This window comes from Aquila chrysaetos, chromosome 13 (assembly GCF_900496995.4).
Source record: "Aquila chrysaetos chrysaetos chromosome 13, bAquChr1.4, whole genome shotgun sequence".
In the NCBI taxonomy this organism is placed as follows: Eukaryota; Metazoa; Chordata; class Aves; order Accipitriformes; family Accipitridae; genus Aquila; species Aquila chrysaetos.
Genome location: NC_044016.1, coordinates 12,935,321 through 13,223,678, shown reverse-complemented (window position 1 = coordinate 13,223,678; position 288,358 = coordinate 12,935,321). Strand labels below are relative to the sequence as shown.

Below are 288,358 nucleotides of genomic sequence, written 5' to 3'. Positions count from 1 at the left end.
AGATTCATACACAGTGACACTCTTCTCTCAGTTGCCAGAGTTTCCATTTTCATACATGGTGAAAATGTATGCAGAGAGTGCTCATTTTATAGGATTACCTGTTAAATCAATATGAAAAAAAATCTTCTCTGAAAAGTATTTTTGAGTTGGTAGCTTTGGAAAAGTCAGTTGTTTGTTATTTAAATAAATGAATAAATAAATAAATCCAAAGATAGATTAATAGACTGCTAGGTAGAGAACTTGTGAAAACTATATACTGCTCACCAAGGCAATCGTGACACTTATGATGCTTATTCCATATGGATAAAGTTATACCAATTCACATTAGTACTTGATAGGAACTAGATAGGAGCTATTCATCTGAAGTGCCTATGGCTTCCACATATGATAAACACGGTTGTAGAAAGAGATGCCTACTATTATATGAAACTGGTATTTTATCTAAAGTATTTTATTGGACTTAGTGCATTCAGTTTAAAAACAATGTGTGACCTCAGAAAAGGGAAAAACATCTGCCTTCTTGTGTTACATCAGTCCATGGGGGTCTGTAATTTACTTTTTTTCCAACTTTAAACATTCAAGAATAATGGAAGGGCAAGCCAAGTAATATTAAAAAACCTCAAACAAAATAAAAGCTGAAAAATGTATATACATAAAACAGATCTGTGAAGCTGAAGTGAAATATTTCAGATTAACTGGCTAGTTGATTAATGAAGCCAGAAGGAAAAAGTCCAGATCAAGTTTAACATTATGCGTGTGTGCGCACACAGGCATGTATGTGTGTTTATTTCATGGAGTTCAAGTAACTGATATTTATACATCCTGATTTCTCTTGCCGTCATCAGTAGCCTACATCTTGCTTTTAGAATTAATTTATAATTGATTAATTTTACTCACAGTAAGGTTCAGAGTTTATGTTTCAGTATTTGACTTGGGGGGGGGGGGGTAGTTCAAACTGTTTTGCCAAGGCATTTAAGCGACAGTTACATGTCATACAGGCAAATGTCTAGGGAATAAAACACTGTACCAATTGAAATTCAGTCTGAAAATGTTAAAGACCATCAGAATAGCTATAACAACAGTCTCACTAAAGATCAAATATGAAGAATAAGCATAAAGTTGTTCATTTCAGAAATAACAAGGCTAAAATATGCTAGCAGACTACGGGAACCCACTTTATAAGATCCAGTCACATAATAAAAACTGATACTTCCATCACTCTGCCATAGATAAATGTGTGCACATGTATGTCTGCGTTTAGACATTGGTATACATGGGACTGGAAGTTGGGGAACAGTGTGAATGACAGCACTGTGGTGTTTAGGTTTGAAAGGCTATTTTGGGGAGTGTGCGTGCATGTACGGCAAGAAATAAGTGAATGGACCAATTTGTGAGACCCAGAGAAGGAAAACATGCAGGGAAATTGATGTCTCATGCTGAGACTTGGAAGAGCTCATGGAATGAGGCGTGCGGGTGTCTCAAAGCTTCCTATGCACACCAACAGGTTTCCCAGGGAAGCTGCAACAGTGAATAAAGGCTCAAAATCTTTTTACATTATTTTTCCGTATTTTTGGCGTAGACATGCCCAAAGCCCTTTGATTCAGACAATGCACAAATGGTTGTGATGAGACAGGGAAGAGGAAAAAAGTCTGGAAGAAAAAAGGGTGAGTACAGGAAAAGAGGTAATTTTTTAAATTTACTAGTAAAAAGTAGGTGCTAGAAAGTCTCATCTTCTCCTTTCAATTAAATATTCATTTTAGGGTCCCTGAAACAGAATATGATAGAGGGAGTGGACACACTTTACAGATGAACTCCTGGGGAACCTTCTGAATATAAACCACAGGGCAGAAGAGAGACATCTGTGTGAGGTGTCAGCAACTGTATAAACAAGGACTTGTGGAAGCTATGTGTGGCTCAGCAAGGTATATCTGACTTTTGTGATACATATTCCATACAAATGAGCTATGGAAAGTCAGATGAACAGTGTTAAGAAGGGCTTGAAATGACGATGCCAAAATATATGGAGAGGAAAACAGAAACGTGAGGAAACCTGCAATTCCAAAAAGGAGCTGAGAATAAGGATTGCTATCTTGTCTTAACAGATTCAAACTTAAAGGCTTTCTAGATATTTCTACAACACAAAATAAACCCACTCGTCTACTCAGAAGAGCTTTATGAGGCAGAGGAGTTGAATGTTAACAGCTTCATTTTCTAGTACCAATCTAATAAAAATGCCTAGCTTTAAAATATGTCCATCTTAAAGTCACAAATCAAGCAGTATAGTATATTTCCTACAAATATTTGTAATTATCATGAAGTAGTACAGGAGCCTTAAGAATGCAAACAAAAAGAGCTCCTGAAATAAAGCCTATTGATGTTACCTCATACTTCACTGCTACATACACAACGGGGCAATATGCAGCATAACTTCTTGCATGTGTTCAAACTCAAAAGGCCTGATGGACATAAGAGAATAAGTAAGGTGCAAAAACTGATGTCTAAGAAATCAAACCACTAGGTTAAAAGGCTTTCACAGTGCTTTCAAATCAACCTACCTGGAGACATTTTTCTGTCGTTAAGGTATATTCAAAAAAAAGTTTTTCTGGAGCTGCTATAGCCGAATCAAGCACTGCCTACGCACTATTTTTTTTTTTTTTTTAATGACCTCCTGATCGTTATACAATCTTGACTAATTTCTGCAATTAGAGAGGTTCATTTTCAGAGACTGAGATGCTAATGTTCTTGAATTAGTTTTTTATGGTTCGGAGCTTTTAATTTGAGATTTAAAAACCATCATAGCTCACAAAACTAAATAAACTGCAGCTAATGAAATTCACAGAAGTGGAGTGCTCACAGAACATTTCTCACTAGCTTTCCTGGATGATTTATTGACAGCTGGTTGTAAAAACAATTTTATTAAAGGTCATAATGTTTGGTTAGGAAAAAAAAAAGTTTAATTTATGGTGTAATTAGCCTTCCTGCAATAGGCATGATGCCAGACCCATCACTTACGAACTTTGGCTTTGAAATAAGCACTTGGTGTTTTTAATTATATCTTTGAGAACATGTTCAAAGGAAAGACCCCAGTGATGTGGTGTTACTTTCTCTCTATAGCCACTTTATGGCCATTATAATGGCCACAGTAATAGATTTACTTGTACTGATTGATATGTAGTGATTGTACAGCAGCAGTACCTGAGGAGCACGGGCGGGATGTGTACACAGCAACAGAAGCCATGCTCCCTGGAGGAAGCCATTTGGGATCTGCTCTGTGTCTAAGTCTGCTCCAAGGGCTGGGATAGTTTGAAGCGTGCAAGAATGACCAAGCTTGCTAAGCAGTTATAGTTTTTTTTAAATATCCCTGAAATGTTATCTCTGCCCTGCCTGTTCTGTGGCAGAAAGCCAGACAGGAGCCCCAGGTCCCCTACCTGTAGGGGAGCACTGTTGCTCCTCTGGGAAGCAAGGCCTAGCATCAAGATATGACCCACACGCTTTCTTATGTTTCTCCATTTTATTCTTCAGTTCTGAGCTTTATTTTTGCTGTTATTTCTTTCTGAACCACAAAATTAAATTGGCAGGGGGAATGGGATTAAGGGAGCAAGCTTGTTGTAGGCATCCAGTAAACCTCCAGCCTTTCCCAGGTGGGGTTCAACTGTCTGGCAAGAGCAGGGCTGTGGATACTGACTGAGCACTTACATACAAGGTGTCACTCAGCAATTATCAGCCTGGCCGTGAATTTTTATCTCCATTCCTTTTCACCTTGTTATGCCATTTCTGTCATGAGGTTTCTAAGATCATATATTGTCACAATAGACAGCTGCAAAACCCATGAGAGGTTGCCAAATCGCTTTTAAAATAGGGAGAGTTTCTGATCTGAACTTCAGACAAAGATTTAACACCTGTATGGAGAGCCAAAGTTAGGAGAGTCAGCACTGGCTTTTCTTTCACTAAAATCTAGAAGAGGCAATACAAATTCCCCTACAGAGAAAACATCTTGGGTGAAGAGCGCCTGTGAGGATAATTCCTGTGACAGCCATTAGGGGAGCATTAGGAGCCTCAGATCCTGAAGTGCCAAGTTAATCTTTCCATCCTCCAAGTGGTTCCACACAGAGCCTACCCTTCAGAACATGTGTTGTCAAGAGACATTTTCATGAAACTTAAGACATGAAAGTCTGCCTAACACTGTAGAAAAGTTATAAATCTAACACCTAAAAGTCTGAGACCCGTATGTGTTTTTTACTAGGAAGCACTGCACCAGGTATCACTGCACATCAGCCATTCTGCCCACCTTTGTCGCCCATAGCCCTTTTAAAAATTGATCCACACATCCAGCTGTATCTCCGTCAATTTTAAGTGAGGCAAAACAGAAAAGGAGCTTGAAAAGGAAACAGTTTTGTTGCAGAAAGTCTCCCAGGAGGGACTTCAATTATCTCCCAGTGGGAGTCTCAAACTGGGCAAGAAAGGAGTCATGTTAAGCCAGAAAAATCAGAAATGTTAAGGTAAACCCAGCATTAATTCCACTTCTTGACTAAAACACTGTTGAAAAGAAAAAAGGCTCACAGCTGTGGGGCACCTGAAATCTAACACAGAGCTGCCTAATCCAATTAACATTTTTCTCATTTGTGACTACATTTGAATCCTCTACACAAAACATCTCAGAAAGCTTTATCCATCAAATCAATATAAACATTGAAGTATTGCCTAAAATTAGTTAGCAGTGAATATGTGCCCACAGAGCTGCCACGGAGAGGTGTATTGTGTGTGAACATCCTGTCCCAGGGCTAGAGGCATTTGGCAATACACATCAGCAGCGCTCAAGATAATGTTTTCAAGAAGCCAAAAATCACACTGCCAGGTCCTGCCAGACATGATTCTGGAAGTTTTGGTGGCACTGCCTAGCACTTCCTTGAAGCAAATGCCTCAAGGAGGCATTGATGTTGAGCATTAATGAGCAAGATGACTCTCCCCTAGGCTCTGCCGTTACCATTAAGCACATAAAGCTGTGTCTAGACACAGCAGAAGGCAAAGCAAAAGGCAAACACATCCCTTTCTTTGAAAAGGTTTTCTTGTGTTTTTCCCAACTCACTCAAGAACCATCATTCTCTTTCTGTTGCTCTATTTTCTAAGACACGTCATCACTTACAAGACATGAGCAGGGCCAGGAAATGTGAAATTGTTCAAGAAAAGTAGTTTCTCCCAGCACCACAGAAAACTTGAGGCTCAGGTTGGGGAAAAGCAGTGGAACAGACAGTTGAGTAACTGTTCATTAAAACTCTGCTCTGCCCTTTCTTAGAAAGCCTGTGATCACCAATTAATTCTTTTTATTTTGTTTTTACTAAAGTAACATTATATAGGTTTACAGAATCTCATGAGACAGTCCTTGTAATTCAACCTGAGAAAGACACATACTTCGTCAAAAGAGCAGTTGGTTTCAATGATCTACTAAGAGTCCCAAAGGGTTCTTTTACTAATTTTTGAATACAATTATTAAATATTATTTGGCAGCATTGTGCTTTTTCTGGCTCAGCTTCTTCAAAACAAATGCTTTATAATTAATTTTGTTTCAGTCCAGTTGAATGATCTAGAGTTAATTCCAATATAATTAAATCCTTTCTTTGGAATCCTTCTCGCCCCAAGTCTCCCCCTCTTCCTCCTCAGCCTTCAATTTTCACCACCACCACCCTCCACACATGGGTCAGGTATAATTTTGTGAGGGCTCAGATTGTTCTTCTCCTACTGATATAAAAGAGATTCCTCAACCTCTTACAGGTTGAAGCCCAAAGTGAGCTTAACTCTTTCTTCTATATTGCATCCGTTTCGGTTTTTCAAAGCTAATAGACATGTGATACATAGCCTGAAAGATTTATTACAAAATTAAATCAAAGAAAAACGCATATACAGTATACTAAATTCAATTAGGAATCAGCTAATCAAGAAAATGGTATTAATTACGATTTTTTCTAAGGAGCCAAGGGATATCCAGAGGTAATAAATTACACAGACTGCTCCCTAAATCAAATAACACCTCATGTCTGAGACTTCCAAATAAATAACCACCAGTTCTGGTAAATACTATGAAAAGTAAATGTCTATGTTACACAGTCTAACTGTCATTCATGGTATTGCAAGCAGCAATCTCAGCAATTTCACCATAGAGTTTGGTGTAGAGACATCTGCAAGACTGGTATCTCAGGGGCCCATGCTAGACCACAGTATTCAATGAGAAGAAAGTTAAGTCCTTCACTGTGTGTTGTTTAATTACTGAACGCTAAAGCTGCGTGCTGAGCACCAGTTGGTATTTGGTTTTGCATAATGTATTAACATTGCATATTTGTATAATGTATTAACATTAATACCACCAGACTGCACATTTCAGGTAAGGCCTATTGCAACTAGAACAGGTAGCATTAAACACTCGTTAAAGCCCAAAATACAGTGCTGAAAGAGGTGGCAATGAAGCCAAACTTTGCAGATTTTCCTTTATCAAAACATGTTGCAAATAAACTTCATTTCTACACAAAGAATACTGTTTTCTATCATGTATTCATGCTGATTCTGTCACCTTCCCTGTATCTACAGAGCTGGAGAAAACAAGCCTGAAAGTGCACTCACTATATGAAAACAGGATAGCTATTTTTAACTGCATACTCTAACACACCAATAAATGTTATACTTGTTCCCAGCTTTAAAGAGTGACTTACAGTGACAAATTTATTGCTAATTGCACAAACAGTTTATTATGCAGGACCATAAGAAATCTTGGGGCCTAAAAGATGTGTACTAAGAAATTATTTAATCTGGCAAATACTGATGAATCAAGCCCTTATTTATCCAGAATTTGTTAAACTCGGAGCTTTATGCCCTGCAGTAATTCTGTAGGTGATTACAAAAACAAACGGGCTTTAGGGCAAAACGTTAAAATTTGGCTAGCTGAAATTAGGCAAGTTAGTTATACTCAGATTTCCAAGTAGGTTGACAAATTTCTAGATTCAGTGAGTACTTCCAGCTCCCAGCACAGAGACCAATCTTTTTTGACTTCTGTACCCAACCTGCTCACCCTTTGCATTGACATGTAGCTGTATTTTCTGACCGACTTGCCCAACCTGGCCTTTCTAACTCAGCCAGCCTTACCTTGTTTGACACAGACAAAATAAGCCCTGTTTGTTCCTCCTATCCTACATTTTGAAGCTCATTGCTCAACCAGAGACAAAGTTTTCTAGCTTGACTGTTCCTAGCTAGCTCCTTTTTTCCATTTGTGCGAATGTCTGAACTGCATCCAAGCTATTCTGCAAATGCCTGCCTCCCTCCATGCCTGCTTCCCTACTAACAGCTTCTCAGTGTAATTGTCCTTCTGCCAAAGGCCATCTGCACGCGAGCCACTGTTTGCCCTCGCTGAATGCTCTCCAGCACATCTGGAGGCTGCCCCTGCCTACACGAGGCTGAGAGCCTGCATGTGTCAGACCTGGCGCGTCCCTTCGTCTAACTGTAAGGAACCTAAATACAACTTCAAAGCCATCCCCAATGCCCAAGGTACTGTGACAACAGATGCTGAGCCCAGTTTTAGATTTGACTTCAAGATGTCAGTTAATTCCCACAGCATAGGTAAATTTTAAGATGAAGGACCGTCATTCAGGACGTAGACTTCATTCCACATCGACAGCCAAGAAGCTTTCAAAGAGCAGCTATTTTCAGATCCAGATCTGGGATGAATTTGTATGTGACCCCAAAGCACAACATCCTGTTTCCCCAGAGCCAAGCATGGAGATGCACCACCGCCACAGGCTAACACATCTCTTTTAGCTTGGCACCAGTTTTAAACAGTCAACATTTCTAAATTCAGTGTAATCCCATTTCCTGAAGAACTTCTGCAACTGAAAAGGGGATTTTGTTAGAATTCAGATCTCAGTTTGTGACTGATTGAGAAAATAACTAACAGGTGCCCCATCTCCAAGCTCCACTCTCTGCAAGTCTGTTTCTCTTCTAAGAAATAGACGTTTCGACCTAAAGTCCCATAAAGGCAATATTCTACCACCGATTTAAGAAAAGGAAAGAAACAATTGTTAAAACAATATTTCAAACTATGAACTGCTGACAGCTGTCTCCCACACTTACCAGGTTGAGTTACAATATTGTTCCCTTTTAAAACAAGCCTTCATTTCAGTGAACCACAGTAAGCCAACTGGCATATAAATCAGCTTTCTGCAAAATGGAGAGCAAATCTACATTGGCCATTGGAAAGGCAATACTGAATGTAAATAAGAAAATATCCATAAGGCACACTCTTCCCCAGATACATTCATGTAACTCCTATTAGTGGTAAAAACTACAAACCCTATTTTCTTAAACTATTTGACCTCAAGAGATCTCACAAGCAGCCTGGAACATGCTTAATGAGCATTTGCACAGGTGGCCTTCAAAGACAAGGTCCATTGGTGCTTATGAATCAGTAGCTGCATGTTTCCTTGTGACTAAGCATATAAGTGTCAGTCAAATCTATTCCTTAAACTATGAAGCTGAAGTGTTTAAAAATCAATGACCTAATCAAACACTTTGAGGAAACCTTTCTTCCTTTACAAAATGGAGGAAAACTTTCTTCCTTTACAAAATGGGGATGAATAATGTCAAAATATTTTACATTAACATCTTGATTTTTGCCACCATTTAAGATGGAAATTTTCAATACATTTGAACATATTTTAATACCATTGTTAATTTTTTTTTCCTAAATAAAATTCTGAGACTGACACTTCATTTCAGCTCAGGATGAAGCAAATTTTGAAATTTCAGCTACCATTCCAGTTTGAAACTATATCTTTCAACCAGCTCTATCCATTCCTTCTGCTGGATATAATATTGGTTTACCAGTAGCAGTTACTCTTAGCTTCAATTTCATGAGCAAAGACAACTTCTGATTACAATATGTTTACTAAAAGAACCATTTTTTTTGCCTGATTAATTTTTCTTCCCTCCCAAAATATGCTGTGCATCTTTTGTAAATAATCCTTAAATACCTCAGGTTAAGAGAGTATTATTTTCATGTTTACCAAAGGTATGTACATTAGGGAAACAAACTCAATACGTTTTATAGTGAACACTTATGTACTATACCATTATCTTACTTTGTAAAATGCTGGGTTAGTACTGTGGTGAAGAACAGTCACCTGTGGCATGCATCCCGTGGCATTCATCAGCCCTGACCTTGCACAGATCAGAAGAGACCTTCTCCAAAGACCACTGAAGTCAGCAGGGATGTCATTTCGACAGGCTCAGGCTCTCTTCCTGCCTTCTCATTTGTAAATGAGGTTTTTATTATTTAGCTTCCCTCACAGGGGTTAAATTAACTGACATTTGTTGAGCACATTGAAGTTTTCAGTGAAGTATTAATATTTACAGAGCATGTTTTCTTCTTGGTTTGTAGTTGTCGTTTTTGGAATTGCTTTTGTTTTTCTGTTTGGCTCTTGTTCTCTGGAAGGACCGTCCGAGTAGTCCAAAACTTCCAGTGGAACAAGAGAGGAAACTCAGCTTTTTCCTTATTGGTTATTTGTGCTCAATTTCTTTAAGAAACATCTAAAGTATATTTACATTTGCCAACTGTGAAAAGTAGAAATGAAGCTTCAAGCCGGGTTTTATCCCTTACGAACTTTGTCTGTGTGAAAGCCGCATTAACAACAGTTCCTTCCTGAATGTCTGCTTGCCAGATGGAAATTTATCTTTAAAATCTGTACAGTAGTGTGATATTACTGACATGTTATTTCTATGCAGTTTGTCTGTGCATTAGTGTTCTCTCGGAAAGGAAAAATCAATCCATTTTAAACTCAAAATATAATTGCCCATTAATATCCCCTGATACTGTGAGAACTTTTAATCATGCCTATACATAAAACAACTCATACAGAAGTTTGTTTTTTCTTAGTTAATAAAGCAAATAAAAAACACAGCAAGCCATTAGACTGATGCAGTTCACTTACAGAGACTATTGTATTTATACATTTGATTGAAGACACTATTTTAAATTATGCATTTAAAAGAATTAATTCAACTATTTCATTTTAATTAAATCTTACTATATTGAGACTTGCATAGATTACTTGGTCATCACTAAAATAATTCCAAATATGCAGTATTTCAAAATAAGTAAAAGTTTCGGGAAGAACGTATTTTATTTTTCACTTTCACCCAAAACACCTGGTACAATCAATCACAGACTCCCTGTCAGATTAATTTCTTTCTGACTTACCTTTCCTGGTACCCAGCACTTAATGAGCTCAACCAGAACTTTACCCTTTTGCATATCATTACACTAACATGAGAGTACCTGCCAGAGTTATTTCTCCCCTGGAATACTCACATCACAAAAAGCAGCTCAGTCTCCTTATTCTGGTGACCAAGGCCACGTGAGAACAAATTTCCTTCTGTTCCGGCTTTGCCACAAGAAAACTGCCATGAGAAACCTGTCCCATCAAGTGGTGCACAAACAACAGAGCCAAAAAGATTAAAGATTGCCCTTGACGTCACTGAATAAGCAGTAGGCAGAACTACAAAATTCACCTCCTGACAAAAGGAGGAGAGGGCCACTAGCCCTGGCATTAAGGCCAACTATTTCTTCATTTGGCCCAGCTGGATATTTAGTGCTCATGTGACATGATGCCACCTGGTACTAAAGGAGTGGCTTCAAAGGAGCCACCTATTATTTATCAAAAGCAGTGGAGACTCAAATATCATCAGCCCTGTAGTTAAACTCTGGCAAAAGCCTGAAATAGTTTAACTAATGAGATAATAAACAATATGGGGTAGAAACAGGGGTTTTGAGAGCAAAAATGTTGTGATTTCCTCTTAGTTGGGTCTCACTGCTGACATAAATCTTCTCTGACACGCAGCCTAGGTTCCTCTGTGTTCAAATAGTACCAAAATTTCGCCTGGCCTAAAACCTTTCTAATAATCTTCTGTGGTGGTTCAAATTTCTAGCTTAACTAACAAAGAGAGTTTTATTTCATAGCCTTGTCTGTGAACCTTGAAGTCTTTACATATATCTTCAGTTGGGGTGAGAAGGGGTAAAAGGAGCAGTATTAACAACTATATATATTTCCCCAGGAAAGAAGGGGAAAGAAAGAAGGGAAAACAGCATTGATTAGAGTAGCTAAAATGCTGATTTCTCACCGTTTATTGTCCCAGTTGTGTCAAGAGTAAGTTTTGCCATGTTCATGCACAGGAACCATCCAGTAAGAGGTGGATAAAAAACCCTGTGCTGACTCTACACCTCTTGCTCTTATACTTCTGGGAATATCAGAACAGAGTCTTTGCTACTCATCTACCGCATGGAGGAGCAGAGGACAGGACCTCAGCACAGAAATAAAAAATAGAATTGAGAATATGCAAATTCTTCTAAAATCAAGCTGAGAGAATGACAAAATAAACTATGAACTCTAGTGCCTTTGAGGAGTGATTTATGTCTGTGCCGTGACTTCAACATACAAACTACCCACACAGCTTAAGGGCTAACTGTCTACTCTTAGATATCTCGGGAGATCTACTGTCTCTCTTCCCAGCATAGCTCTTCCCTAATTCAATAAAGCCGCACTGTCTGGCTGCCCTCTATCAGGATGTGTTGCTGAATATTTTTCCATCCCTCCCCTCTTCTCTCCAAACTAAGCTGTTCCATGGGGCGAAGTGTAGGAAAGAAAGCACTTGGGCTGAGCCACATTTGAGATGTGTCATAGCAGCAAAAGGAGATGTAAGAGGGGAAATAACATTCTGCAAAGTTCAAGATTAATCCCAAACTTTCCCCAAACAATTTTCCTCTGGCATCATTCTGTGCTAGGAAAAATACCATAATCAGGCAGAAAGAAGGCTTTCTTGTGAAAGTTAAAAGGGAGAGACTTGTAATAGAAAACAGGTTAGAAATTGAACTACAGAATCATTATTGTACTTCCATAATGCACAAACCACAGCATTCAAGTTTTATACAAACTATCAAAATCTGCATGAGTTTCCCATCATAACCATCAGTAGGCGAGCCTTATGAAAAGCATTTTCCCATGTACTTATCAAAGCTACGCTTCTTATTATGCCAATCACAGGCTCTTTGTTTAAAGGGCACAGTAGGCATCTTCCCAAGGTTTTATTTTTACTCTTCTTGTGCCCTCCAGATTAATGAGAACTGAGCCCCTGCTCCTGGTGCTGTCAGACCTCTCCTCCATTTTTTTTGCTGACAGCCAAACCTGCCCTTCCTCCTTTCTATTTGATGTAGAATTTATACCAGCCACATGGGAAAAGGAGGAGCAGCTTCAACCACTGGCTTTAATCTCCATGTGAAAGGCAAGGCAACGATGGGGCAACAAGGAGCACTGAAGTCTTCAGTGTAAATGTTGTTGCTCATTACAAGCTCCCTCTCTAGGGATAAAAAAAAATCTTCAAAGGGGAATTGCACCAGTCTCACACGCCAGCATTCCCTCTCACACACACGCGCCTTTCACATCTCATACATGTGGTTTCCACGCAGGAAACAATTACTGTAATTAATAGACCCAAATAACCCCACTGTTCATTTAAAAATGCACTTTAAATTGACAGAGGCATGAAAAAAGTGGCTGGGTGCTTGGGTCTCATTACCCTTGTGGACTAAAAACCTGGTTGTGTACATAGACTGTCAGCTCTATATTTTTCCAGACCTATCACATCAAATTCAACTCCAGCACAAAACAAAACATGCTCAAGATCTGAATGTTCTGCAGGAGGCACTCAGACGCCATTGTTTCTTCCTGCGACACCTAGGAGCTATTTTGTCTAGACTGAAATAAATGTGACTGACACCAGCAAGAAGAATCTTTTGTGCATCAAGAGGTGGTGGTTAATATTTTCTAGGGACTATAATGTATCTCATGCAGAAGATTAAATTAAGGATCCTCATTTGCCCAGTTGGGAATATTTACATTTCCTTAAAATTCTTTTTACTCAAAAAAAAAAAGCATCAGCATATGCTATTATTTTTTATTGTGTTTACATTCTGCCATATCAGACATGAGAACATGAGAACATGATTTCCTCTTTAATTACTCAGAAACATACTGTGATCACGTCAGGGAATTGATAACTAATATTCCTATCAGTTACAATTGCTTTTTTCCTCCCGCTACTTGACTGCAGAGGTTGCTATATCCCTCACACTTGTAAGATTCATGGCAAACCCCAGTAGGTCCCTTTGCATGTGACCATGAGATCAGGAGTCTGTAAAGCAGTTGTCTACACATCCGAGGATTTCCTTAGGATGGGACAGTAGCCTTCTGCTGCCCTCCACATCCAGGAAAGCGGCGGCAGCAGGAGGGAATAGGTTTACGCAGGAATAACATCTGACTGCAGAGCTGCAGCTGTGGAAGCAGTAGGGTTGCCACTGCGAGTAAAGGCTTCGCAGGGCCACCAGTGCTGAGCAGCACCCTCTTCATACGGACCCTGTCCAACCCTCAGCTCCTCCATGCCCGGGAGAGACAAAGGAAGCAAAATTTGTCTCTGTAGCCATGAGGCTAAATGCCCTCACCCTCACACAGAGAGCTCACTGTAGAGGGTCTGGTTTGTTGCGAGCCTGAGATACGGTGACGCTTGCGTAGATGGAATAAAACAGCAACCTATTTTTTTCACCTCTTGTTTCTTTTCTTTAATGGTGCTGAGAAAACGCAGGCCATTTCAGCTGGTACAACAGCTTGATGTGTTGTTCAGTTCACATATCTCACATGAATCATCCATTTAATTTTGAACCCTCACTTTAGCTTTTCAAAATAAAGAGTTTGGGGTGGTTTTTTTTAAGGCCCCTGGGAAGAATATGTTAGATTTGACTTCTGGTATTTGTCTTTCATATGTTTCAGTGAAATTAGTTAGATCTGGAAAATGTTGCCCTTTACCTGGTAATTCAGGAAACCAAAGAAACTAATACATTTATCAAATGAACAGAAATGGCTCTCTGGATTTCAACAAAGTTTCCTTTTGTTGTATATACTAAATTCCAGTTAATCAATTTTCTACACATCATAATGTTTTAAAACAAAGGTTGAAATGACAATGAAACGTGATTATTATAGCTTTTTGCCTGCAGAAGAGAGAAAAGAAAGTAACGTTTTATAGTGTCAATGTGCACAGAAATAAATCCAGGAGCTCTTTTTGACAAGAAAGGCCACAGTAGTTCAATTCAGACAGTTAAAGGCTTTTATATCGTTCTAGGGGCCATGATCAAGCAACACATGAAAAAAATGTATAATGAAAAAAGAGAACATAGGAAGGTGAAAAATTATGTTTTAATTTGCATTGAAGTGAAACAACCTCATAATAGAGGTTGACAAAAGAATTAAAAATGTGCCTAATAATGCACATATACTCCAGCAAGCATTCTTAAATCTGCCTGTCGTTTGTAAGTAGAGAAATGCTTTTTCTCTCTCATTCTCGCTTGTAATTTGGACACACATAGTGATATTTGCTGGCAAAACAGCTCACATGTATTTGTCAAAACAGCAGATGGGGAACTAAAAGCCCTGGATATATTCACTCATTAGGGGATCCTTTCAATCTGCCTATTTGCTGTGGTTGCTGAGTTTCTTCAAGAAGTCTGAGTGTGCTCTCTGTTGCTTTCTGCGGGAGCATGCAGAATGTATATCCTGGTGTAAGAGAACAGCAACAGCATTGCCAACTCAGTATTTTACTACAAGGCTTAAGTGTTTCGTGTTTTTTTACACCCTTAGCTTCTGGAGGCAAGAGCAGGTTTTTGGTTTTGCCTTTATTGCTTTACAGGAATGTAAATTTTATTCCATGTGGTAGTGAGGAATACTTGAATATAGGGCGCAAACACACCTGAAGGCATCAGAAGCAAAACAAATAAAAGGGATTAATTATACAATATCTAGCTTCCTAAGAAAACAGTGCTAAATGCATACTCTCATATAGTCTTACTGAATCCCTTCTTAACAATTGGTCCCTCTGACCAATTCCACCTGTATTTGAAATAAAGGAAGGTTCAACCACAGCTTCATTCATTTGTATCAGAGAGCACCACAGGGTTGCTAAGCCCTGTTGCTCATGGAAGTACATGTTTTCAAATCTCATAACTCTGTGCATGTGAAATCTCACAATGGCACATGATTTTGACAATATTTGTGGACCACCAAGTCTCTGAAGATTACAGAGCTACTACCACGAGGGATGAGAAAGGTGGGTAAATGCACATACAGGCAGGGAGTGATGGCCCTGTACCCGGAGAAACCCCTGTGTGATGGATTCCACTGCACTGAACATGTTGGGGGGTTGGAAAAGGAGATGAAGAGGTTCCTCCAGATTTCCCTGTGTTCCCCCTGGGAAACACAACATTCCCCCTCCAATACCATGTAACCCAGACAGTGTGAGCCCCAAAAGTAAAGTTCATCAACAGCCACAGCATGTTTGTTCAAAGGTCTGCAAGCACAGCTGAGTTTCATGCTCAATTAGCAGCAGTATAAAACACATATAAGGTACGTACCCATACAAGCCCAGGCTTCCTGCAGCTCTGTGAGTTTAGCAGGGGGAAACTCAGGCCCCTCCACATATGCATAAGCCACTACCATAAGCCACTGCTGGAGGAATATGCAGGAACTGAACTTTAGCCCATGAAGTTTCCTCTCCTTTTACAGAATATTCCCACATCACAGTTGAAGTAACAGCTGTGAACAGTTTACAGAATTCAAATGAAGGAAAAACGTATTTACTTTGATTTTTGTTTCTGAGCTGTTGATATTTCAATGATAAAGCTGCCATATATAAATATGTGTAGACATGAACAACCGCAATGCCTCTGTAGACTCATCCATTGGAAAGGAACTGTATCATTTCACTAACAGAAACTTGGATGCAAGTTTCATTTTATTACTAATTCCTGGCAAACAGCTATATCTTCTTATTTTAGTTTCACTGACTTTCCTATGTGATGCAGCACTACCCACACAACTCTGTTTTCCTGCCAAGGGAAGGTAGGTCCACAGGAATGTGCCAAGCTCACAGGACAAACCCAGCAGCTCTACTGACTAAAAACTTGCATATATTTTTACTTTAGGGTCCTCAAGTTTTTCAAGGGACATTGCTAAGCAAATTTATAGGAATTTTCAGAAGACCTTCATATACCACAACATACTTATAAATATATTTGAAAGGAACATTTTCTGCCTTGCTGGGTGAAATATACCTTCTTACCTCTCCCTGCCCTTTGCACAAAACAGGGGAAGGGGGACACCCTAAACTCCCAAGTCAGAATACACAGAAAGAATCATATTTGACTAGATCCTTGCAAAACCTTTTGAACACTAAAGGCACTGGAAAAGTGACATGCATTTCCTTTGGCCCTACCCTTAGGAGGTCATTCAGCTTAGCATCTGAAAGAAAGGACTGCAGTTAGAAAATTCAGTATAAACCTATGGAAAGTTCACGCAGTAATAGATGAACTTCAGCTCATCTTCAGAGATTACTGTTACCATGGTACCGGGTTTCTCTTTTCTGGTCTGGAACCACACTTTGGCCTGAGAAGATATTTGCTGAGCAATTAGGCATAACCTGTCCTAGGCCACTGACCTTCAAAACTAGGTTCAGGACTTCCCCAAAAGGAGAATTTAAAAAAAAAAAAAAAAAAGAAAGAGAAAAAAGAACAAGAACTCAGAAAAATTCAGACTGGGAGAGAAAGAGGTTACAGGGGATGGTCACCTGTTATGAGTTCAGTATCTGGATAAAAAGTCAGGCTGTTAAGCAACAAGACTCAAGGAAATTAGTTAAGTTTGGAAAAAGGAGACACAAAAGACTTAAGGTAAAAAGCTGAAGAGCATAGGTAACGCTCACTCTACCAAGATAAACATTTTCAGTGTCTGTATACGGCTGGCTTTTTCAAATGAGTGTAGGATATGAAAGGAAACAGGAGGCAGAGAATGGGAAGAGAAAGGACGCTGGCTCCAAGCACTAAGGAAACACTTGCAGGGGAGAAGAAAGTTGAGTATGAGGGTTGAGTCTTGCTCCATTTACTCAGGCAACACTATTATTAACATCCCAAACACTTGTCTGAGGAGAAAACTTAGGACCATGTTCATGTCCTCAAAAGAGGTGTCCCACCTCAGCTTGAACAGTTCTTCTGTGCAATGGGGTGGGGTGGGGATTTAAAAGAAGGCAGACTTCAGGAGAAATGGCTGCCACATGCAGATGCTCAGAAACCCCATCATAATATCTGTCTATATGGAGGACTGTATCAGAGAGTGGGATCCATTCCCCTGATATTCACCCTGCTTACACCCTGCCCATCATTGAGCCCAGTCCATTTACTTCCCACGTAAACACTTCCAGTGACATTTTTCACAGATGTATTCCTAGAGAACTGGCATAATTTCATGCAGTAATAAATGAGCACTTTAGTAGCAGTTATATGTTCAATGTGCAATGGAACTAATGAATACAGGTCTATGACAAGACATCAGTCTCACCAGCATTGCACCTCTGACCTAAAGCAGCAAAAAGCAGTTTCAGCATCAGATTGAATTCTGGACAATCAAGAGCTAAGAAATAGTATTCCTTATTCACAAATATGAGCAATGCTTTTTCCCTAAAATATGGGACTAATAACATGAGCTACAGCAGTCAAGAACAACAGATTCCTTAGAGGATGTCTATATCTGCAGGGTCAAAGAGAGGAAGGAAGAGGTCACAGTACTCAAGTATATGTCAGATCTTCTGATCCACAAGTCAAAGTCTCTTCAGCAGTACGGTGGCATCACAAGAAGCGCTTCTCTTAGGCGTTTCCCTCCACAGGCCAATGTGGAAGAGTTTATGGAAACACAAGTGGAGTCATGGACCAGCCATGCAATTAGCCAGTACAGAAAACAACTTAGCTGCATACTGGTAAATATCTGAGACTACTTCTAGTATACTACATCACTGCATGAAGAAGACCTAATTGTTCCACAAAACTGTGAAAAGATTTCCAACCTAAATTCAGCTATTTTTAATCTTGTACCTGGAGCTGCTATTAAGATGGCTCTTTGCAGAGCTTCCATCATGGAAAACCTTATCAGTATAGACAAAGACAAGAACCTTTGCCACTCCATTTTATGCCAGGTTGAAACAAAGCTGCAAGTACTATCTGATTAACCCTTATAAAAATGTGCAAAATCTACACAATGCAGTTATTGTGCATAAATGAAGTAAGGGGAATGGGTGTTTTTTGGGACCTCTTGATCTTCATATCTTCCACAAGAATGGCAGAAAACATGAGTTCTGATGATCAGCCATTTTCTTTGAGGAATTAAGGATATTCAGTACTCAGCAGAATGGAATTGCTGCCACAGTTTTTATTATTTAGGAATAGGTTATCAGCTTCTTTAGCATTCTTTAGTTCCACTAAAGACAGCAGAATTAACCAGTTTTGTCTGCTCCTACACCTACAACATTCTCTCAGAACCTCTTTTATGTAGAACTAAAGGCCTGGCACTTTAGTCTGTGGGTACCCCATGTACAATAATGCCACAGTCCTTATTTCCCACACTCAAATGATGTGATCCCTGAGCTCTCCGGCGCAGGCTGAGATTTTTATCTTGTAATTAATATCAGACAGTCTTGTCAACAGAGACAGGATGTCAAAGAGGCTAGTGATTAACCTGGCCAGAAAGTCTGTAAATCTTTCCATGGCATTCCTGTGAAACTTCCACCCGCACAAAACTGCAGAGGCAGAAAGAGTTTACAGAGTAACTGCAGTAAAAATGAAGTCATGCTCATTCTTCTATCCAGCATTGCAGAGACATATGCTAATTCTTACACATCAGTGCTCAGTTATAATCATTTTGTTTGGCTTGGCAAAATAGCTGGAAAAACAACAGAGAAATATCACTGGGGCAGAGGGGGGACTTAGATCATGTTCCCATGTCATTTTTTTCATGATTTCCGTTAAAAGTATAATTCCTGCTAATAAATTGTTAAGACCTATAAAAACTATGCTAAGAAAAATCTACAAGATGGAGAAAGAGAACATAAAACCCTTCCAGCTAAGATGGAACTTACATGTATAAAAACATTAATGTTGCCATTTCTTTGCAATTCTGACTTTTCACCACTGAAGTAGTCACGATATCTCCTTATTCTGAAAGATACATACATATAAAAGCATATATATAAGGGTGTACATATAAAGAGATATATATGTAAAGAATACTCTTAGATTGGGTAGAAGGAAAAATTCCTTTACCAAAAGGATTGTCAAGCACTGGAACAGGCTGCCCAGGGAAGTGGTTGAGTCACCATCCCTGGAGTTATTTAAAAGATGTGTAGACATGGTGCTTAGGGACATGGTTTAGTGGTGGACTTTGTAGTGTTAGGTTTATGGTTGGACTCAATGATCTTAATGGTCTTTTCCAACCTAAATGATTCTATGATTCTATGATTCTAATGAAAGAGTATTTTTGTACTGGGTGCGAGAGGTCTGGGGAGCATATTATAGGTCTGAAACTGGACAAATAGCAGCGTGATAACATATTCAAACGGTGCTTTTTATATAGGAGAGGTCCAAGGACTCATATTTCATTCAGAATGCAAAGAAAATGGAAGTTCTCTTTCAGCAAAAATCCCGGGCAGCACCTATTGCTTCACAGGGGTTGTGAATCATACGTGATGTGAAAGCCAATGCTACACAAGAGTAAATTTCAGTAATATTTATTTTTATTATACTTATCTCAATCCAAATGTGTTATTCTTTGTACTTGGCACAGGAATGTGTATGGAAGGAGACTGTCCAAGAAAAAAGTCTTGAAATTTTCACTGACAAGGTGCACAAAGAGTAAAAGGCCCCAGAAAGGTAAAGCAACTGCCTGGGTGCGCAGCAGAACTGCAAGTTCCTTCACGAGAAGTCCAGTGTTCTCTGCACTGAATCATTCAGCTGTCTATGGAAACCAACTCCTTTGGGGGTAAACTTTGTTAGTATTTCCATCCATCATTGCAGTGTTCTTTGATCAAGACAATACTAAAAGTCTTGGGGGATGGGAGAAAATGTTAGATTTTTTGTAACAGTCCTACTAGCCCTAACTTATATATTCTAGCATGAATAAGGTCTCCATAGTTTCGTCCAAAGCTCTCTGTCCTAGTTTCAGCTGGGATAGAGTTAACTGTCTTCCTAGTAGCTGGTACGGTGCTATGTTTTGAGTTCAGTATGAGAAGAATGTTGATAACACCGATGTTTTCAGTTGTTGCTAGTAGTGTTTAGACTAATGTCAAGGATTTTTCAGCTTCTCATGCCCAGCCAGTGAGAAAGCTGGAGGGGCACAAGAAGTTGGCACAGGACACAGCCAGGGCAGCTGACCCAAACTGGCCAACGGGGTATTCCATACCATGGGACGTCACGTCTAGTATAGGAACTGGGAGGTGGGGCAGGGGGATCACCACTCAGGGACTAACGGGGTGTCAATCGGCAGGTGGTGAGCAATTGCACTGCGCATCATTTGTACATTCCAATCCTTTTATTATTGCTGTTGTCATTTTATTAGTGTTATCATTATCATTATTAGTTTCTTCTTTTCTGTTCTATTAAACTGTTCTTATCTCAACCCGTGGGTTTTGCTTCTTTTTCCCGATTTTCTCCCCCATCCCACTGGGTGGGGGGGAGTGAGTGAGCGGCTGCGTGGTGCTTAGTTGCTGGCTGGGGTTAAACCACAACACTCTCTTAATTCATGCATACTATTGTTCCAGGTTCCTTAAACTCTTGTTTAAAATGCAATCTATACTGTCTACCTGGCTATTTACAAACACTGTTCTCAGTATGAAAAGGTTACCACTGAAAATTAGCATAGCATCAAGAATCAAGTTGTTTAGAGAATCAACTATATCTACATTCTGCTAACAGTAAACACTAATTAACAGTATCTGCTAGCACAAACATAAATCAAAACTGTCCCTTTCCCTCTCCTGGGCACTGCACTGGAAAATATCAGAACAGCAAAAATACTTGGAATGTTTCTTACTTTTTTTTTTATTTTATTAATGATAAAATATTGGATGTCAACGTGCAATGCTTTGTGCATTGCATCAGACAGCTCGAACAGTAATTGTGATGAATGGGAGTGGCAGGGCCAAGGTTACAGGCATTTAAGAAGGCTCTGTGGATTGAAAATATTAGGATTGATTAAAGGTCAAATACTTTATGGATTTATCAGTGTTGTATACATTTTCTCATGGCACAGAATCATTTACACTAACTAGAAAATGAAATAGAAAAGAGCTGCAAATCAGATAATTTTTAAGTCTTTAACCCACATATAGGCTTAGCCATTGAGCATAATTAATGGTACTGAAATGTTTTGATTAGTCAAGCAATAAACCAGCCAACACCCCACACTCCACCCTCTCATAATTCCTCTAGCTTCATGCAGGTTCATAGGTAACAGTCTTTCTCAATTTATGTTTAGTATTTACAAACATACCATCTGGCAAAAGATACTTTTTATAATGTTGTTTAAAATCTGTATTTATTTAAACCAACTGACTTTAGTCTAGAGAGGATCTTTAACTTGATAGTTCACCCATGCTCCGTCTTCTTGTTTTCTGGGAAAACAGAGTTTGAGATGGATATCTATATATTATCTTTGACGCAAAGATTTTTCTAGGATCCAGACAAGCAAATAGCTGTCTCAATGTGTTTCGCAGTGGATTTGAACTGGCCTTCCTGAAATCTGTATGTCGATTAAAACAGAGCAGAAGCAACTCGAAGTGCAGGAATCTGTGGGAAAGGGCCTTGGATTTGGAGTTTTTCTTTAAGAAGTTGTGCGAGGTGACTTTGCTGGTCTCACTAACATCAGGACTGAACCTTAGCTCAAATTCCGCAACATACCTAAGTATAGTACTTACTTTAAGCAAGTGAAGGTTGACTTCAGTGGCCCTATTCTTCTGCTTCAGAGCCTGATCGAGTTGCCCAGCAGGGTCTTTTTCATTCCCTTCGGTGAGCTCTGCGTAATGCGAGTCTACGTCAGTGGCACGTCTAGGGGATTTTTGGTGTCCTCCCAGCGCAGCACTGCGGTGCTACCTCCATGTTCAAGTCCTAGCCTGGGATTTGCAATACACTATCTTTTGAACTTCACTGAAAAAAAATGGAAGTAGAAACTTGATAGGAATGTCACCATAGTCTTGCACCTGCTTTTTAGGATAGTCTTTGCTATGTATATGTCTTATATATTTGCACAGTTGACAAACAGCTGGGGAGACTGAGCAAAGAGAGAGGAAGGAGAGGGTTTTCTAAGCCAAAGCTTTTCTTTATGTAGGTTATGATTTCCTTCTGTTCTGAAAGGTGCTCATAAAGCTCATCTCTTCCCACACTAGCGACAGTCACATTCGCCAAAGAAACCCTTCCCAGTTATCCGAGTTGCCCAAAAGATGGCATAAATTGCTGCATAACTTATCGCCTAAGGCTCAGAATAGAGAAATAGTCATCAGCTTAATAAAGGGGTCCCAGAAGAAAGGCCCCTGTGGGACAGGTTACTGGTAGCTACATTGTGTTGTTCAATAACTGAGCAAATCTTGTTCTCAGTTATCCTGAGGGGCGTGAAATCCAACCCCAAAGGCTCTGCACACAGCAGCATTGAAAGGGCTTTTTAAACGGGGTGCCTGTCTCTTCTCTAGCTCGATAGCAGTGAAGAAGAGGCAGAGTGTGTTGGGGGCATCCACAGACACCTCTGTAAGGGAAGAAAGATGTCTTTGCATTTGAACAACTTTGGCATTTTCCCGTTCTGTCTCCTGCAAAGAAGCCACTGGTCTTACTGGTTTCCTGAGGCTGTGGACATGCATCTTCCAGTCCACAGCTTTTGGATGTTTGTGTGAGAAACAAGGGTTAAGGCAATAGAACAAAGGCAACCAAGTTTAAATTTTGGCCTCTAGTATGTGCCAATTTGTTGGTAATTATGCTTCTATTAAATTTGATAGCAACCTCTACTGGGTGGACATATGAAAACTCAGACCTGTTTCCTCAGCAAGGAAGCTTTAAAGAATAACACCCATTAAGTAGTATAACATTTGATTAAAGCAGGCTCAAATATCCTAACTGTAAAGGTTAAGCACAGACATGTGTGTCACACATGATGCAGTGAGTAAATGATGTAATGTTGATAGACCCATAACAACAAAAAACATTCCAACACCACATTTTGGCAGAAAGTTTGATACCATATAAAATACAATTAAATGGCTATAACTTGCATGGCGTGAGAATCAGTGTCCTGTAAAAATAATACAGTATTTATTAGAAACTTTCCAAAGTATTTAATTGCATTTCAAAACAACTGCTCTGCTTATAAATTTGCAATTCCTTAAGCAGGTTTGTACTGTGCAAGCTAGCTTTCATAGTTTTATTTTGGCAGGGTAATATTATAAGCAACAGGCTGTTTCAAGTGCAATCATTTATCATATCCCTGGCATAGAAAAAACTGCTTTTGCAGCAAAGGAGATCTATCGTGACTTTGCTTTTCTCTAAAAATGAAATCTAGTTTATGTCACAGGATCCCTGTACTACTGAGAGTTTTCAGGGGAACTCAGTCATACAGTGGTCCCAACCTTTACTGGTTCATAAGTACCAATGAAGCTGCAAATTTTTAAGAAAAAAAATAATGATGTGGAGTTATATAGGAAATGTGGTAATAACCAACATGATTTTACCAAAGACAGATCATCCAGACAAACCTTGTAGCTTCATTTAGAAAGTAAACCAGTCTCCCAGACAATGGAAGATCTCACCTGTCTATGCTTCTGTAAACATTCAACACAGGGTCAGGGAGTAAATTATTAGGAAAACTGGGGGCGGGGGGAAACCCCAAATTCAGGATTGACAGGGAACTGGCTAAGAGGAGTTAGTAACTTAGAAGTATTATCAGCTCCATCGGAGGCTACTCATGGAGTTGTTCACAGTTGGGATTGAGCATTTTTGATATTTACAGCAGTCTCCTTAGCAGAAAACATGAAACTGTGCTGACAAAATTTGCTGATGACCATGGTACTGGCCGTACAAAGGTGTCAGAATGACATGTCAAAAGCCCTTGAGGTCACCCAATTAACAGAAAGGAGATTAAATTGCATTGTACGAGATGTAAGATACTGTATGGAAGGAGAAATAACAAGAACTGATGTAAGCGGTGCATTCAGCTGCCAGAAATAGGTCCTCTTTGGTTGTTTCTATGGACCCACGTCTTCAAACCAATCACATAATGCTATTAAGCTGTGACTGTGATGTAATCATTAAAAAAGCTAAACAAGATGGACCCAAGGCTTATCCACAAAGTATTTTCTACAGGGAAATGGAAATGCATGGGCTTTGCACAAGCTATTGCTGTGATCTCTTATGTCAAAACATATTGTTCTTGTCAACAGTGCTTAAAGAGCTTGCCAAAGGAGCAATGGAGAAATATCTGGTGGGCATGGCCTGGAAGAGTGTTTGGCATCATATGAAATCACCTCTCAGAAGTGACAATTAAATGACTCAACTTCAGGTAGAGATCGGGACTGGTCTGTCTGCTCAATGCAATGCAGGACAGAGATGAAACTCCTTGCACTGAATAAGGTGACCTGGTCACTGAGCACAACCCATCTATGGCAACACCAAGATCCTCAGCTGAAAAACGAAGTCTGTCTGAGTCCTTCTCAGCTGAAAGGTTGCTTCTATCACCAAACAAAGATCATTTAAAACTTAGCTGAGGTAAAAAGCTTTGTAGTAATTACCCGTAATTAATATCTTATTAGACTTCAGTAACCCAAAGAGCAGGTGGATTTGGGCTATCAGTACACTAGAGAGCCAGCTTCCAAATTTTAACCTTAACTTTTTAACCTTAAATTTTAACTTAACCCAAAATGCATAGGGACAACCCCATAGCAGATATACCCCTTGACAGTGCGAATCCATGCCTGGAAATTACAATATTCTTTCTCATGCTCAATATTCTTACAATATTCTTGTTCAATGGTATGGAATAAAGGGTGGAGAATGTGCTGGTTTGGGCTGGGATAGAGTTAATTTTCTTCATAGTAGCTGGTATGGGAATATGTTTTGGATTTGTGCTGAAAACAGTGTTGATAACACAGGGATGTTTTAGTTGTTCCTGAGCCATGCTTACACAGTCAAGGCCTTTTCTGCTTCTCAAACCACTCTGCCAGTGAGTAGGGTGAGGGTGCACAAGTTGTTGGGAGGGGACACAGCTGGGACAGGTGACCCCAACTGACCAAAGGGATATTCCAGACCATATGACATCATGCTCAGCATATAAAGCTGGGGGAAAAAGAAAGGGGGGGAGGGGTGTACGATGACATTCAGAGTAATGGCATTTGTCTTCCCAAGTAACCGCTACACATCATGGAGCCCTGCTTTCCTGGAGATGGCTGAACACCTGCCTGCCAATGGGAAGTGGTAAATTAATTCCTTGTTTTGCTTTGCTTGCACACATGGCTTTTGCTTTACCTGTTAAACTGTCTTTATCTCAGCCCATGAGTTTTCTCACTTTTACCCTTCTGATTCTCTCCCCCATCCCAATGCGGGGGGAGTGAGTGAGCGGCTGTGTGGTGCTTAGTTGCCAGCTGGGGTTAAACCACAACACTAAGCAACAAGCAGACCCAAACTCAAATTGTTTTTGTATGAAGCCAAGTTTCAAAATTGCTCGTAAGTGCTTTATGTGCATAGCACAGTTAAATAACAAGGAAGGCATCCTGCTTCACAGTTCACATGCCAGCTTTACATATGCTCATAGACATACTAGATACATATTTGAAGCTCTGTGATAATGTGAGGAAGAAATACTGACAAAGCCATTTGTGAAAGGAAAGGTTTTGGGGTCTGTTGGCTCCTTGCTTTCAGATGAAACCCACAAAACATTCTCATCCCCAGGCACCTATGAATGGTGATACCGAAATCCATAAAATGGGCATAGTGAGAAATCCACAGCTTATGTCCAACACTGGAAAGGAGATATTAGCTAGCACAGAAAACCAAGGAGTTTTATTGTCCTGCTCATATTATATAGAGCATGCTTAATTCATTTATTTATTTTTTTCTAATAGTCTTACCCTTTTATGTTATTACAGCGCTTCAGAAAATCTCAAGGTCTAGGGGGAAGTTTAATGTTTGCTGTTCTGGGATCATTTGAAGCCATGCATTCAAAGAGGACAAAATCACTTTTAAGTCTGCCTGTAGGAAATCTATCTTGGCAACCAGACAACTAGAATTAGTTATTAAAGGCATGTCAAATGAATAAAGACACCTCTGTAAGGAAAACCACAAAAGCATTTACTTTTTCTAATATGAATAGTGGGCTAATACCAAATCAGCTTTCATTTTCCACTCTCCCTTCACCTCCTAGACCAGAGGTCAGATCCAATAAAGACTAATGCAACTGAAAATCATTTCAGTTTTTTGCATCTATTACATAGCAGATGTATATTAAATAGCACTGCCTGGAAATGAAGCAAACTCACATAATCTGATGTGGCAATCTCCTTGTGGAACTGGTTCACTGCAAGGCAAAGAAGTCTGTGGTATTATTAAAAGTCAGGAGGCACACCAAAAAGTGGGGGGTTTTCCCCTTCCAGAAAAAAAAGAGGTAGAGCTTTCTAGTTCTGTAAGGAAAATTAAGATACTGAGACAACTACATTCAGGATCAGAGTGTACTCTTCTTCCTTACACTGGGCAACCCCCCTGGAATCACTTAGTCAACCAGTAAAGACAAAAGAAGCATTTTCATGGTAGCCAGAGTCTGGAAGAGTGGGAACAATTCCTGCTTTTACTAAAGGTTTCCTATGTGATACCTTCTAAATTCTTTAGATCAAAAGAAGAGATTTTGGGATTTTCATCTTTACTCTGCCTACATCAGAAAGCAGGACCTCAATGCTGTTTGACTGTTACATCTGCCCCCACAACTTTACTTGAAAATGTACAATTTATGTACATACCCGCTGCTTTAAATCTTCCTTATCATACTATGGTCAGATTTGACCGAGGTCCAAAAGCAAGCGTAAGCTTCTTCTAGACTTTTTTGTTAATTGCTGGATAAAGTCTAATAAGAAAGGAGCCAGAAAACCCATGAGTGGGCAAATGACTGTCCCAATCTGGTATTTGTTGAAAGAAGCAACTACAGATTGTGGTTTTATCCTGATCCACTTAGTCAGGAATATTTATTTGGGCTAAAGTAGCCATAAAAAACAGCTTTAGCTGTAGCTATTAAAAAAACAGGTAAATTGTTTTGACATCAGGTAGTATATACAGTTACTAAATTTGTCAGAACTGAGCACTATCAAAGGCCTTCTTTTTAAGAAAAATATACTACTTATACACAAAGTAATTCACCTGCTTAATCAGACAGAGGGAAAATTAAACAAAAACATAGGAAAAGGAAATATTGTGGATGGAAAAATACTTGTACCACTTACAGAGGTTGCAGGTTAGCTATCAAATACTTGTTTAGAAGACTTTGGAAAAGGAAAGGTTCCAAATCTTATAAAAAATAAGCACCTTTCAGTTCATGCAATTCAGTAAAACATAGCCCAAATGAGCTTCTAGCCTGTGGCCTACAAATCAGGTACAAGTTCTCCATACTTGCTAGGTATTAGCCTCTTCTTCATCACTTCCCAGAGGAGAATTTCTCACCCTTCTTCATTTACTCCTTGCCGAGTCCTAAAGCCCGCTGTCACATATGCTACCATACCACTTGCACTGTCCCAGGAAGAAGACTCTTCATTCATACAATGTCCCAAGTTAAACATTGGAAAAAGACATCCCTGATTTCTCATAGCATGTGTTGACTTTTCATATTCCACTCACAGCTTATCTCCAAGGAATTTCTCTATCACTCAGTCTAGATACAGCTAACAGAGAGAATCCAGCTGAAATGCCTATTGAAATTAACTCTTTGGAGTCAGACACAACCACTGGGGAGGGCATTCTCTTAGGCCTTTCTCATACCTGCCCATAAACAGCAAGAAAACATCATAAAGTCATCCAGTTTGACTTCCACGCTTGCTAACACAGGTATACCACTGGGCATAGAATTAACCTAGTTGCTCTGGTATTGAAACCATCACATTCTGATTTACCAACAGGTATTCCATATGTCCCCAGTGTCAACTTGAGAAGGTCAAGAAATGGAGAAGCCACCACTTACTTGGTACTTTGTTAACTCTGATGAACATTTTTGCAGCAATACTCATCAGTCCTGAAGAGGCTGACTGATAATTGCCCAGCATGTACCTTCACCTCTGTATTTCCTGGTTACAGATCATGTTACCTTGATGCAAGACCTGAGCTCTAGAGGCTTAACCTCAGTTGTTGTCCACATCCTGGAAAGGCACAAAGCCCCATTTCTGAATCTTACTGCTTTGATACTATGGTATTCACTGTAAAAAGAATTCAGTAGTTACTGCAGCTCCCAGGTTGTCAGCAAGGACAGGATATATTTATGTCCTCTTGGAAGTATATGGAGAGACAATTCTGTGGTAATCACCATAGCATATCAAAATAGTAGCCCACTGCTCTTACATAGTCCATCTTTGACTCGGATTTTGGGGATAAATAGCCCAGTACTTCAGCAGGAAATTGTGTATTTAGGCTCAAGATGAGTTCCTTCCTAAACTTCCATAGAGGCTGTTTTGTGTCCCGAAACATGAAAAATTAGAACTTCGTTGTAAATTTGAATATACTTTTATTCATATGAATCTTCAACATTTTGAAAATCTAGCTCATAAAGCTTTTTACCTGTTTTGATACCTTTGTAGCACATAAATTTCAGATGAACCATGAGTATGTAAATAAATATTATGTCCTTGGTGACTTTTTTGATGGCCATCATTGCATATTTACTTGCAAAACACAGAGCTGGCCCTGCATATTTCTGAAACACCTTGTTATAACAATGAAGGTCTTTTTTGCTTTGAAAGTACACACAAAGTCTGCTGCATGCTGGCAGCCCACAGTGCTATTTCGCTCTCTTGACTTCAAAGCAGTCACCTTTCAAAAGATTGGTTACTTGTGCTCACAGGAAGAAAACTACTTATACTAAGGAAAGAGATATCCCATTTAAGGAAGCCTGAAGGAAGTATGGTTACTGAGGGGAAAAAAATAATCTAACTTCTCTTGTGAAAATTAGTGAAAGCAGCGTTCTGCTCTGTAACACTGCTCTCTATACAGTGATCTCTTCATGAAATGGCCATACCACAAGTCTTCACAGGAGCAGTTGCAAAATTATTTTGATGATAACATGCTGCTTATCACACACTTATTTTTTTCTGTCAAACTTGATTCACAGCCAATCAGATATATCACGTGAAATCAGGCAAGGGAAGAAGGCTCCTATCATTCCCTCCTTTTACTTTCCATAGGGCACAGCACAAGGAATGGCAGTCTTTCGTTTCAACAGATTACACCAAACTTGCATGTTATTACAACTCCACCACTGAGCATATGCTTAATTTCCTGTGCATCCGCAACATACTAGGGTCTAACAAGGCTGAGCGATACAGCCTGCAGTATTTTCTCACATACCAAGACAATAAGGAACCATGTAAGTTGTCCAACAGATGTCTGCTGTTAAGATATGTTTTTAATCACAGAAGGACAAATCTAATAAACTGAGAATTTTTATTATGCATTTCAAGTTGTTGTCTCTGGTGCCTACAATGGCGTTACATATCTGCGGGGTTTTACCCCACAGCAGTAAATTAGAAAAGAGACAAAAGGAGTAGATCCAGAAGTCACTGCTATTTCCCTCATTAGTATTTAGTGGGTTTAGAAACAGAATAAACTAAAATTCATGTGAAAGAGCATATATATGCCATATTGGATTAATAAAATTAATTTCCTAGCCTTCTGAATCTCCTTGACTTTCATTGATATGCCTCTCTCTAACAAGTTTAAACATTTTTTTTATTACAAGCCGATCTGCTGAAAATGAATCCATGCTTGAATTTTAGACTACTCTGGTTCTAGTTTGTTTGTCAAAATAAAAGTAAATAATACTAGAAGAAGGAATATGTGCTTGAAGCAATTTGTTCATAGCATTATTAATTGAACATGACACCTCAGAGAAGGCAGTACGTGAACAACTAAAATCTGGCTTTTAGTCATAAATATAAAGCTGTACTCTACATCATAATCTACCAGAGTAAATCTACCTACATGAGTAGGTAAGTACAAAAGTGTATCATTAGGGAAAGAAATTGTACCATTATGCATCATCAGAGCAATAAAGAGAAAGTATACTCAGTTTTTACTCTATAAGTAAAAGGGAGGGTTTTTTTACCCAGGTTTAATTAATAAAGTGGTCTTTGTACTTTTAGAACTGAAGAATGATTTCTATTATTCTCAACTCAGCTTTCCTCTCTTTTTCACTTAAAACATGAACATTTTCTAAACAAAAAATATCTGAGTTTTTCTAAACACATACATGGTCATATTTCATACCCACCACCTCTTGCCACTGCCATTGGAAAACAGAAATTATGTCTGCTAATCTGTAAACTGGAAAAGAAGCTCATACTGGTAACATGAAGCCAGCACTGACACCGATGTGATACCAAAGGATTTTATATGCAGAGTGTTTTTCTCACATTTTTTAATCACAAATTATAACTGCAAGAGGGTGTGACTGTTACCAAATAGATTCTTTCTGTTAAACTTTATTTTTAAATGTTTGAGGCTCTGCACAATCCCTAAGCAAAAGACCAAAAGCAAACAGTAGAGATAAGTGCCACTGACCACAAAAGTCCCACAGAAGCAAAATATCCATAGATCTGAAAAACCAGTTATAAGCAGCCTTGCCTTTAGGTCACGCATAATATATTTCAGGAACTGATTCCAGTACAGTTTAGCACACATTTAACAAAAGTTGGGTCATGCAAACAGTATATATAAGAAATCATTATACTTTCATCATTTATAAGTTAACACTGTAACCAGAATGATGGATTTCTGTACCCATTGCCCTCTTATAGCTGAAAAGAATTCTACCCTACTCCTACTTTATTTTCAGAGTAGTAATTCATTACTGAAACATAAAAGAGCCCATAACGGTAGTAGAGCATCGTGAGAATTAAATTTCCCAATGTGTGGGTACTCCTAGTCTGGTGAGTTTTTTACAAATGCTCCACAAAGTGACAGGAATTTCCATTGAACAGATTTCATGATGCTACTGGGACTCTCGCAAATTTCAAACTTTTCACAGACTACCACAATATTATGGAATCCCGGCAAAAGGCTATGATTTCCAGTGCTTGCTATAGTCTCCTTTATATATTTGTATTTGCAATGCTTATTTGTAACTGAACATTTCACTTCAGTCCTGGACCAACTGAACAGTTCTACGTTTTCATTAAAAATTCGTAAAGCATGGTTACTTTGCATTGCAATTCAGTACTCCCCTGGTAGTGCACCAACACTTGCACTTCTTGGTGCTGCAGGGAAAGTGGAGGAAAGACGACTGCTTCAACTCAAGCCATGTGAAAGTCTGTAGCTGCACTGGTGCCTCTTGCTCTGTTCGACAGCCTGATTTCAGAAGACCGTTTGAAGAAGTAATGCAATCCATTTGCTCAGTTTCTAAATAATGGGAACTGACAGCCCTGCGCTGCAGTTGCTGTACATAGCACTAGTGCTGAAGCTTTACTCCCAGCAATGTATCATGGGGGAGATGGCAGTGAACCTTAAGTAGCTCGACGCTCTTGAATTCACTGTTTTTCCTCCCTTGTATGAGTTCCTTCCTCAGGAAAATGTTAGTAGCCTGCCAAAACAACAACAGAACATGAACATTATGAGGGCAGATCAACACTGCTGGCAAAGCCGCCACAGCCACATGTGATATCTGAGAACCACCAGAGCTGTTTTAGCAGGTGAATTGGAGGGATGACAGCAATCCTTCAGCACCTAGATTACAATGCATTGCCTGTTTACATGCTTATATTTTTCTTTCCCATGTTCAGCTTCTCACGCTGTAAGACCAAAGGAGCAGATTTAAATTTGAGCAGGAACATTAAACAGAGTTAAAAGAAGGTAAGGACCTGCACCTTAAGATATATGCAGTCACACTGCCCATATATTGGGCAGAGCCTGAGTTTTTTGCAAGAGCAGCCAGGCACAAAGCTAGGAGTTAGCACAAGTGTACAGGCCGCCAGCTAAGACCAGATGCAGTGCCAGTGCATAGCAGCGTAAGAGCAGACCAAAGAGACCCAGGGAAGCTTCTGTGTACAGCTCGTCTTGCTAGCCAGGAAAAACAACAAAAGAAGATTCGTCTCCCTCTCCAGTGGTGACAGAATTTGGTGAACCTCTCTGGCAGTTGCTCCTTAGTACTGTGTGTTTATTTTTTCCTGTTATAGGACTTTATTTTGAAAAGATATATTTGCTAACTTGGCAATGTGCTACTTCACAGTCTACACTCATCCAAAGGAGCTTTTTTAAAGCAATATTATTATATGAGAAATCAGAAATGTTGCTGTGAAATAATAGTCTGGGAAAGAATACTGAATCAATTCTAATGAGAAACTGAAAGTGCTTGAGAGAATTATGTAGTACCATACTCTATCTTTGACATTTGCCATCTATAATAGAATGTACTGCATCTATCATTTCTGCAAAATACAGAACTGGGACTGTCCTGCCATTTACAATTTAGTTTTCCTGTTCTACTGAACTGCCATATTTCTACGATCTCTATATATTGCTTTAAGTTTATCCAAAGTCATATTTATCTGGAAATACTTTTTGTCATCCAAATAATTTAGATAAACTGCAGTAATACCAATAACCCCTAAAAATTTCTGGAGAACAGTGTCACATGTTGAATACCTCTCACTGTTCAAGAAATGATGCCACTTGTTCGGTTCAATAAGACATTCCTTACCATCCTACAACCCAGGCTTACAGGTCGCCATCTACCCACCGCAACAGTTCATCTGACACATCACCCTTTACTAGTCACACAAACTAACTGAGTGCTTGGTGGCTGCTCTCTGTTACCATCTTTCTCCTCACCCTGCATGTGAAAATGTGCCTCAAATTCACTGTGCATGTGCCAGTCAGCTCTGTTGCCCATGCAGTGAAGCGCTCCTTTGTGATCGAAAGGCAGGTCTGCGCATGGCTGCAGATTATGGAGCGAAGGCTAGGCACCAGCGACACGTCCTACAGATATAGGTACTCCATTTCCAGAATTCATGCAAAAGCAGCTTTGTTCAAACCCATAGACAAACTGATTTTCCCTCACAAATCCTGTTCCCTTTGGAATTATTGGTTTGATAGGATCAAGGATCTCATCAATATGTATAAACACCTGAAGGGAGGATGCAAAGAAGATGGAGCCAGGCTCTTTTCTGTGGTGCCCAGTGACACGACCAGAGGCCATGGGCACAAAGTGAAACGCAGGAGCTACCCTCTGTACATCAGGAATCACTTGTTTACTGTGATGGTGACCGAGCACTGGCACAGGTTCCCAGAGAGGTTGTGGAGTCTCCCTCTTTGGAGGTATTCAAAAGCCATCTGGACATGGCTGGGCAACCGGCTCTAGGTGGCCCTGCTCGAGCAGGACCTCCACAGGTCCCTTCCAATCTCAACCATGCTGTGAATCTGTGACCAGAATTTGAAGGAAACTTCCCTCAAACTCATGTGTAAAGTCCATTCCTAAATCCACCCAAAACACATATGAACTCTGCAAAGTATATGTGCACAATCTGTGAAGGAAACAGTTCTCAGCTTGATGCCCGTCTGCCCAGTGATTGCCTAGCTAAACCAAGAGTGAGAAAAACTGACTTACTACATCCCAAAAGTTCTGCTTTTACGAGAGCATGTAAGGAAAGGTAGAAACAATTCCCTATTTGAGTCCCTGAAGTTTAGTTCCAGTGCCCAATTCACTAATGATGTTGCAGAGGGACATAAATTATCTCTCTCTACTCTCAAGTGAATGGAGGGACACAGAGGTTATTCACGCTGAGGCTTTGCCTTCATCATGGAGCAAAGTTTTGTGTTTTACTGTGGAGTGTGCACATCAGCTCAGTGAGGTTTTGCTGCTAGAAAAATCACAAGGAGGAGGCACCATATGGGGCTTACCTAGCTGGCAATAAAAGCTACAATTATATTGTCTCCATTGGGATTCAATGCAGATAACTAAGATGCAGTGGCTATAACTATTTGTGGGATACGTATTTTAAATGGTGAGGGGCAAATTTATATCCTGATGTAGGATGGCTAGATAACAAGATGGTAAAGGCTGCTGTGAAGATAAGCTGAGAATGAACCTTTTGCCAAGCCCTGGCCATGACGTTCTTATAAATTAGTATCATCACCTTTGAGACTTTTTTGGCCTTCTATGACTTTCTGAGCAGGAGAGGACGTATAGCTACTTCTTCTCCTGTGTCATGTACTATACGTGAAACAAGTCTGGAATTACTTATACTCACTGTCTCCCTATCAGTCATTCTGATATTGAAAGACCCAGATATGCTCTGGTTATGTGTACTTTCCGCAAGAAGTCTCACCTTAGCTAGTTATACTAATAAAGCTATTGGTTTCAAAACAGCTGTTTTGAACAACTTAGAGCCAGAATTTGGAAAATAGATTAAATACTATGAATCTCAATCATACTGTAACTCAGACTACGGGAACCTCATTATCTCCAGAGTTACTACTAATTGACACTGGTGTAAGAGGAGACACTAGTTCATATCTATAATTTGAAAATGTCTCTCTCTTTGGGAAACATCTGAAAGCTGATCTGAAAGATAGAACCATTTTTAAAAATCCAGACTAGTCCCTTGAAAAGATTTGCACACATTTGTCACAGTACCACTTTGATGGAGCAATTCAGACATTGCAACAGTAATGTTTTTTGACCTTTTAATCAATTCCATTTTGCAAGTACTCTGTCTGAGAACCACAAAGGGTATTTACAGGACCCATTCCCTGGAGTCAATGGAAACTTTCTGTCAAATAACCATCTGCAGAGACAGATAAAATACATAATGACAGGATACATTTGTGAAGAATCTGAATGCACTGAAAAAATAAATCTGGACCTGAAAGCAGATGAGTTAGAACAAAGGGACCCAAGAAAGATGTAAGGCAGCAATTAGGGCTAGAAAATTAAAAATACAGAGGAATTTAATCAAACAGGACAGTCTAATCAATGAAAAGCATGCCACATGCTCTCTGAGTAATTGCATCCCTCCCCCTTTTTTTTTTTTTTTGTGGTGGTAGTAAGCCTATATTTAAGATAATTGCATTCCTATAAAACTCAGAAGTCTAGGACTACCATCATTTTTGTATTTGTCACATGGGAGTTCATGCTTATTCCCCTGAAGTCAACAGCAGCTGTCAAGTGATTTCAGTGGAAGCAGGAAAGGTAGTGGTGATGGACAAGTAAGTGACAAGTGGACTTCCAGCACAAGCTGCTCCATTACCTTTTCTTTTATTGCCTTTCCCTAGAAGAAAGAATTAGCCCATCTGATGATACAGACAACCTGAGTACTTCTCCATGGTAGTGTGTACTCAGACACTATGCAAGTAGGTCTCCTGTGCGCCACTCCCCATCTCAATCCGGTGTAACTATGTCACTTACTCAAAAGTGGTGAGTAGACAAGAATTAAGCATAAATCTTAAAGCCAAGCTGGACAGAAACACGCAAACAAATCCACTCATTAAACAACCACATCAATGATTGTTAATTGCCAGTTCTGTATTTCTAGTGCTTTTATCCAGAGAGATGGGTGAAATCCTTTAGAGATGCTTCTGATCTCACATCTGAACCAGCATTTAAAAGTGTGATTTTAAATCAAGCTATTTAGCATAATCTAACCAGAACTTAAATGAAAAATAAAGAATTTTATTTGTGTATACACCTACAGTTCCCAGCACTACAACCTTTAGGGGAAGACACATCTATGTTTGGTAAATGCATCTTACACACTTACCTGTTTTCTCATGTGCCAGTAAATCATGCTAGTTCAAGCATTTCTATAGTGACACAACCGCGCCGCATGAGGAGGAGCTAGACTAGTACAAGAACAGTATTTTGTGCAGCCTTTAGGATTTTAGGTCCACTATTCAGAAAGGGTTGTAATTGTTACAAACCCCTGCCACACACACACTCCTGAGTACATTGGGCTAGCCTTACTGTAAAACAACATCAAAAATCTCCATGCCTTTGATCAAACACTCCAACAGACAATCAAGCGCTAATAACAGGGATACTGTTTGGACTTACCATATTTTCCTGGCTAGCAGGCTAATGCCATTTTCCTGATGGGAGATTATAGAGATTTAATTAAAGCTACCATGTTTTAATAATGGACTCATTTAATAGAAAAACTGCTTTGGAAAAGGACAGTCAGTCTAAATGCCAGTCTGTGTCTGGGACCTTCATAAAGTTCTTTTGTACTTAATACTTGTAGCCAAAACAACAATCAAGCCTTTGTTAACAATGTCCCTGAAACAGAAGAGTGGCAGTGAAACTGTAGAAGTTAACTCTTTCATTCTATATCTTCTTATTGATTCCCAATTCAATGCTTCTTTTTTTCAGCTATAGTAAAATAACCTTCAGTGGACTCTATACCTACCTCCACAGAAAGCAGTCTGGACCTGACCATTGCTTAGCCTAGATTTGAGTAATCAGTTCCAAACTGTTTGCAGGGCTAATAAAAATAGGCTAGAGAGAGAAAATTACTATTGGCTATCTTAATTTTAGGAAATACCTCTCTTAAAAACAGTATTATGTCCTATAATCAATGTACTGAGAGGTAATCAGAAATTAGTTTGTATAAAAGACTCTTATTCTTGAATAATAAAAGGCAGTATCATTGGTATACAAATATGTTGAAAGTTAGGATGCTTCAAGAATTTACATCTAGAACTACCTGGAGACTGACATATATACAAAATAGACTCCAACATCTAGAAACTCTGGACAAACCTCGTATCTCCTACAGGCTTTCTAAAGCCTGCTTGTCCTAGAACAAAGAACATTGTGCAATGCCACTAAGTGACATCCAAAGGCAGTTTCAATCTCAGCTTCCTCTCAACCATCAATTGTTTTTACTTCGGTGTATCTTCATTTATTAATTTCTCTTTATCTTCTCTTTTCCTTGGTCTCCATTTGTCTTTGGTTTTCCCACCACAAATGGAGAGGATGCATTTTATTTTAAATTTACTTTTTAAAAGAAAATTGCTTCTCTCTGCTGTTCATTCTGTTCCATTGTGCATTTCACATCCCGATAGTCTGACAATATACTTATTCCCATACACTTCTCTCATCTGGGATTGTATTTCCAAAAAGCCTCCCAAAAGCACTGTATTATTTACTAGCATACATTTTGGCACACATGAAATGTGTGATTGTATTTATATTCATGCCTTTTGCATATATACATCTATACAGACCTTGAAAATATTGCAAGTGTTTTTCCTAAGATTTTTAACAATTTTACTCTATTGGTGTTGCCTGCTTTAAATCCCAGTATGACTCTTTTTCATCCATATCATTATAAAAACAACACAGAAACCTTAAAACAACCAGATGCAAAACCCCACCAACCAAAAGAATCCTCAATTTAGTTGCAAGAAAAGGCTTGAAATACATATATATATATATATTCTGAATTACATCTTAACTAACTTCTATTACCATCCCTACTACCAGTAAGATAATTTGCTTTGAAAAGAAGCACGGTGATTTAGTCTCTGTAGTATTTATAGGTATTAATACTATTAACAATTCTTTAGATAAACTTTTTTAAAATTTTTTAATTTTAAATTCTTTAAAAGCAAATTAATTTTGTAAGAATGTTTAAATTTAAATTTAAACTTTTAAAAAAAAGTAGTCTCAAGCACGGTCATATTATATGTAGGATTTGTGAGATGTGCACTAAGAGCAAAATGTGACATTAAAATAATGTGAAGTGTTTAAAAAAAAAGCAATTTTAACTTAAAGCTGGAGTTCCATTCTGATGTCTGTCTGTTCAGAGTTATTCCTCCTTAGATTTCAGAATAGCTGCTTCTCACAGATAGGCAGTATACAGGGTTTAATATCCAGAAACACCTGTAAAATAAATAGAAGCCAATCTGAATGGAAGTTATAAAGTAAATTTTAAAAAGCACATATTTCATAGCAGCTTTTAAAACTCCCCCAATCCAAAGAGAATATAGAGGCTTGATTCCACGACACAATAGAAGAAAGACTCCTTTAATGGATAAGCTTAAAGTCAGGCCCTTAACTCATCTCACAGGCTACTGAACCCTTCTCAGGACTCTGGAGGAGCAGCCACCCTTCTCACTAGAAGAGCAAACACCTGGATTGGGTAATTTCGCTAGGTAAGTCCTTTAAAAATGTGGTCAGAACATATAATAGAAATACTGACACATCCTTCTAAAAAACAGTGCTGCCTGTATATAGCCAGTGCTGCCAAACTGTATAATAGATATACGTAGAACAGCAGAATAAACCTATTTGGAAAGCACAGCAAAATGGTATTAAATTGTGCAAAGCAATTAGAACTGAACATCTGCATTCTTTTCAGATTACTGAACCATGTATGGCTATTCAATTTTTTTCAATTACAACATTGTGCAGAGCTATATATTTCAAAGCGCTTCTCTAGGAACTAATATATAGTTCAACCAGGGTGGTATCCACAGTGTCACCACCAAGGGCAAATAGATAAAGTTACCAGAGGGAATTATTCTTTTGTGGCAGGTTGATTTAGTCTTTTTAAATGACAGCAGCTGAACAATCAACTCTTATTTGTTTCTGTTACTAATAGGGAGGTGTTAGGCAGGTCAGCCTTGTAATAAAGTTTTTCTGTGAGAATAAACTGCCAGTCTTGATAACAAAATTACAGCGTTGATAATAGTAAATAGAAAGACCAAGCAGCCCTTGAAGGTGTTTGAGTCCATCACTGAAAATAATCTCTCTGCTGTGTTTAGGGACATTACTTTAGTCAGCAAAAACAATTATTTTTTTTTTTTACAGTTAATCAACTCTAATATTTCTTTTAAATAAAGACTGAGATTTGAGAACAGAAACAGGGGCTTCAGGAACCGAGGGGTGTGTAGCAAATGTATGTAACATTAAAAACAAGTCCTAATAGCTTGAGATTTGAGAGCAATAACTTGTCTCTATTTACATATTTGAAGAGTAACCATTATGTTGTATACAGAGCATGCAACGTAATGCCCTGCCCCTGGGAGAGCAAATATCAACAGGCAAAAATAAAATAAAATTAAACTCTCAGTAGGATAATCACAAACAGATCATCAAGATAGCAGTTGCCAGTTCGTCAGCAGCTTGGAGTGAAAGTGTCACCTTAGCTCTAATTGAACTTACTGTAACCTGAAAAGTAACAGTCTCGAAGGCTGAGGTTGCTCCACAGGGGAATTGAGCCAAGCACATGCTGCACACCCACCCTGTGTTGTGGGAGGGAGGCAAGCAGCTCGGCTGCGGTTTGACATGCCGGATTGCTTCCCACATGGACCGGGCTGTGACTCCCACTGAATATGCAGAGAAGGGTGTTTGAGGCAATGTTTCTCTTCAGGAGCACTGTGATGCCAGCAGAAGTTCAGCAGGTGAAGCCAAGCTCACAGAAAGGCCTAAAAGACCCAGCTCAGCTCTCAGAGCAGTCCTCTGAGCAAGGCTGGACCTCAGAAACCCCCACCCCGTGCTAACAAGTTAAGCCAAATTACTCCATTTCCGTAGCCAGTGGAGCCCAAATTTGTCACCGTAATGCCACAGTTTGGCTACTTGGTCTACAAGCTCTGAGCAACACACCTACCAGGCTTTTTACGAACCCCACCTCCACAGAAAAGGAAATCTAGAGACAAACCCATTCCTCAGACCACTTCATACCCTACTGGGAATGTCCCTCTTACCTGAAAGACAAGTTCAAAGGCTTTAGTAGGTTAAAGTCTTTCCAGTGAGCATGCCCTCTTCATGTGGTTGACATAGTTTTGGTCTAGTAAAAGATTATTTTTCTCCCCAAAATTGCAAATTTTATCCTCATTAACTTTTTTACCCATATATGCTGGGAAACCCTTAGTTGTAAACTTGTGTTTCCATTTCACCTGTTGCTGCCGACAGCCTTTCCTGAAACCCCAGCGTGTTGATCCCATCATCACACCGTCTACATCTAAATTAAAAGCATTCCAGTCCTCTAAAATTGCCCTGCAGATAAACATAACCAACTTAAACACAGAGCAGTATTTCTCAATCTGTATTCTGCTTTGTGTAGAAGCTTTGTATCTACTTCAGACTCAGGAGGAGGCTCCCACATCACGTTTTATGCAGCTACATAGTTTGGCTGAATAGAAGCTCTTGCCTCTTTATTCAGTCCTTGCCTCAGCCATACACCCAGCTGAGAGCTAGCAAATTGTTTCCAGATTAACATACCTGCTGTGCTGGTGTTCAGTGCTCCCCTGAGGAACTTCTCTAGTTTAGTGGCACTTTTATCACTCCCCCTTCTGCACGCTGTGCACTCTCCGTGAACACTTCCAAACTCTGTCCTGGTGATGGTAGATTCTCCAGTTCCTACACCTCCTTCCAAATGCCAAAGCATCTTCGGGACTCAAGATTGCCACAAAACAAATTATAGGCTTTTGGCTTCACCTGCCCTGTGATTTTCTGCCTTTTCTTTGTAAGATTTTAGATTCACCAAAATATCCACACAGGCATCTTTTTTTCTCCAGAAATTTCATTCTGAAGCCTGCCCAGAAATTCTGAATGCTTCCCTAGCACCTCATTCAGACTTCTGTTTCTCTCTCAGCTTTTTCTCCTCGTTATCAATGTGGATGTCACCTGCAATTGCTCAGGGCAAAGAAGATTTTGTTAGAGGTCTGCTTCATTCTAGAGAGGAGTTTCTAACTCATCGCAAACCAAGTTTACCCATTACACAATAGGCTGTGGCAAAGGACACCATTCCCCATAACCAGTCCAGTGGCTAACACGTTCACAGGGAGCAGGCTTCATGCATCAGTCCTTCCCAACCACAACTAGCAAATGTTCTAACCACCGCAGTGACTAACAGGGTGAGGTCCTTTCGCTTTCTTGCCTATTGAGTGAGGATAAACATGTCCTGATCTCATAAGACTAAACCTTACAAGTGAGACATCCCCTTGTTTGTGTAATCCCGTCCAGGATTAGTCAGAACCTGGAGAGAGAGAATTATGAAGACTTTTAGTTAACGATTGGTACTTTCCATACACATACTTTTGGACTGTGTACACAGAATCTATTCAGTTCTAACTCTTTCTTCTTTATTATTTCAAATTTTTTTAAACAAAATCTCAGTTTGGGGCTTGAAAATACACTGACATTTCAGTGAATCACTTGGGACCCCTGGGCCCTGACCAGCACTTGCAGGATTACGTCAGGCTGGAGAATCCGGGAGTATATTGGGTTAATGAAGGACATTGTGAAAAACAGTTGTGCTTAAATCACTGAAAACAGAGAACTACAGGAAACCTGTACTCACATCCATTTTAAGAGCCTGGCCTTACTAGATAGGCTTCATTCAGAGGGGCTTTAGAGGTATGATGGAGAAAGCCAGGCTCAGTTACAAAAAACTGCACAGGCAGCAGAGGCTGAATAGGCATGGCCCAGCATGGTGATTCACCATTACCTGTCTGCTGAGCTGTGAAGCAAGAGTGGCATTGTTTCTATTTAGTGCTTGTAAATAAACTGGCAAAAGTGAAAGAAAAATCAAAGCCAAGGGTGAAAGGGTGGGATAAAAATGAGATATAAATAGTGAGAAAGATTGAATACCGGAGATTTTATTGCTTGCTGTCCTAGTTTCAGCTGGGATAGAGTTAACTGTCTTCCTAGTAGCTGGTACGGTGCTATGTTTTGAGTTCAGTATGTGAAGAATGTTGATAACACTGATGTTTTCAGTTGCTGCTAGTAGTGTTTAGACTAATGTCAAGGATTTTTCAGCTTCTCATGCCCAGCCAGTGAGAAAGCTGGAGGGGCACAAGAAGTTGGCACAGGACACAGCCAGGGCAGCTGACCCAAACTGGCCAACGGGGTATTCCATACCATGGGACGTCACGTCTAGTATAGGAACTGGGAGGTGGGGCAGGGGGTTCACCACTCAGGGACTAACGGGGTGTCAATCGGCAGGTGGTGAGCAATTGCACTGCGCATCATTTGTACATTCCAATCCTTTTATTATTGCTGTTGTCATTTTATTAGTGTTATCATTATCATTATTAGTTTCTTCTTTTCTGTTCTATTAAACTGTTCTTATCTCAACCCGTGGGTTTTGCTTCTTTTTCCCGATTTTCTCCCCCATCCCACTGGGTGGGGGGGAGTGAGTGAGCGGCTGCGTGGTGCTTAGTTGCTGGCTGGGGTTAAACCACAACACTTGCTAATGGATTTAACAAACCCAAATATGTAACAGACTAGAGCATCCCTGTTGCTTAATTGTAAAACCATATACTTTCCAAAAGCTAGGGAAAGTCACTATAGATATATAGCGCTATTGTAGTCTTTCCTTGTAAAGCAATTAAATTGCACCATGAAGAAATGTTAACCCTGGAAAACTAAATTTATACAGAGAACTGGGTGTCAATCTGGGGGTTGAATTTACTGCAGTCTCCTAAAGGGAAGATCTTTGAAACCAAACCCAAACTTTATTTAAGCATTTCTGTCTTGTTAAAGTACTTTACAAGGTGTTACCATATCCAACTGAAGTTCACACACAAATGATGTCATTTGCAGCAACACTTCAAGAAAAAACAAGATATTGTTTAAGAGGCATTTTATGATAAGCTACATATCAGAAATGCAGATGATAATATACACTGTAACTACTGCAAATTTTTCCAAAATCCTCAAGTGTCAGTAAAACACTGAACAAGGTGTGGCAGCACAGAGAAGATACCACAAGGCAAGCTCCGGAGTAACTCTTCAGTGCATTAACTGCTCTTATAATAACTGCCCATGTACTCAGCATTGTGCATAGATGGGTCAGAGTTGCCCTTGAGCAGAAATGTGGGGTGGGAGCATGTGATGGGGCAGGTAGAGAAGAGCTGACAGGCTGTGTGCTGTCACCCTCAGCCAGGCACACTCACCCTGTGACACATGGTGACCACAGCTACCTTCTGCCATCGATCTGGAGCCTCCAGCCTGAGTCACAGGGCAGATCCCTGCAGGAGGCACTGGCCTGAGCTACCTCTGGCCACCCCACATGGTGGTAACCTGGGAAACTAACTCAGGGCATCTCCATCCCAGCTAGCTGCATGTTATCTTGTCCTTGTAGTTTTGCAGCATGGCTGAATTGTTTGGAGGTTTCTGCTTTCGGGCTCCAGCGTTGGGGGAGTTCAGTGTTGCAGTCTGATGCAGTGTCTAGGTTACAGGTGCTGCTAGATGAGTGGCTGCTTTACCAGCTGAAAATACCACAGAAATGAGAAATGTAATTGCAGATGAGTTCTAATTAGAAAATCAAGGTATAAAAATATTCTCCTGCTAGTCTGTGTGCCACCAGGCCTGTTTGTCTTTTGATCTGAAGCAGATTTGCAGATCCCAGGAACAAAGCAGAGTCATTGCTCTTTCAGATCCTGGTATTGTTCTTACACTCTCCTCAGCCTGATCATATCCCCATAGACAATGTCCATTCTTCAAATTGGACCACAGTTGTTTGCTTGCTTTAATAGACTTCTACCTGTCTTTTCATAATTTATTTGCCCTCTCTCTAGTTCCCACCACTGTAACCATTAAATACTCTGATTTCATACCCTGTTGTCCCTCTGACTTTTTAATCATAAAATCGTTTTTCTTTACACCTGACACTTCTTGAAGAACTCATAGCTTAACTAGATATGTTTCATTTAAGGCTGTAGTTCCTGGTCCATGGACTAATGCTGCTAGTTCACCAGTTTTATAAATTTCTTTTTTGATGCCAGTGCAATGCTTTTCACAGCCAGTGGTGCTGATTCCTTTGTAGCTCTCTACACATAGCATATCTCCTTTTATCTGGAAAATGTCTACCCTCTCAACACAAGCTCCAGCAAAATTACCTTTCTACATACCTTTTTTTTCTTACAATCAAATTGGTGCTTCATTTCAGCAGTTTGCCCATTGCTTTTCTCCCAGAATGAAGCCACTTTGTGGTACCTAACATTTAGTGTAAGTCTAGACCAACTACACCAAATGTCTAATGCATCTGAAGATCATTATCAGCAATTTGAACATCCATGATGTAATGCCAACCACGTGACCAAGAAACTCAGCCTTTGATCAGATAAATGCCATGCCTTCTAATACGGTAGTCACCATGAACTCATGGTGACTTTTGAAGACATTTGGAAGACTAAAATTTCACTCTAAATGATAGAGTATTCTTCCCTCCATAATGAGAACCTTACTTGTTTTGTCAACAAGTCACTCATTGCCCCTACAATGTTTTTTCCTTTGGAAGAGAGTAAAAGTTACAATGAGAAAGGAGCTAAGGTATGTGGACATGACATCAGTACTCTGACATGGTCAGTAATCAATAGAAACAAATTATTCCAAGATGAGAAAATAACAATTATCTCGTTTTGATGTTTTGCTGTTTTGTTCTGCTACTATCATCTTCCCTTAAGGAGCAGTTTTCTTCCTCAGAACTTTACATAGAACTACCTTGTTGCCTGTAAATGTGACTTTCTGGAGCAGCTTCAGGTGGGATAGGTTAATGTACAGACACCTAAATGCTGTTCCTTACCATTCCAGATCATGAGTTCATCTGATAATACTGGATTCCCAGTTCCCTTTTTATTTTTCAAATTATTCTAGACCACAATTTTCAAAAAAAAAGGTTGACAACATGGCATTTATCTGATGTAGTGTGGTCTTTTTAAGGTCTGCAATATGAACATATTCATTCATCTCAGTGAGATCTATTGCTGCAAGGTCTCTTTCAGCATCACCCCAATAAAGGACTGGTCAAATATTACCAGGAGAAAAGTGCAACATGCCAGGCCAAGCCAAGCTTTTGAGGCATGGGGGAACATAGCCGTCTGTCTTCCAAGAAATCCCCTGTCTGCAAAGAAAAAGGATCATTGGTGCTTCCCAAGAGGGAAGCCTTCTTCCCACTGCAGTTACAAGAGTGTGTGAGGGAAGGAATGAGAAGGGGGGCACAAGAAGCACACAGGATCCATATGCTATAATGTGCTTCAGGGTCCAAACAGCCATAATCTTTCTCTTGATTCCAGTCTCTCAATTCATATCTGTAACTTCCATCAGCAAAAATCTTGAAATATTTGCAGTAAGCTCTTTTGCACATTTGGCTATTAAAATCAGTGACAAAAAACATCCAAGTTGCACCAGATGCTTCCTCAACAAGCAGTGGGCATTTCTGAAAGGGAGCATCAACTTGCTGTACATTGATTTATAGAATTTTTTTCATTAACACTGTGTTTCCACAATGCTGAATACATTTTCTGGCTGGTCTAAATTAAACAGACTTCAAAAACTATACTGTTACACGCACTCTGCAGAAGAAAATACACATTTCTATCTTCTCTTTTTCACTACACAAAACTAAAACCAAACTATTTAAATACTTTAATAAATGCAACAAGGCATTTAATTCTAAGTAATTCAAAATTTCTACAGCAAAAGGCCTTGCAAATCATCATGTAAGATACTTCAGACCAACATTTACTCAATTGTTAGCAACTTATCTATGGCAAAAGATTATTTGTATACACATGATACAAGTAGCTTACAGCCAAATGGCAACTGAAGAGGGTTATCTTAATTTGTCTGGAAGGGTTGGGTTTTCTTTTTGTACTGGTGGCTTTCTTTTTATTAATAAAACAGAGCTTTCCTGGCAATTCATACTCCTATAATTTATAAGATCTGTAGTCTTGTAGTCTTAAATGGCTATCTAGGGGTTTAAATAAAAGGAAAATGATCTCTGTGCCACTGAAACAACACAAATTTGTGGTCTGTGCTACAGCTTTATTGATTGGAAACTCTCCCAAAGCTAGAAGAACATGAATTACATTTCATTTTTCTAACTAGAGTTAATAGCCAAGATGTGCTCAAAATAATTAGCTAGATTTAAAATCATTTAGGGCAACAAATTCCAAGTTGTTTGATCCTAGGTTAAACATTAGTCTGTGATGTCACATAAGCCAAACAAACCACAATTGTGAAATATTTCACTGTTCTGATTTTTTTTTTTTCTTACCACGACACATCAGTTTCTTTGGAAACTGCAGCACTGAGCGTGATGTTATGTTTCTCAGACTGAGGAAGCGTTCTGATTGACTGATGATCATTTTAATGTGGGGCTTTAATCTAGTTAAACCACAGGGCTCAGGCAGAGCAGATGTTCAGTGTGTTTCTGAACTGAAAGCCCTATCTCCTTTCAGTGAAAACATATACACTTTTATTCCACTCCCAGAATCCCCAAATATGGTATTTTAGGACACACCAACCCAGGTTGCAGCTAGGACGTGGCTGCGCTCCTAGCAGCAATTAGATACAGTTTTCCTCATCTGGGCTTTCAAAAATCCCAACGCAGGCATTTTGTTATAAACAAACATCTGGTTGAGTCTCAGTAACAAGGAAAGATAAAGTGTTTTTGACAGAACTTTGCCCTCTGGTCAAACTTCGCTTTTCACTAGTGTCTTTCATTTAAAGCTTTTTGAAGGCTATTTGCACAGGTCTCTAACAGGATGTCAATAAGCAGATTCACTGATATGGAGAAAAGTGATCCAATACGCTGAGTATAGTTTTTAGAGTAAAGAAAGAAAATAGGGAGCCTGTAGCAAAAAAAAATGCATAATCAAGTACATCAGATCAAAGCTGATACAATGTAGTGACAAGGGTTTTCCAGCTGCTTTCACTGAGGTTTAAGCATGATAATTTTATCTCACACAGGACAAAGAAAAGCTACGAACATTAGCACAGTGCAGCTAAACTGCCATCCCTCCACACTCAGTCCTATTCTCTTACCATGAGCATCAGAGGTTTCTTTCCTTGTTAATCACAGCAAAACATGTTGGCATGTTGAAGTGCAGAAATAAATCCCATCTTTGCACATTAAACTTTACATGCACCTTTTTGTCAGCTGGACTGGTATCTGGGAGGTCTCGGGTGAAGCTGGGAGGGGACGGACATGAGAGCCACAACCAGGGATGCTGCCCTGCCCGGGAAAGTGTTCTTCCACATCTCAGTCCTCACCTCTGTTGCCTGAACCAAGAAACGTAAGGTAACAATAAGCCTCTGACTGGCTAAAGAGTATCCACCGATACAACAACACAGCGAGTGCTGACATTTTACTGACACTCCTTCTTCAATATGTAGGATAGATAGGAACAACATATGTAGGGTACCCTTGAAAAGACAGGTGTCATCAAGCATATACCAGTTTCTTTGACAGTGTGAAATGGCAGATGCTAATAGCTGAATCCAATTGGATATTAATTACGGATGCTGTCCTTAAATAGCCCCTGAAAAGCACCTTACAATCCCAGTTCTTTCAGACATTAAGAGGAAGTGAGGGAATTCATCACTTTGCACCTTCCAGAAGACACCACCAATAATTTCACAGAAGACAGACCAAAATAGGAGTTTTATTTTAAGTGAAGCTATTGGAGGTTGCAAAGGACTAGGAGGAGTTCTTGGGATACAGAAAGTGTTGGGCGGCAGTACTGATACTGTGCTATGGTCTCCTTAAGACATTCTGTACGCAGAGTAGGAGGAGGAGAAACCCATTTGATGTTAATTTATTATTTTCCTTTCAGAGCCTTCATCACATACCAGCAACTATCCTCTTGGCTCTTGGAAGTGTTTGGAGGGGAAAAAAAAAGAAAAGAGAGAGAGAGAGAGATGAGGTTGAAGGCACAGAATTTCTGGAGCAATCTGTAGACAGAGCACAGCTGGAGAAATTGTGGATTGTGTTTTAGTCAGTCTACAAACTTTAAAAAAAAAAAAACAAACCACTTTTAAGCACATGCAATTTCTCTGTTGAAACTGCTTCATTGGCTGCCTTCTTAACATCTACTATAGATGCAGCCAGAAAAATCAGTGTTTTTAATGCAAATCCATACTCTTCATATCCCCTGTGTTTGAGCTGTACCACCACATTTTGTCTTCTCTTTAAGAACCAAAGCAAACACTCTGCAGCAGCAGATAGGCTAATGGTAGTAACCAAACCACTCTGCGATATGTAATTCTTGGAAGGTAAACATATTCCTCTTAAAACAACAAATGAATTATTTTCTTTGCATACCTTTCTCCCAAGAGAAGGGATAACAAAATTCTTGCATTGGCATGGTGCTGAGATTTCTCTCCTGGGCTCTGTAAACAATACATTATAAGAGGTTATCCACATGTACTGCAAATACAACCTGTTTTTATGACTAAGCTACTACCAGAACATGAATGATAAGCCAGTTTCTTCCATGTATTCCTGACATTTCTCTTTAGAAAAATCAAATTTCACTAACAATGAAAACTGATATTTTAACCAGAGGTGATTTAGCCTTTGGGGCTCAGTGAACAATATCCAACTATCTGTAATATTACACTGCTCTGTGGGTTGACAGCTCATATTTGAGCTCCAAGTGACTGAAAATAAAACAGCCTCCAAAAGCTCCCCTGCCATAAACAGGAAGAAAGAAAAACCCCACCTAACTACATAGACTGAGGTCCAGCATTTCCCAATGGAGTAATGTTCAGTCAGAATTTGGAGGTTTAGCTAGTCCTGTACAGATGTCCACTCACACAGCTAATTAACATTAAAGCTCATACAGTAGCAAAGCAAGTTAATTACACGTCTTGAAGTTATTATTCCCACTGAGCTAGACCCAGAGACCACGGATCTTAACTCCTCTACAGGGATGGTTGCCTTCTGCCCAGTTGTGACGTTTGTCTTTTGTATATAGTACAGCACATCATATAGCATATAGGCAGCTGACCAGGCTCCAAACAAGCTAACACATGGGGAGGAAAAGCAGCTTAGCTACAGCAACATGGACCCCTGCTTATGCTATATACACCCTCGTGTTCTGGCAAAGACCTAGCTGAGCACTATGGTGTAGGGCGTCTGGCTGTGGTACATCAGGTAGTGCATTTAAAGCCAGTTCTGGTATATCCAGATTACTGCAGTGTGCAACATGCTATATCACCTTACAGGCCTCTGACGTTACACTGATGGGCACCAGCCGAGAGCCTCAAGTCTTGCTTCCAAAGAAGGCAAAAGGAATCCTGCATTTGTCTTCTTCAACTCACATTTTTTTGTATTTTTCAAGCCATAACTAGAGGTAGATGTGCTCCCTGAGAGATGAGAAGCTTTTCTCTGTAACTCCTTTTATATCTTTAGGTATCAAAGCAGGAACACACCTCCCATCACCATGTACAGTACGGCTGACAGTGAGTGTTATTTCCTGTCTGGAAACGCAGAGGCTATCAAATTAGTTAGCTGAAGTTGTATAGCTCAGAAATTGCAGCCAGACATCAATATGCCCTACAGAGGGTCTCAGGTGTGCAGTAACTCACCTTCACCATTACTGATGCATCTAAATGCATTAATTCATGGACCTGATCCACTCCTGAAATATCAACACTGCAATACAACTGCTGTCATAAACTACTGCAACCTGAATTAAAATGCGGCTATTTCAGGATGCTGTCTCAAAGAGAGGAATATATTTTTGAAAGGAGAACATACTGTTTCCAAAAGTCTTTTACCCACATAAACAGACTTGTAGCCTTGAAATTCTCCCTTTAGTTTCCTTGCTCTATTTAGCTTTTCAGCATCTGATCATAAAGCAAGTATCAATAAACTTCAGAGCATCCCTGGAAATCTTATCCCATGTTTTCTTTGTTTATGATCACCTTTCCTAACAGGCACCACAAATTAACCTGCTTTTCTATTAAATAGCTCATCAAACTGCAGTATGCCCAGCAGAGACTCCCAGATCTACAGCTACCTTCAGCTGTTGATGTTCATCACTGGTACCTTGTCCGAACAGTTTTCTTTTGCCCTAAACAGAAAGCCCTACTGAAAGCCCTACAGGACAAAACGTCTTCATAATTCCTAGTTTCACTGCAGTGCCACTGTGGACAGAAAATGCCCAAAGGAGTAAAGGCCACCAGGTGAATGGGGGTAAACAGTCACTATATCTTGTTCTTCCAAGGGCTTCTTTTCCTGCCAGGGAAGGCCTCTTAAAGCATTCTAGTCATATCAGACTTGCCATCTGCTTGAATAAACTAGCCGTTAAAATAATTTGTCAATCCATCTACATCAGCAACATTTATTTCATTAATTGGAAGAATTAGCTCTTTGTAGCAAGTCAAAGACTGTGGAGCCAAAATATACTGTACTTTCTCCCAAGTGACCCAGAGACCCTTGGATGAACTCTTGGGGTGCCATTAAAATGAATAGTTATATAGAAAAAAAAGCATTTTAATGTTTATTCAACATAGCTACCTTTCCAAAAAAAGGAACTTTCAACATTTTTAAACATCTGGTTGCCTTATTTTTCAGTTTGTTTCTCCAGTGGTATGAGCAGAACGTCTTCAATTTAGAAAAGACAAGTCTGTATTCTTAGCCACATGGATGCTCTCAGGTTACAAGCAGTCTGGAGGAGGAGGAGATATATAAATACCTTTTAAAATTATTTTAGGACTGACATATTGAATTTTAGAGGGCCAAGTTCTACTGTCCGTTACGCTACTGAGATCAACAAAGCTAGTCTGGAGCTACAGTTGTATACACAATACTAGTCATGCCAGATACTGCTGCATTTTAAGCATAAAAATATCGTATAAGGTAAAGCAAGATGAATTACAACAGCTTAATAAAAGAGTTAACTTGTTTTTTTAAATGGCTAACCTGGACACTATTGTAATCAAGAAGGAGGTATGTTACCACAAACCCCCGAAGCACACATGCACACATATATACATACTTCTTTATACAAATACATATATATTTATAGATAAAATTATAGCACCAGCAATACTGGTATGTATTATGTGTTATGCATGTAAGTTACACACTGTAAACTTGAAAGTCTTAAACATGTATAGTATCAATAGACCCTCAGAGCATCCAGGACTTTTTTTCCCGTATTTCCTTGGTTTACGATCCCCTTTGCTAACAGGCACCAGAAATTAACCTGCTTTTTTAGTAAATAGCTCATCAGTCCTATCTGTGAGAATAATCACTTCTCCAGTCCTACATAATATTGTCCCACCTGCTCATACAACACTGTAGTCATGCTCCTAAAAGCAGCCTAAAAGCTCATGTTAACTTAGGTGACTACCATGAACTTTAAAACTTTCAGGATCACTGATTTCTAGCATGCAGAAATCTTACAAGCAGGGCCTTCTTCCTCTTAAATACAGACCTTTGTGCTCGCATTTGCCTGTGATAAAATGCCTGTTCTTCCAAACATACCCTATCAAAGAGTCCCCCCTGGTCAGCAAAAAGGTCCTAGGAGAACAAAGTGTGATTACATCAGGATATTTTTCTAACAATAACTTCATACTTACTTCCATACTTCTTATTTTCTGGAAGAAAAGAGTCAATTGAACAGCACTGGGCTAGCAATCAGCCTGACTGACTTCTTGAATAAAACCCCCTTTTCTACCCTTGTGATGAAGGTAACATTTTTATAGATACTTTTGACAAAATATTTTTAATCCTTGCAGTATGGAGTGAGTGGTTTTATCTCCTACTAATTACTTTAATCTAATCTGTTAAGTGAGCAGCTTGTCATCACATTTAACTTTACCAACAGTATTTGAAATTTAATCTAGTTATTTGGCAAGAGCATATTTAAGAAAAAAAAAAATCTTCATTGGCAACATTTACTTTACACTCTTTAGCTAATTGTATATCCTAAGAAGTTCTTACTGATTTTTGTTCAGAATCAGTGTCAGATTAGCCTGTCTACAGTTACACAGATTATTCTGTTTATTCTCTTTAAACATAGCCTCCAACAGGGTTTTTTTTTTTTATTCCTTGGAATTTCTTTGATGTTTCAGAGCTAACATTTACACTGAATTCCAGTAAAGTAATTAAAATGGAATAACAGCTCCATCTCACTCAGAATCCCAAGACCTAGATTTGTTGGTTGTTCTCTGTAAACTTGCACAAAATTTCTCCAGGAGTTCATTCTTGCCAGGTAGTATGACCTTTCATAGGCACCAATACAAGAGGTGTAGAACCACCTGCTTTCTGGTTCAGTTCTAATAGCTCAGCTATCATTTTTAGAAAAGAATTAAACCTCACACATTAAATTATCTTCAAGGCCCTAAACATCTCACATTACTATTGAGAATTAAAATCAGGTAAATCATTTTTGTTCTCTATTGTGAAAATTAATAGTCTCTTTGGTGTAGTTACTTACAATGCTGTGACAAGTAAGTGATATCCTTCATGGCAACTTAGCATACAATGCAATAAATTACTTTATGGCTGGTTAAATTGTAAGGCAAGGCTGGGGTGTTTAATAACCACGAAAAGCTGTTTATTGCACATACAGTCCATTGCCACTGACACTATATTTTCATAGGAGAAAGCATTAAAAAACTTTTTTTTTTAAGGAGGAAATGAAAAAAAATCAATACAATTCAGGTTTGAAAGTATTTTGCACCATCTTTCCTAGCTCTCCTACATTCAGGTTTTCAAGATGCAGCATCTCTTTCTGAAATCATAATATGCAAACATAAAAATTGAATCCACTCCCCTATGCATGGAACAATTTGGCGGCCCTTGAAATTCATGCAGGCAGGCAGTGTGAGCCTATGCCACACTATCTATGTTCATGCATCAAGTAGCATTTTCAAAATGTATGCTGTTTCTAGTAAGGCAAGCAGTGTTCTCAAAGAAAAAGACTCACTGAGCCACCACCAGCTGGAGCCAGGAGGGAAACTTCATGCCTCTGGGCTGAGCGGGTTGGGACAGAGACTATTTGCTATGTCAAAGGTTTTTGGCAGCTGAAGCAACCATCTGCAGGTTGGCACAGCAGAAGTACGAGTAAGATAATGACTTCATCTATGCAAAGAAAAATGGCATTTTACTGCTAATTGGACCATAGAGCAATACAGCCTTGAGATGTACTAACTACCTTAAGGATAAGGGTTTTGTGAAGATGTTTAGGAGTTTGTGTTGTTCTGATACCATTGCCTATGACAAGCTGTGACCCTAGCTGCGTCATTAAGTGGGAAAAGTGAATTGATGTTTTACTAACAGAACAAGACAACCCAAAAGTACTGTGGGACATATAACCATACATAACTTTAAATTAATATATAAAGTGGGTAAAGTAAGCTATAAAAGGACATGTTTAAAAAATTATTCTTTGAAATTTTTCCTCAATGTGACTAACATCTGTTGGTCATTTTATCTGCCAGCCCAAGGAGATTCAGAATATGAAAGAGGTAATGAACTGTGAGCAAGGCTTTGCTTTGCAAGAGTGTTTCTTTGATTTTTTTGTCAGAATTGTAGTGGCCTCTGACCAGTCACAAAATAAGAATCATTAATTGGGCCCTTTTTGTTCTCAGCCTAATCTTGCAACCAGCAGAACCATGTTCTCCAGCCCATCCTCATCCACAAGCAGTGGAGTAGATGCTGCCGCAAGGAGAACCCGCTTAAAGTGGGTATCTAAGGCCTGTTATAATCTCTCATCTGGAGTAACAAAACCCAGGTGCTCCACATAGCAGCTGCTTTTCACCCTTCCTGAAAGCTTGGCAGGCCTGAAAGTGAAGAGAGATCTGAAACCTTGTGCAGACATAATACATTTAATTCCCAAGAAAATGAAACCATGCTTGGGGTTTCCCTAAGTGATGGTTGTAACAGGAGACATGGCACTGTCAGCACCTGTGTGGGAGCACCATTTGACAGAAACTGGGAACCTTTGTGTAATGCAGAGTCAATCCCCAAAGGCCAAATGTGATCAGCCTCCTAAGAATAAAATGTTTCTTCCTCAAATCGCTGCTTTTTATGGGTGCTCTATCGCTTCTAGGCTACACTAAAAGACTGAGATAATAGTGCTTCAGCAGTGCCAACTAATCCTACCATTCACACAGATGACTTGGTAGAGTGGATGAACATTCTGAAGAAAAACTGGTCTTTTACAGGAATATTCCTCCCTTAAAAACATAAGATGCTCCCAGTTTTCTTCTAACATTTTAACCCACCGCAGTGTCAGGGCTACTCTTTTATATACACAGGGAACCTCCATGCATTAGAAGCCCAAAGTTATCAAGGTCCTTCCTACCCCTCCTACCTTTGCCTCCACCGCACATTTCAGAGCTGTCGACACAGCTCCTTGTGTGGTCTTGAAACTGATGCTGTTCAACAGCAGCCAAAAGAGAGGGGAAAATCTGCTTTTTTATTTATATAAATCTGGCTAAGAGTTTTTATTTATTTAGAATGGAGTTTAAACTGTGCTTGACTCTAAATAAATAAAACACGTTATTTTCCCTCCCTACTGGTTGCCACCAAGCCGTGTGAATTTCAAAGACCACACAGACAGCAGCGGCTGTGTGGTAAGATGGGGACTGATGCAAAGGGAGGCAGCCCACCAGAGGCTGGGGTTTGCAAGGCTTGCAGGTGAAGGAAGCATTATGAAAAGCACATTTTAAGAGTAGGGATAAACGTAACCCTGAAAAAGACATCAGTTCCTTGGATACTGTGCTGATGCTGATCCTTCTCCTTTCCTGGCTATCAGTGCATTTCTCCTCCACAGGGCTGAGCCTTACTCAAGTCACTTCTATCCATCACAGTGACAACTCTAACAGCAGCCCTGTGAGAGCACAATGGTGGGGGCACAGGCAGGAAGAATGGCAGGACAACATATTTCAGCCTTCAGTTAAGCGGAGAGGAAAGGAAGAAAATATCTTTAAGATTTATTCCAGGCTGGCCATTAGCTTCAGTCAGATCTGTGAAAAAATAAATTATAAGGGAAAAACCCACAGAGGTGAACATGCTGGGACAAGGGACTGGACTCTTTTTCCTCTTCAGTCAATCACAGGCAACATTTCTGTAACATGTATGTCTTCTTTTTAGCCTTTAAGTCACAAATTCAATGGACCAGATACAACTCATCTTTGGAGTAGCCCCTGGGATGAATTTAGATCTAGCTTTAGCAGAAGCAGTGTCAGACAAAAAGCAGATTAAAATTATACAAAAAACTCCTTCATACCCTGCTTCATAGGTGAGTCTCATCTCACTCAGTGATCAAGACACTGACTCCTATTATCCCACACCTGAACGTCCCTTATTTCTTCACATGGTCAGTAAATGATAACTACAGACAAGTTGACAAGTTCAGACAAATTTGGCTCAGATATTTTGGAAACACCAGGTTCCTGAGGTATCTATCTGCCAAAGGAGGCACCTGCTAAAGCTCCCAGTGTTTGCAGGAAGGGAGAAAAGCAAAAGGGAAAAGCGTTAACTCCTTCTCCTTTTGTCATCCAGCTAAAAACAAATCTATTTGCTGCTCCCACACTACATGCTTACAACAAATGCCATATAAAGCCATGCATTTATGGAAAGCTCCCATTTTAGACCATCAGACAAAAAAAGAATGGATCCATCCGATACTCTACTTGTGCCTGAACTGCTGCACCATTGATTTGCATTCTTATTTCTCCTCTCCTTCCAACACTTCTCCTTTTGAAAGCCAATACAGAGGAAATCACAAAACCCATCTTCTTCGCAGGCATCTTATTGTCATTGACCAAGGACTCCACCATATCAAGTTTTGCTCCTCACTTCGTTTTTGCGATTTACCAGTTGTCAACTGGAGGAAGAGCTGACTGCAGACAAAGTGATTTTTCTGGTGGACTGTGGTCTGCATTTGATCTAAAGGGCTTAATCTTAATCTCATTGATCCAACTGAGGGACCAGCATTTGCCTCCAAAATTACAGTTATATTCACCAATACCAACCTGAAAAGCCTACTCTTGGAACACAAAGATACAATAGACTATTTCTCTGTAGAGGCTGCTTGCAAAGGGCTGAATTTGCCAGTCTATGCTAAAATGCAGTGGGCAATAGTTCTATGAAGCAGACCTGTCCATACTCACGATTAAAGTAGGCTATTTTACAAGTTTCAATACAATCCTCAGCAGCAGCATCTGCTGACCTGGCGTGAATGTGAACTTGCAAATGTCTTATTCCTGGGATGAACATTGAACACCAGCAGAAGGACTGGGGCACAATTAGCAGCAGCTACTAAAATTTTCTCTTCTTTTTATTGGGGAAGGAAAAGGGATCAGTGAACTCTTCCATGTGAAAGAGAAAAAAGCCTAATACAAAGACTGGCAAGGCAGAAACAGGTCAAAGGAGAGTACGAGGCTTACTGGGAGGTCAAGCCAAATGAAAAGCCTACATTTTTCTCCAAATAAGGCAGACATTCAGAGTCCATAGCTTGTGAGGCACTCGGCCAAAGTCAAAGTGAGACATACAAAACCCTACCACAAGACAGACAGACAGACAGACAGAAAGAAAGAAAGAAAGAAAGAAAGAAAGAAAGAAAACCATCCATATCTCAGCAGAGCAGCACAGTTGGCTCAGAATTTACCGTTGAAGGAAAGGTCAGCAGACAGCCCTTATTCAGTCATGACTACTGAATATAAAGAGACATAAGCAAGGAGCCGCTAAAGAAGCAGAGATCATTAAAGCGACAGCAAATCCTCCCCAGCTGGGAAGGGTACTGGACAAAGCACATATCTCCCTGTGCTTCCATGGATACTAAAAACCAGAAGCAATTCTGCGAGGGGAAAAGACCAGTAACCCTATCTGGATTCACCACCTCTTTCCAAATTCAGCTAGTTCAGATAATGATGCAGCACAAACAGATTTCTGCAAAGAGAAACTTGGCTTTTCCAGATCTGTCTTCTACTGACAGGCATGGAGAATAAGTTGCTGCGTGCTGGCTGCAGGGGGACTATCAGAATCCCACACAGATTCAGGATCCCTGCCCCTCAATTAAGACACCTGGCACATTTCCATCAAACCTATTCAACAGGAAAGCTTCCTATCCTTTTACCCCCTTATTTTGTTCCTTCCCCCCTCTGACATTCTAGGTGTAACATACTGTAAGGCTACCCCTACACCCAGCAGTACTCCCTTGCCCCCACCACTCACCTCTTGTACCTCAAGTAAAATTAGCATAAATGCAGCCAAATGCAAGGACAAACCACAAGCAATGGGTGCTCAGAACAGCTGCAGAGGACAAACGCAACACAGAGTTCCCTGTTAACCCTAGTCTGCAAGATATTTGCCTGCCATATCACCAGTCTTTGCAGAGTAAAGAATTTGCAGAATTCTTACTGCCAAGGTCAAGGATATGGATACCACCAAACTCAATACATGAGTCAGGACCCCCCAATCTCCTCTCCTCTCTGTCTTCTTACTAGATATTACAGTAGGACTTTTTCAAACTACTCAGACATGTTTCCAAAGAAATCTCCTATATACTGCATCCTAACAACTGGGTTGAGGGTGTGTGTTTTGACTTTCCTCTGTTTTAAAAAAACCCACCACTTTATTCTGATTTCTGGGTGGCAAAAGAGAGAAGACTTACGTTTAAAATGTTTTAGAGATCCTATGAGAAACGTCTTTATATTTGTGTGTGGTCCTGCAGTTTTGTCAGTTGTCTGACATTTTAATTTCCTCTTCCTCTCTTATGGTGGGATTCTGATTTCCTCTTACTTTTTCTCCTTTCTCCATTACAGAAACCTAACAGGCATCTCCATCTACCATCTGTTTCCTATTCACTTCTATAAATATTGAAACAAATAATTAATTTGGCAAACAGGCATGATGTAGCCTGGCTCATCTTCTGTTAATATATAACTCCTACCATCCCTTTCCAGTCTTTCAACCTCTTATGGATATAAGCTCCTTTGCACCAGACTATTCATGGTCTAACTCGTCAATGAAACTGGTCCAGCTTTAAATGGTTTAATGTTTTTTACATTAGAAACAGCCATTCAGGGTATTCTGTGTCCTCACAAAATGCTGTGTCAGCACAGTCCAGTTGCAAACTACTCTTTGATAAACTGTCTTTCTGTGTTTACACAATATAAAATATGAAAGAACTATCCATTAACAGTCTGATAAAAAGCCATACTGAGCAAGATATATTCTGTCCTCAGTGACTAAGTGCACATAGTCCTCTGCTAGCAGGGATGCGATGTTACTGAGAGTAGCAAGTTTTGGTCTACCTTTAAAGCAATCCCAAGCTGTTCAGATATCGCCCAATGGCTGTCTATTCCCGTTTCATATGCCAATGCAGCTCTTGTTGTATTGGGAATTTCAACCCATGAGATTCCTCCTGAATGTCCAGTTGCCATTTCCACAGGGCAGGGACCGTCCTTTTCTTCTGTGGTTGGCTACGGCTTGTGTCAGGGTGATGCTAAACTGTGACAGGGCTGCTCAGCGTCCATATATCAAATACAAAACCCTATGGTAGTACCTAGGAGTACTCCTATTGCTGCAGGAGCATACATGTTCCTGAATGCCAAGGACCAATTTAATAGTTTTTAATTGTTCTTTACTGCAGCTGAAATGCTGAATCATGCCTCTCAACGTACCAAATAAGCTTTCCTGTGAAAGACCACACTAACCCACCACCCATGCTAGCCAGAGATGTTACATGATGTTAAAAATCTCCTCTGTGTTGCAAAGTCCCAAAATCCTGTCTGTATTATTCACTTACTCCTCACACACCAATAAATACTAATGATTTTCAGAACTAAGACAGACCTCAATGTCTTGTAGCCATTTCAGTGCTCAGCCAGGAGTGAGTGCAATTTTACTCCTTTCTGTTTGTCCGCCCTTCACCATAAAACTCCTTGGGAATACACCATCCTTTTAGCATTAACCCTGTAAGGCCACAGGGGCAAGGGCAAGCCAGCCAGGGGCCCGGTGCTGAGCTGGCACAGCCAGACTTTGCCTGTCACCCACAGGGCCAAGACCTCCATGTCCAAATTTGAGGAGAAACCACACCAGCCTCAGGAGAGCTCAGCACGCATGTGGACACCCTCAGGACGGTGGCAGGGAGCAAAGTGCACTGAAAGGGCACAAAGAGGCAGCTCAGGACATCTTTTTGCCAGTCAGTTGAGCCAGACTAGGACCAGACCTCACCCCCTGAACCAGGGCTGTGCTGCCCTGTCCCGGGGTGCCAGCCAGCAGCATCCCCTTCTCCCCTTCTGCAAACAGCTGCACGGACATGCCAGAATATGCCGGCTGCTCACCCTTATGTTGCTGGCCACAGCAGCGCTCACCAACCCTCACCCAGGCTATCTTTCCTCTCCTCAGACTTGTGGTCCTGACTCTGAATTCATCTTCTGGATGTCTTCCCAGATGAACATACCTGCAACTTTTCCTTGGGGCTTGAAAAAGACTTTCCAACCCATTTTTCCATATCACCACACACTTCCCTGGAGATGTCTCTGAGGTAGCTATATGGTGCGGTTACATATTCCTAGTCCTCACCAGGAACGGGATTGCAAAAGAACATTCCAATTATTTTAGGTTATGGAAAAAGTAATCAAATATTTCACTCACCACTAAAATGTCATCATTTAATGCATTTCACAAAGAATTCTCTCATTATGTTAGATAGGCCTGGAGAGACTCCAGTCTCTGTGGGTTGCACGCATTCCCCTATTCTGTTCAGAAATTAAAAGCCGTAGACTGTTTTTTAAGAAAGCCAAGTTACTTGGTGCCCTGCTACTGACCCAAAACTTGATGGCAATACACCTGATTTCTCCTACAAACTGACTTGGCCTTTTCTGAATTCGTTCCTCACACAGCTGTGTGCACAGCATTCTCCCCACATGCTTCGATAAAAATAACAATTGCACATGAAGAAAAAAGAAAGCCCAGAACAATAATGACATCAGCAACCACTTGAGAAAAATTAATGAGTGCTGCCGAACAGCACAACCATTCAGTGACACTGAATAAACAAGACAGCAAGTCTATAAGGCCATTAGTATCCCAATTTTTAATTTAACTAGACTTGTTTTTTTAATTTTGGCACAATGCTGCAACAATACAACAGCATTATACGAACATTGCAGCATCAGCAAGAAAGCTCAGAGTCTGAGCAAAAGAGTACATTAGCAACACAGACTTTATGAATGCAAGCAAGCAATTCTCACTGCAGGAGAGAGGCAAAGTGTATCCTTACCTCTTACTCTCTTCCATATCACCATAGTGCCTAGAAGCTCAGATAGCCAAAGACACCAGTGACTGGGCACTGTACAAACAGGTAAAAAGACAGTCCTAAACATATATTCTACAGCTCTAAGATTTCAACAGCTGCATGAGAAATCCAGTGGCATGACAGAGAGAAAACTTGAGTAAGAAATGTCTGTATTGAGAAATACATCGTTTTTCAGTCTATGTTCCTTTATCTGAACTCCTACATCACTGGATTTTACGTAATAAAATGTATCTCCTGATAATTGCCTGTGAAGTTTCTCCTTTTCCACAAGAACTTCATAAAATATCTTTCAGCAAAATCAGTGAAGAGAAAATCTATTTAAGGAACAAGTATAACACATGTTCCAGATTATCTGAAGGACCAGGGTAAGAAATGACACTGATTGCATCTTAGTAAAAAGTGTCATAGATTCTTTTGAAATGTCATAGATTTCTTTTGAAAATACTTATTGGGACAACACACATTAGGGAGGCACTAAAGATCCCCGTTCAGGATGGCTAAGTGTAAGTAGCAGCTTTTAGTGAAGGCATTGGTGCTTTGTCCTAGTGAACCTATGATGATAATAGAAAGTATCAGATATTACATCCAATCCTACAGACTCCACTCATATGAGCAAATCCCATTGCACTGCCAGGTCACACTCCTGTGCGTAACTCACAGAAGAAAAGGTATATAACTAAGAGCAGTTACTGAGCCCCACTAGAGTTGCCTTTGGTGGGGAGATGAGGGAAGAAATTGTGAATTATTCACAATTTTCAGTTTATCCCTAATCCCTTAATTCTGTCATTCTGAGGGCAGAGACTTTTGCTTAATGGCTGTGCCAGAAATAACAAGCTAGAATTGCATGTTTATGAAATGGGGTCTTAGTTACTTATTAGGATCAACTGAGCTTGAATTAATGTTGGCTCACATTCAAGAGCACTGAGTGGACTGAATAAGCATCACAGTTTTAAAACTCGTTAATGGTTGTTTGTTGTATATATTTAAAGACACTAGAAACATCCAAGCACGCTAGACCATAGTTTTCTTATAAACATAGAGATGTAGAAAAATATGGCTGATATAGCACTACATTCTTTGGATTTGTAGCTCTACTTACACTGGTGGTTGATAGATGAAGATTATCCTGAATTTAACATGACACCTTTCACTCCCAAATTTAAGTTGGGCTGGGGTGGATAGACACATCACACTCTTATTGTCCGTGCTTTTATATCAGAAGATAGGTGACTATTTTACAGGTGATAAGCCAAAACGGGGCAGAAGTAGAGTTTATGTAGAAGTGAAGGTGTAACATAAGTGGAAGAGAATCCAGGCCAGGTGAAAAGAGTAGCTGACACAGTAGATAGCATGGGACTTTGAAAAACTTACTGCTGAAGGCCACTGAATATGGGAAAATTAGTCCACATTTTGAACTAATAAAAATTGCACACAAGACGCTTGCTCCAGATGACTTATAAATGATCTGAAGCACAGGGAGGACAACGATTCACACAGTTTTAATGCACATTGCGCAGGACTTCTTACAATATTAGATTACTTTTTTACTGTGTAAAGGCCCATAATGCTTAAGTTTGCATGCGATCACAGCTGCATTTCTGAAGAGTTAACCATGCAATAGATATTCACATAGACCGTAATGTGTCAGGAATCACTGAGCACAAGACATAAAGTGTGATCACACTAGCTTTCAGTTTCAAATCAGGAGCAAGCTTTTGAAGAAAATGTCCTCATCATCCCACTTACCATGCTCTGGTTTACCCTTCAAACAGCCGTAGGGCTTACAAACTGGATTATGAAACTAAACTGGAAGATCCACTCCAGCAGCACACCTACTGCACTCCAACCCGTTATGGGTATGCAGCCTACAGGACCAGATTAGACGTAGTTCAAGGTAGAGCACCTGAAATGGGCTTCATGCGGACATCAGCTCCTCGGCACCAATTGCTCTATTCACACAAGCAGAATGTGGGAGCAGAGGGAGAGGAAACAAAGCGCGACCTGTCAAGCAACTCCTCTACACTAAGGCCAGTCCTGAAATCCTGACACTTGAACCAAGCACCTCCTGATCTGATTTAATCCCTATTGAAGGACAGTACATTACCAAACCAGCCCCAAAGAGAAAAAACTCACTTCCAAATTAAGGTCCCAAGGCAAAAACTTTCATCTGACAATAAAACCGAAACAAACTCACAGGTTTGTCCGAAAACGATGGCAATAACAATAACATGTGGCAATAATAATAATAAAACAAACATTACAGGATCTGATTTTTCATCAAAACATTGGAAACTTTGACTAAAATGATTAATCTTGTCTGAGCATAAAGTTTTTCTAATTATAAAAAAAAATTTTTTGAGAAAAAGAAATCCCTGTCTGTCATACGCAACCACAAAGTAATGGTGAGTCAGGCCAGACTTACCTCAAGCTGAGATGCATATACAATTAACATGATCCATACAGGACACAACCCTGTCATACATAATCTTGACTATTTTTCACCAGAAGCAAAGGAAATTCTGCCTATTCTAAGCCCTATGACCAGAAGCTTCAGGGAAAGAAATGTCATCCTCCTCCCCTTCTGGTAAGAAGGGAAACATGCTATCCAAGACAGTTTCATTGGCAAAGGCTTTCAGCCAGCATCTCTGGTAGGAACATTATTGTAAGCAGACATCATATGGGGTGCGGGGGAGCATTCTCCTGCTCTCACAGCCCTATAGTGGAGAACTCTGTAGCAACAGAGAAGTCTGGCATGACAGATGCAGGAGAGCTGAGAAGCAGCCACTGAAACTCCCAAGTATAACAAAGCCTCATCATGTTTTGATGGCCTCAACGAGGAGAAAGCAAGAGTCAAGTTTGGCGCAGAGTCATGTAGATTACTGCCACTAACCAATCCCAAATGCCAGAGGATTTTGAGGGTGGATGAGGCAGGGCAGTGGAGCATGACTGTGGCTCAACAGGTGGGAAGGAGGTCTGATCCCAGGTAACCTTACAGCAGCACATTGCTGCGCTGAGGCTGCAGCACGTTCCCCTCGCTGCATAATGTGCCATGTCACTGCACTCTGTGAGACATCCGCTATGTGTGCTACATCTGTCTGATGGGGATTTTCCATCACACCTATCTAATGACGGCCAACTACCCACTAGCATTCCCAAAGCTGTTGTACAGGTAACCTGCGCAAAGTTTAGCTCTGTACAGCACAAAACAGACCATTTTATTGCTTTATGAGAGGCATTTGATGGCTCGTGTACTGCAATACTTTTATAAGCTAGTTTTTGGATAGGTCAAAACTCCACTTAGGTCAAAACCCATTAAAGATTTTGAAAGTAATCTGCCATTTTGGGCCCCTGCTTTGAATCACCCAGCAGGCTTGAGATTGAGACCTCAGTATTGTTGGAAAACTACACCTGCTTGAGGTTTCTCAAGGTTTCAGGCATGCTACTTGATGCACTAGTTGTTTGCAAAAGCACACAGAGAAAAGGAGAAAAAAAACTAGTTGTAAATATCAGATAGATTTACTCCTATGATGTAGGAAACACTGATAGGCAATGAAAATCAGAAGTCATGCTATGGTACCTTCCCAAACACAAGTAATTGTATTATGATTTGAAGGCTGTACTGTCCCATTTTTCAGCACAAAGAATTTTTTTGCTTCAGCAGATTAACAGTGTCTTCTGAAAAAAACAAATACAAATTTTTCATTCTCTCCACTATTCCTCTGTCTGCTTCAGTACTATCACTGAAGACAGCAGCTACAGGACGAAGGTATTGAGAAGGATGGGGGAAATGGGAGAAGCACACATCAAATTATAAATATGTAAGAACATAGTAGCTTTTAAACTAAAGCATATTTAGCAAAGCAAGGCAAATAAAGGCTGCTGAATAATCTGAAAAAGGTAAATTGGGTTGGTTTACACTACCAAAGAAAATAAAACCACCATCATTCAAGTTTCTCAGCAATTAAAAGACATCATGACAACAAAATCTAAGTGCATGCAAAAGACTGCATAGAACACAAATGCTAATACTGAAAAAAGGCAAACATCACCTTCCTGAAAATCATTGAGAGACCTAAGGCTTTTTGGAATCAGAGTGGATGAAATATCCACTCCACAACATCTGAGTAAAGCAGCAGATTTCTTGTGGTTAAAGGGTTCAGAAAGGATTCATCAGACCTAGCATCATTTTGCAATCCCACATAACACTGATTTCTTCATAAGCTCATCTTGATTCCCTCATGGTTCTGGCAGCAATAAATCACAGCAGTTTAAAAGAAGGTCATGTACACATTTTCATATTTCATACATGATCCTGTTGCACGAAACAAATGATCTGGGGTACTTTGCTTGATGGTTGTAAAGTCATCAGTTCACTTTGGATTGACTTTAATACGTCTCCATGGAATACTCTCATTCTTTGCTCCTTCAGAAGGACTCTGTACACTCATTTGTTCCCTAACTACTATCAGGAAGGCCTAAAACTCATCTGAAATTTAACAGACCACAAAGCTTTCTCTTACAGGCAAGTGCAATACATGAGATCATGCAGACGACCTCACTCCTGACTCCTAAGTGGGATCTCTAACCCTCATTTAGGCACCTTGGCTCCCTGCATAGTTTGTAAGGTGGTAAAAGCACCTGAGAGTAAGACACAAAACCCACACACACCTAGCACCTGCACCTCACTGGGAAGCTCTGATCCTCAGTATTGCCCCTCAGGAGTCTCCATCCAGCTGCTTCAGCATGCTACAGCCCAGCAAATTCAGTGCTCAGCCACCTCCCCAGGGCATACCTGTGCTCTTTCCCTCAGGTGCTCAACAAGGCTGCTCTGGTTCTTATTTTATAAGCCCAGCATGACCCAGAGCACAAGGGAACATGGTACACAGGGACCCACATAATCACAAAGTGACCAGGTTATGCTTAACAGGGCTGGTGTTGGACTAGAGTTAATAATTTCAGCTGGATCAGACCTGGCTCCATGTTAAGTCAGTTTGATGCTTTTCCTCCCTTTGTGCCCTAGGGAATCTCTCTTATTCTGGTTTTCCCATCAACCATGGTACATCAGGGCTTCGTTAGGGAGAGTCGTGTGCGGTATTCTGTGCGTGGTAATAATGTCTGATATTATGAGGCTACTACACAAGATCACTTTGGGACAGAGCCTAAACCTGAGCATTAGCTGTCCCCAACATCTTTCCATTCCTTTTTGAGTTTAGTTTTAACTTTGCATCTCCAGGTTTTGTAATTGCTAATCAGAGGATATTACTCTGAGTCTTTGCCATTTACTAATAATTTCACACAATCTCTTACAATTATTCCTGGTTTTGTTTGGAAATATGGTTGCATTTACTGATCTTATTTATAAGTATCAACTTCTGCCTAATATAAAATACAAACCAAATTGCTGCGTATCAGGAGCTTATTCTGTATTAGCATAGAAATACATCTGCTTACATTTTCATTACATTTTTAGACCTACATGAAAATCAAACTCAAGACAATATAGAAAATGAGCACCCGTACCTAGAATAGGTCTTATTTTAAAACAGAGATTTGGATTTCATACTTTATGCACCCTTTTTTATGCCAGACCAAAACACTTTACATGCTGCTAACTTGAGCTACAGCTTTTATTGTGGTTGAAATCCTGACCCTTCCTCCCAGCAAAACTCTCATGGTCCATGCTATAAACCCCAGAGCTAGCAACAGATATTGATTAGCAAGAGATTAGGGGCCAAGGGGATTGCTCCAGACCCTATTTTCATGCTACAGAAAAAAGCTATTGTATTATATCTGCTACTGCTGCCTGCTGTCTCCTTGCTTCACACATGGTCAAGAACCCTCCCTGCTCCCACTCTCTCACGCCTCCAGCCAGGCAACAACTTGTAATAAAAAGCTGACGCCAAAAATTAGAATCATAACTGTATATTGAAACACTCCTCTGAAGTGCTTACATCTCCAACACCATATGGACCCAGCAAAGCATCTCAGAGAGGGGGGCGGGCGGGGAAGAGAGAGACGAGAGCTTCTAGCTGAGAAGCACGTGGATTCATGCTAGCAGCAGCACAGCAAGCTGCTGGAACTGATTTACCACTAAAGCTGTTAACCAATAACTGACTTCTTCCAATTATTGGTTTCACAAACAATAATCAGGTTAAAATTAGTAATCTCAATATAAAACTTCTCTTAAAGGAAAGGGAGTGCTGTCCTGCGGGGGTAGGGGAAGAGGGAACGAACGCACAGAAAGGGGAGACATGAAAAAGTATCCTAGAGGTGGTAAATGTGTTTTGTATTGGGGCAGAGCTGCAGGATACCATACAGCACACTTTCAGCTCCCTCTCTCACATCAGGGACTGCCAAATGCCACTGTGGTGACAGCAGGGATGAGCTGGGAGCCAGAGCAGAGAGTATGAGGCCTGGGGATGTGTGTGCATAAGAGAGGGAAAGAAAGAGAAAGAGAAAGATGGAGATTTAATGGCAGAGATTAAAGCCTTAAATATATAATCCAGGTTTGTATGACTTTTGCTACTCTATTCCCAGTTTGCAATTACAGACCAAAATTAACAACCTAGTCTACCATCCGCACATTTACTCTCTTAGATTTAAACATTGCACTGCAAATGTTTACCAAACAGCCAAGTCTGTTTTAAGAAATACAGCATCACTGAGAGTTGACAGATCAAGAAGCAGAGGTACAAAGGTAAGAGACAGCGTTTTCAAAAGTGGGGGGAGGGATGTCCTGATTCTGGGGTGACCATCTTGTTTATCACAAACCAGAGACCTTTTTTTTTAAGCTTTGGTTTTGGTGACTGTTGCCAAATACAAGAGAGAAGACTCGAGCCTGAACACAAATGTCTGGCTCCTATCCTTTCCTTAGACCACCATGCTGGATTACCACCACTGCTAACAGCACTTCCACTGAGAATTGGCAGCTGGGCCCCTTGACAAAATATGGAGATATGTTGATGGGCTTTGAGTTGAAAACACTGAAGTATTCACTCCATTTAATAAAGAAAAGCATCTAAATCTTTTAAGTCAAAAGTTCTACTGGGAAATAAGCAATAGGCATTGCTGTGTTCCAAATGTCAGGACTTCCATCCTTCTCCTATAAATCGTAGGCAGGGCTCAAACACAAGGGAGGAAATTCCCAGCACAATCCTGCACGCCGTGCAGACCAGAGTTCTGGAAAAGGACAACACTGAGCAACTGTGTTATCTATATAGTTTTCCAGCCTTTGCATATGCCCAAAGAGAAAAAAAAGCCCACCCCAGGACAGGAAGTGATTTTTACTTAGCATAGTGGAAATCAAGGTACAAATTATGGGAAATACTTGTACAGGAAGAATTCAGCTTCCTACACACTTGGCAGTATCACTGACTAGGAAACAATAATACTAGCTGTTCAGAGATTGCACCACCCTTTCTAATAACTTTGCGCGGAGTGAGATGTTTCTTCCAGTCCACAAAATCCTGTATAATTTTGAAGCATATTAGAGGTGAAGGAAGCGAAGACCACTGGCTATAAAACACAAAGGTCAAGATAAAACCCCTACCCCAGGAAGTCCCTACACTGCAGGTTACCAGCTGTTTTGACAGTTTAACAATGAAAGCATCACTCTAATATTGCTCTGGTTTTATACTCCTCAGTATACCCACTACAGAGCACTGCATCCTGGGCTAGAAAGGAGGGTGTTGTCATTTTTCTCATCACTTCTTGAATTTTTACCCAATATATTTTTGCTTTTAGGTATATTTTCTTCCTTTTTCTGCAAGTAAAATACATTCAGTCAGTAAATAACAAGAATTCCACAGCCATTATCTTAAAAAGCACATAAGAAATTAGGCTCTAAACTCCATATTTAAGTAACAAATAATTCCTAATGAGAGCAAGTTCTAGTAAGAGTTCCTGATGTGCTGAAAGAGAAGATAGGAAGTACCAGGATAGCTAGGCTGACCTAAACTGATCTCAGACAACAGACTTTCACATAAGGCTTCTTGCCCACAGTGTCACCACTTCCTGCTCTTTGTTCCACAGGATAGGATACTTCATCAGATTTGCAACCTCGAGCTCATTCCCATGGCAACTCATGGCACAACAGAACATGAGACATTAATCACCATTCTCAGACTTCATCAGGAGAGAAGAAACTGGGCTGTGAGCTGACAGAATTGCATGACTCACAGATACATAAGTGCAACAAGGGAAAGCAAAAGTGTGATAGCATGCTACAGTGCCCTAGGGATAAAAGGGGATCCAAACCACACTGCTTAGATCCCCATCTGGATCTGGATCTTAGCTCCCCCACTGTTTGGCAATATTAAGTGTCAGTCCTTCAACCTGTGGCATTCGGACTCAGAAAGGGATGAATCTGGGCTCCACAGAGATCATGTATTGTCACATTCCCTGGTCTGTTCCTGCTCAGGGCAGAATCAGACCTAAGCCACAAGGTTCAGGGTCAACTGACCCAGAGTTCAACTGACCCAATTATTTCTCCTAATTGCACTTCTAGTGGAAATGTTTCCTTATCTGAAGCCCCGGTTGAAAGATCCTCTATTGAGGGTGTGTGAGAGAGACTGTTTATTCTTATGCTTCACTCCTTTGAATGTTTTCATTTCCACTGATAATCCCATTTTATTGCCTGGCTTTTCTCTTTCTCTGAGATAAAGCTGCATCAGTGCTAGAATCTTACTGCTGATGGTGACCTGCTTTCAGTGGGACTTCTCTGTAAAACATTTTCAGAATAAAAGATATTGCAAGACTCACATCTGAGTATTTTTTGCAAGTATTCAATTTTGCAAACTTGCTTCCAATACTCTGACTTCAGAAGAAAGTCATAATCATTCTTTGGATGGCAAAATAAATATTATCAATACCAGGATAAAAGGAAAGGAGCGATGCGTAATTAGATAAACTAAAAAGGTTTCAGACAGTGAACATTTGAATCAATTTTATACCTATATCTCAAGCTGAGGCTGAGTTTGATCTGTGGGAAAGGCCCCAAAGCAGTCTTTAATCATAAAAAGTTTACTGTGTTATATTCTTCAAGTACGTATAATTCCCCTGGTTCAGATCTCCTTGGGCCTTGTGTATAGAAGCTAATCTTTTTTGATTTGCTGTGCAAACACAGTTGCACATACCAAGTTAAGTATATCTAGGAGGTATTCCTACATCCTTCCTGCTGGCATGGACATATCTCCTAAGTCATTACCTCTAGAGGATTTGTTCATTAATACCTTTCTCCTGCTCAATGCTCCATTGCATTGGTTTCATTAGGAGAAAGAAAACACCTTTCCAATAGGATGTTGCTAGAAGCTGAATGAGTTTAGAGAGTGTTTTTATTCCAGCATACTCTCCAGGAGGTGGTATTTTAGAAAGACTGAGTGCAATGTGAAGTAAAGGTGTGCAATATAAGTATGCCAGACTGGAAGACTCCATTTACAAGGACTGATGAAAATCATTCCTTAAGCTACAGCTTTCATAGCTTCATATCTATGAACTTCATGCCTGCATGGATCCACACACAGAACAAAACAGCAAGCTAGCCAAATTTCAAAAATCTGGAAATCCCATAAAATTACTGAATCCCACATAGTTCCTGTTCAAAAGTATAAATTAACTGCAATTTGTTTGAGAGTCCTGTCATAAATCTGTGAACAAGCCCAGTCTGAACTTTGCAACAGACATTTCATGTGACTGAAGGACCTAACAGCAGTCCTTAAAGTTTTGAAGAGGTCTCAACATGCAGCTGCTCCCACGGAGAGAAGCTGATGAGAGCAGCATACCCCTGCCGAATGCCGAGCTCTGCGGAAAACCCAGGAGCTCAAACCAAGTGCTGATGGCTTCCAAATTCCTTTGAAAATAAAATGAGCTCTTCTGAATTTCCCCTGCAGTGGCAGGCAGCTCCAAAGGCATAAATGATTGCTGCTGTGGTAACAGTCATAGTGATTTCATAAACATTAGAAGTATGACTCGGGAAGGCATTTGGGAAGTAAGCTTTAGATTTATCCCTTGAAACTCCAGGCACCACCAGAAAGTGAGCCAGATCTTACAGTGTGGTCACTAGCCCTCTCGCCACAGCCTGAAGGCTCCTAATGGTGGTACTCATGTAGGTGCCCGAAGGCAGGTGACGAGTACAGGGCACCATGTTTCCAAACCTCAGCAATGAAGTGCACTGCCTCTTCAGATTTGCTACCAAACCGCTAATCTGCAGGTTCACCAAAGGAAATTTAGTTATGCATTTTTCTAGCTATTAATTTTCTTGTATCTGGAAGGAGATTGGAATACAGGCCTATGTTTTCACCACACCTCTTTGTTAACGTGTGTAAGAGCACTGTCATCCCTGAGACAGTCTCAAAAGGACATAAGATATGAGAGCTAGGCCAGGGTAGCACTTCTGGGTGTTTTCAAGCTGGAGAACCCTCAGGGAACATATCATGGCTTCCTTACATGTAATACAAGAGTTCAAATTTGACCCAGTGATAACTGTGGTGGATGATGGGGTATGTGTGGATACTTTGACAAAGTAGATGGAAATCTTGACTCCATTCCTCATTCTGCTGTGGATTTCTTACATTAACTTCTACTAGTAAAACCTTGTAGCAAGAAAAATCAGCTAGTGCCTTGCCTTTGACACCAGAAAGGCTATGATGTTATCTTTGGTAATATAGAAAATTCTTTTCTACAGAATAGAGATTATAAACTGCTCCCCTGTTTCCCAGAGGTCTCCATAAATAAACATCAAGAACTCAGATGCTGTGATTATAAGGTCAGACAAGGAAAAAGTTACTATATTCACTTCTAAAAACTTGACGGAATGAACACTACATATTCATGTATGTGTTTATTTAATAAGCTTTCTTTTCTTTCTATTGCTTTGCTTACTATAGCTCAGTAATTTTGTTTCTAGTGGTTTTTTTGCAAGTTAACTTTGTATGTTACAATATCAGGTTGGAAACAGTCAGCTGTTTTCTAGCTAAATTCTCCTACAAAGACAGCAACTAGCAATTAGGATGTATAGCAGCTGAAACCGTAATGGTGCATACAATGTTTAATTGTGCATACGTGATACATGCTGTTTAGCTTGCTCTTTGTTTAATGCAGCACACAGAAATTCTCAGGAGGCTGGGGAGGGTCATATCCATGGCTGAATGAGAAAAGAACATTAAAATTATAATTATAGGCCTTCCTCCCCTTGACTTAGCTGAGTGAACCCTAGAAGATTTAGAGTTCAGGTTCAGTTCAGATAAACATCCAAAAGTTCACAGGTTTACCCAAATTATCCGAACCTCTAGAGCCCCAAAATGAGCTGGAAATCTCCAGAACTGCCTTTCTTGAGGGATTTCCTGCACTTCCACTTTTGGACAAAAATCAGAAGTAAAAAAAAAAAAAAAAAGGAAAAAAACATTTAACATGAATTAAATATTGCAGAACCTCAGCACAACTCATTTAAGTTACACTCTGAAAGTCAGAGTCTACTCACAAAGATTTCTTATCAAGTGTTTTGGTGATTTTTTTTTTTTTTTTTTTTAATATCAGCTTTTATGTCTGAATCAGACCATATTTACTTTTTCACTGGACTTCTCTCAGTCTATCCTACTCTTTTTTACCATCAGATTTTTGTGAATCAAACCCATAGCAGGTGGTAAAAGGAGGCTCTGTTCTTCTACACATTTACAAAACATCTACACAGCACATCTAGGTCTTGCAGGGAATATCTCTCCATCTAAAATATTTATTAAAGCAGAGGCTAGGAGGTAAAGAGAAGAGACAGGGAGTATAGTGAATTAGTTTACAAAGTGCTGACATTCATAACAGATAGCCCTCTCATTGGCATAGGAGGTGCTGGTTTCCCTCTTTGACACTGATATGGAAAAACCATCAGCAGCTGCACTATCTGCAAGAACGCGACCCTCTGATCAGCCGTTGTTCACTTTCCCAGAGCAGATTCCCATCTACCAAATTAACTGTAGCCATTCATTTTCTCTGTTGTAAAAATGTGTTTTCAATCACCTTTGGGATTAAGACAGACGATATGTATTAAATGAAGAGCACGTTGCCTTGTAGTACTTTCCATCATCCCCTCCACTTGTAAAGCCAAAGAGGAATGCGGACACCCTTGCCATGAGCACTGCTGTCCTGGCACACTGTGCGGAGCCAACCTCATCACGAAACACCCTCCAGAAACACCCTCCCCATTCACTTGGTGATGTATTGTGCCATTTGTACCAGGCTGACAAGAAGTCACTTCTTATGCTACCAAGGGGGGGGAAAAATATATATATCATAATCTGGCACTGCCATACTGAGCCAATCAAAGGTCTATGTAGTCCAGTCTAATAACAGCTATAACAAAATGGGTATTTACAGAGTAATTCTGTCCCTGCTGTAACCATCTGGCTACCAGCAAGGTACCAGCTTAGAGACTTCCTGAAATGAGAGTTTGCACCTGCACTACCATGTTTGATAAGTCCTCATGAACCCATCCTCCTCTATTTGCCTAGTCCTTTTCTGAACCTGCTTATGCTTTTGTCCAGGACAACACTCTGTGGCAATGAGGTCCACAACTTCATGGCACTTCCTTTTGCTTGTTTAAAATCAGCTATCTGAGAATTGAAGTGAGTGTTCATAGTTCTTGTTTAGTGAGAAACAATGAACAGAGACACCTTCTCTATCCTTCTTCATTAACTCTCACTGCTTTTAAAGATAATGATCATCTTTCCCCCACAGTTACTCTTTTCCAGCCTAGGAAGTCCATCAAGCTCTTTGTCACATAGAAGTCATTCCATAGCATCCTTATGATCTACCTCTCTGTTTTTTCTTAAAATCCTTAGGATTTTTAAATTGCAACGTTTCCAAATGTTTCCAGAGTTTCACACAGAAGACTAGGTGTGAATGCTCTGTGGCAGGATGCTGTATACTTTGATTTCTATTCCCTTCCTACCAACTCCTAGCATTCTAGCTGACTCTGCCATTGTTTTGAGGTGACATTGTCAGAGCTAGCCATAATGACACCTGAGGTGCTTCCCCCTAGATGGGAATAGCTATTTCCTGCTAGTCGTGGCATATATGTAACTTACGCTAGTTTCTTCACTCTTCATTTATTAAGATTAGAAAATAACCTGAGAAAAGAGATTCACCCATTCAGCATCCTGATAGCATCTGCAATTCACCAGGGTTGATCCGAGTTTAGATTTTCCTGAATAGTTTTGTGTCATTAGCAGATCTTGTCCTTTTACTGCTTATCCCCATTTTGAGATCAGGAATAATTTGAATAACATGGAACAGATTTTTGTCAGTAACTTCCCCCTCCTGTGATTGACATTCCTTCTATTACATCATTGTCATGTTCTAGCTAATTGGGGAAGTGTTTTCTACAGGATTTTCACCCATTTCTTGGAAGCTTGCCATATTCATCCTCATAAAAGGATGAAATACCTCTTAACTGACATGGCTTATGAGTTAGTAAAGCAACATGTTTCTCTTTCTTACCTCCTTGCTGGGTGTCTGTCAATGCTATGATACATGTTAGCTCTTTAAGAAGAGACCTGATATCGGAAGGAAGCCCAGCTTCCCACATCTTTTGGGGGTTTTTTTTGGTGGGCTTTCTGTTTTTTCAGACCAGTTCAGTGTTGATCTGGGGCTTACCTCCTATCACCATTGGCTCAAATGCCTGAAACTACCCAATATCCCGGCAATATTCTCAGGTTTTTCGTCCTGTCCCTCCTCCTGCACAGCAAACCCAGAGCCTGCTACAATTTCACACCCTCCAGAAAAAACCTACCCATCAACCTGGCTGCTGAAATTCATGTTTACTGCACCTTTCCAGAGAAACTTGTCTCATGGGGTCCATTCAGCCACTGATGAAAGGCAGGCTTAAGCATGAAATCCATTGTGGCTCCAGCAGCAGCTCGGCATCACTGTCCCCAGTGCATTGACGCTGAGGGAAGAAGAGGGGCACACCACACATGTATAGCCAGGCACACACAGTACATCTTCTCACCAGATGGTGCATCAGACCTGTTGGAGTTTAACTTTTAATTAAACTAGGGGCCACATTCAGTCACAGCATCAGTTTCCTCCAAACCAGATGTCTGCAAGATACCACAAAAATTGTATTCATGTGAGCCCAAACCCAGGCTGCGGGTGGCCACTGCCCAAGCTTCATATACCATCTCTGTCAGGACAAGAAGTCTTCTCCAGCAGCAAACTGACAGCCCCTTTGTTCTGGGCCACCATGCCCTGAAAGCCTCCTCTATCCTGCATGGCTCATGTGAAACCAACATTCCTGCAGCACATTGCTGTTGCTAACCAGGCATAGAAAACAGTTTGGAACAGAGCAGGAAATGCTCTGTAGGGTTTACCCAAAGCTTCCCAAAGCAGCATACTTCTTGCCAAGGCACCCAGTAACTGTGCTGTGCATGCATAGTTACCGTAATTTTTCCCAGCAGCTCAGCATGCTGACCAAGATGCCCTCCGTGCCAAAGTCCCAGACATGCGCTGTAGTCCTGGCTAACAGCAAACTGTCAGGAAGTGTCTCAACTGATAAGCCTACTAGACATTTGGAAAACATGGATAAATCTATGAAGCCTTCGAAAGCCCCTGGATAACGTTTTCAGTACATGGACAGAGAGAAAATGAAAAAAGACCCAGGCTAAGTTGCATGGCAGCCCAACAACTTTCCTGCAGCCCTGCCTCTAGATCTCCTTCAGTGCCATACGATGATTTTAGAGAAGGTCCATAAGGCTCCAAAGAAGCAATAACGATTTAATTTATGTGGGTAAAACCTGGAGCCAGCAGCCTACCTGTAATGTTATTTGTCAAGCGATGGTAACAGACTAGTACAGATTTTTATATCCTGGGCATTGACTCAGTGTCAAATATTTAATGAAAAAAAGTAAGAAAAATAAAAAGTAGCTGATCCAAGGACTGGCAATGACTGTACTCAAGGATCCAATCCTTCTTTTGCCTCCAGTCCCCTCTCCACGCTTCGCCCTAACTTTCCCCTCCCTCTCTGTCTTTCTCACTTGGAAGATGTTATTGTTTAACATGGCACATTCCCAAGCTGCTAGACCAGGACAGTAAAATTATTCACTGACTTTACTGTACTCTTCTACCAGTCACTCATTTTTTAAGCTTTCAGCCCTCCTTCCCTCCACCCCCACCTCCTCCATTCCCCAATGAAATTCACTTTTTCCCTTCTCTCCCTGCCTCTTTGCTAGGCAGAATCTGGAAAAAAGAAATCAAGGCCAAACTCAACACAACTACTGCTGCGTAATAGCAGTCCTTTTTCACACACAGATGGTCAGTCAGAAGAATGAGCGCTTTATAAGACAGACATCGTGCTGGTCTTTGCAATCCTGTTCTCCCGGACCTCAGCAGGAGTTTTTCATCACCAAAGTGGATAATAACTCTGTCAGACACCTCATACACACAGGTATTAATAAAAAAAGAAAATACTGTAGTGACTGATTTTACAAGAAACTGGGAATCTTAATGTGATAGTTAAAAATGCGCACGATGATTACGCACAACCAATAGCTATGTCAACGGGGGTTTATAGCAGGTTGCTAATAAGCAGGGAATGTGCTTATGTATACATCTATGGTTTTGCACTTTACTGACAACATTTCCGCGGCCAAAGTCCATGTACCGTCGCATAGTCATAAACATGCACGTTGTGTGCTTGTAAACGCCTAAGTGGCCGTAGACTTCTCCATGTTTGCATATGGAAACACCATTTGCATGGGTAATAGCAGTTTACAGCATTGCTGTCTGATATGCCACAAGGTGCTATAAGTTACGCAAGCCTTTATTTCTGAAATTCAGCTGAATCTATAAATAAGCTTAAACATGTTACTATTAAAGAAAATTCTTCCCAGAACTGAGTTTTGATGACAAAGAAGGTAGATGCCCATCATTATTAATTAGATGCCAAACACTCAGTTTTTCTTGTGATATATCCAGTGTCGAGATCACATATGAAGACACAGAGAGCACCAGCATTCGCTAACCCAGAAACACAGCTCCCTTTGTTTAAAATGGAAACATATTTTCAGAAACTCTACATTTTCCTACAACAAAAGAAGCAATACTAAAGAAAACTACTGCAATAAGTTTGAAGTAGGAGCTCTGTTCTAATAGTCATCTTCCTCTTTCTTCCACAAATGGAAATTCTGAGCGCTTTTGTAGCTCAGCATTTTCAAATTCAAATAGAACGAAATTATGTGTGAACTCTCGCACTCTCACTTCATTAGTCATTCCTTTCATTAGTCAAATGAGAAGGGGCAGCACTTAATGCTTCTGCTCATGAAAGAAGTTCTCGCAATAATGTATTTGAGAGCTATTCTGACATTAAAGTTAAAAAAATTGTACTTTGAACTTGATCTGATTCAATGAAGGCATAAAAAGAGAAATTATGCCATCTTAGAAACTTAATGATGATTCAGACCCCAAACAGAAATTAATTTGCCAACATCCTTTTGTTACCAGCAGACCATCACATGCTAAGTACTAAACAGTTGCAGTGTATGTGGAAGGACAAATCCCTGCTAAGGACACACGCTTTCCACAAGTTACCACACAGTACCCAGTCTTCAGCCCTTGGTCTCCATTCTTCCCTGGACACAGTGGTAAGAAATATCCTCTTCTACTCTGGCTACCCCATTTCTCCTGTTCCTCCCTTCACCATCCTATGTTTCAGAATCATTTCTTCACACTACTGAAGTTTCTGAAAAATAAACACCATCAACAGCATCACACTCATGATTTGTACTCTCGCCTGGGTGCAGAACTAATTCAGGATTTTGTTCAGGAGCTGCCAAAGAGCAGCATATTACCTGTCATTAAAGAGATGCATGGACAAAGCTGTGAGTGAAGACTGCCAAGAACTGGGCTTTGCTGTGCCCACCTCAGTTTGGTGCTGTCAAGCCTTCAGCTTCATTCTCCAAACGTAATGAAACAAATTAAGTCAGCCTTTTCAGCATCAATCTCATCCATCATAAATTAATTTTTAGGGGCATTTTCCCATGGATTCAATCCAACTGACCTGGATTCCATGCTTCTCTTTTACACCAATCATAAAAATTAACAATAAGTGTTCAAAATGAGATCTCATACATATGGAGCACAGAGTAAGATTTAGGAAAGGGAGGTTAAAAGTGTTTAGTATTAACTCTGAATGCACAAAAATCACGTATACTCCTGTTTTCAATCAGCCTTTTCAAACTTGTAGACACTATTTTTTAATTATTATTAATGACAAGCACTCAAACTTCACCACATCAACAAAACTCTTATTAAAGGGGGTGAGAGGAAAGAGGAAACTTACCCTAAAGACAGGTTTTTCAGCAACACCTATCTCAGCAACTCATGAAACCTTCTCTGGCACGGACGTTGCTGGCCTCTGTGAAACAGAATGTAGGACTGGGCTGGGGATGAGGTTAGCAGGCCAGTCCCGACAGTAAGCAAACCAACTTTTTGATTAAGGATCTTAAACAGGATAGGAGAAAATAAAGAAAACAAGAAACTTTTTTCCTTTACAATAAAATACATGGAGAAAAGGGAAAGTGTGTGTTTCAATGTATATTCTCACCTTCTCTCTCTGGATACTTCCATCTGACAAACTGAGATTCCACTCCTAAGAGCATCAGTTGCAATGATTACCACAGCAACAATGTTTGATGGCTAAAGGTGGGGAAAGTCTAAAAACAGATAGGGTGATGCATCCTCAATCTCCCATATTTATCAAGGCAGTCTGGGATATTTTTTATAATCCTACATGATCTCCAGAGTATTTAAGAGGAAATCCTGTGTTTTCTTTCAGAATTTCACTTTTTCTAAGTTGGGTTTCAAAATGTTTCCATCTTAGCATGAAAATAAGGGAGGGTATAACCCAACCCTGCAATCCTCCAGCAACCTTGTGCAAGTCAGAAATACATGTATGTGAATGATCTGACAGGGGCTGAAACCCCAGGCTTGTAAAACCAACCAACAGACTTCAGCACCTTCAGTGGAAGCAGGATTGATCCCTGGCAACCCCAATTAAGGCTGTATGTTTTTTAAATAGAACAGAGAGTGTATTTCAGCTGGATTTTAACCCAAGAAAACTCTTCTGATTGTAATGACCTTACTACCTTTCTAATTCCCCCTTCACTCCCTTCCCTGCTTAGTTCCCTCTGCCACCAGCTCCCCACCTTGCCCTCCAACACACAATGTTCTTTCTCCATCTCAGCCTCAGTCATGTAAATTGCTCTGAAAGGCACGCTCCCCAGGCTCTCACGAAGCTCCTGCTGAAGTTAACAAGACTTGGCACAGGATCTTCTTACAGAGAATGATTTGCAAGAGCAGAACCTTACTATTGGAGACAACACAAAAATCAGTTCTCCACTGACAGTTTGCACCCTCAGCCCTAATTTTTACCCAAATCAGGAATATTTTTTGCTTATATCTGACTTGACAGTTATTAATACTACTGTGAGTACATACCACCTGACTTTATATGATTTAGGAAGAGGAAAGAGAGCAAAGATAACAGTTTCATTATAAGTTTTAAGTGCCCATAAATCTTTCTACATCAAACCATTCCTGATCTCCCGAGAGGGACTCTCCAAACACCGAAGCCATGCCTATTTGGCAAGAACTACAGACAGGGATTTCTTTTTTAGCCTCCTTCGTCTCTACAGAGGGCAAAAATCTTGGATAGAAAACTTTGGTCCAGAAGCCTTTTTCTTTTCCTGCAGCAGCTAGAGGCACAGTGATGGTTTTAATAGAGTTCTCTAATAACTCTATTGGTACTTTTTATGACTATTTCTTGGAGTAATAAAGTGGCAGAGGCAACAATATTGAATCACTAACCTTTCTACAGTGAAGAAGAGAACATAATGAGTCCATAAAGTTATTTTCATTCAAAACCCAGTACCCACTGCATTTCTAGCTCCTGCAAAACACAGAGTAAAAATTCCTTCTCACCTTTGTGCTCTCCTAGTTAACGTCAGGAGGTGAGCTCGTGCTGCCTGGTGACTTGGGGTGTAATTTCAAAAGTCCCACCTTGACTTCTGTTTTGTGATATTCCAGTGACTGTTCCTCAGAGTGCCTGTGACAGAGCAGATCAATACCCCCTGGAACACCTGAGAATCTTGTGCTTTCCAGGGAAGCGTAGAAGTAATGGGCAGCTCCACAGCCTGGCTTCTCCCACCTGTGCATAGTACAAGGCAGCTCCCTCCAGAGTCATCTCCAGAGGATGAATCAGATCCCAGGTGGGATAAATTGCCCCATCTCTCAACTGACCTTGAAAAGGGTCAAGGCTCCTAATTTAGGCACTTTAATTTGATGACAAAAGCAGAACAGGATGGTTCTAGACCCTCACATAAGTAGTTTTTCTAATGTCAGGGACCTTGCAACATAAAATAAAGTGAGTACTTTTTCACCACAAATCTTTATAAAAGTGCAGGCTGAGATTGGGAGACTCATACAATGGCTATGAGGTAAAATACAAGTTCCACAGAAGGAAACTGACAGAGTTTGTACCAGAGATTTCAATGGCACTGGAATTTTCTCCTACTTATGCTCAAATGGCTAGGTTTATTAGGGTGAGATCCCCCTATCTATTCACTAGAAAACTTATTAACTTTACAAGAGTGTATCTAAAATCGCTATCTAAACCAATCACAGCTGAATACATGTAGCTCATTAACCAAAACCAAATGTGTTTTCCTCTACAGTTCAGTTCTTGCTACAGCTGTAGCTGTGACATGGTTCTGTGTGATGCTGTACTCTAACAAGGTATGTCAAAAATGCAAACTGAAGGGTAAAATTATTTCATTTCCAAAATAAATAGGTGCCTCTGGTCAACACTAGTACACAAAAGGCAGGTATTTTAAATTAAGGGACCTACAGGGAATTGGTTTCTCACAAAGCTTCAATTAGCTTTCAAATTATCTCTCTCACAATGTGTACAAATATTCCTAGCCAAACTTCACTGAAAAATGGATTTTCAATACTTTTATTTGCCTAATAGTTAACACAAGTATAACAAAACACATGCAAATTTAAAATAAAAACATATGTGGGGATTTTTTTCCCCTAATAAGAATTTGAAACAGATGTGCTCTTTTAACTGTATTTCTTCACCCAATACTTTTCTCTTCACTGTTTGTATTTTTAATGTATTTTTTTTCAAAGGTACATAATAATTTATTCCCCCTTTTATCTGACAAGCATGGCTTTCAAATAACATACTCTGTCTTTATTTCTTGCTGGCGTAACTCACTCATCTCAATTGGTGTTTTGCACAGAGGGAGCTGACTGCAGTTCAACTATAAGCAGGGATACTATTTGCATTAGAACTGTATTTAAAAATCAACATAACAAAGTTGCAGGATGAAAACATTACAATATTCACCCCTGCTTCTGCCAGTCCTGTATGGTCACATCTTCCACTAAACCCATGCTTTTATTGGACACTGCCATCCCACTTCTCTCCTCATGTTTTCAAATAGCATTGCCTAATGTTTAGAGGGATAAATTAGCTGTAGCAGCTTCTCAGTACCAGAACCAGAAAATACTGGAAAAGATATTTGATGTCTCTTTTTCTCCTCAAAACTTTAACTGTAACTTTTGCAGAAAAGCATCGAAAATCTGGTAAGGCAAAATTCCATGCAGTAGCAAAACATAAGAGGTATCAAAGAGTCAGCTCTCTATCAAATCTACTAAATCTGAATGTCTTCTCCAAGACTCAGATTTCAGGGTACACTCACCTACACTACTCTCAGCTCAAGTTAGTCAACAGATTGTTGATAGCAAGAAAGATCCCAAACAGGAAATAGCAACTTGGATTCCTGTAACAAAACCTCTTCAGATCTTCTTTTATAACAAATTGTCTTCAGATTTTTCAAGGACGTTTAATCAGGTCAAGCTTCATTAGCACTTACCTGGTCATGAAGTGTCTTGGCCCGTCGTTACGCTACAAAGTGCCACTGCATGAAAGCATTTTCATTCAGCAGAATCCAATTCCAAATAACACACCCATCTATACGACTTCATATTCAGATACTCTGAAAATAGATTTATAACAAGCCTCGTCTTTACAAAAAAAACATTTAAGGTGTAAAACCAAGAACTGGTAAGTGACTCCGACGCCACTTGTGAGCACCTCAAAACTGCAGACGGTCAGCGGAGCCCCCAGCACCTCTGCTCAGACGTAGTTAAAGAAAGTAGCCGCTGGGGCGGGACACACGCGAGGAAGAGATGTGTTTTGAGAAAGAAAAGGAAACAAAATGGAGGGGACGTGGAAAGCGGCATCGCTGGGGACATGGCTGGAGACATGCTCTCAGGAGGTGCTCCCTGACAGAGGAGGGACACCCACCGCCACGGGGCTGAGGCTGCCCCACACCGGCGCAGGTACACGCCTGAGGGACTGCACCCGCGTGTGGCCCACACCAGGCCAGGGAGACCCCTGAGGGACTGTGGCCCATGGGCGCCCCATACCCAAGCAGGGACACCCCTGAGGGACTGCAGCCATGGGTGACCCACACTGGTGCAGGGGAAAACAAGTAAGGACCGGCAGAAAGCCATTAGGCTGGTGACCCCCACCTGCCGCGCCACCTGTCACCTCACGGAGGGGACTGGGAGACTGTGGTAACACGTGTGGTGACGGGGGAGGCTGAGACCAGGAAGGATGAGGAGAGGAGTCAGACAGAAGCTGAGCCTGGGGAAGGGGGAGGAAAGGTGTTTCCTTAAGTGTTCATTTAATTGTCCTTTTTTCTCAATACATGAATCAGTAATTAAAAGTTTATGCTAACTGGCAACAAATTAAATCAAGTAAAATTCCCCAAGTCAAGACTATTTTGCCCATGACAAACTTAACATTTAGGAAAATCCTTATCTGTCCCTTTCTAGTGCTATCACTGAGCCTTTCCAGCATATTTGTTACATGACGGGATCTTTAACTGCATGGCTGCAGGCCACCTTCACCACCAAACCCTGCCACATCCACTATGAGTAATTTAACCATGAGTGAAGAGAAAGTGTCTTCATATGACAATGGACTTTTTTTCTTTTTTAACCAAGCTTACTTCAAATCTTCCAGAAATCAGAACTGGGAATTGACAACTTAGCATTTTCAATGGTACTTCTAGTAGCTTCAGAATACAATACCCAAAAGCATTTTACCACCTGGTATCAAAGAAGAAATCACCTTGGTAATAGCTGAGCAAAACTGAAATTTTCAACACCCAGGAAATGCCAATGCTTCATATAATTCAGACTTTATAAGCTAAAACATTTCTGAAAAATGTATTTGAATTCTGGTTTCTATAAAAAGGTGATAATTTCATCAAATAAGGCAAGGTTTTTTAGGGTAGATGTCAAAAGATATATTTCTGGCCCAAATGCTCAAACCTCTGGCTTTGTCAGGTCTCTGATTCAAAGCATGTGGCTACAAATACTTTTTTTGTAATACTTAAGACTTAAAATATAAATGAAGCAGTGTATTTTTTCCCTTTGCATTACTCTGAAAAATGCTAGAATATGTTGGTGTATTTTTTGTCCAAGCAAACACATTCTGGTTGATGCAGACACCTGACAAAATTTAAACCTAACAGTTAAGTGTGGCAAAGCTAAAGTGACTGAAAATAAGGTCTTACTTAACAGGGTCTTAAAAGAATAGTTTTATGAAAATGGACAGAAGAGTCAGGCAAATTCAGTAACGGGGCAACTTATTAGGACCATAATTCATTTGGATGCCAAAGAGTAAATTAGAATATTTCAGGAGCTTTTGGTGTCCTTGAAGAAGTGCAGTTTCACAACAATCAGAAAGAAGGGGAAAAAATAGGACCATCTTGCAGACCTGGCACATCCCACTGAAAGTTCACAATAGAAAACCAAGCTGCAATGGGCCTACACCAATCAAAAAAACCTATAAAGACTGAGACTGGGAGATGGCACTATAAAAATCGTAATCAGACTCAGGAACCAGACTGAGTGAATTACATGTTGGCCTTTGAGCAGCAAATCAAAACAATCAGCAGAGAAATCCAAGAAGCGATTGAACATTGACCATTGGAAACTAAGAGCAGCAGCAATTCACTGAGATTTTTCATTTTTTTAAAGTGAACTCAAGTAAAGCTAGTAAAACTCAGCAATTGCTAACATACCACCATAACTACAGGTTTAATAATGTCTCATAAACTTTAAGAATTTGAAATTCATTGCTGCGGAGCAGCTTATGCATTCAGTTTGCAACACACCCATTTTCACACTCAAAGACATCAGAAAAGCAGATGAAAGTTTATTTTTCTTTTGATAAAGAAGTTAAGCAGATTTTGGCAGCTTGCCATCAATTTGACCCCATCCCCCAACTTCCCTCCTGCCCAAACACTATAAATTAATCTTACACTGGTTGAGGAAAAAAAAAAACCTGAAAAACTTCCAACATTCAAGTCCTTTGGCTGAACCTCTCAGGGGCATATCCCATGGTGACAATCTTTAGTCTTGATTATCTCAGCTGGCCTCTTCCCCAAAACTATGCCTATAGCGCAAGCTTCTCCCTTAAACTCCAATTCCATTTTCTCTTGGTCTTGATATTACCATCAACTATAATTTCTCGTTCAGACTCTCCAGAAACACCCACTATGACTCTCTTCTTCTGGACTAGCTGCTGGTCTCCACACAAGCACATTTGCAGAGTAACTTCACTCAGCTGAAGTCGCTCCAGGTTTCCACTATGAAACCTAAGAGCAGACTACTGGCCCTACAGAGTTAGTCCCACAGATTAGCAATTAAATCCAGGAATTATGCAGGGAGGAAAAGGTTTTAGTTGATTTTGACTGCAAGGAAAATTAGATGAAGATTTTTATAACTGGTCCACATAGCAATGAATATACAAACAGTGAAGAAATAATACAAGGGGACTCCCACTTTACAAATACATGTAAGTGCAATGCTCACAGGCTATCTTAGGCCAGATTTTAACTTAATCCTAAGAATACCGACATCCCAATCTTCCTTCTGGAAGTTTAACCATTTTTTTCTGATAGTGATTCTGCAGTAATTTCCTATAATGCTAGATCCCCAGCTTCCTCACTTATAGATGTGACCGCCTGAAATTATTTTTCAGGACAGATTGAAAATGGAGGAAAGTTTCAGAGTTTCTACTAAGTCTGAATTTTGTGAAACAAAAAGCTGGTTGTAACATCACTCTATGAAAAAATATTTATATTGGCTCTGGCTTTAAGGTTACATTTCTCAGTTCATGCAAGTGGCAGGAAACATGCAGAATCTAATCAAGAGATAGTCCACAAGGCTTGTTAAATGAAATGTTAAATAAAGACTTGTTATGAAAACAAAAAGATGCAACTCAGGAAATGAGCTTGGTCATCTCACAATTCTGTTGTTGCACAGCCAGGCATTGGCTAAACATTAGATTATCATTATAAACAATACACAGGGAAAAAACTGCATTCAGCATTTACCTTAAAAGTAAATTTGAAGAGCACCTAAGTGAATTATGAGGCTCAGCTTTATTTTCAAATCAGACTTAAAAGACTAATTCAGATCTTATGAAAACCACGGAATGTAGGCTTCCAGGTCATGCACTTTTGAAGCATTTAACCAAAATCCAAAATACAGGTTTATGCACGAGCCAGAAAAACCTGCAAGAAAATATATTTACAAAATGTGAACTCATATACAAGAAAAATCTTTTCACATGGAAGAGTCCTTCTTTGAGGAGGAAACTCTCTTTATTTTTCAATGCAGAAGGTCAGTGTTACCAGAAAATAAATAACATGAAAGAGGCAGAAGAGGACAGGGGAAATTGCTCCGCAGAAGAAAAACAAAGAACAGCAGTCACAAACTTCTCATGAACTCCTGAACTACCAAGTTAACCAAGGTAATCTGTTGCTATCCTCCATATTGCTGGTCCAGCCCTTCTTTCGTTTCTTTGGCCTCACTGCTCTAACTTTTGTACATTTGTAAGGGTGAACTATGTATTAGCACAGTGAATATGATCTCTGAGCTTCCAGTGGGGTTCTCAAACTGGTACACATCAGTCTCAGACCAAGCATTTCTTCAGATTATACAAGCACAACAGCAGTGTCTTGTATTAAGAGTGTTGCCTCTGTTTTTATTTGACAGCATGATTGCATTCTCATTTGGGGAGAGCCTGTACAATGGGATGGCTTTTGAGTTTGGCTCCCGTGTGCACTCTTAACTCCTAACGTGGTGAAATCAATAGCTATTTTTATTTCATCTGGCAGGGAGTTTTGCAGTCAATGTAGGATTGCATCTCCTGTGACCTCAGGGTTTCTCAGATTTCCCAACAGCTTAATTGCTCTATGCTACGTGAGGTTGCATTTTCAGAGAGAGAGGGAGCTATCTCATACAGCCAGAGCTCTGCAAACCAGCCAGCATTCTTGAAATGCAGTCTTTGTTCAGTGGCTAGTAGGAAAAAAAAAAATCAGTAAAGTTTCATTGGATAAAGAACCATAACCAAATAAAGATCTTATGCTTAAAAATTACTATCAGTCTGATAAAATTAAACTAATGAAGCAAAGGAAGTTTAAAGGAAAACCTAAAACTTTCAGTGAAAACTCAACTATGGTGGAATGATTTGCTTAAGTATCTTCAGTATCTTCACTGCTGACATTAAAATTCCATATCCCCTTGATTTCTGGAAGGAGGAAAAGGGGAAAGAGGAAAAAGAAAAAGACAACCAAGTGAGTTGGTTGTCTGGACAATCAATGAAACCTGGACAATCAATGAAAACAAATACTTGGTTTGTTTTTACTTTCCTCTCTTCCTGAATGAATTAATAAAACTGTTGAACTTTGGCCTCTTCTTCAGGCTAGAGCAGCAAGGAGACTGGCTGACTTAATATCCCCCACAGCCCACAGCAATGCTGATGGAAAATTTTAATGTGAGAACACTGTGTGCTCGTTTGGCATTGCATTCCCTAGAGGGAATATGGTAGACAGTGTATAGATTAAATTTAGCTGGAATTGGACATTAAGAAACACATACTTGGTGCCTTGATAGTAAAGATCAAAAGAGGTCACTCTATACTTGGTTTCCTTTGTAGGTTTATAATGCCTTTGCCTTTCTCATTCCTTTTTTTCTTTTTATGGCATAATTGTTGCATAGCAGACAACCATTTTGTCTTTCTTAGTGATGCTAGTTAGACAATATAGGAAGCTTGTGTCAGGAAAATAATCAGGATTCTCTGAAGCACTCTTGAAGTCCTTTCAGCATGCCTCATAATTGATTTCAAGTGTCTGATGAAAAGTCGGGCCCTGTGACACAATTTTTCTTTGGCTTCAAAATCAGACAAAGAAGAATTCCTGCCATAGGAAAATCAAAACTTCAGGTCTGAAATGAGAGTTTTCTTGGATTTTCTCTTTGTACATGAAATGCCACTATTCAGAGGTATCCTCAGCATTGCACCAGCTAATAATAACATAAGGATAGTGATCTGCAGCTGCTGCTTTGTAGACAATAAAAAGGCTCGCTTTTAAAGTGCGGTGCCAACAACAGTTTCAGGTCATTTCCCAACTGGCTTTTCCTGTCTGGTATGCCTTTCAGAGTTCTGGCTCTGTTGACACTGCAGGTTAAATGAAACAAAAAATCCAAACAGAAGCCACAAAACTCAGCAACTCAGCCTTTTTGATCTACCTAAGTGTTTTTAAGCCTGCTCATCACCATGGGATCCAAGTGCCCTTTTTCACATTTCAGTGTTTCCAAAAGGGTCAAGCCATGGTAAGACCATAATGCTTGAGTGGCTGTTGCAAGAAAAGATTGCTTTAGAGAAGAAACAAGTCCTCTTCTCCAGAAATAAACCTGAACAGGACAAATTAAAGGTGGAATAGGACAGAAAGGAAAGGGCTGTTTTACCTTGGCAAAAAGATTAGCAGAGTTGGCAGCATATGGAAGCAGAGTTGTAAAGAGTTGGAAGAAAATGCTTTCCTCTAACCTCCAAGAGCAAAGAGGTCACAGTTCTTTTAAAGGGCTTCCCCTAGGATAACGTGAATATGGACCGTCCCATACTTCACGGATTGAATAACCATCTGAAAGTACAACAATTTGAGATAAACTGAGATCAGTTTCTTGCATTGACATCTGCTTGGAAATCAACATGGAAAATCTAGTGCAAGGGTCATTTGGCTTACTTTGTTAATGATAATACTGCCAACATCCAGTACCAAAACAATGAGTAATTTGTAAAGATTTGGCATATTACATCCTGCTTAATAAATTCAAAGGTTTGAACATGACAGCATATTGTAATGTGGTAACATAATATTGTAAATTTGCAGAGCCAGATTCAACCCATAAGCAGACCCAACATTGATTTCAATATACATGCTTACTGCAAGCAGAATGAATGAATAATCTGAATACATACTTGGCTGCATACATCCTAACCCCACTATATAGGCAATGAAAAAAAATTGTGCTGCTTCTTTCTAGTTATTTTATGTAGTCATGTAATAAATATATTTTTTCATACATATTGCATCTATATTTTGTCAATGAGAAAAGTATACATTTAAATGCAAGGCAAGATAATTGGTCTTTGAAGACCTGGCATTCTTTAGTTAGCATAAGTTAACAGAGGCACAGTCAAGCCATTCATTCAAAAAAGGCACAGTAACTTTGGGATGAAGGGAAAGTAGTCAAATGAAAGATAAGACCTGCTTGAGTAACCCAATATAGCCAAACAAGATTGGAGAGTACAAACTGGTCAAGGAGACAATGGAGAGAGGGACAAGATAACCAAGCATCAGCTATGGCACAAGGGAGAGGCAAGTTAGTACTGATTTCTTGATTCCCTCCAGCAAATTGCTAGAATGACCACCCACTAGAGTGCCTAAAAAACATCTCTCCATCCATCTTACACTGTTACTCGGGGAGTCAAAATGAACACCCAGGATAAAAATCCTGATTCTGGAAGTCCCATTGGCAAGATTTTATCGTATATCTTCCCAGAATGAGGGAAGTTTTCCATTATTGGAGACCAGTCATGGCATTTCCACTAGGACAGGCTAACAACCACTGTCATATTCTCCCTCCTACAGAACACCTGATGAGACTGCAGTCAGAGCAGGAACTCATCTGGAAGGACTGTGGACTGGGCATAATGCTGGACAATCCCTACACTTCCACAAGACATAAATGGAGAGGCACAAAACAAATGCACATAGACTAACAATTCCTGTTCTTGCTCCAAAAATGGGTTAATTTGCTGTGTGAAGAGTGAAAGTTTCCTCTAAAAACAGAGTTCCTCTGTCAGTAGCAAACATGGGAGAAGTGACCCAATGCTATTTTACTATCCAAGACCCAAGCATGCCTCTTTGGCCACATAGAGAGAGCTGGTGGAGGCAGAAGGGGAAGCCGGGCTGTGTGGAGAGATGGCTCGCTAATCCTGTCAGGAGAAAAAGTGTTTCATGTCACTCAACAGCATCTCCACAGGGCAGTTACAGGAGAAGCGCTGACAGCCTCTGAAAGGAATCGCATCCAGTCGTCCTCCAGCAGGAAGAGGTTGGCTTTGACACAAAGCTTATAGGGTGGGTGAGATGAAAACAGGGGGGAGGGACGTCTGGGCTCCATGTAAGATTTCGCCTTCCTCTGCCCCATGAGGAGACAGGAGAGGAATGCATTAGCAGTCCCAACTGCTTTCAGCTAGCCTGTCCTTTCTGACCCCTTCACCGAGCAGTTCTGTATCTCTCTCAATCCCCACCTTTCAAAATTTAAACTTGCTAACACTGCTGCCAAAAATAAAGACAGAAATAACATCAGGGTTGAAAGCAATTTCGACATAAGGAAGAGCTGCAGGGACAGACCAGGGATTCTTGCCACATGACACAGAGTACATACCATACCAGAGCACACGCTGATAAGTACATTTTGCAACCAATTTTACAGACTTGTCCTGCTTTTCTTTAGAAAATGTTTAGTCAGGCTCTTTCAATCACTGGTGGGCTTGAATGATTTTCAGCAGTACAAGCAGTAAGTGTAGACAAAGAGGTGAAACATCTACAGAAGGGATGAAGACACCCAAGATGTCAATGGGGTTAAACAAGAATGCATTTAAATCATATAATAAATGTCTGTATTGGCACAGAGTTACCATCTCCAAGGTACAAATCAGAAAACATACAAAATGAATGTAATTTACATTCTAAGAGCAACAACTCCTTACTGAGTGCATGGGATTCACCATCCCCACACCACACCAGAGCACTCTGAGGGACAGGGTATTCAGCTGTGACCAAGGACCTAAATCCTTCTCCCAGAAGACACTTCTAGAGTCGTGTTTTTAAAACACATAGGTGTCTAGGGTTACAGATGGGCATCTGGATTTTTACACAAGGTATTAGTAACTGTCTAGGAGGTTTATACAGCATTTTTACCACACCACACAGCCTACTTTCTGCCATCACTCTCAGAGACCCTTGTCTTTCTCTTCTAGGCCCTCAGCACCCCTTTAAAGAGGCAATAATTCTTACCTCAAAAAGCAAGTGAAAATTCTTTTTTTCTGATACTGAATGACAGCACAGACAGCAGCCCCTTGCCCACCAATGGGGAATAAAATTCAGAGGTCCAGCTGCCCCTTTGCTTCAATTGTACTTTAACGTCACATTTTCCCCAATTTGGCAGATTAAAGCTGAGAGGCTTTACAGGAGACATGTCTGTTACAGTAATGTAAACAATAAATAAAAATAGGAAAGAGAAAGAAAGACTGATTTATTGAAGGCTATTCTCTCCTATAAAGTAAAAAACTGAACTTTCAATTTAAGTGGACATTTTTACTGCCAAATAAATCTCCTTGCACAGATATGAGAGAAGCAGAGACTTCATATAAAACACAGAAAAGGAAAAGCTAGAGAAATTCAGATAATGCAAGTGAGTGCATAGGGCCAGACTCTTCATGGATGCTGCTGTTTTGCACCAGCCTAGGATTGTTTATATATTCATCTGCCATTGAATGATAATATTAAACACTGAGATACAGCAGAAATAAAGAAATTGCCTTTAAGTAAATGAAAAAATAGCCACATGGCTATTCAGCAGCCTTCACATCATGAAAACTCCAAAGAAGTTGATACTTTCTTTGCCCAAATAAGGACTACCAAGACTTTTGAAGTAAGCCCCTAAAGTTAGGCAGTGCATCTATTTTTATGCTTCTAAATGTCCTCCTCTGAAAAACATTTGAGTCCCAGCAGTTCCCCTGGACCACAAAGAGAAGTGGCATTTTTCAGCACTGAACCACTGATCTACCTTTGCAGATTCTGATGGAGATGGGTCTGTGGACTGATATGCACATCCAGAACCAGAGTTCAGGTATGTTCAGTATTGGCCACTATTTGCATCATTGTAGAAATTGTCCCAAAGCACCAAAGGCCAAATTATTGTTACTGTACAGAGCGCCCCACTGTAAATGAGAACAGACTGATAGATCTGATGGACCACCACAAGAACAGTATTTGCACCTAGTTTATTACCTGAATCTAGCACTATATTTGGATCCATCCAGTTTCTAGTGAAGAAGACAGCAACCTGAATTTCTTATCACTTCTGAGAAATGTTCAGGACAAAACCTGGAGTCTTCTCCTTAATATTCTTTGCTGATTTCTGCTCTGCAGTTTCTATATGGTGCAGTGGTAGTAATAATACAATTTCCTCAGTCTACATGGATTCTTTCAACAACCTAGAAAAAGGGAATTTAAAATCTACCCTCCTGAATTTTCACCAGCCCCACTCTAACTGTCCTTTTCCAATAAACCAAATCTTACTTCTTTTTTATCTCATTTCCCACAAAGTCAAAGTACAGTTGACATTCCCTGAAGTAACATAACAGATATGGGTACACCTAAAACATGGGAACTCGGGAGTGATTTGAAAAGTTTTATGTATGTGAAATAATTGAATTCACACACCAGTGACTTTTATCTCAAAGGATGGCCACACAAAATGCTGAGCATGATTCCTAAGTGGTGAGATACTACTGCACTTATTAGATTTCCATCTGATCTGATGGACAGTCTTAACAATTTTCGGAATGTGATATATCCCTCAGGCTTAGAGTGAACTTTGACAGGTTGCAATTTTAAAGCTCCAAAACTTGAATTTGTGGAACAGATTTGCAAATCTAAAAACTTTTTGGGATGAACGAAGCAAGAGAATAAGACAACTATGGGAAAGAAAGTTAGGGAGCGGAAAGAAATACATCCTGCAGTTTTTTATATTTGTTTAACTGATTTACTTAATTTTATTTTCAGTTAGTTTAAACACCTACCTCTGAGGCTTCTTCTATTTGTTTCCTTAAAAATTAGTAGTCCTTACTTTAACAGTGAAGAGGTAGTTAAGATTATTCATTATCCAGGTACAAATACAATGGATCTTTCAAAACAAATAGTAGCCTTTTTTATTCTTGGCTCATCTATTTCAAGAGCTCTCCCTGTTTTGTGACTACATATAACAAACCCACATTTCTGTAGTCAAATCAAGTGGATTGTGAACTTTTCTCTAGACTTGGACCAGGCTTTGAAGTCAGAGAGTCAGACTGATGAAATTAAAATGCAATAGGACATTAGTTCACTGAGTTCATGTACCAGCAAAAATCTGTTTTAAGATTTGAAACTGAAGTTAAAAGCACAATAAAGATACAAATTCCTGCTAATCTGAAAGTTTCTCTTTCTCACCTTGTCATAAAAGCGCTTTGTGCCTGTAACCACAGTCCCTTATCTATCCTCCAGACTCTGCCAAAAGGAAGCTGACACCTCATCAGAAGATATCTGGGGAGAATGGTACTGCTTGAATCCTGCCTCTATCTTCAGAATGATATTTTAGTCTTCAAGGGATGGCAAAGGATTTCCACAGGCAGATGGATCAGCAGAAAATGTAACCGAACAGCTCATAAGCAACATGTCCTCCTCATAACCAGCTAATTGTTTTTATGTTTCATGTTTTTACTTTTAAGAATTCAGTTGTGACTGTATCTTTGCCTAATACCTGTGAATTTCATTTTCCTAGCTGCTACCCTGGAATTAGAACTGATTGAATAATTACTGTAAATGAAAATAGGTTTTCCCTTCACTGCCAATATTACTCTGGTTTTGCTGTGGTAGTTGCATAACTTTACAGTATTAAATGTTAGCTGTCCCACTTAGCAGAAGCTAAGCACTGTAGTTTTTCTAAGAGATTGGAGAAGGCAAAGTCAGTCACTGCTGAGTGCAAGAGAGTTAAGCCTACTTAGCTACCGTGTGGTAGAAATCTGTAATGCCTGTCTGTAGGACCTTGCAGGGTAAGACTTAGCAGGCACCAGTTATGCTGCAGTAAAAAAAATACCCTTTTACAGTAAAAACATACACATAGCCACTTCTTTCCTGCTTTCTTATTCTTTAACTATATTTCATTTTTCCACATGTTTACATAGCATTTCTGCAAAAGAAATCTCGGACTTTTAAGATTTTTGCTCAGTCATTGGCTTTGACTACTTGTTATATCAAAGTGCAACTTTTCATTGGTGCCCCTTTACTATAGTTTTTGATCCAAGATAAACAGTTCAGCCAGAGCATAGGCAATGATGAATATAGAATAATGAACAATGAAAGACAGATAATAATGATCTTTATTCAAGAACATCTTCTATTGTGCATGGCACAGTCATTAAAAATAATGTTCTCCTAAATACTCGGGAAAAATGAGACTCTGAGTTAGCAAACCATTTAAGCATGTGCTTACCTTTAAGCCTGTAGAAGGTCTTACAAATATTAACTGGAGTAGTCATGTGCCTGGAGTTAAGCATGCTTAGAAATACTTCACTGGACTCAGAGCCAAAACCTGTTTGCATTATGGTTTGGGAATAGCAAAGGACAAAGAACAAAAGGAACAGTTATTTAGACTTTGGACAAATAGCTGTAAATACATTTTTTGGTGTTATTAAGCCAATATTGGCTCTGTTCAGAATGCACTGACTGAACACACAGTCCTAGTAATCACAGCTGAAAAACACAGACCATGGACATTTATTGATTTAGACAAGATCACTCCTCACAGGAGAGCCAGCCTCTAGTTTTACAGACCTTTTAATTCCCTGTACACCATTCCTTTCCCTTTTACAAATCTCCTGCTGTGAAACTCTAATGCACTCTTGAGACACTAGAAATCATGGAACTAACTCTGTAAATTGTCCATCAGCCAAAAGAGGAAGCAACTCCTAAGAACAAGGAGTTTAGCTGTTGTTATCCATGCTATGTTTTTGTCCGAGCCATAAAGCAACAGAGTCACCACATAACCCCAGAAACTGAAATGCTATTGCAATAGAGATAATAGCTGCATATCGTTGTTGTTTCTATTGGTGTTATTCTTTAGCCAACCCCCACCCACCCACCCAAAAGGTACCTAATATCTGGTGTGTCTACTGGCCAAAAACATCATTTCTTATTTTAAGCAAATCCAACATTCCATGCAAATGGAAGTAATTTCTGCAGTACAAAAAGTCCTTTCAGAAAATGCTGAACTGATTAGTATTATGGAAAAGTGAAACTAATTACTATAGTGATATAACAAAAAAACAAAGCTAGAAATTAAATACATCCAATTCTTGTAAAAAATGATGGCATATTTCCCACATACGCAGTCTTTATGCATTTATACCTTACTAAAAGGTGTAAGCAAGATAATCATACATCCCCTATCTAACCCATAAATACATGCCTCTTTGCAAATCCTTAAGGACCAGGAGTGTATCAAAAGCCTGTACAAAATGTTCACGCCTAGGCTTGATTGCTCTTCAGGAACTCACCAAAAGGGCTAGTTTAATCCCTAAAAATGAGGTTCACCAGCACAAGCCTTATCTCAGTCAAGCCCCATGTGAGCCTGAGGCAGAGACCTTTCGCTGGCCCTTCACTCCACGGTAAATTTCACCTTTCGAAAATAGAGGCCATGGGCTCATCTGAACAACACGTGCCCCTTTTTTTGAAGGAAGACTGTCGAGGCCGGAGGGCCAACTCATTAACCTACCCCCCAGCAGTCCCATCTGGATGGTCTTATCCGTAGGAATTCAGTCATTCATTTATTTTTTCAACCACCATTTGTGACAGAGTTTCTTAAAAAGCAGACTCATGACTTATTATTAGCACATGGGCAGGTCAGCGCACAGGTTTATTTGCTGTTAACCAACATCCTAACATGCTGTGTTTAAAATTTCCAAAGGGACTATGAATAGGTTGTAAAAGTAGGAGACTGAATTTCTGAAGGTAAAAGCTTATGATGGGACCACTGTCAAAGCAAGTCATATTTTGCTCTGATAACCCATGAAAATCGCTATGCAAAGACATATAGTTTATATACACAAGTCCCTGACAATTCCCTTTTTAAAGGTGCTTTGAGGACCAACCTGTAATACTTCAGTCATGCAAATTAGGGAACAATGGGAAAATAAGCAAGAGTTAAACTTTGAAAGTGTACAATCCACCCAGAAAAGGCAAAAGAAGGGGAGAAGCTAGGGGTCAAGAGAAAGAGGAAGGGAAAGAGGTAAGAGAAAAAGAGAATATTCCCACTAAAGCATATGCAGCACAATTCCTGGAGGCTATTAGGGAGAATAAATACTCCCATCACTCCTGTCAGGGGCAAGCTCCAAGCACAGGGATGTGACCTCTAGGGGGAGGGGAACCTCAATCCATCCCACTCCTACCAGTTTGATGCCAGTGCCAGCAACAGACACCCAGAGCCTGGAGAGGGATCACAGGTCAGCAGGAGAGCACCTCAAGAGCAGCATAAAGGAATTCCAGCCACCACAGCCAGTAAGTCAGCTTCATTGGGGACCCAACTTAAATGCCTCTATGCAAACACAAGTAGCATGGGGAATAAACAAGAGGAATTAGAGACATGCACACGCCTGCAGGCCTATGATTTCATTGGCACCACAGAGACCTGGTGGGATGGCTCCTATGACCGGAGTGTTGGAATGGAAGGATACAGGCTCTTTAGGAAGAACAGGTAGCAGGGTCGAGGAGGGGGTGTTGCCCTCTATGTCAATGACCAGCTGGAGTGCATGGAGCTCCACCTGGGGATGGATGAGGAGCTGACCAAGATCCTATGAGCCAGGATTAAAGGGAGGGCAGGAACAGCTGACATTATAGTGGGGGTCTGCTACAGCCACCCAACCAGGAAGACCGAGCAGAGGAGGCCCTCTATAGACAGATAGGAGCAGCCTCACATTCACAAGCCCTGGTCCTCATGGGGGACTTCAACCACCCCGATACCTGTTAGAGGGACAACACGACAGGGCATAAGAAATCCAGAAGGTTCCTGGAATGTGTTGATGACGACTTCCTTCTCCAGGTGATGGAGACCTTGTTCTCACCAACAAGGAGGGGCTGGTGGGGAATGTCAAGTTCAAGGGCAGCCTTGGCTGCACTGACCATGAAATGGTGGCATTCAAGATCCTTAGGGCAGCAAGAAGGGCGCACATCAAGCTCACTACCCTGGACTTCAGGAGAGCAAACTTTGACCTCTTCAGGGATCTGCTTGGTAGAGTACCATGGAATACAGCCCTGGAGGGAAGAGGGGCCCAAGAAAGCTGGTTAATGTTAAAGGATCACCTCCTCCAAGCTCAGGAGCGATGCATCCCAACAAAGAGGAAGTCAGGCAAAAATGCCAGGAGGCTGCCATGGATGAACAAGCAGCTCCTGGACAAACTCAAACACAAAAAGGAAGCCTATAGAGGGTGGAAGCAAGGACAGGTAGCCTGGGAGGAATACAGAGAAATAGTCCAAGCAGCCAGGGATCAGGTTAGGAAAGCTAAAGCCCTGATAGAATTAAATCTGGCCAGGGACATCAAGGGCAACAAGAAAAGCTTCTATAGGTATGCCGGTGATAAAGGAAGACTAAGGAAAATGTGGGCCCTCTCCAGAAGAAAATGGAGACCTGGTTACTTGTGAGATGGAGAATGCTCAGGTACTTAACAACTTTTTTGCCTCGGTCTTCACTGGCAAGTGCTCCAGCCACACCACCCGAGTCACAGAAGGCAAGGGCAGGGACTGGGAGAATGAAGAACCACCCACCACAGGAGAAGATCAGGTTTGAGACCATCTAAGGAACCTGAAGGTGCACAAGTCTATGGGACCTGATGAGATGCATCCGCGGGTCCCGAGGGAACTGGTGGATGAAGTGGCTAACCCACTATCCATCGTACTTGAGAAGTCACGGCAGTCAGAGAAGTTCCCACTGACTGGAAAAGGGGAAACATAGGCCCCATTTTTAAAAAGGGAAAAAAGAAAGACCCAGGGAACTACAGGCCAGCCAGTCTCACCTCTGTGCCCGGCAAGATCATGGAGCAGATCCTCCTGGAAACTATGCTAAGGCACGTGGAAAACAAGGAGCTGACTGGTGACAGCCAACACGGCTTCACTAAGGGCAAATCGGGCCTGACAAATTTGGTGGCCCTCTACAACGGGCTTAAAGCATTGGTGGATAAGGGAAGAGCAACTGATGTCATCTCCCTGGACTTGTCCAAAGCATTTGACACTGTCCCACACGACATCCTTGCCTCTAAATTGGAGAGACATGGATTTGATGAATGGACCACTCAGTGGATAAGGAACTAGCTGGATGGTCGCACTCAAAGAGTTGCAGTCAACAGCTCGATGTCCAAGTGGAGAGCAGTGATGAGTGGCATTCCTCAGGGGTCGGTATCGAGACCGGCGCTATTCAACATCTTTGTCAGTGACACGGACAGTGGGATCGACTGCACCCTCAGCAAGTTTGCCGACGACACCAAGCTGTGTGGTGCAGTCGACACGCTGGAGGGAAGGGATGTCATCCAGAGGGACCTTGACGGGCTTGAGAGGTGGGCCGGTGCAAACATCATGAAGTTCAACAAGGCCAAGTCCTGCACGTGGGTTGGGGCAATCCCAAGCACAAATACAGGCTAGGCGACGAGTGGATTGAGAGCAGCCCTGCAGAGAAGGACTTGGGGGTGTTGGTTGACAAGAAGCTCAACACGACCCAGCAATGTGTGCTTGCAGCCCAGAAAGCCAACTGTATCCTGGACTGCACCAAAAGAAGCGTGACCAACAGGTCGAGGGAGGTGATTCTCTCCCTCTGCTCCACTCTCGTGAGACCCCGCCTGGAGTACTGCGTTCAGCTCTGGGGCCACCAATGTAAGAAGGACATGGAACTGCTGGATCGAGTCCAGAGGAGGGCCACAAAGATGATCACAGGGCTGGAGTACCTCTCTTATGAAGACAGGCTGAGAGAGCTGGGGTTGTTCAGCCTGGAGAAGAGAAGGCTCCAGTGAGACCTTACAGCAGCCTTCCAGTACCTAAAGGGGACCTACAAGAAAGCCGGAGAGGGACTTTTTACAAGGGCGTGTAGTGATAGGAGAAGGATTAATGGCTTTAAACTGAAAGAGGGTAGATTTAGACTAGAGATAAGGAAGAAGTTCTTCACTGTGAGGGTGGTGAGGCACTGGAACAGGTTGCCCAGAGAGGTTGTGGATGCCCCATCCCTGGAATTGTTCAAGGCCAGGTCAGATGGGGCTTTGAGCAACCTGGTCTAATGGAATGTCTCCCTGGGCAGGGGATTTGGAACTAGATGATCTTTAAGGTGCCTTCCAACCCAAACCATTCTGTGATTCTATGATTCTATGACATTGGAGGGAATGCTTGGAAGGGAAGATCCCATTTTCTACCTGGGAGATGTATCAGATCCTAGTCTATTCACACCTTCACCAGTGGAAACACTTGCTAAAGTACCTGTGTCCCTTACTGTCAACATACATTGCATGCACACAGCTGGACACCACATCCCAGGAAAGTATTCCTAGTGGAAGAAAAAATACAGCATCACCTCCAGAAAAGATTATCCACTTGCTTGCATTCATCTTGTGCAGAGCACTGAAAAGTCTGGAAGGAGATAAATGTCTGTTATACGGGGATTTACACATTTCATCCAGACAATTGACTTAAATTTCAAGCATGAGGCCAGAATTGATCATTTATCAAGTTAATCTTCATGATGTATTTAGTGTCTAACTATAATACCTTCAATTGCTTTCACAGTCTGCAGACCACAGGGCAGGGGGAGAGCACCTGTTAAGAATCAAGAATTGAAAAAGAGGTATGCAGTAGATTGGAGTTATAAATATTGGGTCCAATCCTGCAAATGCTCGGCATCCCCTGAGCACCAGTGTGAATGAAGCTAGAACTGGCCACCTTAGTGGTCTGATCATTGTCTATCTGTTTTAAGCAAAGACCACCTTCTTAGTTCATTGAGAGGCATGCAAAAGGATTAAATGCTCAGCATGGTCCACTATTTTCATCCTAATGAAACAAAGGATCAAATGAAGGTAACTTGATTACAGCATTAACTTAAATTATTGGGATATCTAGTGGCTTGCTTTCACCACTAGTGCCTTGATGTTTAATCATCACTAAGAAACTGTTTTGATTGTCACTTTTGTAATGCTCCTGCCAAAAGCAAGTATTAAAAAATTCACAGCTCAGATATGTCTCCACCCTCATATACAAGATAGCTTTTTAAATCATGAGCTTTTCCAGCCAGTTAAGAGTCAGAATCTTATTTTCTTGAATGAATGAAAGAAAGCATAATTTATCAAGTAATACTCTGATGTCAGCAGCACTAGGTAAAACTCCGAAACCTCTGATCAAACTGGAGATTTAGTAAGTAAACATATTTAAAGCTACATTTCCCAAAGTTCTGCATCTTAAACTTCAAAACTGAACATTTGTAATAAATTTTATTTTGCTAAACTTAAGTACAAATAATAGAGAAAATACTCAAAACTATATGGGGTTTAGAATACAAATCCTGCTGACTTTGGACAAAATCTATACTCTTAAATCTCTTGATCATATTTTCAAAGCTTTGCCTGTTTTGTAAATGACCACCATCAAATTTTAACATCTGCTTTGTTTTTCCAGCTATTCCTCCTACATATTTAATCTAATTTCATTTTCACTGAATCTTTTCTCTAAATCAGTTTAACTGTAAACAAAGTGGGCAAACTGCTCATTCTTAAAAGCAAAGGATGCTGTCTCTGCCATCTTAAGTCTGGAAGAGTGGACATACAGGTGAGTTTCTTGGCTGCCTGTAATCATCACACATCAATAGGTGCTGACTTAAAACAATACTACATGCTGGGGGAAAAAAAATGACCTCTTAGATCTCTAATTAAATCACCATCTTCCTTCCCTCTAGCTCTACCCTTTCATTTGATGACCACTTCCAAAATCAGTGGGAGGAGGGGTAGCATTCAACCACCACTGGGGATCAAGCAGAGGAATGGAGGAGGCCTGTTGGGTTATTTTCCAACCCACATGTCACGAGAGGTGATTTTTCACTCTGATTTTGTACAACACCTTGACACCACAAAATCCTGGTTAGAGACAGAAGGTTTTCAGCATTCCTGTAATCCAGTAATTCAATTAACAGACTTGGAGGCCACTGAGGTTATTCAGTGTGTGAAGAGTTGGGGTGCCGTAGCTCTACAGTCACAGTCACAGATCCAGAGTAGTACAATTACTTCCATTCCAGACTTCAAAGACTGGCATTTATATACTGAACAATTGTAATGGAGTGTTTTAATTAACCAAACGAATGAGATGCTCAAAATGTCTAAACTGTACTTAAACATGACACTTTTTTTTCAGTTCAGTAAGCCCAGGTACAGATCACTAACATGTGTGAAAGTCAGAAACTGCAGAGGGACCAAACCTGTAAATTTGCATTTGTACATTTTTTAACTCTCCGGGGTTAGTTCTGGATTACCTCTGGTTAAAAAAAAAAAAAAAAAAAAAAAAAAAAGGAAATAATGATGTCAGGGTGAAAATTCACACATCTGGGTAGCAGGGAAACAATGTGATTTTGTCCATTTATACTCAAGAATGGGTTTTATTTCAAAATGGGGAAAATATATAGGATGTGTATTATTTATTAGTAATTTGAAAAATAGCAAGAAGTACAAGCTAGGCTATGCAAGATAGATGTAAGCTACTTTGGTCTGACTTTTGCTTTCTTTTCTGAACTGCCGCTTCACTAAGTGGCAAGCAGCGGAGGTCAGAGGCCAAACGAAAAGGATAAGCGTCAGTGGGAGGCCCTGTGGTGTGACACAAGTGCCTAGTGGTATATTGTCCACAGCCCATGAAGAACTTGTCAACAGCTCAGTGAGAATCCCTCAAAGGAGCGTCTACGGTTTCATTGCATCCTGCTCCCTGGAGGCGGTGGCAGATACCCAGGGAAAGAACAGCTATATAAGCAAGATGGCTCTCTAGGAGCTCTGCTGTCTTCTAGTATTTGTTTTTATTTATCAGCATCAAGATTGTCAGTAGAAAAAGCTTCCAAATAACTGGAAAGTTCTATAGAAGCAAGAACTGCTAGAAACAGGTTAGACTAAAAATTAAGTATGCCTTAGAGAGCTAGATGTGAAAAATAAAGACAAATAATATTTGCTAAATTGGCTTACACTACATTAAGCCCCTGCAAAATCTTCTTGTGACATCCCAATGTCCGGTCAGTCATTCTCCTGTGAAACCTGAACTTACCTAAGCAGCAAACAGGCTTTGATGAACCAGAATTTCCTACAAGGGAAATAACTAAGACATAGTGTCCTTTTCAGGAAAAATTAATTATCAGGTTATCCTCTGAAATGCAACCTCTTGCAACAGGCAAGCTCTCATTTAATTCGTTCTCATCACTGAAGTTATCAAGGACAGTATGAAGAGCATCTACTGTTAAATGATACTGGTCAGATTTTTCAATCTTGGTATACAGCTAATAGAGTTGAACAGAGAGAATCTGTCTTACAGTTAAGGAGAATTCCTGCCTTTCTAGAACAATCAGTTAAAAAGTATGCAATATGCACACACATCGCCTTTGTTCTGGTTTTATATAGCTCCTGGAACAATTGAGTAAGAGCCCAGGAAAGGGCTTTTAGGCCTAATATCATACAAGTAATAAATCATCATCCCTATTCTGTTTCGAAAAGAAACCAAGAAATAAGCTGAAGAATCTTGAATTGTGTCTTGTAACAATACAGAGAATGAAGAGGTTCATCAGGAAAAGCAATCAGAAGAAATTAAACAGCATCTGTTTGCTGGACGAGGCATATCACAAAATTGTTTGTGGACGGACACGCAGCCAGGTTTATTCATACAGAAACAACAGGACTAATGAGAGAGAGAACATATTAAAAAAAAAAAAAAGTGAAAGAAAGCAACATTTTGTTCTCTTGGCAGTGGATTTTAAAGAAGCCACAGCTTGTGTTTCTGCAGAACAGGTAAGGAGCTGGTCTGGGGTGGCAAAGCACATTTTAATGAATCTCCTCTGGCTCTTAGTGAATTCAAGCATTCTGTATTTTCTACCTTACTTTCTGACTTTCCCTTAATCATCATTTTAAACACAATAAAATATGCAAGTAATGAAGATGGATCCCAGTATACTGGCCACCCAACTTAAATGCAGCGGAGGAATTTTTGCCATCTGAGAGGCTGAGTCAGGTTGCTGTATTATTTTTAACTGTTTGTAGTAGCCTACAGGCATTTTTGTCAACTTCTCCGACTATCACCTGTATTATTCCAGATCAGCTGTGTTGAAATAAATGGGGTTATGGCAGTATGAACTGAAACGCAGAGGTGAACCAGACCCTTGTGCTGTAAACATGATGCCATTTGTGGGATGTAATGTCACATATTTACATCCACTGCTCCCAAAGCCAGAAGAGCTCAGGCTGTCTCACTGAGCAAAGCAAAATCCAGAGCACCAAGTTTTTGGAGAAATGACTGGCAAGGAACCAAACCATAACTCATGGATATTAGAAGATGGGTTGAGCTGCTCTGAATAAAATACTGCCCAAGTTATAATAAAACAAATACCTTATGATTGTTAATAACAATAGTAACGTACAGTTGTTTAAACCTCTGAGGGGTCTTAAAAACACTGGCAAACATCAGTCAGTCAGCCAAGCCTGACAGCATCCCACATCTTCAAGAGACACGCACAGACACTAGAAGCAGCATTTTCAACTGCCAACTTGAAACCAAGAGTATCCAACTTGAATCAAGTCTTGCTATTCAGCAATATTGGCACCTGCATCTCCTGTTGACTGTAGCAGGAACTGTGACTCCTTCAGACCTGTGAAAATTAGGGTTTCAGACCCAGCCCAAAAGCTGTCTTTGGAGCACAGCTCCTCTGCTCCAAGCAAAATACTTGCACGCTTATGTCACAGCGGAGCAGACAATGTCAAACAGGAGTCCCAGCAGCTCCTGGACTGACAGACCCCAGTTTCTCAGTCTTTGGAGTCTGTAACAACTAAGTTTACAACTTAGTGTTACAAGCACTCAAAAAACCTTGGCACTTTGTTCCTCACAGTGATAATGCAATCCCACTTTTTATACTAAGCTTACCCAAAAACAACCCGACTAGGGAGCAGCTGCCTGCTGAGAGCTGCTCACTCAGAGAAGAGGAGCAACATGGCAAGCAGGCTCACTGGGAAGCACAGGCTAGCATTCAGCCATGCTGCTGCTGCTACAGGAAAGCAACTTAATTTGGGTGCATGTGAAGCGTGTTGTGCTCTCTGCACAAAGCCACGCTTTGATCAGCTGCCTTTAGAAACCTGGAGGAAGCTGCTTTTAAATACAGTATTTGAACCTTTGGCAATAGGAAGCTTTTTGTCTTTTTGTCTCAGAGTTTCCCGGTAGGATCCAAAGGCTTGGGAAATCACAACTATACTCATCCTCAGAAGCCGCATTTACTGTTTTTGTCTTGTAAGCCCACTCCCCATTAACATCAACAGGAGATGGACACGGAAGCTGAAGACCTTAAGAGATCAATCCACTTTTCACCCCTTAATACTCAAACCCCTAATAAGAAGGGCATCTAAATTAACTAGGCACAGCTTTCAAATCCACTTTCAAAACTGACTTTGGTCCTGTTCCTCCCCTCTTCAGAGCCAGAAGTGGCTCTAGCTTATGCAAACCGCATCAGGCTGTTTGTCTCTTCCCACAAAGATAGCATTGGCCCTAACCGTGAGCAGTCTGCTTCATACGTGGCACTTGTGGGGCGATTCCCCATGGTCACGCTGTGCCTGGCTGCCATAACACACCAGCACACTATCATTTCTTACAGGTTGTGGTTCTGAACACAGCTGAAATCACTCCCTGGGATATTCAGAGTGTTAATGGGAGGAAGGGGGAGGAAACCAGAAACTTTTTTCTGCAAATCCCACATAATCATTTTCATAAATGATAGAAAAAGTCATTCACAAACCTCAGCAACCGTTAAGGGATCACAACACGGAAACAATAAACTTTTCAGATTTCTTTGTGGAGAACGGACGAGAACAGTCTTTTGAACAAAAGGATAATTATCTGGCCTTTGAACAAAGCAAGCTGGCTGACTTGAGAGAAAACCCAAATGACTAACAAGATCCTCCTAAATTTCTACTCCTCTGTCCAACCAAAGATATCCAGCAAAGTGCCAATCTTGCATTACTAAAGTCAACTTGACTTTGTTGGATGATGGGCGCTGTAAGGAGATGCAGAAGGGAGAGTGACTAAGCAGAAAGAGAACAAAATTTATGTGAACTTTTTTTCACAGACCTGCCAATCCCTGGACAATCATAGTGTGGGAAACCAGAATAATGCACTGAGCTCTAAAGATGAAAAACATGTTGAAAGGACTAGATGTCACTGTAAAATTAAAAGATAAACAGCATCTTTCCCTTCAGTGGCACCAGTACCATGTGACTTCATAAATTATGTGAAAACAGATTTACAGGCTCATGCCCTAAACTCATTCCTCCTTTGATAAGAAAACATGCAAATCTAATGATCTGGAGAAGAAAATTAAATCCCCAGGACTGGATCATATTCAGAATAAAAACAAAGACGTTCTTCAAAAGCTAATCTCTCAGAAGTCTCAGTACAACACGATACTCTCTCAAGGTGCGGATTTCTCTACCTTGCTGCTTAAGTATGCTTTACTATGTAGAGCGTAACAATAAAGAACATATTTTTAAATTCAGTTAAAAGGTAACAAATTATCTTAAATGGCAAAAGAAGAGAAACAAGACCCTAAAGCATGAAATTAGAAGTGGTAGGAATCAGATTCTCAGACAAATACAGCGATGTCACTCATTATTGGCTATCAGATATATTTATTTTATGAAAATCTAGCATAGTGTTTTCTTTATCAGCTACTATGTCAGGCATTTCTGAATAAACATATTCAGACATCCAAAGCAACCCCTCCAATGAAAAGAAGTGAATTTTATCATTATACTGACCTGTAAACGAAGCCAACTGCCAAGGGAGTTTCAGGGAGCATCACCCTAATGAAACCAGAGCTGGCAGTTGCTTCCTGCAGATTTCTCAAAATCCAGAATAATATGAACTGTCCCCCAGGATCCTACCCAAAGCCTCCTCACTCACACCCTTCCACTCTGTTTTCAGCTGAACAAACCATTTCTCCTCCCCATAAAATTTGCCTGCAGAAAGGACCCCTTAGTTTATACCACCACCATAAAATGGGAAACACATCCCATTGCAAGAGGCCACCTGTGGAGTCTTGAGATCTGGTCCAGTTAAAGTTGCCACCATGGAAACACAGAAACTCTGGCTCCTGTGGATAAATGGCTGTAGAGTAACCTCAGGGGCAACAAACTCACTGACTTGTGTGTAGCCAGATTGCGACTTTAGGGCTGGTGGTGAAGACAGATGTTGGAGAGAGCTGTAGATGTCATATGTTCAAATAAACCAAAGGAGTTTCAAGTTCATATCCCTCTGCGGATGGTTAACCTCCATGGCGCAGGGAGAGAGCATGAGAGTTACTATCACACATGACAACGAAATCTCTAGGCATTACATGGTGATGAGCTCGCTTTCCATGCGTTGTCAGAAATCCGGACCCAACACTTTGGGCAGCAAGGAATCCCCATTTCTTCTGTAACTTTGGTTCATAATTTGTAGCTCCTGTATTGGTAGGGTCAAGGACAGAACAAAGAGCTCTGATTCCAAATCTCCAGCTCCACCAAGAAGCTATTTCTTTCTCCTTTTATTCTCCTGAAAAGGAATCTGAGAAGAAAACACCACCACAACTGCTGTTCCCTAACCACAATTAGGGAAAAGATGCAGCCCAGCATCTTTCAAATGCTCTCTTCCATGTGGTGTAACTTGACAAATGATGGAAACAGCAGGCACTCAGTCTCACCTTTGCATGGATCACAGTCACGCCTCGCACCCTCGCGTTGACAGGAGCTTCTGCACACAGCTAGCATAAAAGCAGGGGAGTCAGTTTCCTCAAGTCAGAGCCTGGCACAGACAGTGCCAGAAGAGGATACCATAGCAGTGAGGTGCAGACTCTTTCAATTGGTAGCTCCTTCCCTGCTGTGGACCCTACCACTTCAAAATCCCCGCCTAACCACAACCCTAGACAACTGAAAGAAGAGGAAGGGGAGGACTAATGCACTGCATATTTACTCTACCTTTTCTGTTATCTTTGGTGGTGAAATTTTGCCCAGCCCTCTACCTTTTGCCTGTCAGCTATCATGTGTCACTGTTAAGGACCACTCCTACAAAGTGCTGAGATTATTAAATGTCTTTTGACTTGGTTCTTCAGGCATTCATTGAGTAAAGGGGCTGTCCTGGAAGCCTCTTGCTTGAATCAAGACCTACACATCAAACCCACGATTTGTTGCCTTTCCTACAGTCTTTCTTTCAATCATCCAACATTATCTCCAAAAGGCTGCAACAGGAGCTTTAAAAAAAAAAAAAAGATTAACTACCTGGTTCCCAGACTAGCTTCTTCCTACAGACTTGCCTATGGAGCAATCCCAATTTCTGAATCAGTGAGGAAGACTCACATAGGCCTATCTTGCATTCTAGAGGTGTCAGGTCAAGCACATGATTGATCTTACTCCAGCTGGTCACTTCAGGCCAGTTACAAAAGTGCAAACAAAATTTACTTCAGCAAGTAAGAAATTATGGTATTTATAGATTAGAAACATACATCTTTAACACACTCACATTTTCTTCCATTGGACCTGTGGAAAACTGTAAAATACCTGCAGGCTAATCTCCCAATAGCCCATGCAGCTTCTGTTTTTTCCACATATAGATTGTTCTTCAGAAGGTAGCCACTAAATATTGAGTGTTCATAGTACTAAAACCAGGTAATTAGGTAAATGCATGAATCTAGAAATTGCTAAATTCTTTATTGTGTTCTGCTATTTATATATGTATGGGCCTCAAGGAGGAAACTTCAATTTTTTTTAATTATTTTTTTTTAATGAAAGGTCATTCTCTCACATCAAGTCTTTTATATGTACATGTACCAAAAACTTCTCTGTCGTGGGACACACTGACGACTGCTCTTCAACTCACCTTCAAAAGTTAAAACTGCTTTTTGACATTTTCTTATTTAACTAGTACATTTATTGGTAATAATCCCGCATTGTTCTAATGAATTTCTCAAATAATCAAACATTACTGGAAAAAAGGCTAATATCACTTTTATTGTTTCAAAAATAAAAGTGCATACACATGATGCAAAAAATATATTAAGTAATCCAGTGTAATCTGGATAATTACTTTAAATGCATACTCTGAAACCCTGAATGTGTCAGCCTACAAGTCCACTTCCTATGTTTTTCTATCTGCAAGATCTGCAAGTAATTTAGTCTTGTTTTCACAGAGCGCAAAGACATTCCATTTGTTTACACTAGAGACAAATTTTACTCAATTGATGCAATTCCATTGATTAAATAATGGCTTTCTTCCTCATTTAAGGTAATTTTGGCCTTATATCATGACATAAAAGAGGTAAGTGATTGTCATCTGTGTTCATATTATGTGACGAGCAGATTATCAGGTACGAGCCTAATGACAGGAGCTTTTCAAGGACTGATTTAAGTCTGAATGCTCATAACCTTTTCTGAAAACTAGGCAGATGATTAAATAAGTCAACAAAGGGTCAACTGTAGGCCAACTACAGGTGATTTAACTGGAGGGAACCCTAGTAGTTCAAGTGAAATAAAGTAGAAATAATTTGTCCAACTTATGCATTAAAAACACTGGTAAAGACCAGGTTCTGTGTATCAGCCATCTTTGTGATAACCATTCTTTAACAAGATTATTGGACTTTCGGGTCCTCTTTACAGGTTTTTTTTAAAAGGGAAAAAGCATACAAAAGTCTGCATATTCCTTATCAGCATGGAGTTTTGTCTTAGAACAAAATGCAGAATTAGCTGTTGCATTTGGAAGATAAGAAAATAAAATCCTTAGTAATCCTAGTAAATAGAGCACCATTGAAATACCTTCACAACAAGAGAGGCATTTGACCTAATGTGCTTGCACAGTGCTAATCCCAAAAGTGTTACTGTACCCACCCACAGGCTCATTTTCTGGTCCTGAACTTGTGCAAGGTATTAGCCACCACACACAAGCCCCGGGCGAGCCCCATTCCTCAGGTGAACACGGGATGCCCGTGGAGAGGCAGTACGAGCCTTAGCACAGGAGCATCATCACGGGTGCAAGCACAGTGATGATGCTCACCTGTACACCAGCTCTTTAGCGACCTACCAGAAAAGGCTTTTTGAATCTTATTTCAGTGAAGTACCAGTGACATCTAGTGGGCAGCTCTTCTACAGTAATGGATCTAATGGGGCAAACCCGGGTAACTTTCCAATTTCTCTGAGGGAGGCTACAGAGCAAGGCTTAGACAGAAGACAGTAGATTTAAAAGGAAACTTTAAAGGTTTTCTAGTCCATCTCCCTGCTCTAAAGCAGAACCAGCTACACCTGCGTCATTCCTAACAAGCACTCGCACAAACAGATCTTAAAAACCTTCTGTGATGGAGCCATAGCCACACCAGCCATGCTTCCTTCTGAGCACTCCAGCAACAAGTTAGGCAGTGAATTACTTGCTGCACTGTAACACCCTTTCCTTCCGCCTCTTATCCTACTCACATCAGGCATGGAGAACAGCAAAGGGTTATAACTTACCTAGTTACCTGGATGAGCAATGGTAGCATGATACCTAAATGGTCCGGACAGGTTAGTTACCTGCCTAGCAAGTCACTCCAACACATGCAGCCTCCGCTTCTCACAAACATATGGCTTGTCCAAAACTGGGTGAAATTTCACAGATGCAGCAAAACAGCACATCCTTGGCAACAGGACAATGCCCCAGCCAAATTGCAATACTGTGTTCCAAAAGTAAGAGCACAAACCCCCACTTCTCAATCTCATTTTCAGCTATAGTTTCAAAAAATAGCCTACTCAAAGCGCTCTGCTCACACTGAAGCTTTTAGCTTAGCTCCAAAAGCTACGGTTTAGCAGCATGTGCAACAGTAGCAGGGATTTTATAAGAGAGAATATTAGGCAGTTGTAGCTCCAAGTACCACTTACCTGTGTTTGCCTGTATATAATGTATCAGCAGCTAATCCTTTCCTAAATAACACTGCTCAAATGATACTTCATTTCTTAAACCACGGTACAGACTTGTTAGGTTTCAGCAGTAATTCCAAACACTAAAACCATCTAAAAGCTATAAAAAACCCAGTAATTTATTTTCTCAATAAGATTCTATATAAGCACTTTATAGACACTCCTGAAACTTGCTTGAATAACACAAAGATTTTTTTTTTTTTTTTTTTTTTTTTTCCTAAGCCAGTATCCAGACCTTGGCAGTTTAGGCTGCTGTGTGTGCTTCACACCACACAGCAACATCTGCTAGCAGTTAATTTGGAAAATGGGAGACTGTCACCACAAAATGTAGACCTTTTAAAATAAACACAAGAAAAATATTACCAAGCAAAAATAAAACTGCATAATAAATATAAGTGGGTGGTAGCTACACACTGGTATAGAGGATTTTATAATAGATCAAACAAATCACTATACTGAAACTGCCCACCACAGTGCTGCTTTCAAGAGACTGCTGTTTTCAGGCTGAGATCTGGACATCTCTCTCATCCTCCCTTGCCATTTCTTCCCCTGTAAAAAAAGAAGTCCTAATTATCTATTTACTTTCATGGGATGGTAATATCAAAAATATAAACCTCAAAACCTAAATTTCTGAAGTACTCTGTCAGCAAGAAAAGCTCGCTCTTTATGAGCTCCAGCTATAGAGGAGCAAAGAAGTACACTCCCTCCCAACATTAGATGAAATATGGCTTAAAAGCAAAGTCAGAACTCAGTTACTGGGCCTTGGTGGAAGTGTTGTTCTCAGATGGACTGTTTGCATTAAATAATGGGGGCTGGAGAAAAAGCAAAGTTTTTCCTTATGTCTTTATATTCCTCAGTATGAACAAAAAAAAGAATAATTCTGCCATTTTCAAAAAGAAAAAAAAAAAAACATATAGCAAATAGATAATTTTAATATGTAGGGCAAAAATTCCAGTGGTCCAGGCAATATGTGGGTGCTGGTCTCTTCTGCCAGGTGGCTGGAGATAGGACGAGAGGAAATGGCCTCAAGTTGAGGCAAGGGAGATTTAGGTTAGATATTAGGAAAAATTTTTTTACTGAGAGGGTTGTCAGACATTGGAATAGGCTGCCCAGGGAAGTGGTTGAGTCACCACCCCTGGAGGTATTCAGAAAGTGAGTAGACAGGGTACTTCAGGACATGGTTTAGTGGGCATGGATGATGGTTGGACTCGATGATCTCGAAGGTCTTTTCCAACCTAAATGAGTCTATGATTCTACGATTCTATATCAACTGGCAGAGGTTATTTTGTGAGCCTTGCCAAATGGGGCTTAGTAGATGTTGTCAGGATCGTATTGAAAGAAATATCCCACTCTTGTATGCCATTAAACCTCAGTCAGGAATCACAAGCCCTCCTCTGTTTGCATTTAACTGGGAAGCCCATTGGCAAAATGAACATTTCAGCTACCGCTATCATTGCAAGGATGGGATCTCCTGTACTGATTTTTCTCACACTTTGATGCTCTTAGGGAGTCTCCCCCAAGTTTTCAGAAAGACTGTGGCATCTTTAGTCTGAGAGCATATTGCTTCACATGAGTCAGGTTTGTGCTTGGCTCTAACAGTTCAGACCTGTTGATGATCACATGGGAGTCTGTATCGTGAATGTTCAGGGTGAAGGGTTTTGTACAAAACTCCCCAGGAATCACATTAAAAAGAGTAGAAGTTTTAAAAAAAAAGTCAGAGCATTAAGGCTCTCAACTTGAGCACTCAGAGTGTTTTGGTGCACAAAATGACCTGGATTTGGGCAGTAGGTTTGATAAAGGTCCAGCTGAAAATAGTGGGGAAAAAAAACTTTTTTCATTATCAGTGGGGCAGGATTAAATCCCTGTTGAACACTGACGCTGCTGAGGGAGATTTTAAAAAACCCACAGAGATGAGCTACCTATTTACTATTCACAGGTTTTTACATCTCTCTTGCTTTCTTCCTCATTCTGCCTTTTTGCTGGGAAGACTGGAAGGTGCAAAGTGAATCCAGGGACAGCCATTTTCATGGCTCCAGCACGTGAATGTTGCTCTCAGCAATTCAGGTTTACTCTTGGTGATGGGCAATGGTTTCAGGTCACTCAAGGCAGCTCAGGCACTCCCAGTTCCCCACAGATGGTCACCAATTCTGGGAGTCTCACCTCGGGGTGAGAGTCTGAACCAGATTTGTCTAGAGTGTTAATCTCTCACAAAACCAGCTGAAATTATCGGAGACTCAACATCCCTGTTGCAGTCTTAAAGCCCTCTACCACTGGTTTGGGCCATCTCCTCACCTCACAGGGGCAGAGTAAAAATGTATGCATTGCTATGAAAGTCTCAGATAACTTCAGCAGCAGCACCACAGAAAAGTCCACAAAAAGAGAGAGCTTTATATATAAAGGATACTTTGGAAACATATATGACCCAGAAGAGCTGGCATAAAACCATGGAATAATAAAGTGAGACACTGAATAACTGTTCCTTCATTCAGCAAGTGCTATCCATCCTGTCCTCTGTGCAAGGCTGAGCTGCCCTCAAAGGTACAAGCTACATATGAGAGCAAAGAGGGCCTCTTCTACAGTGGAAACAGGCATTGCAGACAGTCTCAAGGGAAGAGCCCTGTCCAGTGAGTTCTCTGCCCCCTTGGGTTTGTCAGGAGCTACAGGAAATGGTATTCCTTACAGCAGAAAGATGGTTTTTGTAGGCAATTGAATGTACTACAACTGATAGTACTTAGGTCAGATGTCAAAGGCGGACTGGTGCCAAAACAGTGATATATGGCTGGCATGAAATGGCTTGGGGTGTCACCACCACCTTCCATCTGAAGATATCGAAGACACAGTCGGACATGAACAGATAACATCCACTAACACTTGGAAAAACAGGAATTCCAGCGTTTCCAAATATTTCTATCCCCAAGGTAGCCCCAGTGAATTAACCCCTGTAGAACCTATAAGTATGCAAGTATATTTGGTTACCAAGTCAGAAACAGGAAAACAGAAAAATAAGATTCTCACAAGCATTTTCAGGTGTGCTAAGTGACCAATTTTGCTGTCTGATCTGATGAGTTATATTAGTATAAGGTTCCTCTTCCTTCAGTATGAGTAGATCTAGCAGACACAGTTCCTTTGCTATGGGGAGTGAAAGCTGCTACTGTCACCCTCCCTGCCTCAAGGCTGCCTCTCTATACCCCAGACAGCCCTTGATTAACCAAGCCTGGGTTAACCACGTTAGACCTATGCTGTCTCTCTCCTCCCACTCTTCCGTTGCTGTGAACGTAGCTACTCGTCCATCTCCATTGTTTTGCTCCCAGGTGAGGCAAGGTCAGAGCACAACATCCCTTTAGGCTCCACAGCACTGGAAATGTTTACATGCAGGAATCACTCTCTGCTGTTAAACCAAAGTGGGCTAGAGCTCACTTGCCTGAGACTGTTGTGTTTATTTCATAGCGGTGATTTTGAAACCAGATCTGTTCACATGGGAACTGTGCTGTGTGTTGGCTGCAACTATGCCCATAATCCATAGGAATCACAGGTTGGGAACAGAACATCATCTGACTCTTTTACTGGAGGTTCTCACTACCCTTTTATTATTACAATATAAAGTTAATGATACAGCCAGGCATTTAATGATCTAATTGTAATTGTCTAAGGGGCTCAGCTCTTTCTGATTGGGTGCAGACATCTCACATCCAAACTGTGAACTGGGAGTCTTCTCACTATGGTAAAAGTGAATCCCTGGTGGTTTATCTGACTTACAGGCTTTTACAGCTCAGATCTCCATATTGCATTGTCTCTCCAGAAACTGCACTATTATACATTTCATAGTTATAAGTTATCTTTACATTACATTTCTCTTCAGTTATTCAAAACAGCCCATTTTCCCAAGAAGCATTTCAAGTGCTACACTTACATAGCCCGTTTTGAAACTGGCAGGCGACAATGAAGACACACACAAGTCAGCGTAGCTTTTGCTCACATGCTTGATTTGCTGTTCAGATTCCAGAGCTGGTTTTCACGTCTGTTGCAGGGTGTCTGTCATCACTTCTCTTCAGAAGCCCAGCAGGGTATCCCAAACAATACCAGCCTTGCAATGGGGAAGAAAATTCTTTCTTCCCAAGGATTTAGTGGCAAAATCTCAAACAACAGAGTGAAACATTGTGTGTCAGAGCCCGAACTGGAGAAATAAAAAAATAAAAAAAAAACAAACAAAAAACAGCTTTTCCACCCACCCATCTTTTCCATGAGCCCGAACTCTCCCTGACTTATGGCAAGCACCCTGGAAAATACAAGATTTTTCTGAATTAAAAGACCATATGTCCCAACCACAGTTCCTTTCCAGAGATAGTCATAGAAAGTCCTCCTGTGTTCATAGTCTACTCCAGTGGGAAAAAGAAATTCTTGCTTACCCTTTCTCCTAGGATCCTATGGGAAGGACAAATAGGGAGTGGTTTCAAGGAGAACTACATGGTACTAAGCCCCAGACATCACCAGTACCAGTAATTTATAAGCAGATACCTTGGGGTCAGCTACATTCTGCTGGTACCTGTCTTTTTTCTGCAAGGAGAAAACAAAAAACAATTTTTTCTTGGTTTCAGAGACTCCCCTCTCAGCTCAGGTCATGTGCCACTGCAGTTTTGGTGGCCTGCCCATCAGACTGCTGTTATCCCAGCTGCTGGCCTCTCCGTTACAGTCATCCCAGGATCCTAAGAACCAGAGGGCCACAGGTGCCCATCTCCTCCACACACAGCTGTGTGCACAGGACCGGTTGAACATCAGCCTTCATGTCAACCACTTCCCCCACTCCCTTTTTATCTGTCAGCTCCTGCTGGTGGTACCTGTCTCACACAAAAAGAAAAAAAAACCCACTGCAGTCACTGCAGGTGGCTCACCAGGCCAGGGTGCAAGCGCTCCAGCTGAGGACCGCTGCATGGCTCACCTTGCGCCCTCACCACCTCTGCTGCAGCTCTAGGAGGAAGATAAAGGTAACTCCAAAATGCTGCTCTCCTTTTCTTAGGAACCTAGCCCAGATGAATGCCCCTTCCAGAAGCTTTTTCAATCAGCTGCCCGTACAGGGTCCATTTAAAGTCCCCTCGCACCACTTCTTAATCATACCTAGTATCTGCTGCATTGTGCCTGGGAATTGAGGAAACAGACCCCAGGTTCCTGAATTATAATGATTTCTTTGCAGTGATTTGAGGCTGTCTCAGCAAAGCTTTTTTTTCAGGGAGATTGAGGAACATCATATTCATCTGTGGGCTCCTAATCCCTTTAGACTAAAGACTACTTTCAAGAGTTTTTTCAAATTACTTTCAACTTCTTTGGTTAGATCTTGCCGGAAAGAATCCACGGAAGATCTTATCTGAACCCTGGCATGCAATGACCTTGTTGCTCCATTTCATCACTGGTTCTAGGGTCACGTTATTAGGGATATTACTGGGAATTACAGGATTATCTTAGGCTTCCGGATACATTTTACATTGACTAATTTATTCTGTCTTCCCTTTCATGAATGCCTGATGTAATATATATGAGACAGAGGGTTTATAAGACTCTAAAGGTATTAAGCTTTCACCTAATCACTATTGTTTGAGGTCTTATGGAAACTCAGCCTGATCTGCAGCTGGCTATTACTAGTATCTGACCCCAGACATGTGATGGTACATTAAAAGTGCTAGTAAAGTATCTGGTTAGCAGATTCATGAAGGGAAAGTTAATGAACTAGTACTCTATGTATGCCGCTGTGCGTGTAAGTTATATCTGGCTGCCATGTGTGCCCAGAAGCAGTTCTTTCTCAGACTATGCTGAAAAGCTCTGTCACCACAAGTCAGGCGCACCCTTGATACTTTTCATAAGGCTCCAGAGGAAATTAATGTTGGTTCTTCCAGGTTATAGCTTTTATATGATAAAAAAAACCTACACCAGCTGTATCATATGGAAAACAGAAACAGATCAGAACTGAGACAGGTAACATAATCCACATGCAACTGATAATTCAAGCACAGGTCTGATGTGCAGCATTTGACAGAATGATAGATGAGGCCAGGGTTTACCTCCTTAAAACATCCAATATCAGTGGGAAAAATGAAAGCAACACAAAAATGTGCAGCCTGATCGTGACTGAAGGCGAGCTGTAAAAAGGGAATAATTGTTATTGAAGGTGACCTTTCAGTCTGTAGTAAAGTCCCTTGTTATTTCAGTGTGCTTTATGCTATGACATATGTGACCAATCTGCAGGTATCAAGAGATTTTCTGTATACCACCAAGCTCCGAATTATTTGGTCCTGAAGATGTAGTGGATATACAACAGCAATGCATGCTGTACCCTTGTCAGAGTTGCCAGCCTTATGCACAGGACTGAAAGGCACTCAGTTAACAAGATGACTGGATGCTTAATAAATGCCTCGATGAGACAGAGAGGTAAAAAGTTTGGAGGTCACTCCCATGGTGTTACCCCAATATCAAACTGGAATAACGCAGCAGTGAGTCAAACCGAGGACACATTAAGCAACTAACATGAGGGCTCATTTCTTGATGTGCTGCACATGAGACTGGTGAGAGCATCAAAGTGAGCCCTGCAGACAGCATTTTGGGTGAATCGTCCCTTCTACCTTTTAGCTACTCATTTGCAGACCCTTTTTGTGGAATAAGGCAAGACGAACTATACATAGAAGGACAGGCTGTGTTTTATGGGAATGGAGGAGGTGTACTTGTAGTGAAATCCATCTTGTGCCCAAAATCCAGTCCCAAATTTTTCAGTAATTTTCTGTACCAGTAGCATGTAAATGCATCCCTTAGATTTTAATGCAAATGTTAAAAATATTCAAGTATAGCTGTACAGAATTTATCATTGTCCACATAAAAATTCCTCTTCAGGATCCACCATTTCCCCTGTATCCTCATTTGCCGTTTTCACTGTCTCTGGGTTTGTCTCACCAGAATTCTTCTTTTAACCTGGTTTCATATCAAAGAAAGTTCTATCTTCATTAACACACAATTTAACACAGAGAGAATGAAGATTTATGACATCTCATCTGCCCAAAACAGGAAATATTCTACCAACGCAGCTCAGCATGTCTGCAACTGCAAAGTCACTGAAGTTCATTGTCCCCTGTCATGAAAAAGATCTCAGTTACAGAGAAGGTCCCATACTTTGCCAAATTTATAAATCTTAGAATTTTTGCATGGCTGAACTACTTCACCAATACAAAATGAAGGCCTTGAACCAGGGCTCTGCTATTTCAAACAAGAAATGAATTGTAGTTCTCAGATACTACAGCAACAAGCATGGTGGATACACCTAGCTTGGCATGTAGAAGTCAGATAACAAAATTTAAATCCCCATTCTTTTGATTTTTGGCTGTTTGTTGTCACCCAGTGCATTACAGTTTGAACCTTCTCCCTCATGCATGATGCAAGTAACCCAGCTTGGCGACAAGGAGACCGGGGCAAACAGCACTTGCTTCTCACAAGCTACTGAATTGCCATGCAGGCAGGGCCTTGGTGCCAAAGCAGAAACCGGTTCCTTTTTCTTTCCAATTCCCTTCTCTGCTAAGCAAAGGAAAGGGAAGGGTAGAAACACTCACAAGGAAGATTAACATGTCACTGATCCCATCTTCCCTTTCTTTTTCTGACTGGCTGTGTGCTCCCATCACAGCCCGTCAGGTGGACAAGAGACCGTGTCTGTGGCAGGAGCTCCAGCATCGCATGGTGGGAATTCCAGGGAACCTGCTTGCCGCCTGTTTCGCCAGAACTGGCATTGTCTGTGGAAACGAGTCCACCAAGTTAAAGGTGAAATAAAGTAATCTGAAGTGATCAAGGCTTTCTATATCTACATTTTTGAATGGGATATTTAGACTCTTCATTCCTAATTATTTTTTTTATCTTGAAAAAAATCTTGTACAAAGTGAAAAGATAAAAAAGATCTTCCCCCCCTCAAATCCTAAAGGAGGACCTTTTGAACCAGCTGACAGCCTCAGAAACAGACTCTTAATTCAGAGAAGTGACAACGCAGTTCATACTCCAGAACTCAAACTAAAAACAATTCATCAGATTTATGCCTGGCCTGATGCATGCTCTCCTACCTCATAAATGCATTACATGTGGCATCTAGGAATAAAGTGTTCAGCCTCAAAAAGGAAGAGGAAATACACACGAATGAAACCTTGTGTGGGAATAGTGAGTGTTGTTCTTCCCTGCTTAGCAGTCTGAAAATGCTGCTTCAGCTTTGGCTATGTTTTCTCAACTTTAGCTGCACTATGACCTCAGATGACCCAGACTGCTATGAATCTGGCCACTGTACATTTGGATCCAGAATACTAAACAAACGGTGTCATTTTCAGCCAGTGCTAAATCCAATCTGACCTAGATAGAAAAGCCCTTACATCCCATTGCTAATCCCTTCGGTTCCATCCAAGCAGTGAAGGCTGTAAGCAAACAGAGCACACAGACTTTAAGAAAAGCAGGCAAGCAAATCCGAGTTTCACAGAAATCTGAAAACTCAGACTTCAGGAGATCAACCCAAATAATACCAGTCTCCATATTGTCTAGAAACATATTTCTCTGTATTGCCCAAACGCTTTCAGACTGTGAAAGATGGCAAACAGATTTTATCTTTCTTCACTGTCTATCTCTCTAGGACTGGACTGGAGCAACAATGGATTTACTATCTCTTTCTGGTCTTCTAAAAAGGTACACCTTGCATGAATCTTCCAAGAAGTTAAAAAGAAAAGTTACAATTTTAAAATATTTTGCTTCAACATGCCAGACATTCCATTTCGCGTTTTTTCCCTTAAAATCATGATTCTCAGCCACAGGCACTTCATCAGTATAGAAAGCGCTGATTTTCCCACAGTCTCTCCAACAGTCAGACAACAAACCTGCACCAAGATGGTTCAATTTCATTGGAGTCAGCACCTACTAAGCAATGTGGTTTAGGTTTCTTTTAAGCATTCAAGAACGTTTTTCATAATAATGCCAGATGGCCTTGCAATCAAAACCTTTGCATTCAGCCCTTTACCTCCAAAGTTGCTGCTGATAGTATATGGATTTGAATTTGAATACACAATACAGAAGCTGTTTCAGATTTTCTCAAAAAAATAAAACAAATTACTTCTATAGCGACAAATTTTCCAACTGCATTAACTGTTCTCTGGCTTCCCTATACCTTTCCAAATATTATGTGAAGAAAAGAGAGAGAGACATAAGAAAGAAAAATTTCTTGACTACCATCACAAAAGAAATTGTTCCTTAATTACAAACAGGACACCCTTAAGCTGAGAACTGAAGAGAAAGGCAATCTATACAACCTTTCCCCATCATTTTGCTTTGAAATATGGGGTAGGCAGAACCAATTGATGTGAACAGATTTAGTAAGATAAACACCAGTGGCAACTTTTTATATTTAACAACACTAGGCCTTCTCCAGGACAAAGAATAGCAATGAAAATACTTGTTATGTACTCTTGCAAAATGTAGCATGTATTTAAAAAGAAAATATTTGCTTATCACTTGTGGCTGTATAATGTCAAACATACGGTAGCTACATGATATTTTAACCTTACCCCCAAGCTACAAGGAAATTGAGTAGATAGTTGGTTTTCTAGTGTCTTTAAAGTAACTAAACATGAAAGGTCAGACTTAGGCAGAACAGTAGATAAGCTACCCAACAAGGCCAGTAGGGCTGAGGAAGCATGCTCATGTGCAATGGATATCTCAATGTTTGCTTAGAAACATGTCATAAATGTAACATTTAGTGATGGTTTAGAGTACTCCACATGAATAAGTAGTGGAATCTACACAGGAAAGAAAAGGATATGAGAGACTGATTCAGAGAATAGAAAGATGGCTGCATTAACACTCTTAGACCAGTTTCAATTAACTTTATGATATACTACCATAGTTACTGGTCTTACGATCATGCTTTACAGTAAATGTAATCATATTTCCCATAGATGGCTTGCACTGAGACACCCAGCCTCAGAACAATATCCCATATATATTTCAGCCACAGTGTATTAGCCCTTTGTGATGACAAAGTGATGAAATGGGGAAAATGTGCCTGGATGTGCCTGGGCTGGAACCAGCATCCTCTGAAGTCAACCAAAATAAGTTTTCCACAGGCTCTGACGTAAAACTCAAGAAGAAACATAAGCACAATTTGAGGTGCTCACTATTACAATTTGTAAACTTGTAATAACTGTTGGAGGGAAATTGTCTCGCAAGTTTGTTTCATGCCAATACAGAATAGTCCAATGTTTTGGAGAAAGAGACACAGGATTTAAAACTCCACTATTCAGCGATGGTGCCCAACACGTCTGGAAGGCAGGATGTCTCAGAGAGTGTAACGAGTCCTACCATGGTCACTCACCACCAGTGTATAGATAGGACGTTGCAGTGAAAGGGTACTGTTCTTCAGGCAGGTGGTTGTCTCACAACAGGAGAAATCTCATCAAAGATGGTGTTGTCTAGTCGTGAACTCTAGAAAATTTTTGTCTGTTCCAGTGGAGGTTTGGTAGGGTAGAACTCAAAGAGAATGTCTTCCCCTCGTTAAATTGTTTTTAGAGCGCAGGATCCTGCATCGGAACTTGCACCACAGAGAGGCTGAAATATTTCCACTGAAAAAGGTAAAGATTTAAAAATATTTTTTTTCTTTGCAGATAGATAGATATGTGGGTATAGGCCTGTCACAAAGTTGCCTTGCAGCTAATTACATAACTTTTTTTTTTAATCCCATATCACCACTGATAGCTATACATTTGACTGCTTTGTTCTGAGACCACTTGAAGCAGTAGTCACTAACTGTTGCAGTTTACAAATTTGCAGTGGACAAGACAACTCATATTGCAAGTAAAAAATTACAGCTTTCATTCAAACAAATCACACACAGATATCCCTATTTTCTTTCTGTGGTTCATGGAATCAAAAAACACCTCCCTCACCAAGCTACAGAAAACACTCCCAAAACAATACTGTTTGTCAAATAAGCTCAGTAGGACTGCATCCACAATTTCCAGGTCCCTCTGTAGCTGCTCTTCAGCAGCAACAAACGAAGCTGCACAACAGCTCGGCAGGACTGCAGAGCTAGCACTTGGCAGTGAAGCAGTCCCTGTCCCCAGCCATGCTCCAAAGCTGTCCTGAGACCTTTCACATGTGCCATCTCAGTGGAGCAACATTCACAGGGACACAGGAATGGGATTCATGGGACAGAAACGTCACGTGCCTCCTTCCACCATCATCCTGAGCCAAAGCCTGTGCTATACTTCTGAGAAACAACGGTGACTGGACCTTAGAAAATCGCTAATTTAATGGAGGTGCAAGTGCCAATTTGAATAAACTCTGTTTAATCTGATATTCCCTCGTTGTAAACCTGTGATACTGTACTTCGCCTGAATTTTGATGAAATTTTATTTAACTGAAGTTTTGAGTGTTCCCCCTGACTTCCATAAGTTTGGGGTTTATTGTACACCAGTCAGTTCTCTCACATTCAGCATACAGTGCCTGTAAATTTCAGGTTAATTAACTCACATCTGGTTTTCCACAAGCAGAAATAGTAAGTTCTGCAGCCAACTACTATTACTAGCTAAAGTGCTTTGTACTCTCACTTGTCTAGGGATGAAACTAGTGCATCTTTGATTTTAAAATCTATATTCTTAAAGTCTGATGCCTTGTTAGAAGGCCAAGGGTTATTAATTTCAAAAACAGAAGGTAGAGTTTAATGAGTAATGAATAGCAGCTGTTGGAAACAAATCTTTGTAGCCCTGGGACCGTCTTTCCCTATGTTACAATTACACTTTGATTGACCTCAACAATAACTAACAAGCATGCCCAGCTGGATCATAAACCAAGTATATACTATGTCCAGATATGGTGTAAAATTTCACATCAATGAAACACTCACTGTCAGTCTAACTTTGTCCCATCATATGTCAATCAGACTTACAAATAAACTTATTAGAGCTGGGACATGCGATTTCCTAGGGAATAGAAGTTCTTTACTGGCAATGAACGCACAGTTTAGAAAAATCATGAGTACATAGGGATGGCTCTACCTCTGAAGAAAAGCCTTTTGTCATGACAGACGTGTGGGGTTTGTTCACTGTGTGAATATGTAAGGGCTTTAAGAAGGAGAGGCAGTTTTCCAGGTTGCCTAAAACAGCTATATCCCCATAGTTGGGAGGCTGAAAGCAGAAAAAAAATTAAGTTTGGGTTTATCGAGCGTCTGACATATTTTCTCTATGAAAGAATGTGCTGCACTGGGACCTAGTGTTTTTGAGGGTCTGTGGGTGGGAGGCCCGTGGAGTTCACTGGGGGTTCAGTGCCTCTCTCCTGTGGACAACCACATAGTGCAACACCTACATTTGGGATCTGTCTAAACAAATGGGAATAAAAATGCAGGGACAAACTGTTTATACACACAAAACCAGAAAAATCTGGCTTGTGCTGTTCGGTGGATGGATTACTCACAGTTTTACATCCTGTCTTATCAGATAGGAACTTTGGTCTATAGCCAAACAATATTAGGGATGAGCCACTGGTGAATAAAATACTCCAGCCTTGGGATTTATATATACTCACAGCTTTGTAATGCCTTATCCTCCGTCTCCTGACAGTTCCAGGTGAAACAAACAGAAAAGCAACAGATCTTTCTCTCGTCAAGTGACTGGACTTCTCCTAGGCTTCCCATTTAAAACAGCTATGTATTATTATTTCTATTATTATTTCTATTGCTAAACACTTACACTATTGTTTGTCTCTGCTTTCTTTTCTCCAACTGACACTTCTGCTCTGTAATGGCGCATCACTGATCTCAGTCTTCAAGAGAAGTCCTGTTATCAGGGTTTCCTGATCTCATCCATCTTTACATAGAACTTCTTTATAGATTCTTATCTGATCTCAAAAATTTTGCTCAGGGGAGTAAATCCCAGTACCAGGGAATGAGTTGTATACTCCCACTGATTTCAATTGAATCAGAAATGGAATTAATTAAAATGCAGTTTGTAATGGCCTGAGTTCCAGCCACATGATTGCAGGTATAAATTGTAGTTACGGTATCATTTAAAAAAAATATACTGTTCTTTCTAGCATAAAGAAAAAGGGGAAAAAAAAAAACCCCAAAAACCAAAAAAAACAACCACTCACCAGTAGGTAAAATTACACTCCACCACCAGCATAAAGCAAACCCCCAGTACCTCACACCATCCCCTACCAGGTCATCAGGCAGACAAGCTGAGCTTACAGCACACACTAACTTTTGACAGACCCCAGCCCAGGTGGATGGATTTGGGAAGTGAATTCCAAAGCCGAGGTCAAGTGTCTCTGGCTGATCTCAGTTACAAGTGCTGCGCTGCAGGAAGGGAAGCAGCCTCCTGGGTAACCATTTGGGGCTTTATAGGTTCAAACTAACACCTTGAATTCTGCCCAGGAACTTATTAACAACCAGCAGAGCTGATCTAAAGTGTTCTTGGCATGAAGCTCCACATTGTGCACCAGCTCCAGTTTCCAAGGGTCTCAGCACACAGCCCCGTATGGAGTGCATGGCGATAACATAATACGGTGTCAAGGCGTCAAAGGCATGGATAACTGTGACAAGGTTTCTCCGCCAGACAGGAAAGGCCCATTTTTCTTAATAGCAACATAGGGGGGAAAAGACGTGGATATTTTGTCAAAGACTTTTCTCAAAGTGTTTTTATGCCCTGGACACCACTAATCTTGGAGCCCTTATAAAAGTTCCATTATGGACCTGCCCTGTGCTTTGAGAATTTCCTGACCTCACCCTGATGAAATTAATAAAGTTACCTAGGTGTGAAAGCAGCGTGGGGGGTCACATCAGCCCCCAAACTCCTCAGGTGTAAAGATTAGCTAGGATATACTAGAGAAATTTTAGTGAATAGAATGTCTGTCTTTGTTCTCCACAGAGCTTATTTCTGCCATGCCCCATTGAAGGTTTATGGAGGTCAGCGAATTTCTCCCCATTCTCAATTCAGGACTGAGCTGTACCAAGTAGTATTTTTTGGAAAACCTATTTAAAATCATATATAATTGAGCTGTTTTTCTCCACATTTCTTCATTTGATACTTATTTTCTGACTGTAATTATATAAACAACTCAAATTACTTTAGGACTGGAGAAGAATCTATAGTAATACTTCACTTTGCTCTAACAGACTTGCTGAACCAAAAGCAATAAACAAATACTGTAGAGTAGATTCCTACATACATAAAGGCAATTTGAGTCTCAGATAGTCCAGGTGCAAGTGTCCAGCACAAAGTTGGGGACACAAGCTCTGACACACACAGACTGTCTGTGTTACTGGTTTATGAGCAATAATATGCAGTAGGGATGCAAACTATTCTAGACTGAACTAGTCAATGAACTAAAGTTACTAGATACGCAAAGCAAAGTATTATTTTAGTTTCTTGTCCAGTCTGGCAAATTTAAGAATTTCCTCTACAATTAAACTGATCTATGTAAATAGAAGGCTATGTGTTGAATTACCAAGAATGCATCAGGGTGTCTGCAGTTAAGTATCTTCTTTATAAGTGATGAGTCAACAACATAAGGCTCCTGGCCGAAGTAACAAAGCTGGCTAAAAATCTAGACATCAAAAGACCACTTCAGTTAAAAAGCTTTCTAAGAGAAAGGGGTCACAGACCAACAGAAAGAGTGAGTGAAAGGCTACAGAGTGGGAAAGCTTCCTCCTCCATGATACTACAAACACCAAACATTGAGAAAAATTCAAGCAGTCCGGTACCTCAAAAAAAAAAAAAAAAAAAAGACCCGTTTCTGAAGCTAAAGAATTTTAAAGTAAACACAGCTTCAAAAATGTAGCTTTACTTTTAAATCCACTTACTCTATACTACCTAGCTAGAAGAGAACTTCAGGTCACTCTCCTCCTCTTGGAAGGAATTAAAATGAAGGACCAGAGCTCAAAACTGTTCCCACAGAAATGGTTGCACTTAGACCCAGATACACAACAAGAAATGACCTGAAAGGCAGAAAATTGTGTCATCAGGAGGTTCTCCCATGTCTTTTCCCTTACCTGGGAGGGTATACGAGTTGGAACCCATCTTCAAGCCCTCGTTTTCTCTGAATTTTCAATTCAAAGAGAAATTCTAGACTATGGAGAACTGTGCAACAAGTGAGTGGAACGCAAATCCTGAAGGATACCAGTTATTGCTATGCAATGGCTCAACAGAAAGCCCATGTGTTCATTCAGAACTGGTGATTTCAAACAGTATCCATCACATTCACAAGTTCCCAGAGTCTCAACTCAGAGTCTTTGGCAGAACGAGAATGGGAACAGAGACCCTCCCACAAAACAGCATGATTCCAAGATGTTTTAGCAATAGTATCGTGCTTCGTATGGTATAAACATTGCTCCAGGCAGCTAACCTGCAGACAGAAGTTCCTTAAAAAGGTGAATGCTCAGGTTTTACTAAAGTAAGCTCCAACTACTATGAAGATTATGGCTAAACCACTGAAGAACTTAACAGAGCCAACCACCATCCACTCTCAAAATCTCTGCACAGAGGTGACCATTCCTTTAGGGCTTCACTCTAACAGAGACAAATAATTTTAGATATTATCTGAAGGCCCTGAGAATATAAAAAGGCAAAGTCTTTCTCATGTTGCTGTTCATTACCTGAGCACAATAGCCACAGATATGAGGAAAGAAGAGGTGCCTACATACATCACAACCAAATCTTACAAAACACCCACAGAATTTACATGAAATACATCTAAAAATCTGAACATGTCTACCTTAAGATTTATCCCACTCCTATTGGGACAGGCAAGTACTTGTTCCTAAGCCTATTATTACTTTTGGTTTTGTTAAGTAAGTAAGATCCCCTGCCTTCACCAACAAATGTTGAGACAATACAAACGTAAAATTTCTATCCTATACATCTTAATGTGTCTTGTATGTTGTACCAATTCTACCAGTGCCTACTCTACCTCCACTGTAGGAAGAAAACATACAACTATTTGGATTGGATTTGGCAGGACTGAAAATAAACTGTAAAAATATTATGGAGATTATTAACCAGTCACATAGCACTGGAATCCAGAAACCCTGATCTAGACAAACAGAAAAGTTTCCATTTGGCAAAGAAGAATACCCTGTATCAAAACCTGTTGAGATGCACCGTATAGATACAGCCACAGTAAAAATGCACATGATATTGATTTTGTAAATACAGCTCCACTTCAGAAGAACCCTGATTTTAACTGTGACTGACAGAAGCCCAAAACAGTGAGGTTTAAGAAGTATTTGCCATAAAGTTGAAATCTTTCCTCCACTGACAGCAGCAAATATTTTTACATTAGGTTATCAGTTCAGACTTAGCTGACTGTTTGGGCACCAAACCAAAATAGGTTCTTCTTTTGCTGAGGCATTAAATAACCTATCTTGAAAGTATCAAAAGACAACACACAGAATTTGAGGACCGGTTTTACAGTATTCATGGACTTATCTAAAAGAAAGTCCATCTACTACAGTCACTAGAAAAAAATAAATAAATGCAGGAAATGCTACATCATACTACAGAAATATCTTGAAAGTGTTCTTTAAAGAAAAAAACCTAAAACTCTTACCAAGTACCTCCACATTAAAAGAAAACAGAGGTCAGATGTGAATCTAAAGAATAGCAAGTTAATAAAGTATCCTCCTCCAAGCTTCCAGGAGAAGAAAAACAGAAGGGGGTGTTAAATCTTTGAATAAATCTCCAGTAAACACAGCCAGAAATGATGCTGCCTTTAGCCACATGAAAGAGAATAGAAGGATTTCTCTTTTTAAATTAGTCTTTATTGTCTGCTTCATAAATTGTGATCACATGTGGTATTTATTACAATGAAATTTTATTGTTGCTATAGCCCTCTTGCTTGCATTTGGTGCTTTCTTTTTATTTTAAAAAGAAAAATGTCCAGAATTCCTTCGGTTCTGTGACTGAAATTTTATGGCTGTGCACTCACGGTGACAACCAAGGAGCCTGGGTAAAATACGATATACACATTTTTAAGTTCAGATTCAATGAAGTAGAAAAGAGTCTAGATAGTGTTATCCCATCTCTCCATTTCATCCTCACATAGACATCTTTTTATAGGTAGGATGGGAATTGAAGTCTAACAAGATTTTTCTGTGCCTGTGTAACTTCAGGACTTGCACTCCTTATTCTAAAGCCCACCAGAACCATTCCATTAGGCACAATTATTTAAGCCTTTCTACAACTGACCAAACCCTTTACAAACTTGCCAAACAGGCAAAGCCAATTCTCAGATTGACACAAATTCACCTCCCCACTGAGGCCATGAATCACCACATATATAAAACTAAAGAGAGACACTGATATGACCGCGGATAAACACATTCCTCACTTTTTTTTTTCCAGTTGGAAACTGACCCACGTTTGGTTTGAATTAAAGATTCATCGCACTGAAACAAATAACTAAGTGGAAAGATATGAGTCCCTTTGAAGAGTGTGCAAATCAAATTTGGGTGATAATTAGCAGCAGACAATTGAAACCTACTGTTTATTTGCACAGAACCTGATGTTACTGAAACACGGCTTGAATTCAGGCACTCTGAGAACCAAGTGACTGAGTTTTCAGGAATTAATTTAACAGTTTAATATCTGAGGTGGAAACAACCATGCTTTAAACAAAATGAGACAGATGTGCTCAGACCCTTCATTGCAGCTACTGTCCCCTACTGTACAGTTACTACACTTTCAAGACTTTATATGCCGTAATTTTTTTCCCCAGAATACTCCTCTCTTGGGAAAGTGATGCATAGGGATGCCATAATTGGAAAGAAGAATAAGCTGCTCATAGTCAAGTTACAATGAAGTATTACCTCCTATAACGTCTGCCCAACTTAGTCCCTGTTTGTTTAACTTTGTTTGCCAGGGAGCATAAATACATGTGTCATCAGCTGCATGTCTGGCAAACCAAGCAGTTTTTTCTTGGGATGTGTTTGGCCTCAGCATAAGAGGAAGCACAACTTTGCAGCACAAGTGAAGATGAGAAAAATGGCTCTCCAGCACAGAGCAGGCTGGAGTAGCAACTCCCATAAGATAGATTTGGCCAGAGATTTGGCCAGAGCATTGAAGTGAAATTTTGGTGTATTTTTCACTTCACCACATGTTTTATAGATTATTTTTTTCAGTCAGCCTGAGCCACCAGCAAATAAAAGAAGGCCTGATAAAGATTTTTAAAAGATTAGAAATTATAGCATCTTTGTGTTGAAGGGAACTAGCAATCGGGATAATGAATTACAAAGGAAAGAAATGCTGTTGCAAGCTTTAAGACACAGATCTTCCTGTATTGGGAGACTGGTCCCAGTTTGAGCTACTAAAGGCATCACTCCAAAAGAAGGAGACAGCATTCATTTCACACTCGCTTTTATCTGCTGGAGTTCTGAACTATGCCAGTAAAATTTGATTCCTACTGCTTGTTATTGCCTCATTTTATATCAACTGACCATGACAACAGGGCTGGAGGGACAGTCATTAGTGCAGCAGAGATGGCAACACCTCTCCCACACAGGTCACTGGCAGTGAAGCAAGAGCAACATCCCAGGTCGTGCGTGCTGGAGGCTGCTGGGTGGCTTTAAGAAGGACCGAGGGCACCTACTGAGGGGCACTGCAGGTGTTCCCAGCCCTGGGCATGGATTGGCAAGGAGCCATCCCCCACCGAGGAGAACAAGGACCAGACCAACACGCTGGTCCTCACTCCAGCCCAACCCTGTAAGGGAAGCCATCAGAGCTTTCTCTGCAGGTCCCCATTGGTTTTTGCTCTGAGCCTGCTGTTGCTGGAGAATTTGAGGCAGTCCCTCCCCTTCTCACCCAGACAGAAAACAGAGTGAAGCTTTAAGGCAACTGCTGTTCCATCTTGCTAAATGTGACTTACCTCCCATGTAGGTATTTCCCAACTTGACTCCTGTATCAATAATACAATTGCAAAGCCAACGTGTTCTTTCAGGTCTCTGGAGATAAGTTTTGCCTCTTCTGGGACAGCTAACTCAAATAATTTAGCACAGCTCCGGAGATCAGGTTTCTCTGGCCAAGGTTACGTTCTTCAGGATAAATGCATTTTTCTTCAAGTAGTTTGGAGGGTGTTCCCGTGTATTTACCCCTCCTCCCAGAGAAAGCACATTACTATTAAATTTCCATGTTACTGAAGCACAATGATTTCTGTTAAAGCTAAGATTCTATTAATCATAACTACAGTCACCTGAATTTTAAGCCTCCAGAGACGAATTGGGGCTTGGTCATCTGACTGACTGACCACACTAACAGATTGCCACTAATCAACCGAGTCTTCAGTAACAAAACGTAATTCTTTTAGCTGTCACAGAAGCTAGCAAAGCTTGACTCCTGTAAACCTCTTTCAGTAAAGCTTATGTTAACATCATTTAGTTTGTCACAAGCTAACATACGTAACGAAAGAGACCAAACCTCAACTGAAGTACGGATCACATATCCAAGCTGTTAGAAATTTCAAAGTCCTGCCTATGAGCTAGATGAGTTACTATCACAGGTATTTCAATCAGAAGGAAGAAGAAATTATGGCCCTAACTGACAGAGCTATGCCGGAAGAAGCTCTCATGTATTTTGGCAAAAATAAAAATTGTTGTTTATTTCCTTTAAGGAACTGGCACAAATAATACCAGTAAACTAAAAAAAAAAAAAAAAAAGTAAGCATCAGCTAACCAACCAACCAACTGTCTGCCCTTGCCTCCAGAAAATAAAAGCTTTGGGATGTTGTAAAATACACTCCTTTGTACATTTAAGAACACATTCATGGACATTTTCCCTGGTGGCAACACCATTTATCAAGTCTGCACCTTCCTCACCTCCCACTTCTTTCTAAGGTCACACTACAGCTCAGAGATGCTTGATTTGTGGCAACACGATGCTTGTGGGAACACAGAAACAAGCAGCTCAGAGAAAATATTTGGGCTAAAGGGAAGCAAAACGACCTTTTGTGTAAGCTCGTAACTGCAACCTTAGACAAACGTCTGCCAAGAATGGTATAGGCATAGAGGATCATGTATGGAGGATGATATGGCTCCTCAAGACCCCTTTCCAGCCTTCTTTTCAAGCAATTTACTATTTCAGTCTACAGTTCTACTCCTGTGTTCACTTATTGTAAACCACCGTAATAACATCCCATTCCAATGGCTTTTAATCTTGATACAATCGAGTTAGCCCTGTGCAACTCAGAAACAACCTTAGCACCACTGCAAACACACTTTAACACCTTGAAAAATAACTCGCATGATTTGCCATAAGATGACCAGCTAAAACAGAAGCAGTGCTGTATTGTGCGTACATGAGTATTAACAGAGATCTTTTTTCAACAGAAATTAATCAAACTGAATTTTACAACTAACCAATATTTTCTATTTTGGGCTGACCTGTTTCATCATAGGCAAAAATAAAAATCAATCGGACGACAGGGTTTAAGACAAGGAAAGGAAATTGCAAATTACATGTGTTTTGATTTTTAGGAGCTGCAAAGACTGAAAACACAGGACTCTGAGACACACAAGCTTGGGGCTAATTGTGCAAGGTAAGTCCTTCCAAATGCCACTACAGTGAACAGAAAACCTGAAACACTATTCACAAAATCAGAGCCCTTAGCAGAAACCTAGTATAAGTTACAATATTTTAATTACAGACATCAGCTGTTATTTTTCCTACTTGTATTTTATCCATAAAAGACACCGATTTTACAGTGAAATTGACCTCTAGCAGTGAACACACTGTGGCACGCTGAATCTCAGAGAACCAGGTTTACCTGCCAGCCCGGCCACTACCTTGCTGTATGACCACAGGACAGGCATTGCACAGCTGTGGGACTAAGCTTCTCCAACGGAAAAGCAGACATGATCATGTTAGCATCCTTCACGAAGCCCTTGAAGACTTCCTGATGAATCACAATATTGAAATCCCTGTTATGGTTTTTAGAAGGAGCAAACCAGCAAGAAACCTTCAGAGCCTGTCCTTGCAGCCTCCCCCTGTGCAGCCTGACAGGCTGGGTGGTGTGGGGGCTGCCCGGTGGGAGAGGAGGGGAGCAGGAGCCCTGCACAGCTGCACAGCCACCCCACAGCTGCTTCTCCACGCCGGAGCCCGCATCCCGGCACACGCCGAAGCATAAACTGCTTCCTCCACCTCGTGGAGAATCATGAAACTGATGTGCAAACCACAGTCACCAAGAACTGATAAAATACAGAAATTTTAAATCCAGAGAAATACCCCTTCCCCAGCCCAGAAAGCTCCAGAATTTTTGGTAATAGTTTCCTGTTCCACCTGATCTATCATAAGTGGTCAAAAACCCTGGTTTTGTTTTACTAGTATAGAACACCATTAAATTTACAAGAGATTTAGAGAAGCAACTTAAGAGATCACTGCTGAGAAGGAATGGTCAGATCTTAAACTTCCCTGAAAGGTATAACTTTTACAAATTGTTTTCTCATTAAAAAGTGCAGGGAGTCCTCAATCAGGGTGGTTTTTTTCATCTCACTGCACTCCAGGTTTCAAAACCTTGTACCAGTAAATACCATTGCTGTTACACAAGACAGTAACTACTAATCTGTTATTATTCTGGAACAGTTATATTCTTAATAAAAGGGGGTTTTACCTCACCTGATGCTTATCTTTGTTTCATTAGCTGTCCTGTTCTCCTGTATTTCAAGTTTACATGGAGGTATCTGATTTACCTTCTCTGCATCAGCCACTATTTCACCAGGTTCCCTTTTACTTGATACCTTTGTAATCCCACAGAAACATTTTTTTAATTTCCTGTCTCTCAACTCACTCTCTCTCTTTTTGCTATGTTTTTTTCAGCATAACAGAAATTAATGCTTTATTCAAATTAATTTTAATAGAATATTACCAGCTTTTCCTGGCTTATTCCTGCTTCCATAGCCTCAGATTTTCTTTGCTTTTTGACTACTCACTTATCTTAAAGGGATGTTTTGATTAAAGTGTCCATACTGACATCCACCCCAACACAAAGTAGGGTACCACACAGCTGAACTAACCAAATGTACTAACTGGGTGTTAATTGCATAGCAAGCAGCAACCCATTAAAATCAACACCCCATTAAGACAGCTGGGAGAAATTCACACTTTGCAGTACTATTGTGTCTGTGCTTACAGAACCTATACATGCTATTTCTTTCTGAAGAGTAGTCAAAATGCAGAAAAAATGGGTCTGCAGAGCAAATTTTAGCTTTTACCCAGATTCTATTGTCTAGCTGCTCCCAATTCCTTCTTCCTTCTCCTGGGAAAATAAGAATTAAAAAAAAACCAACACTCCTCAAAACTCGTTATCCAGAGGTACAAGTGATTTAAGCCTAAACCCACTCACCTGGCTGAAGGTGAAGGAGGCCAGACCCCTGCATCAGGCTCAGTGCAGTCAAGCATCCCAACAACTAAGGTAGGCTCTAACCACTGCACCCAGCCGGCACTGCGCGCCCCTGGGTTGTGAGGACACTGACCCTGGAAGGTCTACACGTTCCTACAAGCAGAAGAGGAAACAGGAGTGTGTAGTCTTGAATACAATTTTTCACAACAATCTGTACCAAAAGTACATGCAACGGTAAATAGCTGTTACCCATTACCGGGGCTAGCTAATGATTTCGTTACCACCTTTATAGGCAGCAGTTCACTGATGGGATTTACCCTTTTCCCTGCTGTGGCTGTTAAGTGCCTAGCCAGCTGAATGGCAGATTGCTCTTTGGCTGGATCCATTACAGCACAAAGGCACTAAATAAATAATAAATTTTTATCACAAGGACTGATTTCAAGGTGCAGAAAAAGCAGAGGCTCATATGTCTGAACAAGGACCTTCTAAGTTTGCCATCTGTGCTCAGAGAGCAGTTGCCAGCACTGCTTTCACCATGAGCTGAAGGGAGAGATCAAGACTGTTCTCAAGGAGGAAGCTGGCAGCTACTGCAGCAGTGGGTAACAGACTAGGTAACAGAGACTGTGGGTGAGGATGGACACTGAGTATTTTTAATGGTGAAAACAGGCAAGGCCTGTTAAAATGAAGAGCACTCACTCCATCCAGCGAATGCTTTATGACTGCCTGCCTGGAGTTAGGAGCTATAGCATATAGCAGACTCCCCAACAGAGGATCGAAAGCTGTAGTGTTCAGTAACTACTCAAGAGCCAGCTCTGCTGAAGATGACATGCACTTTACTGCCAGTTGCTATTTTGGCTTCACAGAGACCAGTACTGGGATCTGGTATCTGTACCTGGGATGTACCCACGGATCTGGGACATCGGTGCTCTCTTCCCCGCAGTCAATCAGAGGAGGAAATTTGGCTCTTGGAGGAGGCTGAGGAAGTGGGAATTGATGCTAAGCATTTTGCTAGGGGACAGACTCTTACCTAGGAAATGGAGATGCTGTTCAGACAGGGCTTTGGCCTCATTAGGCTTGGTCTAACTTGTGTAGCACGCAGACAAGCCTTTAGATAGACCTGACTATAGTACAAGGTACCCACCTGTGCTGTCTTGCACACCGAGACAGGCGTCCTTGGAAGAAGAGCAGGCAGACATGTAGTTAAAAAGCTGTCTGACAGCCAAGGATAACTGCAGGTCCAAAAGGTAGGAATGTGGTGAATGTGTGTAAGCACATGAATGCACTGTGTGACAATGTGCATAGGGCAGTGCTAACATGTTCTCTGCACTTAATCCATGAGAGCAGAAAAATTAAAAATACGTTCCCTTAAGCAGTATAAATAATCATACAGGCACCTGTTTTTTCTAAAATACTACGCATTTGACTGGTAACAATCTTTTAACATGTTTCTGATGATATAATTCTCTTTCTAGGTCATGAAGAACTGAAGCCAATGTATTTTTCAATACACCCATCACGTGTGTGACCCCAAAAAGTTCAATTCAAAACTGCAGTCAGTGAAACTAAAGTTACATTTAGTACTGCACGCTTAAATATCCTTTCTTCACAATTTTTGCTGAATATTATTGGCACAGAATCACAGAATGGTTGAGGTTGGAAGGGACCATTGCAGGTCGTCTTGTCCAACGCCCCTGCTCAAGCAGGATCACCTACAGCCGGTTGCCCAGGACAATGTCCAGACGACACAGCACTGCAAGATTTCTAAGGCAGTGCTAGACATCCACTTAGTCGATCACTGCATCAGACATTTCTTAAATTGCCTTATTTTCTCATTATAGGCCTATAGTTTGTAGTTGATGCTTTTGGTGGAGGAAAGGCATGCAACCATTATTGCAATGCCCTCAGACACTGTAGGCTACATCACTACAGAGGAGCAAATGGCCTGCCTATAAAGATTAAAGAGAGAATTACTGGAGCAGAAAAAACGTGTGTGCAAAGGACCAACTGACCTGATGTTGCATAAGGGTAATAATATCAAAGGAAAAAATGTACTCACAATGAGATTTGGTTACATCTGTATAACTTTAAAACTTCCCCTCGTTACCCAAAGCCCACCAGAACCATTCCATTAGGCACAATTATTTAAGCCTTTCTACAACTGACCAAACCCTTTACAAACTTGCCAAACAGGCAAAGCCAATTCAGATTGACACAAATTCACCTCCCCACTGAGGCCATGAATCACCACATATATGAAACTAGAGAGACACTGATATGACCGCAGATAAACACATTCCTCACATTTTTTTTTCCAGTTGGAAATTGACCCACGTTTGGTTTGAATTAAAGATTCATCGCACTGAAACAAATAACTAAATGGAAAGATATGAGTCCCTTTGAAGAGTGTGCAAATCAAATTTGGGTGATAATTAGCAGCAGACAATTGAAACCTACTGTTTATTTGCACAGAACCTGATGTTACTGAACTACCTCTGGAATGGACACACACACACAAAGCTGAGTATTCTGCTTTCCACTCTCCCTTTTCTTTTTTTTAAACCTTTTACTGAAGACTGTCAGCTCACCAATGCTAAAGCTCCTGCAGCCTTGTTAAGTGAAGGAAGGGAAGCAAGAAGCAAGCAAAAATCCTCATTTTTTGGCTCTTCTTAAAAACAACACACTTTAACAATTTATGTCCGCTTCTTCTCCTCTTCTCTCCATACACAACAAAACCAGATTTCAAGTCAAATATTGCCTTTAGATTGTAGTGCAGACAAACAGATCTATATCTGCCTGTAACGCTTTGAGGCTCCCTTAACCCAGTCTCACCACTTGTGGCATGGTTAACTCCAACCTTCAGTCTCACATCCTTTCAATGCCTGGACGCTGGTATCAGAGTTGTAGCCATAAACTGCTATTAGCACCTTCAGGTCTGAGAGAGCATGGCAGATGAAAAAAAAAAAAAAAACAAAAACCAAACCAAAACAAAACAAAAAACCAAAAACCAAAAAACAAACTGAATTTCCAGTTTACACTGTCACCAATAATCTTTCCCTGGTACCTAGATTAGTATTTATTCCTACTAAACTGGCCAGGTAAGAAAGAAAAATACCTTCATCCTGCTTGGGGTACATGCTAAACACATCTGCAAGGAAAACAGCAAAGGGAGTCTCTTAGGTAGAGAGTTTACAAATTTAAGACATAAACCTAAATTCCCCCAAAAGTTATTACATCTCACTTAAGGAAAATGGGAGCACAAATACACCGTTATGATTATTTGTACGATCCTGCTTGATCGCAATGGCTCTGAATTAAACTGGGCAGTCTCTGACAGAACACTGCTGCAGAAACAGGTCCAAGTGACTTAAGGCTAGAAGTATCTGAGAATGCTTATTTCCTTAGGGGCTTCAAATTTGATTGCCAAAGGATAAAACAACAAAAAATCAGAGCAGGGTGGCACCTCTCTTTTGGCTTTTACAGATCAAATGTGGTGTAATTCAAGTGTAAGAAAAGCAGGCGTTCAACTCCTTGGGAAGTAAGTTTTAGCTCTCAGACTGGCTAGCACAGAATTAAAATTGCCCTCCTTAACAGATGAGTAACACAATGCATTCTCACAAACTAAATACTAATTATTACAGGTGTCATAAGGTTGTATATGTTTTCAGTAACAACTCAAAATCTGCTCTTAACCTCAGAAAAAAACAGCATAGTAGTAAATAGATTCCATGCCTTCCTTACCTCTTGGTAAGGATTATGTTGCCAATGATGCTCATTCAGTATCATGAAAACACTTCCCCAGTTCCACAATATTTTGGAGATTACTCACAATTTTTAGTAATGTTCTTGCTCAATTTAAAATCAAACCTTGCACCTTAGGTATGTTCTTTCACAACCACCTTTCACACTGTTGTGTTGAGCCCATCCTTGCAACAATAAGACATACAAATCTACATCCAAGTACAACATTCACTATGTTAAATTCATTCTTCACCCAGTACCATCCAGGTATTTCCACAGAGGTGCAAGGGGAAAAAAACACAGTATGTTTTAATAATGTAAAATATGTTAATTATGTGTTCTAATACAGAAATGGATACAATCCTGTACAACTTCCTGTGTGTACAAGGCATCCTGTGTTTTTAAAATCAATTTCAGTCATTCAAATCTCAAACGTCCCTGCAAAATCCATCCCACGTGCGCCTACCTACCTTCCTGCTCATCTCTTCCAAACCCTGGAGCCTCACCTCCCTTCAGCTTCACCTGAATTTCCTTCTCTGTACACAAAGGTTTCCGAGTCCCTGCTCCTGAGCACTCGGTATCCAACCTTTCACAGACACAGCAGACTGGTCTGTTATTTGCCCCTGTCAATAGGGGCCTTCCAAATCCCTGATTAATTTTACCTTGAAAGCAAGGTGAAATTGAATTTTTCAACCTCAGTAATATTAGCCACATGCATTTTTATTCTGTTTGCCATTTGTCAGCCTCAGGTACACCTAGGAATATCAAGCTGTGAAATGAACTACAGCAGGTTTCCAGCAGTGTTATTTTCTGCTCCTGCTCACTTAAAGGATATGCACCACACATGTCATCCACAGTATGGATAAAAAAAGAGCCTAAAAGATCTATTAGGAAATTTAAAAACAAATATATAGTTTCTGCGTATTATTGCATTTTGGAATGAGATTTTGGAAGAAGTTCTGAGATTAAATCAGCTTCAAATTGAACTGAATTTTTTTAAAAATTCAAATTCAGTAATAGTGTAGAAGTATTATTGTTTACAGCCCTTAAAAGTACTCGAGAGAACAAAACAGACATTTATGTATGTATGTATTTTGTCACTGCTGGCCCAGTGGCTGAATGCCACAATGTAAGAAAAGCATCTAAATACCCTTATTTATAATGTTAGCCTCTTGACTTCCAACAATAATCAGTGAAGCCGAATCAGGCCAAATTTTCTTTAACTGAGTTTTTCTGCATGCAGCTCCCTTGAAGCCTATTAGCTGCCTGACTCATCAGCAAATGGAATCCACTCACAAAAATAACAGCATAATTTGTGATCATAGCTCTAGAAGTTATATGAAAAATTTAAAAATCAAGCACCTTTTTCCAGTGTTGTTTATGCACCATCTGGTAATTTCAAAAAGCTGGCAGTTTTGAGTATCTCTGAAATAATTCCCAAAGCTTGAAGTCAAGGAGAATCCAATTGCTGAGATGCAGCTCAGGAATGTCATGCATTATTTTAATGATTTCAGCCTTGTACTTCTCCAATTAAACTTCACAATTTGTAATTTCTGAATTTAATTTCAGCTGCTGAACTTTAGTTTTGATCACAGTAATCCAGACAGGATTTTAGCCTCATATAAATGTCAACTATTTTAGCTCACTTTTATAATTCCAGCCACTGTACCACTTACTAACGTTAACTACTTGTAATAATTTCTCACCATGACTTGTGCATGGTTTCACATGTCAGTATGAACATTTGGAGTCAAAGTTCACAGGACAGAGTAAAGCTTTGTATTTTCAGAATTTTGCAGCAATTATTAAAAGTGTATAATGTTTAGAGGAAAAAAAAAATAGCAGCTTATAGGAGAACATTTTATTCAATCACCACCCAAAATAACACCATTAATGATATAACGCTACCTACCTAATTGCTGAGATGGTCATCGTTGTAGAATCTGAGAGTCCTTGCATCGCCTTCCACCCAAGGATATCGTATCAATTAAATTTCATGCTTTTTTTATTTTTATTTTTTAAAGAGAAGTATTACCACCATAATCCTGAATTGAAAATCATCCTTCCACTCATTCAACAGACTGTGGATCAGGCCCTAAGTGCCAGGTGTCTAGAAAGGAATGTCAGAGTTAGGTCTACATTACTTCCAACTCAGTGGTGTGCAGAGACAGTGGAGCTCTATCAGGACACGCCTGGTTTGGTAAATTCATTAGAATGAAACATTACTATCTTCACAAGTTGTAATAAACATACGACAGTAAGAACTTGTATAGCCAAGAGTTCAGAATAATTCCGAAAATTTGGCCTCCAGTATGACTACACTATGTAATGAAAAAACTATGTAGACCTAAAAGCTAACTGAAACATTAAAAGCTGTCTAATGTATCAGCATGGACTAACTAACCTTGCTTCCCCTTCAAAGCACTGAATTCTAAAATTGCTGTTGTTTCATTAATATTGTTGCAACAATTCACCTCAAATGAGATCACCTCATTTGACTTGGTAGTCTTAGGTTAACAGCTGGACTCGATCTTAAGGGTCTTTTCCAACCTAAATGATTCTATGATTCTATTATTTCCTTTTCGGAGCGGGGCGGATGGGGGATCAAAAAAATTGGAAAAAATTCCTCCAAAAAAATCCTGCAGTGCAAAAGCAGCAGTGAAGACTGAGCACTACATTACAGAAGGCTAGTAATCTGCAGAAACAATGGCACCCACCTAAACAAAAGCTAGCGTATGAGGCCCAGCAAAGAGTATACTACAGAAGAGCCTTACATTCTGATTCAGCTTGTTCCTCCGTTTCTAAAACGTTTTTCCCCACAAAACTGTATATCAAGTCCAGAAAAACATAAAGCAGGGTTTTATGCTCAGCACACAACAGGGCAACTTTAGAGGTTTTTGCTTTTACACCAAAAATACTGGTTCAGCTGGACATTTTGTGTCCTTTTATCTTTTTCTTCCCTAGTACAGCAAGCTTGCTCAAGCTTGCTTGGTGTTTACCTATTGCAACTCATTATTAAGGATACATTTTTTTTAATTTCCAGTACAATGACTACTTGCAAGACTAGTAGCACAGAAAGACAAATGCTGATCCATAAATTATAAACAAGTAATTCAGTATACCCACCACTACTGCAATCTGAAATCTGTATACAGTGTATTGTATCTGTGCACCAGAGCTGCTGCTGTTCAGATCTTCACTGGAACTTGTGTATTTGCTGCAATGACTTTCTTTAACCAAAGTGACAGCTGACCCCCAAGTCATGAAGACAATTTCTTGCATTTCTTGAAGCTGTCTGACAAACACATCGTTGTGAAAACTCCAAGAAAAAGTGTGTACAATTCTAAAGGAAAAATTCAAAGGCTTATAAAGAAAACACTTCCTGAAGAAAAGAGGTATTTCTCTAAGGTTTGAAATTACATACCTTTTCTTGTGCCAAGCTTATTCTAGCAATTTTTTTTTCTTTGTATGCATCCTCAAAATGAAAGGTCTTCTTTCTTAAATAAGCTATGCATTAACACGTATGCCCAAATCTTCAGAAATTCTGCCCTGAATGTTGGAATAAACGTAACAAACCCCACCATAAAAATACTATTGAAAGGCAATTAAAAAAAGACACCACATTCTTGTAATGAAAAGATATTCTAAAGTGAAGACAGCTGCAGAGTAAACTGTACATCAAATGTTTCCCAACCAAGAAAGTCTGCCTGGTAATTCTACAGGGATATGATAAAGAGAAAAAAAAATCCAAGATGCTTAGCCATCCTAACCCAAACAGAGATTAAAATAATATATAACTGACTTTATTCATTTTTTTACTGACTGAATCCATGTGGGAAGCATTCAAAAGGTATGTTTATTTTGTCTCATTGACAAAATAATGAATACTAACCATAAAAGATTTCTACCTTTTAACACTGCAGGCCCTACTCCAAGTTGAGAGGCAGTGCACTTCACCAATCCTTCGTTTTCATAGCCTCCAAAAATAAAAGTGTTGAAGTTCCAAGCATAAGAGCTTTACTAGATCAGAATCTCAGCATACTTTCTGAAAAATTCAATCACAGTAAGAAAAGGTTCATCACCCCTCTAACAGTAGGAAGAAGCATTATATCACCAGCAATTGTAATATCTTCTCACAGCCACAAGGAAGGAATGGGAAATACTGCAAACACTGTTATCTATAACCAAATACAACTGGCACAACTCTGAAACATGTAGCATGGATGAGGTGGCCAGCTGACTAACAAAATCCCTCTTTTTTCCTTCCATCTCCCCGAGGTATGAGGAAGATGATGCCCCCTCTACCTTGTGAAAACATTCTGGAGAAAGAGAGCATGTCTCATTAACCTCAGCATGGCAAGATTTCTAATGACAAAAGAGCAGGACCATTCGCAATCTTGTTATTTGGAGATCAGCATTACTATATGTAGTTATAATGCCACACGAACCAAATCCTAACAGCATATGTTCAGAAAGATTCATAAAGAATATGGAAAGTTGGCCTATTAAATATCTTATAGCAGGCTGCATTATAAAAAGCACAGGACTAAGAATATTTTGCAACCATATTACTTAAAACTGAGAACAATCCTCTTTTGGAAATGTAAACATTCAACTTTGTTAAATCAAGACAATCACAGATAGTTTTTCCCAAATCTTTGGCTGTATTGCAATGGTTGTTTCAATTTGTAATCTCCAACTAAACATTTCCTATCCATGGATTAACAATATATTTACTGACTTGTGTCTTTTAACAGTATTTATCCAACATAACAAAATAAACTGCAATTTGTTATACTTTTTTTTTTTACAAAACATTTTATAAATATTTTTACAAAATGTATACAAAGCAATTTCAAGTGAGACATACTTTACAAATGAAGGTATTTAAGCAAATAAAGTCCATACCACACTGACAATAAGTGACACATCCTCTTTAAGTGAAGTCAGTCTGTAAGGCCTCCCTAATCTAACAGATAAATTATACTAAAATCTTCAAAATGAACATAGTTTTCTTAATTGCCAGTTTAAAATTTGTTTTAATATTAGGCAGTATTAAATAACATTGAAATCACAATGCTGATCCAGCAAAATAATGAAAACATGTTTAGTCATGCACATTCACAATACTTTGCTGGACTTGAGCCCATATGATTAATAAATTCATACTTTTTTTTTTAAGCACAACAAAAATACAATTCTTTAATTTACTGCTTCACCACGTACCAGAATTCCTTTAGAATTGAATTCAAAGGAGTGAACAACAGAACATTAACAATCTAAGATTAATCTTGCTAGGATTGTTCAATGGGTTCCTCTCTTAAGTAGCTCAGAGAAATGTGTCTGACCAAATCAACATTGATTATTACCTTTTGTAATTTGTCACTTTTTATATGCCATTGTCCCTGATCCCCAAATGAGATCCAATAGAAGACACATAGCCTGATACTTCAATTACATATTTGCTGTAGAGAGGCTGGAAACCCCATGCCCATTTTGAGGTGGTAAAAAAAGCAAGTGGATCAATGAATGTGCAACTTTACTTTTTTTTCCCTATAGAAGAAAAATGTAACTAGTTAACATACAGCTGTGTAACTTACTGTCTTCCTTCCTAGATAGTTCAATTAATTAAATTTCCAAAATGATAAAATAAAATACACATCAGGATACACAGCCATGAGCATATTATTAAATCTAAAAAGGCAATAGGTGAAGACTATATTGTCAGTTTTGCCAATAAGAAAACAACTCATCGCCTGAGAGTCTATTCTATGGACACCTAACTAAAAATTTAAAACTGGCAATACTTATTATTACCTTGAATATTTTATACAACACTTGGGAATGTTGGGTTTTTACAAACATGTAGTTTAAAGTTGGCACATTTTTTTTAAATGGCAATTAGTAACATACAAAACCAGTATTTCCATTCACGTTGAAGGGGAAATGAATTTTAAGTAAGTTCATCTTTCTCACATTGCTTTCTAGATTGGTTTCCTTTAGTGGTCAGACAGTGGACTGTAGCTCAGTACTGAGTTGCACTGTAATCTTCTACTGTCACAAGGATCCAATTCTGCCTTCTGCACTATTCAGATGGACTGAATTACATGACAGCAAAACCTTTTGTTTTCTTTCCTGGCAATCTGACTGACAACCACAGCTTGTCACAATGAGCCTCTGTATCATGAAAACTGCAATCAGCAAGTCTGGAAAATGGCTGATAATTTTTCTAAGAAATTGTGGAGAAGGTCTGGGGGAGAACATGAGCATATCTTAGAAACCACAAAAGCTATATCCTCCTGAGCAGACGTATGTACTACACGCACGTGACAAATGTCAGTGCACTTATGTGCACAAAAGCACTCATGACCAAAGTAAACTAGGAAAAAGCAGCATGGGCAGCAAAAAAAAAAAAAAAAAAAAAAGATGTCATAGATTAAAATAAATAAATAAAATAATAAGATTCTATCTTAACAACATGACAGTAAGCCAAATACAAACCATGCAATGGTTTCACTTGGCTCTACAATATGAATTAATAATTACACACTTTTCGATATGTTTAAACAATGGGATTGCTGAACAACTTTGGTCTGTACATATCTTGATGATTATGACTGCTACGGTGGATGATTTAACATTCTCTGACAGCAAAAAGCAAAAAAAAATAAAAAACAAACACTGGCCTTTAAATTTAATCAGAGTAAGGCTAATGTCCTCTTAAAATATAAGCTACAAATACCATAACAGTTTTCAAATAAAAGTGCTTTTGACACTTGGTCTAAAAAAACCAACAAATTAAAAAAAACATTTATACCACTTCAGAAAGACTCAAGGCTGACTACATCCAATTATAAAATGCAAAATCTTTTCCTCAAGAGTTAACATATATATGTATTATATATATAAATTCATGGCTCTATCATGGCCTCATCCTGTACACTTTGCCATTTACTGGCTCCCATTCTACCTTCCTTAGTCAAGCATTTATTACTTCATATCATGCCACTGTGACTAAGATCATATAATACCATCCCACAGACTAAAGTTACCCACTACAAATATATCATCAAGTACTAGTTTCTGCTCAGAAAGCAATAGAAAAGCACTTTAAATTATGAAGCCTTGTAAACACACTGATGATATCCTTCCAACTTAAGAATCCTAGAACTCAGATTCATTAACAAAGCAAATAATCACTTTCGAATAGAGGTACAGTGGGTTTTCCAGAAAAACTAAAAATTTGATGATTTGTGGAAGGGTAGGGGAGAATTGTTGTTTCCATCACTTTTTAAAAACATTTTCTTAATAAATATATCCTTTCAAATGACTGTGATTGTCAGTATATTACCATATTACATAGGGCCTAACGACCTGCAACCTTGTTGTGTTGCAGTACTGCACAATTATCAAAAGCACTATCATAATAATACTTGAAATAATAAGGCCCTAACAGACTGCATTCTAACAAGGATTAACTTTACTTGGCTATCTCACTGTAACCACAATGAGTATTGCTCTCAAACACAGAACAGAATCTAGTTTAGAAAGGTTAACCTTAAATGCATGTCAGGCTGTACTTGTGGTGTCATTCACATATGCTTCTGCTAAGAGAAACATAACTTGTCCATGGTACTGTAACTATTAACACTCTAAGATACTATTTACAGCTGCTTCTAAAATAGAGTCAGTTTCTACAACACCTTCACTGTGGTCTGGAATAAATTTTTCCAGGCAGTTTTCCTGTGAAGCAATAGGTGAAAAATTAGGAAATTCTAATTCAACTGAGCCACTACTTGTCGCCTCATTTTGTGGCTGTCTCCCAGCTTTTTTAAGTTCCAAGATGTTTTTAAATGTAGTTTCTAAACTCTTACTGAGCAGTAAGTCTTGCTGGGGTTCACCAGAGCCTTTCCTGTTATCAGGATGTAAAACCTCATTCTTTGGAGAGCTCCTCAGAGTTTTGTCTTGGAGGGAATTATTACACGTTACCTTTGAGAAAGATTGAACTGTGTTCCTTGATATTTTATTGTGTGTTCCATGACCGCCTCTTGACACTGTTTTTGACAAGTCTTCAGAACTCGAAGAGTTCTCAGTGGACTTGGCAAGATCTTTCCCAGCCATCTTTTCTTCAGAAAGGGCCACGTATTGGCTCTCAGAAGAACAATTAGCTTTTTCAGACTTTAAAGCTTTAGTGAGGCTCTCCGATTTTTTAGTAGAAGCTATTCCTTCTTGTGGTGTCAGAATGTTGTTAGGCACTAGAGGAAGTTTACTGTGATTTGTGGACTCTGCTGAGCTGGATTTTGGTCGGTCTCTGGCTTGGGTTTTGGTAGTCTGACTTCGAGAAGGTAATGTTTTGCTAGACTGATGGTCACTTTTGCCAGACTGTGCTTCTTCAGCTGTTTTATCAAATTGTTTGGCAGAACAACAAAAGTCGGCCTGATAACCATCTGAAAATTAAGTAGCAACATTTTACTTAAATTACCTATACATCAAAGTAACAGACACTCCCAATGTAGTTTCTGAGTATTAAAATACAAATAACATCCACAGCCTACAGATTCATGTCTTTGAGAGATGTACACATGCTTAAGTGTTCTGCTATGTCCACCATAGGAGATGATCACCAAATTAATCAGCATACTACACATGTATGTGAACTGTAAAACCAGACTAACGGCACTTCCCAGCATTCCAACTATGTAAATATGGTATCTAGAAGACTAATACCTTCTCCAATACATCCCCTGAGTATCTTTTAAAATATGCAGACTATGCAGAACATTTGAACGAATAGTAACTGTTATCTTATACAAAAATAATGTGTTTCTAGTTACTACATTCAACAACAGCCTACTTAAACATGCTGCCATTTAAGTGGCCAAGACATTCCAAAAGCAAGACTTCATTAAGATGAACAAGAGTATTCATGCTTCATACAGCAGTGTTTTTTCTGACTGCCAGCAAACTCACAGATTCTTCCCTACTAGAATTGAGACCATGCAGGAGTCATGACTATTGTCAAAAGAAACTCAGAAATATTTCTCTGCCGAACAGACCAAATATATTTTTTCCCCCAAAACTGCCTTCAACCTTACAGTGTCTCTAGATTGTTGAATCTGGGAGTTATTAAAATTTAACTTGCAACTGCTTATTCAGTATTTCAATTACTTGAATCCCTAGCAATCAGTACTTCACTGTGGCCACAACTATTTTTAAACACTCCGTATTTCCACTGCTTTTGTAAGATTTAGAAGTTAACCATTACTTACCAGGATCCACAAGTGCAAGACGCTTATCCCGGGTCAGAGATGCCCTTTCTTCCTGGTTAAACATCCTATCAATCATAACCATTTCTGCAGAGGGATTTATCCGCTGCAGGAAAAGGAAAAAAACCAACCATCTCTGTAGTCACTCGTATGTTGGTACCACAACATTTATAGCTTAGTTACTCTTCAGAGAAAAAGAATGTCTTTCGTTAGGTATTTGCGGAGAATGTTCACAATACCACAGCATCTTCAACGATCTTGACTGTGACCCCAACCACTACAGAAACTCAACCATAAAATATTATTCACATTTTATGGTACATTTTATTTGTTAAAGATTTTAAAACAGGGAATTACTATTCCAATTGTAAGAATTGTACCTTTTCAGGATGCAGGATGTTTGCCATTGTACACCACAATTTTTTACATCATACAGTATCTTTCTCTTTTAGAGAGAAATCTTGCAAAAATCTTGCAATGGGACCACCCTATCATCTTGTTTCTTCCCTGCACTTCTCTCCCATCCTTCTAACTAGTTGGTGCTGAGTTGCATTTTGCCAACGATGCCTTCAAGTCAGGTGGATCCATCCATCACAGAATAAAGTTCACTGGCTACTAAGTCACAACACAGGCAACTAGTTCCAAACCTGAACACAGTGGGGAATAACCTCTTCAAAATGACTGAATGGGATTTAACATACAACATACCAGATGGTAAAAGAACAGATTTTAACTTCCATCCCCCTTTGCACCTGCAATTACTTGCAAATATTTGATGGTTAGTATCTTTCTTAATGGGACTGCTAGATTCCAAAACCATATTAATTCTAACACTTATATTACATATTCCTGTCTCTAAAGGAGAGTGATTTAAATGTCTATTATAGTGAAATTCAGAACTTTTCCAGGCTTGAAAACTAGCATGTCTGAAGCCACAATGACATTTCCTGATGCTTGTAAATTACATTCTTAAAGTAACTTTGTCAGTTTTCTTTTTACCTCATGCCTGGGATTGTGAAACCACTTAAATCAGAAGCATTTCTGATAAATATGTGAGGCTCCACCTAGCTTCTAAGGAGAAGTAATGACTTCCTGAATTGTAATATGATTTGGCTCCAATTATAATACGGCTAGAGACCTCTGAATGGAGATTTTCAACATTCTTTCAGGCTCTATCACCCACAGAAATATACAGAAATCACCTGCCTGACTACCACAGCCTGCTCAGCACAAGAGCAAAGTATAAGCAGAGAGCAGAAGTTCATGTGTCTTCAACATTTATGGAACTTACATGTAACAGCACCCTTACTTAGGCAGTATATGAAATACAAACTCGAGCCATTTCACTGATTTTAAGATGTGTGCATACACTTAAAAATGCAGGTTGGCCACTGAAATTGCTGGTGCAATAACAAGTACACTGGCTATATATATGTACCTCTAAAACCTTCATATATATATTTATCACCTTTGTAAGGTGATAAATAGTATCACTGAAATGAATTGTAATGCTAGCTCTCGCCTTCCTGTAAATGTATTTTTTTTAACAAACTGAATCACATCCTATAAACTTAAAATGTACATGCGTTATACACCTTACCATTGCATCTTCTATAAGCAAACATCTGTATTTGTTCAGCATAGCCTGTGTCCTCTTCAGAAGCTGTGTAGCTACAGATTCAAATTCACTGTCCACTAGAAAGACAAGAGTATACTTTCAAACACTGTTCTTCAGTAACCTGCACAAATTTAAAAAATGTTCCCTTTCTTATTGCTCTAACTTACATAAAGAATTCTCTCAATACATTGATTACAAACTTATTGCCAATTTTTAAAAAGAAAATTACCTTTTCTTAAGTCTTCCTCTGTTGGCAGTGATCCCTGGCACACATGGTATGAAAGGAGTCTCTGAACTGCATCATTTAATGATCTGAACCGACTTTTATCTGGCGTCACAGCATGCACCTGATCCTTCTGTAATTGTTGTAGAATACTACAAGGAAAATTAATGATATATAATTAACACATACTCTAACAGAAGTTTACACATTGACAAAAACTAGAAAGAAATGAAGGTTCGATGAAACATCTGCAACAAAATTATAAAAGAAGGAGGACTTACAAAGCTCCTTTAGTTAACTGTTTAGCAGCAGGCCTTTTCTGTCCACCTAAATGACCATCCACCTAAGTTCAAAACAGAAGACAAATTACAATATATCCCCTCCTTTGCAAAGCCTAAGTTTCAGCATTTATTTCTGCCAATTAAGTGTATCACCAATACTAAGTGTAACCACCACATAAGTATAAACACTTAAAACTATCTCCTATTTTCACAGGGCACTGTATCAATGAAATAGGTAAGTCACTTCTCTTATATAAACCAAAGGTCTGAAATGTTTGTAGGCAAATTCCACTGTAGTGCACATACATGCTTCACTAGGAAAAAGGTTGGTTATCAAATTTAGGAGGTGGAAAGAAGAAAAGGTACAACTAGAACTTTTCCAAAGAAATCTGCTCTCAAGAACTGTCTCTGCATTTCCCAGCTGATGTCACCTTGCCTGATTTTGATGGATTAGAGCATCTGTCAGGAAACAGGCTAAGGTTGGATCCTTAAATTCTCCAAAGCCATGGTGGCTGGGTGGGGGGTGAAAGTGGTTCTAGGAATTCTCTTTCAGTGTTGATGCTACAGATATACTCATCAGGTAGATCTACATCATCTTCTCCTTTCCTCAGACATTTTTGAAGCCAAGGCTTTTCAAGGGTACACTGTCCTAAGATGTGAGGCTTTCTGAGGTGGTAAAGGCTTATGTTCCTACTGTATGAGAGGCATTACTGCAATCCAAGTATTCTCCCAAAGAAGCCATTCTGGATGAGAGTCTTTGTTTAATATTAAGTTGTTGGGTTTTTTTAGTCAACTAGTCTTACTAATGAAATTGGTAACAGAGCAAAAGTTACTTATGATTTAAAAAAAAGATTGCATGAAAGCTCTTTTGAACTACAACTTGGTTAGAAGGAATAAAAAAGAATGTGGTACAAAACATCCTTCTCAGCAAAGTAGGAGCAGCGTGAAGCAGGCACACTGTAATGGTACTTGCTGGCCAAAAAGAGTCTAGCTTCAGAGCATGAAAAGTATTCACCGCCACAGGAGAATGAACATCTGACCAACAATTACAAAACCAGGCTGAACTCATAATTGAGCACTACTGTGAGTATCTTCTGCTCTACTTGTACATCAGTAAGACAGGGAAAAACATTCATGTCACAACTACACTGACAAATACATTTACAGCAAGGAACAAACATTTTAAATCAGATCTTGCCTTGTTTTCTTCTGTGGTTTTGTAGTTTAGTTCCATCCACAATGAAGCCCACACTTTCAAGCCTACATCAAACCCTCGCTTCTTGTGCTCACCTACTCAGCCCATGAATGCAACAATTGTCTCCTCCCTCCAGAAATTCTTGTATTCCCTCTCCAAAAAAGCTGGCCTCCCCTTCCAGGCCCAAACCCTGGACGTAGTGTTAAAATTTTGTACATAGTTACCATATATAGGAGAACTTTTGGTGGTAAAAAAAAAAAAAAAAAAAAGGAAAAAAAAAGGAAGAAGACAATGCAGTGAAGAATAAAACAAAGACCAGATGGAATTTTTCTGCTACTTCTCACAAACCATCCCCTGCCAATCAGCTAGAGAATAGCTGAGTTTGTAAGAAGTAATGATAAGAGTAGGTCTAACTTATGTCCAACTCAATGAAGAACTGCTATGTCATACGAAATTATCTCCAGGGAACAGTACAGTCAAGACTCCACTTATTGAATTAAATATCAAAGCAGCATTCAGAATATCAATTTGCAAAATATTCAACATTTACTATGTCAAGGTAGAATTTGACAAGCTTGAGTGACTTCATACACTCTAAAAAAACCTGGAAGGACTCCTAGATTATCAATATGGAGTTGAAACACCCCTAACTTCACTAAAATTTTAAGGGAAAGGGAAATATATAAATAAAAGTATTCTTTACCTGTATACTCTGTTGAACTGATGATGATCCTATTACTTTTTCTTGGGGCTGTGCTGTTCCTAGAGGTTGCTGTATGATTTTTCCTCCAGAGTCCTGTCCTACAAAAAATATGTTAAAAAGACTGTCATCCTAAGCAAGAACAGAATAATTTCAAGTACCTATCCTGATCATTTTACTTGAGTTTTTAGCTTTTAGGAGAAAGATACATGTCTCATATGCTTCAAAGCATTAGTGCAACTACCCTGTGGGGAAACTGGCTCATAAAAATGATACAGGACTGATATTTTGTGCTGCAAACTACAAAAATCCTCAGATATAAATCACGTCCTACCATAGTACTGCAATGCAAGAAGAAATTCAAGTACCGTAAGTATAGTGTCTCAACAATTTACTGAAAATCATACAGTACATTTTATCAAGCTTTTCAATACTAATCCTCCCTCAAGCATATAAACCAAATTTTTCTAGAGCTCCTGAAAGTATTTAGACAGCAGGCATCATAATTTTCTTTTCTAGATTTTCTAGATGGGCAGACTTCTTCAAATTGCCTTGCTCAGGAATTCAAACAGCATCTTAACAGCCATGCTACATTACCACCAACACAAATAATAATTTCCCCCCCGCCCCAAAAAAACATGCTGTGCTGATTGTAGAGAATTGCCTGGACAGCTTGCACATAACAGTACACAAGGGAAAAAAAAAGGCAAGTAGATTATGGGACCTTATTCAAAAGGCTTACTTATGTACAAAGAGAACATGAAGGTTACTGCATTTTTCTGTTTGCTTTGAATATACTGGGTTTGTTCTTTTAGTAGCATGGTGTATTTTGCCATGAACAATTCTAACTGAAAGTGACACATTCAAAAATAAATCGAGTGATGACAGCCTTCACACAGCCTTGTAATCTTGATTTTTCTTTCCTCTGTATCTGAAGCAGCCATCACAAGAGAGGGTCTAGAAGTTTCGGAGAATTTTTAGCAGATGTCCATATTTTGAAAATTACTTATTTCTATTTTCCTAAGCTTAAAAAAAAAATAAGAAAAATGAAAGAAAGTACAATTCTGGGTTTTGTAGAGGGAAGAAGTAATTGCTTATTGTGGAGATTCAACTTTTCACTCTACAAAATGAAGTGCCATGGTTGGGAAAAATAAAAGCACACATTCGATACTGAAAAATTTAGCTTGTTTTCTTTTAAAAATAAAATTCTGATAACCTTTAGGACCCTATCAGCATGAGCCATCAGTGCAAGTCTGACACACTGAAGAAGAACCACTTTCTGTTGCTGGAGAAAATTAAGAAAATTATTTTAAAAAGACCTTAGTTGACCTGATAGTGTGTTGCTCAGAAGACTTGTTAGCTGAGGCTGTCTCAAATTATCCTGTGTCTTCAATGCAGAAACTGGTGATGTCTGGTTCATAGCTTTTTTCTGTGCCACATACATTAAAAAAACCAAACAAACAAAAAAAAAACCAGTCAAATATTTACTGAAAGCTTTAACAAACAGAGGAAAAAAGCAAAAAAGGCAACTAAAATTCAGCTCTACGCATCCCTTTTCAAGTTCAAACTCCTAAGTGGTGAAATTTCAGACATCTCAATTCCTCCTAAGTTCAAGAATTTTATAAAGTAAATCAGAGATGAATAGAATTTACACCAACAGTACAAATACACACCAGTTACATTCTAGAAGACCCATATTTACCACTACAATGGGCCCTCAGAAAGCTCAGCTTTTTCAAGTCTCAAAATGGCAAGATGACTAAATAAGCTGTCTCCACAACAAAAAAAATATACAGTGGAACAAACTGTCCAGTGTTTAGCAACTAAGTGATACACAGTTTATGATGCAGTGCAATATTTAAAATGCAAGTACAAATTAAAAAGATTCTGCTAAACTGCAGAATTTGTTCTGTGTAGTTCCCATTTTCAGCTCTGAAATTTCAGCACAAAAACAAAATTATCTTTTACAGCAATAAGAAATATTATGCTTTTATAACTGCTGAAACCCACAGACCCAGCACATATCCTACAAATAGGAAGATATAGACATGTGAAGAGAAAGGCAGGCCTCAAATTACTCATCTGCAAACAAAATGTTACGACCTGTGCTAGCAGTTTTGGCAAAAACTAAAAATGTGGTTCTGCAACATGTTCGCCCTTATTTTCTAAATACACATTATTTTCTAAGACACATTATTTCATTGCCCATTTTGGTCTTGCTTAAAAAAATCCATTAGACCTCTGCAAAAAGAGAAAGATCTAAGGTAATTAGCGTAAGTGCATTCCAAGACAGTTATTATCAGTATTTTATAATGACCAAGGAAAAAGAAACAAAAGCAAAAAAAGGGCATAAGTGGAATAACAGCTTGTTGCTAATTGTGTGACAAGTCACTGAGTTAAATATTGGCAGAGTTTTGGAAGTTCACTTATGAAAACAGACAAATTCGAGTTGAATATATACCACAACTGCATCAACTGGACAAAAAAAAGACCAGTTCTCACCTTAAAAGTAAATCCAGAAATTTTTTTTTAATTATTACTAAGTAGATCTCTTCTTAGAGAGAATATTTTTTAAATGTTATGCTTTTACAAACTGCTTTAAAAGTATTTCCTTTTAAGGATACTAAGAAACACCTCTTGCCTTGTCTTTGCTTCAGATTTGAAAGCTTCTAACTGCTCCAGACACACAGAAATACAGTGGGCAAAATGCCAGTATGGTAAATAACAAAGAGAAACCCAAGAAACCTTTTCATCTCTAATTTGAATAGGTCAAACCTTGAAAACACATGCATAGTTTTTAGTGAGGTCAAAAGACTTGTAAGTGCTAAGAATGTACCTAAGCCTTTACATCTAGCTCTACAGTAAGATTTTCAGAAGAGCTCATAGTTGTATCATCTTACAATGTCCATTCCTTTAAATGGGGGCAGAAATAGATCACTGCTAAGCAGTTCTGAAAATATTACTATAAATCACCAATAAAATCTTCTGACTTAATGAAAGTCACAGACTTATTCACTCAGTGACAGGCTTTAGAAAATACCCAGTGAAATGATGTCTCCGGGTTACAGTAATTTTCAGCCGTTCTGCAGTATTTGTAACAATACAAACTAGCAAAATTAATGTTCTCTGTATTAACACCAACCGTAATACTTTGTTAACCGGATTTTAGCACAGCTTAGAAGCAATTCTTTGGCTACATTCTCAGGCAACTTTCATACCTGACCAAAGGCAAACTGTTGTTGTGTTACTCCAATTGATGTGTGACTAAAGGTGCTGACAGATTTGGAAGAGGATGCTGGAAGACGATGCGATGCACTGACTGGAACTTGAGTTCTGTTCTGTGTGAGCTGATCTCCAGTAAAGTTTCCTCCTGATGCAACAGACTGAACTGATGGTCCCAAGCTAGGATGTACTGAACCAGAAGAACTTGCAACAGCAAATCGATTAGAAGCTGACATATTTGAGACTGTAGACTGCCCAGGTGACATCGTAGTAAAACTCGATCTACCTTGAGAAACATTAGCTTGACTGGGTGACAAATGCAACACCGTTGGTGATGCCTGCTGCAGTGGCACCTGTCCACCAACAATCTGTGAAGCTCCATGATTTACTATAACTTGGTTTCCAGGAGCTGTGAATGTCTGGCCAGAAACAAGCTGAACAGCTGTGTTCTGATTGTTCAGCATCTGTCCTGAATATGACTGGTTGGCTCTTAGCATGTTTGTAGAGTTCCTATTGAGCATTACATGCTCAGCAGACACTTGGCTAGGAACAAGCTGGGAAGGCTGAGTCTGAAGAAGCTGTCCATTTATGGCCTGGACATGATGAACTGAATTAGAATTAACAGACAAACTTGTAGGTATGAGAAACTGGTTTTGAGGTGCATGAGGCTGTCCCATAGGAGAATGGATAACAATACTACCTCCAGCATTGCTAACTGTCTGAGGTGTAACTGATTTTCTTGTATTTTGTTGATTAACGATATTAACAGACATATGAGGACCAACTACTGAACTCTGAGGTGAGTTTGCAGAAGCAAACGGAATCCCTTGCTGTACGTGATGCTGCTGTATTCCCAAGTTATTCACATTGTAAGCAGTCTGCTGACCCATCTGGATAGGCTTTGGTTGGATATTAATGGGAACTTTGTTAGAGTTTGGTGCCAAACCCCTCTGAATGATGATATTATGGACAGGCAATGACGTCTGAAAATTTGTGCTGTTAAATGGAACAGTTACAGGTTGTGCTACTGGACTTGAATTTGAGTTACCAAACAGTGAGTTACCATTTGGAGTTTGTCTATGAACCAAGAGGCCACTACTCATGTTTGCAGGTGTTTGTTGACCATTGCCTTTCAGTATTATTTGAGATCCATCAAGGTTATTAATGGTCATCATGGAAGGTTGATTACTAAATGAACCAATTAGCTGTATCTGCCCAGAACCACTAATCTGGCTGCTATTAGACAAATGCTGGCTGGGAACACTAATTCCGACATGTTGCATAAAGCCATGTTGCACACCGACTGTATTGCTTGCAAAAGATGCTCCAACAGGTTGCTGTACCACTTGAGTAACTCCTATAGGTTGCAACGTCTGACCTGAGTAATTAGAAACATTAGAAGCCTGAGTAAAGGATGCTGATGAAGAAGGATGAAGCTGAGCTTGTGCAAACTGTTGGCTAGAACCTACACTGGCATCCAAATATGCCTCTTCTGCCAAAGTCTGTTCAGTAATATTAGCCTCCTGCAAGGACTTCTGAAGAATATCAAAAGGCTGATCCTCAGTAAGATCAGGTAAAGGAGAAGATACAAGTTCATCTTCAAGAAACTGAAGGCTACTGGACAGCTGCAGTCCATCACTAGGCCCCTCTCCAAGCTGACCACTTACACCTTTTACAGACGACTTAGGATCAGTGTTCTGAAATGCAAAACAAGAAATTAATCACTTTCAGAAATTCCAAGCTCTACCTTGTTTCCCCATTAAGCTTTTTTTCATGCAAGCAAATTTTCTTTACAAAATTATATTCTTTGCATAGTATCTATATAAGGTGATGTTCATCCCATACAGTGGGCCAGCATAAACATGTGCATCACTTACATCCCACTCATGCCCTCATAACAGACTGCTGGAGACGCTACTCTCCTTTCACTTCTCAAATCTCCCAATTCCACAGCACTCAGCTCTGCAGCTGCACTGTTTCAAGAGGATGTGACATGCTCTTGAAGTACCAATTTCCCTTCCTCAAGCTGAGCACTGTATGGACAAAAGGATAAAAGAAAGGAGGAGTGAAAAGACCTCCACTGTAACTCAATTTGGGACAAGGTTTCAGTAGCAACAGTAGTAGCAGGGAAAAAGCAGGAGAAACCTGCTCTTTCACAGATTTCCCCTATCAAGTGAGATCCATCTCTAAAATCCTACCAATATTTCTATAGTCACACAGTGCAAACTAGTGACCATTTCATAAAGTTAAAGAATTACATTAATTCTTTGTTTAGAAAAATTTTAGAAACAAAGCAGTAAAAAAACCAATGCTACAGACTTTGTGGTTTATGCTAGCAAAAAGATTACAGAGAACTGTATTGAAACTACAGCAAATATTAAGCTGCACTTTGAATGAAAAAATCCTTCAAATGCTGTGGTAAGGAAAATCAGAACCCACTTTACTCTGGCCTACTGTCAATAAGATTTTCCTAAAACAAATTTATGTCCAGAAACTCTAGACAACACAAGTATCAGGTTTCTACAGGTGGAATGGCAAATTTAAATGCACAATAATACTTGCAATAGTTTTAAGTTAGACACAGTACACCTTTATAAATTGCAATATCATATCTCTATTCAAAAACAACATACAGTTTCTTTTTAGGTCAGGATAAATGCAAAATGTGGGTGTGAAATTATCAGTCACATTCATACTCTGAGCCTTCACTCCTTGAAAGTCATAGATGCTTGTTTTCACCTCGTATAAACAGCGTGAAGATGCTGCAAGCCATAATTATCATATGCAATAATGTCCCCACCCTAACTTCAGTTCCCAAAGCATATTTATTCAGAATTTTACCCCAATCTGTTTCTGAATCAGCCTGTGTTGTTTTATGAAACTTTGGTCATGTTTTAAAATACTAAGAGATTGTTCCTAAAATTCAATAAAATATTTTCAAAATACAATTATAAAATTACAGTAAACTTTTTTACATTTATGTTAACAGAAGGAATTAAACTAGTACTTAAATGTCTCAATGTCTGCACCTCATGAACACCTAAAATTACAAATCAGGTTCTCAACTGTACCTAGCTATCATCAGACAGAGCAAAAAGGAGTCACTAACTAGGGCATTATTAGGACTCACAACTGTCAGGTTCATGTGGAGAATTCCCTATTACATCTGAAACTTGTCTCCAGTGACAATGACCAATCTGAAATCTTTCATGACTGTGTAACTTAAGAGGGCTCCAGTTAATGCTATTCCAGTTAGAACTAACAATACACCTATTACTACTATTACTAATAGCAACAGTAATAATAAATAATATTACATGCAATCGAGATTAATAGTTTGAAACTCTCCCACTGGAATGAAGAATCCCAAGTTTCATTCCCTGCTCCTAGGACTGTTTAACATCCAAAAACAATTTTATGTGCATAAACTGGAACCAGGGACCTTCCAAGTTAACATCTGAATCACTGCAGCCCAGATTCAGAACAGCCACACAGAACGCCATACTAATTTCAACAAGAAATTAGTGCCTCTGCAACTTCATGAATCTCTTACCAACAAGAGTCTTATTCTCACTGGCTCCAAGAATATTGTGCTGCCCTCTTAAGCTGTGCTACTATACTATAACAGGAAGGTGGAAGCAGTCACTAAGTACAACCCAGGTAACAGGGCAATGGCTAAAGAACCCTCTCATGAGGGTTATAACAGAGACTGATGATTGCCCAAGGACACCAACCTGGAATCAGTAGAGGTGGTACGCAATCATTTAACTCAGAGCCAGGGCAGGGCAGGGCAGGGGAAGAGGGGGGGAAGAGCGGACACTGCTTTCTCGTCCTTCAGTCAGCAGGAACTTAATCTTGTTTGTGTTAGGTATTGGCTGAGCATGCTTACCAGCTGAGGCACTGAACCTTTGACACTGAATTAGTAAACTCTGCCACTGAAAGGCATGAGACAAGCATCAAGACTGTCAGTCCTACTTCATGGTAGCAATTCTGAATACATACAAAGACAGAACTTTCAGTATCTGCAAAAATTTTAACGACAAAAAACTCAGAAGCCTTTAACTTTTCAGGTATCTTATGCTATAAGCAAGGACTGTGAAACCATCTATTTATATTTTAGATACCCCTTGCTCCTTCACAATGCACTGTAAGAATCCATCTTTGCAACCAAGTTGTTCTTCACTTAGATCAGCACAGGGCTCTCACGCGAGGGAGGAAGGGAAGAGAAGATGGCATTGGTATTCATTATGAAGATACAAAAGCATGAGAACAGAGCACAAGTGGAACAAGTGCTGGAGAATGAAAATACAGTAAGCCATCCCAGGAACACAAACTAGAAATCCCTGCTCCTCTGATCACCTGCCTTCTAGAGTACCCTACCCCCCAATTTCATATACCAAAAAGATCTTTTGGCTTTCACCAAATATTTTTGTTTCTTCCAACTGCTACTCCCTATAAAATAATCCCACCTTGCACAGAATTTCCCAATCACTCTCAAAATTACTCCAAAAACTCACTTTCTGAAAATACATCAGAAATACACCCCCTAACTCCTGCCCACCTCCTCATGCTTATCAGAAGAATCTCTACAAAGAACAACTAGGAAGCCTAGGCTATGACAAATGCATGTCATATTTTTTCTCCATAACCTCATTTTTCTTAGGATGAGTCCTCAAAACCCACCTCTGCCATGTTGCATACAGGAAGCTGCTGTCTGATAATAGCTAGCCTGGCACCAAGCTGAAACCACTGTTCCCGATTAGCTGAAAATTGGGCACACCCTGTTACTGCTGGTACCCCACTCCCCCACAACTATCTCAACCAGCTTATCTGGAGAAAGAACTGTCACTCAATGTATGTTTCTTCTACAATATTTAATAATTATATTGAAAGGGGAAGGACACGGCAAACACTTCACATCACACTACTGTGGCTACAGAAAAATCACTAGTTCTCTACACATAGATAAACAGTTTCCAGGATTTATTTATGCCAATTATTTAAGGTCCCTAAACACCTACAAGTACATCCACATATCTGTTAGGAACATGGGACAAAGAGACAGAGTCAAGATATCAGTACAAGAGGAAGAGGAATTACCAAGGAAACCCTACTCTATGTATTCAAATAACTGAATCGTGGGATGAATGTTTTTTTAAAAAACACACCAATGAAATCAAAGAAATGTGGGTCAAAAGGGATCTCTGGAAGTCATCTAGTCCATCCTTCTACTCAAAGCAGGACTACCACCAGCACTAGAGCAGATCAGCCTTGGCTTTATCTCCAAGGATGGGGATTCCACAACCTCATCGGGTAAAACTTGGTCCAGGGCTGCAATACACTGCTAGTGAAAAAAGAACACTGAAGACTACTTGCAACACCTAATGAATTTAAAGTGACTTCCCTAACACTGACGTTACAGGAAGGAAACATCCCAAGTTAGCTATTCAGTCTAAAGAACAAAAAACCCCGATTCATTAATTTTAAAAAATTGCTAGCTTAAATTCTACTTAGAAATAAGAAACAAAACCATCCTAACGTACACAGGAGATGTACAAATGACTAACTTTTAAGGTCTACATTTGAGCACTACTACATCTACAATCACTAAAATTACAAGTGCAGTTTACTGGAGAGACTTACACCAGAGAATATTTTCACTGCTCAGCAAGCCGTTTTACATATTTATAAAACACAGCCCAACAGTGCAGTATCTTTTGATTAATTCCCCACTGAAGACCCAATGAAATATTTAAAATACTAACAGCATGAGGTGGTTCTCTGTTAGCATTCAGAATTCACATATGAAAAAGGTCAAAACCCACATCTACTTCATTCACTTTTATAAAAGCCAAGTAAAGCCATAACAAAAACATGCAATCTCAATACAAATATAATTTATCTCCTGACCACTTACATTGGAGTTGGCGAAAATTGAATTTGAGTTGGCTACAGAATATTCTGCATTAGTCAAGTCTTCATTGCTCTGGCAGAAGACAAAAATCATGTTTAGAAATAATACAATTAATGAAGCTTATGTATGTCTAATACACAGCAATGCTACTTACAGATTTACTGCTAGGTCCATGTAGAAAATAATTCAGCGCCTGTGGGTCCCTTAAGGGGGAGGAAAAAAAAAAAAATGTTACCACTTTTAGGAAGCTCTTTTTACTAATGAGGCTAATTTAACTAAGCCAGATACTGTATTCATATAGATCAGGCTTACAGTAAAAACACATTTCTTTCACTGACTCCAATGCCAAGCTGAAAGTTTATACCATCTGAGGATCTGTTTTTCTATCAGCACAATTTTCAGATGTTGATCATATTTGCTGTCATTATACCAAGGCATTTCAAGCAATAAACTATGTTCATCAGAAAATTTTAGTTGCATTCTACTTTACTTCCCTTTATGAGGGAATGAGTCTTACTCATATTCTCTTAAAACACACAGTATTTTATGACAGCACATAGTACAAAACCAAAGGAAAATACCACCACCAAGTAACAGAAGAACTAAACCAGTTACCACCTCTTCTACAGAGATGAACTATAATGCCTGTTTAGCTAGTGTCTAAGCCAATAGGGTATTTACAAACCTGAATCTGTAACGTATTTTCTGCCACCCTTAATGTAAGTTAACAAAAATTTATGCTTGCCAGAGTAACAGTCCCTTCACTTGGAGAAAAAAGCAGCACCTTTTCCACGTGAAATCAACCACAGAAATAACTGATTAAATATTATTAAATACAATTTCAGACTATTTCATTAACTTAGCACTACCACTGAATAAGACTCAGATTAAAAACGTGGTCTGATAGAGTAAGTGTTGGAAATTCAAACAAATCAAAAATACATTAACGTAACTGCACATATAGACCAAGTAAAAAACATTAAAAGGTTGTGTTACCTGGGATTATTTTAATACAACAATTATACAGCATTTCCCAACATGTCCATTAGCATGAAAAGTAAAATGACATGGAGTTTTTTGATTTTAAAACATTTTTATTGATTAACAAGTAATAATAAAACATTTCTGAGAAGCAGGAGATTCTCATCTAAAAACATATTAATTCAAAACATCTCTCCTTCTCTCTTGATCATCCTAGAAAATAAAGAAGGAACAAGTTAAAGATCTTTCAGGTTTACAGGTACGCTTCTAAAATACACCTCTATTCCTCTTTTTTTCATTTAAGAAACAAACTGCATTCATGTGTTTACAAAAGATGTGTTAAGCAGACAGTACGTGGCAGGGACTTTATGGTACAATAATACAACACAGAAGTGGTTACATATATTTTCCAACAAAAGTGTCATTTTCGTAGTAGATTACACTACATTTCAAGAATTAAAGAGAATAGAACTCATGATCTTATACAGGGCTCTATTGTGCTTATGAGTTTTAACAACAAAATAACCAGGCTGTTTAATACTAATTACACTCACTGGCTTTAAATCATAAAAAATGCAATTTAAAATGAAGAACACTTCATCACCTTAAATATTGTCTTTAGTAAGAAAAGAATTTTAGAAGGCACTTACCAAAAATCAAAGATCAGATGGAAAAAAAATGCTGTTTTCCATTCCTCTAGATGCTTAAGACAGTAATTGCTGCCAGCAGCAGGAAGAACACTGTAATTTTTCACACAAACACTTATCTGTATAGAGAGCACTTCATTTTCTGGACCACCTGTGAACTTGTACCAGTATCCTCCATGATTCATGCTCATGACAGAGCACTTAATTTTCCCATGCCGTCAATTATCATCTTTATGGTTCAAGCAGGATGTGTTTTCATATGGCTACAATCTGCAATCTTGCACAGTATACTTCACAGAATGTAACTGTGACCCAGTACTGGCAATGCTTTTGCTATAGCATCCACAGAGTAACCCCAAAATTACAGCAGCCACTGTGGTGATATTTTGTTTTTTCTGAAGTTAAAGCTCTCACTGGTTTTGCTGGAAGATTTGAGTGAGTGAGAAAAGCCTATTTATTTACTACATTTAAGATAGTAAAAAATTCTTTTATCAAGTGGAGGTGGTCTTTTAGTAGCTGCTACTACGCTGATGTCATACTAAAAAGTTATCATATATGAAATGTTCAATTTTCTTATGTTTTAAATGCATTATAGCGTATTATCTGTTCTCGAATACTGACATAAATGTTAGCCAAAGGAAGGTAACTTGTCACATACACAAGCCACGAAAATCTTTCTCAGGCTTCAGCTATACTAATTATTTTTTGAGAGTCCCATATGGAATTATAAACCTTCAAATAAATCTGTTATGGAAATAATGAGGGGGGAGGAAAAAAAAACAGAACAAAACAAAAAAAACAGGACCATTTAAAATCCCCAATTTTATTAAAATCAAGTATCTTTGAGCAAGATGCTAATAAATTCTTGTTTGTTGTGAATACTGAACAGTACTGGGTAGAAGTTCTATTTTTCTAACATTTTTATGCAACTGCATGTTATTAGTAGAAATTAAATATTTATAATTAAGAAAATAATAATTTTACTTTTACCTTTAAAATACAAGCATAGTGTGAACAAAGTATCTAGTTCCACTACTCAAAAGCCTGAGATCTTTATTTTTTTTAATCCAAAAAAATAGTTCTTTGCAATGAAGTTTGTAACAACATTCCTAGTAACGTGCTTCAGCAGTGACCTGATATTACCATTAGCTGAGAAGACAATCCAACCTCCATGCACACTCATTCTTTAGCCTCTCTTGAGGAGAATGCCAGCAAGTGGACTGTCAGCTAGTATACACTGGGATTGAAGGCTTTGTGATAACACACATCTCCACACGGAGGAAGTGAAGCATAGCTACTCATTTCATTTCCAAGTCACCTAGTCTTGAGACAACATTGAGATAGAATCACCTTCCAGAAGATGATTTTGCAAAATTATTTTTTCCAAACTTTTCTGAAAAAATTGCTTAAGGAAAACTTACCCAATAAGATCAAGGAGACAGGATTCATCATCATCATCATCCATGACAACTACAACAAAAAGGGAGAGGATGGATATCTGGTATGTATCAGACAAAAGATTGCTTTCACCAATAAAACCAATTTAGAATATCTCAATATTTTTTATTAAACAATTTATGAATTTGACAGATGTCTACTACTATTGGCAAAGTTCTTAAATAAACCTGCATCTTCTACAGAGGTCCATTGATTTATCTCAAAATCAAATTCAGTCACATGTAATGGTATACAAAATCCCATGCAACATTTTACTGTTCAGGGTTTTTTTTAGAATTTTAAATTGGAGAAAGACAAATTATTAACCAAACTAACTGAACAGAACTTCTATGACTTAAAAATAGTAGTAAAAAAAAAATCTACAGTGAATGCAGTATCAAGACTCCAATTAAAATGCTTCTATAGGAATTTGCTCCCAGCTAATCCCAGTGAGGGAATAACCAAACACCACAGAACCTACAAAGACCATTACAAATTAGTGGCTATAATACTGGCTAGCCAAAGAGGTAAACAGATTTAGGTCAGTATCATGACAGTGCTGTTATAGGCTAGAACCAAAACTACAGCCAAGACATTACAAAGCATTAAAAAGAACACTTATTTTCTAGCAGACCTTTCTTAGGTATTGCTAGTGCCAATACGGCCACTTCCAGTTTCTCCTCGACAACACTCAGAAGTGTACTTGAACAAACTTGTGATTAACAGTAGAGTTCTGACAATCCTTTTAACAACAGGTAGGGAATTCATTTGCATTACCCAAACTGAATGTAAGCATCCATTCATTGGGTGCAGAGCATTTTTAGCCTCACAATATCATCACCACCAACTCTCTTATGCACTGCCTACTCGGTCGGGTGCTGCCTGTACCAAACACGTCCTATCACTCTTTCCTCCGCTGTTCCTTCGAAGCTTCTGTTTGCATATCCCGGTTCTTCTGTTCACCCTAACTCTCAGAATGTCATCTGAGACCGTACCTTCTCCCTTTTTCCTGTCCGTAACTCTCAGGACTATTTAATCCTCCCTTATTCTCTCTGTAAAGATCCCATCTAATCCACCAGTTCACATATCAACTGATGCTAACGTTCCCTAAACCTCTTGGTACTCTGGCTTCCATTTAGTTATCCAATCTAATCTTCACAGTGTCTTCTAATCACATCAAACTGATCACTGTGCATTCCATGCTTGGTTTTTTCCTCAACTTCCCTTAAAAAGTCTGCTATTGTATTTATCACTTGAATTCATTAATATAGTTTTGGCTTTAATTCATTTTGCGCTCTGTCTTACTTCTTGCCAAATAGAAACTTACTCTCCCTGACCAGATCCACAGAAATCATTCTTCAGGCTCTCCCTTATACAGCCCTTTAGCTGAACATGCAGTTGGCTTTATTAGAAAAAATAATGATGTTTTTCCTCATTTCACAAACATGATACTAGAAAAGTCTACCCAACATACCGTAAACTCCTGCCAGTTTACAACAAACACTAAAACCCCAAGAAAAAGCTACATTTTTGTTAAACGCCAAGAATCACAACCAGTCTCCTCCAGAAGTGCATCTTCCTAATAACAAGCTTTAACAACATTCTTGTCATCACTAGCAGAATACACGTGAAATATTATGTCACCTTTTTTTTAAATGCTGGTTTACCAAAGAGCTGATCAATATACATCACAGAGCCACAAACCCACCTATGACACACAGCTCTTGCTACACTGAAAAGTTGTTCTGATCAGAATTCACAGCCTAAGGGGCTACATTCTCCTGCACCTCGAAAACTGCAATTAAAGCACAGCCAGATTGCTACCATCTCAATATCCCCACAAATGATGGCTAGATAATACTACACAAACACGATGCCACATGTTAGTGCCTTTGTGACATACCACAGGACCAACACACAATTTAAACAGCACACACAGGGGTGGGTATGTGTGCTGGCAAGTGCTCCAGCCACACCACCCGAGTCACAGAAGGCAAGGGCAGGGACTGGGAGAATGAAGAACCACCCACCACAGGAGAAGATCAGGTTTGAGACCATCTAAGGAACCTGAAAGTGCACAAGTCTATGGGACCTGATGAGATGCATCCGCGGGTCCCGAGGGAACTGGTGGATGAAGTGGCTAACCCACTATCCATCGTACTTGAGAAGTCACGGCAGTCAGAGAAGTTCCCACTGACTGGAAAAGGGGAAACATAGGCCCCATTTTTAAAAAGGGAAAAAAGAAAGACCCAGGGAACTACAGGCCAGCCAGTCTCACCTCTGTGCCCGGCAAGATCATGGAGCAGATCCTCCTGGAAACTATGCTAAGGCACGTGGAAAACAAGGAGCTGACTGGTGACAGCCAACACGGCTTCACTAAGGGCAAATCGGGCCTGACAAATTTGGTGGCCCTCTACAACGGGCTTAAAGCATTGGTGGATAAGGGAAGAGCAACTGATGTCATCTCCCTGGACTTGTCCAAAGCATTTGACACTGTCCCACACGACATCCTTGCCTCTAAATTGGAGAGACATGGATTTGATGAATGGACCACTCAGTGGATAAGGAACTAGCTGGATGGTCGCACTCAAAGAGTTGCGGTCAACAGCTCGATGTCCAAGTGGAGAGCAGTGATGAGTGGCATTCCTCAGGGGTCGGTATCGAGACCGGCGCTATTCAACATCTTTGTCAGTGACACGGACAGTGGGATCGACTGCACCCTCAGCAAGTTTGCCGACGACACCAAGCTGTGTGGTGCAGTTGACACGCTGGAGGGAAGGGATGTCATCCAGAGGGACCTTGACGGGCTTGAGAGGTGGGCCGGTGCAAACATCATGAAGTTCAACAAGGCCAAGTCCTGCACGTGGGTTGGGGCAATCCCAAGCACAAATACAGGCTAGGCGACGAGTGGATTGAGAGCAGCCCTGCAGAGAAGGACTTGGGGGTGTTGGTTGACAAGAAGCTCAACACGACCCAGCAATGTGTGCTTGCAGCCCAGAAAGCCAACTGTATCCTGGACTGCACCAAAAGAAGCGTGACCAACAGGTCGAGGGAGGTGATTCTCTCCCTCTGCTCCACTCTCGTGAGACCCCGCCTGGAGTACTGCGTTCAGCTCTGGGGCCACCAATGTAAGAAGGACATGGAACTGCTGGATCGAGTCCAGAGGAGGGCCACAAAGATGATCACAGGGCTGGAGTACCTCTCTTATGAAGACAGGCTGAGAGAGCTGGGGTTGTTCAGCCTGGAGAAGAGAAGGCTCCAGTGAGACCTTACAGCAGCCTTCCAGTACCTAAAGGGGACCTACAAGAAAGCCGGAGAGGGACTTTTTACAAGGGCGTGTAGTGATAGGAGAAGGATTAATGGCTTTAAACTGAAAGAGGGTAGATTTAGATTAGAGATAAGGAAGAAGTTCTTCACTGTGAGGGTGGTGAGGCACTGGAACAGGTTGCCCAGAGAGGTTGTGGATGCCCCATCCCTGGAATTGTTCAAGGCCAGGTCGGATGGGGCTTTGAGCAACCTGGTCTAATGGAATGTCTCCCTGCCCATGGCAGGGGATTTGGAACCAGATGATCTTTAAGGCCCCTTCCAATCCAAACTATTTTATGATTCTATGAGGTCTGTGAAAGAACAATCAAGATCATAACCAAGCCACAAACCTACCTATTTAGACTAAACTCTGTTCCTATTTCGCCACACATACCCAAGATCTACATAACCACATAACCGCAGGTTTAAATATTTTTAACTGATGCAGATTTGTAATGAGGATTAGTGTCCTGTTAACTTCAGGACAGCAACATAGGAGATGCACAATCAGACCAAGTCCTTGCACACCCAAAAGCAACTACCCATTCAGTCTACTTAGAAAACAGGGCAACTTTAGCAACACGTGACCTTGACAGAGATGATCATTTAAAAGTGTGTTAATATAAGCAAGCCTATCCTGTGAAATTTTCCTAACACGCTTTTTACAGCACAAATAGTAGAAGAGTTTTCTGCTTTTCTCGCCAACTATCTTTTCAGATTTTCTATACACAAGTTATACAAATTCTGTCCTCACCATTTGTTAACATAGAGTGGGCCAGCCAATGACTGATGTATGAAATGGGCAAAAACCGTATTAAGTCAAGACAGTTTGAAAATAAAACTTGACAAAATGAGTGGAACTAGAGGATTAGAGTTACATAGCCTAGACCAGTGGTCTCTGAAGTGGGGTGCATGCAAGACAATCCACTGGGGTGCAGGAAGAAAACACTAGAACTTCAGTACTACCTGCACATAATTTGTAAATACATACACATATATTAGGGGTGCGTGCTCAAAAAACTTTTACCAATAAGGGTGTGTGATCAAAAACATCTGGAGACCACTGGCCTAGACTCTTAAAGATTGACTCACTTCTCTATTTGGATCAGTTGACAGAGACTTCAGCCTGTGGGCAAGGGGTGTGGATGGAGGCTCCAGGTGAGGCTCATCTGGGCAACTGGGGTGCACCAGTGCACCCAGGGCCCTGACAAGACCCCACGCTAGAGACAACTGGGGGAAAATATTATACATTAGAAAGATTCACACAAGCTGCTGGAGAGCTGTTACAATGCAGCCTAATAAATATCTAGTTATCATCAGTACTGTTCTACAGTGCCTTTTTAAAAAAAAAATTAAAAACACAAAAAAAACTGTTATCATAAGTAGGCCAAACTCAGCCCTCCTGGTGCACCCAACTAATTTACAAGGGCAGTCCTTACTAATTAGTCACAACCCAGCACAGATATTCCCTGTAACTTACTATTAGCAAAGCCTCTACTGTTTTATTTCATACTGCTGCTTCTGCACTGGTGAACCTAGCATATACTTCAACTTGGGTCACAGGTACTTGTGGAAGCAGCACTGCCTATCCCTTTCGGGAAATAACCAGAGTGCCCTTTATTGCACGCTCCCAAACTGAATATAAGAAAAGCTGAAAGTAATAAAACTGACGAGGAAATCCCAGTTATGCAGGCCAGTCCTCTGGGGGACTGTTACTACTTGGCCTTAAAGCATCTGCCTCCCTTTCAACACTCTCACCTACTACAGAGCAAAGACCAACAAAAGAGGAGGACAGCAGTCCTGCGCCCCTCTCATCCACTTTCCCGAGTCAGCTCAAGGCTTTGAACAGTCTCCTGGAACAGAAAATTCATCTGACAAAATACATTGATCTGTTTCAACTTGGATTAGCTTCTTGATTTGGTTCTGGCCTGCCACAGGGCTACAAGAGTGCTAGCGCCAGCACAAGAGAGGGGATATGAGGGAGCTGAGTAGGTGAGTACAGGGGAAGGCAGCGGTGCTTCATCCAGCTTAAAGCAATTGTCAGACTGTAGCCACACACGTACAGTTAATCCAGCCACCACTCTCACATTAGCTGCAGTGCAGGCAGGTTGATGGAAGCGATTATTCCCCTCTACTCAGCACTTGTGAACTCCCACCTGAAACTGTGTCTGGTTTTGCCACACACACCCCTCCCCTGCCTCCTTTAAAAGAAATACAGAAAAACTTTAAAGTCCAGCAGAATGCCAATAAAAGCCTGCACGCACATGACACTAAGAAAGTCTGAGGGAACTACATTTCTTCAGCCTGGACAACAGAATGTTAACCAAGGCACTACCCACAGCCTGCCACTAGCTAAAAGGAGTACCAAGAAAAGCACAGCCAGCCTCTTTTTATCAATGAGCAGCAAGACATGAGGCAACAGCCAAGACATGGAACACAAAGTCCCAACCAGATATAAGGAAAAAAGCAGTTCACAAATAAGAATGCTCAAGCAAGAGGGTGGAATCACCCTGTTCCGAAATTTTCAAAACTCAAATGGCCCTGACTGACCTGTCCTAACTTTGAAGCTAGTTCTGCCTACAGCAGGGGGCAGGGCCAGATAACCTCCAGTGGTCCTTACCACCCTAAATTTTTAATCACCATGCTACACAATCCACAGTATCATGCAACACATGCAGGGTCTACAAGCTGCAGAGTCATTAAAACTCAATTTGTCCAGAAACAGCCCAACCATTCATACATGCTTCATATACTGCACATGGGTTTTGTAACTTAAAAAAATGGGAGTATTCAAAACCACTGTAAATACTGGATTTTAAATTCACTTAAATTATATTCAAGCTTGGGTTGTGGTTTAACCGAGCAGGCAGCTAAACACCACAGAGCCGTTTGCCCGCTCCCCCCCCCCCCAGTAGGATGGGGGAGAGAATAGGAAAAAAGGTAAAACTTGTGGGTTGAGATAAAGACAGTTTAATAGGACAGAAAAGGAAGGGAAAATAATGATAAAAGAATATACAAAACAAGTGATGCACAATGCAATTGCTCACCACCTGCTGACTGATGCTCAGCCAGTTCCAGAGCAGTGGGCCACCATCCCTTGGCCAACTCCCCCCAGTTTTATTGTTCAGCATGACGGCACATGGTATGGAATACCCCTTTGGCCAGGTTGGGTCAGCTGTCCTGGCTGTGTCCCCTCCCAGCTTCTTGTGCCCCTCCAGCCTCCTCGCTGGCAGGACAGTATGACAAGCTGAAAAGTCCCTGACTCAGTGTAAGCACTGCTCAGCAACAACTAAAACGTCAGTGTGTTACCAACATTATTCTCATCCTACATCCAAAACACAGCACTGTACCAGCTACTAGGAGGAAAATCAACTCTATCCCAGCCAAAACTAGGACACCTGTCACAAAAGAATGACTTTCCTTTCTCAAAGTCATTTATAATTTCATACAACCTTAATACATAGCTTCAGATACAAAGCAGTAAAATATTATTTTAACATTCTGTAAAAAGCCTAAGATAGTGTCTAGTTTAGAAAAGCAACATTTAGAGCAGTAATTCCCCAAAGTGCGATACGATCAACATCAAAACTTGCTAAGCCAGAACTAAATAAATTTATCTGCAAAACTGTTGTAAAAATCTACAGACTCATAAATTCTGAGAGTGAACACTGATCTTTGGAAATCAATGCTTTAAAGCAAGGAAATGACTGCTCTAGTTAGAGCTTCATAGCGGGAGATAATCAAACTTGCATACAGTAACGTACGTAGGACCTGAAGCAACTACTGTTTGAGTTACAAGATATGCACACTAATCCTCACAAGTTCAATAAGACTTGGTATGCATCCAGTCAGCTGGAGCTCTAACGACACCTTTGTCATGCTTTATAACAGCTCTGAGCTATCAAATCTTCTGTACTGTTCTGTTGCTCTACAACATTCTCCAGAATTTTAATCTACAATCCCAACATTAATAGTAACTTCACTATGGAATATCTGAAGAAATACACTGTCACTATAACAATAATCGTAACAACAAAAATAGAAGAAATCAAAGTTACCGTAATAGCCACCGTAGTAAATGGTATTGTAGCGAACTGAGTGTGCTACACCAAATTTATGACATTTTTATCCCTCATATCCTTTTTGAATACAGATGTAAGATAACTTTATTAGCCCAATACAAGCATCCATTCCTTGTTAAATTACACCAAAGGATCACAGCAGCGTTAAGTGATTCCACACTGACTGCAGAGGCAAAACGCCCAGAGTTGAAGTCCTTCCCTCACACAAATTTCCACCACGACTTCCATTAATTTTCACAGCGCTAATATTTCACTCAGTGTGCTTCTGAACTGGGGGGAAAAAAAAGAAGATGCCATTTTAGCACGTATTAGGTAATGCATATCATCTAAGCAGTATGAGCTTCAGGTTGCTAAGGTGCCAGAACTACTGCCTTACTGACACTGTCAGTTACCTCTCTGGTTCCTAATAAACAGGCAGCCTTGGATTCATTGAAGGAAACTTACTCACACAAGAACAACCAGACAGACCTCCTTTGCATTCTCTGCAACACAGGAGTATAAGAAAGGAGTATAAACCCAAACACCTGTTACTATATATTTTGTTCTTAAATTTCAAGTCCATGCTACTTTTGAACAATCTAGTATCTTGCAAACTGAACAATTTCAGATTCTTGTAACTAACCAAGCATGTGTTTTATAATCAACTTACAAGCTGCTCACCACATCAAGCCCTTTATTTTCAAGAAACTGATTTTTACACAGATGGAATACAAAACACAAATATTAAGAGGTATTTGCACTTCCCCCCTCATAACTGTAAAAAAATGATGCGCAGCAGAATAATGACACAGTAATCAATAGAAAAGAGGTAAATATTGAGAAACTTGATGGCAAATTAAAATCTCACTCTCAATTTTACTCAGGCAAAAATACAGAAGGCATATTTATCAAAAAGTTGTCATTTCAGGACAACAGGAGAAAGGAAGCAAAATTAATTTTTAAAATGGACTTTGTAAAACACAAGGATTTAACTACTCACTTGTAAACCATGCTGTGCTTATACTCTACAATATGTAATTATTCCTTATGGATATTTTGTCTTCCAGAGTAATCAACAAAAAGCAACTACTATACTGTTGCAAAATCTACCAGGAATTGTGCTCTAAAAAAGAGCTACCTAAGAAATCTGGGATTCTAACCGAGTAACACAGTACAATACACAAGTGTGAACCTTCTATATATATGAAAACGTTTTAATTCCAAGATTTTATATCTGAGTAGTACTTTTAAGATGAACTTACAATGTTTGAAATTAGCTGTGGAACTGAATTTAATCATCAGTATTTCAAAGACATCTGTACGCAACAGAGTACAAGAAGAAATTTGTAACCTTAAATATTCAGAAGAATGATGCAAAACCTCTCTACAAAAAAATACTCCAAAATATGGATACTATTCAGGAGTCAGATAAATAGCAACAAGAAAAGAAACACAAAAGTGTGACGTCTCATGAATTGCTAGGTGCGACATTATGCATCTTCATGGTTTCTAAGATCTGGTGGGACACGAACACCTAAAAGGACAGGCAGGGTCTTTACACGGTTATGAGGTACCAGCCCCACATACAGAAGGGCAAATAAAAACCACACACTAAAGCACAGACAACCCACAACAGGTTGTTTACCCAACTCTTAAATTTTATTTCCCTTTAGTATACCATTAAAAAAAAAATTCTTGATTTGAGTTTGGCAAATGTGGTAACTCACCAAGCTTCCAAAACTTAGTGATATTTTAATATATTAAGAAAAAAATGGAAATCTGCAGTTCAATTGTTAACAGTATGTATGATACTAAAGGTTAATCCAGCTACAGTCAAGCAACCGAGTACATGTGTGAACCCCCAGTGCAGCTGTCTAAAATCTGGTTTCCCTCAGACACACATGTTCAGCATCAAATCTCTTAATTTATTCAATTTTTTCCTACTGCATCCAGAGCTGCTCTTGGCAACACCAAAATCTTGACAAGACTTTCATCCGGAAACAGATGTTTTAAACCACATAGAGAAAATCCAGAGTAACTTGCAGCCGGGAGGTCAGGATGCTTACCTACCCCACAGAATTCACCAGGTTGAACACTTGGCTCAGCCCATTTCCCCAGCAGTGACTATCCTCATCACTGTGCTATGGCCTATTTTGGGCTCAGTCTTCTAAGCTGCTCCACGGCATACACAATTCTTCAGGAATTTCAATATTCATAAAATATTTTGAAAGGTCCTAGTTTCATACCAAAAGAGGAAAAGGAGGCGTAACCTTGACAGTTCCTTATGAACTGCTCAAAGGAAGTTAGATGCTCTTAAGTATTTCTAGAAACTACTGTATGCAATAATGCAGGCTATTAGCATACATTATTTGTGCAATGCAATACTCAAGAAACATTGAGTCAGTCCTTCAGATGTTTTTACCTTGTTCCTACTAGAGAATAGCTGTGTATCATACTTCTTATTCTGTGCATATAATTTTCAGATTCTGAAAAAACACACAGTCCCAGAATGTAACTTCCTTATGAACTGATCATTTCTCAATTAATTTATAAACCAATGCACAATTAATATCTTTTCATTGCCACTCTAGTCCATACTAGTTTAGGGGAAAAAAAAAAAAAAAAACAAAAAACAAAACTGGTTACCTTGCCACAGGCATGGTTCACACAAGCTAACATGGTTTTATGTCTGGGAAATCAACTGAAATTTGAATACGATGAATTGACAGATGTGCAACTAATTCAATAGTGCAGTCCATATCAACACCCCCCAAAACCAGACTGAAAATCCTCCACACTGCCAACCTTGTCCCTGTTGAAGCCAATGCCTTGCTGAAGCCAATGGAGATTTTGCCACCTATTTCAGTAGGGCCAAGATATTTTCTGTAGTTGACACATCTCAATAAATTCAAGCTTCAACATCAGATCTTGAAATTCCACACTCAGATCAAGTTCACAGTAAAACTACTACTGCAAGTTCCACCTGAGACATAAGATGGCATAAGATCAGCCCTTACAAAAATGATCAGTCTCTTGCAATGAAGTTAAAACTTTCTCCCTGGACTCCTCTCTCTTCACTTCACCACCCTTTCTTAATACCTTCAGTGAAAGAAAGGCTATTGTATTAAGTTTTGACAGCAATGTGCCCACTTTCTTTTCCTTTTGGTAAGCATTCCGTTACTCAAAGTACCATCGGAAATAGCTCTGGAACATTTTAAAACGAGTGCAAGAAAATAAAAGTAATAAAAAACTTGATAGCCTATTTGCACTAGTTGATCATGTTTTTATTTCGTTTAAAACCGCAGCAATTCTCAAATAAAGCAAAAATAATACAGACATGGTAGTTCAGGGGCAAATGAACATTTGAAAATAAAGATACATGTATTCATTTAACTACATGATCTTGAAAAAACGTCAGTTCAGGTCAGTGTTCATGCATTTATATTCATGCAACGAGGACTTTACCAATACTGCTTATTCCAACTTTCAAACTAGAAGAGTTGCAGGTCACAATGAATATTAGAACAGTTTACTACTTGCTGCTTTTCCTCTACTGCAAGAAAGCAAAACATGCTTGTTCTTGTAGACAATCCCCATGTCTATGCTGGACCGGGTATGTCACCATAAAAAAACCTTTCAAGCACAGATGCAGCTTATTCCAGCAGAACTACTAGAAGAAATTATGCCAACTCTCTGAACAGAATGAACTACATTATCAAAGAGCCTCGTATGTCCGGACTGTATCTGTTATTTACACAGGGATGACACACTTTCACACTCTCACTGCCGCATCTACACTAAAAAGCACCAGCCATTAGACTTAACCACAAGCCTAATGCAGCACGAAAAGGCACGATCATTGACTATTAGAGCCACATTATAAAACACAACTGCAGTTATGCAGATACAACTTGTCTGGAACCGAAGTGGAAGTATACCAGCAAAACTCTGAAAATACAGCTAGAGTACAATGAACACCCAAGTAGCACACCAACGCATCCATGCCTGCAAAGCTCTTTAACTATAGACTTACCTCTGTTGCAAAACTTTATGGATACAGAAAGGGACCTTGGAGGAAATTGGAAATGCAGCTTATACTAGCAGGATTTTGGTTTTTTTCTCTCAGTACAACTAAATAAATATATAAACTCTCCTGGAAAAGGAGACATGGGGGGGGGGGGGGGGGGGGGGCAACAGGAAATAAGAGGACATGAAGTATTTAGCTACGATAGAACCACCTCTGTCAAGGGCACAACCATGTAGCACTGACCTTACCTGAGGCCACACATATACTGAGAGTATTATCAACTCAAGATTACAGGTGTAATATACAAGGTAAGTGCTCGGAAGTATGAACAAAATAAGAACACACTTAAAATACATGAGTATCATACTAGTGAATAAGCCAAGGTGGACCAACGAAAGCACAATTGGGCTAGTGTATCGGCATGGTGAGCTTCTGCACTCCTCTGTCAATGTATACAAGCTATGCAAAATACGAAGTACTACTTGCAACAACAAGAAAAAACTTTAAAGCTCAGACACAGCCAAAGAAATACATCTAAAAAGAAGAGATCTAGTATATTTAAATACTATCTGCCAAAGATCTCAACTCAAGATGAGAATACACTTTGCTTTAATGCAAGCAGGTGAGAGTAGAAAGTATATGTAGTCATTTGGCAAGTATTATGCCCTGAGAGTATATAAACTGGTCATTTTATCCCATTTTTGTCATTTCTTCATTATTTTCACCAATTAGTGAAAAAAATCCACACAGAACCCGCCAGACATTAGTGCATAATAGAGAAATTTTATTGTATAAAAATACACTACCGCTATAAAAAAAAAAAAATCACTATCTTGATCCCAAGACTACTGTTAACAAAAATAAAAAATAATAATTTCAAGAAAGAGTGGATTTCATGTAGTAATAAGATCTCTGAAATATGTGAACAAATACGGTACTCCACACTCAACAGATTTTCAAACAAAGTTTTAGCAGGTGTATTGTTTAAAAAGCTAAAATGTTAACAAAGTTGTCCCCATGAAAGTCTTTAGAAAAGACAGTTTATATTCAGGCAATTTTTTCAGTATATTCCAAGCAATAAAAATGTGTATTTCACAAGAAATGTCATTTAAAAGCCTTCAACACCAACAGGCAAAGAATTTCAATAGTCTTAAAATTAACCCCAAATTTAAAAAAAAAATCTCCCAATTCCTTCAGGAACAAGCAAGAGGCATGGGAAGCCCTCCTCTGATCTGTCAAAAAGCGTAACATGAAGAACTAAACAAGCATTCCACACTCCTTAGTGGGCGCAGCATGAGCTGGTCTGGCAGCATACTTGCTGTTCCTGAATACAGATGTTGGTATTAAACTCAACCCTCATGAACATTGATCAGATTACACAGAAATGTACAAAAAAAAAAAAAAGTTCTGATCAAAAAATAGGAAACCATTTTCAACACTCTCCCTAAAAAACAGTACCAAAACAAAACTTTAAAAGCATATTAAAGTGGAGCCGCCAAATTTGGAAAAAGCACTGCTTCCCAAGACATAAAGGATAAAAACTTTAAAAGACATTAGTCCCTCCCTCAAGAAAATTACCAAGAGAGTAACAGCAAGAAAATGAGTTATCTACCCACCCACCAAAAAGTTACTTGCCCTTGTATTTTTGCAAGCACTTTTAAAGGTATTGAAGGCTCTTCAGTGAAGACTACTTTGCCCTATGTGCTACACCAGAGCACTTTTTAAAGGTGGATTTCTTTTTTAATGACATGTTGTATTTTTTAATCATTCAACAGATTATGTTCTTTCAAAACTTTTTTTGTCCTACACTCTGAATGCATCTCATTGTCAAGAAACACGTATTTTAGAGATATGAAAAAATGCTTTGAAGTGATGTTTACAGGCTTTAAACTGGGAGCACAGGCCCCTCTGAACCAAGCCAGCTTAATACCTCACAGGACCGTGACCCAGACTACACAGGAGATGGGGGAAGCCTGAGAAGGCAGCAATTCAGAGCAACAACTCTGACGGGGCCCTTCCCGAAAAGGCCCATGCCCAAAACAATCCACCCTTTTTGCTCCCTTTCACACACAGAGCCAACAATCCTTCACCTCTCTCCCCAAAGCACACACAGAAGAAACTCCTTAAAGAAAGAAGGGGGGGGGGGGCAAGCAGCTTCTGGGATTTCGGGGAGAGGATCTCAAGGCCCGAGAGTGTAACGTCTTCCGAGACAGAAAGAGAAATGGTCCGAGCAGGGCGCGACGGCAACGCCCCACACGGCGCGACGACAGCAGAAAGGACCTTAAAATGGCGCCCGTGGGGGAGGAGAGTCGGAGTGAAACTGCGCAACAAACGCTGGCAGGAAGCCAGGCAGCGCCATCTTCCCCGCGCTCTCCCACTCCCACTCGCACCGAGAGCTGCACCGCAAAGGCTGGTCGCCGAGCTCGGGCACGGCCAGAGCCGCCTCCGGAGGACCTCTCCCTTCTCCTTCAAATCCTGTTTCGTTCCGTACTGCCGAGCCCCGAGGAGGAGGGGAGCGGGGAGCAGAGAATCGGGGAAAAGCAAAGGCCTCCACCTCTCTCTCCTTCCCCCAGTGGTAATTTAGTAACAGTTCTAAGTAAATATAAACGTGCCCTCTATACGTCGTTTGATTTTGGCCGGTTTTTAACAGTACTACATCTGCTTTCTACGGTAATCTGTAAGTGAATTTTGCAATTAATAGCAAAACCAAATTATAACAAGTATTGAGGCGCCCCATAAACCAATAAATGTGAACTGTGAGAAGTTCAGAAAATCCCCTCCACAAACAACAACTGTTTTAAGCCACAAGTAAAAACTACTTAGAAAAACATTGTTTCTTTTACAGAAAATAATCCCAGCAGCACAAAGGATCAGATTCACATCCACTCTACAGCAAAGCCAAACGGGTTACTCCAGAAAGAGACGGTTTATTGTTAGGTTTTAAAAAGAGGCGTTACAGTTAAATATTCTCTCCCCAAAAGGAAAAAAAAATATACACAGCGGAAAACTTGGTCCCGAAAAGGAGAAAAAAGCGCATTAGCCCAAACCTACCGCCTGAGCATTTCGCGCACCCACAAAAAGCAGCACCGTTTCCATTCCTTGGTTAAAAGCAGGAGGCACGGAGCAATTCAGAGGAAATTGCAAATAAAGAACCAAACAAATCAAATCAAATCTAGTGGCGACACCAAAAACGAGGAAACCAGTGAAAAATAAATCCCCAGAAGGCACAAATCTGAGACACAAGCTCAAAGAAATGACAAGATTAGGGTGGTGGCGAGTGGACGGGGTAAAGGAAAAAATCAAGCCAGGAGTGAAAATGGAAAAAAGAAAAGAAAAATCCTTCCCAGCTCCACAGCCAGGAGAGAGACGAAGTGTCTCCATTTTCCCAACGAGGAGGAAGAAAGAGTGTTTCACAGACCACAGAGCTTTAGAGAAAAGCAAAGAAACGAGGGGGGAAAAAAAAGAGGGAGGAGATTTGAAAAGATTATTTTTCTTTCTCCCTCACACACTCTCTCTATCCCCCTCTCTCCCTCTCACTCTCTCTCTCACACTCACACATACACACACACACACACACACACTCTCCCTCCTCTCCTCTTTCCATCCCTCTCTTGATGGCCATCAAGGGGGCGGAAAAAAAAAAAAAAAAGACAACAACAACAACTAATTTTAAACCGGCTCAATCAATGAGTCATTAAAAGAGATTTTTCTTCCCTCCTCTCCTGAATTTGCATGGCATCAGCAAGAAAAAAAAACCCACCCCAAACCTCTCCCCTCTCTGCAGCTATCAGCCTGGACCTGAAACCTTATCTCTCCCTTCTACCCCCCCGCCTTTATTTTAAGAAACAACTTTTTTTTTAAGTGCCCTCAGCAGCCACCGCCACCAGCCTCGCGGAAAAAAAAAAAATATATATATATATAGTTCATTTCCATGTGAATCCACATCTGCCCAAACAACAGCCACCCACAAAATATCCCTCTTCTTCCTCCTCGTCTCCCCTCTCGCTCGCTCTCTCTCTAGATATATATTTATATACATAGCCCCAGAGCCAATAGCTCTCTGGGCTGAAACCTAATATCCTGGTTTTGGCAACTCCTGGTTGTTAATTTGCTCCTCTTTCTTTTCTGTCTGTCTGGAGATAGATTTCCCCCCTCTCTTTTCCCTCCCCGAAGGAAGGGAGGAAGGAGGTTGTGTGTTTTTTTTTTCCTTGAAATTTTTATCACAAAATTATAATACACTCAAAGGGAAACTCACCGTCATGAAAAAGCAGTGCCTTGTCAACGGGGTTTCTTCGCCATCACATCAGGGGCTGGCAGTGTAAGAGAGAGAGAGGGAGAGCGAGAGAGCGAGGGAGGGAGGGGGGAGAGAGAGAGCGCGCGAGCGAGGGAGAGAGCGAGAGAGGGGGAAAGAGAAAGCGAGCGAGAGAGGAGAGGACGGCACCGCGCTGCACCGCACCGCGCCGTACCGTACCGTACCGCGCCGTACCGCACCGCACCGCACCGCGCCGCGCCGTACCGCACCGCGCCGTACCGCACCGCGCCGCGCCGGCGGGGCCCGGCCGTGCCGCTCCGCCGGGAGACAATGCCGCAGACCGGCGCCCGGGCACACGCACCGCCGCCCTGACATGATGAGTCCCCAGCTCCAACGCGGTCCTCGCTTCGCGTTTTTTACAGTCAGTCCCTTTAAAAAGTTTAGCTGCCTTTTTTTTTTTTTTTTTTTTTTTTTGAGAAAGCCGTAGACCTGGCAATCTAGACGTGCCTCAGCTGTTTACTTTCCGTTAAAAGTTGGGGTGTGCTTGGGGTTACAGAAAAGGAAAAAAATAAACAGGTTCTTCCCACTAAAAAGAACATCAATTTTAACAACTTGGTTGCTCTCCTTCGTATTAAGGTTGTAAGCCACTACACGCTTGGGGGTGAGCGCAGCGGTCCCCCAGAAAAATAAATGCAAGGTCACCTTGAAACAAATAAGATTTGATCCTCTCACAAGTTGCAATATTTTGAATATTTTTAGAAACGTTCTTTTTCTTACCACCACCCTTGGTGGAAACAAATGACATGAATTTCAAGCTGCTTAAAAAAAGTTTTGGGTAACCTAAAAATGCTAATTTGGAGTCAAAGCTTACAGCTCTGGGAGTGCATTGATACAATTCTACAATTTATTTCAGCTAAAAGCATTAATAATTTTGTTCAAAGCTTGTTGGTTACAAAAACCTAATTCAACTTAAAATACTCACTTTATTAATCAAAAACATAATTTAAAATCCTTTATTCAGATGATTCAGAGAAGCCTAGTTCATTTAAAACAAAAACATTTTGATTGAAAACTGAGTTAGCGTCTTAGCATGTAGAGATGTATGGTAATGCTTTTAAAACAAGAAATCTCTTTAAGACCCTTTTTCTGCTCGTAATCGTAATTCCCACGGACTTGCACACAGCAAGCTTTTCTATTTTTTCCTAAGAAACTTTGTTAGAACTCCTTAGAGACAAGAATTTTAAGACTTTATTTAGTAGCGCATTCTTCTTTATTAGCTTTACAGCTCAAAAAACACTTCAAGTTTTTAGTTTTTAGATACAATTACATGAAAACAGTTATGGGCAGTGTATTAAGTGGACCTTCTCAAAGAATTTGGCCAGATTTTTTTAGTGTTGAATAAAAAGTCAGCACCTCAGCATTGTTTTCACTTAGAATCAGGTTATTATTTTTTAAGTAATCAACCAATTCATGTGATAATATGGGAAACAAAGGTTAAGCCTGATTCCAAACCTTTGCCAAAGCCAAGACTCACCTGCAATTCTTGTTTATGTGCATGCCCACAGTAGAAAATTTAGGTGAAGTTTCAAATCACTCCCTAAATGGAGAGGTTGGGCCCTAGCAAACAGGCCTTAGCATGAGTCCAACAGATCCTTTATGCAGTCCAGACAAACTGAACACAAGCATGGCACTGCCTAGTCCATTAGCCAATATATTAACTTCACTTTTCATAAATTCAGTATGGACCCGAATAGCCAACAATATGGACGTAAACACCACGTATCAAAGAGCTCAGCATCCTAACTGCTCTTAGAGCCTATACTCCTGACACCAGCATTAGAAAATCAAAAAGGCCAAACTTCAAAGTCCCTAACTTCAGCACATGCTTCAGGGGGCTGCCTATTCACCATCACTGGCTTTAGAGAACACTGCTCAAGTAAGAACTTAAGAGCTGGAGGGACACCACAAGCGTTTTTCTGATTTGGTTAACAGGAAGGAACTTTGCTTCAGGAAGGAACTTTGCTTCAGAGGTTACAAGGCAGAACATCTGATCGGTATATTATTATTCTCTCAGTCCTACAGAAACCACAAATAGGAAGTAGGCAATACAAAGAAGGAAGACGAGGAAGGAGGACAAATGCTTTTTAGTAGATCTCCTTATCATAAGAAACATAAGGAAGCCTACCTAAATTGTCCATGATTGTACCATAATTTACACTTGCTCTCCCTGAAGGATGTTTCAAAGCAGCATTGGCAATAACTGTGCTAAGCAGGAAGAGTACAAAAAAGGGAAGGAGAATGAACATCTATACAATGAAGCACCCTGTAGCAACTAGATTTCTCCAGATCTACACAAGTCAGTGAGTTTAAGAATGAAAACCTTTTACATTGCCACTGAGTGGACAAAACCAAACCAGAACACACTGTACCCTCTGCAGAAGTAAATTTCCATATATTTCTATATTTGCTATATCTGTTCAGAATCAAAATTGGCTCAGGTAGAAACGGTTATCAAAAAAAACAAGGGTTGGATGTGACTTTATAGGTCAGATTGAAGTACACGCTTAATGTTACCTTCAATACTAAGAAGTTTGAATACAGTCTTCAGCTGTAGTGTTAGCCCTTTCTGGTGTGCTACAGAATTTTCCAGACCACATTTGTAAATAAATACTGCTTTTTGCTGTGAGGTACTCATGCTTTTTTAAGAGGATCACAAGGTGTTTCTGAACTGAGTGTCATTGCCCCGGGAGGTTGCCCCTCTTCTCACTGCCTTACTGCATTAACACAAAAGACCCTAACATGTCAAAGTTCTTTTGCCCCAAGGTCACTTGCCCAGGGCTGTAGTCCTCAACCAGAATCCTATTCTCCAAATTACGTACAGTGCACATGCAGTTGCTGTCTCTCCTTAGCTTCCTCAATCATATTAATTCATTTTCTCATTTATTTCCCTGTAGCAGCTTCAGAAGGAGTAAGGGGAAATAAGCATGAGAAGAAAGGCAAGACCTGTGTCAAAAAGGAATAGGAGAAATCTTTAGAAGACAGATGTTGGCGTAGTAATTCTTAAGTACAGCTACCAGGAACATCATGTGCACTCATCACACAACATACTACTTGGCTACATTTTGACATCAGCTGTCAAACTGTGACCATGCTATTTAACAACTACCATTCTCATAGGTGTGCAAAGACACCAAATGACACTTCGAGTGAACTGATATACATAGCCCTGAAATCAGATTGTGCAGAAGTGAAAACTAGGCTTAGATATTGAGAGGGAGAAAATAAGGGTGTACAAAACACCCTCCCCATTCATTCTGTCTCCAGGTTTCTCCTAGATCAAGTCATTTTATTATTCAGCTCATTTTTCCAGGTCTACATCACAAGCATACCAATTCTTGTGCAAACATAAATTAGTACCCCAAAAGAAGATCACACAGCAGCAGATTCATAAGAAAGAATGTAAGGACTAAGCTATTTGCATTAAAGGAATTAATTCCACAGTCATCCTCAGATTCTTGCATGAATTGTTGCTTTGTAACCTTAACTCACTGCATCATTTCTCAGGTACATTGGATGTAAAAGAATGCCATTTACTCCGCTGCAGCCTTGCCTGCTCAGACTGAGTGCTTCAGCTCTATTGATGGACTTCTACCTCCCGTGCTTCTTTCTCTCTCCATCCCATAACATGTTTCTTGTGTCAGCTCATCACCAGACATGCCATTTACCCGGCTACATACTGCTTTGTTAATTACTAATTTAGATAAGAATAAACAACTGTAAGCTTGAAGGCACAGAAACATGTAGGTCATCATTAAAAGGTACAAGCAATGCAAAGGTAGAGGTCACAACACTTGATAAGTAGGGCACTCAAATACAGTGGCATGAAGGGAGAAAAGGACTTTAACTTGGAATATAAATGCAACATACCACCTGAAAAATTCAGTTCAATATCCGTATCAACTGCCAAATTTTGAATAGTTGCCACTGATACTTTGATGACCCACCAGTAAAAATTTCCTAAACACGACAAATTTCAGCTTGATACCATCCCTTACCTACGCAAAACAGTACTTACAAAACCAAGGTCATAATTACATGATGTAACTCATAAAGCTGTATGACTCCAGTATCAATCATCATACCAAACACAGGACTATCTAACCAAGATGTATCTTAAGGGGTGACTGGTTGGGACATAAGTAGTAAGAGGAGGTAACAAAGAGTGAACCTCAGAACAAGAGATTCACACCAGTACCAGAAGACAGACAGGTTTCTATGGCTGGAGATTGTGTGAAGGCCAACAGGGCTGTTCTGTGTTGAATCCAAAGAACAGATTTTGGAGAACTGTGCTTCTCTGAGATGTGGATCTGACATACGGAAGACAATCAAGTAAAACCAGAGAATATGTGGTGACTGGGCCTCCCATTGAAACAAATGACATTGCAAAATTTTTACTGGAACAGATCAAGAATAACTATATCATGCTCCAGGTTATTTAGAGTCTCATATTCTTCAGCTTAGAGTACCTTAAAAAGGAGAATTAACTTTGAAAGATTAATAGATCTCGCTTCCAATTTAGAATAATCTTAAGATATCCAGCCACTGAAATGTATTGGGAAAAAACACCTCTGGAGACAGAACTTTACTACGGTATCTGGAGTACTATGGTATCTTCAACAACTAACACCGCCAAAATTTATAGAAGAAATTTAAGCTAAAAATGATGACAGAAATTGGGAGAAGCTTCTACAATATTCATAGTTAATTTGGTTAGCATAGATGAATGGGAAAAAAAGTTAGGCAAGTAAGGATGCAGAAAGACATAGAAATATGATAATGAGTAGATGGACACAAGGTTAAAAAAAAAAATTAGTAGTAGTAATTAAAAACAGCAGCCAGGCAATAAAGCTAACAAAAGGACCATTCCTAATACAACTGACGTGCTGTGGATGATTTAAAAAAAAGAAAAAAATCAAATAAATATTAATAGAAGGAACCTAAGCAGAAAACAGAGGCCTAAAACATGACAGGAGGCGTTACAGGGGTAACGGAAACACAGTGGAATGGTAAGTTATACCAAAAGCATTCATGTTCAGGAAAGAAACACAAACATGCTAAGCTATACTTGTATAAGGACAAGACGAAATGGAGGAACAGAAGGGACATTATGAATAAAGTACCACCTAAAGTCACAACTTCTGAGAAAGAATGGCTTTACTTGGGTATTTCTGGGACCCTACTAGAAACCAACTGGATAAGATTTGGATATGAATAAAGATTGCTGTAAGGTAAGTCTTAATATTATCACTAGAAAGTGTATCAATATGAATGGAATTTATTCTCTCAGATTTAGACTGAAGAACAAATGCTAATAATAGCAGGAGGCAGTCCTCCTTCAAAATGATACAAGTTTAGTTAACTAATGAATATACTAGGAGACAGCTAACAGAAAATAAGTAAATTTGGATACAATGACTTCAAGTTAATTCTATTTAAATTGTTCAGAAAAATAAATGGAATATGTTTGCATTTAAGATTCACAATTCCATAATGGAAAACTTTGATGTACTATTGAACCTAGGCGGTCCATTGAACTGGCTAGTCCGATAAGCAAACATAGTTTTCTGAAATGCCTTAAAATTAAAAAAAAAAAAAAAAAAAAAAGTAAAAGCATCTGAAGTCTAAAGTAAGGCACTGAAAAAAATCTCTTAGGAGCTTCACAACTAATAGAATAATTGCCTCAAAGGGAGAGTCCATAAGACAGCATCTGTAGCTTACATACTTGGTCTCCAGAATTTAACTAATGTCAATTAGCAAGTTAGGATTCTAAATACCAGTTAGCAGCTAGGCCTGGACCAAACCTAAGTGCTCTTCTGCTCTGAGCTTTTGTGTTTAGCGTATTTGGGCCTTGCTTTGTTAATCTTGAAGTGCCTCTTGTCATAAAATGTTATGCTTTGAAGTCTGTCCCTAGTTTTGGAGGGTAACTCATTTTCATAGACATGAATTTGTTTCTCTACCTTTGGCATTGGGAATACCAGGTTCTCAGAAGGGACCAGCTCAGACTCGTTTCAAAACAAGTGCACCTTGACTGGTTGGAATATAATTAGTATCTTAAGCATTCCCAAGGATTACGTTTCAAAGTTTTTGCATTACTCACAGCAATTAAGATGCACCAAGTAAGTTTTATAGTTTTAGCTCTCTCTAATTAGTGATTTAAAAACACACATATTTTACATTGTCTTGCCTTTCCATATGGCCAAATATATAAAGCACAACATTTTAGTCCAAACAAAAGCTTTTTTAAAAACAATCAGTATGCCAAACAATGTTAAAGGAATTTATTTTTTTCCAAGAGAACACAGAGATACAGTGACTTGACAGTCACTTTTACTGAAGCCCCATTCCACTGTGAAAAGCGTACAGTCTACAGTATCTTAAATGAATCATAATATAGCTTACATCTTTAATGCCTGATCACAGTGCCAGAGGAGTTCAAAGAGCCCTTACTAAAACGAGCAGTAGAATACGATGGTTGCGCAAGCCACTGAAGTACCTACTTTGTAGCCAGAAGTAATTATGTTCATCTGCTCATCTCTTCTGGAGAAACTCAATCTAACAGGCAGAGATCACACGTATCAGATAAGAGCTCCATGCAAGATGCAGGGGCCGATGCTTTTCTTGAAAACACAGCTAAAAGACAAAATAGCATTTTGTGTGTGTGACGGTGCAATGTATGTGCATTACACCCTTTGGATTAAAAAAACGTCAGTGCTGGGAATACATACCCGTGATAAGGAGTAACTGTATTTACTTCCTTCCTTTGCTTCAGAGTGCAAATCTACATCTTGAGATTACGCCACAACTATGAGGTTCTTGACTTTCACAAGCTCAGGGACCTCAGGTTTAAAAATCTATTATTATGAGGCCAGACACCCAGTTGCCTCTGTGGATCTTGCTTCTACTCCCCACTCTTCTTAAAATAATGATGGAATGAGACAGGATCTCGAACCTTCACGTGAACTATGCAATACATCTCACTTCAAAAGGCTATGAGTTAATGCTGTTGAGCTAGTTTAAAATCAGTACAAAATATTTCAGGTAGATAGCATCCAAGAGTGATAACCATGGGATACAGATTTAAACCTGGAAGCATGCGTAATGGAGCTTATGTTTTGGAGTTTCACAGCACTAGATCCAAGTGAGCAAGTGCAACCTGCAACTTCACATAAAACAAATGACAATGTACAGTCCAAGCAACAGCAAAAGGTCTTACTGAAATGATTACCATCTACTTTCAAACCAGAGAGAAACTAAAGCACATCCGGGGGGGGGGATACACATACAGAACTATGTACCTTACTTTTATCTAGCATCCTCAAACAGCTAAACTGCTGTTGCACCTTACCAAAATGAGTCCAAGCCTGAGCTAGAAGGCTTTCATTTTATTCAGGTGGTTACCGTTTAGGAAATTGTAAATCTTCTGTTCTCTATGGCTTACAATGGAGCACACTAAGCAGCCTTAAAACATAAAAGTTGCTGCCAGCGAAGTCAGGAAGAAAATTGTCAGTCTTTGTATTACCACAAGAAAATATATATATACCAATATCAAATATATCAAAACCTCAAACTGGAAGTGTGGAAAGTAATTTTGGAACATTAAGTTGAGATAGTTGGAAGAATTTTACTGCTCCCTTTTTAATTTTTTCATTATGGTCGTACACTTCACCTTCTTGTATCTGCGGTTATTTTGCTTCTAACCCACAAATTATTTGTGTGCATTAGCAAGGTGAAAAGATTCCAGTCTCTCCCAGAAGCTCCTGTTCACAAGTGCATTTGGTCCTCATTAATTTAAACCTCCAATCACCTCTAGAAAAAACAATTCAGAATACCTAGCTTTCTAAGTGCTCAAATGTAATAAAAAGTAATCATTATACTGCAGCATGAAATACTTAACATTTATTTTGAGCTGTGTACACTAGTGTTTTCTTGTAATGTTTTCATATATAAAGTTGTTTTACCCACTGCAGTTTATCCTACCGGGTCACCGGTAGGTTTATCCTACCCATCTGTGTGACAATACCAAGGCCATACTCCAACATACTGAAAAACAGCAAAAGCCTTTTTCTGTCTATATTCTCATGTATGGGATAACCACTTCCAGCACTTACCATGTGTATTACCTACACTCATGGGAGCATAAGGCAAAAAAGCCTGCTATGTAAAATGAAACTTACACATCTTTCTTATGAAACAAGATAGAAATGAGGTTGTTTTTTTTTTTTCTTACAGTGAATTAATTGCACCATATTCCTGCCTAATGTAACATTACTGCAATTACTGCAGGAGTGGATTTGACTATTTATTAGCAAAAATGCCTAAGACTTACTGAATGCATCACTTAAACACATTGGTAGATAAAAAAAAAAAAAAACAAGTGACAATATTTCAAGACATCCTTCCTTCTTCATGATTGAACATTCTCCCTTTCTACAAGGTTAAGTGGTTTTAATTTTTTAAGACTCAAAATCTATTTTTTTCAAAAACAAAATTCCGGACACATTAACATTGCAGTGTTGTAACAGTTAAGAGCTGTAATGCATTAACCATGACATTACCCATCCTGCTGTCCCCCATCCAACCTGCTCCAAGGTACTACTGTTATACAACAATCCCTTGAAATCCCCTGGTTTTATATTGTAACAATGATAAGGAAAGAATATTCTCTATTTTAGTGCAAGTCCTTTATGCATTACAAGGATTAAAGGCATTTCACTGCCTTTCTTCTGTCATCCCAACTAGGCTGACACTATTACCTTCAAGTTTCAGGTACTCCCCGCCCTCTAATGATGTTGTATCACATCTAACACAGAAGTTAAGCCATATTTCTCAGGAAACAGGAGACAATGGCTACTTTCAAGCTAAAGTTACTTTTGAATGCTAACCTTAGGTAGCATAACAATCTATACTTCGAAACAGGAACATGAGACAAAAACCTCATGCTATCACCAAACAGAGGACAGTGAATTCAGAGTATCTACTTTGGGTTTACCACCTCTTTGTTTCAATGGATAGTTTTAGGTCTTATGTTAATTTATTATAAGTAACTTTGAAATGCTAAGGGAAGGGAAGTGATATTTGTGGAACTGGACAGGAGTTAAATTTATTTTCATATGTTTCTAAGAGTGCTTTGTGTTAACTTTCTTTGCAGAAATTAACTTTCCATGAAACACAAGAGCAGTTCTCAAAAGAACACATCAGGAGGATGATCACTTTTCTACTTTGTAGCCAGGTGTACTTCATTTCTGGTTCCTGCTGCAGATGTACTGAAAACACATCTCCTAATCATAAAACTTAAAACACGTAAAGAAAGTCTTCCTTGCCACGTTTCCACATGGGCCTCTGTGGATTTCTCATACAGACCTCCCTCTGGGGCACAGTAACCCACAGGCACTGCACTGCTCTCTCGTTTTCCCTCCGGAACTGAACCCTCTTCCCCAACAAAACACTCGAGAAATCAAATAAGCAGCTAAGCAGAAAAACAGTCCATTTGGCAGCACCTTTGCAGCTACCTGCAAGTAGTAACAGCCTTTTTCATAACTACTTCACTGCAGAGGAGGAAACGGTAGGCAAGGTTACTTGAACCACGCCATTTACAGAGCCTCCTGAAGACATCGGCCCTGTGAAGCAGCCAGCCCACCCCGGCGCGCGGCTCCGCGCCCACCCGGGCACGGAGAAGGCCACCGCCAGCCACCACGCTCGGCCGTGGGGTAGCCTGACGCCTACCAGAAATACACCACCGGCTCAGGCAAGACCCGAGCAGCCAGCGCGGCCTGACTTCATTTTTAACGGCGGCCGCGGCCCTCAGCCGCCCTCCCCGGGCCCCGCCACGGAGCCGCCCTCCCCCGAGCCCCGCGGCGGGAGGGGGAAGAGGCCCCCGGCCCCGCTCGGGCTCCGTCGCCCGCGGGAAGGGCCGCGGGCGGGGGGGTTGTGCCGGCAGCCGGGGCCGCCGCCAGCCGGGGCCGCCCCCGCGCCGAGGCCGCCGGCCCAACGGCCGCCGCGCTCCCCGTCGCAGGCGCGGCCTGGGAGGGGGAAGGGCGGGAAGAAGCGGGCACTTGCGCGCGCGCAGGGGGGAGGGCGGGGGAGGGCAGGGGGTTATTTATAGCCCGGCTGCTAATTTGGGAAGCGGGATAACGCGCCCCGCGGAGCGCGGCACCTGCCGCCAGGACTCACCCCATCCCGCAGAGAGGCGCCGGCCCCTTTAAAACCGCAGGAGACCCCTCCCTCCGGCCCTCCTCCCCTCCCCCTCCCCGCCCGCCGGGAGCCCCCCAGCCCGCCAATCGGCGGCGGCGACGCAGCCGGGGCTGCCGGCAGCCAATCGACGGGCCGCTTAGTGACCGGAGGGGAGGCGAGGAGGCAAGATGGAGGCAGCGGGCGAGGCGGCGGCCGCCGCCGCCGAGGAGCTTCGGGCGCCCGCCGCCTTCGTGGCTCCCCTGCAGCCTGGGACGGCCGCCGCCGCCGCCGTGGTGCTGCCGGAGCGGCTGCAGCGGCGGGAAGCGGAGCGGCAGCAGGGCGTGGAACGGCAGCGGCAGAAGAAGGAGGCGCAGGCGGTGAAGGAGGAGCGGAGCGAGTTCTTCGTCGCCGCCTTCGCCCGGGAGCGAGAGGCCGTGGAGGTGCTCCTGGCGGCGGGGCCGCTGGAGGAGGCGGCCGCCCGCCTGCAGGGGCTGCAGAAGCTGCTGACCGAGAGCGTGCGGTTCCTGGCGCCCTACGAGGTGCGGCAGGGGCAGGAGGCCGTGGCGCGGCTGCAGGGGGACCTGGCGGCCCGGCGCCAGCAGCAGCAGCCCAAGAAGAAATTCGCCTTCCGGGCCCTCAAGCGAGAAGCGGCTGCGGGCAGCGAGCCGTGCCCCGCCGAGCCCGCCCGGCCCGCGACCGCCGCGCCGGCCCCCGGCCACGGCCCCGCCGAGGGGGAGCCGGGCGGGCCGCCGCTCTGCGGGTTCAGCGACGCCGAGGGCGAGGAGCTGGAGCTCGGCCCCGCTGAGCTGCTGCAGCGCGACGTGGTGCTCGCCGGGCTGCGCGGCTGCCGGGTGCGGCTCCGCGGCAACGCCAACACGCTGCGGGTGCGGGACTGCCGGGGCTGCACCGTGCTCTGCGGGCCCGTTTCCACCTCCGTGCTGGTGGACGGCTGCAGCGATTGTCTCCTGGTGCTGGCCTGCCAGCAGCTCCGCACCCATCGGACCCGCGACAGCCGCTTCTACGTGCAGGTGACCAGCCGAGCCGTGATCGAGGACTGCGCTACGGTCTCCTTCGCCCCCTACGCCTGGAGCTACCCTGGCATCGAGAGAGATTTCGAGTCTTCTGGGCTGGACAGAAACAGGAACAACTGGAACCTGGTGGATGACTTTGACTGGCTGGCGACTGACAAGCCTTCGCCCAACTGGAGCCTGATCCCCGAGCAGGAAAGAATCAGTTGCTGGGACTGACTGCAGAGGCAGCTTGGCGCTGAGCGAGAAATCCCGCTGCAAATGCGTTGATTCATAAGCTCTGGGACTTCGCCCCCAATATGCCATTAAATGATTCCATTCGGTACTTAAATTGTGAATGGCAATGTATGACGGGATTTCTTTAATGGGAGAATACCAAATACAGTTTACTGTTCTTACACAAGTTGCTGCTATAATCTTTATGTATCACTGTGGAATTTGCCAGCTGCTGCAGTACCTCATTGCTGAGTTTTTCTAATTAAGGTGGGGCAAGGGGCAACAATGCACAAGCAACAGTGAGCCTCTTAAGAGCTGTTGTGCTGCTTTCACTCACCCAGGCACAATCTGAATTAGCTGCATGTGGTACAAGCTGTACTGGAATGCAAAGATCAAATACCAAACTTTTCATGTTTTTGTGGTTCTCAAGTTGCAGACAACAGCACACGGTATCTTACGGGGAGTACAGGAGAGGACTTCTGTGAGGTAATGAGAACAAAAGGTTAATTTAAAGAAGGAGTTTGTAATTGAAGAGTGTAACAGACTGCAATGAATTGTAGGCTACAATATAATTATGAGCCAGGTTCTGTTGATGTGGGTGAAATCTTGTAAGTTGTCTTTATTCAGGGTTTTAGGTGAGAAGTCTAAAGTAAAAAAGTGTCCTAATGAACATTTAATGCTCTTCTAATATATTAATGATTGTTTGAAATTTACAAACCTATAGAGGCTATATAAATACTAAACATTCACAATTTGAAAATATTTTGTGAGAGGATGCTCCTTCTGTAAACAGTTTTAACCTGATATGGACAAAATGAATGTGTTGAGTGTGCTTTTGGGGGCATACAGAAGCAAGGTAAACTGCTGCAGTCTGAAACATCAGGGGAGAGATGTTCAGCTATGTCCTACTGGTTGCTTCATCTGTCTACTGGACAGTAGGCTCTGTGGTGCTGTGATCTTAATTTATAGTACCCTGCTACTGTGTAAGTGCTGTGTTGACAGAGGGAGTCAGTAAAATTGGAAGATAAAGTGCTATATTCCGGTTCCAAAATTGCATGTTATCTTGCATAAAGTGCACAGTAACTTGAGTCCCATTTCTTCATGCCTGCTAAATTTAAAAAAAAAAAGTCGCAGCATTATGGAATACAGTGTTTTTATAATGGCCTGTTAGTGGTGAAGTGACCACTATCCGTACATAAAGTATACATAGTAGTTCTAGGTTTCAAAACCCACTCCTTAACTTGGGACATTTTGCAAGAAATCATTGTTTATCTTGCCTAAGAATCAGCTTAGGGTTGTATTTTAAAACTGCAAAATATTTATGCTGCCCTACCATCATAATATGTGCCTCTAACAGAAAATGGATACTAGCCAAACCATCAAAAACTGCATCATTGCTATGAGAAGTACTTGAAACTCCATTTGAGTACTTGACTGGTTTTGAGCAGAGAAACTTTTTATCTAAGTTGTTTTCAACATATTTAATTTAAAAGGGGAGGGGGGGGAAAAGGGAATTTTCATATATTCTTCACAACTTTCAGTTTTGTTTACTTCTGTTAATATATACTTTTTGACTGAATTGGATTTTGCATTTCAAATATTTGTTTTGAATTGTTTCAGTTGTCCCTATACTAATGATTCTTTGCATTGACAGCATCATAAAATGATTTAAAGAAAACACCCTTGGTCTTGCTTTAAAGTAGATAATTTATAATATCTGTTGTTAAAGGTGTGTGATCAGATGAGGCTCTGGAGTATCCGAAGATATCCATCTTGGGACAGAACCTGATTTTGTTGTTAATCTTTCTTCCCCACGTATCCTGGTAGTGACAAATCAATCCCCTTAGCATCCTCTAGTCCTGGGACTGCAAATTGTTCAGTCTGTAAGAACTACAGAAATGCCTTTGTTCTGCTAGCCAAAGGCTATAATCATTTATGTTTGCTTACTATGTTGCTGGACACTGGCAAATCTAGAAATGGAGAGACTACCACTAGGCTGTAGCAGGTATCAGAGATGTGTGCTTCTCAATACACTTCAAACTGGCACGTAAGTGCATTCCTGTATTAGCTGTCAGTCTGTAGTGTGCAGTATTGCCTGAATAAACAGAGCATGAGTCAAAACAAGGAAAGTTAGACTTCCATTTCAGCCTGAATATGCTTCCTTGGTGACATTTTTCAGAGGTCAGTTACTGACATCCCAGTTCTCATGTTTTCTTTAAATACTTAACTTTTGTCAAACCAAAATTACTAGGTAATACTCTTCAGGAACATGACTTTTGAGGAGGCTGCTGAAGATGTTCCAGATGACTACTTTCCCTTAAAGATTTATCATTACCTTAGTAATACAAAACAGGTAACTGAATCTTGGTCTCAAGCATGACATGAAACAAGAAAATTCAATTTAAGAACAGCAAGTCTGAAAAAGTTTGGTCAGGTGAATACTTAGATGTAATTTATAGTTCTAAATGCGTAGCTTCATACACACACACACACACACAGAGTTGCACATGTTTCCATGCACCTTTTTTAAAATGTTAGTTTCCTAATGTAGAATCATACTAGGAGAAATTCAAAGCTATTTTGAAACAGAAGTATGTTATGTTAATAATAATGTAGTATGTGAACACAAGTTATGCACTAGAAAAGGTTTGCTAGCATATTCATAGGCTCTATCAGTATAGAAATTGCAACTTTTTTCAGGTCTGGAAAAAAGGGAAACACCTAAGCATTTCTATCATCTAATTAGTTATTTTAACAATGCTATTTATAATTTTTTTTAATTAAAAATGCATATGGAAAAGGAAGTCACAATTAGTATAAGCACTAGCAGGCTGTCATCTGTGTGTCCCAGAACACTTCCTCCTGACAACACCAGAACAGACAGGTTTTGTGTTACTCACCTGTGCTATAACCCCAGCATTCTGCAAGCCCTTGTAGGTAGGAAAAAAAAGTAAAATGCTATGTGAGTGAGAGAATATTAGCTGTTATCCCAAAAGTACAGTTACTCATTTGAGAATCCATTTTTCCAGTCAAATCTAGTGGAAAGTGATAGCTCAAACCTATTGAGAATTATATACTCAATTTTTTACAAAAGTATGTCAAAGCATGGTAGGAGTAAGTGTGTGTGTGTGTATATATATATATAATGTTTTAGAGGATAGTTATATATAATCTGTATTTAAAATTTCTCAGCTATTTCTTAAACTAATTTCTTAGCATTTCTTAGCATCTGTTTTCTTAGATGCAAAAAATTTCTTTTTATGTTGACGCATACTCTAATGTTTTGGAAATCAAGATGTTGGGGGTACTTCAACAGGTCTAGACTAGAGAGTTGTCTAGATTATTTTATTGGAACTACTTACAGAGTAAATGCTAAACACGGAAAGACTAAAAGTCTAGTCCACGGTATTTGTAGCTTCATCATATTTCTTTAGTTACCTTTTGCCTCAGCTGACAAGGCACCAGAAAAATTGCTTCCTGTCTGCAGGTGAGCCTTAAGCTCTTTGTTCAAGAGGTCAAAAACATAACAAGTATGGAAGTGATGAAACAGTTTTACTGAGAGTGTCTGGTTTCAACAAGTAAGTAAGTGAGGAGTTTTGTGCTGTCTGGTGTCTAGATGACTTGGTGGTGGAGCATCTCATACATCACACTGAAGCAAACCTACTTCAAAGAGAGTAAGGAGCCTGCCATGACATGCCCTGAGCTGCCAGCAGCAAGTGCCTGGGCTCCCGAATTCCCCTTCTGAAGCTTGCAACTAAGAGCTATTCAGAGGGAAGGTTGGGCAGAGTTTGTGCAGCAGCTGGTTTGAAGAGATGGGCTAGGCTCGCTCCGTTCTCCTGGGTCAAGGAGACTTGCAATGCCGGCCTGGTCAGAGCCGCTTTGTGTCTCTGCTAATCGCAGCTTGGAGAAAGGAGCCCAGCACATGCTTGGGGTTTCTTCCCTTGGAGCAATAAGCAATGCTGACACAAAGAAAGTGCCTGGCAGCCTCTTCTCGGCCAGGAGCCAGGATTGCTTTCTGTCTAACCTGCTAGGGAGAGCTTGCAAAAATCCCTTTCCCCAGAGACCAACAGGGGAAGAGGTACTTTGTTCGGGAGGCTTTGTGCAAGCCTGTGCGCTGGGCAGGTGTCACGGCTGAGTGGGTAGCAGGTAACATGGCAGTCGTGCTACAGGGAGGGCAAAAGCAGTAAGAACTGCCGTGAAAACAAGCTGGTTTCAAGCTACCTTGCGTAGTAGCAAGATGGAGGACTAAAAACATGATGCAAGAGAGAAAGCTATTCAAAGGAGCCCACTGAATGAGCATGTTGAGGGACGGTAATTCCCCAACCAGTTAAGAGGACCACCAGCACTGCTTTGCCTCTCTCTGCAGCAGTTTGTTGGTGTGACCCGCACGGTGGCTAGATTCATGTAACCTACATAACGCAAGACTGAAGCAAACAAAGTCTCCTCAAGAACTCTAGCTCTGGTTTGCATCTTGTTGCCACCAGAATAACCAAAGAACTTCTTTAAGAACACATACCCTAAAGAATTTAATTTTGCTAGGCATCAGAAGGGGCTGAAAAACAAATGCCTGGCAGGGACATGGTTGTGAAGACATTATTAGGATAACATAAACATCAGCACCATAAACTAGGTGCAAATTGGCCCTGAATAGAGGGCTAACGGGCACAAAGGCAGAAAGTTTATAAAAACAGTGCAGGGCATTGAAGCCTGTTCGGAACCATTTTCCACAGGGAGTCACAAGAGCAAACTCCTGGTTTAAACCTTTCTGAAAGACAGACTGGTCGGACAGCCCTCCTCCAGCTGGCAGTCTTACCAAAATCTTTAGACCCAGTTCACCACAGCACTGTAACTCAATTTTTTAAAGCTCCTATGTATCTGTGAATGAAATAAAATAGTTTTATGCAAAAATACACAATAAGAAACCCATAGAAGAAAATTGAGACAATTCCTCAGCACTACAGAGAGCTTTGAGTGTAGTATTTGTTGAGGCTGTGAGAGGTAGCACAGACCAAAGCTTGCCTCCAGAGAAGCAGCTGAGAGCTTTGCTTCTTTCTGCTTCCAGTGAGGCCACCGTTTCACCTGGAGGTCCTGTTCCTAGAGGGGCTGACCCCCTCGGTTCCCACGGGAATCCTGGCGTTTCCCTCTTTCAGCACTCACTTCTCTGAATACCAGGAACAAACCAAGTTATTTGCATTCCCTCTTTATCCAGCCCTGTTTCGTTTAAACAGATTCTGGTGGGGGGTCTAGCAAAATTGTGTGAAAAAACAGGTAAGAAATAAGCGCTTAAGACAGTTTCTTACACACGCATTATATTTTTGAGAGCTTGTATTTATTCTATTTTTTTAATATTAAGGGGTTTTTTGAAAGTTTCTCCCTATTTTGGCACTAGCTATGTGTAGACAAGGATCAAATCTCAGTGGCTTTACCTGAAATTGTTTCAGGTATTACAAAATACTTAGGAATTCTTTAGTGGAAAAGTTTTTGTGAATACGTACAATCCTTCTCCCTCCCCCCTTCATATACATTCTACTTCTGTCTTTCCAAGTGGATTTCTCCCAGCGTGTAAGAGTGGGATCTGAGGGCAGAGTTGTTGGATTTGAGAACTGTATGCAGACAAGTACATTTCTTTACCTTCTTTATGCATCATGCTTTGGCTGCTCAGCTCTGCCCCCTTACCTCCTGCTTTCCATCAGGCCCTTCCCTACTTCTTTTGAGTGCACCCTTTTTTCTACGCAGCTTTCCTGTTATGGCCATTGGATCTGCACAAGAGAGCTCATAGCCTGTACTGTACTAAAAAGCCAATTTCATCACATACAAGGAAAGATACGAATAGCAAGAAAAAAAATCTGTCCAACTTGCAGGATTTCAGCATTTCCATTCACATCGTGATCTGATTTATCTGACTTACTTGAGAATCCATCTGTTGTGCTGAGATGTTTTCCGGCAGCAATGACTATTGTGAGCCTTTTGTAAGTTTCTTTCAATTCCCGATATATTTCTTTCCTGTTTCTGCAAGAACAAACATTGATTTATAACTCTCATTCTTTCAGCAGTGAACACTACACCCTAGGCATCACAGTAATACAAATAAATACTCATAATGAGCATCTGGAGGGTCAAAGAAAAACTGTGTTTTCTGAACACATTACCCACACTCTGAATAAGGATGGCTGAAATGCTGGGAACTACCCAGAGCAAAACCGCGCTAAAGCCCCCACAGTATGCCCCAGCACAGTCTAGGAGCCACAGGGTCCAGCAGGTCAAATTGTTCTTCCCAGGGTGTACAACAGCCCCAGCAGTGAATTTAGCAACTTGCCTCTGTTTCCAGCCTCAGGACCTGCAGTCACCTCACATGCCACAAAAACAGTAGCCTACCAAGTTACTTGTGTACATAGGAGGAAAAAAAAAAAAGAAAAAAAGAAAGTCCTAAATCAGACTTTTCTCCACCTGTTAATCATACAACGTGGTACAGCCATTTTATCACGTTGTTCCTCAGGAGCGTCCCTGTACACACCACACAGTTACAAATGCAAGCTAAAGCATAGACTACAGTGCAAAACCATACCTCTTATCTCTACACAGTAACTTCTTATCATAGGTAAAACCAGACATCTTCATCCTTGCAATGAAACATAACCACTTCTAAGGAAAGAAAATTAAAAAGAACCCAAGAAAGCCACACGTTTCATATCACAGAGCAGTGTTAAAGAAAGCTTGGGTCAGGAAATTATTTTTTTTTACCAACTAAGAGCATTTCTGTAGTTCAGGCACACAGGATATACCTATCTAAAGAGAATTTGCCTTTTATATCTCGTAGTCCTGAAGATGGAAGGAGCATGGTTGGTCCAGGACTGGGCAGCAGACTGTATAGCAAATACCAGATTGAATTGTTTGCATTAAAAACAATTTTTTTCCTCCCTCCTAGCACTAACTGGTAAGTTTGTGGCTTATATTTAGGTTAGCAGGCATAGTTTTTCAGAAAGGTATTAATATTGTATTGTTATCCATAGAAATTATACTTTTTTAACAATATTTTGAATTTGAACACATTCATGCTGAGTTCTAGCAGATCAATAATCATCTGAGGATTTTATTCTACCATTTTTTCCTCCAAAATGGCATATGAATTATACATTTGAGTTAATATGCAACCTCTGAGGAGACTATTAACTCAAACATCCTTGCTGCAATTAGCTTTTGTCTGCTATGGATCAGTTTCAATATTTTCTATTTGAATTAGAAAGTGGTAGTAAGTCTGCCCAATTAAAGGCGATTACCTGCCAAGATGAAGATTTGTAAGAAAAGCAGATGCCAGGAAAAACCAGTTTTCTTTTTCATGCTGTCCACACCCCAAAACACTTCTCAATGATCTCCCATAACCTTCCTCTTCCTTAGGTTACTCTGCTTGAGACAGCCCTCAGCTGATCAGTTGGTGCTGAAGCTTGCACAGGGCTCATCAGTTCTGTCTGAGATAAGCTGGAAGCCTGAACTCCCCGCTTTTAAAAGTGTTAACTTCATTTTTTTGAAGGAAGCAGCAGAGTATAAAATATGATTTAATGTCACCAATGCCCTTTAAAGTTTCCAAGCATGGTGAGTTGACTTGATAGGTGGGTAGTTTCTGCCACTCAGAGTCCCCAGCTGGTAGTGAACTGTTGAAACTATTTAAATACACACAGCAAATTTCCAAATCTGGGTTGTTTTGGGTATGTTGATTGCTCTCTGTGATGACTTTCAAGGTATTACCTGAAGTCTTGATGGTCTAATTAGTACCTGAGTGTCCCTTCCTGAACATCAGGTGAATCACTGATCATCTCCAGAAAGCATTAAGTATTTAGGAGTGGTTTATTAGGACCCCTCCTGTTAGCTTCATTTAAGGAGAGGAGTGGATCAATGAGCCCTGAAGCATATGCTGCATGTTCTATTTCACTATTTTTATTCCTGAATTAACAGGAAACACTCCAGTGTATACAATGCCATGGGTTTGCTGCATCAGATTTATTGCAGACATCTGAGTGTTAATTAAGGTAATGAGTATTCAGACCGTCATCTGTGCTCCTGAATATAAGCTTCCGAATATCCAGAGCAGCACTAGGCTTACAACTGCCATGAGCAGATTTACTATTTCTTGTCCTATTAATTGCACTGCAGAACATATTTCACTGTATGTCCTCGTCATCCACAGACCTGATAGAAAATTCTTTTTCACTTTAACTAGAGTTTCACTCTGTCATTGCTAACAAGAAAGGAAATACTTTCAGGTTAATTTATCTAGAATTAACTTCAGGCTGTCAGAATAATACACCCTCCAAACTGCCTTGTATTTCCTGGCTGAGCCCTGGAGGAGTCAGTAAAATGTAGTAACGTGTGCTGCATGGTTAGGGGATATTTTGCCAAGAAGCCAGGAGAGATGTTATTTCAGTGCTATGGCTTATTGCACAAAAATATTTAACCGGCTCTTCGAGAAACAGCACTTTTCATCCGCTTCACGGCAAGCAGAGAGAATAGCCCCTGATGGATAATTGCCTTCCTCCTTTCCTCTTACACACTTGCCCTTCACCTGCAAGGGCAGCAGCAATGTGAATAAGCAGGCCTGCTTTAGGAAAATCCCAGTTACCAGCTGCTCTCCAGGTCACTGCGATAGCACCCAGACGGGCCGGGAAAGGTCCGTGGCAAAACCCTTCTATTAGCACAGGAAAAAGAAGCAGCTTGATAGCCTTTGTCCTTACTGAAGAGACCTCTGGCATCCCAGGATCTCAAACAGTAAGTGAGCAGCATCCACAGCAGCAGACTACCAAATTGCTATTTTTCACTGTTTTTTGTTTTTTTGTTTTTTTGTTTTTTTTTTTAAATTATTATTATTTTTCACAGTTGCCTTCTTCCTGGGCAGGTCCCTCCACCTTTCCTTTGGGGTTGGTGCGCCATGCTGCTGGCAGCCACTAGAGGATGCCCCCAGGGCACTCTGGCAGCAGCAGGTCAGGGTGGCTTGGGTGGGGGCAAAGCCTCCCAGTCCTTTTCCTGGGGCTGCTCCTTTCTCACCTGCCGTGTTAGCACCCACGCCCTCACACACCTGCAGGTTCATTTTGCTTTGCTTGAGGTTGCCTGAGGCTAATTTTGCGTCGCTGCAGCGGGTGGTGAGCCGGCGCAGGACTTCCTCAATTGCTCTGAACCTCTGCGGGGCGAGGGGGGAGCAGGAGGTGATATTTTGAAGTGAGCAAAACTCCTACAGCGCTCGAAAGAGCAAAAGCCCGGCAGCCGCGCTTGCCTGAAATGTCTGTGCGGGGTAAGGAGGAAGGCCGCCGCCGAAGGAGGGGGTTGCATCCCTCCTTTTCTGCCCGCTACAGCGTGAAAGCCGAGCCAGGCAGCAGGTCCCTCGGCAGACCCCGAGGACCCCGGGGGTGCGTCCCTCGCGCCGGCTAGTGACGATGGCCAGAGGGTCCCTCCCCGGCTGCTGGGTGCAATTCCTCCCTGGTGTAAGCTCCCGGGACTCCTTGGGCAGCCCTGCTCCCCTCCCTGGCCTGGTGATTATCCAATAAGCTGCTCACGTCAGCTCGCTTTTTATAAAAGCATCTCTAGATTTCAGCCCGGGGTTTATTTATTGAGTTTCTCTGAACTTTTCCTTTCTCCTTCCCTCCTGCCAAGGCCTGGAGATGGTACAAACCCTGGAAGTAAATAGAAAATGCCAAGCTTAGGTTTTTTAGGTCACTGTAAACTACACGCTTATCTGCTTCCAGTACACATAAGCCACAGGGTGTCATCTTGGGTCAACACAGAAGGATAAGGACTAGAAAGGTGGTTTTGGCTGTAGATATGAATAAATCAGGATCATGTAGGGGAAGTACATCTTTGTATTCAAGCAAGCCTTTTTTAATCTTGGAGCCCTTCTCCTTTTTCCTCAAAGGATCCATATTCTTCTGGCAACAAAGATCTCTTTGTATCTCTGTGTTTTCATATTCTGCCCAGCAGCCTATCATAAGAAAGCACAAATCTACTAAATAGTAAAACGAGGGATTATTTCCACTCATCTGTTGACAGACATTTCTCCAAATTGGATCAAATGATTAAAGGTATTAGAATGACGTCTTGCAGATCCAGATCAAACCATTTGAAACCTAGAGACTGTTTCTCCTTTGCTTGGAAGGAACCACCAGAAATAGTTGTAGGTGCTAATTGCCCATTATTCTCACTAATGTGAAATTGTTAATTGGGATCTTTGAACATTTTACTTGCTTGAATCCTAACTGGGGGAGCTCAAGATGGAAGGACCGTTCAGTGGCTCGCTTCCCGTTGTGCCGTTCGGGGTCTCTTCCAACGCCTGAATGGTTCTTCCTCGAGTCGCTTACGCCAAGAAGAGGGGTCCAGGCTGCGAAGTCTTCCAACATCTCACATTACAAAGATGGCACTGCTGAAAGTCAAATTCAATCAGAAGAAACGGGTAAAACTAGCGCAGGGACTATGGCTCATGAACTGGTTTTCAGTGTTTGCTGGAATCATTGTTTTTAGCATGGGATTGTTCCTCAAAATTGAACTCCGGAAGCGAAGCGAAGTGATGGACAATTCTGAAAGCCACTTTGTGCCCAATTCTTTGATATTGATGGGTATATTATCCTGCGCCTTCAATGGGTTTGCTGGCAAAATTTGTTATGATTCTCTGGATCCCGCTAAATTTGCCAAGTGGAAGCCTTTGCTGAAACCTTACCTGGCACTATGTCTCCTCTTTAACATACTCATTTTCTTTGTTGCTCTGATTTGTTTTCTCATGCGGGGCTCTCTGGACAGCACGCTGGCCCAGGGGCTCAAGAATGGCATGAAGTTCTACAGGGACACAGACACCCCCGGAAGATGCTTCATGAAGAAGACCATCGACATGCTCCAAATTGAGTTCAAATGCTGTGGCAACAACGGCTTCAAAGATTGGTTCGAAATTCAGTGGATCAGCAACAGATACCTGGACTTCAGCTCCAAAGAAGTGAAAGAGTAAGTGAATTAGTGGGGTTTGTATCGCATAGTATCGTTACTTGATCAGTATTATACTAAAGAAATGTACATCCCAATAGGCACTGACTGGAGGGGGTTTTGTATAAAACGAATTTTTTCTCTGCTCTTGCTTAATAAGCATCCCAAACGATCAGCTAGATTGCTTCCTCCCCTGACAAATTCTTCTAATGTTACACAGGACATAAAATATAAAGCACCAAAATACAATTCTCACTCCTACTCAATGCGACGTAAACAGACTTAAAATAATATTTTTTACTGTCTTTTACCTCTTTATAAACCCATTACATTGAGCCACACATACCTACTACCAAAATCAACAGGAAAGTATTAGAACATCACTATTCCTAAAGCAGATTTCAATGCAACTTGTTAAGTTCCTAAAAAAAGGACTTCCCTGGATATATACTGTTGATAGCACTTTTAAAATTCCACTTTAGATATTGGCAATTAATCAGTCTCATGGAAACAAATAGAAACAATAACACTTTACCAATAACTTATGTGTTTTAGATCCTTAAGATTTAGAATTTTATTTTTATATTCACTCAGGGGAGTGCTTCAGCGCTGTGACAATATTGAGCGTCAACACCTGTTGACGTTCCTAGCTTTACAGTGTCCTTTGTAGCCAAATGCGTTTTAAGTTCTCTCCTGTATAAAAACATGTTCAGTATATATACTTGTGCCTAATTTTTTTAAACCTCACATGAAAACAGCACAAGTTTCATCTATATAAACCAGAACAGCTTGTTGACCAGAAACACCTTAATGGCTCTGATGTCAGTGCCCAAAGAGGCAGTAATCTCAAAATCAGGTTAGGTGCAGTAAGCACAAGTAAAAAATAAACATGAGAACAAATGGACTTTTGAAATTAAAAAATGAGCATTGAGCATAAATACCCACAACGTGTTAAAAAATTAAGCACTGGAGGAAGAGAGCATTATTCAGAGTTCTTTGGAAACATAATCCGTTAACGTTCATACATTGTGGTTGCACAAAAGGTCTTGTAAACTGGAAGCAATCTGCCTTTTAAATATACTGCCTATGTTAAAAATGTCTGAAGTTGTTTTGAAAAAAACTGTGTATCTCTTGGGATCCCTGCCTGACTCTGTAAACGGTATTTCACTTGTGTGTCTCTCTGCATATTGTTTTGACTTGTTGGGTGGTCTGGTTGTTTTTGCAATTCTGTATTAGGACTTTATAGTGAAAACTGTTACAGGCTTAACCTATTGCACCGCGGGGTTATAACAAATACATTCACTATTTAGTAAGGGAGTATTTGCATAGTGAAGGTATGCCCATGGTATAAATAACTACTTGAAAACATAGTAAGTTCACCTTGCCAGCATTATATGGAGATTTGAGAGCTGTAACTTAATCCAGCAGCAGTGGAAGGGCAAAGCACAGAGGGAAAACAAGGTTATATTGTCCTTAATAAATGATGTCTTGTTTGGGACTGAGAATCAGGGCAATTTCTTTGTACTACTGAGGCAGGAAATAGGGCATTAAAAATCCACAAATGGATGTTAATGAGTGAATTCAAGGTTTGAACTACGGGGTGGTGCACAATCTCTGCTTACATTCCTAGTGGGATATTCTGGCCCCTTTTGAAGTCAATAGCAAAGTTCTCCTTAATTCCAGGGAAGGTGGGAGTCCGCCCCCCACACTGGGATTTTTATATTATTTGTGGAGCGAAGGCCTGATCCAGTCTCTGTGAAACTGGTGGAGCATTTACACATCAATAGCAATTAGACCCAACTCAGAGCACACTTTACATCTAGAGATAAAACCTCAACTGCATTTGGTGTTTAGATATATTTAGGTCAGGACTGCAAAGTGGTATTTTGCTTCACCAGGCTGTTGCGATCACCTGTCTCTCTATAACACAACTTTAATATATCCATATAGAAAGCTACCAGCAACTCTCAGATTTTTTTCACCTTTCTAGATCACTGGGGCTCTCCATTCTGTCATTTTCTAAGCAAAATGGCATTTGTTAGAGTTGCAATCCTTTTATCATAGTCTTTTTTTTTGCAGTGCCACTGGAACTATTTGCCTTCTAAGTATCTCTCATTTAAACATCTCATAAGGCACCAGACTAAATGGCTGTTTATGGAGAGCAACCACAGTCTCAAATGAACAATAGTTGGGGAGCTCCTGCAAGGACATCCTGTTGCTGAAGCACATTTCATGTTTTAAATACTGGCTACCTTCCCAAGCCAAGAATAAATGCATAACCCCTTCCTGAAGCTATTATCATCAAAGAGAAGCTATTAGGTTTGCTGGATCAATGGTCTAGCTGGATATGGTGGGTCCTAAGGCTATTGTGGGTCCTTTTCCAAGGAAAAGGTCCCAAGCTCAGGTCACCTCCAGCATCTCCCTTCCACCCTATGTGTGCTGTGATCACTCTTTCCAGACTGCCCCTTCTGATATTTCTCTCTGCCCTTTTCTTAAAAATTAATTTCTCTGAAGAAGTGACCCGAGAGGGCGTGTTTCCATCATGAAGAGTTAATTATAGACTCAGTGTAGCCTTGACATAGAAAAGGATTTCAGAGAGGAAAAACTCTCTGAAGTTTTCATGGTGGAAAATCCACGTTGCCTTTGCTTTCCTCTTGTGTGCAAGTCTGCTCCAGTATATCTTGTGTGTGTGTGTGTGTGTGTGTGTATTCACGCTTCCTTCTGCCCTTGCCCATAGTCGGATCAAAAGCAACGTGGACGGAAGGTACTTGGTGGACGGCGTCCCTTTCAGCTGCTGCAACCCCAGCTCCCCGAGACCCTGCATCCAGTACCAGGTCACCAACAACTCAGCCCACTACAGCTACGACTACCAAACGGAGGAGCTCAACCTCTGGCGCCGTGGCTGCCGGGAAGCCCTCCTGCACTACTACAGCAGCATGATGAGCTCCATGGGTGCCATCGTCCTCCTCGTCTGGCTTTTTGAGGTAACCCTCTGCCCTCTGCCCCGCTTTGCTGAAGCGCCGGCTCCGGAGGGGCAGAGCGTTTTTCAGCGTGGACTTTCGAGTTAAAGATGAGATCTGTTTAAAATAAATCATCTGCCGCTGTTCTTTGGCTGAGAAAACATCTAATGGTGAACATCTGCGTAAGGCCTGAGAGGTCCCAGGCTGGAGACACAGCTGGGAAGCATGGGATGGGGGATGGATTACAGACACTCCCTTCAGAGCAAGGGGCCAGAGCCTCGCGTATCCCACAGCAAGAGGGAAAAAGGGACTGATTTTCTGCCAAATGCAGGGTGCTGAGCAGGGAAGAGCGTGTGAGGGCTCAGCTGTCAAAATGCATTAATTTTATGTGTGTCACCATTAGTGGGGCATGAAGAGTACACAAAGCAGCACATCGGAAAGAGACGGCAGTAATTTGTGGGACAGAAAGTGCAATTAAGGGGTTTATGTGCTGATGAAAATAAGACGTAGAGCCATGCGCAGTGTCCAGCTTCAGGGCAGCATTTGGTTTAAGGTCCTTCATCAGCTCCACCAGTGATTTTGGTCACAAGAAGTGGTTTAGGTGAAGCAGATGGATTAATTTTATTTCATTCTGCTTCCTGAAACCACTGTGCATATGCAAACAGGTGCCAATACTGCCCAGTGCAGATGTTTGCAGGCACCATAACCCGAAGTGCAGCTTTGCTGCTAAAATACTGTTCATTCGATGTGAGGAAAACACATCCTTCTGCCTCTGGGAGATGGCCAGTTTTCTAGCCAGGGTATTTAACCAATACTAATAAGCGTGGGCTGGCAGTGGCACGAGGGCTGGCGTGTGAGGTGCTGGGTGAGGAGGTAGGGCAGGACCAGATGGCAAACGGGGAGGGTGCAGCTCACTATGCGACATGGAGTGCAGCAGACCCTTTCTAACCCTTGAAATGGCTGCTGCAAATGACATTGCCTATTTTAAGTGATTCAGCCAGCTTTTTAAATATTTAGATAAATGCAAATAAAAAAAAGATGCATTATATTTTGATACAAGGACTGGCCTACACCCTTCCAGGAATGAAGATGCTTTTTAGAAAATAAACACCTACCCAAATAATCTGTGAACTGAAAAAAATATCATAAAGTTACTTCATGTTGTATTATTTTAAAAATAACTACTCCGCACGGCTGAGAAACATGCTACATCCTTGTAGCGCTGTTGTTCTTGTAAGAAAAGAAAGAGAAGCTCATGTCTCAGCCCAGATTCAAATGAAGAGTTCTTGAGGAGAAGGCAATTTCAGCTGTATATGAAAATCAGAAGGAAATTTAAAAACTCGGGGGAAATATGCACAGAAATACTAATGCCAGCTGTGAAAAATCATGGCTAGAAACCTGTAACACACCTCTGCTGACTTGCAGGAGATTAACAACAGTGATGCTTTAACATTGATAGCAGTGATAAAAATGCCGTATTTTATTTCTAACTCGTCAAAGTACACCCGGGCATGTTTTTCAACCTGTGGTATAATGAGAAATACGATCTTCTCTTTTTTCCTTTGCCTTTTTCAAAATATAAGGTGAGATTTTTTTCGAGCAATCAGAGGACTCTTGGGGTAAAGCTTTAAAGAAATAGCACAATGCTGGGTTATATTAATTGGCCCTTCTGAATATTTATGACTTGCTTGATATTCTACCATAAAGGGTCCAGATTTGGGTCTCAAACTCCCTCTGCTTTTAAGGCAAACTCTGAAAGGAGGAAGCAAAGCAGGAAGCAGACATTAATTTAGTTCCCCTTGAAATATAACCACTTTCTTTAAATTCCAGTCCGGGTAGGAAACAGTTTTATACTGAGTAGGAGCGCAGCAGAGGTCCTGACTCCTGGCCAAGGTAAGATGTCGGTCTGACCAGGGTGCGACCCAGCGGGCAGTTAACGTGCTGGCTCCGTGCTTCTCATTTTCCCTTTGACTGGCTTGCTGAGAAGTTACAGAGAAGTGCAAAAGCAAAGGAGTGTCCTGGTTTGCTTTGCGCCTGGAGCCGCTGTGAACTCACGGCCACAGCACCTCCCCAGCAAAGCCCTTCTGGGGGCCACCGGAGGACTCCTCCAGCTGGGTTGGTGGTATTGAGGTGTGAGAAGGGGGACAGAGCACGGAGGGAAACACTAATCGCAGCTGTTACTTTGAGCTGTAGAAAAACGGAACTTGTCAAATGGGCGTAGGGACCTCGGGGAAGGCCATTTAGGTTTAACGTTTCTATATTAGGTGCAAGGAAGAATGAACCTATTTTGAAGTATCAGAACTTCTATTTGAAAAAAATGTAGCGTGTCATATTTTCTGGAAATACATTATTATCCACATGCTGCTTTTACTAGCAAAAGCTGTAGGCTTCCCATGAGTGACAACCGGTCATGAGAGTGACAAAAGAAGATCACACCCTGCTCTAGCTAAGCCGCCTCAGGCTAAACCCTGTCAAACAGATGGGCTTCGCTGCAGAAGGTCAAGCAGAGCAAGCCTAGCTCTCTTCTTGACCTGCCTCAGCCAGCGAAGAGGAAATGGGGGGTTCAAGGGTGCCCTGAATAGAACATTTCAAAAGGAAGAGAGGGCACTAGCCAGTTCCTGAGATGCTCCAGGTCCTTCACCTGTATAAACACGTGGCTCTCGAGAGGCCACAGCTATTGCAGCGGCCGAGACCCTGAGATTCATCTCACATGTGGTGCCACAGAGGGAGCCCAGCACTGAGCGCCAGGAGGTGGGAACCCGAGAGACCGATGAGACACGAGCGGGAGGTGCACTGCACATCGTGAGCTGGAGAGTAAACTCTCTGACGCCTTGAATGCTAGGAGTGAACTCCCGGTAATCTTCAAAACCAGCCCACAGGCAGCAGGGACCCTCCAGAAGGACGGAGTTTGCTCTGCTGACACAGATCGAGGGGCCGAGCATGCTGTGGTGCAGGGGGATGCACCAGCCCAGCCTGCCCACACCTAGTCCTGGAGAAACACTGCGGCCTTGCTCTTCCTGCCACTTTGAAGTTGCTGTAAAATGACAAGAGATTTCAGGACATTTTGTCTATTGGCCAGGGGAATAGCCTCGGCAAGACTGGGCTACCTTTGGGACCCTGACGCCCAGGCCTTCTCTGCTGGATTGTGTTTAGGCACAGGTCTACAACTCAGAGTCACAGACTGGTTGAGGTTGGAAGGGACTCTGGAGGCCATCTCGTCCACAACCCCCTGCTCAAGCAGGGCCACCTGGAGCTGGTTGCCCAGGACCATGTACAGATGGCTTTTGAATATCTCCAAGAAGGGAGACTCCAACACTTCTCTGGGCAACCTGTGCCAGTGCTCAATCACCCTCACAGGGAAAAAGCGTTTCCTGACATTCAAACAGAAGCTCCTGCACTTTGGTTTGTGCCCATTGCCTCTTGTCCTGGCATTGGGCACCACTGAAAAGAGCCTGGCTCCATCTTCTTTGCACCCTCCCTTCAGGTATTTGTACCATTGATGAGATTCCCCCCTGAGCCTTCTTTTCTCCCGGCTGAACGTTCCCAGCTCTTTCAGCCTCTTCACACAGAAGAGGTGCTCCTGTCCCTTCATCATCTCAGTAGCCCTTTAGTGGACTTCCTCCAGTACGCCCACATCTCTCTTGTACTGAGGAGCCCAGAACTGGACACAGGACTCCAGCTGTGGCCTCACCAGTGCCGAGCAGAGGGGAAGGATCACCTCCCTCGTCCTGCTGGCAATACTGTGTCTCATGCAGCCCAGGATACCCTTCCCCTTCTTTGCCGCAAGGGCACATCACTGGCTCATGTTCAACTCGGTGTCCACGAGGACCCCAAGGCCCTTTACTGTCAAGCTGCTTTCAGTCAGTCACCCCCAGCATATACTGGTGCATGGGGTTGTTCCTTCCCTGGTGCAGGACTTCAGCAAAACTGATGGTCCAAGGCTCTATGCTATCATGTAGGAGATAGATAGACTAATCTACCAGATAGTTTTCTCCAACTTCCTGGACTCTCTTATCTGGCAGAGAAGGCAGGCTCAGGTCAGTGGAGGTGATGAGAGCCCAAACATTTTGCACTGCTTTTAGGAAATCTCAACCCTTGGGACCCAAAATCTTTCTGAGCAAGATTTTTAAGAAAATGAAGTCTTAAACTGAGAGAAAATGTCACAGAATCTCATCCGAGAGCAGGTCAGCTGCTCCCTTCTGCACAAGCACCTTCCTTTTTTAAAGCACAATCATATTTAGTGACTTAGAGCCATCCAGGAAGCCTGTAAGTACAGCTAATTTTGCTGTCAAATAGTGGGACTTAGTAAGTCAGTCACAAAAAAAGGCTTCTGCTGACATGCAGTGAGGTAGTACAAGCAGAGAACAAAGTGGAGGCCATCTTTGCATCCAGTCCTATCAATCTTTACTTGCAACAGCCATGAATATGAAAGATACTAGTCCCGTGTCTGAAAGCAGCAAAACTAGGGCTCAGATTGAAAGGAAGATGTCAAAGGCTTTAAATCCCAAGACTAGTGTGATGTGATTTGTCACTTCTTGTGACTTTTATAGAATAGTGTTTCAACTGATTTAAGTCATCATAGTATTGAGCAGATCTACAACAAAATGAGACTGGAAAAATATTTCCAGATTCAGGGCCAGCAGAAACTTCTTCGAGGACCAAGGTGTTGCGAGTCATGCATTCCTATCTTAAACAGGATGAAAATTTGCCTTTGGATATGGAAGTATTTGATGAAGCTTGTTTGTTTGACCAATGTTTTTCCCTTTCTGGTCTTGAGTGAAGGCAGAGAAACATGAACATCCGAAAATTTCAAGAGTAATCAATGGTAGCTTTAGTCTTCCAAGAGTTTGGAGACACTGATCATACACAAGCAGCATGACCAGCGTAGATAGGCTAATGAATGGTCCACAGAAACACATGCTTGAGCAGTCCCATGGGTCCAAAAGCCAGATAGGAATTTTGCCATTGGCCACGCTACATGGCTGAATCCCAACTTCAAATCTGCCCAGCTACTCGATACTGTAATCCTGCATGACAGTCTGCAAGCTTCCTCCACTTCTAGTTCAAAAGCCTCAACAGGGAGAAGCACCTTGCAGGTCCAGGGCACCTCGCCGGGGTCCTCAGCTGTGCCTCCAGATAAGCAACACACAGGGGTGCTGATCTCTTTAGCCATTAGGTTTAGGAGGACCAGAGGTAATCAATTCCTTGGGAATTTGGATAGGATAACAGAGGCATTGTACTTCCCTTACAGAACAAATCCTATGACATCATTAACAACAATAAGTGGTCTTGATCTTAGCTTTACCTAGCACATGAAAGACTAAACTAATCTTACTGCTGCCCCATCCTCACCACCTGCTCTACCACCTCATGAAGCTGGCTCTTCTGGGCGCTGCCTTTTCTGTCTTTCTCTGCTTCACAGATCAATAATTTTTCCTCCTAAGCACCACAGCAATGGAAGTCAGATTGTTCTGAATGGTGTTAGAAGGCAGGAGACTGACTAAAACCAGTCTTTCTCTCTGGAGGCAGGTTTGGGTTGTTGCTAGTGTCAGGGGTGTTACATCAGCATAATACATCAGAAAAAGTCTCAGTCAGAGCTGCTGGGACTAGTAAATATTTTATCAGAAACAGAAATTGTTTTAGATGGAACCAGTGAGAGACACAAATCACCTACTGCCTTGGTTTCCTTATTTGCACATACCTATATAAACACAAAACCAGAATTTGAAGTAGACAAGCTGATGGCTCAAATCCTAACGCTGCTCTGTTCTGCACAGATGCTGATTCATGAATATTTCCTTGATCAGATTAATATACTTGCCAAACATATTAAGGTCAATGTGAAGTAAAAATATTTAAAGTTAAAATTAAGTGCATAGTGGCGGAGGATGTTGTTGCACATATAAACAGCTTTATGGACATGCAGGGCACAGGAGCAGAGGTTTCATTAAAATCTCCCAGGAGATGCTGACCCTGTGACGGGGTACGTGGAAAGCCCCCCTGTGCACAGGGCCACAGAAAGCTGCTGTTCCGCAGCAGCCAGCACGTACTTCCTTCGTAAGTTGATGCATCCGCTCATCGCTTATCAGCGGTCGCACTTCCCGCGGCGCTCACTGATTTCAGACCTCCACCCTTTCCTTTCCCACCTGTGAAGGGACATTTTCGTCCTGCCGGCTCCCCCTCACCCCTCCCGGCCATCTCAAGGGGGAAGGCTGCTCCGGAGCTCCTCTCACGTAGAAGATTCCCGCAGCCCTTAAGCTGTACCTGCTTCGTGCCTTTGGCATTTTGTCCATGCTGCCAGACCAGGTGCTGATAGCGGAGGACGGTGAAGATGCGGGCAAGGGTATAAAGGTTTGCCTGACTTTGCCTCTCTGTCTTTTCCATTGCATGGCACAGATGTCCGTGATGGTTGGCTTGCGTCTTCTGCACACCTCTCTGGAAAGCATTGCAAATCCCGAAGACCCTGAATGTGAAAGCGAAGGGTGGGTCCTGGAGAACAACCTGAAGGACACTTTGAAGTCCGCGCTGGAGAGTTTGAAAAAGATTGGTAAGTTCAATCAGGTGGAAGCAGACGCCGAAGGGGCTGAAGGAGAGGAAGGTGGGAAGACGCCAGCCATCACAACGGTCAGTTGAGCTTCTAACTGATGTGGACTTTTTATCAGAGAGAAATAAAAAAACCTGAGAGTTGTGAATACCTACATTTTAAAAGCTATGTATCAACCATCAGAATACACATTTCTACGCGTGCTTTTTTTTTTGTACATGGGAGCATACAACATAGTGCACCATGGGATAATACACTTATCCACAATGTGAGTACACCCTATTCATATCTTCTTGGGGAAATGACCCCACTAGGACTTACAATATTCACATGTTCCCTTATCAAGGACAGTTAGTTTAAAAAAAAAAAAAAAAACCTAAAAAAAGAATTCCTGGCATCACACGGTGATCCATTCCATCTTATTTTGAAATTAAAAGTGGAATTTGAAAAATTAATATTTTTGGTCAAGTTGTGTTATCATATTTTATGTATTTCAACTTTTAAAGACAAACAGATTGGTTTTCTGGGGAGTAACATGTTAGAAGTCAAAGAAAGCAGGATTTCCAGAATTGTATATAACTTAGTATACAGGTATTTTGACAAACCTCTCATATAATGTGATTTTTGTTAATGTGCTAAGCAATGGTATTTTCTGCTGTATTCTTAAGATGTACATAGAACAAAATGCAAACTTATGCTGAGAATTTATGTACTAAGCAAAAATTGTGATTTAATGAAACAGCACAAGTATCGTGAAAACAACATTAAGGTAAGATTTATGGGTTTTGTTTCTCAGGGTTTTTTTCAGCCTGTATATCTTGAATGAGTGTGTTGTAGACTTATGTTTCACCTTGTATTTAAACAAGCAGAAGCTTAGAAGATTCCTCTTGTAGTGAGTGGAATCAATGCTCTGAGCATGTGCCAGTTATGGTTATTCTGGACATTTTAAAAAGTATGTAATCTCATAGCTTGCTCCAGAATATTCAAGCCCAACTATTTTTAAAGCAAGAAAAAACCAACCCAAAACAAAAAGGCTACTTAGAACTAACATTTTAAATGTTTTCCAGGGTTCTAGCAAATGGATACCATTCAGCTGCAAGTATGTCAAGCCTCAAAACTTTGAGGCCAAGGAAAAGTAAGTTTAAATCAGTCCCCAGTGTGCAAATTTTACAAGTTTTATTCTTCTTCATCAGTGATAGGGTACCCTTCATTATATCTTTTAAGTCAAAGGGAAGGCACATTTTGCATATCCCGCTGCATCTCTCCAAACATACTGTCATAGCTGGAGGACACTGTTCTCATATACAAAGTTGGAATAAGACATGGAAAGAGTTTGCTGTGGTGCGTGGCCTCTAGTGAGGAAACAGAGCATCATCTTGAGTTTATCTGCAGCTGCCAGATAATTCAGCTAAAGGGAAAGAAACCTGAGAGAGCAAGCCCCAACCTTTTGCACAAACGATTGCAGACATCTCAGTCCCTCAGCTACAAGCCAGGCACCACACTTATTTTTACCCTGGCTGTGCAAAACCTCTACTTCTCTGTGGTGTACCTGGGAGAGTTTTCTCAGCAGGTCCCTTCCACCTGGCTGGTGGCTGGCCTTCAAACAAAGCCATGTTTGCAGCTGCCTAATCACTGCACAGCCCATTAGTGTTCATTCTTAATCACTTGTGCACTTGCCCCAGCAGCACTCAGCTCCTCTGGCTTTTGTTCAAACTCCTTCTAGGATGGACAGACCAGTTCACAGCAGGACAGGTAGGGACATGTCCGTATATCAAACCGTAGCCTGCATCTCGGTGGCCACGCTCTTTCAGGCCATCTGCATGCAAGGTTTGATTTTGAAAGGTATTTGTGGCATCCTTTCACTTTTACAAAGCTGGTCAAAGCTTTTAAGTTTAGTTACAATAATGAATTAAAAAGTCAACTTTGTTCTTTTGTGCATAAGACTGACTAGAACAAGGGCACTAACATAAAAGCCAACTTGCTACTCACCACAGCCTATCATCTATTGCTTTGCTGAGGGACGCTCTGCATGGCAGAACTGTACAAAAACCAAACCAACTCCTTCCTTCTCAGTAAGACATCACTACGACTGGCTGCTCCTCTCAGCTCGTCCATTAGAGGAGAATAGGATTGTGGATGGTGCATGATGTGGCCACATATATCAGAGAAGAGCTTTTCGGAGGAGTCACATATGGATAGGAGCTGCATTACAAGGATTAATTACAGTTTTTCCTTGTGACGCTTCAGTGTGCTGTGATCTATACCAGTTACTTGACTAGACATCTGATTTTTCAAAGAGATCTAGATTTATTGCTGCCCTAGAAAACTGGTTTAGGCCATTGATTTAGACAAGACTCTCCAATTATTTATGGTGTCTATTTTTTTTTTTCAGTCTATTGCTAGAGTAACATAACAAATTGTCAAATTATTCTTTCAATGCCACACTGGAGAAGCCAGTTCCCAGAGCAAGGGTCTCATGGTATCAGGCAGGTAGAGAGACCATCTGAGACAGATTTATGAAGAACAGTACTGGAATCAGGGTTTTGTACAAATAAGAATAGTGTATATGCTAATCATAGAATGGGTTGGGTTGGGAGGGACCTTAAAGATCATCTATTTCCAACCCCCCTGCCATGGGCAGGGACACCTGCCACTAGACCACGTTGCTCGAAGCCCCATCCGACCTGGCCTTGAACACTTCCAGGGAGGGGGCATCCACAGCCTCTCTGGGCAACCTATCCCAGTGTCTCCCCACTCTCACAGTAAAGAATGCTGTCTAAAATAAAGCCTCCTGGTTAATGAAGATCTTTGTAACATCATATGATTACTACAAGATTGTAATATGACTGCTTTGTAAAATATTACATGTAATATATCATTCATCCAATCTTACATATACTTTCTTGTGACATCGCAAATGCTGTTCTAGATAAAGATATCTCTGCTGCCTGCAAATGTAAATTTAGGTATTAAAAATTATATTGCAAGTAAAGACCTCTTAAAAGAAAATGTTTAAATATATACAATTTAATACAGATTTCTTTAATTTGGACCTGTTTTATGTGTTCCTATAGGTGGGAAGCTCCCCCCCCCATATAATGCTCTGAGAGAACGCAAATCTTCCTCTTCTCATGTGTCCAGCTAAGCTTAGGATGTGCAAATAGACCCCTAAATCACTTGCCTCTTACTAGAAACAGAATTTGCTGGACCATTTTAATAATATCCTCTTGTAGTACATCAGAATTAAAACACCTTCACAGGCCTTCACTTCTAGACGTGCTGAACAATTGAAACCACCAGCATCCTCAGGATCTTTGATGATCAGCTAAACTGGGTTTATAACATCTTTTTTCCACATTTAAATCTAACTTGGAACAGACATTCGAAAGAAAGCATTGTTGTTATTTTAAATTTAAGTCTAAAGGTCACGTAGTCAAATCTGCCTGCAGCAATCCAACAACTTCCAGAGCCGTGCCCTGATTTTCAAACTAATAAACTTCAGAAGGATGTGAGCTTAATTCATACAAACCAGGCCACTTCTTTTTAGGTACCTCCACATGGATTACCGGCTTAAATCCAAGTACCCAGATCTGAAAGCCAGCCCAAGGCCTTGAAGTGTCAACATTTAAGAAATATAATTTCTTTTTTAAAAGAAATCATAAAAAGCGCACTATTTTACTGGTGACATTTATTTGAAGGGGCCCAGAACATTCACTGAAGTACTTTAAAGGAAGAAATATAAACAGCTTCCTTAAAGCTATTAATTCCTAAGTAGCCTTAATACAATTGATAAGATTAGCCTCTATGCATTACATGAGCTTGGACATTTTATAATACCAGACAAATGCATGTGTGCAGCTTAGCAAAGAGCATGGGAATGCTATATCGGGCTCGTAGGCACCACGCACTTCCTAACTAATGGTCAGGGAAGATTTTCAAGCTGATATAAAGAAAAAGGGATCCCAGCAAAACAGTTGCTTACTTCCACCTGACTTGTTTGTTCTGTAAAAAAACCAAACATTGCTCTTACCATAATCAAAGTAAAATGGGGACAGATCACAAATGCTTATTTAAAAAAAAAAATAAAGAGCATTATTAGAGATTAGTTAATTAAGAGATAAGGCCAGAAAAATAGAATGGTGCCATGTGATAACAGCCCCCTGCAGGGAGACAAAGGCTTAGGCAAATTTATTTCTGGTAACGGCAATGCAGCTATCACAAATCTGAAGTAATGCGTATGTGAAACTTTTTTTTTTAATTATATCAGACCTATAGTGTTCAGTGACTGACTGAAACACTGAAATAGTAAACCACCTCTCTCAAAGCACCTCCATTTGCTGATCCCATGTCATTTCACAGGTATTACTGAATTTTGATCCAAAGTGCATTTGTGAGATGGGAAAGCTGCAGGAAACCCCGGCCTGGAGCTCAGCTTTGTGGGTTCTCCATCACAGGCACGACCTCTGCAGCACCCTTCTCTGGGGAACGCACCCCCTTTTGTAGTCTCCCTGACGTGCGGTGCCAGAGGAAGGGCTGAGCAGGGCTCTCACCTCCCATCCCACCAGCCCCTTCCAATGCCACACACACAGAACAAGTCTCGTGTAATTAACCTCTTTCTACTACAAAGAAGGGTAGTCCATAAGCATGAGTCAACTATTAAGTTTGTTATGAGGTGCGTTTCGATAGTTTGTTCTCAAAGCCAATTTTTCCAGAGCAAAGGGTGGTGCGTGAATCGGACATACCAGGCAAACTCAACAAAACAAGGACCAAAGGGCAGGTCTGCAGCCTGTCATCCGATTGAAGGCACACCGCTTCACCAGGCAACCGAGCCTCCGCACGTTTTACATCACGTTCCCAGGCAAAACAGGGTCAAGCATGGCAAGTCAGAAATGGGGAGGCTTGGGCATGTGCAAGTTGGTGAGGCATGACCGCAGCTGGAGAGGCAGTGAAAGGAGGAGACCAAAGCAGTAGGTCCAAGGCACACAATTCCCCAGACTGACAGTCTTGTTAAGAGGGTGAAAATGAAGTTCAAATCTTGAAAAAAACCCATAGAAGTCACTTTGAAATATGCGACGATACAGAATTTAACATCAGCATCAGAGAACCACCGTCCCTCCCAGCTGTGCATCCCTCCCAGCTGGAGACAGACCGAGCCTGCTCTCCAGCCAGGCAGCAACGTCAGTATACGCAAACTGGAAAGAGATGGCTCACTACGCTCATCTACTCCAAGATGCAAAGCTTTCCTTTCAAGAATTGCTTTTTGCCTTCCCAGCTGCCCAAGTAACCTGTTCAGAGGGTAATACAGCTCTGTCTTAGACAAACGCTTTTTCAAATGGGTGTGAGCTTTCCCATTTACACGCGTGTTTTCTCTGACACCAATAACAGACTAAGGTTAAAGATAGGAAAAAAACACAGGTGGAAAATACAAAACAAGGACAAGGTGAATTCACAAGTTCATATGAATGAATCTTTCAATAATTACATAAATTAATCAAGAACAGAAGTAACACTGATTCTGTAACATTGCTGTAAGCATATTTTCAGTAAATTATGACAGCGTTTCTTGTTTTCACCCCAGAATTTTAAATGTAATTTGGACATAAAATTTAAATTTACTCTCTACTTAAGTTTTTTTTTTTTTTAATTTTAGAGTACTTCAGATTATTCTTGAGATTAGGTAATGTTAAAAATGGATTAAATTCATTTCAGGAAGCATTTTGTTCAGGAAGAGACTCACAATCGTATGTCTAGATTTCAAGTAATTACTACCGCAGCATGTCTCCAACTCCAGTGGGACAGAATGACTTTCTGTTCCCTCCCTCTTTGCAAGCTGGCACTCAACAGGAGTGCTACTCGTGCAGGTACGCATCCCCAGTGCTGCATACCCTCCTCAAATATTTTGCAACGAGGTCTCTGTCACTGGTGAAGACTTTCAAGTGGATCCTGAAGCTCTGAGAGCAGGAAGCAACCCCATCCTCCCTTCAGCACAATCACTGCTACTACAGCCCCGGACACCACGTGTACCTCACTAGCCCTGCCTGGAGCAGGGCTTCCCACCCGGAGCACGTGTTATGCTCCAGCGCAATGAAGCAACCGTGCTGGTTGTTGCACTTGTTGTCTTAGACAGATGTGACACCTTTCAACACCTGCATAACTTTTATTCCACATCTGCCCAACCATTTGAAGTGCTACCCACGCTGAAATGCTTTATTTAATTACCTCACATACGTTGATATTAACAGCAGTTACTCCCTAGCCTCCCAACTGAACACTGTGTGCTTCTGCATGCTTTGAGTGCCATAGATGTTGCTATCACATAGCATTTACCTCTCTGTTAAAAAAACCACCTCAAAATTCCTTATTTTCAGCTCCATCTTCTTCAAGCTGACAGTAGAGGGGAGCTTAAAGCTTACATTGTGAAGTAGTTAGCACACAGAAAAAGAAAATATAACACAAAGTACTTTGTTTCAGAGTTCATGCCATGTTCTGAGCTTTCAGCTACTAGAGCACTTTATGAATTACCAAAGCTTGACATGGAAAGATTTATGATACACAGATGAGATGCCCAACTAGTTCAACAGCATTAGATGCCCAACAATTACTGCAGATTTTTTTTTCTCCTAGTGTACTGTCTGCCAAATTGCACATTCATTCCAAGACTGCTACAATCATTGCAAGAAAACACAGGCTCCTTGGAGCTGTATTTATGAGGAGCAAACGTCACCTCTCTAATGCAGGCATCTCTCGTTAGAGGACACCAGTGGATTGCATGAGGGAACATATTGCTGATGTCCTTGCCTTCGTTATTTTTGTATAACCTTTTCTCCGATTTACTAACATGCTTTAGCATCCTCCATGTTTAGACTACTGCAAGTATAGAAATATGTTCCACACATTATTCCTCAAATACGTGGTTGATTTGAAATCAACACCCTGGTTCTGTAAGTCACTAAAACATCCCGCAGTGGTCTGCACAGATGCTGTCACTAAGCTGAGCTCAGCTGTCCCACCCTGCCCCAGGTTGACTAGCCAGTCTGGCTTTCCTTCCCAGATCCTACACGAAGGACATGCTGGAAAACTTACCACCTCCAAGCTCACGCTGTCTGGAAAGAGACTGTGAAAATACATATTCACAAACTGATGAAAAAGTAACATTTAATCATTGCTGTCATGGAGACGAAGATCAGTACTTGCTATTTCTTAGCTCCTAGACCAGGCGCACTGTGAAACTCCTCATGCTCTCCCTCTTCTTTTCCTCCAAGAGAAAAGCGTTTGACAAATCTCTCCATCAAGACACAGAGATGTAACATTTGGGCATTTAATGTTTGCATGCCAGGAGAGGGGGGAAGGTGGCACAAGAGCAGGAAAAAAATAGAGGATGAACACACAACAGCCTCAAGATAAGAATACGCAAAACTGCTACGAATGAAGTATGAATAGAAACGTACATGTATGAAAAAGAAGAAGAAATAACTGAGCAAGCCTTTGAAGAGCAGCATGTATAGATAAAGAGGGATGTGACTGACAGCAATAAAGCGGGTAGATGCTGAGAAATGTGTTGTGTACACACCCAGCCCAGGAAGCCTGAGCTCCAAGTGGCCACAGTACAGCGGACTTCTCAGAAGCAGACCTGCACTTTGGTAATGAGGGAGAAAATGCGGTTATAGTGTGGTGCGTGTGCCATTCCTCTTCACGTTACTATATTCTAGCCAAGGCACCCCAAAACAAGAAAAGACAACAGGCAGCCTTACTTAAGATTTATGAAGGATGAAGCAAGGTACTGAGGCAAAACATGGCACCACAGCTACTGCTGAGTCCCAATGGGTATAAAAGATCTTTCCAAAAGCCTGCTTGCCATCACTAACCAAGAGGTATGTAGGGAGGACTCAGCAGCCACTGCTCCTGTCCTCTTTGGCACATAGTCCTGGCCAGACCACTTGGACACGCACGTCTTGGTGCCTGTGGGTGTAAGCGTGCGGGTGGATACAGTGAACTTAAAGAATTAAATAAGATAAAATCACCATGCCCTTCCATAGGGTCTCAAGCTGAAGCAAGAGGACGTTTTAGTACGAAGCTTCCACCTGTCACCATAAATACTCAGCTACTTCTCAGGGCCAGCTGGTGAAACAGTGTACTAAACAGCATCAGAACAATCCCTACATGATCAGAGAGGTACAACACACATTCAATGTGTGGTATTCACAGGGCCCTGCTTTGTCAATGTCTGAACTATTTTATTGTAGCTTATGTTCCTGTATCAGCCTGTAACATGTTTAACAAAATATGTATTGATTAATATAAGGTAAAAGTAGTATTATTGACAAAACTAGCTCAATACAGTTGCATAAAAGTCACACCCGAATTAGCCATCAAACACTGAGCTGACTCTCCCAGAACAGGACCAGGAATCACTATTTCCCCTGACCACTGTTAGCCTCAGAATAAAACGGACAATAATAAAACCCCTTCTCCCTTTTACTGGCAATGGAAGTTGCCCAAGTCTGAAGAGCACAGCTCTGTGGGACTTTCAGTCTGGCCTCGGAGGGCTTTCCAGGGGATGAACTCCCAGAGTCTGGGTGCAAGCACTGACTGGTTGAGAGCCTCAGTCAAGCCTGGAATCCCCAAGCACCCACCTGACACGGAGTTCTTTGCTGTCCTTTACCCAACGGTTCAAACTTCCATGACAGCAAACACCCAAACTGCATGGGCACTGCTGGTGGGCAGCAGGGAGAGGCAGGGAGGCTCCAGCTCCTTCTGGGCATGCCGCCACGCTCTAGAGCTGCCTGTGGCCTGTGCTCTCGCTGCAGTCCCAGCAGCCAAGAAGGCAACTCTACTTAGTTATCCCAGACTGATAGTAACACCCTTCCACCAGTCAATGCTGGCTCCCCAAACCAAACAAATGACACTCCAGCAAGGTGAAGCTGCTTACTGGTAACTAGACGTTATCAGCAACTGGAAATTAAGATGTGCTATTGACACATAACACACACACAGAGAAGACTTTCATCACGTGCTAAATGATAGAGACTTTTTTGCCTCAGCAGTACCTGTTTGCAATGTTCTTACTGTGGGACTCTTACCACCTTTGCTTGAACATAGCCCAAAAGGAGAAGCCAACTCTCCTCCTTCCCATTCTTCTAAACATTCAAATCCCATGAGGAAAAAAAAAAGGGAATTCATGGTAAGGAGAGACATTTCCCTAAAGAGAACTTGTCTGTAAGACTTCCCATCACTGGTAAGCAACGTTTCTGTGTGCCTGACCCTGAGGATATGTTGAAGCAGTACCATACAACCTGACCCAGTTACCCAGAGAAAGCAGACAGTCAGATGGTGACGTGTTAGCTATGTACGCAGAGGTGTGTTTGGCAGGCTCCTTGGCTGTCACCTGGAAGCATTCCTGCAGAAGGCAAGCCTCGATAATAACTGAATCCAGTGTTGTTCCCATGAAGTCTCTAACCTTCTCCATGCAGGGCCAAGTCGGACCCTGGGACACTCACCATAAGGAGCCAAGGAACTTAACAGCTAATGGTAGAGAAGTGGATGCCTCCCTAACAAAGTTTTCTTTTAGTGCCAGTTAAGATACGAAGAATACCATCCCGCTCCCACTAAGATGCAGGACTGGCCAGGTTAACGGTCCTGGCTCACCAAAAGCAAGGCAGATTGCAGTACAAAAACATGAAGCTCAGAAGACCCATAGAAGCCCCACAAAGATCAACCCAGTATCTCCTGCTGTTATGAAAGATAGCCTCCCTGCCCTAGTCATACACAAAATCATTCATCTGTTGGGTTGGTTTTTTAAAGGACTGTTCCCTCTTTTGCTTCTTAGTAAATGGAAGTTGCTGTAAAACCACCTTCTCTGTACAGTAGATGTCTTTCTTTAGAAAAACTTTCAATATGATTTCAGACAACATCCTCATAACCAATCTGGGGAGATGCAGACTAGACAGACTGCAAGATGGACAGAAACCTGGCTGGATTTCCAGGCTCAGAGGGCAGCAATGAACAGTTGGAAACCAAGCAGTTACAAGTGGCATTCCCCAAGGGCTCATATTCAAGCCAAAACTGTTTAATACTGTCATATTTGACTTACATAATCAATAATCCTAACAGTGGAATGGAAATACGGAGCCACTACTTCTTGCCAAAGGCAATTCTTAGAAAGGAGCAGAGAAGGAGAGTGCAGGGCAGAAGGGAGGCAGATTGCACACTCAGTTGACTGTAACAGGACTCTACTGTGAAGAGATTTGAGATGCAACTCCCCTTGTGCAATTCGATCTTCCAGAAAGGAAAACAGCTGGGATTTTGTGCTGAAGGTACTTGCACAGTAGGTCGAGCATCCAGCTTCTCCTCTACACATTCAGGACTTAAAATTATCACAATGATGGAGCTTCTAAACAAAGCACCAAGTCATTTAGCATAAAATAAAATGCACTTAAAATGAGATGCCAGGGCTGGAGCACGAGAGCTGGTAGGGCTTCATGTCAAACATAGAAGGACAGAAAAGGGTCTGTGCAGCTGCATGTGCAATGTCTGCTGTCCAGTAAAAGAAGTTAACTGTATAGTGCAGCAACACATTGAACCCTTCAGTGCAGGTTGTTCCCAATGCTAGAGTGGGACATCAGGCCCCAATTTTACTTGCTTAGTCATCAGCATGAAGACTAGTTTGAAAGACATAGCAGGAAGCTGTAGGGAACTGGGGGAGAGCTCAAGATGTAAACAGGCTGAGAATCCACGAGCGCTTCATCTCAACCAACAAATTCCCAATAACATTACAGATGAAGTAGAGAGCCGTGGGGAGCACTGGCTCTTGGCATAAGTCAGGGCACTAGGTGTTATCTTGGTTATGTACTTCCACCAGAGTAAGAGCCTCCTATGGCAGATTGGAGGGAGTACAAAGTGTTATCTTGAAGTATGAACAAAGTAAAAAACATTACTGATGTGAACCTCAACCCTTGTCCCTTTACAAAATGCAATTTACAATCCTTTAAAAAGACGATTAGACTTTTTGGTAGAGGTCAAGAAAGGTTTAGCTGACTGAAGGAAATGACACTAATAATATAATCACCTTACATTTATAGCCAGGGAATTGCAGATGTTGCACATCCAGGTATTTCTGTTAGCTTGTGATTAACAAGGCGACACACCTGAAGGAACAAGCTCAGCAAAATTCTAAAAACAATGTTTAAAAAGTACTTATTGAATGTCAACACCAAAAGCATTTACTTGATGCTTTCGGCTTTGTTTTGTATTCTGTTATGATGGTTTCAGGTTTGGGTATTTTGTGGGCTTTTGCTGTTGGGTTTTTTCTCCCCCCAAACACATAATACATTCTAGATTGTACACATAATCCATAAATATTAAAGTTATAGCCAATTTATTACAGATATTATTTCCCTGATACTGAAACAATGTTATATATAAATATTTCTACATTAATATAAATACATGCAAAACAAATCAGAAAATAGAAGTCTTGAATAAAGAATGACTAAATTGCAAAAAACTGATAAGTTGTGTACTTCACAATTATTTGTGGTGATAATTTTACCAACCTATTTGACCTCGCAGTCTCCAACTCTGATCCCAGAGGAAAAAAAATCCTTCTCACTGTCAATATTTTGCTTTGCACAGAGAAATCTGTCAATATCATCAATTATCTTTTTAATATTATGCTTACAGGAAAAGAGCATTTTTCAGCGCAGTTACACATTATTTGAAAATGTGGCACGCAGCTTAAGAAGCAAGACTCTCTGCAACGGAATACTAAGGTCACCAAAAAAAAGTGATTTCTAAGTACCACGCACAGAAAATTGTTGATACATCAACCAGCTTGTGTAGGGGAAGGCAGAGATGAAGCATTAATGCATTTTTTTCCTGCAACTCCTGCATGTCTCTTTGTAAAAAGTGACAGCAATATATAAATGATTTGATCTATGACAGGTAAAAGAAACAAGAGTAGTCTGTACCATTTTTAAGAAAAGGAAATCAACATTGGCCAACTTACTTTATTTCATACTTCACATCTTCACTCAATACTGTTACTGAATGTTTGAAAAATTATCCTGTACACCATGAATATACAAAATTTATCTGAAGCATTAAATCTGTAAAAATAGAAACAATTCAGTCAGACCAAGTGTAACTGAAGACACAGCAGACAGTAAAGGGATGGCTTATCTGGGCTGAAGATGTAGTCAGAAAGTAAGACTTAACTAAAAGAACCACAGATTATTAAGGAAACAGAACTATGTAAATTAAGATTTTGCTAATTTGTCAGAAGATAGGAGAGATAAAGATAATGGATTTTATTTTAAATCAGTAAGCATAATGTCACTTTTTAGAGACACCTTGGCGGTCTAATTACATACAACTAGAAAACTCACTGCCTTCAGGCACCCTCATATCAAGTGCAAATCTGCGCAGTTATAGAATATATTTATAAAATATACTATATGCAAACATCTTTACAGAGCTTTAAATCAAGCCAAAAAGTAAATATACTTGATGGGACAACAGAAAAAAAAATGAATCGATGCAAAAACGTGGGCAGTGGGATTGCGGCCCTTCAAAGCCAGAGGAAACCATTCAGTTTGTCTGCAACAAAAAGGAGATGGGATTTGCACCTTAAAAGTTGACTGTTAACAAAAATGAAGAAAATATCCTCTGTGCTTCTGCAAATCAACATAAAATTAGCTTTCATGACATTTTATGTATTGTCGTTATCTTAAAATATCTTCTAAAACACAATGTCAACCCTTGAATACCAATAACCAATCACATAATTGAAAGTTAAAGGGTTTCCCAGCTAAATTCAAATTACAAACTACGTAATTCTAAGGAGTGCAATGCTCTGGAAAAAGCTTTAAATTAAATTATTTTACTTGTAAAGCTAGTGTTAGTTTTTTTTAGTTAAAAAACAACTGGAAGCAAGAAAGCTGCAAGAGTACAAATGACAAAATCGTTTTAGATACACCAAGTGAAAGAGTGAATTATCCACTGATGCAGACAGAAACATCCATTTGCTACATTATTTGCTTCCTTACTTCATTCCATTGCATGTACACACAGCTTAAGTATTAAAATGCAGAATAAATAAAACGGCTCAGATTACTAGCAAGGGGCAAAACACAATCCATAATTGTGCTCTATCTAGTTTCTGTTTCAGCAGTCTTTTTCTCTTGCAGTTTATAAGAAAAATCATAGTCAGACTTCCAAAAAGAGTCATTCTTTTTTTTATCAGAAACTCAAGTTCATTTGCCCAGGTTTATAACCCAAGACATTTCTGTGAAGGAAGCACAGTGCAAATTATATGACTAATAAAACTTGCTTACATAGAAAGAAGTTTACTTGATTAATGTTAACTGGTATTTTTATGAAATACATTGTAAAACAAAGATTAAATAACAGGACTGGGTTTCGTGGTTTTTTTTCCTCAGATTTTTTTTCCTAATCCCTCCTTTGAAAAGCTTACTGAGTTACAAAAAAATCTTAATAAAGTTCCAGTCTTCAATAGATAACCATTATAAATGCTGCCAATCAATGCCAACTAGTGTTTGATTTGCTTCTTGTGCGTGTCCAATTTCCTCTGTGATACTGTGTTGCTGCCAGAGTTTTTGAATCTTTTTAAACCGTTCTTTGCACAGATGTAAGGGATTCCCGCGTCTGAAAAGGAGATAATACTTATCAGGAATGATAAAACACTGCAACTAAGCACAAACACTCAGGTGTGACATAAAAGATTAGATAACCCTTTAAAATATTAAATATTTAGATAACCTTTTAACATTATTCTCTTGTCAGGGCAAATCAACAGATACTTGGATTAGTAAACTGGAGTGCTACCTTGTCTGATCCCCCAGCCTTACTGCTCAATGATTCCCTCAAGCCTTTGGGAATCCCATATGCAGCCCACAGAAGTCTGAACATAGGTTTTCAGCAATCCTTCCATGCTGAGCCAGTTCATACGCTATGATATTGACCAGTTTCATAAGTAGCAAGCATTAACAATATCAAGTCCCCAAACTATTCTCATAGGAAGGAGAGATAGGAGTTAAGACAAAGAACTACCACATTAAATAATCTCATCGTATTTTCACTTGGTATTAAATTAACACAGATTATACAAATTGATGCACTACATACAAATAAAATTTTCAGCCTTAGTTTCTAGGCAACTTCACAGATGCTAAAAAGATTTAAGTTTTTACACCTCAAGACAACTATTTATAACCTGGGAAAGATCTTCCATTAGATATTTTTAACCTAAAAACACATATTAGCATTAAAAAGTTTGAAGATATTACATGCAGCAGCAATGTAAAAATATTCTACCTATATAATTAAAATAAAAAGGTAACATAGAAAGTGTATTTTACAAACCAGATAGTTTTAGAATTCCTGTCTTTAAAAGAAGTATTTTTTTAAATATTTACCTGAGTCCCTGGTCTGTCTCTCCATAGTCATCAAGATAAGGAGGAGGATAAAAACAGCCCTTTGTTTTTCCAGCTAAAAATAGCACCTGACATTCTCGTACTCTAGAGAGAAACACAGAGAAGATTTTTAGGTATTGATTTTTAGGTGAATAGTTTCACATATTTTCATAGACACTGCTTTTCCAATCCTCACCTACTTTCGTTCTGTATAATCTCCATGTACAGATTTTTAAAGGTACTTCTTTTTTTAAAGCTAAAGATCTTATTCTCTTCCTGTTATAATTCCTTGATAGCAGTTAAAAACAATGTAGTTTCATGTCATATTATTTGCAGTCTGTGTAAAATACTAAACACAACCACAACAAGAAAATAAAACAAATTCACTTCTCACTAATCTTTGCCAAAGTGAAAATAGATATTATCTAACCTTTCCTTGTATGCAGGAAGACAACTAAATGAATTTTAATCTTTTAAACAGCAGTAACAACAACAAAATCAAGGCATTTACCTTCATTATTTTGTAGTACTTGAGTGGAAATAAACACACAGAGAAAACAAATTCACTTTAAAATTAAATTCAAATTTTCTATGATACAACCTCTGAACCTTATACCAAAGTATAAGGAAGATGAATACACTCTGGTTTTTAGGCAACCCTGTTATTAACAAAACACTGCCTTACAAACCATCCTTGCAATCACATTTATAGAACTATTAATTTCATGTCTACACACACCATCTAACCTAGCAATGTATGTAGAGGTGTTCAGTTCCTTACCTAAGGAATATGCCCACTCCAGAACCACAAGTGTATGTATGTGCAGTACAGGCTCCAACATCTTCTCCTTCTAATTCAGTCTGACAACAGTAACTCTGAGAACATAGCATGGTCCCACACACAAGGCACAATGTTGGGGCTCTGCTTTTATCACCACCTGATTTCGGACACCTTTTGTTAAGCAAAAAAAGTTAAATCCATTGTATGTATTAACTCTAGATGGTAAAAAGATACAAAAGTACTTTTGAACATTTGTACAGTTAACAGTTATACAGATTCTTGCAATTTCTATTTCACCGAAATACACAACAGTTTTGCTGGAAGAGATGACAATCAATATGTGCCATTAACTTTATGATACTGTAAACAACTTCCTGAGGTTTTCAGGTTAGAGGTTTCCCAGTTCATCAAAAGGAGCAGAAGACTTCAGGGGTCCTCACTGTAATTGCACACAACTTACGAGAAATTGGATGCTTGGTTAATGAGGCAGCTGTAGTCATCCGGAAGGTCTATTAATTTGTTGGATTCTCTTGCATAGCTAGAATAAAGCAATCAAATTAACCACTCATATTTCAATGAATAATACACAGTGATTTCAAACTCATTCATGTTTTCCTGACTCATCTAAACAGCATCTGTGAATAATTAAATTTTTAAAGTTTTCCTCTTCTCTGCTATTCATAGAGCACATAAGAAAACGGAACCCACAACATCTCTCAGCTAGATCACCTCCAGTTTTCTGAGTCATATTTTTTATGAATTTGAGAAAAAGCATAGGCAGAAAGTCAGAAAAATATGTCATATGTACGCTTTTAGCAAAACATCGTGATGAGGTTACTATAGGGTTAACTGAATATTTGTTCTGCTCCCTTATCAGTTTGCTTTATATTTTCCTTTTGTCACTAATACTGAATGGAAAGTGGTCTGACTCCCAAATTCAGAGAACTTGTAGCTTGAAAAGAATGAAATATTCATGCCATGAAAAGGACCTATTTAATAGGAAATATATATATCTTTAGAAATAACAGTTAAAAGTTAATTTTTTTGCAGATGCTATACACTAAATTTTAACAATCTTCAACTCTAGGAATAATACAAATGAGACTGTTAGAAGAACATGCCGAGAGGGAAAAAAAAAATTCACTGTCAAGTTAGACATAATCTTGGGAAGAGCAGTTAAGAATCAGCAAACAGAACACATGGAAAAAAAATCCCAGCCATCACACATAACAAGAAATCAATTACGCAATCTGAGTATTCTTACTGTATAAGAAATTCTATTAACAGCCTGGTATTTAACAGATGAAACGATTAATTTTTATTTTTGTCACTTAGCCTTATTGTATGTACAATGTTGAAAGATTGACTTTATGTATTTAGCATAGGAGATTAAAATGCAGTGATATGTTTTTAATGACAGCACTGTGAACCTCATATTCATTTATAATTATTTGGATAATTGATAACAACTATTTTTACCCAGGCTTCATAAAGAAAAACACCCCAAATGCTTTTCTACGCTCACTAAGTACTAAATGCGTTCTGAATTCAAAACAATTGCTTAGCAAGTAGAAATGTATGAAAAGCAAATTTTCTTTGTAGCTACTGACTCAGTGTTGATTTCACTGAAGAATTTGGATTCTTTAAAAAGAATTTTAAAAGCCTGGTATTTTTAAACAAAGTTTATATACGTCTTTTAGCAACAGCATATCTTTTGAATCAGAAGGTACAAATCTACTATAGGAAACATGAGAAGAAATGTTATGGCCTCTGATTACTGCACATCAGTCTAAATAAAACTGTAATATTTAACTCTGCCTTTAAAATCTACTAATTTATTTAGTATTATATGTCACTTTTCTTACAAAATTCCAAAAAATCTCTTTTGCTTATCCACTAATACTTTCTCATTCAGTAACGTAGAACTGATACTATGTTATTATAAACACCCTTTAGAAAAAATATTTGGAGAAAATGGCAACATTAAAGTTTCTCGCCTGTCTCTCTTTAAAATTTCTCCATGTTTACCTGATAGCTTGTCTCTTGCCTTCCAGATATCTTTTTACTTCATTGTTACTGCACCAACTACAAGAAAGAAAAAAATTGGCTTTGAACTCCAACAGATGGTACTTTCCAAAAACAAATAAGCAAAAAATCCACAGTATGTCTATGCAATAATCTCTACAACCAAAGTAATTATTTCAAAACACTTCTTTCACAAATGCTTTTCAAAGGCTACAATTCACTTTCATATATGCGCTCCTGGGAGAATACTTCTATTACCATCTTGTGCAGGATTCTTTATTATATTTAAACTAAGCATAAAAACACGACTTACCTTTCTATTAACGTGTTCAGAATGTCACTATTTTCTTGAAAAAGGCAAGTGAGGTTGTTTGGCAAGGAAAGATAGCTACATAAGTGTTCAAACTGGTTTGTTCCATTTACTGTAAAAAAAGAAGTATAATTCTCATAATTACATTTTTTTAAATGACATTATCTACAATAAATGAAATACAGCTCTAAATAATGGGACAGCTATGGTTTTTTTTTTTAGACTGTATTCCCCCACACCCAAAATGTAGTATGAAGTATGAAAGTGCTAGTAAAGGTACCACACAGCTATGTTGGAAAACTGCCAGTAATGAAAAGCAACTTTCCTCAAACTTCCCCTGCTAAGCATGTTTCAAGCCTAGTCATATAAGAACCACAACAGAATGTTCAATAGCCTTTACAAATTAGTATGTCTTTGTTTTAATGTCACCCATTAAATGGCTACTTTGTGCTCCTTGGAGTCCGTGACACAAACCGAGACAGGTGGTCAGTGACAGGCAGTATACCACAGCCTCAGAAATACAGAAATTGCAAATGCCTGCAATGCCAAACTCTACTAAAATATGTAGGACACAACCGCCAGACTGCCATAGTCATATTAGTCTGTTGGTTTGACTCCCTGGGCCCCTGCTCTCCCAACTTTCAGGGCAAAAAGTACCAGCACCTATTCCATGGCACAGCCTCTTTTGCTCCTGAATGAAGGAGTGAAGAGAATTACAATAAAAGCTCTGCTCACTTCCCTCTCATGCCCAGTAAACCCTCAGTACCTCCCTCACAACCCCCAGTAAAACACCAGAGAAGAGTGATACAGGCCAGTTGTGGGATCAGTGGGTCCTGGGATGGGGGAGTGGGAAGGGAAAGCAAAACACCCAGTGTCACGGTCACTGTCAGGACATCCCTCAGTGGCAGGGACCTGCTGGGCCAATCCAAGCACCTGGGACTTGAGGACTGTAAAAAAAGCAAAGCTAAGCCTTCCTCTTCCCCTCTCCTACAACCAACTCTCTAAAGCCCAGGGACCTACTGCCTGGAAGTACATCTGCACTTTGTACCTCATCTTTAGAGTATCCATAACACAAAGAACTCAAGTGGTCACTACTGGTCCAGACTATGAACTTGAGAAACCTTACTACAGAAAATCAAAGTTCAGGAATAGAGGTTTCTTTCCTTTTGGCCCAAATGCTTAAGTATTGCGATTGTTAAATGAAAAAAAAAAAAAATCTACATTTTAAACACAATTTGTCAAGGAGGTACATGTCAAGGAAACATTCTACAACAAGTACCAAATCAAAAAGATACCCATGACGAGACAACTGCTGTTCTCATGTCAGCTCAGCACCAAGCATCAGATTTTGTTTTAAACACAGGAATCCTGAAGCAATGTGAACCTACTTATTATTAACATCTTCAGACTTACATTCCATCCCTACACACACCATATGTGGAGGACAGTAAAGTATGTTACTAACATCGATTATTTGGGGTGTAACATAACATAGTGTATTTATAGACAGATATTAATTAGTGGATGCTGATTTGAATGAAAACAATGCAAGCAAAAGCAGGTCTCATTTAAAAACAGTAATCAATAGGAGATTTGAAAAAATCAAAATTTCTTTTTAACAGAAGAGCATCAATTTCTGTTTTAAGTAACCTAGAACGGCATTTGCCCCTACATTAAAAATACATTTTTAAAATGGAAAAAAAAAAAAAAAAAAATTTTTTTTTTTTTCCTTTTTCATTATGCAGATATGATTCTGCACTGGTAACAAGCCCATACCCATTCAATCTGCTTCTTCAGAAAAAAAAGTTTAAACATAATTTACTTAGTCCATAAATATTTATGTCTTGAAAAGCTGCTTTAATACAAAGCAGACAGTACCTTGAATTTCTGAAGGTGCTGGGACTCCATTTAAGTAATGGAAAAACAAAGCAGAACATCTCAGGAAAGGCATGATTCCAGCTTTTAGATTCCTCCACAGGTGCCAGCCTGAGGAAATTTCTTTCAAGGCACTTAAGAGAACACAATAAAAAAAGTTTGCTTTTATTTAATCATTTCAGTTTGAGAACTATATTTAGCAAGTCTTCAGTCATATTTCATATTAAATTACAGAAATCAGCTGAAACAAGCATTATACAAGTGTTTATTTCAAAGCTAACTCCAAAAAAACCAACGAAATAGAGATTCATAAAAACGTAACCAACTGGGACTGTAAATTAAGGAAAATTTTGCATTAACATTTCAGATTCTAACAAGTTTTCTGTACTCAGACACTGCTGATTCCAGATTCGACACATCTGCAGACTGACTAAAAAAATTGTTCCAGAGCAAAATCTTCATGAGCACAGAGGAATTCATAAGAATAGTTACGTGAAAAGTAAATCTAGAAGTAGTGGATAAGAAACAAGATGCAAGGGTTCCCAAGTTAAAAGTCTCATCTTTGACAGCATTATTATACAGAATTCAGTCAGTAGTTAATGTTGAGTCCGGGGGGAAGAAGACATTATAAAATTTTATCAAAAGATCGCACTTATACCTTCCTGTACACTGGCAAAGAAATTTATATAGTGTAAGCACAGCTACTTCCTCTTCACTGTTAGTGTTTTCTTGATCCATGCCATTCTCTTCTGAAGAAAGAAATAATAAGCAAGTTACTTCATACATACATGTTTATACAGCAAGAATGTAATTTTTCAAGTTTTGAGAAAAAGGCCAAAACTAAGTGAAACATTCCACTGTTCTACAACATGATGTACTGGAAAAAGTTTTCTGCTGCACATCTTACGTGGTAAGTTTATGCTACTGTCAACTCCAGTGAGGTGTTGGTTTACTTGTTAGATTGGTTTGGTTTCTTAATAAACTTGCTTGGAGTTCTTTACTTTTGGCATACTACAACTTATCTAGTTCCTCTTGCTGGAAGATACATTGATTCCTTACTTCACTAACTGCAACTTACTCATCATGAAACGACTGTACGCAATAAACACTTCCAGGCACTGCTACATCAGCTGGAAAGGAAGGATTCAGGACTAGCTATGCTCCAGAAAAACTCCAGTGTTAAGCAATAAAGACAAAAGACTGAACTTTCATGAGTACAATTTATCAACATTTCCTATGGGCTGAAAGAGAGAGCACCAGCAATTTTATTTTGCAACTGTAAACTGCATACATTTACCAATAGCACCTTAGTGTTTTGCAAGTACAGATTTGAGGAATCATTTCAACAAAAGTTGAAAGAAAGTGGCCTTACCTGTAGATGAGGTAAGTAAAATTTGTACTATGTGTGCCATAGTGACAAGATGAAACAAGTGAAGATCTCCAGTGCCAAGACTAACCCCTGAAAAATCCTGACAATGTATGGCAGGGAAAGAGAGCACCAAGCTTACCTGTAAAAGAAAACAAGAAAGCTAGTATATTCCTTTTCTTTTTGAATCTTCCCATTTTCTCTGCTCATGCTGCAACTACACCCTTTGAAGGCAGCATACTTCATAAGGCTAATTTTGAAGGTAATTAGCCAGCCACTATTTAAGGGAACAATGATTAACTATTGGGGGTTTTGGGGTCTGCTTGGTTGTTTGGGGTTTTTCCCCCCCTTTTTTTTGTTTCTGGTTTGTTGGGGTGGGGGAGGGGGTTGGGTTTGTTTTTTTGTTTTGTTTTGGTTTTTTTAATATCCAAAGGGTATACATTCCACCTCATTTTACCCCTTTTTTTATTTATAGATAAGAATACTTGAAACGAAAAGAGTCTTTAAATTATATTAAGTAGTGAAAAAATACTAAAAACCTGAACATTTTGAAAGGTTCCTAACCCAGAGTAAAGAGAGTTTCTTAATTAAGTTTCTACATAGTGCCTACTAGATCAAAACATTATTAATATGTATTATGGAATACTTACCAATAAATGAAACATGTCAATATCAAGTATGCAAGGAAGATTTCCATTTTTTTCATTAGGCACCAGTGCTGAGTATTTTAGAGAGAAAAATAAATTTATTAATTGAACATTTATATATGAAGATATTTTAGTGTACTTCAGTTACAAAATGAGAGCATCTCCTTGGCTTATATGCTTAAAGTACTTAAAATACAAATGGTACCTGTTTTGGCCAGAAAGGTGTGAATTCGAGAGTTGTTCAACATTACTGGAAAAGACTCTTGCCTACTTGACTATACTGTACTGAAATGAAACAACCCCAAAGTAACTATAACAAAGTAAGTGCTGTCATCACTACTCCCACAGTGACTTTCTTTCATTGCTTAGGTTTCCGGTGGGAGATAAAATGACACAGTATCTCAAGCTCTGACCCAGAATTAAGCTCAAACACTAGTTGTTGTCTGTTGGACAGCTGTTCAAAGGAAACTTGCAATTCGCTTAACTTTACAAAGTTCACTAAATTTGCCTCGCATAACTTATTTGCCTTACAGCGTCAAAAATACATTGCTAAAGATTCTCTTAAATTCATTATTTTCTCTCTAAGAAAGAGCTAGGTATTGGTCTCTCCATCTCTGTAGCATTCACATTCACAGTAACCACAAGGTAGGTATTAACCAAAACACTCCAGCTGACAACAGAAATTCACACACTTAGTAAATTTCCAAGTACCTCCATCTAAAACCAAACATAAATAAAGTGCCTAGAAAATGTTACAACATATGTAAAACAACAATCGAGGAATAGTTGCAAACTTCTTTAGTCCAAGCAGTAAAATTAGATTTACAATAAAAGAGTTTCAACTAAAGCTATGAGAATAGTTATGTAATGTAGCTACAAGCATTAAGCTGCCAAGTTTAAAAACACTACTACAGTAAAAAATAGTCTTATCATAACTTAAAAATACTTCAGTTGAAGACTGCTGCCTTGCTGGCCAAAAAATTAACAGCTGAAGATCTGTGACATTTTGAAGCTATTTCTATTAGCAAACACTTCACCACCACTCAGATTTCAAATGCTTTTACTTTTGCAAGCATATAGCTACAGAACTCAACACAAAAGTGTGAAAAACGCTTCTACCAAAAACATGACCAGAGCAAGGGACTTCCAAACCCAAACTTTTATTTGATAAGTTATCTTATGTATAGTTCATAGAATACTGACAGATCAAAGGCTAGTAATTTTCCTTATTCCTAGCCTGGAAAAATAAAATAGCAAACACTTCTTCATAAAAATAAAAGCCGTACTGCTTGCTTCTGTCAGCTGGAAGGAAGAAAAGCTTTGAAGAAATATTGATGCAAGTTTTCAAGAAAACCCAAACCATGCAGAACACCATATACTAAAAAGTTCCAGTCAAATAGCTAGCAACATTTTGTCTTCTGCTTCACACAGAAAATGGCTCAATCACTACTGCTACAAGCTGATGTCAAGGAAGTTCTTCCCCATAAAGCTGCCAACTGTTTGCTGAAGTAGGTGCTACCAGTTCTACTAGTAATTTCAGCATATGAATGCATTTTAAAAGTTTCCTTACTCTACTGACTGTAAATATTAAAATTATCCCATTTTATAATACCCTTTCAGAATAGTCCTCTCATGGGTAATTACTGCATTAGGCTGAGCTACAGACTTTTCACCTGTATTCTACAAATGCTTCAAGCTTGGAACATTTTGGCTGTTCTTGTTAAAATTCTCAACCAATATATGACATTATGTAATAAGTCCTGTCTTATCACAGATCCTACTTTTCAAAGACAGAGAAGTTTGCAGATATATTATAGACCTCTGCAAATATCCTGTTTCCTTTCAGTACTGTATTAATCTTAATTTCCTCCTCTTTAAAGTTCCAGCATATCACTTTTCTTTTGTGAAGGACCATGCTTCCTTCCCCTTGGCTCTAGGTATCTTTCTAAAAGCAACAAAATAAAAGCTGGGAAGAATCAACAGAACTCCTTCACAGCAAAATATCCATGCTTCTCTTGAAATGTATCTTGGAACTGCAGACCAAAAGAAAGTCTTTTTTTTCCACGGTATGACAAAAAATGTATAGGTGCGGATGTGAAAATACCAGCTCTTGTTCTATGACTTAAAACCACTACAAAAAACAATCTTGTAATCGAGACTAACAATCATTCTGTAAGCATTTTTCTTTATCTGTATCTTTGTAAAAAACAGCATAAAGTGGTGAACTTACATGCTAAGAGAGTACAAAAGTGACCCTGTACTGCTGAAAGAGATGAAACTGTCCAGTGAGCTGCTGCAAATCTTGTTAATGATGTAAGGCAGTCATCCTTTAATAACAAAGAAAGAGACAATGCCAAAGTTAACGAAGTTCCTCAATATGAAAAGGTCTTTTGACTTACAGCATTCTTTTCAGGCCCCTCAGCTGCAGTTTATGGGAGCAGTTTGAGTATCTATGACAGATATTTCTGTTTATGCAAATATACAAATTCCCTTCAGTATTCTTACTTCTACTGTTACCATGAGAAACCCTGGCCTTACTAAACTATGCATTTATAGAAAAAAAAATAATAGTTTTGCTAGATTTGATTTTTAAATAGATTAATAATCAGATGCTGATTGACTAAAGAGTGAGATCCAACAAATAAAACTATCAAATAACCGTAACTTAAAATTTAGATATTCTGCATTAAAGAAGCACAATTCCTTTTTTCCCCACTGATTCAGAGAGGAATTGCTACTTGATCCTTACCTGTCGACAAGGTAAATGACCAAATAATGGTTTATCTTCATCAGCTAAAATTCGTTCTGGAAAAAAACAAAACCCCAAAATATTACAATGCCGTGAATTTAACTGAATTCTGAAATTCACATATGCAGGAGCAAAATGAATACATTAGTACCTATAGTCTGTATCGTGTAAGCACAGCTTCCCCAGCACATTATAGGTACACGTGGATCTTCTTCATTTGGATGAACCTTCAAGCCTACTTTGTATGTTGCTGTACCAAAAGTTGTCAACATCTCTTTTATGCTCTCAGAATAAGGATTCCTGAAACAAAGAAAACAATATTAATAATTTATTGTTTTCTCCACTGGCAGCATAGTACTTTTAATGAAGAGCATTCACCCTGTAGCTGACACCTAGATTTTTAAAATTTAAGTGAGAACTCCAGTATCTTTCTTTGGATCTGGTATTCTGTAACCTCTTTTTTGAGACAGATACACTCCCAATTATTTTTTTATTATTTGACTGGAACCAATCTCATTTTTTAGTGTTAAGAATATCCAGTCTTCAAAGATACAGTTCAGGCTAAATTAAAAGAATTGTGTGTGACTGATAGCAAAATCTGTCATCAGCTGGGATAGGTGTCTTGCATTTTTGTGTGCAGCTGGAAGACAGATGTCTGTACCATGTAATGATTTTTTTTTACTTTCTCCTCAAGTGAAGAAAGGGTAGACTCAAATGCAAACACACCGTAATAGCTGAAATTACATATTAACATACTCTCCACTTCACAGTCTTTCTTCATGTTTTACTTGTAGTGCTGAGCTATAATGATGAATCCTTCATCCAGTTACAATTAATAGGGAAACAAAGCCTAATCCTGACGTCAAAATTTATACAACTGCAGCATCTTCTCTGCACATCCACTTACCACATCCACCTCTGAAATTCTACCGCATTATTTACTATTTGTGGGTTGGACTTCAATACCATCATAATAATAGGATCAACTTTTCTGATTAAAGCAAAATTAATATATTTGCCTTAATTATTGAGAACTTATAGCACAGAAGTCACATTCAATTTTCACAGTACTACTTCATGATGAATTTTTAATGATTTATTAAGATGTAAATACATACTTCAGTTTGAAATCTGGTCTAAATCCTTCAGGTAATTGCAGCTGATCCATTTTTTCTGAATTACCAGAATTGCCTGTACAAACAAGAAGTAATAAAACACTCATTATTCATCTATACATAATTTTTACATTATAAAAAGGTGCAGGAGCACATCACCAGAAACTGAAATTCCAAGCTGTTCTTGCCACTTTTGCCACCACCTCTCAACTCTACTATGGTAGAACCAAAATACTCAGTCTTTTCCATGAATATTATAACTTTTTCAGATACAAATATACACACTTCTTCAGACTTACTTGCACAGTCTTCATCTCGAAGTAAATACAGAGCTTTTATTTGCTGGGATATTGTTTTGATCCACTGAGTTAGGTCTGGTTGGCCTGAAAAGTCTAACCTGTCCAAAAATATAAACAGAATGCATAACATTAGTTTAAAACAAACTATATATGGAATTAGTATTTCATTGGCATCCCATGTTCTCCTGTTTCTCAACAGGCTTTTTCTCTGCTGCCCATGTATTTCTCTATGTTCAGTTCTTTTCCTGCAGGTCCTACACGTTACTGTCTTTTCATACTTTAAATTCCATATTATACAATAACAAAGGAAGGTCCATAAACCAAAATAAGCAGGCAGGCAATCCATTTGAGATTATCAAAACAGAAGATAATAAACATTCTGAAAGGGGGTTTTGGGGTGTGCCTTGTTTGGGATTTTGGTTTTTTACATTTATTGAGGACATTTATAAAGCAAACAGACCTATTAAACAAAACTCTTGGTGGAGGAAGCAGAGGAATAACGGTGTTGCTTAAGCATTCACAAAGCGGGCAAAGGAATTCACCATTTTCTACATCGTAACTTGTGTGTACTCGTAATCTTTGTTGTCTTCGTTGCTCTTTCGCTTGGACAGCATCAAAATACCTTTAGAAAAGAGCAAGATAATAGTGGCAAATTATTAAAACATTACTTTAACATATAAATTCATGAATTCTCATGAAGACACTGTTTTGCCATTTCCCAGATATATGTAAGAGAATTGGCTGAAAGAAAAAGCTCTACCCTCTGACTGATAAAGTATTACTAACTGCAGGCTATCCCCAGTTTTTGGCAGGCAAAATCCCCGAAAGTGCTGAAGTTCACTGGGCTGTTAAAATTGCATTTAAGTCTGAACTTTAGCAATTTCCATTTAGGAAAAAAAGGGTAAGGGGAAGAGGTAAAGAGAAAGTTGAAGGGTTAAAAAAAAAAAAAAAAATCCTTCAGCTTTACATAAAATTTTAAGGGAGGTGCCATGAGCATTATCCGTGTGCATGTTCCAATACAGGCCACAATAGAGCAACAAATGGAAAAACTGGTGGCTGATCTCCGAATCCTGTATGAAAAGGATGTGAATTCACCGCTTTGCTAAACATAATTGCTATTCCAGAAGGCTCTGGGATGATTTAGAACGTGCCCAACAATGACCCAAAAATGGTCTGAATACAGGCATCTCAGGACATTTCCAGGAGTTACTGGCAACCACACAGGACTGTACATGAGCTACACAAGAAGATGAAGAACACATCTTCAGTGACCAGTGATATCAAAGGCCACAAATGAAACCTGTGCATGGTTATGGCCACAGAATCTCTGGGAGCTCCTAACAATCTTCACACACAAGGCAGAACTTGAAATGAGGCACTTCAGGAGCTATGCCAAGGACCAGAGCAAGTGCCTGCTCAAAGTCAGAGGCTTGAACGGTTTGCGTTTGTTACATCGCATTGGCACCACATAGCATTAAGCATGTTTATCCCCCTCTGAAAATAAAAGCATAACTGAAAAAGGTTTTATAAAAAAAAATAAGGACAAAGGATAAAATTGAGTTTATGTTGAAGGTGAACCTGAACTAGACCTCAGATGTTTCTACTTTAAATTAAACATGATGGAGGAATTAAGAGTGCAAGGGTTGCACTGTCATTTAGAACTTCAGTAGAAAGCGCAAGAAGCAGCAGGAACATGTCTATTACTGAACTGCAAAAAAAGTCCCCCAAAATCCAAGCTTCAGTGTTCAGATATATGTGCACCACAGGGGATTACGCATAGGGATAAACAACCAAAGGGAATGAAAGCTGCCACGTGTGGCTTTGGATTCTTCCTTACCAAGATAACAGATAGTGAAAGAAAATTATTTTGAACATGTTTACAGTACGTATTACAATGTTTTCTACTTTTTTTTCCTCAACAGAAAGCTGTTTTAATCACTTAATGAAATTCCTTTTTAAGTTTACTACATGGTAGTAATTTTGCCATTAAAATTACTGCCATTAGGCAAACTGATGGCATGACGTGCTATTTGGACTAAAAACTTAAATATAGATTTTTACCTTTGCCAACAATGAGCATGCATAATATGTCCGCAGCTACCCGTGTGTGTTCCACATGACAGATCTGGGTGCATGAATAGTGGGTCATACTTTTCTGTGTTTAAAGTAAAACAGAACAACTTTGAAATGACATTTATGAAAAGACTTAACTGCAGATATACGTTACCACATTTGTATTATTATTAAACTTTATCAGAAAAGTATAATTCATCTGATGAAGCATAAAACATATTACTAATCCACAACAACTTAAACTGTTTAGATCATTTACAAGTATCATGTAATTTTGTTTTGAGTGTATGTACTGTACTTAGACTGCAAACCAAGCTTTTGGAGGTGCTGGGCCATGGTAAAAGTCCCCAAGATCTACTGACAGTTTTGGTGGTTCAGTACCATTAAACAATGAGCCTAAGAACATTAAACTTCAGACTGAGAGCGCAAAATGATTCAGTGCAGAAATTTTCTGTGTTTGCATATACAGAATCCAGAGAAACCTTTGTAACAATGCCACTGATCATTGTGATCTGTTTCACAAAGTTACCTAAATCCAAGCATTTTTTATTATTGCTAAGAGGCATTTCAGATCATATAACTGAGAGGAAGGAAACATGTATCTTGTGCTTTTACAGCACTACATCAACACCTCCTATCTCTACAATGTTACAGGCATAATTTAAGAACAAACACTTCTGATATTAAAGCTTTTTTAACAGTTATAAATAATTTGTCATAAATGGCTAGCAGAACATTTAGATAATGCTTTGCAGTGATTTTACATTATACATTTCTACCTCATTAAAAACATGGGAGTTTTGCCACTGATTACCATGAAGTCATTCACAATTATACAGTTAACATAAGAAGGTGACGCCACTGTCTCAAAAGAAAGCATGCAGTTGTTACAGTGACTCTGACATTCATTAATATTAAATACAACTATGAACACTACTTACCAGGGTCTGGAGTAATTTTGTTTCTATTTTTAGACAACACAGTTGATCGCTGAATAAATGCTGCCAAGACCATAGCCCTGCTGTCCACTTTAACTTCTTGCTCCTCCTGACACAATATACACATAACAACTTGTCTGTGTTCAGCTACTCTAGTTTGCTCTGGTCCCAAGGCTGTGAGTTTTGCATCTGAAATTACAGGGCTAGAATATTCAAAGAATACTAATGAGCAAATTATTTGAAAAACATTACAAATCAGATCATGATTTAAATATGATTAATGAGCTTTCTAGCTTTATGACAAATGCTGACAAAAAATAGTTTTGGCATTTGTACAACAATTCCTGTGTCCCCAGAAACAGAACATATTTTCCAGAAAACATTCATATCCTCCCAATAGTATTACCCATTCCATTTTAACACAGAAACTGTATCTGTGACCCTCCATCATCACCATTCCTTAAGTGCCTGACATAAATTCTGAAAACACTCTCCACTTCCCCACAAAATCATTAGCATGCTTCAATTCATATTTCCAGCTACAAGCAGATTTTCTTCCACATCCTCAACAGACATATAATCAGCTATTTCCAATTTACTATGTTTAATAGCATAGTCTCTTCAGTATTATTAACAATTTACTGGATGATTTATAAAAAAAAAAATTTGCCTATGTTGAGCATTATGAGCGTGGGACGAGGGAGGAATCAATATTTATCCCACCATATTGACAGAAAAGGAGCAGGAAAGCATTCAATTTACTGCTGCTTTTTTGGTCTCAAAAAACTCTATTAATACGTTTTCCATCAAGACTGAAAAAAGCACTTTTTTAAGCAGTAACAATAGGACAATCCGATGCAAAAGTTAAAGGAAAAAAATTTAAACGAGATTCCTTTACCTATTTTCATGTACTCCGGAGGTTGAAGTGTCTAGCTCCTCCAAAGTTTGCTGAAAGAGTTCTTTGTTTTCATTAATGAAGTGCCGTTGCATCTCAGACATCTGAGCCATGATCTTTTCCCTGCGCAATCTGGCAATCTCAGCTTTTCGCTTCCTTTCAGCTTTGTCTTTATCACGTGAACTCTGAAATTGTATTGTTCACTCAGTAATTTTTAAAATCTTGTTGCAACAGACAACTTATTTTAGCTACTGCTATGTATAACTTGTACTAACCTCCAAACAATGAAAGTCTCATCAACAGACAAAAGGAAAGTCTACCAAAAGGTTATTTTGTGCCCTATTTTCTTTATCTCATGTTCAATGCCAGGTAGAACTGCAGATTCAGAAGGGTATCTCTCCCCCTCAACCTTTAACTGTATTTTGTATTTCTCTTCCTTTTGAGCATTCGTAAGATAAAAAGGTAAGTGACAGGTCTTGTCTCTAGTGCTGCTCTTCTTCCATACTAGCTGTATTCCTAAACACACCACAGTGCTCCAAGGTCTTTGTGTAGTATCTAGAATGTCATGCCATGCTAAATGAATCAGCAGAGCTTATCTGGAATGATCTGCATGGTAAAAATGCATAGATACCATTTCTTCTAACAACTTTCCAAGGAGTCTGAAATTATGGGAAGAGCAGAACCATGAAGTGCTGTGATCAGTACTACAAACAGTTCTAAGGAATAAACTTGCAAATTATTTGGAGACTACAATATATAAAGCAAAGAAAAATAGTCCAGGGATTCTCCCAAAAGATCTTTCAAAAACAATGGGTTTGATCTATAAGCTGTGAGACAGAATTTCAGAAATAACTGATGTTTCCCATCTTTGATTTACAGCTGCAATTAGAAATACAGTCCTTTGCTAGTCACAACCCAGACCTGTTCCAGATCAGATAACTGTTGCAGCTTGCTTTTACCTCCTCCATAATATTTCCTTCTGTCTCGGCCACAGGACTTGTAGAAGAGCTTTCTCTTAGTTTCTTAATAGTATTAAAAGTCTGCAAGAAAAAAAAAACACTTAATTTTTTTGTGACATGTGAATATGACTGTGTATACAATAATGCTGGCCAGATAATGCACAGTGTTGGATTCCAGAAGAGCAAAAAAGTAGGTACAACAAATCAACATGGGAAATAAGGAAATCATCACAATATAATTAGGAAAGTTTCAAAAATCTTCTTTCCATGATTTTCTGCAGTTATATAAAATAGATTTACCTTCAATATCCATCTGATCATGTCCTTGTGCACTTCCAGATGAGGTGCATTTTGCAGTGTTTCTAGCATAGCTAGTATACTAGGGGAATTATTGGGTGCCTCTCCTGGTCCTGAGAAAAAATTACAACAATTGATAATACTGTTACCTCACAAACTAATCATTCACTAACATTAAAAGCAACAAAACCCAAAAAACAATACTTGTATATGTTCAGCTGCTGAAGAATTCCTTCAACAAATAGGTGCAATATGTAACTTTCTTCCCCCTCTCTGAAAACATTTTCATGAATACCCTCTAAATCCTGGAAAATTAAAGGAAATAGTCTCAAAAGTCTTGCTTACTGACTATATTTTCTTACAAGACAAATGCACTCTCTGTGCTCCCTGGCCGTTTTCATCTTGGGAGCTTCCATATAGAACTTCCAATATTTTATCTCCCACCTATTTTAAATGGAAGAGTCTTAGCAACTTTCTTGTCTTAGCAAATCTAGAGGCACTAGTCAGAAGATACAAAGGAGAGTCAAGATTACAAGACCATTTAAGAATGCAACTACAGTTTTTGCAATTGTAGCATCTGATCATGTACAGCAATCTTTGTTGAGACACTACTTAAAGATATTAAGAATCAGGTTTACTGGGAATTATTCAACTTTTGGATTTCTTCTCTAGAAAAGGCCTTTAGTATTGCTACTATCGTAGAATCTACACATATGTAAAGTGCGTATGTATAGTCAATTTGGTGAAATTTTGATGGATAAACAAATATACTCTTTGGTAAATACTGTTTCATAAGAATAAAATATGAGATACTGTCATTTTCAGTTATTTAAATTTGCTATACATTTGAAAAGAAAGGCATACTTGATATTTTCTGAGTGAAGGTAAATGTTACAACATTCTCCTCACTGAGATTCTCCAGATGCTGTTTTTCTTCTTGTAGTGCCATTCCAAGCAAATGCAAAACCTAGGTAAAAATTATATATTTTAGTTGTTCTTAAATAATTCATATAATCTCTTTATAGAGTTTTTCTATATAGTTTTTACTCATTAAAAGTCACTGTCCTTAAAAGACAAGGAATTCATACAATAAAGTTACATAATAAGAATATATTTGAAGTTATTTCTATACACATAATTCCAAAGCTACATTACACAGGATTAACAGTATTTGTTTACAAATTCTTGAAACTTTGCCAGATAAAAATCACATTATACCACTTGTATCTTTCTGTTTGCTGTCCTGTCTAGTGAGTGAGAAGTCAGTGCTTCTTAGCTTTCCCCCTAGCAATTGCATGTTATTATTGCAAGTCTCTGGACAGAAGCATGATGCACACTTTAAATCCTTTCTACATACAAAATTTAACTGACAAAAAGTTAAAATTATTAGATTAAATTCATTCTAACAGTCTAGAAACACATTTTAAAATAATGTTAACTTTTAGGTCAGTAAAAAGCTGTGATCTTCTTGAACTTAAAAATTGAAATTACCCTATTTGGCACTAAAATAGTCTGAATGGCATTTTAAAGCTGAAATAGTTAAATCTTGGTGGTGAACTCTGTCATGCTGAATCAACCACTTCTGCCACGCCACACAAATTTTCAGGATGCTCTAGACAAAAAGCATTACTGAATGCCTAGAATCAACACTGAAACCTGTGTGAGGAAAGGACAATCATCGGAAAATCTGTAGCAGAACTGGAATGCAACAGTCTAAGTATCTACAGAAAAAGTGGTAAACCCTGGTTTGAGTCTTGAAGGTTTTTTTTAATTTGTTTTAAGAAGTAATAGTCAATTTTTCCTCAGTCTATCACATCTGTCTAACAAGGTCTCATCCGATATGGGCCACCTCTTCCAGATGTCTCATATCAACCTTTGCATGGTGCTTCAAAGACGAGAGTAGTTGACTAGGGAAAGATGCAGTCCAACTGCACGGCACCAGTGAATACAATGTGCCATGAGTTTCTGAACAAGTCACAGGTCCCTAATGAATTGCACATTTTTGAGAACACCACAGAGCTACTCAAATGGCTGAGCATGCATTAGTTCAGTTTCAAAAAAAGTAAAAATAAAAATAAAACCTTATTCTATGCAAACAGTTATACCAAAGCCTAGCATTCTCACAGTACCTAAATGTAACTACATACTTCAATTTTTGTTGTGATTTATAACACTGATATATTGTTCCATTTTCAACTTTTTTTGTGTTATACAGAATTGCTTATGTTAATGTAAACTTAGCTATAAAAGGTAATATACACTCAGTAAGACTGAGTGTCAAAAAATTAATACTCAGTTTCAAAGCTGGGGTTTCACTGCAAAACGTTTAAAAATCCATCAATATTTTTTAACAGTTTGGGGTTGGACACTAAACCAACAACCCTGGCCAATATGAATAGGCTTTTGATGGCAGTTCACCACTTATCTCTCCACACCCCAGAAAATGACCATCATGGACAACAAAATCTACAGTGACCCCCCACGTTTCTAAAGATCATTATAAATAGTGAGGAACAAACAGCTCAGTTCAGTTTCCCAAAGTTGATACATTTTCAAGTTAGAAAATTCTTTTCTGTACTTCTATGATTTTTTCTAAAGTGATTTAGCCTAAACTGAAAATAAGCAAAGGAACATCAAGAACAAGTCAATGTGTTTTACTTAATATGCAACAACTCAGATAAACTGGTTCTCTACCACAATAAACACTATTTCAACTGATTCAGGCAGAATTCTTCCCTCTCGTGTGCATCCCATTAGAAAGTCACCTCTGTCTTCCATCCACTTTTAAAAATAAATCGCATCGAAGGCAGAGGGGTTTCCCTAGTCTTGTATATCAGAAAACACCATTTATTTCTCATGCAGAGTATTCTGGATATGTTAGATACCAAGTAACCAACACAAATCTATAAACCCATGTTAAAATGCTAAAATACACATTCCTTCCATTAGCATAAGCATAATTCTAAACAAGGAAACATACCCTTTGCAGCATGGACTCTGACCAGGCATAGCCATTGTGTTCTACTGCCCATTGCAGTATAGTCCCCATAATGCACAGCATGACGTCAGATTGCAGAATATTAACCAGACTTGCAAAAAGTGGACAGAAAGGAGGAAGAGCTGGCGGTGGAAGTGCTGAAAGGGAAATTTGTGTGTTTGACATTTCAGCATCTCTAAAATTTGCAACACCCATATAAAATGTCTGACTTTCAAACAGTTAACAGCTTAAGCCAAGACAGTATACAGTTGCTTGATAAACAGTATTACAGATAACAGGCTGTATCATTCAACATGGCTTGCATGTAACAGAAAAGCCAAAGGAATAAGCTGTTCAGAAGGCTGGTTCCATGATGTATCAGATTTCTGTATGTAACCAGGGAGACGTGAGGGAAAAGGCTACATTTTCAACCAATTTCTGGCTAGCCCAAGAACAGGATGCTAGTCTGAGTGCCAGGGCAATACACAGTTTATAGGTGCTTCCCTCTTCTCCCATCTTCTCTCAAAGAGAAATACCTGTATCTTCTCTGTTCTGTCTTTTCAGCTTTCTTTGTGCTTCCTCTGCCTGAAATAGAAGAATGATGCAAATATTACTCAAAACCTGTACAAATATAAAACTAATAAAAAAGCATTCACGCTTTATTACATTGTTACTGATTTTTCCCCTTTTTCCCAGCCTTAAATAAAACAAGAAAGCTTCCATGTTTTTGCAGTTTGTCTTACATTCTACTTGTAAAGTAGGGCATGCATCTTCAAAATTAATCTTTCATCTTGAGTCAGCCTGGATTCTTCTTCTAGCATAAAATTATAAGACAAGTCTGAGCTAAAATGGTAATTTCCATAAAGATAAGCAAAAATACAGATTGTTTAAATACTTTCAGTAAAATAAGATGTAAGAGAACCCACAGACAATTCTTGAAGGACCACTGATTTCAGCAGCTCTATATAGGGCACAGCATCCGGTGGCACAAAAATCACTGCAAAGTCTTGGGCTAATTTTGTTAACATTCTCAAATGAGTTAACTTTTAAAAGTCAACTTTTAACGAGCTGATAATACTGCTTCACAGAATTAAGCTTTGGAAAAAAGCAAAACAAAAAAGACACAAAATAAAAACCAGAAAGTTAAATTACTAGTTACCTTTGATTGCTCTGCCCTTGAAAAGTGGTAGAAATACAGATTGAAGTTCCTCGCACATTCTGGTTTTAATTCGTACAGCCCTCTGCCTGTTAATCCAGGTTTCCTACAAAAAAAAAAAAACAAACCAAAAAAACAAAAACCCAAACCAACAAACAAACAAAACCAAACATGTTAATTGGTTATTAACATCTGAGCACAATAACTAAAACAGCTAAAAAACACTGCTCGACAGGTATTCTAGAAATCAGCTAAGTAACAGTATTAAGAATGATGCACATGAGTAAAGCCATGGGAAAACACCACGACCCAGCCCTCTTTCTTCTATTCTCTCATTTTCATGAATTTAGATATTCCATTTTTAAAGTTGAAATATTAGAATAAAGGGCAACATACTTGAAACATGCCACTTCTTCAATCACACTTTCCATTCCTGTCTCTCTGTTCTCCTACATTGAGTGAAAGGCAAGACAGTGTATTACTGTAGTTCTTGGGTTAAACACATTCAAATATCATACAAAACTAGATAAGCATGCAAAATGAATGTAGCACAAAGTCATTTTACAGGCACTCAAGAGAACATTAAAGCACGTAACATGAAAATACATTCAGGAATACCACCTCTGCAAAAAGTATTTTTAAAAAATCATGCCATTTTAAATGCTTAATTTTTATTGGTTTTCCCTCTCATAATAAACTTGGATGTAACAGTAACAGAAGAAAACTCTAAGTTAGCTTACTCAGCTGTCTTAGGAATAGACAGTCAATATGTCTGGTTTCTAGGCCTTTAAAATGAAATAAATATAGGAAAGCTAAAAAGACATGTCACTGAAAAATGGTAAAACAACCATAAAAGGGAGCAGGAGAAATCTGCCCAAATATATTACACTACTTCATATACAAATTACCATTTCATATTCCCATCTCCTTCCTGCAATACATATTCATAGCAGTTAACAGGCGTGGGAAGAAGTATTTAAGACTGACAATACAATTTAGAACTCTAGCTTAAATCCTAGTTTGCTCTTTCATCCAACCTTAAATTATTTTTAAAAAATCATAATGCTACCCTAAAATTTGATTTTCAAATTGTTTAAGTTTAAAATACTTAGAACAATTATTTCAAAATTTATCATTAAAAGTACTACCAGTATAGTAACAGATTAACTTTTGCATTTTGACTACCTTCAGAAATTATGTTTAAAAGATTACTTCAAAAACATTCTAAAGAAAAAAAAAAACTTTGCTATCCTACAAAACCACTCATACCAGAATTCAGATAAATGCTTCTGTCCATGCAAATGAAGCATTTATGTTACACAAGTCATTACACTGTGTCTGATTCCATGTCTTTTCAATTATTGTTAGGCTTTAAAATATAACAGCTTATATTTCTGGATAGCTCCAACAACCCACTTCCATACCACTATTCAGGGTTTACAAGCAGACTGCAGAGACTGCCAGGCAGATGGCCTGATAAGAAACGGTATTAAAAAGAGAAAAGAGGTGAAGAAGCTCTCAGGCTCCTGCCTCTTTCATATGTTGTTTCTTTTTCTATAGCTCTTTCCTACCTTCTCCATGACAACTATTAATCTGTACTCATGCTAACCTTGCTCTTAGCATAATCATGCTGCTCCCATTCCACATTAAGTGGCATAAACTTGCGTAGAAAAATTTTCAGCAATCAGCCTTATAAAGTTGAAGTTGGTTCCCCCCATTCCCACCCAAGTTACTTACATCTTCAGGTAATGCCTTTACCAATTCACTGTGAGCCATTGGCCTGATGCTCAGCTGATGGATGATCTCTCGTTTGATTTCATCTGTTGCATTTACTTGTCCTATTCCAGGACTGAATCTTTCACCTGTAAAAAGAAAATACCACATTTTTCTTAGGATTTTAAGCATTTATTTCTCTTCTTTTGCAACTTAAAGGAAAAGACTGGAAAACAAGTCTCTTACGTGAAATCTGGTGATCACCCACCAGTGTTCAAAAATTCATTACATTCATCTAAGCTAGTTTCAAGACTTTTCTCCTAGGAGAGAAGTCAGAACTACAGGAAGTTCAAAATAGAACTGAACTTGAGATGACAATGAAGAATGCTCATTCCAGACCATTAAAGAGACTAAATTTTAAAAATTAATTAAATGTCTTCCAAACTTACCAACAATCATTATAATGAGGTATAGCATCTCTTCTATAAGAGTGTTATTTTGTTGAACAACATCCTGAATTAAAATAAACAAAAAAAAGAATTTACGTTTTTTAATTAAGGGTAAAAGAATTATTCCATATGCTGAAAATATTTTTTCAGTGCTTCAAAACATTGCCTGTTTTCACCCTTAGCACTCCCAAATTAAGCTATGCTGAAATGCAATCACAACTGCCTTAAACTTCTTAACAATGCAAAAATTATGCATCAGTTTTTGAATTTACCAGTTTGACAGGTAAAAATATTTATGCATATTTCAAACTGGTCAAACGAAATTAAAATAGGATAGGTTTTGGTTTTTTTATCAAGAAATTGCACAGTCTCAGTACAACAGCATCTGATACACTTTCAAAAACAAAATTGCAGATTTTCTATTGCAGTAGTACATAAAATACCTTGTTAGTATTTTCTGTGCTAAATCTTTTGCCATAGTCTGGAGTACTAAATATCTGATAAAGTTCAAAGCGACTCAGCATTATCATCAAGAAGTGATTTGGATCCATCATAGACACACCTGTCTATTAAAGAAAAAAATGATTATAAACAGAAAATAGATCGGGTGTTATTATAGCATGTTTGTATATTCATATACAATGTTCACAGTATATTCTTTATGAAATTCATTCCTCTCTATCCTGGGCATGAAGATTTAGTTACTTAAGTTTACTCCCTTAGGACTCCAATCACACAACTGACAGCATGTTTAACAAGTAGGATCCTATGCTTTATCAATAATTTCTGATGCCCTTTTAAGTGTAAAATATTCAGGGTTATTCCTTCTATCTCAAATACTCTAAATAAAATTCAGTGAAAGACTTTTGGTTGGTTGGTTTTGTCTCTACAATCCTGTTCCTGCTGGGTCAACTTTTAGAAGGCATAATATCACTAAGTATATAGCACAAAGATTTTAAAAACAAATTCCAATCCTCAAAACAAAGACTGAAGACTTTAGCAAGACTTTCCAAACCTCCTGGAAAGAAGAATACTAATGTTTCAACGTAGCCACAAACATTTATTTCCATTTTAGAAAACTACTGGCCAAAGTTTTTTCTGTTTATTAAACAATGTATCTAAGTTAGCCAATAATAAATATTTGATCTTAATTTACTATTGCTAATGGGACCATCTTTAGGACAGAATAATTTCCAACAAAACTGAAGGATATCTACCCACATGGGTAGCTGCAGATGATCGTTAAAAATTAGGGGCAGATCAATCCTCAAGGCAGTATGTCTGAAAGCAGAAGTAACTCAGGACATTTGCACTACATTGGGTATTGCTAACTCTAGGTAAGATTTGAGGGACTTCATGAGAAATTATTTTGCTGTCTAGGTGAACTACACACCCGGAGCTGCAAATTTTAACTTTCATCACTCTCCGTGTAGGAGTAATGCATCAGACCTCTCTGTGTCAGAGCTAAGTAGACTGCCAGATTTGAAAAATCTCTTCTGAAGGAAAAAAAAATTTAAGAAATCACAAACTACTATATGGGGTTCCACTTTCTATCCAGCATTTTAGATGCCAACTTTGAAGGGAGGGAGAACAACAGATACACTGACTACATTACTGAAGACCATTACTCACACAAGTGCCAGTACAGCACAACCCATTAGTTAAAATATTATATTCTTGAAGATGTAGCATTACATACATGTTACGCAGAAAATTCTGTACTTTCCACAGTATATTTAAAAAACAAGGATTACAACAACAGTATTTCCTTAACAAATTATCCTATAAAGACACAGATACAATAAAAAAAAAAAAAGTCCTTCCACAAAAATTGACTTTTTCCCTTGTCATTAAAAGGTTCTGATGGAGCTAAAAAAAAAAACGTACACATATCCTGAAAATGCTTAATAAAAATGCAAACTTGTACAATGTGGTTACCTGAAGCATTACTATGTCCTTGTCAAACATCTCCCTCCTGCACTTCACATTATGATAGTAATAAATCTGAAACAAAAAAACCCAAACCACAATAATTAACAAACATCATATTTAATCTAAACTTATTTTCATTCTGGAAAAAGAAACTTTGTTACACAGTATTAGTAACAAAAATGAATCTGTGATTTGAAAAAATTATAAAAATATACTTGTATGCAAAAAGCATTTCTATATAGCACAAAACAAGCATAGCTGCTGGCTGGGTTGTATTGATCTAATGTCTAGATTGCATACACTTAGAAGGAAAAATCTTCTGGACCTCTTTGGGCGTTTTAATGCATCTACTTGTTTCGCAATTAACTGTTCGAAATTCACAGGAGAGAAAGCCTTTGCATTTGCAGAAATGTTCTTTCTTTGCTCCATGAATTGCTCTTTAATTATTTGAGACATAATCTTTCAGGAATTGCCAGTTTCAGCAAAATGTTAATACTGTGATAGAATCATAGTTAACCCAAACCATCCTGGGAGTGAACTCAACAGCACTGCAGCAAGCAGCAGCAACACTGCAATGACTGCATGGCACTGAAATGTGGGAAAGGTTGATTCTACCACAATTAAGAAAAAACAAAGAGGGCTGTCAAGTTCCTACCTGGGACTAGGAACAATCTTCAGTGTGCTAAACTCTCCTCTAGAGACACACCATTTCTCACCAGAATTACATGGAAGACGGCTAGCTAGGCATGCCTTCCCTCTCTTCCCCACACTAATAATCCACACATATACATGCCCATTCCAATCTTCTGGGAAAACACCCAAAAGGAGCTGGCTGAACATAAGCTCTCCATAGCCAAAGGAAAGAGTAAGGACTTCCAGACTATGGGAGCCATATTACCTAAACTAAAGCAGGCTCTTAACTTCAAGATGCTGACAGCCAGGGGAAATTAACAGAGAGACTTATTTCTCCATCAAAAGCTATGCTGAAATTTCAGATTTGATGTGTGTCTACAGCAATATGGGTGCTGCTATAATTGTACATAGCTAGAGCTCCTTTTGCTTTAATAATGACAATAAAGGACATCACCTTATAAAAATCCTTCAAGTTAAGAGGCAAGAAGTGTCAGAATACAGTATGTTTGAGCAGCTTAATTCAACCTCCTGGTACACATGCATTGCAAATATCTAGTGAAGATGTGGGCTTGTGGGAAGGAAAGAAGTTTCTTGCAAATAAATCAAGTTAACACATCACAGAACTAAATCTTACTTCTGTTGTAACCTATGTCTTGCTGAAAAAATCACTTCAGATGATCACCCTGGTGGGTGGCACTGACACTACAGCACCTGTTTGATAGTTGTTAAGCTTGAAACACCTAAGACCTAATTTGTACAAACACAGAGAACATAAGTTTAGAGATGGATGGAGCTAGTCTCCAGAAGTATGAAAGAAGTATGAGAGATAAAAGCCAAGAAACACTCAGTTCTACACTGGTTCTAATGCTTTTGTGTGGTCTTCAGATTTCAATTACTTTATAAACATAAATAGTAATAATATCTTAACGGCGCGTACTTTTATATTTGAGACACTTTTATGTGAAGGTGATGAATGCATTACCGAATATGCACAGATCTAATTCTCCACTTCATGCTACTGTTGGACAGTATACAGTAAAAAGGCTAGCAGTCATTAACTGCATTACACTGAAACTTCTTTATGCATAGAGCATTAAGTTCACTGAGCACTGTAGCAGTCCTGAAACAAAAAAGCAACTCTGACTAAGAAATCAAAGACCAGTTTAAAAGCAAACATACTCAAATGATGTGAGTGCTGATAAAAATGCCTACCTTGCATTGCCTTCTGTAAGATTTACATAAGTGAAATTTCAAATCAATACAGAAAGGAGAGGTTTTGATGTCCGAAATTATCTTGGAGGAGTTAGCAGAAAACGGTGATTCTACAGCTACTACCTACTTACCTGATTAACAAGAGAGAACCCATTTCTTCTCCACATCCCTGCATGCACTTGGGCACATAGGACTAGGCATCGTAGAGGATGTTCTATTAACATAGGTGGGCTAAGTTCACTCTGCATTAAGAAAATGCAATATTTTTACATATACAGAGAAAATAAAAGAAAATGGGACTGAGATGAAGGAGGATGGTATTTGTGATCATGAAAATATTTGGGCAATACAAAAGAGAAGCAAATCCAACACACATATTACAAAAGTTCGATAAGCCTATTCACAATCTATCCAATCATTGTCAACCAACCTTACATTCTGTCTTTGCTCCACAGAAATACTCCACAAGGGCTTTAGTTTATTCTTAAAGACCGTAGGTTTCGTATTTTAAAACATCAACACCATCAATTTAATAACATCATCATTTGCTTTCTTTCACTCAAAGGTTAAGTACTGCTACTTTCAAAAGACACTGAGATTTCTTCTCCCAGTTATGTTTTCTCCTCTTTTAATTTATCTCACTCTTTTTAACTTCTTCTTAAAGAAATAGCATATCAATAAGAACATGCAGGAAGCAAGAAACAGTTGGGGAAGAAAATTAGAACCTAGGCCAAGGAGAAGGTATCAGATCCTGCCAGGAGTTCCTAGAAACAGTTTCCTCTACAAAAAGAAGGTAATGCACGAGGAACAAAATACAAAACTTAAGCCTGAGTCTTAAGTTATTTAAGAGAGCAATACTGATTGCTTATGCTCCAGTCATGAATATCTAGATATTAATCTTTTAAGAGGTAATTTTATCTACTGAAGACAGTCTCTCTGAACAGAATTCATAGCAAAAACATACTTTGTTTTATTTAATAATATCCTACACTTACTTGACCAATTTCACATTCAGCATTAATTATATTTAATTAATATGCTATATTTAATTACATACCAGGGGTAGCAGCTCTGGAAACTTATATGCCACTTCAGTTTTACTCAGCAAAACATGCAAGCCTACATAAATACATGAAACAAACACATACATAATATTACACACAATATTTTATACAATTCAAATAGGAAAAAAAGGTCATCTAATTTACTATTGGACCATTTTCTGGACACAGCTACAAATAAGTCTGCAGATTTATCACCCTGGAGCTACACAGCTATTTCCTGAAGAGACATGTTACAAAGCATACATTTTAGGAGAATTAAAGTTTTCCCACCGTATCTGCATAAAACTTGCAGTACAAGTGAGATTTTTGCCTTTTTTTTCCACTCTGTCATGTCCCCTCAGCAACAGCCAAGAGTCCTTGGTCTATCAGGACAAATTATCAACAACAGATACCTCATCCTTTCTATCAGTCCTTAGAGGTTTATAAAATACCTCAGGAACTATAATGAGACCCCTACAAAATACATAAGAGTTTTCTGGTTTGCTTTGTTTTAAAGCTACAAGAGTTTTGCTTAAAGATTCAAACATTCAAAGTTATATGACACTGAGCTGCATAGTATTTTACCCAAGAATTACCTTTTTCACTTCATTACCTGTGAATTTGTTTTTCATCATATGACTTTCTGATTCTCTAAACTAAAATTCATCAACCTTTTTTCAACACAGCTGCTGAATAAGATAGGCACAATATAAAGAGAAAGACGTAGCTTAATTTTCTGGTGACACATCTGTTTGATAAATCTGTTCTCTAACAGAATGTTGATTAGTCTATTCAATCTGACAGCTAAACATATTTTAAAACAGGCAAGTACAGTCCACACTTTGTTGCATTTCTTTTGCATCACTCAAGTGGCAAAAGCAGCAGTAACTGCCTACAACACACCTCACGGACAAATCCAGAGGCTTGAGACAATCTTCCCCCAAGCCTGAAACAATAACAACTTCTCCAATCCTTGGGAACATTTTGCCTAGAGGCTATCAAACAAGTTATAAAATGGCCAAAATGCATCCTATTCAGGCTTTAAACAACTGTTGTATGGTTCACTATGTACACACATACACAAATCACATTTATACAACATTTTTCATTTCCTGAAATATTTTTTAACTGGTTCATACCTGCAAGTAAACGAGAAACTGGGAGATGAATGCTAACTTTTTCCTGAGAAACACAGTATCTGATGGTCTCAACTGAATGTCCACACATACTGAGAACAATAGGCTGTTCTCCATCAGTAAAACCACTATGACACTGCATCAACACTGTCAGGCATTTCTTATAAGCTTCAATTAACACTTTTTCCTAAAAGAGAGATCACAGTTTACAAAGATTATGAAAAAAACCAGAGCTCTGCAAAATAATATGTAAAAAAGTAATGTAAAAAATTAAATGTAAAAAAGTAAATGTAAAATGTAAAAAATGTAAAAAGGTCTAATGGGTTTGGGGGTTTTAGCTTTATTAACAGTCCTGCAAAATTAAGATAAGGAATCCAACAAAAGGAGCTGAATTAAGGGGGACACAGACTGTGAAACTTATACCAGTATGTCTGATTAGAAAAACACCCACTAGTATTTTTTAAATTTTTTTCTTTAACTAATATTATGGGAACTTTCTGAGCAATGATCATGCTAGGCTGGTAACACCTGCACATTAACTAACAGTGACAGATTAAAGCCAGCACGAATGTTCAAATATTCTAGGATCACTTGTTCCACAGCCATATTTTACCATGCTTAAGTTCTGTACTCCTAAAACTTGAAACACTTATGGAGTAGAAACCCAATTTATAATCAGGCAGCATTTGGTAGGTCCAGGGCCTTCTCCTCTATTCCCTCTTCTCTGAAAATTATAACCTGAACGTGTTGTGAAGATCACAACTTTCAGATGTGTGATAGAACTCCCTGCATGATTTTTTAAAAGGCTTAACCACATTCTTATGAATTGGTCAGTTCAAGCCACAAAAGATGTGTTTAAATACAGGAAAGATTTGCACTTGCTCAGAGAAGACGATCTTGGCTTACGGTGCAGTTATGTGTTTAGGTCAACTGTTACACATATTAATATTTGGGTTTCTTCCCCCTTCACATATTCACATGGAAAACAATTCAGAAGGAACTTACATCTAATGCACACCAGTCCTGAATCATTGAAATAACAAGTGTTAATTTCATCTGCAACGTAAATGCTGCTTCCCATTCTGGTTCCATTTCTATGTGTTGTCCTACTTGACGAGTTATTGGATCCATACCCTGTAACAAAAAGAATTATGCATTTCAACAATATATCACTGAAATACATTGACAACATTAGCATAAGTATGAGACAGTCCTGTCCTTATAATAAATATATTGTTGCTACAATAGGAAAAAAGTAGCTTGGGACCATCTGAAAAGGAATTACACGCATCAAAATAATAACAAGAAAATGAAACAGGAATTGGAAGAGAAGAATACTGGGACAAGAAAGGTTTTGGATGAGCTCTATTTATTATTAACACCTGTAGAGATTTCAGTATTCTGAGCAGTACAACAACATTTGCATACACACATTATCTTACATACCCATTTTGGTTTTGAATGTATTTTCTAGGGATGTGCTATTAAATGCAGTTAAGTACCAACTAAAGACTGGGTACTACAGTACATAATCAGCTCTTGGCATAAGAAGAAAAAAAACCAGCATGATCTGAGGATTACAATATATTCAAGAGACTATCATAAACAGACTAACAAAAGTACTGAGAAAGGTATGCTACTGAAGTACTGAAAAATGGAAGTGATTCTGATTTGTCCTTGTAAAAGCTGCATTGCTTTTAAAATACTCCTCTTAAGGTAACATAGCACCTTAAAAAGGCGCTGGGGAAAAAAACTACAGCGAAGAGGTCTATTTGTGTGTCAGGAACTATATATTCCTCAATACAAGGAGCAACTGCTGACACAAGCAGTAACTGGAGCTCTCGCTAAGAGGGAAAGTTACTTAAGATGGACCAGATTTCACTCACACAATTAATTGTGTCTTGTCTGCCTCTACAACTGCAAAATATGCCCCAAATGACATTTTTCTTTTTGAACCACTCTTCCTTTTTACTGTCCTCCACAACAAACCAGATTTTAAAAAAACTTAAGTGAGATGCTATGTTTCAGGAAAACATGACAACTCCAAAAGTTATACTGTACTGAAGGTATAAAATGGAGAGTACATTAAATTTCTTCCATTTTTATATCATGATAGCTAACTTCCTGCTTTAATTTTATAATTCACAGACTTACATACCTGCATACATTTGAGTAATTCTAAGAAGGCATCAAAACCCTCTAGGAACTTGTGCCTCAATTCATCTGACCACTCAGTTGGCTTACTTATCAACACATACCTGGGTACATTAGAAAAAGATGCGAGTGTTAAATTTTTTTTTTTCCCCTCCTCAATTGATCAAATCAGCACACAGTTAATATACTTACTTGAGATCCAAAATAAGGCTCTGAACACGCCTGAATTTGAAAGCCTGCAGAGCAGTGTAACGTTCAAACTGAAACCTGCCTTGGATGTCACGGTGCCTTAAGTGGTCCATAAAAGTTTTGATGATAGTGGTCATGAGATTTTCTTCTGTTATTAGCATTCGAGCCTATGCCAAAGTACATTGAAATTTGCTGTAATTAACAGACACAGCCAACAAGAGTTTCACACTGCACCATGAAGTTTATAAAAAACATTATTTTTTAATCCAAAATAGTTACATCAATAATTAAAATGGAAGAACATATTGAAAGCCAATCTTCCAAAACGTCACAGTCACAGAAGAAAAAAAAGTCATCTAGCCAGAAATTATCATAATCCAGATCTCTTTCTTCAGATCCCTTCTGTACAGAAGTTTGACTACAGTTAGGCTCCTACTGACCTATATAATTATGGCACAAGACATATATTATTATGTGTCTTATAATTAACTTGTACCTCCCTTTAAGTATGTGTTGTCTCCTCTCACATAATTTAAGTATGAGCCCTTTAGGGGAGTGACAGCTCTTCTGTTTTCTGTTCACAAACTGTCAAGTGCTGTGGTGAACAGAGTGTCTTCTGAACTGCTAAGGAACTGTGTAGTGCAATTTCCACATGGAAATTATGTGAAATGACTTACGATTCCCCTCAAGGGCTACTGCGTATATCCATGTGTTGTAGGAAACAAATCAACAGGCATCACAAAGTCTAACAAAGATCATCTTCCACCCCAACCTAACCCAACCCCACAACAGAGTAAGGGGCACTAAGAAGTTACTGCCATCTCGTACTTGTGAGCTCTTCCAGAACTCTCCCATTCTGTTAGTTCTCCAAGATAAATGGGATGAGCCTTACAGTTCTCAGATTTCATGAGGATTTTATGATGTGGCTGGTAGATTTAAGAAGATTGGTCGCTCTGATCTACCTCAACGACACTGTGGTTGTTGACTAGATTTTCTGGGTTCTACAGTTGCTAATGATACTCCAAAATACAGTTTCTAAAATGCTACTGGAGGGGGGAGGGAATCTAATGGTTAACATTTCCCCCCCCAAAATAACCAACCACTCATCTTCCCTCAAACCAAAAAGCCTCAGTTACTTGAGAGCTCAAACTCTGAAATTACTAAGATCAGTTTGAAAATGTTACTGGCGGGCAGTGGGGTGGTTTTACATTCTTCAAATTATTCATTCAGTTAAGAATGAATGGCTCTAAAAATATAAAAAATAATCCTTAATTCATATGGTAGGAGCTTATCATAATTACTTTCATGTCATCAGTCTATCCTTCTAGAAAACAGTCAAAACCAATTTGCTTTACTTTTTTTGCATGCTTTTGAAACAGAAAACATATAAAAGGGACACTGCAATTACTCTCCTCTAAGGAAATGTTTGAAATTCCTTTAAAAAAAAAAAAAAAAAAAGTATTAATACACGTATTCCACCACCCCATCTGCCAAAGGAAAAATAATACCATAACCATTTGAATAATACTAGTTGGTTAAGTCTAACTGTAAGTCTGAATATTGGCAACACTCTTATTGACAGCATCAAAATTAAAAGAAGTAACACAATATTGCCCTGAACCATGGAAACAAAATCCTGAAGTCTTGTTGAACTGCCATGAATAACATCCACCCCTAAGAAACTGAAAAACAACTTTGCTCAGTATCATAACTGCCATGCTACTATTGAATTTTAGAGCTCAATTAAGCTGATTCAATCTGGAAGGATTCAGAAGCATTCACTTTTCAAACAATTCTGACTATGAAATTCAGAGTATTATTTCCAGTACAGCTCCAAAGTTTGTCTAGTTCATAATATAAGCAAAGACAGACTTATTTTGAGACTGGACCAAAAAAAGACGTTTCCCAAACAAGCATAACCTTGTGAAAGACCAGCAGAGTTAGTGAGCTGGAAGAAGTAACAGTGCCTGAAGCACTGTAACAAAAATTAACTGGAAACCTGAAAGCAGGCATCGTCTGAGTCTAGAAGTACCAAGGAAGTAGGGAATATCATGAGACAATTCTTGCTTGCACTTGTGTTGATTAGAAAATTAACATAAAGTGGATAATTTATAAAACTGCACCAGAACAGTATGCTCTGAAACCGTGATATGCAAACCGTAATGTAGATTTCTACAAACAGTAACTGTGGCTCAGTATGATGAGGAATTTAAATGTTATGTGTGTGTCTCTAAATAAACATTTAAGTACATTTCTAAAAAAAGTAAAAGAAAAATGTAAAAAGTAAAACCAAAAATACCCAGCCCACTCTGGGAAGTCAGACTCAAACTTTGCAATGCTGAACGCTTTAACTCCTAAACCCACAGCAATGTATGTAAACAGTCTGACTGCTGTGCAGCAGCAGTGCCCTGCATTTCCACAGTAACGTTAAAGAAATCCGCAGTCTTGATTCAAGAACCTTGAGTGGCTTTTAACAAATAAAGATTTCCTTTTTTGGTCTTTTAGTACTTACAAGAGAAGGCACTGTGAATATCTGTATCGAGAGGTCAGCAATTGAGAACTCTCTGTCGTGGTCATCTTTCATAAAATCACTCTGCAATCGCTCATAGTTCTATTAAGAAGGAGGCAAAAAAAGGCAAGGAGTGCCAACTATCAGTTTTTAAAAGAAAGACAGGCACTACTCACCAGAGTAGGTACAGTGAAGAGTTGGACAGACAGAGCAGCCACCGATACTGCCCGTTCGTGATCATCCTCCATATAATCTCTCTGCAACTGCCGGTAATTCTAAACAACAAGGGGAAATTCACCTCTAATCCACACTGACCTGATTTTTTAATTTAAATGTCTGCTCTGGGAGACTTTAATGCCATGAAAAAGGGAAGAGTAGCTCTTACGGATTATTATTATATAGGTATTTTGTACAAAGAACATGACAACTTAATCTGCTCACACGTGAGATCTACTCACTCTCATTTTCACAATAAAGGCTAGTATGTTATTTTCTACTCAGAAAAGTTATTTGTCTTCAGCAGAGTGAGCAGAATTTTGCAGTGCTGATTTAAAGCACTTCAAATACTAGTTATGGCAGAAATACTAATCAGCATAACTGAATTTCAGCACTATTTCTGAGTAGTGCTGTAACAGCTTACACCTCAACAATGAGAAGCGATTAGCTCTTAAGAAGTGATAGCCTGCATAGTTGATGGTGAAGACAAAAACATCTGAACTGCTTTAGTTCTGGGGAGCCTGGAAAGCCCGTTTTCTTCCCAGGAGATGAGATGCCATTATAACTAATATTTTGAAGACAGAAATAAGGTAGTCAGCATTTCATTTCAACTTTTCATTTCCAAAAAAAAAGAAAAAAAAATCTGGATAACAGTTCATTTGAAGCACTGTATGCTAACTAAACTCTCTTCACTAGACAGTTTAAGCATTTAATGGCTCTTTGTAAGAAAGATACTTACTCTTGCAAAGCGGATAGCGAAAAGTTTCTTGTATTTCAAATCCATAAGTAGACTGCTCATGAATAACTGGTGATACACATTTCTAGCTCCTGTCAAGAAAAATGAATGAAAGATTCCATGTCACTATTTTCTATCAACATATTATGGAAACATTTAGAAAAGTAAACTTCTACAGAATGAGGTAAGTGTGCATTTCAGAGCAGAAGTTGCTTTGATTAAGTCTGTCAAGTGCTAGCAAAGGATGAAGAAGAATACATAAAACAAAATTCTTCAAGCAGCATTATTTATTATTCCTGTATAAGATAACACTGAGCTGTTGAATGGGAACATAAACCTTAAAATATAAGGCATGTCAGGCAAATAAGAACGGAACTCTATTCCTCCTTAGGATAAATAGAGGATTTGGATGGCCCAGGGAAAAAAAGAACACATTATTATGAGAAATCCTGGGAACTGCAATAAATTTTGCTAGCTGCGAACAACTCTGCAAAATAATCAGCTTAGCTATATCTGAATTTCTAGTCTGTCTGAGCAGCATCCCAGAAAATATTATCAATACAAATGAGAATTGACTGTATGTAGCTTGGAAATACACGCACATATGTACCATTTCTTTCTGTAGGTCACTTAAGTCAAAAGCCATTACACCATTTCCTTAATGCAGAGTAACTATGGAATACATGAAAAAGTAGAGAAATATTGATATTGAAGTAGAAATCCAGAAGTCACTCCTTGCTTACATTGAAGACATTAACCTAACAAAACCTGGCCTTACATGCCCTTTCAGGATATCAAATCAGACACAGAATCCATGAGATCCAAAGAAATTAACTACCTCCACTTCCTCAAAATTACAACTGTCTAGTCAATCCCATTATACTAACCAGGCTTTTAACATTTTAAGGGCTCTAAAATAACAGAACGGTAGTTTTCACTGAATGTTCTCAGAACACTTAAGAATACCTCATGAACACAAACATAAGTCAAAGCAGAAAACCTCTGCCCTATCCCTTAATAAGAAGCATTTTGGTAGATACGATATAGATGCTGAGATCCGATAAAGCAGACAAACTCCAAATCTCTGTATTGTTTACTCAATTTCCCTTAACTACCACTGTCATCTGCATATTCAAGTCAGCCTTAATTTCAGACTAATTGGAAAAATTAGATCTAAACCCAACCCTATCTCCAAATAGTCTCCTTATGTTCTTGTCTGCAATATATTTGGAGTGCATCATGAAGGGACAGATTATAACAGATCAGGCAATTCTATCTATAATACACCACAGTAAAAATGATCAAACATTAGCAGATACAGTAAAGGGAAAATTTTTATGCATAGCATTCTTTAGTATTTTCCGGAAGTTAGAGAAAACTCACCTTTCCACAGTTTAGAATCATACAGCATCAGCTTATCCACAAGAGAAGAATTTTCACCATCTGGCCCCTCCTGTAAACCAACCTGACACAATATTCGACGAAGGCCATCTTAATGAAGAGAAATGATATAAGTTAATTATAGCTTAAATACAAACTTGCACATTATTTTGACATACTGGAATTTTTGTAAGACACAGTAGTAGCCATGGGGCCCCGTCTTCCTTGACACCTGAATAACACTGCTCATATTTTGCTGATAGAAACACAAATATTTTATACCTTGCAAGTTTCACACTAACCTTACGGAACATTAGGAACCTTGTGAAAATTGCCAAACACAGCAATTTGTTTCAAAGTTATCAAATAAAAATGTGCTTTCTTAAAAGTGCTGCTGGCTTACTAATATAAGAAATAAATATGCAGCAGGCTAATTTTCTAGGTTATATTTTTCCTGTTTAAAGTCCTACCAAAAGGAAAATATAACTCATGTATGAAATGACTCATATACTCATGTATGAGTTTTTTGTTTACAGTTACCAGCTGCTATTATTTTAAAGCTTCTCTACATATTTTTTCCTAATGGAAAGCAGTAAGAATTGTTATTATGTGAACATATAAGTTATTATATGCTTGCAGACAAGCCTGCATCTGCAACAGAAGACAACACAGACATGCTTATATTAACAATGTTGAATCTAGCTTAGCACTGCAGGTAATGCATATTCACTAACACAACTATATGACTTACACGCATTAGCCCTTATTTCTGCATGCTGCTTAGCCATCTCAGCTTCTTAGATAAGAGTTGGCAGTGGCTTAGTGCCACGTATACCATACCATGCGCTACATGGTGCAATTTTACACAGTCTGTGAACCCCTATAGCAGTTTGGGGTGGTTTTTTGCCTTGCAGAGTGTCCCGGTTTCAGCTAGGATAGAGTTAACTGTCTTCCTAGTAGCTGGTACGGTGCTATGTTTTGAGTTCAGTATGAGAAGAATGTTGATAACACTGATGTTTTCAGTTGTTGCTCAGTAGTGTTTCATCTAAAGTCAAGGCTTTTTCAGCTTCTCATGCCCAGCCAGCGAGAAAGCTGGAGGGGCACAAGAAGTTGGCACAGGACACAGCCAGGGCAGCTGACCCAAACTGGCCAACGGGGTATTCCATACCATGGGACGTCACATCTAGTATAGAAACTGGCGGGAGTGGGGGCGGGGAATCGCGGCTGGGGGACTAACTGGGCATAGATCGGCGGGTGGTGAGCAATTGCACTGCACATCATTGTACATTCCAATCCTTTTATTATTGCTGTTGTCATTTTATTAGTGTTATCATTATCATTATTAGTTTCTTCTTTTCTGTTCTATTAAACCGTTCTTATCTCAACCCACGAGTTTGACTTCTTTTCCCGATTTTCTCCCCATCCCACTGGGTGGGGGGGGAGTGAGTGAGCGGCTGCGTGGTGCTTAGTTGCTGGCTGCGGTTAAACCACGACACAGAGTTCGATTCCAACTACTGTATAACAAATTAATGGAAACTACTGCATTAGTCAACAAATAGCAAACAGACACTTATACCTGAAGAACTGACATCCACTAGAAAGGATGCGGTAGTCAAGCTTGTGACAAAGTTCCATAGCAAGGTTTTCCCCTTTATTCACTGACTAGAGTTTGACACGCATTTCACAGCAATCATCCAACCTAACTTTGCGGCACAGCAGAAGACCCCTCCACCTGCCAAGTGCCCTTTGGTCAGGGACATTTGAGTGTAACCACCTAAGCAGTGCAATTCTGTCACCCCATGTTACAGATTAACAGTAACAGGCTGTTTAAAAGACTGAGCAGAATCTAGAAGTTTGAGTGTGTTTGTTAAAAAGCTAAGGGAAACCAATTTTTTCAAAAATGCATTTCACAAAACCAGACTCCAGAGTACATTGCAAGACTGCATCCCAAGGTGTGTAAGGCATTTCAAGCAGTTGAGTACGCAGGTCACAGACAAAACATATGCATAGTGCTTACCATCAAACATTATTTTTGCCCTTTTGAATCATTAAGGACACTGCATTTAATGAAGTAAACTCTGCAGAATTTCAGAAACACCACACACACACAAATCAAACTATAAATTCAATGATTTCATCTGTAATTTGATACTCCATTAACATATTCAAGTTACTTTTTTGCAACTGTAATTTAGTGCTGAAAATTAGTGACTCTGGCACCTGGCACAAATGACATGGCACAAAACTTGGCTACAAGAAAATGAGACAGACAGTGCCTGCATACACATTACACTGAAAGGAAAATTTATCTCAGAAATTAAGTATCTTCATGTCTCTCCTTTCTATTAATACCTATTATTTGCCAGCAACACTGGTAAATAGTTGAACAAACTACTACCATAACTTTTCAGAAGTTTGATTTATGTATCTATCTTTAAAAATTAACTTATACAAACATAAACTACTTATCTTTCAAAAAAGATAACATGATATAGAGATCCTGTGCCTGAAATCTTGGCTATATTTTCAACTGTCAGTCTAATAAAACAATCTCTGATGAAATCTTGCACCTAAGCAGAGCATATATGCAATATTACAGCTGAGTGTGCTTTGCTAGTAAGTCTTGTTAACATTTACAGATGCACAGAACACAAAGCGCATTGGGGACTGTATCTACATTTCTATGTATCAGCAGTTTGACACATTTTCCTTTTATTTCCCCTCATGTTCCACATCTTCACAACTTTATGATTCATCAGGACAAAGGAGGAACCAAGTCAAAACAAACATAGAGCCTTCCCATAAAAATTATACTGTGCATCTTGATTCCTTTGAAGAAAGCTCTTTCTAAATATCTGATTAATACTTCATTGGCTTCTATACTTACCCAAAAACCTCCACACATCCTTGCATTTTCTCTGTTGTTCTACTTAGCAAAAAATCTTAAGCAATCACTTTCATCACCATTTATCAAATTACGTCTATATAATTTTGTTTTATCTAATCAGACAGGTTATTTTCAGCTTACTGCATTCATTTAAAAAGAACTAGGGACTGAAAAATAGCTTGTTGGCATACAGCATTTGACAGCTATTCTCAGCTTCTGTTCAACAGCAGCTAAACAGAAAATGGTATCCGAGAAGACTAAGTAAGACTGGTAGCACTTTCATACAGAAGTTGGAACTCCGAAGAGTACTCCAATAAGAGAAAATAGAATGAAGTCCAACAAGTTATTAATAGCTTTGCCTTACAGATTACATATCTGAAACAAACAGACAAAACTGCTTCAGGAATTCAGCTTGCCTCACAAATATTCTCTAACATGTCTCAAAAATGTTCAAGTTTGCCCACCTGAATATCCAATAACACTGCCAAGCCAAGTTAGGAGCTTCAGACCAAAGCTCTGATGGGCAACAATAGATGAATGCATAACTTGTACTTTCAATGGCTTTGTCTGACGACTGGTATTTCTCTTAAAAGGAAAAGGAAAGAGGAGGTAATGCATATTTAAGTGAGGACTAGCATATATTTCTGCACAGAAACACAGTATTCCTATGATTAATTTCAATAATTTATAATATTAATACATGTTCTAATTACTAACACCTACACAGAGAAGAAACAAAACCAAAGAAGTCTGAACTTTGTTTACCCTATTAATATTTGAAGGACCTTATTATGCAATACCAACATACTTAGGCCAATCCATTTTCCACTCTTGGCCTCTTATCAACATACACACTGACCTGCTGCATTTTACTGATAAGCTGCCCCACGCACAGCCCTAGACAGCCATGCACATTTGTTCCTCGCAACATGACACGCAAGTCACACAGCAGCTCACCAAGGAAAGAAACTGATTGTCCACTGACTATTTTCAAAAATACAAATTAAACACACAGAGTTAAAACAAGAAAGTAATTCCCCTCTTCTCTGTGTTAGAAACTTTAATAGTTAGACATTACACATAAAAGCCATTTGTTCTTTGACTGCATAGGTAGCAAATGAAAAATACTGCACATCTTTATCTTTAAAGATATGTTAATGTTTTCAAAATACCTTAAATAGTTTAAGGCCAATAACTCTAGTCACAGTATTGTTTTTCAGTGGTAGCAGTATTAATCACATGAAATAAATAGTTCGTGTATAAGTACTGCATTGCAGCAGTTAAAGAAAAATTAACTAGAAAACAGAAAATATTATCCCCATGTTCTTACATGGAAGAACCTTGTAATATACAGATATTATGAATTTATATACACATATAAATACACACATGCAAAATGAAAGTGTATTTCTAGTTTCACACTTGGATTCAATCAGTAACAATTTCCACAGTTGTGGCCATGAAAGACAAACAGCTTCATACTATAGCAGAAAAACTAAAATAGTTTAACTTCACTGATCTGAACTGACATGCAATTCCAAAAGATTACATTTGAGGTTCCTGATCAAACTCTGTTTTCTGAAGGGAGAGGTTGTCTAGTAACTTCTTTTTAGGAAATGATTTTCGGTGCAAGGTAGACCATAGTAGAAAAAACAAAAAGAATGGAGCATAAACCTGTATTTTGACACCTCTACTGTGCGTATTGTAAACAGCATCTCCAACAATTTGTATTATTAAAATATAAAGAGTCATTATGGTAACAATATCACAAAATTGTGTAGCAAAGCCTCTTTTTGCTTAAAATTAGGCAAATAAGTAGATAACACTACTTACCACTATTACTGATTTTGCTTGATCGCAGTACTGAAAGTCTCCATATCGAACAGACCTACGTCCCTTTAAATTTGTAAAGAAGTAACATTACCACCAGCTTCTAAACAAGAGGTTCAAATGCTGCGTTTTACATTAGCAAGCATAAAAGACACAGTAAAAGTTTCAGATGACCATTAACCACTCTTTCTTTCATGCTATTTTCAAATTTTAAAGTACTGTATATAGTTACATACTTGGATTTCCAAAATGCACCATGTACTTCTTAAAAGAAAATAAAATTATATCATATATGAAGTCACCTGTTATAGTAAATTTTCTGTGTATAATATAATTTTTAAGATGTAACCATCACATTTCTTTTATTTAAAATACTGAAAACTTATCTTTAGTACTAATGCATCAATCATTAGTTTTGGTAGAATTTAAAGATATTTCAGACATTTCAATGCCTTTTAAAAAGTAGATATTAAAGCTAATTGGTCTTTTAAACATACAACTAAAGCACTTTGTTTATTTCAAAACTCGAAGGTTTCCAGTCTTTCTGTACTGTCAATACATACATTAAAATAGATAGTTGATTCAATTCATAGTGTATTAGACAGAATAGCTTACTGAGATTTTAGATCTGGTCTGATGCCAAATCATTGTTTCAGGCATAACCTTCTTATTTCTCTTACATACATACATACGTGCACGTGTATATACGCATTCATGTACGTATTTAAAGTAGAACAAGGATCAACAGTAGGGAAAATCTCCAAAGCGCATCCTACAATACACAGCATGTGCTCAAGTCAGCACATACTCAGGGATCGGACAGGAATCTTTTGGTTACTGATATCACAAAAATAGAGTAGTGATAATACAAAACCAAAATCTAGTTCAGTGTTAAGTAATATAAAGTGGTTATATTTCCTTTTCCACTCACCTTCTTGAAGTACTTCAATAAACCAAAATTACACTCTCATTGCCATTTTGGAAGAGACTTCCTTGCCAAGCCATCCCCCCAAAAAAGGCACGAGCCAACAAAACAATATAAAAGCACACTCATTTTCAACAGCAACTGCTTACAGGCTCATGGCACAAATAACAAGATGCAGTTAGTTATCCCTAGAAAGTGTCCCTTTCTTTAAAAAATGCACACAAGCCAGAATACAAACACAGCTGACGGAGTGCTTCTGAGACCGACATATTAGTTGTAATTGTATTCAACATGTAGTGATTCTGAACTCATTGCTCTTTCTAAACGCTGAATTAAATGCTTTACCTCTTTCTGTCATTATCATCTGACAATTATGAAAAAGAAAATTAAATTTAAAAAAACCCACAAATAGTTCCGTGACCACCAGAACAAAAGCAGTCAATTATGGATTTTATCCCTCACAGTTGACTGGTGTTACTCTGAGAAGCATTTCCCACGCTTGGAGCACGTATAGAGGCTCTTTCAATGTCAGCTCCCTGCTGTACAGTAAGGGATGAGCTAAAGCTGCTGCCTGTCCTTGACAGAGAAGTGAGAGACACCCTACTATCTACACTCACAAGACTTACTGGAATACAGTTACACTGAAACATACATTCAACATTAGGTCTGGTTTGCACTGGCCAATGAGTTAAGACATTTTAGGGTGGCCTGACACACAGGGCTCAATCACATTAACCACACTCTTTGGGAAAACAAACTAAAGTTAGTGTAGTCATATAAAATAAATATTAGGGTAAGTATAATTAAAAGTTCCAGCAACTAATTTACTTACATCTCTATCTACTGTTGTTGCAAAACCAATAGCTTCCTTCTGCGTGCAGTTGACAGCCTTCTGCAGAGTATAAATAACTTGTTCATAGGTATGGACTTCATCATTAAACAGCATGCAGTAGTAAGTGTCACTCTTCTCACTTGAAAGCAAGGATTGAATTTATATAATTCAAAGTAATGCAATTTAAAAAATCAACTTCTAGTTTAACAAAGTTTCCACCAAGCATACAACCCAAGCCTAGGCTTCCTTTGCTATACTGGAACATATCTGAACAGTTTATTTGAAAAGGACTGACCACACCTAACTTCTATAGGAATATGCATCTTCCCTGCAGAATTAATTCCAAAATGAGCAAAGTCTTAAAGACAATACTTAAGTCTGAGTATTATTTTTTAACACCTGTTGATTATGAACTGATAGTTTCCTACTAAGGAAAACACATTTCCTTCCAGTGCAGCTGTGCTCAATACATTCCCCCGTAGCTTCTTAAGAGATTTCACCCCTCTTGGCATTATTTTGCCACACCTGTTTCCCCAATATTGCATAAAGGTCTATCAGACAACAAAAACTTGGCAGTCTCTTAAAAAACCCAAACTCCACAATCCTCAAAACGACAACTTATTAAGCTTACATAGATTCAGTGCAATCTTTTGATTCCCATCATTTATTTACACAGCATTCTTACTCACACAACAAAAAGTAAAAGACGATACTAACAAGATGTCACAAATGAATCCATGATAACTGTGATGCTACAATACACTTACAAATTTTGAAGTATTACAGAATGTTTAATAAGTGGATCACCAAAAGTACAAAATACTTTTCCCATCAGAATGTCAGTAACTTTGATCATAAGAAATTAATCCACCACTTGTTTTAGGGTATTGTATTTTACTAATATGTCTTTTTCAATATTAAGACATTGGTTCATCATCGCTATGCAGAGAAATGGGCTGTATAATCACAAAAGTAAAAAATATGAGAAAAACAGATCTATTAAAATTACTTTAGTCCATTGTCTACAAAATGTTCCTGCCAATTTTAGGAAGGCAGAAAAGATACTGAAAATCAGAATTTGTGTTTTCTATTGTAAATATCTGCAAGCCTTTAAAAGTCAGAAGACAAATATTATACTTACATCATTTCTAGGCCAGGCAATTCATTTTCCTTTTCCCATGTTAATATATCTACTGCATATTTAAATGTGATTGCAAAAATATTATAAGCTCTTGCTACCATATCTTCTGGTAAGTGCACAAGAGGATCCTGGAAAATAAATATAAATAGCAATTGAGAAATTAAATGACATTCAAAACAGAAATTGTCAAATTTGCACCTCTCTCTGTCAAAGATGACGCAAGCATCTTTAATGATGTCTTTCTTTAAATGACTTTACATTTGAAACGAATAGAGTCAATAATCATCCTGTTTTCTTTTTCCAGTTCTTCACTGACAATCACCAAAGCAGTAATCTAACATTCTATACCTAAATGTTAACTCACCTTTGATCACCCACTTAAATTTTCCACACACTTCTCCAATTTCATTTTCATTGTTCCCACTTCTGCACACCTTCTAACATAGTTCTTCTGAAGAATTTTTAACCTCAGCTGTATTAAAATCTTTTTCTGCAATGCCTTCAAAAACATAATTTGAAATCACTGTATCTTTTGTTTCACTTACCAATACTAGTAAACTGCAGAATACAAACAACTATACGTTTCATACGTAGCAGGCATTTAGAGGCAGAAGTCTTTTATCTATCCAAGCTTATACAACATCCAGCACACTGGGATCATGATTTATGATGCACGCCTCTTACATGCTGTGGTAGATAAATAATTAAATGCTTAAATGTAACTGGGTATTTCGTAATGATCTGCCCATGTCTGCCTTGTTCACAGACAGCTGTTCCCCTTTTGTATGTGGACAATGCATCCACTTGCGCCCATTCTGCACTCTCCAAGGTGCCTTCCATTTGAAGTCTGCAGCAGCCATTATAAACTAGCCCTCCTCTCTCTGCCAGAGCAGAATGGCTGCTGCTGCAGGTGGGGGAATTGAAATGAGGAGGGGGAGGAAGAGGAGTGCTCCTTCAGTCTGCAAAGTTAAAGGGGCTACTTTTTGGAGCAGCAAATGAAAACCACTGCCAACTCTGAATCAGGTAGTACAGGCACCACTACCATTTCCTTCCAATCCATTTCAATGGATTTGTGTGTGAAGAGAAAACATTAAAAACCTCTTCCCTGAAAGGATTCTTCTTCTACTATTTGAAATTTTTGATGTTCAGAACAACTAGTCCCTCTGCTACAAAGCTGGAAAGGGAACACTGCATGCCCTGCAGGTCACCTGGACGTATACTATACATTGGGTCACTGACTCAATTCATCATTTGGTATTTTGAAGTATGTGTAATTGTTAGTCAATTAAACTATTTAACAGTAGCCCAGTTTCTGTTTTAGGATTACCTAATACCAAATTCCGTTTCATTACAGTTAATGTTGTATAGAAATAGCCACAATAATCTTTTCAGAACTTATCTGCATTATCTACAGGTGACCTTTGACAGTCAGCAGTTCACCTGTGCTAGTAAAGTTTATCCACCCCACCCAAGATACTCTGGGAATACTTAGAAGCTTTACAGGAATGTTAATAACTGCTATTTCTCTTTTTTTGCTTAATTTAAAACTTTTCTAGGGTATGGAGAACTATCAGTCACCAAAAGCAAAGGCAAACCTTACACAGCAGCACTGCCTCCATTCCCAGCACTTTCAACAAAGACACGCATCTGGGCAAGGCAGAAAACAGGTTCCGATAATGCTCAACAAATGATCCTTGATCTACCTTGAACACAACATTGCGTAAGATAAGAGATCTCAATCCCCATTACTCATAGGGAAGAAACACAAAGCCTGCCCAGTGCCTTAATTTTTTCTGTCAGTCACACTCACTGTATGAGTATCTTTGGACATACAAGTAGCAGTCCACCCAAGATTTCAGAACAAGAGTTTTCTAAGGTTGCCGACTAACATAAACTGGCATGTAGATCAAGTGGTGAGTCCATGCAGCAGTGCTGGAGTCTTAGGGTTGAGATAGTGAGAACAGATTTTAGAAGGACCACTGTCACTGCAAATACAGTTACAGTTGCTTCACTTAAACCATCAGATGAGCAAAATTACTAAAAAAAATTGCGTTATATTTTCCCTTCAAAAAAATCTCACAGAAATTATATTACATAAGAACAGATGTGAGTAGCTAGACCAGAAGCCCAACTAGCCACTCTCATTCCTGAGATGTAATAACAGATAGCAAGGGAAGAGTATAAGAAAAGGACAGAATGCTCCTGTGGCCTCCAGTAACTTAAGACACTAATATTTCCCACACCAGAGATTGTATCTGCAATTTTAAATGGCCATTGATCATTTTTTCCCTCCACAAACGTGTTAAATTTCCTTTTGAACATATATAAATTTTTAACAACAACGGTGTTCTGTAATGGTTAGTGCAACAGCTTGAATTCATACTGGAAGAAGTAGCACGTCTTTTTGCATTTAACATGTCCAAGTTGTTATGCTATGAGAAATGGTGATGGTATGTTCTCTATTTACCTTCTCCATACCAAACAAGCTTTTATAGACCTCTATCTTGTATCTCCATTATGGCTTTCCTGTAACAGCAAGTTATTTTGATTTAAAAAATCTGTGCACTTCACTTTGGTAAAAATCAGAACATATGTTGCACAGACAGCTTAATTTGGCTTCTTCACGCACATGATTACATACAGTTGTGTTGTTGGTTTTTTTTTCCCCACATGGCAGACTCCCTTCACCTTTCAAAATAAGACAGAAAAACAAAAGAAACAGAACTAAAGCTCCAGAGGCGACCAAGAATATACAAAATGAAGCCTTCAAGTAGAAAACATCATTCTAAGTAACTCCTTAACTTAGACAAGACATTAATTTTGTCTAACACAGTGTGGTTCAAATATTACCATTAAATTTCCTCCCATCTCTCATGCATGGTATACAAGACTAAAAATAACCTCATATGAATGATTTATATATATACACAGTTAACAATGTTTTGAAACATGATGCCTCAATTGTTATTACCTCTTCTTCTGGAGTCTCTGAAGTGTTAAGTTCATGCTTTTGACAGTAAGGACCTTCTTTCCAAGCTTCTGTATCACCACAGTCACAGAAACCTCCTCCACCTGACGTTGTCATCTAAAATTATTTAAAACCAAAACAGTTCACATGACTATACATATACATACATGCACACTAAGAAACGAGTAGTCATAGCTAAACTACAACAGCATGATCACAACACCTGACAGCTTTAGCCAGTACCCTGTTAAAATAGCACAGTGAAACCATGTCTGCTTCTATGATGGCTGAAAGCTTACCTACTTCGTCTGCCCATGCCAAAAGAAAATAAAAAAACCCCACAGACAAAAACCTTCAAACACCCCCATTCTGCCCCACCTGAAGGCTGGGGGTTTTTTCAGTTTTTCTAAATCTATTACTTTCAACACCATCTGCACTATTTCAGATTCTCACATTTTTAATCTGAACAAAGATAAATTGTTTCATATAGCATTATTACACAGTGAGTAAAAGATCTGCTGTTTATAGTAAAAGGGCTTTACAGACAACACCTGAATTGTTCATGTAAGTTTTAGTAAGCACAGAAAAAAGCATCTGAAAACTGTAATGATATATTTGCAGTATTTTAATAAAATTTATTTTAAAGCTAAGACCACCTCAAATTAATAAGTGTAATAATACTCTTTTTGAACCACAACTATTAACTGATTCATAGAAGAATTCTTCTTTCACCTATTTTTGGCATACAGGTACATTCTGTACCTATAGGTACATCCTACAGTATCAACAAAATTAGATGGACATTTGAAAGAACATTTGCTTACACTTTTGGATGTCACCTAGACTTGTTAATTCACTAAGCTTGCAAACTAAAAACCTACATACAAGAAGTATGCTGATATCAGCAAATTGGATTGGGTTTCTTGGGGCAAGTTGTTGTGTTTGTGGGGTTTTTTTTTTCCTAAAACCTGGTGCTCAGGGTAACCATGCAGTGATCAGATTTACATTAACAGCAGTGCAGTATTGTCAAAAATAGATTTACAGAAAGGCTATACCAATAGCTGTCACTTAGCTTCTTAGCTTAAAAACACACCAAGGCCGCCTTGGTTTTGTTTGTAAGGTTTTTTTAACTAATCTGTACTATTAATAGCAGTATATTACTAAAATAAAGAGCATCTACAGTTTTAGTTTTCTATTTTAACTTTATGTTTAAAAACAAACAAAAATCCTGCTATTGTACAGAATTTGATAATGATTCAGATGTTTAAAAGAAGTAAGTTTTAAATAAAAGGGGCTTCTTCATAAGGGTTTTTCAATGCCTTTTAAAAATAGTCAAACATCAAGGTCAAAGCAAGTCTAAAAACAACTCTAATGCGGTAAAATTCACTAAAGGGCACATGTTAAAAATATACATTTGTAACCTTAACTTGTGCATAAAATTTAATTGCTTGATATTTTAAAGTGTTAACTTTCAGAATTTACACTCAGATCAAAATACTCAAGTTCTTCTAAGATTATTGCAGACATAATTCCAAACTTTGTGTTCATCCAACATTTTGAAATTATGTATATATTCTTACAATTTAAACAAGGAGTTTAATACACACACAAAATTATTAATGACTACATCATATATTCCAGCAGTATTACTAACCCTGTATCGGTGTTCTCTATGAATACTTCCAAGAAAGCACTCCATGCATAACACACAAGTTGGGTCAACTGCACAGTCTCTGAAAACAGCAATAACAACAAGAACCAAACAAAAAAACAACAAAAAAAGAGAAGCATTAAACAAATTATTTTCCCTTTAATTACACATTTTACAACAGGTAATTTTCAAATATCACCAATATGAACCTTTTAACTAATGTATGTATTATTCTGAAAGAGGAAGGGGATGGCTTCCAAGGAGGGGGAAACAAATGAAGGACAAAAAAAAAAAATCTGTCCTCATAACAGAACAGGCTTTAAAATATTGTCTGGGTAGTATGTATATTTGGGCAATATAGCCATTGCCTTCAAGAGGTGAGACAAGTATATAAGCAAGTAAACAGATGAATTACAGAACACAGTACAAACAGGTAAACAATATAAACCCAAGCAAGTTCTCTTAAGTACAGAGTACAAGTATTAACAATCTTCAGCAATCAGACAAGACATTTTTTCACCGAACACTTAAAAGAAAGAGAGGACGCAATAGATTAGATCAAACCTCTGCTTCTAAGTTTAGCCCTACAAGCTTACTGAAAAGGTCCAATAATGCAATTTCCTCAACCAGGAGATCAGAGACCATAATAAGATCCTGTCTACAAGCACTGCTATATTAGATAGAAGTAATATTTCTAGTAAAGGGGGCTAAACAAATGAATGAGGCAATTATGCATTACATTTAACTGTCTCCCTGAGAAACACTGAAAATGCATGAACCTATGTAATGCAACTGACTTCAAGGCACCTCAAGATTAAGGGAGCCAGGTTTTGCAATGTAAAAAAAACTACCAAGAGAATGCATGTCTTATGATGGTTATTATTAAAACAAGAATTCAGAGACACAACTTATTTTGTTCAAAAGAAAACACCAGAGATCCTATGAAATGTTATTATCAAGAATTCTCTGCATTTCATTTCACCAAATAAATTAAACCAGGTAATCACTGAAAGATAATCAGACACCCATGACTTACTATGCATAACGTACCATTTTCACATTTTTTTTCCTCCAGAGGAGCCACTAAAGCTGAAAATGTCAAAGCAAAATTATACAAAGCTCTTCTGTTTTAGAATAATTCATGTTCGTTGCATTATTTTTTTTTAAGTAAAAAAAAAAAAAACAAAAACAAAAATATTTATTGCAATAACATGCGTACAGGATATAGATCAGTTCTACCATATTGGGTATTGATTCTTCAGAGCCCTGAACTTGTGGCAATATACTTATAAACCCAGTACCATTTGCCAAGTAATTTCTCAAACAAGTAAGGGTGCTTATACCTAAAGCAGAGGCAGACCTGTAAGCTGCACAACTGGACAGAAAAGCCGCTGCTTTTAAAGTATTTCATGGGCTCAGAAAACAAGTTTTTTCTGTATCCCACAAAAGTTTAAATTAAACTCTAATTATTCTTCATTACCACCTATAAGTCAAAGAAAATGTTTTTTGTTGTGCATTAATAATTAAGTTTTACATCTATGTTCAGTATTTAATCGAAAGAAGATGAGACTCCCTCTTGATAGCAGCAACAGCAAAAATATTCTGTATTCACTGCTGACCCTGACTTGAGGAGAAGACTGGACAAGATGGCCTACCAAGATACCCTTTCTAACCTGAATGACATTATGATTATATTTCTGTATTTAGATCACTTTTCTACTGAAACAAAGACCCTGACTATGAACAGTACATTCACTCATTCTCTGAATTCTACACCAATGGATTGCATTATTCTGTGTTTTCATCACACCTGACAGTATTCTCAGGGATATACTTTACATATTGAGTTGCTGGTCTTGAAAAAGCAAGTGTTTAGAAGAAATTAACAGAAGTCCCACAGTTTTCATTAGTCCATATGAAGAGTATTTGATCATTAACATATTACATCTAGGCTGCAACACAATTTGACTTGAATTAAAACACTAGTTCCTAGGTTTGGTTTTTTAGGTCTTTGGGACCAGATTTCATGAAAAGGTACTAAAGAAACTGTAGAAATTCTTTTTATAGCCTTTGTTAAGTCTTCAGCCTCCCTGCCTAGATCTCTACTTTTTCACAGCTGTGAAGGAAGAACCTAAGAACACCTGAAAGGAGATGGAGTTTTCTTAGTGGTTGAAAGTATCTAAAGTACCTACCAGTTTAATCTCATCCATCTCAAGATAAGAAGGCTCAAAACATTTCAAAACTACCTATTCTAACTGATCGTTAAAACAGAAATGCCGAAGAGGCAGTTTGCTAAGTATCTCAAGTCTACCCTGAATCAGAACATCAATGATCATGTTTCTAGAAGAGGAGAGCAACTAGAGAGTAAAATTCTACAGTCATTCTCTCCTTGTAAATGAAGGGGATGGAAACCCAGAAAAATAAACCCTTGAAATAAGACAGACATTCCCTCCCCCCGTCACCCCACCAAGTGTTCAAGTGTCCGAGCGAGTGGTAGAAACCATACAAAACAAGAAGAATCTGTGACAGAGAGGGTACAAACCAAACAAACTACAGGTCGTTCAGGAAAGAGAAGATAAGAAGGTAATGAATATACAGCTAGTAATACACTGGCTTAAAACTGAAGCTTTTTAAAATACCTGTAATTGGTTAGTAACTTTCTATCCTCTTTCAAGTAAAATGGTATTTTTAGAGAGATATAGAGAGAGAGGTGGGGAAGGAACAAGAAGCTGGTATGCCTGTTTTAGCATCCAATAGATTGGTTTAACAGGTCATGGAAAGAGGTCTAAAATACGGGATCAACACTAACAGCTGATATTAAACACCAGAATTACACACACATACACCTGCCCGCTTACTTCCGATTAGTGCCCTTAAATCACACTGACAGTTCACCCCAACCACTTCCTTAATCTTGCATTTCTTTTGTACAGAAAACACTCTAGACTATACTAATTAATATTCTTCCATTTGCAAATCTGTAGTGTTTTAATTTTCCCCTGGTCCACCTGTCATGAAACATTGCAAGGTTACTTTAAAAATACATTTGGGGTATTAACTTTTCATTAGGACAGTATATTCTTACTGAAAAATGTTCATGACCTCACAAATTATAAACACTTAACAATGCTAAGTTGAACTACCTGCAAGAATACGTAGGCTCTCCCACTTTAAAAACACGGCCACAGAGATGGGAAGGTTTGTTCGCTTGCTCAAGCTTTGGAAAACCAAATGCAGGATCTTCGCCACAAAGATACCATTCCATTGGTCCCAGCAAAACGTGTTGTGCCAGCATGTCTTCTCTTTGTGGGGCAGGGTTAGGACCCCTGCAGTAAATTTTTGGTACATAATAGGCCAGATGCTGGTACACTTCTTTCTGAAGGTCATTTGCTTGCAGCCATTTCTTTTAAATTAAAAGGAATGAGAACACAAATTGTTCGTTAATAAAAATACAAAACATAGTTCAATCCATCAAGATGATTTTTTATTTCTAAATCAAAAATCTAAAATGGCATTGCAAAACTAGAAAGCCATGCTTCCTTCTAAGTGTTAAATCTAGATGATCACAGAAGACAGACATTAGGAAAGGAATAATTTGTTTCCCTGCTTGCACATTTTATCCTTTTGACATACAAAAGTATTTTCAAAACCACAAGATTTAAGAGACAAAATTCTTAAAAATTTTCCTCCAGGATGCATGACCAGTAAAATGTCCCAACGTTAGCAGTGACTTTTAGGATAAGGCCTAGACTATGCTGGTTGCTTTTTGGAGTGCAGACTGATGCTGCCAGCTGGGGACAGAGAGGAACAGCGGAAGCCTGGAGTTGGCAAGGAACAGGCAAAGACAAAAAGCACAAGGAGAATGGCAAACACAGCATTAGGTAACAGCCCCTCTCTCATTTAATTTCAACAAATTACCTATGAAAATGAGGGGGGTTTGGTTTCTCCTACCACCAAATAACTTATCTGAATTATTATTTCAAGTGTGATGTTAGATCCATGAATTCGTCTATTAGGTCTGTGTGGCAAGGTTTTGGTAGTGGTGGGCTACAGGGGTGGCTTCTGTGAGAAGCTGCTAGAAGCTTCCCCTATGTCTGATAAAGCCAATGTCAGCTGGCTCCAAGACAGACCTGCCACTGGCAGCACCTCTGGGATAACATATTTAAGAAGGGGAAAAAAAACCACCTGAGCAATTGCAGCCAGGAGAGAAAAGTGGGAATATGTGAGAGAAACAACCCTGCAGACCCCCAGGTCAGTGAAGAAGGAGGGGAAGGAGGTGCTCCAGGTGCCGGAGCAGAGATTCCCCTGCAGCCCATGGGGAAAACCATGGTGAGGCAGGCTGTTCCCCTGCAGCCCAGGGAGGTCCACGGTGGAGCAGATATCCACCTGCAGCCTGGGGAGGACCCCACGCGGGAGCAGGTGGATGCCCAAAGGAGGCTGTGACCCTGTGGGAAGCCCACGCTGCAGCAGGGTCCTGCAGGACCTGTGGATCCATGGAGAGAGGAGCCCACACTGGAACAGATTTGCTGGCAGGACTTGTGACCCCATGGGGACCCACGCTGGAGCAGTCTGTGCCTGAAGGACTGCACCCCATGGAAGGGACCCACGCCGGAGCAGTTTGTGACAAACTGCAGCCCGTGGGAAAGACCCACGCTGGAGAAGTTCATGGAGGACTGTCTCCCGTGGGAGGTACCCCAGGAGGAAGGAACAGCAGAGACAACGTGTGATGAACCGACCCCAACCCCCATTCCCCATCCCCCTGTGCTGCTGGGGGGAGGGGGGAGAGGTAGAGAAAATCGGGAGTGGAGTTGAGCAAGGGGAGGGGTGGGGCGAAGGTGTTTTAAGATTTAATTTTTATTTCTCATTACCTTTCTCATTACCCTACTCTGATTTGACTGCTAATAAACTAAATTAATTTCCCCAAGTTGAGTCTGTTTTGCCCGTGACAGTAATTGCTGAGTGATCTCTCCCTGTCCTTATCTCGACCCAGGAGCCTTTTGTTATATTTTCTATCCCCTGTCCAGCTGAGGAGGGGAGTGATAGAACAGTTTTGGTGGGCACCTGGCATCCAGCCAGGGTCAACCCACCACAATTCTCTTAGTCAATCAACTGTAAAAAACAATGTTGACAGTTTTTAAAAGCCATCAAACTACTGTACCTGCTATAAGCTACTGAAAAACTCGCAGCTCTTTCCAGTTTGTTTTTTTTCTCTTGTAAACACACACAGAGTAAAAAAATCCTCTAGGATAACATCTATTTCTGCCTTGTGGATTACAATTTTACAAAGGTTTAAATTGCAAGTTAAGGCTGCAAAGTTTTTATAATAAACAAATGGGAGCAAGCACTTACTGCAAGTGTGCACTGATTAAATCCCGTGTTACATAAACAGCCTTAGTATGCCATTTCTCATTGTAAATATGACAACCAGATACCCCTGGCAACTTCAGAAAAAGAATTCAGAATCAACCTAAAACTGTACATGAAAACCGAGAATTAATTATACCAAAATAAATGGGTTTGGTAATCAAATGTTACAGCTTGATTTACTCTGAATTATTTATGACTTACTCTAAAGAACTTATGTTTGAGACAATGCAATTATAGCAAGTTCTTCAGGATACAGACATAAGAGTCAGCAGAGCATTTGTGCCATTTAAGAATGGCTGCATTATTGCCTTTTTTTTAAACTATATTGTAGTATTTTCATTTACTAGACTATGTTTTCCAAAGCAGAATTTCATATTAAAAAAACCATATTTGTCAGTACAGCTCTTAGTAGAATAATATGGTTTCCTCACCTCTCTTTTCCTAAGTTTGACTTCTTAAAATCATGATCAGTCTACTAAATCTTTCTGTATTGATCTAGCTTTGATGGTCAAAGCCCAGATTTTTTCCAAGGAAGTCCATGCAAAAAGGTTGCCAAAAAGCCATATCCAACATCCTAGAAGTTTACAGATAATCTCACCATTGCCACCGGGATTCAGAGAATACCGTACGAAAATGAAAAAAGTAAAGTTTTCATTACTAAGAATTTGATTTTTTTTTCCCCTAGCTTATTAATCTTTTCCTCTCCTTTCATCCTTTGCGCCAAATACCTACTACCGCCAGGAACTGACCCAATCACAGTGAAACTGACTTAAGTCTCTTCCATGATTTCCATTTAATAAGATCATTTTTAGATTATTTTCTAGGGCATATATTAGTTATTACGCCTGCATTTTTCTCAGCAAAATACCTTTAATTTCAGCCTTTTAATTCAGCAGTACATCATTAACTTCTATCTAGAAAATACACAGTGAATATTAGCTACACTACAAGCTCAGACAAATACCTAGCCAGAGAAAATTCTTGTTCCTCGAGTAAATGTCTTTCCCATCCCAAACATTCTGGCAGTAGTTGCCTGAAAGTTAGGTGTGGCAACACTGAACATCATCACACCTAAATCTCTTTGTGGAGCCAGTTCTATACACATAACTGTGCATACAGTTTTGAAAATCAGATCCTGGCTAAAAGAATATCAGAAGGAAGTACAGGCTACTAGGACAAGGAAACAGATGTCACTCCAAGAGCTACCAGGAAGGCAACTCAAAGTATTGTTGTGCATGTGAAATTGTGACTAGAAATATATACATATGCATCCATATGTTGTGCTACCTTTCCAAATCGCTACCTGGGAGGCACTGAACTCCAGCAAAACTACTCAAAACTTTGGAATTTGTTAACAAAAGGATTTTGTATTCAGGCAGGTTTTCAGTTAGTATTTGTTTATCTTCTAACCTGAAGTCACATGTAAGAAAAGCTAACATTCTACTCTCCCAATAAAGGTTTTTATTAAAAAGGGAAGTGCATTCCTCCTCACTTCCTACCCCCTCAAACTTGCTCTCCTGCAGCAATTTTTGACTGCCCTGAAAAAACACCTACCCAAAATTCATTGATCAAATAACATTTTATGTAAGTAAATACCTAATGGTCCACCAGGGTTTCTATTAAATCCAGATCTAAGAAAGAGATACCAGGAGAACAAAACATATAGTACAAATAAGCCACAAAACAACTCAGTTTACTGCTTCAAAAGCTTAAAGGTATAATTTATGTTTTTCTTAACTATACAAATAAACAGCTGCAATGTAGGCTCATGTTGTGTTACAGATAATTTATTCTTTTGATCGTTGTCCTTTGGAAGTTTATCGTTTAGTTGTTGCAATGAGAAACTGAAGCTTAAAGTGCTACAACTATTGCTTTGGGCTGGCATTTGTTTTGTTAATACTGGGCTATCAGCAAAATAATGCTATCAGCAAAGGAGGGAGAAAAACAACGCTAAAAGCCAAGCATGTTGTTTACATATACAATCAGGCAGCACCAGCAGCATTTAGTTGCTAGCACATTGTAGATTTGAGAGTGACAGATCTCAGAATTGTAGCTTATGCTGATGATGACAGAGAATAAAAATGAGAAAGAAATGACTAAATTTAAGCTGGCACTTGTACCTATAGCAAATTCCTAAATGAATTCCACTTGGTGCATGTCTCTCTTGGGTTTATCTACGGTGTGACCCAAAAAAACCCATCTGCTACTCACACAGACAAGGTCGTTTGGGCTCAGTTTGGGCTACTTAATGAAGTGTTTGATGAAATTATTGGGTTTGCTGTTGAGGGGAAGGAAGACTAATTCTGGAGCTAAACTAGCCAGGATATAGCTAACTATGCACGTTTGCCCATCTAATCATACCTTTGTCTGCACTGTAGAGATACCAGCATAATCTGAGGATAATCTTAATTATAACATTGTCTTTTATTTTCTTTTGGAAAGCAGCCAATGTAATTTTCATTTAAATATACACAGACAGCTCTTCAAGGTCTTACCCTACAGACATGCACATCAGCAGTCCCAATGTTTTAACATATATGTCCAGTTCCTCAAATGCACAAATGTCTATACGATCTGGCACCTATGCCAGAAACAAAAGCTTCTCTAAAAACTTTATCCTCAAGACTTCTTTTCCCTTTCAACTGCTCTTCATAAAAGTTGGAAAAATATATAAACATAAGTGGATTATTTCAAATATTACATTGATTTTACTAATATTTCCTCTACAAGCATCCCATTCTAATAGTCTGAAGCTTAACTAGTGCAAGCTTTTGCCAGAACTGCATCCTAAATACCGGGGAGGAAGGAAGAATCCTGTAATGAAAATTCAACGCTACAACGCATGTTCGGGCCCAGATGTCCACCTAAATTAATGGGGGGAGGGAGATCTTCTCACGTCGAGGCATGATTGCCGGCAGAGAGGTGTGAGAAGGTAGCAAACTAGTTAGGAGAACGAAACTTCTCAGCTGCTCGGGGAAGGCGAGGAAGCACTAAACGAAGGAGCGAGATGCTGAGAAGCGGCCCCGCTCCCGTTTGCGCCCGCCAAGCCCCCACGAGCGGCGGGGAGCCGCGGCCGCCCTCGGCAGGAGCTGACCACGGCCGGGCGGCTGGCTGGGGAGCCACCTGCGCCAGCCAGAACAACAGGAAAAGCTGGCTGCCATCGATTTCGGCTACTGCAATAGCGACGCCGGCGACAACGGCAGGATAAGGCCAGAACGAGAGGCCGCTGCCAGCCGGGGTGCCCTTATAACCAGCCCGGGCAGCGACACCCCCTCACCGAAGGCCTGCTCGCCCCCCCACCCCCGGGGACAGCCTCGCCCCGGCCCCCGGAACGGCCCCCGGCCCTCACGGCCCCCACCGCCGGCCGGGCAGGCCGGTGCCGGCCTCGCGAGCCCCTGCTCTTTCCTCGCCCCAAGCACTTCTCGCCCTTCCGCCCCGGGCCCGCCGCCTCACCACGGCGATCTCCTCAGCGGAGCACTCCAGCAGGCTCTTGTCAATGGCCTGCACCTCTGCCTCCAAGTCCGCCGCCATCTTCTCTCCCCCCCCCGCACCGAACCACCGCCGCCGAGGCAGGGACACCCGGAACCGGGCCCGGCCGGCCGCTCTGCCCGGGGAACCCACTTCCGCCCCGCCTCCGCCCGGCACGTCACCGCCCGCGGCGTCGCTGCGCCCGCGGGGCATTCTGGGAGTTGCAGTCTTTCCCCGCCACCCCACCCGCCCCTCCCGGGAGACGGCGCCAATTGCCCGGGGCCCTGGTGCTCGGCACCCCAGCGCCACGGACGCCCTCCTCGTCTCCTCCAAGGCGAAGCGATGCCCGGGGTGGGGGGCATCTCCCGTCTCGCTGGCAAAGCCGGGTGGCCTCCACGTCTGAAGCCTGCTAGTCCCTGGCGGGCCCGGCCCGCCAGCGCGGCCCGCGGGCGAGGGGGCACCCCAGCATGGGTGAAAAGAAAAAAAATCAGTAAATTACGTGAATCGGGCAACTACGGCTTTAAGACAAACGTTACTAGGCTGCAGAAGCTATAAATCCTGTGGCTCAGCTCCATGGGGGCCGCGCACCACCCCAGCTGTAGCGTCCTCACTCAGCCTTGCGCATTCGGGTAGCGCTCCAGGTTTGCAACTTAAAAAAAAAGTCATCACCACCAAAACCAGGAATCATCCTCGTAACTCTACTTCCTTTTAGTTAATACAGGCTCTGCTGCTTACGAGGTCTTTCCGAAAACCTGTTGTACCACTGTCGTACCCAGGGGCTCGCCTGCACGTCGGGGCTGCGCCACTGCAATTACAGCCGGGCCAAGAACCGAGCAGACGTGTCTCGCTTTGTGTGCGGCCACACGGCACCTGAGCGGCTGCGCGAGCCACGCGGAGGGCTTCGCACCACACCTTGCTTTGCTTGCTGGGAATTTCTCCGTGGATCTAAGCGTCACGCACACGCTAAATAATATTTCCACCTCGCGCCCTCTGTCAACCCTCACGGAGATAAGGACCCACCCTGCAGGAGCCTAGCCCAGCAAACCCTGCTGAGGAAGTCTCTGCTCTGGACAACTTACACTCCCAAATCTAGGCAATGCATGGGAGGGGAATAAACAGGCATGAAAGACAAACCGAGTTGTAATTGCCTAAAGTACTAGCCGAAGGGGGCCATAAATGTTACCTCTGGCAAACAGTATTAACCTACAACAAAACTGTGCATTAAAAGTGAGTTCCAGTTCACAGCTTATATTCCTTAACGATTTTTAAACATTCTCACCAGTGGGTAGGCATAGTCGGTTTTTCCCTTTTTTGTCTCATTTCTTTCTTCTTCCTTCTCCTCATTCTCAACTAACAATTTAAATATTGAGTTACCCAAGGGGGAGACATTATCTTATATCTGTCCAAGCAGTAACAAATACATCTATGGCCGTATATTAATATAAGAAGGAAGGTGGGCTGCGTGCCATTGCCTGGCTACTCTCGAAGAGATTTAACGTTCCCCGCATCAGGGGGCAGCAACGCACGCTCGCGTATTAGTCATACTGTATAAGCACTTGCTTCTGAAACCTCAAGGGTTTATAAATCATTGTATTTACTTACATACCGTGTTTGGGAGTTCTGGGGAATTTTGAGATGAAGGGAACATACATGTCTGGAAAGACTGATTGCAAGAACTGAAAAAGATGGGTTTAGCCAGTGCTATGAGGGAATCATAGAATAGTAAAAGGATGGCCTTTAGAATATTAATTTCACCTCCTAATATTTTAAGAATAAGCGTAATTTCCTTTTGTCTGATTGTACCTTACTATATGCAGGGTACATCTTTTTACTGTATTTATTTTTATATTGTTTGCCACTTTTTGAGTAATCGTTCTTAGAACACAGAAAATGATTATATATTCCTTAGAAGATCAGTAACGCCCACACTGTTTCTCATTCATGCGCTGTTGATGCCTAAGGAATACAGAACATGACGCTTCTTTGGAAGAAGGCAGAGGGTGAAAGAAAGCTGTATGATTTAATTGTCTCTCCTTCTGGGCTGCATGAAGAAAATGTTAGAAAAATCCTGGGGTTTAGTAACGTGAAAGACATCTTATTTTACCTGGAAATGTGGGCAACCCAAACAGAAATTAGATTGCAAAGCCATTATTTCAATATGAGCATAACAACATCCTGGGTATAACTTTTTATTACTTTAGGTAGAATTTTCCATAATTTTTAGCCTGTGCCATTAACTTCATAAGCAAAGATATTATTCAAATTCAGGAACAATAATTAAGGTTGAGGAGACTGCCTTCATCTTCTGCCAAAAAGCCTAACTCTTCTGAGGTCTATTATCCGATAGAAATTGAAGAAAAGAAATCTAGAGAATTTAATATTTCAACAGGGTTAATAGTAAACCTTCACAGCATTTCCCTGCTCTAGCTGAAATGTTTCTGGGTCTCACCTTGCTTTCAACACACAAGATAGCCCACAGAATGCTACAGACTCTGGTTATGAAAGATGCAGATACCATCTGTATGTCTTTCACCTCCTGACCTGTCTGTTTAAGCACTTTGCCTCTGCCATTAAAAAAAAAAAAAAAAAAAAAAAAAAAAGAAAGAAACCAAAACCTAAATGGTACTTTGTCTGGGCGTCAATTAACTTTATTAGGTTCCAGTATTTTTAATAAACGCGGCATCCATTAAAAACACAATGTAAATAGGCACAACTGAGAAAATATTAATTATGACAGTGGAGACTGATGTTTCCTTTCTAAAAACTGTTATAGAAGCTACTAATGAAACAGGGTCTTCCACACTAGAAGACTGCCTCTTGATGCAAGTCCAACAGAAGTCAGTGGCAAGCTGAAGCCTAGCTATTTTGAAAGAGAAAGGGCCTCCAGTAGAACATGCTCCAAAGAGGTGCTCTGCTTACAGAAATTATTGTCATCCTGGCTGATTACTGCTTGAATGTGATCATCTTCAGGGCCTGTTGCATTTGTGAGTAGGAATGGATGAAATCATAAAGTAAAGGGATGTTGCAGGGAATTTTTAAGTGGCTGGTTTGCCGGTGTGTTCACTGTACCTTAAATGCAGTCAATTTAATATCACTGTATTAATTTGAATGTAAATAGAAAAATATTGCATATCTAGACTGCAGTGATAGATGTCTTCTTTATAGACTCAAAAACCCAAAATGCTATTTAATTTTCCCCACATTAATGGAGTTTTCTAGCAATCATTGTGAAAGTCGAATCTTGTGAGAAGGATTCAGAAATGTGTTCTATTCTCTGGGAGAAGTTAATTTCCTGGTACAGTTAAAAAACATTTTAAAAGCATTTATTTCCTTGCCTGCTCTCTAAAACAATGCTGCAGTTGTAACTTAATTTCAAAGTTTAACTGTTAAAGAAAATGATCAGCATTTTGCTGCATTAAGTTGATCTTACATACCTATATCTAAGATCACCACCTTGCAAAGACATTTGTATCTCTTTAATCTTCCCTAAGTCAGCAACCCTTTCCATGAAACAAAGCACGTGTCTAAGTGTAGGATTCACGTTTATATTTTCAATAACAGTAATTTTGATAAAACAGTTTGCTTAGCAGATACCGAATGACCAAAGTAGTGATTTTTGCATTGCAAATATAATTTTTAAAGCCATTATGATTTACATGCTTTCCCTCCCTCCCTCTTCAGTGCCGGATGAGGTAGGTTTGTAGTCACCATCTCCTACACCGTCTTCAGATAAATTCAGATGGTAATTCTTTTATTTCTGTACTGCCAATTCCAATGACAAATTATGCTGACCAAAATAGAATTTTGCCTGTGATAATGTTAATTAAAAGATGAATTGTGAATGAGGTGAACAATGACACCCAGTACTTGGTGGATTGATAAGACATAGTTCACTAAGCAAGACATTATTCAGAACAAAAGAGCACACGGTAATCTGAAAACACAGGTTATTTTAGGAATTTGGTTCAGATTTAGAGTATTAAAAATACTATCTGACAAACTGTAGGCGATTCTTTGTTCTTGGAGGCACTAGTGCTATAATACCAGCCCTTTTAGCAATAAATCAGAAGCAGCTTATTTCTTTTCCCTGCTTTGTCGTTGCATGATCTTAGATAATAGGTGTATAATATTCTAAACATGATGTCAAGAAAAATGATTAAAAAAAGATACTAAAAGCAGAGCATATTGCATAATAACAGTGAACACAGGAGACATAATGAAAAGCCTAAAGATACTGCGGCCATCTTCCCGTCTGGTGAATGCTCTCTGCAAGTCTAGCAAAGGCAGTTACATAACTGATTTTTATTGCATTAGGCAACAGCAATATTGCTAAGCAAACTGATGTGCAGAATTAGAAAGCTTCTTCCACAGTGGAAATGAAGAAAAAAGACAGCGAAAGGGTTCTCACTTAACATCCACTAAGAGGGCAGGGCAAGAGGGTGTGCATCTTCATTAGTGGATCATGTCAGGGTGGCAACATGATTTATTCTTATCACACAGTGTTTTAGAAAAAATACAATGCAAACTCAGTCCATGATAATTTTGCTGCTTTCTGCGGTGTAACGTGTCAACAGTCTAGAGCTCAAGCTGCTAAGTTAAAATGCCAACCTCTAAAAGAGATTTAACGGGAGCTAAGATAATAGTAACAAGTTGTACAGGGGGAAGAAATTAACATGGGAGCAAAGGAAAAAAATACACACACAAAAAAACCCTGATCTCATTTGTTTTCACTGTAAATTCAGAACACTGCTAGTGTATATTTAGACATAGAAGTTAATACAAATAGGTCTGTGAGGTGGTACCAAGAAAGCCTGTGTTTGTGGCGCATGGATGGTCAGCTTTGACACCTAGGAAGGCGCAAGCAGCACTTGAAATTTTTGCTGTAGCTAACGCCCTTCCCCCCCACTTATTCACAGATGCCGATGAACATAGAGGCTTATGTTGCAACCTTCCCTTTAGCAGGCCTTTCTTTCATGTGTCTGACTATTTTTCAAGCTTGAACAAACTTAATTATCCTTGAGACCTCTGCCACTCATGCCTGTGTGGCAAACAAAGCGATAGGAAGGAAAGTATACAGACAGGTAGCCACCCATATGAGGTGTAATTGTGTATGCTATGTTGCCGTAGGACCAGACTTTTGAAACACCTGCACTAAGGAAGAGCACTCATGGTATAGAGCATGAAGTGCAGCGCAAGAAAGTGCATTGTCAAAGTTCAGAGTTCTAAACCTGCTAGAATGGGTGTAGGATATGGTGAAGTAGGTAGGTTAAACAGTGCTGCTACAACGAAAGAGGACCTTCTGAGTCATGGACCACTTTGGTGGCTGCCTAGCTGGAGTCTCGGTCGTGAGCAGAAGGAAAAACCTTGCTTTTCTATATTCGCAGCACTAGGTGGCAATACACTGCACAGGCATGGCGGTGCAGAAGTCCTCTTCTGCAGCTTCCCCTCCAAGCCCTCGCCAGCTCCCACTCACTCCAGTCTGCAACCGGAAGGGTGTGGGTGGTGGGACTGGAGGAACCATCCGACTTCAGATTTTTTGTCTCTCAAATCAGGCTTTAACTGCTTAGTGACTGGTACTTAGGAAAATTCAAGACGTTTTTGGAATGAGTCAGGTGTTGGAAGACAAGAACTGTGCTGTGAGATGCCTGGGGGCCGCGGAAAGGGCCTTGGGTGGTAGAGGCAGGAGAGAGAGAGAAGCAGGAGAGGCCAAGGAGTCGCCCACAGAGGTGGACAGCAGGAGAAACTGGAGCAACCTCCTCTAGCAAGGCCCCTGCCTACAGCACCGCAGAGAAGCTTCTGGGTGTTGTGAGCAGCTGGGCACTGCGATGGTGACGCTCAACGACATTGCTTGTTCTCAGCTGATGGAGACGAGAACTGATACCGAACCGCTGAAGGAAGGGTTCTCGGCTCTGTTTATGCACAGTTATGCAGGGGATGCATAGAGGAAATAATAGGAACGTACAGCCCACAGGCAAAGGCAGGGTGGATGAAAGATTTATCTGGGAATGCTTTGAACAAATGAACTAACTCTTCTTCTTCTCCCCTTCATTCGCATAACGGAGCAATTTTAAATTAGAACAGGTTGTAACAGATTTAATTTAGATCACCATGGTGCCTAGTATAATGCTACAGTGTTTTCTAGTTTTTCTCCAATTTTAAAGGGCTAAACAGTTTTTAAATTGTGAATTTGTTACAGAATGTATGGCTGCTAGACAGTCCTAACCAATTAGAAATTTTTTTACTGCATTGTGATTAATTTTGTTAGCTAAAACTACTGAAATACAACTGAAGGTTGAAATAAAAAGCATTTAAGTGCTGTACAGCCATGATTTACTCTTCAGAGATGCATTTAACGCTGTCTCCAGCAGAACAGCTTCATCCATTTTCCAAACATTCATTTGTTTATTTCAAGATTAGTCGCAGTTATAAACAGACATTAAATCACCTCCAGGCCCTAATACATTGTAATGAAGTATTGTAAACCATGTAGTATGTTGGTTTAAACAGTGTAATCACAAAGCAACAAAACCATTTTCTCCTGGTTCTTGTTGGCTCCCTGACTTCTTCTGTCTGTTCTGTCTTTTCTTTGGAAAAGTTCTTTTTAGTCTGTAAATGTCAAGGTCAATCAGAGGTCAAGTTTGTGCTTTTGAGCCATGGTTCCTTTCAGGTTATTGGCTTTGTTTTATTACTGAAAGGAACCATCCATTTTGGCATATAGAGCGAAGAAGTCATGTAATCCTATTAAATACAAAACCAACATGTACAAATAATGGTGAGGGTTTGACAATCGCACAAAAGCCCCCTTTTTCTGCCCATGGTTAAGCCTGCGCTGAGTAATTAATGGTCCTTCTATGAGCCTGTCTACACTGGGAAAACTGCCTAACTAGTTTTCAAAATACTTGCTTGAAAACTGGTTACAAGTACAGCTGAGAGCCCCTTTTAGGCAAGCTGGCATCTTTCTTCTGCGATGCTCAGGAATGGGAGGGGGACAGAAGCAGCTACCTGTCACCTTCCATCTCGGCACAGAAAATGGCACAGAAGGAGACAGGCACAATCCTAGGCAGAGGATACTTGGAAGCAGAGAGACTTGAATTAATAAGGAAGAAGGAGGGAAGCATCTGTAGAGAGTTAAGGATGAAAGGAGGTACTTCAAGTTATTAGAAAATAAACTTGCTTTGTTGGCAGTAGAGAGAATAAGTGGAAAGCTGGGGTTACAGCATGCAAGTTGAGATGTAACTGGATCATTATGCGCTGGGCACAAAATCTAAGACATAAAAAATTAACTACAAATATCTCACTGATTTCCTTACAAAGAATGTTTATGCATAGTGCAGGGTCAGTAGAAGAAAAAATTGGGAAGAGGAAACAAGGTGTAATCAGAGGTTAAAATGGAGCAAAGAAAGCATAGGATAATTTAAAGAAAACTGTCCTCACAATGGTATCCACACAGAGGTAACCGAGGGAAAATGCTGGCAATTTTCATGTTCAATTAGTTATGATCAGACGTAAAATATGGGCTTGCAATGCTATCAGTTCTACTTGTCACTTCTTTGAGGACAGTCGACTACAGTACATGAAAACTACTGAAGCTGTGCAAAACCCGGTTTTCATAAACAACATTCATAACATTATTTTCACATCCCTCAGACAAGCATATAGGTTATCACAACCTTAAAATCTCTGTCTGTTGGCAAGACAAGGCATTACCATCCTAAAGTGTATGCAAGCGTATGAACCGACGATCTATTACTAATAAAAAGAGATGAGCTGATTGAGAGTGCAGATAGCAATTGCAGATAAGACGAAGAACTGCATGCAACGTAGGCAGGAGCTGCAGAAATGAACACCAAACCAGACATACAATTGAATATAATAAACATTACAGAAGTGGAAATGGGAAGCAGAGAAATCTACATTACCCAGATTGTGAAACAAGCCTTACAACAAGCCAGACAGTAAAAGTTTCCAGCCTATCATATTGCAAGGTCAGATAGACAACAAAGATGCTTGGAGCTTAAGTGTGGAACAGGTCCAAGATCTTCTGATAGCCTTGTAATAGGAAGGGAAAAACACTGGCACACCACTAGGGAAGGACCTCTGCACAGGACTGCCCCTTAAACAGACTCAAGAGGTTTTTGGCAGACACTTCAGCGAGAACAGCCTCTAATGGTGCAGTCTTAAAACAAGTCTGGAAGAAGCCTCACTCAACCCTGGGTTTGCTCCCTGCGTTGAGCATATTTTAAGAAGGTCACAGGTTCAGTATGAATAATTAGGGCTGAATTTATTTTCTTGTTCTCCTTTGTTCCCAGTGCTTCACTGAAGTAGTGCAAAGAAAGTGAAATACACCCACAACTCCTCATCTGGGGACTTCCTCAACTGATATACAACCAATGTATAATTAGGTCCTTTGCCTCTTTCTGGGGTGCAGAGGAATTATCAGTGTCTCAATCTTCAGCTATCGCTAGCTGCTAGATTAGTCAGCTGGTGTGGGACTCAAAACAAAAAGCCATGGAGCTGTACCTGTCCTCCCAAGGGGGTTTAGAGATGTTTGCACAGTAAGAGGACATAGAAGCTGTAAAATATATACTCAGAGAAACACAAATGCATGCCTTGTCATTGTTAGAATTTCTGAATAAAGTGAAATGGATTCTGCAGACTAACACATCAACTAAAGCAAATGTCGATTCGAGAAATCTCTTTTCCCTCCCTAGATGTGACTCCCCGTATTTTCAGCTTTTTTAGCAAGCTGGCAATGCTGCGGGTACTGCAGACTAAGAGATGAGCCTTCTGGTCCCTAGGTTATCCAGTCATCACTGGTGAGTTCCCAGGGAGTTCTCAGATACGACAGGACAAGGTGGTACTATGCATGGCTCAAAGAAAATTTTGGAGACTTTTATAGGAAAATTCCACACATTACTAACCCACAAGAGAGTCTTTCCCCCCCCCCGCCCCGAAAACAATCATCTCATTCCCAATTGCACCATTAGCTCTCTTCTCAACAGAACAGACCCAAAAGTCTGAGATCTCTAGTCTCACAGACCTAAGCTTGCATCTGGAGCAGTACACAGAGATTATTTTGGGGACCCTCTGTTTAATTTCCCAACTTCCATATTTGTTTGGAGACTCACAGGCCATTTGAATGGGATGGAGGTAGTTTCTCCATCTCTAGAAGCAAAATTTGTCCATCAGAAAGCATACTGTAAGACTTCACGTATTTACATATCCTTGGATTTACTTGTCATCTGCTGCCCTTCAGCTGCTACTGGCAAAACTCTC

At 39.7% G+C, this 288,358-nt stretch overlaps 4 protein-coding genes and 1 long non-coding RNA gene across 14 annotated transcripts; 2 read left to right on the top strand and 3 right to left on the bottom strand.

The window, feature by feature from the left end:
• Positions 1–50,482: 50,482 nt before the first annotated feature.
• BICRAL (BRD4 interacting chromatin remodeling complex associated protein like) lies at positions 50,483–186,172 on the bottom strand. 7 transcript variants are annotated; one of them, XR_005933884.1, is made up of 17 exons: positions 175,893–176,281; positions 160,228–160,276; positions 157,333–157,381; positions 157,182–157,250; positions 151,261–152,961; positions 149,372–149,471; positions 148,046–148,143; positions 146,148–146,209; positions 145,873–146,018; positions 145,626–145,720; positions 144,029–144,131; positions 142,749–143,206; positions 138,668–138,804; positions 137,886–138,054; positions 136,672–136,869; positions 112,627–113,204; positions 92,927–93,025 (listed from the first exon to the last, which is right to left on the bottom strand). XR_005933884.1 is itself a non-coding variant. In XM_030036191.2 (12 exons), exons 2-12 carry the CDS (start codon positions 160,269–160,271, stop codon positions 142,404–142,406), a joined length of 3,270 nt encoding a protein of 1,089 aa, XP_029892051.1. In that variant the 5' UTR covers positions 160,272–160,276; positions 186,120–186,172; the 3' UTR covers positions 139,404–142,403. The 7 variants fall into 7 exon arrangements, 4 of the variants coding, with proteins under 4 accessions (XP_029892051.1, XP_029892050.1, XP_029892052.1 ...); XR_005933885.1 differs by lacking the exons at positions 92,927–93,025; positions 112,627–113,204 and adding an exon at positions 50,483–50,578; XR_003926464.2 differs by lacking the exons at positions 92,927–93,025; positions 112,627–113,204 and having other exon boundaries at positions 136,739–136,869; positions 137,886–138,050.
• Positions 186,173–186,229: 57 nt separating this feature from the next.
• Positions 186,230–188,864, top strand: TBCC (tubulin folding cofactor C). The gene has a single exon (XM_030036193.2). The coding sequence runs from the start codon at positions 186,308–186,310 to the stop codon at positions 187,364–187,366; it is 1,059 nt and encodes a 352-aa protein (XP_029892053.1). The 5' UTR covers positions 186,230–186,307; the 3' UTR covers positions 187,367–188,864.
• Positions 188,865–189,310: 446 nt separating this feature from the next.
• On the bottom strand, positions 189,311–195,138 carry LOC115350498. 2 transcript variants are annotated; one of them, XR_005933886.1, is made up of 3 exons: positions 194,641–195,138; positions 190,264–193,372; positions 189,311–189,458 (listed from the first exon to the last, which is right to left on the bottom strand). It is a non-coding gene; the product is annotated as an uncharacterized LOC115350498 (long non-coding RNA). The 2 variants fall into 2 exon arrangements; XR_003926468.2 differs by lacking the exon at positions 189,311–189,458 and having other exon boundaries at positions 190,219–192,238; positions 193,272–193,372; positions 194,641–195,129.
• A 2,320-nt stretch (positions 195,139–197,458) lies between these two features.
• Positions 197,459–210,872, top strand: PRPH2 (peripherin 2). Its single transcript, XM_030034400.2, has 3 exons — positions 197,459–198,337; positions 201,054–201,300; positions 207,673–210,872. The coding sequence occupies exons 1-3, from the start codon at positions 197,757–197,759 to the stop codon at positions 207,907–207,909; spliced, it is 1,065 nt and encodes a 354-aa protein (XP_029890260.1). The 5' UTR covers positions 197,459–197,756; the 3' UTR covers positions 207,910–210,872.
• An 8,939-nt stretch (positions 210,873–219,811) lies between these two features.
• On the bottom strand, positions 219,812–279,234 carry UBR2 (ubiquitin protein ligase E3 component n-recognin 2). 3 transcript variants are annotated; one of them, XM_030034398.2, is made up of 47 exons: positions 279,068–279,234; positions 273,391–273,650; positions 270,251–270,329; positions 268,600–268,713; positions 265,629–265,756; positions 264,488–264,626; positions 262,734–262,796; positions 261,365–261,485; positions 258,017–258,124; positions 256,637–256,725; positions 255,685–255,783; positions 253,176–253,339; positions 252,988–253,087; positions 251,835–251,963; positions 250,833–251,016; positions 249,708–249,769; positions 248,782–248,892; positions 246,812–246,877; positions 245,317–245,439; positions 244,874–244,937; positions 244,449–244,573; positions 243,108–243,160; positions 242,715–242,817; positions 242,092–242,140; positions 241,559–241,713; positions 239,443–239,545; positions 238,582–238,691; positions 238,282–238,362; positions 237,326–237,507; positions 236,431–236,630; positions 235,478–235,571; positions 233,877–234,038; positions 233,417–233,514; positions 233,121–233,193; positions 232,154–232,302; positions 232,003–232,058; positions 231,484–231,580; positions 229,257–229,324; positions 228,613–228,748; positions 227,899–227,989; positions 227,244–227,374; positions 225,369–225,477; positions 225,059–225,115; positions 223,491–223,568; positions 223,031–223,201; positions 222,253–222,354; positions 219,812–221,482 (listed from the first exon to the last, which is right to left on the bottom strand). In XM_030034398.2, the coding sequence occupies exons 1-47, from the start codon at positions 279,143–279,145 to the stop codon at positions 221,341–221,343; spliced, it is 5,256 nt and encodes a 1,751-aa protein (XP_029890258.1). In that variant the 5' UTR covers positions 279,146–279,234; the 3' UTR covers positions 219,812–221,340. The 3 variants fall into 3 exon arrangements, with proteins under 3 accessions (XP_029890258.1, XP_029890259.1, XP_040984114.1); XM_030034399.2 differs by lacking the exon at positions 255,685–255,783 and adding an exon at positions 255,858–255,956 and having other exon boundaries at positions 279,068–279,232; XM_041128180.1 differs by lacking the exons at positions 219,812–221,482; positions 222,253–222,354; positions 223,031–223,201; ... (24 more) ...; positions 244,874–244,937; positions 245,317–245,439 and adding an exon at positions 246,274–246,369.
• Positions 279,235–288,358: the final 9,124 nt, after the last annotated feature.

Excerpts from the sequence above, each read along its gene's own strand:
- UBR2 (XM_030034398.2), bottom strand. The coding sequence starts at position 279,145 with ATGGCGGCGGACTTGGAGGCAGAGGTGCAGGCCATTGACAAGAGCCTG. Across the intron at positions 223,202-223,490 it reads AACCAAGCATCCAATTTCTC|GTGTCCGAAATCAGGTGGTG; the intron begins GTAAGTTGTGTG and ends GCTTAACAAAAG. Across the intron at positions 222,355-223,030 it reads GGAGTGGGCATATTCCTTAG|AGTACGAGAATGTCAGGTGC; the intron begins GTAAGGAACTGA and ends GTTTCTCTCTAG.
- TBCC (XM_030036193.2), top strand. The coding sequence starts at position 186,308 with ATGGAGGCAGCGGGCGAGGCGGCGGCCGCCGCCGCCGAGGAGCTTCGG.
- PRPH2 (XM_030034400.2), top strand. The coding sequence starts at position 197,757 with ATGGCACTGCTGAAAGTCAAATTCAATCAGAAGAAACGGGTAAAACTA. Across the intron at positions 198,338-201,053 it reads AGCTCCAAAGAAGTGAAAGA|TCGGATCAAAAGCAACGTGG; the intron begins GTAAGTGAATTA and ends CCTTGCCCATAG. Across the intron at positions 201,301-207,672 it reads TCCTCGTCTGGCTTTTTGAG|ATGTCCGTGATGGTTGGCTT; the intron begins GTAACCCTCTGC and ends TGCATGGCACAG.
- BICRAL (XM_030036191.2), bottom strand. The coding sequence starts at position 160,271 with ATGGATGATGATGATGATGAATCCTGTCTCCTTGATCTTATTGG. Across the intron at positions 157,382-160,227 it reads TGTCTCCTTGATCTTATTGG|GGACCCACAGGCGCTGAATT; the intron begins GTAAGTTTTCCT and ends CTCCCCCTTAAG. Across the intron at positions 146,019-146,147 it reads CAGTTAACTAAAGGAGCTTT|TATTCTACAACAATTACAGA; the intron begins GTAAGTCCTCCT and ends TTTTCCTTGTAG.